This window comes from Microtus oregoni, unplaced genomic scaffold (assembly GCF_018167655.1).
Source record: "Microtus oregoni isolate MIOR12 unplaced genomic scaffold, Mior012 000002F_ref0000024, whole genome shotgun sequence".
Lineage (NCBI taxonomy): Eukaryota > Metazoa > Chordata > Mammalia > Rodentia > Cricetidae > Microtus > Microtus oregoni.
This window is the reverse complement of record NW_024543061.1, coordinates 30692909-30977423: the sequence shown is the minus strand read 5'-3', so window position 1 is coordinate 30977423 and position 284515 is coordinate 30692909. Positions and strand designations below refer to the sequence as shown.

General features: G+C 45.0%; 1 protein-coding gene and 2 pseudogenes across 2 annotated transcripts; 2 read left to right on the top strand and 1 right to left on the bottom strand.

Annotated features, from left to right (window-relative positions):
* The first annotated feature begins 46173 nt into the window (after positions 1 to 46173).
* On the top strand, positions 46174 to 46783 carry LOC121442596 (annotated as a pseudogene).
* Positions 46784 to 47407: 624 nt separating this feature from the next.
* On the top strand, positions 47408 to 276650 carry Chchd6 (coiled-coil-helix-coiled-coil-helix domain containing 6). Of its 2 annotated transcripts, XM_041634609.1 has the most exons (8): positions 47408 to 47589; positions 67347 to 67554; positions 70771 to 70840; positions 72436 to 72580; positions 181530 to 181613; positions 236247 to 236317; positions 275055 to 275190; positions 276456 to 276650. In XM_041634609.1, exons 1-8 carry the CDS (start codon positions 47503 to 47505, stop codon positions 276459 to 276461), a joined length of 807 nt encoding a protein of 268 aa, XP_041490543.1. In that variant the 5' UTR covers positions 47408 to 47502; the 3' UTR covers positions 276462 to 276650. The 2 variants fall into 2 exon arrangements, 1 of the variants encoding a protein (XP_041490543.1); XR_005972572.1 differs by lacking the exon at positions 236247 to 236317.
* Positions 164154 to 165071, bottom strand: LOC121435357 (annotated as a pseudogene).
* Positions 276651 to 284515: the final 7865 nt, after the last annotated feature.

Here is a 284515-nt window from a genome sequence, read left to right as displayed (position 1 = left end):
ATTCTCCACCAGTCTCAAGATAGGTGCTTTTCAGGAAGGATGGATGTCTATGTTTTATTTTGGGAATCATGAATAAAATCGTATCTAGGAAATACAGATTTTTTTTAAGTTTACATTGCCAAACGGAATAAAACATCACTTTCCCATTGCAGTTTATTTTTAATAAGAGGTTCCTAGGTCACTACCACCCCCGGATCCCCATGCCCACTCCCTGTGACACAGTGTGCTGGTTAGTTTTTGTCAACTTGGCACAAACTAGGATTACCTGCAAAGGCAGAAACTCAATTGAGAAAACACTCCTTCAGATTAGTCTGTGGGCAAGACTGTGAAACATTTTAATGATTAAGGTGGCAGCACCCAGCCCACGGTAGAGGGGCACCACCTTTGGGCAGGTGGTTCTGCGCTGTAAGAAAGTAGGTTGAGCAAAGACAAAGACATCAAGAGCAAACCAGTAAGCAGCATTCCTCCGTTGTTCAGCTTCTGCTCCTCCTTGAGTTTTCCAGCTTTCGCCAGTGATGGAGTGTGACTGGGGACTGGAACCCAAATCAACCCTTTCCTCCACTAAGTTGGTTTTGGTCACTGTTTTATCACAGCAACAGAAAGTAATACGTATTATTCTGGAGCCACCCCCAACAAATGAACCCCTACACCGCCCTTGTCCAGACAAATCCTGTGGGTGATATTTGGAAAGAAGGCCAGAAGGCTAACTGGCTTGCTTCAGTCAAATAAGAACACAGTGCAAAGATCTTATCAACTGAGCCCTCTCCCATACTGTAAGCATCCCTTCTGAAGTCCATCTTCCTGTAAATGTAAATAAGCAAGCACATTAACTTTAATTACTGGCCATTGTTAATCAGACAGTTAGCTAGACTACCCTTAGCATCTGTAGTCTGGAATACTCACTCCACAGAGGACTTGAGAAAACTGCACAGCAAACAGAGCTACTTGCCCCATCTGAAGGTGCAGGCTCAACCAGGCCTGTGGCAAGCACTTGTACCAGCCTTGCTGGCACCAGCCTCTGAATCCTGGAAGACCCTTTCAAAGCTCAAAAATTTTCACCTGAAGCCCCTTTTAACTGGGACAATTTCACACGATCACAAATGTGTATGCACATTAAACAGATACACAAATCAAATATTTACTGGTAATGTCACAATAAATTTTATTTTTTTGATATCCATACAATTTCTCCATTTATTAAAGATGAAAGCAAATTTGCATTCTAATGAGATGGATGGGCTTGTTTAGTTTTATATAAAACAAATCTTGGCTGAAAAATTGATACCGAAGAAGGTAGAACATAGTCAGTGTTTTTCATAATTGATCAATATTTTAATTTTATAATTGTCAATGCTAAGAATATTGCTTTGCATAAATACAAAGAATGTTTAGAGCTCTCTCAGAAATGGTTGGAAATCCTAATCCCAAGCCAACATTCGTTTAACAATTTTTTATGAAACTCAAGTATGCTGCTCAAATAGCAATTTTTGAAATCATACATTCAAACATAATACAAATCTAAATATATACTAATTTGTTCCTCACATGCTGAGGAATGCTTGAAGGAAAATATTAAAAGTCTTTGTTTTTTTAATTAAATAATTAGTTTTTATAGCAGCAGAAAAATTTATTGTAGATTTAAAAACACTGCAATTCACAACATTCCATAGTCCTATTCCGAGGCAGTGTTTCTGGCACTGTTGGTGGGCCATGTGTAGGTTTGATGTGATGCACAGGGCAGCATACATGTGTGTGTTGTGTGTTCAGAACCAAGGCTGCCCCACTGAAGTCAGGTAATATGACCCTGGCAAGCCCTGCCTAGCAGAATCACCTTGGATCATTATATTTCAGTTTTAAATTAGTTGTTGGGCTTTCAGAAAACTTTTACTAATATTTGGAGTGTGTGTGTGTGTGTATGTGTGTGTGTATGTACGTACGTGTGCACAAACGTGTGTGTAGAGTGCATGTATGTGCACCACATGCATATAAAAGCCCACAGAGGTCAGAAGTGGTGTCAGATCCCCTGGAACTAGAGTTGCAGTTAGGTGGCATGCTGGTACCCAAAGCCAGGTCCTCTGCAAAAACAGTAAGTGCTCTTACATGCTGAGCCCCCTTCTTTCCAGTCCCCTTCAGAAACCTTTTACTTTGTCAATTTTTTCAAAACCCCACACTTTTTATTCAGCCCCATTTGGGGTCACGACCCACAGCTTAAGAACCTGGTATCTGTTTGGTTTGAATTTGTTGCGGGCCTTGTGTGTTCTGTATGTCTCTGAGTTCATGTATGTATCAGTGTTGTTGTACCTGGAAGATGCTGTTTCCTTGGAGTCATCCATCTGTGGCTTTTACAAGCTTTCTGCCTTCTCTTCTGCATAGAGCCCTGAAAGGAAGGGTTTGATGCTGACATCCCATTCAGAACTCACTCTCTGCACATCCTCCAGTCGTGGACCGCTTGTTCTTTACCATCTACTTCAAGAAGAAGCTTCTCTGCTGAGGATCGAGAGATGCACTGATCTATGTGTACAGTCGTAACCATGTCATCAGGAGTCACTTTATTGCTATGTTCCTTTAGCAGAATAGTAGTAGTAGGTTTTCTCCTCAGGCCCATGATCTACGTGGTCTCAGGTTCTTGGACCCTTCGGCAGTATCAGATATGGGTTCCATCTCACGGAGTGGGCCAAGGGACTGTGGTTAAGTGGCAAGGCTATGGCTGGTACACACACAAACCAATGGCTGTGATTGATCCAAATGCCCCTTCTTGCATGATATAAGCAGGCTGCTCAGGCTCACTTGGTGAGCTGCCTGGGGGATGCTTTCCTGTGCTGCCTCCCCTGGTATTGCAGAACCAGGCTCCCCCAGAGTGGCCTTTCTTTGCCCATTTGGTAGTTTGGACTGAGAGGTGACATGTAGAAAAAAGCAGCAGGTGGCACAGCAGAAGGGGCTATGACAGCAAGGGTTGAGTGGTCTGCAGACTGATCTAGGATGGGGCTAGGGAAGCTAGAGGGCAGCTGGGAGGAGCCTAGGGAGGTGAGAGGGCAGCTGGGAAGGGGGCTAAGGAAGCAGCTGGGAGGGGCTAGGGAAGCCAGAGGGTGGTTGCATTCATTACTTTCCTTTTCACTGGGACAAAAAGCCTAACAGCAATTTAGGGAAGAAGACTTTATTTTAGCGCACAGGCTCAAAGCAGGAGAGGTAGGTGGCTTTTACCACGCGGCTTGCTCACATCTAGGTCAACCAGGACACAGAGAGACTCCAGATGGAACTCAGGTCAGCTTATAGCCACAAGCTCTAGCCCCCCACAACCATGTGTCAGCCAGCTATGCAACATGTCTCTAGACTATGCCAAGAGCTGGGGACCAGATGTTCAAATACACAAGCCTCTGGGGACATTTCACATCCAAACCACGACAGTGAGGGAAGTAGAGAGGCAACAAAAGAAGGCAGATTGCTGAGACTGAAGGATAGAAGGCAGCCAGACCATAACCTTCAGCCCTAATCACCCACAGGGCTCCTAACTGAGCTAGAACAGTGGCCAGTGTTAAAGATCAGAGAGGCTCAACTGCCCTCCAGACCATCACCAAAGCTGTAACAGAGGCCTCTGCCAAAGGCTGAGGAATCCTGGCACCAGCATCCCAGGCCATACAAGCTCTGGGTGCTTGTAATGCTAAGGGTCCCTGTTTGGTGGCCTGCAGGAGGAATGGAACACCAAGGGCTCCACCTATTGCCGCTCCCACTGCCTAACCATGTTCTGCAACACTGCATAGAGAGAGCTTCTCCTTACCTATTTATGCTGTCTGTCTGGAGAGAATGTTAGACACCCAGGTAGTTGATGGTAATGCTCCAATTACTGTCTTGGGTTGTTTTGTTTGGTTTGGTTGTTGTTCTTGGTTTTGAGATGAGCTCTTACCCAGCCGTCATGGTAAATATTCGCTGTCAGCTTAACTACATCTGAGATCAACTACCACCCAAGCTGCTGGGCACTCTGTGAGGGATTTTCGTCAGAGTATTTGAAGAAGAAGATCCACTCTAAATCTGGGCCACACCTTCCAGTGGCAGCCCAGATGAAAGAACACAGAAGAAGGACTGCTTGCTTTTTACCTGCTTGCCCTCACGCTGGCAGGTGAGCCCATCTGTCCTGCTGCTGAGGCATTCCTTTGCCGCTTTTAGAACTCACTTCTTTGAAATTCACAGGTAGACTAAAGATAACCACCTCTCTAGGAATCTTCTAGGACGCCACACCAGATTGGGACCACTGAGACATCCAGCATCATGGGCTGAACAAGTAACGGATTATTGGCCTTTGTGTCAGGAGACCGCCACTGTTTACAGCTACTCAGACCAAAGCCAGATAGCCACTTCAATGCATCCCCATCCAATATATCACTAATCTGTCTGACTATCTTCATTCTGGAAGTTCTGTTCCTTCAGAGAATCGTGACTAATACAGCAGCCTAGGCTGGACTTGAAATTACTAGGTAGCCAAAAATGAGCTTGACTGCCAGATCCTCCTGTCTCCACCTCCCAAGCGCTGGACTACATCCGTGCTCCACCATGTTGGCTCAGTGGTTACTCTTCACTGTCTGCCCCAGCCCCTTTACCATATGAGCTCCATGAGGGAGGGGCTTCATCACCTTTGAGCTCCCAGCTCTAGCCCTAGAGTCTAGCACAGTGCCTGGCTCATAGGGGAGGGGGAGCTGTGAAGTTTATTGAATGGTTTACCGGGGTCGTAAATCAGCAGTGTATAGTTCTGAAGCCGAGTGATTTCACTTCTGCTCCTGCTGGAGTCCAACTTCCGCGGGGACGGGGCTCAGGACCCAAAGAGAAGGTGTGGAGTTGGTGAAGGGAAGGAGGAGACTGCCATGATCTGAGGATGAATTGGGATGGCTTCATTCTTCAAAGCCTGCACAAAATTTCCCAAAGGAAAAGGTATAAAGGAACTCCCAGCTAGTGAGAATCATTAAAAATGAAGATAAAGGGTGCTGGAGAATTGTGATCCGCGAAGTCGAAATACTGGAATTTTGTCAAGCAGCAAAGGGTCCATGCCATCCACCCTGTGGTCCATGCTACTCTCCCATCCTCATATGACAGGTAGGATCTCAAATCCTTTTCCGTCTTTATTTTGCTTATCTAGAACAAATCAGGCATGTGGCACACAGAGCAGATGTTTAGGAGCTGCTCCACACCCTCACCCCTGTCCGGGGCCTGTGTGACCCATGTCATGCCTTTGCTTCATAGACAATGCTGACCAGCTAGGGTCATATTAGGGCACAGGCTTAGTGGAGAGCACCTGCTTTCTGGAGCCCTTCAGAGAGAGGTTCAAGCCGAGGGGCATGGCTGGAGAGGCAGCTTCACAGAGAGGGTGTGTGGGAGCTGTGCTGCCACACTGAAGGATGGCCCTGAATTCCAAGATGCCATCACACAAGTCAAGCAGAGGCAGAGTAGCTGGGCACACTGGGAGATCCAAAAGTGGGCGGCACTGAGGAAGTAGACGGGGCCAGAAGGCCAAGGCCTGTGACCTGTTGTACATTCTCCAGGAAGCAAACCGGAATCTAAAGCAAAGCAGTAAGGCATCAGAAAGACAGTGGCCCTGTGGGCTAGATGGGGTTAGGGTTTAGGGAAAGCGAGGAAGGAAGGTGCCAGAACGAAAGGGATGGCCCCACTCTTCTTGTTACTTCTGCCTTGTCTCTACTCTCTGTTGTAGTTTGTATATAAAGCATCTCCTCAGATTGCTCATGGATTAAAGGCTTGTCCCCCAGGGGCTGGTGATGATGGGTGGGAGGTGACTGGAATACAAGCATACCAACCTTTTCAGTGACTCAATTCATTCATGAGTTCGTAGATGAATGAGGTCTTAAGAAGTGGGACCTGGATGGAGGGGTTGGGTCACTGAGGATGTGCCTTTTAAAGGTGTATCTGGTCCCCAGACTCCTTTACCCTCCCTTCCTCTCTCCTCGCCTCTTCCCACCCCCCACCCCCCCACCATTTTCTTCCTGGCTGCCGGAAGGCGAGCAGCTTTGCTCCATCTTGCATTTCCCTCCTGTGGTTCTGCTTCACCACAGGTCCTCAGTACAAGGGCCAAGCAACCAGACTCAAGCCTCAGAAACTGAGCCAAAATAAACATTTCCTCCTTTAAGCAGATAGCTTCAAGTATTTCGTCACAGTTACAGTCACCAGAACCAATACTACCTGCTGAGCTGTTTCTGCCAGAGTTCTCTGCTTGTCACAGTTTCCCCTTCACCGATGAAATCCACGTGACTTTCTTTCAAAACCATGAATTTCTTCTTTGACCTTCTAGTTTCTTTGTTCCTCATAATCATTTTGTATTTTTCCCTATTTCTCAAGTTGCATTTAATTCATTCATAGCTTGTTCCCATTTATAACACGAATATCTACCCGCTTGACAATAGCATGTGTGTTCACTAGACTTTTTTCTCAGCAGTCTCATACAGTGCATGAAATTGTCAAGGACAAATGCCACTGTGAGACAACGGTCATCCCAGCTCTGGAAAAACAAAAAACATTGTCCACGTGACAAGCTTTGTTCCAGGTATCCTTACGATCCTTTAAGCTGTAGGAGATGCAGGGCTATAACTGTGATGGCGAATGTTCTCAGCCTGATGGGACCTACAGTCAACTTGGAGACTACCCTCTGGGCTTCTCTATGAGGGATCTTCTAGGTTAGGCTGAGGTGGGCAGACCCAACTCAACTGTGGGCATTGCCATTTGAGGGCTGGGGTCCTGGACTAAACAGAAAAGAGAAAGTGAGCTGAGCACCAGCGCTTATGCCTTCTGCTTCCTGAGTGTGGACGCAATGTGCCCTGCCGCTTCCCACTCCTGCTGTGGTGCCTCCCAGCCATGGCAATTACACCCTCAAACTGGAGTCTAACGAAGCCTTTTCTTAAGTTGCTTTTGTTAGGCACATGATCACAGCTATGCAAAAAGCAAATAATGCAACATTTTCCCCAAATGTAAGTGTTAAGGGTCCCGATACCCTTTTCATAGATATGCTTCCAACGACTTAACTTCTTCCCACCACGCCCTACCTCCTAAAGGCTCCTCCACCTCTCATTAGTGTATAGGCTGAGTAACAAGCTTCCAAGCACTGGCCTTTGAGGCACACTTAAGCTCCAAACTGTAACACCATTCTTTTCCCTTCCTACTTACGTGTCCTTTCCTTCTGTATATGCCTCTTAGGATGGATATGGCCTAATTAATCCCCTCTTATCCCTTGTAAATTCTTAATTAGTTGAAAAGAAATATATTAAAATCAGACCATAGAGCCAAGAATACTCTATGCACATGCAGATGGGGGTTGCCTGAGGCCAGCAGAGAGGGGAGTCACAGGATAGGGGGGAACTGGAGATTCACACAATAGCTTTGGGTTGCATGGTTTGTTTGTTTGTTTTTTTTAATGTGTAATAAAGGTACTTGAGAATTGGTTTTCCTGAGGTGCAAAACTCAGTGAATATACAGAAATCTACTTAATTGTACACTGTAAGGCCATAAGCAATGAGATACATGAATTATATCTTCAATCTTTAGAAAATAATAAAGAACAAAACAAGAATAGGGTGCAAAAAATAAGTGATTAATAAAACTCAAGAAAGACTCATATTTGAAGTAATGCTATAAAAATTCATTTGTATGCATTTGTAAATACTGTAATATTTGGGAAAGTAGTAAGTGTATGCTTTTATTGTATATATACATAGGTCTTTTTCTAAGGAAATCCATTGGCTCTGGAGAGATGGTTTCAAGTGCACCTCTCTTGCAGAGGACCCAGGTTTGGTTCCAGCACCCACATGGTGGCTTACAACTATCTGTAACTCTAGTCACAGAGGATCCCATGTCCTCTTCTGGCCTCTGACGGCACCAGGCATACATGTGGAGCACATACCCCAAGGAACAAGAATGACTCTGCCATTTCAGCCTATCAGGGAGTGTGGAACCCTCCTAAAACCTTCCAAAGCATGTGAGAGCCAGAGACCTGCACCCCACATCACATATGTAGCTCTCTTCTGGGAGCTAGATGAAATCAGAGCATTGCCCTCAAATTCCTGAGACAACCATCCTAAACATAAACACCCAGAACAAGCCAATGTGAGGAGCAACATATCCTCAGATACAGGACTCCACTTGACCATGCACAAGTCCCAGGAAGTCTGTTGAAGCTGTTCATCAGCAAAATGGCAAGCTTCTCCTGGAGGAGGGAAGAAACTGAGGGACACCGAGGGTATGACCTGGGACCGTGAACGGAGGTCCTTAGATGACAGCCAAGTAGAAGTCACAGAAACAGAACCCCAACTTCTGACCATTTTCCCAGCATCCCCGGAGCTGAATACATCCTGGGTTAACTCTCCAGGTCCACAGAGACTCCTCGGCAGCAGAGAACTTTCTAATGCCTGGCTCTGGAAGACAGCAAGCAGACAACCAGAGACACCGTTCTCCAGATGGATGAACTTGAACAAGTTCAGTCTTCGGTAACCATGGAGGAGGGGGTTATCCTGGTTAGCCACCAAGCAGTAACATTTAGTATCCACCATGTAGCTTCTCTTCTGAGTGTCAGGTGATTATGTTTAGCTGGGCTCTGTTAAGTCTCAGGTATCAACGGTGTGCAGTGTCTGGCAGTCACGTGGGATGGCTGAGTAGGTTCTCGGATATCTGAAGGCTCAGCTAGGACAACTGGGCTGACTCTCTTGGTGCCAGGTGTCCTCTTACCCTACTAGTCCAGTCCAGAGACCCAAGAAAAAGACAGCATGCAGTCTTTCGAGGCCTACACTGTTTCACTTCTGCTCCATTCTGTTGACCACACTAAGTCCCAAGGCTGACTCGGATCCACGTGGAATGTTCTAGCAGTTGCTGCACGGTCACAGTGCTAAGGGCATAGATACAGGAAGGGCAGCAAAAACATAGTTCATTTTTGCCCTCATTTTGCCATGGGCAAAGATGATTCTTTCTTCATTTCCTTCTTTTTAAGGTAGTACAAAGTCTCCCTCCCTCATCCTACACGAGAGCTCTGTTCTTCCCTCCCCGCAGGACTTAAGAACACACAAACCATTTGATGCTGTTATGTCACTGTGTTCCACGTGCACAGAGTCCTTTGGATGGTTCCAGCTAGGCTCCCCTGAGCTAACAGATGCCTGCAGAGTAAATCGGGTTCATCACCCACCGGAGCAGAGCACTGCAGGAGGAGACGCCCTCTGGCTGTGATGAATGGAAGTCATAGTGGGTTCAGACTGAGGCTCTCCAGGGGAGGAGGAGTCCCCCTGCCCTTCCTTCCCTGATGGAGACGATCCTTCCAGAAACCAGCCGTCGGGGTGCGGAGGGTAATGGAAGCGCCTACTCAAGCGGAAACTTAGAATGATGCCAGCTGCTCCCCTGTCTATGAAAAGAGACCCGAAGTCACCTTGGAACAGATTCGCCTTATTATCGCTGGAGTCCCCTTAAGTTGTATAAATGAGGGCGTCCTCAGCCCTGCTGTTTTGAGAAAGGGTGTAGGGAGAAGCTGTTGTCTTTGGTGTGGAAAGGCCTGTCTGTCCTGCATCCTTACCAAACAAAGTCAACTAGAGGCCATGGCAAATCTGTACAGGCACGAAGAGCCTTCAGGGGAGAAAGCGGCTTTGAATTCCAAGCCTGCAATTTCCATGGAATCCTAAGGGCTGTGTGGTTCACCTGAGGCTTGGGAGGAAAGGGTGGACAGACTAGGAGAGATAGAATCTGGGTGGCATGTGGTATGCACACTCTATGACAATCCCTGGTGCTTGGGCCTTGCATGCAGACAAGAATTCATAGACAGGGTTATCAATCACTGCAGAGAACTTTTAAGGGCTGGGGCATAGCTCAGTGGCAAAGTGCTTGCTTAGCATCGGCAAGACCCAGAGTTCAATCCCCAATGCCACATCAAATGTTGCTATTGTTGATAATTACAGCATTGGACAGGAAAGACTGCAAGCCTGACATTCAGAATTTGGATCAACCCGAGCCAGTAAGGGCAAGGGGACAGCCCTCTGCCTGTGTGGCTTTGCTTAGCTCCTGGCACTTAGAAATCAGCACGCAGTTCATCAGGCCTCACTTGGAAGCCCTGTGGGCTTCCTGTCTCCATTTCTGGCAGACAGATCATTCTCTGCCACACCTTGTGGTCTTTCTACTTCCTCATTGCAGGTCAAGGGATTTGGCATCAATGGAAGGTTTTAGCGTGAATTAAGTACATTGTGAAGCATTCTCAAGACGCTCATTTCCCTTTCCAGTGACTATCCAGGCAGGAATGAGCTTTTAGGACTAGGATTTGTAAGTCTGGCAGCCCTTTGGCTGGACAGAGGAGCCACCAGGTTGATCTCAATACTGCAATACCAAGACACAGTTCTCTAGGTGACCACTGGGTGGTGCCAAAACTTCTTATGATGCAGACAAAATAGAAAGGCAGCCCTGTTAAAAGGATACAGAGAGGTCGGTGCTGGCTGACTTCAATGCACCTGGCAACCACACAGGCGTGGTCAGTGCAGGCAGCCAGAGCTGCTCCCTGGGGAGATGTGTTCCAGTTCAGTTGACTCCACCTCTCTGGGTCTTGTCTTCCTCTTGAATGCAGCAGGAAGGGTGACATGGGTTCGTGTAAGCATGTCCTGTGACCTGCAGAGGTTCATTTCATGGGGACGAAATGAACAAGGAGGCTCCTAAAAGCTGTCCTGGGTGGGCTGCTGAGACCCACCATGGTAGCGCAGGGTAAGTAGCTGGAAGGGTATTCCTGCAGAGGACACCTTGACTTAGGTTGCTCAGCGCTTAGCATCTGTGTATTGAAACTTCTGCTTTTCACTGAGCTACTGTGTTCAGGCAAGGACACTGAGGCTTGAAGAACTTGTGGCATAGTATTGAATGGTCAACGTGGAGGCAGAAGTGTGAGAGAGACTCTGGGAATGTGTACCATGGGGGAAGGCAGGATGGGGGCAGGAGACCATGGTGCTGGCAGTCAGCTGGTCATGTCCTACTCTCCCCTGATAGGAATCTGAGCAGGTGAGGTGCTCCCTAGGGCTGGTGCCCCAGTCTTTGATCACCAGAGACCCAAGGCCCAGGTTGGCAGAGCTAGAGGTTTGTAACTCAAGCCAGGAGAACCAGAGCCCAGATGTTCCAGGCAGCAGTAGAGACTTGGGGGCTCCAGGTGCTTAGACTGGCAGCTCACTTATCCCCCAGTATTGGTCAGCTGTTAGGATTCTTAGCTCCCAAGAGTAATGAGTGACAGTAGCAAGTGCCACTGCTAGGGGATTTCGGTGGTGGGACCCTCTGCTCCCATAGCAGCTAATGTTACTACACTTCTTGGGCCAAGATATTGGCACTCTCAACCGTTAGGACGTGGCAGCTCCGTGAACTTTCTAATAAACAGGGTCTGCAGTTTCTTGCCTTCAGCCTTTCTCGGCCTTCCTTCCCTGGCCTTTACTCTTGGGTGTGCCTCAGTCTCCCTCTCACTCTGGTGGCTCCTCACATCTCAGCTGTCCTGGCCTGCTAATGATAAACACCACAGGTAAGCAAGAGAAGACCTTTGGGGGGGGTTTTAAGAGGAGACTTTTGGGGACCAGGAACCTGTCTCCAAGCCGACTCCAAAAGTGACCTTGTCGGCCTGCTCATATTGCACAGAAGAGGGGGCAGCAAGTGTCTGCAGCAGTCACGGCATATCACACACCTTCTGCTGGACCACCAGGGCAGTGCTCCTGGTCATCCTTTTAGAGATCACCAAAACTCATGGTGACAGAAAGGTCCCCTGGAAGATGGGAGCAGTGTTGGCTGGGATAGTACCTTCCGAGCTGGGGTCTGCTGTAGTCAATAGCTGGGGAGACTTGAAAACAGAGAGGCTGTGGTGGGGGCAGGCTGGAGGACACCAAAGAGGGTCTGCAGACCCAGAATTCCTCACTGCAGGCAGCCAAGAACAAGGAAAATGTCTAACAGCTGCCCCCATCCCAGCATCTTAGCTCACTTATGGTAAAAAATAAACATTAAAAGTGGTACTTAGATTAAAACCCTAACTGTTGATATTAACAGCACTTTACCAGTATTTACAATGTTCTTCTAGCCAAATGCTCGTGGTAGAATGGGGTCATTTTATTTTTCTCACCTGCAGGGAGCTGGGGACAATGCGGGACCCTTTCCAGCCTGCAGCCACTGCCCTAGTACGGATGAAATACAGTCATGGAAAGACTGATCCCGGCAGCCTGGGGAGGCTGTTTGCATGGCTTCTGGCCTCAGCTCCCTCTTCTATCAGCAGGCTGCTCCCATTGATGGGTGTGTCCATCCATGCTGCGCAGAGGAGCTACCTACAGAGGGCCCACAAGGAAAAGGGCAAATGTCACGTGGCTAAGCTATGGAACTGGCCTAGGTGTCCATCAACAGAGGAGTGGACAAAGAAAATGTGGTGTGTACACACAATGGAGCTTTCCTCGGCCCTATAAATAGTTTGCAAGAAAGTGGACGCAGCTGGACACTATCATTTTAAGCAGATTAACTTGGTCTCAGAAAGACAAATACCGCATTTTCCCCACCCTGGTGGGTCCTACATTGTACAGACACATGAAACCACGTATGAAAGTAGACATGAAACTATCTAGGTGAATGAAGAGGACTGGTGGGAGAGGAACGGGGGAGGGGAGAGTACGGAGGTGTAGGGGTATGATCAAAGTACTTGGACACTTATATGAAAACAGTCTCATGTAACACTGAAAACTAAAATAATATATAGAAAATAGGATTTATTTTATTTATTTTTATTTTTTTGAGACAGGGTTTATCTGTGCAACAGAGCCCTGTCTGTCCTGAAACGCGTTCTGTAGACCAGGCTGGCCTCGAACTCAAAGAGATCTACCTGCTTCTGCCTCCCACATGCTGAGATTAAAGGCTGCACCATCACTGCCCAGCAAAAACAGGATTTTAAATCGGAGCTGGAGAGGTGGCTCGGAGTTTAAGGGCACTTGCTTTTCTTGCAGAGGACTCAGGTTCAGCTCCCAGCATCCATATTAGGTAGCTCATTCCCACCTATGACTCCAGTTCCAATAGATCCAGTGCCTCTGAGGGCACTGCACACGTGTGGTACACATGCATACACAGAGGCAAAATCATCCACACATGTAAAATAAATACAAATATATCTAAGAAAAACAATAAATTTATTTTAAAATGAACACCCTTCACTAAGGCTAAGTAAGAGAAAGGACAGGCCCTTTTGCTTTGAGGAATAAATGCTTAAGTTTTGGGTCTGAAATAGATTCTAGAGCTCACTAGTGGCTAAGGCTGGGGCTGAAAAATTAATTGTATGAAAATGATTACATATACAGTGAACAGACACGTGCATGGCTAACCAGTTATACCAATGTTACACAATGCAAAAAAGAAAAGAAAGAGTGAGAGCAACGGTGTCTTTGAGGTGACATCCCTCTCGCTGCTGCCAGAGCAGCTTTCAGGCTGTGACAGATCAAAGCACAGATGTCTCGTTTCAGGGGATGGCTGTCGCAGGAATGCAGCCCGGAAAGGACAGAGCTGGCTGCAGCCCTGAGCAAGATTACCCATGGTTCCTTCTCAAAGTGCTTCCCCCTTTCCTTCTCCTCCCAGGCACTGAATAATGGCTCTATCAACCTGGCCCAGCACGTTGGCCTCTCAGATCTGGTTCCTACTTGCAGGAATCATCTTGTCTACAAGAATTTATTCCAGGGCCCCCACGGCCTAGGTCCTGTCTACTGGTAAAGATGCAGAGTGATAGTTCCTGGCCCTGAAACTGCCTCCTGCAGGAGCCAGTTATTTGGAGACAGCCAAAAATTGAGAGCAACTTAGGAGATCACTAATTGCCCATTATTAAAGCCGGGGTGGCTTTATTTATGCGTTTTCCTTGCAGAGTTATTTGTGCTTCTTGTCCTAAACCTGTGATGTATGGATCAGGTGAGGAGAATTTGCTGAGAGACTGGGAGATACTCCTGTCTGCCTTTGTCCTTTCTCTTCTTTTTAAACAGCTATACGAATTAGTGTCTAAATAAAATCAACCAACAGGAAAGTGAGCACACTGCTGCTTTATAACTCTGACAGATGATAGTAACGGACCGCAAACCTGTAGCACAGAAAACCTATAAAACAGGCCTCAAAGCACAGTGCTTTTGTCAAGTTAGAATGAAGGATGCCCTGGGCTCCGGGGGAATGCAACAGCCGGGGAATGTGGGAGAGTTTCTCAGGTCTCGCAAGCAAGATGTTTATAGCCCGCAAGATTGTCAGTCTGGTTCCAAAGATGTCAAGGCTGGGCATGGAAGAAGAGCTGGAGGTTGTCTCACAGGCAAACTCTGTGGAGCTTTGATGGCCCTGAACTTGCCAGGTCATAAGAACACAAATGACTCAAGGCTTTCTTCTTCCTTTCCCCCCTCCCTCCTTTCCTTCTGACAGCCTCACTCATTGCCATGGCTTTTCTTGCCCAAAGCAAAACAAGTAAGGCTCAGAAGCCTAAAAACTGGGATTCTGTCTCTGGGCTGATGAGCTGACACACAGGCCCCATGGTCAGCAAGGTTAGCGCCTCATGAAGTCTAGGGCTAACTCACTGCCTACCGCAGAGCTCAGGGTGGTCCTTCCCAGTCTTCACCAGCCTTGATTTCCTCTTTCAGCCACTTCTGTACTGGACAACTGATCTCATTTCCTGACTCAACCATTGGCACAACATTGAGATTTCAACACATTGTGATTCTCTCCTCTTCTTCTGCCCTGTACCAGGGAGGAAAAACAGGCCAACCTGTCAAGAAGTACCTAGAACAGGGAAGTCGAGGAGGGTTAGAAGAAAGAAGCATAGTGAGTTACTGCCTCCCCCCCCCCCCAGACTCAATTCTACCCACACCTCTGTTCAGTCCATGTAGCTGTAGGTGCTGCTAACCACACCGATCTGTTTGCAAATCTACGAGCCGGTTTGAGAATGTGAACATCAGTCTTTCTGGTGGCGCTATGGAACAGCTGCCAGAGTCAGTCAACAGGGACATGTCGCTCAGCAATATAAAGAACAGGAATCTTGAATTCAAATAACGAATTTCTAAAGAATGCTAGTCAAGGATACTGACTTTGTAAAAATACAAATGCAAAAATTTTGATTCCTTAACTAGGAAAATGGCTTAGCTGGCAGATTGAGAAGTGGGATAAATATAGCCAGAGATCAAATTGGTCACCTGAAGATGTGCTAAGGCATTATGCCAGAACAGAACACTAAAAAAAAGAGGCGCTGGAGCGATTGCTCAGTGGTTACCTGCATTGGGTGCTCTTGGTTCCCAGCACCCACATGGTGGCTCACAGTCATTTGTAACTCCAGTTCCAGGGGATCTGGTATCTTCTTCTGGCCTTTGCAAACACCGGGCTGGTGCATGCACACATACACACGTGCAGGCAAAACACTCACACACATAAGATAAATCTTTAAAATGAAAGTATTTTATTAAGAAATAAGAGCACGGGCTGGGGGCTGGGGCTAGGCTTGGTGGCAGGGTGCTTCTCCAGCATGTGTGAGGTTGTGGGCTCTATCCCAATGCCACAGAAATTTTAACTTAGTAACACAAAAATAGGAGGCACACACCTGTAACCCCGGGACTCAGGAGGCCGAGTAAGGATGATAGATAGCATCAGCTCAGGCGTGTGAGACTAACTTGGGTAACATATTGAGGTCCCATGTCTAAGAAGGATAGAAGGAATACAGAAGAAAAGGAAATTGAAAATATCCAACATTGGATTGTTCTAGAGAGAGAAGGAAGAAATTATTTCCCAAGAAATTGTAGAAGCAATTCTCTCCAACAGAAGGAGGTGTGAGTTCTGGGACTGACACACTCCTCCTGTGAGGGATAGGATGATAGGGCAGTCTCCTCTGGGTTCAGGGTGAAAATCACTGGAACCTATAATTATAGACCTGGCCCATTATAAAACATTATCACTCAGAATAAAGATCTTCCAGGCATGAAAGAAGCCTAACATTTCAGGACTCACAGGTACTTCCCTAAAATAGATGCTAGGAGGTTTCTGAAGCAAGAAGAAAAATGAAGATGCATAGAAGATGGTGCAAGAAACACTGGTGACCAGATACAACCGCAGAAGTTGCCAGGGTAAGCGTGGAGAGGCTAGGGGTTAGCTCGGAGGTAAAGCGTTTAGCACATAGAAAGCTCTGAGTTCAAACCCCACTATTGGAAAAAAAACCTGTAAGTGTTAAATTTCTTAAGATTTATTTTTAAGTATGTGGATGAATGTGTGTCTGTGCATGTAAGAGCAGCAGCCTTGGAGGCCAGAAAAGGGTGGCAGATTCTCTGAAGATAGAGTTAGGGGATACCAGACGTAGTTGCTGGAAATTGAACTCAGGTCCTCTGGAAGAGCAGCAAGTACTCTTAAATGCTGAGCCACCTCTTCAGCCCAAGCGTTAATTATTTTAGAGCATACAGTTTTAAGCAATAGTATGGACACCATGTGGAAAGCCGACTGTGTCACAAATGCTAGGTGTATGTGCATTCCCAGCCTAGCAAGTCTGTCCCTGGGTGTGGCTCCAAAAAGAATGCACAGATGCCTGAACCCAAAAGGTAAAGTCCACAACATCATTTACGACACCCACAGCCTGGCACGCACACATGTTCACCAACAGTCGACCAGGAAACTCGCCAGAGAGTCAGCAGAGAAGACCATACAGGGTGGAGCAAGTAGGACCACCTCACATCTGTGGCTAGCAGTTGTCAGACATATTCGCAAACTGGGAAACAGGACAAATGGCCGGATGGTGATGGAAAACAGAAATTGCAGACTGTAAGGAGATGCAGTGAAACTTTTGGATGATTGAGTAGACTTTGTATCTTGACCTAGAGAGTGTTTGTACGGATGTATTCACCTTGGGAAAATTCACTAAGCCAAATGCTGAAGATTTGTTCAAATGATTCTCTCTCTCCCTCCCCCCGCCCTCTGTGCATGTACGTGTGTGTGTGTGTGTGTGTGTGTGTGTGTGTGTGTGTGATAATTTAGGTAAGATAACTGGAACAAAGAAATCTAGAGATGTTAAACGCGAAGTAGAGGAAGTGAAAGTGTGCCGTCTGACTACTGGGCCAACATAGCCACAGAATCGCTTTAAATGTAACCTTATATATTTTGAAAACGAAAAACCCCAGAAAATTTGACATATGAAACTGTAAGAAGAGGAGAGAGAGACAACGAAAAAGCACAGTAAATGTTGGGGATGTGTTTAGGAGTAGTAGAGACTTGCTGGCCTGCAAAGATCGTTAGGTTTGATCCCTAACACCACACAAAATACTTAAATGAATTAAAAAGCATAGTAAATAGAAAATAGAAGTTGCGAGAACAATTTCAATAATATCAGCCACTCCAATGTATATGAGTGAACCAAATTTTTTAGCCAAAAGAAAAAGATGCTGTCTGAATAAAAACACACCTAGGTGTGGGGCACATCTGCCAAAATTGAGGAGGAAAATGACATGGAAGTTATGAAAACGGCAATAAAAACAAAGGGCACATGTAACTACAAAATAAAACAGAAGAGTGCATCAGGGGCTATCCAGGGGATAAGGATGTTGGCCTGAAACATCATTTAAGAATCTACATTTCCTGAGAAACCGAAACACTGCTTTCCAGAGTGGTTGCACAAGTTTGCATTCCCACCAGCAATGGGTGAGTGTACCCCTTTCTCCACAACCTCTCCAGCAAAGGCTATCATTGGTGTTTTTTATTTTAGCCATTCTGACAGGTGTAAGATGGTATCTTAAAGTTGTCTTGATTTGCATTTCCCTGATGGCTAAGGAAGTTGAGCATGACCTTAAGTGTCTTTTGGCCATTTGAAGTTCTTCTGTTGAGAATTCTCTGTTCAGCTCAGTGCCCATTTTATAATTGGGTTGATTAGCCTTTTGCGGTCTAGTTTCTTGAGTTCTTTATATATTTTGGAGATCAGACCTTTGTCTGTTGCGGGGTTGGTGAAGATCTTCTCCCAGTCAGTGGGTTGCCTTTTTGTCTTAGTGACAGTGTCCTTTGCTTTACAGAAGCTTCTCAGCCTCAGGAGGTCCCATTTATTCAATGATGCCCTTAATGTCTGTGCTGCAGGGGTTATACATAGGAAGCAATCTCCTGTGCCCATCTGTTGTAGGGTACTTCCCACTTTCTCTTCTATCAGGTTCAGTGTGTTCGGATTGATATTGAGGTCTTTAATCCATTTGGACTTGAGTTTTGTGCATGGTGATAGATATGGATCTATTTTCATTCTTCTACAGATTGACATCCAGTTTTGCCAGCACAATTTGTTGAAGATGCTCTCTTTTTTCCATTGTATACTTTTAGCTCCTTTATCGAAAATCAGGTGTTCATAGGTTTGTGGGTTAAAGTCAGGGTCTTCTATTCGATTCCATTGGTCGACTTCTCTGTTTTTATGCCAATACCAAGCTGTTTTCAATACTGTAGCTCTGTAATAGAGTTTGAAGTCAGGGATGGTAATGCTTCCAGACAATCCTTTATTGTATAAGATTGTTTTGGCTATCCTGGGTTTTTTGTTTTTCCATATGAAGTTGACTATTGTCTTCTCCAGATCTGTGAAGAATTTTGATGGGATTTTGATGGGGATTGCATTGAATTCGGGATCAACCTACCCCTGGATCCAGCAATACCACTCTTGGGAATATACCCAAGAGAGGCCCTATCATACAACAAAAGTATATGCTCAACTATGTTCATGGCAGCATTGTTTGTAATAGCCAGAACCTGGAAACAACCTAGATGCCCTTCAACGGAAGAATGGATGAAAAAAGTATGGAATATATACATATTAGAGTATTACTCAGCAGTAAAAAACAAGGACTTCTTGAATTTTGCATACAAATGGATGGAAATAGAAAACACTATCCTGAGTGAGGTAAGCCAGACCCAAAAAGAGGAACATGGGATGTACTCACTCATATTTGGTTTCTAGCCATAAATAAAGGACATTGAGCTTATAATTCATGTTCCTAGAGAAGCTAAATAAGAAGGTGAATCCAAAGACAAACACATAGGCATCCTCATGAATATTAACCTTAATCAGGCGATGAAAGGAGACAGAGACAGAGACCCACATGGGAGCACCGGACAGAAATCTCAAGGTCCAAATCAGGAGCAGAAAGAGAGGGAGCACGAGCAAGGGACTCAGGACCACGAGGGGTGCACCCACACACTGAGAGAATGGGGATGTTCTATCGGGAACTCACCAAGGCCAGCTGGCCTAGGTCTGAAAAAGCATGGGATAAATCGGGACTAGCTGAACATAGCGGACAAAGAGGAATACTGAGAATTCAAGAACAATCGCAGTGGGTTTTCGATCCTACTGCACGTACTGGTTTTGTGGGAGCCTAGGCAGTTTGGATGTTCACCTTATGAGACCTGGATAGAGGTGGGCAGTCCTTGGGCTTCCCACAGGTCAGGGAACCCTGATTGCTCTTTGAGCAGATGAGGGAGGGGGACTTGATCGGGGGAGGGGGAGGGAAATGGGAAACGGTTGCGGGGAGGAGGCAGAAATCCTTAATAAATAAATAAATTTTAAAAAAAAGAACTAGAAAATAATTTACATGAATCAGTGATGTGCTCGGTTCTGGCAAATGAAAAAAGAAAAAAAGAATCTACATTTCACTGGCTGGGCGGTGGCGGTGAACACCTTTAATCCCAGCACTTGGGAGGCAGAGGCAAACGGATCTCCTTGAGTTTGAGGCCAGCCTGGTCTACAGAGCAAGTTCCAGGCTCCAAAGCTACAAAGAGAAACCATGTCTCGAAAAACAAACAAACAAAAAGAATATTTCCTCAGTCTGGATTTATTTCCTACCCCCTGCATGCTCTGACTGTGTACACAGAGACCTACATATTATTTTTTATTTTTCTTATTTTTTATTTTGTGGGAAGGTGTGCTGGTTAGTTTTAACTATGAAACTAGCACAGTCTAGAGTCACCTGTGAATTATCTTCATGAGGAATTAATATAGATCAGGTTGGTCTGTGAACATGCTTGTCAGGGACTGTCTTGGTTGGTAATTGATGTAGGAAGACCCAGCTCCCTGTGGGTGGAACCATTCCCTAGGCAAGGGCTTCAGAACAGTAAAAGCGAGGAGAGAGCTACCTGAGAGCAAGCAACCACATTGTTCCTGACTGTGGGTGTGATGTAAATAGCCACTTGAGGTTTTGCTTTGACATTCCCAAAGCAATGGACTGTAACTTGGAGTTGTAATCCAGGTAAATTATTTTCTCTCTATGTTGCTTTCTGTCGAGGGTATTTATCAAAGCAATACAAATAAAGTTAGAATATGTGGGTTTGAGGCAGGGCCTCTGCCTCCTGAGTGTTTTGTTTATACTGTGAGCGACCACGCTGGCTTGATCATCTTTGATAGAGCAGCCTCTTCTTCCTAGGGTCACTGAAATCTTAGGGCCTTTGTAACCTGTCTTTTTCTTCAGTTTTATGTATTTGTCACTTTCTTTAAGTCAAGTTGTTTCTAAGAACATGAGCGTTCTCCTTCCTGCGTTGATCTTGACTTTTTTCTTTTTCCAATTAAGGGAAAACAGAAAACAATGCAATTTTTAAATTTCTTTAATTGAATGCATATCTTGTTCTTAATTTTAACTTGTCAAACAGATCATTTTATAGTATTGTCTTTTTAAGGTAAATTTTGATTGGTTTATTTTTTAAGAATTGGCAAACTTAGTTCTGCAGCATACTGAAAGGCATCTTAGAAATGCAAGTGTGTGCTGAATTTTAGAAAAATCTCCCAACTTAAATCACTCTCGCTAGAGTCCAAGAACTACATAATTTCCTCGGAGTATAAAAATACCTTTGAAAATATTCATATATATATATATATATATATATATATATGCTTTCGTATTTTCTGAAAAATCTTCAAACAACACATTTAGTAAGATGGCTGGAATCTAGAACATGACAACCTCAGATGCTGGGGAGGATGTGGAGTGACAGGATTGTCACTCAGTGTTAGTGGGAAGGTGAAACAGGAAGACAGTTTGGCAGCATGTTTCCAGACTAAGCAGATAGTTACTATACACGATAGCAATGCATTCCTTGCTTTTACCAAGATGAGATGAGAACTTGTGTTTACCTAAAAATATGCACACAAATGCTCAGAGATACTTCGTAAATGCCAAGACCGGAGGCGACAAGAAGTCGTCCAGTGAGTAAGGGGTTAAATAGACTGCAGCATATCCAAGCAACGGAATAACTTGTGGCTCCAAACACAAATGAGCTATGAACCAATGGAAAGAGATGAAAGAACCTTAAACGCCTGAGTTGACAGAAGAAGCCAACTTAAAAATGTTGCTTACAGGGTAATTCTGGCTGCGTGACACACTGTGAAAGAAAAACACATAAAGGACCTGGTCTGGCTTCCAGGAGAAGGAAGAGTGGAACAGGTGAGACACAGCAGAGCTGCTGGACAGTGACACCGCCCTGTGATACTGAAATGGTGTACACACGTCCTTGTACAGTTGTCCAAAGCCGTAGAACATTCACCACCAAGAAAGCGCTCGTTGTGTCCAGTATGAGTTGTTCAGTGGCATCAAACACTCCTCTGTTAGCGATGGGGGCCATGTGGGTGCTGGGGTCTGTGCGGGAATCGGGTAGATTGAACAACCCTGTACCTTTCAATTTTGCTGCAAATCTAAAACTACTCTACAAATATGGTCTTCTTAAAGTCAGGGGTGGGGAGTCCCCAAATAAAGCTTTCAGAAGATCACACCACATCTTAGTATAACAAAGGGCTTCAGAACGCTAGGGTAATCAGCATACCGGATGATGAAACAGAAGAAGCCAGTGTTACCATCATGGCTCTGGCCAGTCTTTCTACTGAAATCTAGGCAGCAGTACACCTTGTATCTTAGTTAGGGTTTTTCTTAATCTGACAAGCTATTTGGAGGAAAGGGCTTATTTGGCTTATAGTTTGCAGTCCATTATTGGTGGAAGCCAAGGCAGGAACTGAAGGTCAGACCATGAGGAATGCTGCTTACTGGCTTGCTCAGTCTGCTTTCTTATACAACCCAGGACCACCTCCCCAGGGACAGGACACTCCCCAGGGACAATACCACACATAGCCCTTTCCACATCAAGCAATAATCAAAAGAATGCCCTACGGACTTGCCTATAGAAAACCTGATGAAGGCTTAATTACATACTAGCAGAACCCAGTTAGAAGAGAAAATGAACAGTGAGCAAAACACTCATTCTTAAAAGCAACAAATGGAGCTGGAGAGATAGCTCAGAGCTTAAGAGCACTGCCTGCCCTTTCAGAGGTCTTAAGTTCAATTCCCAGCAACCACAGGGTGGCTCACAACCACGTACAATGAGATCCTGATGTCCTCTTCTGGCATGCAGGCATACCCGCATTCAGAACACTGCATATGTAGTAAATAAATCTTTTTCTTAAAGCAACAAATAGTGCTGGAGAGATGACTCAGTGGACCCATGTTCCATTCCTACCACCTATATGATGACTCACAACTGCCTGTAACTCCAGCTTGGGGAATCAGATGCCCTCTTCTGTCCCAAGGAGGTGCTACACACATACACATAAATGAAATCCAAAAATAATTTTTTTAAGGCAACACATTCCTAAATACCTAATAGAAAACACAGCTGAAACACCTAAGACTGGGTAGGCGCAGTGTTGAATGTTGCATCCCAGCAAGAGATAGGCAGGAGCAGGCTATGCAAGAAGATTTTTTTAAAAAACCTAAAACTAAGAGGTCTGGAGAAATGGCTCAGCGGTTAAGAGCACTGACTGCTCTTCCAGAGGACCCGGGTTCAATTTCCAGCACCCACATGGCAGCTCACAACTGTCTGAAAATCCAGTTCCAGGGGATCTGACACCTTCACACCAATACACATAAAATAAAGATAAATAAATCATAAAAATAAAAAAAACTAAAACTAAGCTAGGCATAGTGACGCAGTCTGTCATCCCACTACTTGGACAGTGGAGGCAGGAGGATCAGGCATTCAGAGTCATCCTTGGTTACATAGTGAGTTCAAAGCCAGCCTGGGCTACATGAGACCTTGTCTCAAAAGCAAAACAAAACAACAATAACAAAACAGAACAAAAAGAGCAAAGCACCAAAACACACATAGAGAGAGGGAGAGAGGTAGAGGGATCGATGGGGTGGGGAGCAAAATCAAGCTCTAGACAAGGAAAGCAATCAAGATATATGGAACAGGCTTCTATAAGAGTGAGATACACCATATCTCCCAGGAACGTACCTGTGGGCCCAACAGAACCCCACCTTAAGCCTCAGTTAACTTGTCAGTCATACATAGCAAGATGGTGTCTTCATCCTAGAAGACAAATTTAATGACTAAAGTAGGTAAAATCTATAAAAAGGCAACCCATAGACAGAAGAAATATAAAGAGCCAAAAATCAAGTTGCAAAAGACACTTAAGTTTAGATACGGTATTTTGGGAATTTCAACTGAAATTGAAACACATTTTATTCATTATCATATGACAGAAAATTAAATAGCAATACCTAGAGTTGGGGAAATGAGCATTTTTATTTACTGGTGAATGGGAGTGTACATCCATCAATTCTGAAGAAAACCTTAGGAGCATCTGTAGAAGCTAAAGGAATATATTTGAACAAGCAATTCCGCTCCTAAGCTCTGCCCTTCAGCAGCTTTTCTGGTTTGTATTCATGACTATGAGCCATTAGTACGGCGGGGAGAAGGGCACCAACCCCTGGTAGGCAGCAGGGTGGGTTGGCTTGGTGCTGTCTTGTCCTCACCGGTTACAGCTGTGTTGAAATGGGCAGGTTGGGTTCTTCCTGCCCCAAGGTGATTGTTTCTGCCATGGAGATTCTGTAGTTTGGATCTGGAATGCCTCCTGAAGCTTAGTTCCCAGCATGGAGCTACTGGAGGTTGGAGAAGTACTAAGAAGTGGGGAAGGCTAGAAAGATTTTAGGACACCAGAGACATCCTACTGAATGTGATGGCGGGGGTCTGGGGATATAGCCGTTGTAGAATGCTTATCTCGCATACACGAGGCCATCCTTCCATGAGTAGAGTGTGATGACACTTGTCTATAATTCCAGGACTTGGGAAGTGGTGAGGCCAGAGGTTCAAAGACATCCTCAGTCACATAGGGAGTCAGTAGCTAGCCTGGGCTAGATACCTTGTGTAATGTAAGAAAAAGGAACGAGGGAAGGGGAAGGGAAGGAAAGAAGGTGATGGGATTCACCCTCCCCATTCTCCCCAAACAATGCTTTCTGCAATGACACTGCCCAAAAGCAATGGACCCAATAAAGCATGGACCCAAACCTCCAGACCTGTGGGCTGAACGACCACACCTTCCAGGCTGACTGTCCCAGATGTGTGCTAAGTAGCAGAATGGTGACTGACACCGGAAACAACTGCCAGACCACATCCCAACATTCCACTCTTTCCTCACCTGGTTTCTACCACAAACTTGGGACACAAAGTCTCTGTGTGGGTGGCATGCTCTTTGGAGGACAGGAGGTTGAGAGGATAAAGCCAGTTCACTTTGGGTACAAATCCATTTGCGAAACACCAACTTCCAGCCCTTCCTGCAGCTTGCAGAACCTCCCCAGGCTCTTGATCCTGCACACATGTGATTTTTAAATTCAGGGGTCCATCGTGAAGTTTTGGGGGACAGACAGACATATGCAAATGAGCACAATTATGCTAACCCCAAGGTGGCCTGTAGAGGACTTGGGGATGCAGAGGGCCAATCTTCTCATTTGCATTGGAAATGTGGGGTTTGTGCTCCAGTTTGCTTAGCCAGGTTGAGAAGGGGTGAAAGACAGGGAGTCCAAATACCCCCGGACAGCCTGTTTGGGTGTGTGATCTAGGCAGTGGCCTTGAATGCAGAGAAGGGAACCTGCTCTCCCTGCCTCATTCTGGTCACCCTAAGTCCCCGAGGAAGACACCATGCAGCTCTTAGGGTACCCAGAGGCCCTAACCTGTCTTTTCAGGCTAAGGAACTGCAAGAAAAGCAAGAAAACCATTTGGCCTAGGAGGCAAGTGGAATTACCACCGAGCTCTCACAGGGACTGTGCCAATTTGTAGCTCTCCTTGCAGGGTAGCACTGTTTCCTTACAAGTCTGCAAGCACATTTAATGAATTCATAAAACTCCAACTGCACAGATTTCATGGTGGGGAGGCAGGATGCAATTCTGTAACTGTACATTTGCTTAACTGCTTGGGGTCACAGAAACCCTGTGAGGGGGTGAGGGCGGGGAGTGAGGGAGGCTCTCCCTTGCCTATTGCTGCCTGGGCTAGTGGAGCTCACTTCTGCAGGGAGGAGCCCGATGCTCACATTCCTTCTGGTTCCCTGGGCCCCCCGGAGTGCTGGAGCGCTACAGTAGGGTAGGGCTTTAACCAGTTACTCCTAAGTCCTGCATTCACCCACTCAGCAAGTCAACTGTTGAATGAATGCCGATGTGGACCAGGTGCTATCCCAGGTGTAGGTCTAGTGCCAATAGCTCAGTTGGTCCCGGTCCCAGCCCTTTGGGCCCTGTGACAGAGCCCAGGGCTACTCTGAGTTTAGATCCCAAATTTTGGGCTGACTATGGTCACCCAAGCCTGGGGCCTGTTCCAGGTGTGCTTGATATGAAAGCAGTTCTCATCAGATACTGCCTGGAAGCAGAGCAAGACCTTAGCTGACACAGACCTGTAAGCCTAGCTTTACCCACCGAAGGCTAGGTCTGCCCTTCAGATGATAGAATAAGCTGTCTGTGTGTGCGTGTGTGTGTGTGTGTGTGTGTGAGAGAGAGAGAGAGAGAGAGACAGAGAGACAGAGACAGAGAGACAGAGAGACAGAGACAGAGAGACAGAGAGACAGAGAGAGACGGAGAGACGGAGGGAGGGAGAGACGGAGGGAGGGAGAGAGAGACAGAGAGACAGAGAGACAGAGACAGAGAGACAGAGACAGAGAGACAGAGACAGAGAGAGACGGAGGGAGGGAGAGAGAGAGAGAACAGAGAGGAAATGGAGTCCAGGCTGAGCAAGCCAAGCTCACAGCAACCTCAGCTTCTCTTTGGGAACTCTGAGCTCGTTTGCTTTATTAAGCCAACTTCTTTCATTTTCTCTCTGAAATTCTCAGCCATCTGTGTTCCCTGTCCTCTCCCACACCCAGGCTTCCCTGTCTGGGAGCATTCTGACAAGGTGATTCCTGTGGCACAGCCCCAGGGGAAGCTGCCCCTCTGCAGCACCGCTAAGCAGCCGTCCTCTTGGTTAAACAAATCCAGGGCTAAAGCTGAAGTTTAAAACTCTGAAAGGCAAGAAAGGAAATTGGGGCCAAGGAGGTTGCTCCTGACTTTCTGCTTGAGCCACTAACACCGCTTGACTAATTCCTCCCATCTGGAGGCTTTGTCTTGCACTAAGAATTTCCTGGTTTTAGGGAAGGCAGGTGGGGACCCCAGCACAGGGCTTTGGAACAATGGACTGAGAAGCTTCATTGTCTGTGCTGACTCGCCCCTTGTCTGCAGTGACTAGCACACTAGCCTGCACACACACACACACACACACACACACACACACTCAGCTTGGCGCAGACGCAGCACACTCCCGCTGCATACACAGCCACCAGCTAACAATCCAGCCTTGGCAGGAACAGATGGCTGTGCAAATGGGGGCTTCTCAGGGTTTGGATAAAAGGGCTGTTAACAAAGGTGGAGTGGGCCGGCTTTGCAGGGGGATGAGTGATGCTGGTCTGAGCAGCCATATCTTAGGTCCTCTGCCAGGGTCTCATCTAGGGGTAGAGTGTGGGATCAGGACTGGCCAGTGTGTCTCCAGAAGATAACTTTGGGGGAGATTTCTTTTGTGTTGAGAGAGTACTGTGTTCTCAAGCCTGTGTAGCATGCACTTTGTGGACTGAGGCATCACCCCCCCCCCAAGAGTCTCCAAGGCACAACCCTCCTCCCCCATCCCAGCTGCTTCTTGTTCTGTGTGGGGGTGGGAACTGATGCTCAAGTCAGTCCTTCATGTGACCAAAGAAACAGAGGTTCAGAAAGGGGAGGTGCAGCAGGAGGCGGGAGAGGCCTGCCCCACCTGGGACCTGGCCCTCCAGCTCCTTTCTCCAGGGGCTTTGGATCTGGAGCCCACCCAGCCCCCAATGGGTGCATTCTTCCCTGTGCTTCCTCCTCCCTGCAGGGCCCTGCAACTCACCAGTAGTTTCCAGGCTTTAACACAGGAAATTTTTAATTAGCGAACAGTAAAATGAAAGAAGAACAAAGGCAGAAGGTGGAAGCAAATGTGCCTCAAAGCCCTGGCTGAGTGACACGTCCTCCTGAGATGGAAGATCCCGGGGACAGAAGCCACTTTCAGCAGGACACACACATCTGCTCCAGGAATGGCTTGTGTTTTGGTTTTTGCTCTTCAGTGTGAGCAATCTCCTGCTTGCTATCATTCTCAGATGGCCGAGAGAGGTCAGTGAGTTGTTCTTCTCCTGTGTCTGAGGCTACTGGTCAGTTCCTCTTCTCTTCTTCAGGACAGACAGTACCTCTTAGCCACTGCAGACAGGGAACTGTGGCCAATCCCACCAGAGGAATGGCAGGGACATTTTTGGTCCCTTCAGGCTTTCAGCCTCACTTTTTCTGCTGACTTGACCATGGAAATCATGTGTCTTCAATGGTGTAGTTAAAGCATGGTGGGGCCCTGGGAGCTAGAATTGCCCACCCAATTATGTACATTTTGAGTGAGAAATAAAAGATAATTGTGAAATGTCATATTACCAAAGAGATCTTCAGATTCAGTGCAACGTTCAACAAAATGCTGCTGATATTTTTCACAGAGCCAGAGAAAGGTCCTAGAATTCACATGAAAGCACAAAAGACCACAAATATATGAAGGATCTTACACAGAGCTGTGCTGGAGGAATCTCTGTATCTGCTTACATGCTACCACAGAGTCACAGTGAGGTATCTCTATCTGCTCACGTGTGACCACAGAGTCACAGTGAGGTATCTCTATCTGCTCACGTGCGACCACAGAGTCACAGGGAGGAATCTCTCTCTGCTCACACGTGACCACAGAGCCATGGTGGCAGGAGCAGCACAGCACACATCAGGCATGTTAATCACAGGATAGAACAGAGGACCTAGAAAAGAAGTCCTGTAGCCACAACCACCTAAGTTTTGACAAAGGTGTCAGAAATGTACATTGGAGAGAAGACAGCTTCGTAGACAAGCGGAGTCAGGAAAAATGAATACCCACATGAAGACGAGTGAAGCTAGACTGGTCTCTAAGGCTGCACAAAACCAATACCAAGCTGATCAAAGACCTCAGTGCGGTACCCAAAACTCTGAAACTGTTGGGGAGAGCGTGTCAGGATTCAGGTATGCAAGTTCTTTCTGAAAAGGACCTTACTAACTCAGGGAATAATGACAAAAATTGGCAAATTGTATTGCATGGCACTAAAAAGCTTCTGCACGGCAAAGGTAACGAGCAGCAGAGTGAAGAGAGAGCCACGGAGCGGGAGAGATTCTGTGAAATGTACATCTGACAGGAGATTGATATCCAGAAGCCATGAAGAACTCCAGAAATTAGACACCGAAAAAGTTAAGCAATAAATAAATAGGCAAATGAATTGAGCAGAGAGTTCTCAAAATGAAAACACAAAATGACCAACCTATATACATGTAGAAATGGTCACTATCCTTAGCCATCAGGGAAGTGCAAATCCCAACTGCATTGGTACGGTCTCCAGTCACAAAGGATAGCGTCAAGCAGATGAAGACAACAAACACTGATGAGGATATGAGGGGGCAGCGGAATGAGGAAAATGTGCACACTGCAGTTGGGAATTTACACTGTCGGCGTGGTGGCTCCTCAACAAACTAAAGCCATCTGCATTGAGGCGATGGCTCAGTAGTTAAAAGTATTTGCTGCTCTGCATAGGACCCAGGTTTGGTTCCCAGCACCCCTGTGGCAGTTTACAACAGTCTGGGATTCCAGCTCCAGGACATCCAACGCCTCTTCTGGTCTCAATGGCCACCTCCACACACATACATATACACATAAAATATAAAAATAATCAAATATTTTAAATGAAACAAAATAAATCTAAAGACAGACATAGCATATAACCCAGTTATCCTTGGGTATATCTGAGGGGATCTAAGTGAACATACCAGAGAGATACCTGTACATCATGCTTATTGCTGCACTTTTCACAATAGCCAAGGTAAGGAACCAATCTAGATGCCCAGCAACAGATGACTGAATAACGAAAATATGAACATATATATATATGTATATATACACACACACACACACATATAGGTATATATCTAAATATACATCCATAAGTAGTTGCCTTAGTTTGGGTTTCTATTGCTATGAAGAGACAAAATGACCTTGGCAACTCTTATAAAGGAAAGCATTTCACTGGCGCTGACTTACAGTTTCAGAGGTTCAGTCCATTATCATCATATAGCAGGACACGGTGCCCGCAGGCAGACAAGGATGGAGGCCCAAAATTAAGAGCCTATTTCCACTTTGAAGGTCAGGGAGTTTGAGGTTGTTCAAAATTGTTGACAACAACAACAATCAAAAGAACTTGGTTCTTTTGATTTTAAGATGGCTCATACAGGTAGATCCACTCCATCCTGATAGATGGTCAAGAGACACAAACATACTTCTGCTCCTTCTTTTGTATTAGGACTTTTAACCTGGGGAGTGGCTGCCTTCAGGATACTTGGTCTAGGGAGGCTTCACAACCTAAACAACAGAATGACTTGATGTCTCAAAGTGTTGAAACAATTAACTGTTTGAGTTGTCCTTTGTATCATGTTAAAGAAGTCTTTTATTGCCTTCTTCGCCCTTTTGTATTGAGTATAAAAGCGTGTGGAAAATTAAATGTGGGTGATTTCAGTATTCACTGGAACTCCCTCCCAATACTATCCTATGTTTCTGTTATTTTACTAGCATCTTTGTATTCTTCACTAATTTTTCTGCTCCCCATGCCTCTGGTAAGTGGTATTTTTATCGAGGCTGGTCCCTGACACAGACATGGTACTGGAGAAGATGTTGAAAGTTCTACATCTTGATCTGCAGGCAACAGAAGACAGTACTGGGCATGACTTGAGCATATATGTGACCTCAAAGCCCACTCCCACAGTGGCACACTTTCTCCAACAAAGCCACACCTACTCCAATAAGGTCACACCTCCTAATAATGCTATTCCCTATGGGCCAATCATTCAAATGCATGAGTCTATGTGGGGCATACCTACCCAAAACCACCACACTAGTGGACTTTTAGTCGGTCATAAAATAATTAAATGTCATTTCCAGGAAAATAGATTGAACTGAAGTTTATCATGTTAAATAAGCCAGATTCAGATTTTTTATGTAGAACACACACACACATATATATTTACATATGACATGGCAGAAGAACATTGACTACAGAGGGGAAAGGAAAAGTCTAGAGAGAGTAACAGAAAGATAATGAAGGGAGCAAAAGAAAAATAATGTGTATAAATTTCACAATTTGTGTTTTTTGATTGTTTTCTTCCAGTAGAAATAGAACTAAATTATTTTGTGACCTGCTCAACTTGTTCCAACATTTTTCTGTACAAGTCCCTTGTGGTTTTCTATCTTGTGAGACCACATTGCCTGCGAAACTGAGACGAACTGCTTTTTCCCTTCCAATCTGCATGGTCTGGGTTCCTTTGTCTTGCCTTGCTGACCTGCCTGGAGTTGTTAGTGTCGTAACAAGCAGAAGCAGAGACAGGGGCTAGGGCAGAAACTGCCAGTCCGTTTCTAGAATGGATAAGGCAGGTAACTTCTGTACCAGGCCTTCCTTTCTTCTACCTGATTCTGAGAATCCACCTAAGACAAGTTGCCTCCAGGAAACCCTCGACCCTGTCTGCCAAGATTGCTAATTCCAAAAGTCAAGCCATTCACCCTACCATGAGTGAGCTCACTGCGTGTGGGGCCTTGATTATTAAATCCTCTGTGACATCAGCTTCATTTGTTCAGAGCATCCCTAACTTGCTCAAGAGCTCAGATCTAGGGACTGCACTCAGCCACAAGGACGGCTGTCTTTAGTACCCTACTATTCTGCCCTCCAGGCACCATACTACTCTGAAGCCTTCGTGGTCAAAGCTAGGCCACCAAGTTATTTAAAGCTGCAAAAGACAAGCACATCTTGGAAAGCTGTTTCTTCTGCCTAGTTCAGAGTTTGACTTTCCTATTATGACTTCTATCTTAGGATTCTGTTGCTGTGAAGAGTATTTATTATTAAAATATTGATTGCATTAAATATTCATATATATTATAAAATGAAAGTATTATGTACTTTAACATTTTATGCCAGGTTTATTTATATACACATGTATTTAATTATTAGTAATACTCATCTATATTTTAGTACATTATCACTAAAATGTATTTTATTGTATTAAAGTTATGATGCTAAAAACCCTAAATTTTTATCTGAAATTCAACTAGATATCATGTACATTTAAAAACTTACACCTGGCTACTTTGCTCCCTCATGTATTCACATGCAGGGCACAGATAACAACCTGGAAGATTTGTGGAGTCAGAGAACAAGGAATGCCTGGGGTCTGAAGTCAGACTGCCCACATCACCTCAGATCTACCAGACACCCAGGAGACATGGGACAGCTTCGACGGACTCCGTGGAGGGAGGCATAGCGTTAGATGATAGATGATGGCAACTCTTATAAAGAAAACATTTAATTTAGTGGCTTCCAGTTTTAGAGGTTCAGTCCATTATCATCATGGCGGGGAGCAATGTGGCACACAGGCAGATGTGGCACTGGAGTAGGGGCCAAAAGTCCTACATCTTGCAGGCAACAGGAGTGGACTGTGTCCCTGGGCGGTATCCTGAGCATAGGAAACCTCAAAGCCCCACTCCCACAGTGACACACCTCCTCCAACAAGACCATACTCATTCCAACAAAGCCACCCCTAATAGTGTCACTCCCTAGGAGCTCTGGGGAGTGGGGTGGGGGAACAGTTACATTCAAACTACCACAGTGTTATTCTGAAAAATCTTAAGTTCATTCAAACAATGGAGTAGTACAATGGACCCAATATATATTTCATTTAGAATCAGCTACTGACACTTTTTCCCTCAGAACCACTTGAGTGTAGGTTGCAGACACTTTGACACAGCACTCTTAAATATTTTGGCATACGTCTCCCAAGAACAAGAAAATTAAGATTGAGGGACTGGAGTGATGGCGCAGCAGTCAAGAGCACTTGCCAATCTTGCATAGGGCATAGGTTTAGTTCCCAGCAGCCATATGATGACTCAGCTTCTGTGAGAGCCAGGGATCTGATGTTCTCTTCAGGCCTCTGCATGTGCTACATATGTAACCATGCAGGCAAGCAACCATGCACATTAAATTAAGTAAATAAAACCTTTTAAAAAAGAAAATTAATGTTGATTCAATAATAATTACTGAATAATATTAATTCATGTAGAAGGCCAGGGTGTCACTCAGTGGTAGAATGCTCTCAGTGTGTGGGAGGCCCTTGTGTTAATTCCAGTTGCAATAATTCAAAAAACTCCAGGATATTGCATTGTATATAAACTTCCCTAGGGGCTGGGAAGACAGCTTAGTAGTTGAGAGCACAGACTGCCCTTCCAGAGGACTCAGAATTCATTCCCAACACCCACTTTGGGAAGATCCAATGCCCTTTTCTGGCCTCTTGTGGCACTGTATTCACAGGCACACACACCCTCCCCCCACACAATTAAAAACAAATCTATTGGGCTGGTTTTATTTCTTTGTTTTGTTTTTGTTTGTTTGTTTGTTTTAGGCTTTCTTTCCACTCCAGTACATTCAGTCTCCTAGGACTGCAATACTCCACAGCAGCTTGCTGAGGGGTTGGGATCCGCACTGTTTCTCCCAGCATCTTCAAAACTTGGTCATTAGGTAAAGGTAGTGACCAGCAGGTCTCCTCGTTATAATACAACTTTTCCTGATAAATAGTCAGACATCTATCAAAACTAGAAGACTGGCCTGCTTGTTAACCTTCCATCTAATGGCTTTAATATCTTTTGATGATTTGGGTTCACTTCATTAAATTTTACTGATGATGGAAGAATGGCAGTTTTAATGAAAAAAATCTTAATTTTTTTTTTGCATTGACCAGCTGGTATTTTTATTTATAAAGAAGAGATTTTGGGCCACTGAGATGGCTCAGCAGGCAAAGGCACTTCGCCAAGCATAATAACCTGCTCTCAGTCCCTGGGACCCACAGGGCAGAGTGAGAAAATTGACTTCCACAGTTGTCCCCCGACTTAAATATCTGCTGTGGCATGTGCATGCCCATTCTCACGAACACGTGCAATTTTCAAAAGGGAAAGTTGGCATCCTCCTAACAATTTTATTTCTGCTTTTCCTTCTTTAGACTGGAATAATGGAGCTGATGAGATGCCTCAACTGGTTCAAATGCTTGGCTGACAATCTGAATTTGATCCCTAGAACCCAGGGTGGAAGGAGACAACCAACTCACAAAAGTTGTCCGGGCCGCCACATGTGCACAGTGGTACACGAGACCCCTCTACATCATATGTGTGCATGCACATTGCCTTAGAGTTTCCATTGCTGCAACCGAACACCAGGACCAAAAAGCAAGTTGGGAAGAAAAGGGTTTATTTGGCTTAAACTTTAGCATTGCTGTTCACCACTGACGGAAGTCAGGACAGGAACTTTAACAGAGCAGGATCCTGGAGGCAGGAGCTGATGCAGAGGCCGTGGAGGGATGCTGCTTCTATGGTTTGTTCAGCCCAACTTCTTATAGAACCCAAGACAAGCAGCCATGGGATGGCACCACCCACCATGGGCTGGGTCTCCACCATTGATCACTAACGAGAAAATGCCTTACAACTGGATCCCATCGAGGCATTTCCTCAGCTGAGCCTCCTTCCTCTGACGACTCTAGTCTGTGTCAAGTTGATACACAAAACCAGCCAGTTGCACACAAACATACATAAATAAAATTTAAAACTGGACTGATGGATTTAAAGAATATTAAATGCATTATAAGTCGTTATTTTTATTATTCATTTAAAAATATTTTTATGTGTATATGCATGTGCCTGCATTAGTTTATGGGCACCATTTTTATGTAGGAACTCATGGAGGCCAGAAGATGTTGGATCCCCCAGAACTGGAGGTAGAGGCATTATAAGCTGCTCTGCTGGTGTTGGGACCTGTACAGGGTCCTCAGTAAGAACAGTAAGTGCTCTAAATTGTTGAGTCCTCTCTCTAGCCCCCTTTACTCTCACTCTTGATGTTCATATTGGCCCAGATTTGACCAGTGGGAACCAGGCCGTCTTTCCTAGTAGGGCACATGACTAGACTGAAGGAAACTGGGGTTCCGTTATAGGGAGAGGGATAAGTATACGGCAGCCACTAGGAAGTGCCACACTTCCTCCAGAGCTTCGGTTTCCTAGGTCGTAGGTTGGATCCTAGCATTGCGGCTTTTCAAACTCAATTGATTGGTCATGGATTAATATGAACATCATGAAATCATTCTGCCACGTCTGTTTCTCTTCATTCTTATCATTTCCTTTATTTAAATGCTGTCTTGAGCTGGCATGTAGCTCATGGCAGAGTGCTTGCCTAGCAACGAGGCCCTTGGTTTGATCCCAGCACCGGAAGAAACAATCATCTTATTTTTGATTTATATACAGTATTTTTACCTGCTCGCTGCTCAGTTATCCAGGAAATGGGGATATAGAAGCTAGTGGGGTATCTGGTGGTTTCCCTGTGCAGCTGTTGCTCAGTGCACACCATCAATGGAAGACTTGTGGAACCCCAAAGGTCCTCCAGGATTTCTCACCATGGTGATGAGGGCACCGTCTCAGGCTTTCCCTGGCTCTGACCCATTTTTTCTGATTTTTTATTTTTTGGTGGGGTGGCAGGAGCTCTTGGTAATAATCACTTCATCATCGGACCTAGAATTTCCTGAACAGATAATCTACTTGGGTCTTCTATGAGACTCTGAAAATGTCTAGGGCATGTAATGGATACTTGAGGTCTCTCCCCTAAATTTTGTTTACTGACCATTGAGGTTATCCCTAATGCTATGGGTGTGGGACATTGATGAGTCACAGATTCCCCCTTCTCTAGGGAACTATCCTCAGCTGCCAATGACTGGCGGACTGACGTAACATGGTCAAAGCTGGTAACTTGCTTCAACCTGGTCCCATGGGGGCTCTGAAGTACAAGTTTCATCAGAATTGTGCCCAGGTTTGATGACCACAGCACTCCCACACAGGTTCATTGAGGTATAAATAACAAAATTAGGTATATTTAAGGTATAAAACATGGCTTGATGAATGGTGAGAGGATGATCACAATCAAGGTAGTTAATCTGTCTCCTGGTTACCACTGTGTATGTAGTTATGATCAAATTTTAATCATATGATAGCATATTTTAAAATATTTTTATGTGTATGGTTGTTTTGCCTACATGCATGTCTGTGTGTGCACCATGTGTGTGCAGTGCTTGAGGAGGCATACCTTTAATCCCAGCACTCAGAACACCAGTTTGAGCCCCAGCATGGTCTGCATAGTAAGTTCTAGGTCAGCCAGGACTACATGGTAAGATCCTGTTTCAAACAACAACAGAAAACAACCCAATTACATATATTTAATAACAAAGATAATATATACTCAAGATTTACAGGGTTATAATCTGATGTATTAACAAGCTGTATAATGCTTATTATAATTGAATTAGTCAATATGTTATTTACAACTCAAGCTGTACACTAGGTCCCCAGGTTTTTTAATCTTATAACTAAGTTATAACCTCAGATCAACAACCCCCTATTCACCTCAAACTGAATAATCTATGAGTTACTGACACTTGCTCCCTTGTTGTGACTATTCTGGATAGTTGTTGAAATAACACAGGCCGGAGAACACCAGGCTAACTCCAAGATAAACCAATTATGGTTTTCTTTATTATAAGGGCAAACTCACGAAACAGGAACAAGAAGTCTAAGCTCAGCTATATAGCACGGGAACCAAAAAGAGAGGGAGAGAACCCTGGGCCACCCAGCGTTTTTCTCTGGGTACCCAAAAGGTCATGCCTTAACATGGTCCCACCTTTAAAGATCATTGGCTGACAGAGATTCCCCATAACCTTTCCCTTTTATCTAATAAGAGAGTTTCAAACCCAATACAAAACTATATACAATAGGAACAGATATCAAGTATAAAATTACAACGAACATAAACAATATTAATCAAGGAACACATGATAAATGTTTTAATAAACATTCTATTCTAAAGAGTCTAAGTCTAGCATTGGAAATGGCTTGGCTAAATCATAAGAGGAAGGTGACTATGACTATCTAATCTTCAACCCCATCAAAGGCCTGAGAAGGGAGAAATATTACTTGAGTAGGCAAAAAGTACAATCAAACAGCTTCCGAAGTGTGTAGTATATGACAGAGACAACTGGCTACCTGAGCAATCACCCAAAATCTCATTTGCAGTGTTGAAGCAACCAACTTTGGCTAAGGCCTAGTGTAACTGAGAGACCATTTTCAGAGGCAGGAAAATTTTTAGAACCATCTTACCTGTCTTGGCAAGGTTTGACAGTCTTGTGTGTGTGTGTGTGTGTATGTGTGTATCCTGCTTATCTAATCTGGACACCCATGTGCTTTGTCAGTGGTCAAGGCATGGACAGTTCCTTGCCCAAAGGCCAATTGTGCCAAGAAGAAAGCAAACTCCAAGTGGAGTGTCTTTGGTGCTCAACATTCTCTTGGGAATAGATTGATACTGACAGGAGCAATCATGTCTCACATCAACAGAACCCTAAGTTATTTAAATGTCATGTTCTACAAATCCTTGAAGTGGTCAAAGATTACCTATCTAGGCAGAATACAATCTCTATGTATTTAAAGAACCTAATTAATCTGACTATATATAAAAAAACAAACATGAATAACTATTGATCTATAATACTTAATACCTGTATAACTTAAAAACTAAGACTTTATATCATAATATTAAATAATCTATAAACAACTGTGCAGTAAATGAGGAAATGACCTCAAAATATAAACAATGTATAAGTATCTTGATCAGAGGTAGGACTATATAATGCAATATGAAAATATATCCTAAAAAATTGTATCAATATACAAAATGTCTTAAACGAGGTAGAAACATGCATTCAAACAATCTGACTAAATAACTTTGCATAGGTGTACAAATATAAACAGAAATAACAAATATAATTTGAACTTGTAAAAAATATAATTTGAACATGTAAAAAAAAATAGAATTACTTTTTTTTTCTTGGTTTTTGAATCCTGTCCCAAGCATTCAAAGTTGCTGTGCTACATAGGACAAGGTATGTTTGTTGTAAAGAGCCTGGCCCTGAGGATCAGAGTAATGTTTCTTGACAAGTATTTGATCTTGGGAAATTTTAAGTCCTTTTGGGTTTATTTTGTTTGCTTGTTTGTTTTAAAATTTTTGCTTCTTCTTTTTTTCTTGGTTTTTGAATCCTGTCTCAAGCATTCAAAGTTGCTGTGCTACATAGGACAAGGTGTGTTTGTTGTAAAGAGCCTGGCCCTGAGGATCAGAGTAATGTTTCTCGACAAGTATTTGATCTTGGGAAATTTTAAGTCCTTTTGGGTTTATTTTGTGTGTTTGTTTTAAAATTTTTGCTTCTTCTCTCCAATAACACCTTTAAAAAAAGCTGTGGTCCATTTTTCAGGACAACTGAGATTAATTGAAGCCAATCTTGTGGGGTTGTCTTGTTGCTTGAAACCCATGTTTTGACCATTTCTCTAATGAAGGGTGAATTATGCCATAATTAACTGTTGTTTGTTTAATTTTTTTAGCTCAATCATACATATGATTTTTAATGTATATTCTTTGGCTACCTTAGGGTACTTGGTGCCAGATGGTCTTTCCGAGGAGATAACTATTAACTGGATAGATAATTAGAACTTTGGGTAAGCTATCCTAGAGTTTAGTACATAAGTGATGAGGCTAAATATTATCTTTGTACCTTTTGTCCCTGGTCATTAAATTTGATAAATTTCTCAATCCTTTTTTAAATCTTTTTACCACTGCCTTTTGTAAAGTCTAGATCTCCTGTCGGGTGTTTTGTTTTATTTCCCACATTGAGGATTCCAAGGTATGAAGTCTGTCCAGTAAAGATAATGTCTCATCCTTGGAAGGTGCTGTGGGAGCACATTCTGCTCCTTCAGCCAATAGCCTTTAAGATACCAGCTCACTAGGGCATGATCTCTTATACTGTAAATGCAGCTGTAAGCATGCACTCACTTTCTTGCTTCTGGCTCTCTTTTCCGGCTGCAGGTTCTGGCCATGGAACCACCACCAGAGATAGACACCAGAACTTTAGCCGGTAAGCCACTGCCTTGTGGCAATATATATAGAATAATAGAGATGGGTTAGTTTAGGATATGAGTTTAGCCAGAAATGCACTTAAGCTATTGGCCAAACAATATTCCAAATAATATGGTTTTTTTTAAAATTTATTTATTTATTAAGGATTTCTGCCTCGTCCCTGCAAATGCTTCCCATTTCCCTCCCCTCCCCCAATCAAGTCCCCCTCCCTCATCTGCTCGAAGAGCAATCAGGGTTCCCTGACCTGTGGGAAGCCCAAGGACTGCCCACCTCTATCCAGGTCTCATAAGGTGAGCATCCAAACTGCCTAGGCTCCCACAAAGCCAGTACGTGCAGTAGGATCAAAAACCCACTGCGATTGTTCTTGAATTCTCAGTATTCCTCATTGTCCACTATGTTCAGCTAGTCCGGATTTATCCCATGCTTTTTCAGACCTAGGCCAGCTGGCCTTGGTGAGTTCCCAATAGAACATCCCCATTGTCTTAGTGTGTGACCACGAGGGGTGCACCCACACACTAAGACAAATAATACGGTTTTATGAGTGGTTATTTTGTGGCTGGGTAGCCAGGATGAACAAGCAATTCCAACCTTCCCCCAACAGGTGCCCTCCACACTCTATATTTAAAAAGTATGAGTAACTTGTATACCATTTCTCATAGTGGTGTACCAGCTGTGTGCAAGGATTCCCTTTCCTCAAGTTTTTGTCAATAGCTGTTACCACTTGCCTTTTTGATAGCGGTCGTCCTAACCAACGGTGTTGAAAGATTGTGGTTTTGATCTACATTTCTGTGGTGACTGGTGATGCTGAGCATTTTTTCATGTATTTAGTTGCGATTTGTATGATATGAGGCAAAAGTCTGTTTTAGTTCTTTGCACATTTTAAAATTGGGTTATATTTTATTAGTTTTGAGTTAATATCTTAGATATTTATTATTATTATTTTGGATTTTTTGAGACAGGGTTTTTCTGTGTGGCTGTCTGGCTGTCCTGGAACTCACTCTGTAGACCAGACTGGCCTCAAACTCACAGAGATACACCTGCCTCTGCCTCTGCCTCCCAAGTGCTGGGATTAAAGGCATATGTCACCACTGCCTGGCATATCTTGGATATTATTAAGCTTTTATTATAATTTATATGGCTGGCAATACTTTTTTCTTTAGGTTGCATTTTCACTTTCTTAGTTGCTTCCTTTGCTATGCAAAACTATTGAATTCTTTTTTTTTTTTTTTGGTTTTTCGAGACAGGGTTTCGCTATTGAATTCTTAAATTACATTTAGCTCTGTGTGTGTGTGTGTGTGTCTGTGTGTGTGGTGTGGGAGGTCCTTCTGTCTATGAGTTGCTTTTATTGGTTAATGAATAAAGAACTGCTTTGGGCAGGGAAGAACAGAACTAGGCGGGAAAAAGCTAGGCTGTATGCAGGGGAAAAAGGACAAAGTCAGGGAGCCACCATGGAGTCATCAGAGATAGATGTGCTGAAACTTTGCTGGTAGGCCATGACCTCGTGGTGATGCACAGATTAATAGAAATGGGTTAAATTAAGATGTAAGAGTTAGCCAATAAAAAGCTATAGCCAATGGGCCAAGCAGTGATTTAATTAATGCGCGCGCACGCGCGTGCAGTTCTTGTGGGAACAGTTCTCTTGATCTACCATGCAGGTCCCAGGGATCAAATTCAGGTTGCCATTACTGGCAGCAAGGACCTTTACCTGTGGGATTATTTTAACAGCTGTGGAAAGCCTTTCTGTTTGTTAAAAAAATATTTTTATATTATATTATTTTATGTGTATAAATATTTTGCCTGTTCTCACAGAAGTCAGAAGAGGACATCAGATCCCCTGAAGCTGTACATACAGATGATTGTGAGCCACTATAAGGGTCCTGGGAATCGAACTCAGGTCCTCTGTATGAGCCATCAGTACTCTGAAACACTGAACCATCTCTCATTAATATAGTCTTATTTGTTATGTTTGCCTTTGTTGACTGTGATTTTTGGAGTCACAGCTAAAAGATTAGTGTTAATATCAACAGTAAAGAGCTTTTCTTCTCCACTTACATACCCTATGCTTAGGGGTATTTCAGGTTCAGATCTTACATTTAAGTTTTTAACTTATTTGTAGTTTATTTTTGTGCACAGCACAAGAAAGGATCCAGTTTGCATTTTTTGAATGTGAAAAACCTGTTTTCCCAACATCATTTATTAAAGACTTCCATTTTCCCACTGGACTACTATAATTAGTTTATTTCCAGGCTCTAGTCTATGTGTTGTGTTATTTTGATTACATTAGCTTTGCAATATGTTTGAAACCAGGAAGTATGATGTCTATCTTTGCTCACTATATATGAGACTATATATTATCTACAATGTCCTCTATCAATATCAGTTTTTGTTAATCCCTGTGAATGAGAGTAAAAAATCATTACCCAAATTCTTTTAGTGAAATTAAGCAAGGGTTATTTTCTGTCAGAAAGGGTTGTCTCTCTAAAGCTGCATTAGAAAGAACAGCCTAAACACAGGAGAAAGTGGGGTTTATATTAGCCTCAATGCTGTAAGGTTAGAGGCTTTTCAGGGAGGAGGACTCCATACAGAGGTGCTTGGTTTTTTGTTTGTTTTGTTTTTTTTGCTCTAGTTTTTGCCACCATTAGCTCAAGTAATCCACAAACTAAAGGTGTGCCTTGGCAGGAGGTGGGCTTGGATTATCTCCACGGTGAGTGAGCACTCACCCACCTCTACCCCCCATCTCCCCTCCCTCTGAGAGAGCATCTCTTCAGTCCCAGAGGACCAGAAGGAAGGGTCTGGTTTCTGAATTTCTGACTTTGGGTTGGGGTCTTGATCTCATGGGTCTAACTCCAACTGTTAGTTCCAAAGATGTGAGAAGAGAGACCACTAACCCAAATCATCATGGCCAAATTAAAGCAAGCAATTAATTAAAGCAAACTTTTTTATTTGTGGTCAGGGATTGTTCCCCCTAAGGCAGGGTTCTTGGACATAGGAAAGATAAAGATTTTATAGCTCAGGAGTAGGGCATTTCCAAATGGGATGTTGGGCAGGTAAATAGGCAGAGTTATAGAAGCAGAACATAACAAGTTGGTCATAACAACCTCTTGTGAAACAAAGACATGATTTCAAGGTGGCCCTAACAAGGAGGTCATAACAAAAGTTGACTTAAAACTTATAACATAGGGTTAATAATTGAAATTTTATACACAGGCTGTAAAACTCGACACAAAAACAGCACCACCAGCCAAAACAAAAACAAAGATCTAATCCGTCAATGTCTGCAATTCTGGAAAGTCTCCAAATGAACTAATCGTGCTTTTTAAACCCTGTAGTTCAGCTGCTGGCTAACTGTTCTTGATAACTGAAATGCCGATCCAAAATATGGTTTTCATGCTCAAAAGCTCCCTCTGAGAAAGGCTTAGCAGAGACTGACTTAAGAATGCATGTCTATCCTTATCTTTGCTAACTTTGTTAAGTTTTACCTATTTTAATAAACTGAATCATACAAGAATTATTCAAGAATCATACAAGAATATTCTTCAATGGTGCACTATAAAAAGACCATGAAAATAAAGTTGTTAGTATCCCTATGGACTGCATTTATTATTTAAAGTTTTATTTTGGTAAGTTTTATTTAGCCTCCTAGATATGTTTTTGTAGCGAGCTGCATGGAATCACACCTGATAGAGATGTATAATCAACTCCTGAGATGGCTAAGGCCTGACCTATGCTATGATCAGCAATGATTATCAGCCCAGGGCAACCTGCTGGGACCGGAGTAGGGGCCGGCCTCTCAACCCTGCCACGCCTCCACCCCCACTCCCCTGCCGCGACCTGCGTCCGAGCACGGCTGAAAATGGCTTTAAAAGAGCTAGTTCCAGGACAGGCTCCAAAACCACAGAGAAACCCTGTCTCGAAAAACCAAAAAAAAAAAAAAAAAAAAAAAAAAAAAAAAAGAAGAAGAATGCAACGTCCCCGCTCAGCAGGAAGTAGCCAGATGGATTGACAACGCCCAAATTCCCCATAAAATAATTTAAGCGGGGCCCTTTCAGAGCAGAAGCAGGATCAGCTGGGTTGCTAGGGAAGCCAAAGAGGTGCACGAGGGAGAAGGTGTCTTCCATGCACTCAGCTGACAGGAATAAATGAGCCACGGGGGTGTGGCAGCTGGGTATGTTAAGTCTATACCCTAGTCTGTCAGACATTTCTATCTATCCGGGGCTGTGTGTGACCAGCATTCAACATGACTCAAGCAACTAATTTGTTTAAAGAATTGTCTAGATATCTTTTAGGTAATTGGTCTGGTGAATTCGAACAACTGGAAAAGCTGCAAGTGACGATTGTGACTGCAGATTCCACACGCATGGATACCAGCCTGACAGAAGAACTATCTTCCTGGATCACTCCATGGATCATCTGAAGGAGTGGGCGGGAGTAGGAGCCCTAACAGGCTAATGGTGCTTGCCTCCCTGGTATGCCTGTGGTGCATTTGCCACATAAGGGTTTCACAGCATCGCAATGCAGTTATGATCATTCAGGCCTTCACGGCCATTGAAGCAGGACAGTCTTGCCAAGTTTGGCTAGAGATGTAAGAGCAAGTCTGATTGCATGTGGGTTGGTGTCTAGCTCCCACCTCTGTAAAAAGGCACCGGACAGGTCTAGTGTTCTCTGAGTGGATGACACCTGGACAAACACTAGTACATGTTTCATTTTTAACAGAGATCAGACCTATTATACTCTTGCCTGATGCTTTGCAAAACAAAAGGGGGAACTGTAGCGAGCTGCGTGGAATCACACCTGATGGAGATGTATAATCAACTCCTGAGATGGCTAAGGCCTGACCTATGCTATGATCACGCAATGATTATCAGCTGCCTGCATATGCGTGAACCTATGGGCAGTGCCCACCTGGCAATCCGGGATTGGCAGCCCATGCCTACTTAAGGGCTGGGAGAGGTTTGCCCAAGAAGAGAGAGAGGAAAAAAGGAGAGAGGTCAAGGAGAGAGGGAAGAGAAAAGAGAGGAAAAAGAGGAAGGAAAGAGAGAGGAGAGAGAGAGAGGAGAGAGAGAGAAAGAGAAGGAGAAAGAGATAGATTACTGTGAATAAAGTCCTGAAAACTGCCGCAAGAAGAGCTCCGGGTGTTGCGTCATTCCTTGCTGGTCGAGGGTGGACGTGACATGTTTTCGAGTTTAAACCTAAAACAAGTAACTAAAAACAAGTAAAGTTTATTTAAAGTCAGTTGTACTTAATAGATGATGCTCAAAACTTTTCTGATATCTGCTGAATATGACATTTAAAATGTCTAAAGGGAAATTTCCCTATGATAGACAGAAATTCCAGCTCTTAGCAATGACCATAGGTTCTTCAAAATAGAAGATGGGGCACAGACAACTCCCCCTGAATTATGGTGATATTATGGGGAAAAAAAGTCCCTACTGCCAGGGCTCTGCCCACATTGTGGACACTGTTGGGTTGACTGCCCTCATCACAGTACATCAGATTTCCCAGGATCCTCCTCTGCAGGAAAATCTCTCAGATCTCCTGGGTCTGACAGTCAGAGGCCCCTGCTATCCTGTGCAGCAGCTGAAGATGTAATGCCGTCCTATGTGACAGTCAGAGACCGACTTCTGCCTGTCAACACAGCCACCAAGACCATGGAAATCTAGGGTAACCCGTGACGTAGTAGTAAGTCTTTGTCATTTTAGTTGATATATAGGCCATTTGGATTATACTTCCTACTATAATTTATCCTCATATTTCTGATAGTGTTGACAGCTAACTATAGCTTTATCAGTTTAACAACAGCTGCCTTGTCGATGCATTTCATACATAAAAAAAAACAAATTTGTTTTCTAGAACTATTAGGTCACATGATGGAAAAGGCAAACTCACAGGTTTGCTTACTAATAGGATTCATATTAAAAGATAAATTTCTGGTATAACTTTTACTATTTAAAGCAACTTGCTTTGCAAAGACCGCTCTCGGTAATCAACCACCTAAGTATGGCTAATAGTAAATAAATACATAAAAAGTTTAAGTTTTATACAAATTATAGAAGTCTTAAATAATTTAAATTATAAATGTCCAAATATAAAAACGTATATAAATTATGAGGCTTTAAAATGACTTAAGGTTACTAAATACAAGGTACTCTATGCTATTGCTATACTAAAATTTCAAAAGTTCAAAGTTTTAACATTAATCAATTAAGTTCTGATAAACTGTTAAAGCACTGACTACTATTATCAGTCACAAGCTCATGATTTTAAATTTCCTCTGATTGGCTTCCGAGTATAGATTTAAAGATCATCATGCTAAGAACTTCTGTCATGTAACACCCGATTCTGTGTTACACCCTAGGTACAGTTCGTGCACCACTGTACCTTACGTGAGTCAAGCAAGGGCCTGGAGATTGAAAGAACACACAAAGAGACCTGGGTCATTTTCGTAAGGAGATCAGCCGAAAGCCGTTTATTCAAACTTGGGGAAATCCTTATATACCTAGCTGCTGCACAAGGATTTCCGCCCAGGCAGGTGGGAAATTACCATACCAACAATGGAGTCAATGCCCTACAGCTAATCACCAGGCGGGTCAGGGGGAACACAGGAACAAACAGAATGCTTTAGTTAGCTGACCAGAAACTGTCCTCAAGATGCACCCCAGGAACAAGGGTAGACCCGGGCCCTACACTGTCATATTCATATTCATATATATATATATGTGTGTGTATATATATATATATTCAGCCCTCTGGACAGAAAGAAAAAGGTGCTCACTGTTTAACTCAAAGCCATAGTTTTTGCGATGGTTCAAAGGCATGAGAATACTCCAGCTGTTTTACAGACTCCTGTTAGTTGCTTTCAGAGCAGATTTCGATTTCAGAGCAGATTACAAACCGGACTTGCTGAACATAGCGGACAATGAGGACTACTGAGAACTCAAGAACAATGGCAATGGGTTTTTGATCCTACTGCACGTACTGGCTTTGGGGGAGCCTAGGCAGTTTGGATGCTCACCTTACCAGACCTGGATGGAGGTGGGCGGTCCTTGGACTTCCCACAGGTCAGGGAACCCTGATTGCTCTTCGAGCAGATGAGGGAGGGGGACTTGATCGGGGGAGGGGGAGGGAAATGGGAAGCATTTGCAGGGACGAGGCAGAAATCCTTAATAAATAAATAAATTTAAAAAAAAAACCCATGATAATGTAAGCTTCAGTGAGTTGAGAAGGTCATAAGATTTAGATCCATCTCTCACAGGTCAAACGGACTCCGGATTTGTACTCCTTTCATTCAACAGCCTCAGCTTCCCTGCCTATTGCCTATTCTTGGGGAAGAAGCTCCAAATAGAAAAGTTTCCTTTACATACCTCAACTTTAACTGCTGTCCCTTGTCTGTATTGTCTTGGCAGAGCTCCACTTGGTTGTTTGACACAATCACTCCAAAGGTGACACACATCACTTCAGCCCCCCAGGTAGACCTACAAAATTGGAAAGCTCTGAACTTGCTGAAAACTGATGTAAACCAGTACAGACAATATGATTGCTTCCTGTCTCTTCAGAGGGGTTGGCAAACCAGATGCTTCTAATGAAGACCCCATTGCCCTAATCCCCTCCCAGTCTTTGACTAACATTCCAACCTTCCTGGCACTGATAGCTGCATCCTAATTTCTACAATAAGTAGTTACAAAAGAGAACAGATATCCCCTTATCCTCAACAAAAAGCTGGACTATTAGATCAAAAGGAAACTCCTACGTTCCCTGAGAGTGGCCTGACATGACCCATGAAGACGGTTTGCTTCTCTCTTGACCCAGAAACACCTAAAAATCATGCAAATCAGGAGGTTCAAATCTTTGTGTTCATTTTAAGAACACCTGTGACACTGCTCAGGTCATCAGGGATATGTGTATCTAAAGATCCACCAAGTATCTGAAAGACATCCCCCTAGAGAAGCAGTGTGTGCCATTCTGGCAGTAATGTTCATGGTGTCAGAAGCAATGTGTACTGTTTTGGGTGTGTGTGTGTGTGTGTGTGTGTGTGTGATGGTGGTGTGATGGTGGAGTTGATATGTGTCCAGGCCAGAGGGTGGGGCTGAGCACAGGATCAGTGGCCAAAAAGAGTGCTGAATTTTTACTGCACAGGCTTTAAAATGCAGAGAGTAATACTGAACTTAAGCCTTTGATGTAGGTTCTCTAGTCATTGAACACGTCCAGGTGAACAAAGCACCAAAAATGTGATGGCAAACTTATAGAGCTCCTGGCCGGATTAACCCATACATGTGCTCCCTCTGCCTCATCAAGATGATCCTCACTGAAAAGGAACAAATTGTCCCAAAGTCAGGAGAGGAGGTTGTTCAGAAGAAAACGATATCGCAGAAGAAATTGAGGTAACAAAAACTAATGGCGCAAGAATAGATTCAGCTTAAAAAAAAAATACAGGTTGAAAGGTTTTTATGAGCAGATAAACCTCTCTGCCAATGCAATAATCCAAATTAGACCAAATTAGAAAAAGCCCAGGTTTAATGAATGCCAGGGCTCCCGGGTAACCTTCCAGCACCGCCCCCCCCCCCCCCCCCCCCCCCCCCCCCCGCCCAGGAAGACAGGAAAGACCACATGTTTGCTCTCTGGAGCTCAGTTTAAATAGCCCGTGGGACACTTACTCACGTTTTTTTTATTTTATTTTATTTTATTTTTTAATGACCTAAGCCTAGGAAGACTAAGGCGGGCATGGGGATTGGGAATGGGTTTGCTCAGCGCTTGGTAACTGAATACCTCTTAACCTGAACATAGACAATAGACAGTTGCCTCAGCATCTTTGCTAGTTTCTTCTCAGAACAAGACCGATACTTTACTTCCGGGATAACATTTACAAGAAACTTTGACCTTGCCTCAGTATCTGTTAGACCCTCCATCCATTTTCACCAGGGTATGAGAACCACGCCCCCAGCCACTTATGGCGCTAGAATACCAGACTACTACAACTCCCACAATACAACGCGCGCCAACAGCAGCAGCCAATAGAACTCGGTGTTGCTGGCCTGTGTCCTGAGAGAAGAGCGTAGTGCGCTGAGCGGCGTCGTCCTGGTTGCTGTGGAACCGGCTCGCGTGGTTGCACGCCCTGCCCGCCTTCTGTCATGGGCAGCGCTGAGAGCGCCGAGGCCCGAAGGGTGTCCTTCGAGATGGATGAGGAGGAGCGGGTCCGGGTGCTGCAGGGCATCCGGGTGAGCAGCGCGGCGGGAGGGCGCGGGCCCGAGGAGCGTGCGGGCGGGAGCGGGAGACGCGGTTTAGGGACCAGATAGATAGGGGAGGCCGCTGGCACCCAGGGGCAGCCGGCAGCCTCAAGTCGGTTTCCACCACCTTGGCTCTCACGTTTCCGGATTTGTTCCGCACTACCCCACCTCTCCTGGCGTGTGCGTCTGGTTGCGTGTGCTGTAGCACTTCTTGAAGGTGTTCCCCATTTCCAGTTTTGATCACGTGCCTTCGTGAGGCCCCAAAATGGGGAGTTATAGCTACCATACACCTCATCCACAATTCATCTTAAACCTTAATAGTGGATCTCCACCATGTCAAAGAGGAGGGAATGACTCACTTCCTTTTACAAGCTGTCCTGGTGCACACTGACCTGTCCGTCCCTTCCCTGGCCTGTTCCTCACCTTTATACATATATTTGTTTTGCCTCAGGACCTCCATGTTCTTCCCAGAAGATGCCAGCTGTTTGATGTTTCTTCAGTTATCATTAATCTGACTGTCATCATGTTATAGCTCAGACACCGTCCAAGAATCCTTCCTTGACCACAGAGTCTCAAGCAGCTTCCCACACCACGGTCACACATTTATGATTTTCACAGCACTTGTTTTTGAAAAACAAAACAAAACTGTGTTTATTGCGTTTCCCATTAGAGCTTTAGCTGCTTCCTTGGCTGAAGTTCTTGTGTGATTCATAACGTTATTCCAAGAACTCAGGAGAATAAAAGCTCCCGTTTTAGTACAAAGTGGCAGCCCTTTACACGTATTATTTAATTTTCAACAGAACTATGAGAAGTAGAATTGTTAGTGCCCTCATCTTTTTGTGTTGTTTGGAGACAGGACCTCACTATTTAGCTCAGACTGGCCCAGAAATCCCAGATCTGCCTGCCTCTGTCTGCTGAGTGCTGGGATTAAAGTCCCATACCACCACGTCTGGTCTCTTAGCCCATTTTGTCACTTATGGAGCACTGAGGTGCTGTTGGCAGAACTTGTCTAAGGTCACATAGTTAACAAAGCAGGAGGTCCAGGACTAAAGTAGGTCAACTCCAGAGCTGTTTCTAAAACTTCTGTGCATGACACGTAGTGGGTGCTGGGCATGACACATAGTAGGTACTTGGTGAATAATTGTTAGGTGCTTATATCAGTTAACCCAATGAAATCAGATTTAAACAGAATGTTCTGTGAATTAGAGAGGAGGTTCAGAAAAAGACTTCCAAGGCTTGGACATCTGAGTTCCTTACGGGTATGACCTTACTTGAATGAGTTGTTTGTTGAGTTTCACTTGCCCCACTTGAGATAAAACCAAGACAGCTGTGGAGAAGGCATGCAGCCTGTTTTTGTGGAGGCCTCTCAGAATATGCAGCATGTTTGGTACTGCCCAGGTGGTATTGTTGACTTGGCTTGTGGCAAGAGTTAAGTGCAGGGAGATACCTTCTGTTGAAGGCCGAGGTGGGAAGTTAAGGTAGAATTTAGGAAGGTGGCCTTGGCTCAGGATAATTTTCACTTTGTCACTGGGTGTCTTGGTCCAATAGGGCTCTGCAGGCCTGAGTCCACAGGTTCCGAGAAGTGGCATTGGAGGTGACTCTGGCTTTCTATTTCTAGTTCTCATAATCATCCTGTAGCGTATAAAATCTTTAAAATTATCTTCTCTCATTTTTGAAACAATTTGTGTGTGAGTGCACATGCTCACTTGTCTGTGTGTGTACCACATTCATATAGGTGCCCAGCGTGGCCAAAAGAAGGTGTCAAACCCCCTGAAACTGGAGTTACAGGTTATTGTGAGCTGCCGACCCTGGGTGCTAGGAACTAAACTCAAGTCCTCTTGAAGAGCAGTAAGCATTTTAATCACTGAGCCATCCTTCCATACCCTAGTATAAACAATTTAAAGATGGAAAATCGAGCTTGGAGATGGTAAGGACTTCCTAAGGCACGCTTGAGTACCACCTGGGACTAATCTAGATCTATTGGGCTCCCTACAGCCAGGTGATAGATGTTTAGGCAGTCTGGAGTCTTGATTTTGCTTCTGCCTGGCTTGACAGGGATGCTCGTACACTGCTTAGTTTTACAGGTGAGTAAACTGGGGGAGCAACAGTAGTTGTTAGCTTCCTTTTCTAGTTAAACTGAGAGACTAAGTGGCTTGTCCAGGGGTAGTCAATGAGGTCTTGTCCCCATGTTGGAAAAGCCATGTTTAGTGTGCCCGGATTTAATGAGGAAGGTGGAAGAAAGGACATTAAGGTAAAGAAATATTTGGAGCAGGGCCTGTTGTTATTAGTAGCCACTTGAAGGTTAAGGAGTTTACCTGGTCTTCAGACGGATAAGAAAAAAAATCAGTAACAAATATTTAAACAATCAGATCAATAAAGCAGTTGAACACATGAGAAGTCAATAAGGGGTAGATTCCAAAAGAGACTGTCTGCCCTAGCTCTTTCAAAAAAATTTAAATGTTCTTAGAGACCACTTGTATTTAATCCCTGGGGCCTGATCCCAGTGCTCTTGTTTCCTTAAAATCAAGTGTTAGGGCCTAGCTCATTTGCACATTAATTTGCATAAATTTACATAGCGAGTTCAAGCCCTAATTCTGTGGAAGGTAAAAAAAAAATTAATTGATGCAAAATGCTGCAATTATATTCAGTTCCTGATTTCAGAGCAAGCATGCATGAAATACACGAAGATTGTTTTGGTCAGTATATTGAATCTCATGGTTTTATAAGAGAAGGCAACAATGTCTTATAAATGTTTTTACTTTCCCACCTGATATAAGCTGCCATCCTAGTAATTCAGCTGAACTTGGTTGATTGTTGAAATCCAGACTTTTTCTAGTTCCCAAACAACTTCTTTTCAGCTAGTCACCTCCTATTGCACCACACGCTTCAGGAGCCAACTTATTCAGCTAGGTGCCTATGCTCATTCCAGGCTCATTCCATCCTTCTGGCTGGATAAACTTTATCATTACTCATTACACCTATGAGGCAGGTCCTGGACCGCTGGGGAAGGGAAATACGATGAAAGATTAGTCAGATACACAGGAGACAATCTCAAAACATTCAGATGCCAGGGAGGCTGCTTGCCAGAGCACTACCTGAGCTACTCAGCAAACGCTGCCAGTGTGTTATTTACCCGACACTGGTCTGGTCTTACAGGGATGAGGAACAAAGCCAGGTTCTCTGCCATCTTGGAGCCTGGAAGGTAAACCAAAAGGCAAAAAATTTAAAAGCTGTAGTTTCTGAGAAGAAATTATAAGCCTGCAAAAAGTAGAAGGACTTAGGCTTGTTTGAACTGGGTTGGTGAGAAATGCCTCACTGAGGAGGGACGTAGATGAGGTATGACCTGAGCCCGTCCTGGGAAGAATACATATGTCTACTGTGCTGAGTGCTGTGCCAAGTGTGTTAAGGGCATTTCTTCTGCACATGCTACCTTGTGCTGTGTCATTGTCCTCATCCGTCTTAGAGGTTAGATGTCATTCGAATCTCACAAAGGAGGAGGCAGGCTCAGCAACAGAAAGTAACCCAAAGGTCATATAGTGAATTAGTGCAAGACTTGGCTCAGGCTCTGACTCTGAGGCAACATTAACATGGCTGGCCACCATGAGGGGTAAAGATGCTTGACAAGGCTTGCCATGTGGCAGGATCAGCCTGGACCCTGGATGCCAGGCAAGGCTGTGAACATGTTAGTTTGGATCTCTAGTCAGGAGCGGTCTTCAAGGATTGGGTGATGTCAATTTTTGTTTTTTCTCTTTTTTAAAAAAGCTGTATTGAGATCTTATTTTAAATATATCATTTCAAGATTTTTTAGTAAATGTACAGAATTGGGCAGCTGTCACCATATCTACTTACAGAACATTTGTGAGCTCTGAAAGCTACGTGTGTCTAGGACACTTCCTATTGCTTATCCACAGCTCTGGGTAACAATTATTCCTTATGCCTCTATAAATTTGCCTTTTTTGGATAATCCGTGTAGGTGGGTTTGCATATCTTATATGCCTGGCTTCTTTTGCTTAGTGTAATTTTTTTTTCTGTAGTGTAGGGATAGAACCCAGAGTCTAATGCATTCTAGGCAAGATCTCTACTGCTAAGCCACATCCAGTCTTGTTAAACTTTTATTCCTTTTTTTAACTTTTATGTGTATGAGTATTTTTGCCTTCATGTATGTATGTGTCACATATGTGCCGTGCCCACACAGGCCAGAAGAGGGTATTGGATCCCCTGGGACTGGAGTTACATACAGTTGTGAGCCACCATGCGGGTGCTGGGAATTGAACCCAGGTTCTCAGAATAGCCAGTTCTCTTTAACTAATGTGCCATCTCTCCAGCTCCTGCTAAACGTTTTTGACATTGCTGTTAGTGGTGGTGTATTCCTGTCACATAAAAGTCGTAGTTGGTGAAGGCTGCTGTGTTGTATGGATCTATGGCGCATGCATTTATTCAGTCACCAGTTGGCGACATTTGTATTGTTCCTAATTCCACGTTATAATGAGTAAAGCTGCTGTAGACATTTGTTTGTTGTCTGTTGTCATTTCCAACGGATAGAAACCTAAGAGTCTGTTCTCTGGGTCGTTTTTATAATGTTAAGTTTAACCTTTTAAGAAACTTGCAGGTTGTTCCTCAAGTGGCTATCCCATTTTCTGTTTTCACGAGCAATACCTGAGTGTTCCAAGTTCATATCCTTCTCACATTTGTTCTTGATGTTGCTTTGCTGGTAGTGACTAGCAGTGCTGTGAAATAGCATCCATGGAGTGGTTTCAATTTGTGTCTCTCTAGTAAGGATCCATGTGCATTTTTTATGGGCTTATTTGCTGCCCACATATTTTCTTTGGTGAAATGTTTATTCAGGCCTTTTCCCATTTTAATTGGGTTGTCTTTTTTATCATTGAGTAATGTTTTCTTTTTGCTGAATCCAAACCCTTTCTTACATTCTAATTTGAAGCTTTTTTTTTCCTTCCAGTATGTGGCTTGCTTCTGTTTTTATAACAGTGTTTGAAGTACAGTGTTTATAATTTTAAACTTCAAAAACCATCGATTGTACTTTTGGTATTGTATCTAGGAAAACTTTGTCTACTTTAAAAATCATGAAAATGTCTTCCTTTTTTTTCTTACTAAAGTTTGATAGTTTGGGGTATTTAGGTCCATCATCTGTTTTAGTTGATTTTCGTGTATGGTATATATGAAGGTAGTTTTAAAATTGAGATTGAGAGAATAATCCTAGGAAGGACATAGTAAATACTTGGGTTTTGCAGACCAGAATGTCTGCCATATCTACTGAGCCATCTTCCCAGTCCCCACATTTAACAGTGGCATTGCCTGCCTATGTGTTTGAAAAGTATCTCCAGTTAGTGTCCCTCTCCTTGTTTCCTCAGCAATACTTTTTGCTTTGAGTGCGCAGCAGTGTGAATTTTCTTCTTCAGTGTATTTGAAAGGGTTTTGTTCTTTTGGTATTATTGTGAATGAAATTATTTTCTTAATTCTGTCCTCGCGTTTTCCTTTGCTCATATGTAGTTGGTTTTTACGTATTGATCTTGCAGACTTTTGAGCTCCTTTATCCCAGCAGCTTTTTTGTTGATTCTTTAGAATATTTTATGGTTAAGATGATATCTGCAAATGATGCAAATGACTTTTTACTTCTTCCTTTCCAAGTTGGATGCCTTTTTTTTTTCATTTAAAAAATCTTAGTGTGTGTGCATGTGTGTGCTTGGGTGCATGTGAGAGTATGGAGGTCAAAGGACAACTTTTGGGAGTTGGCTATCGACTTCCAGTCCCAGGGAGGGGGTCCCGGGGATTGAACTCAGGTCAGGTTTGTATGCCAAGTGCTTTTATCCTCAGCCATGTTGCCAGCCCTCCTTTTCTTTTCTTATTCCACTAGCAAGATTCAGCAGTGTATGTTGAATGGAAGTGGTAAGAGTAATGTCCTTGCCTGTGATTAAGGAGAAAGCATTGAGCCTTCCCTTGTTAAGCATGTTAGCTGTAAATTGTGTGTAGGTTCCCTTTAAGGGTTTGGTGGTCTTAACCTTTTAGTCATTTGTCTCCTCTTCCTTCAGCTCTTGTATACTGTTTATCTCTTAGAAATTCTAAGAGGACAAAGATTAACTTTTAAAGATAGGAATGTCTGGTTTATTATGCTGTGCATTTATGATTCCAAACTTGGCTTTAATGGGTTGACACCTCTTCTATCCAAGCTGACACTGGCAGCTGAGCATGAGATTTATACCTCACCAAGACTTTATGGACTTACGTCATATTTGTGCAGCAAATTTCTTTTCCACCATGCTGTTGTCAAGAGTGTTGAGCTTGTCTCCTCAGATGTCCCACATCTGTGCTGTAATCATGTTCTATATTATCCTCTTTTCTTGTTCCATGTCTTTTGCTCTTGAAAGTTGTTATTCTGTGCTTAGGATCCTGTCCACTCTACCATGTCTGTTCTCTGGTTGTATCATTCATCTCAGTTTGACTTGGTTAAAGGCAGTGAGACAGACTAACCATCTTGGAAGACCTGGACAAAGGCCTTGACTCTGGAGGGGGGACAGATAGGATGTAGCATTTCTGTGCACCTATTTAGCACAGGTGCATTCAAGGGTGCATAAGTTCCCTCTAGTGTTCTTCAGATGGAAAGTTTTCTTTGATTTATGACAGGTGACTATAGTTTGATAGAGCTGCAAAAGGAAACGCCAACTTGGAAATCCAGGAGACAGGTAGCTAGCTTCTCTTCCCCTTTGCAATGAAGGTGCCTTGAGTTAGGATGTAGAGTCCAGCACACAGTGCCTGAGTGCACATTGTGCACCAATTCCTTGTCTGAGTGCTTCAATGTTCTGATCAATGCTCTGACAGCAGTCACACCTTGTGGCTAGCTTTGAGGCATTAGAAGACAAAGAAGAGCAAGTTCTGTTGGCAGTCAGAGCCCTTTAGGTCCTCTGTTCTTCGTCATCTGTGGAGGCAGAGGATATGTAGGCCCAGACTTTCCCCTGGTACTCTCTCCCCTGACTCCTAATTCCCAGATTCAGAGTGTGTGAGATTGCAGTCAAGGGATATGCACACAGTTTGAGTTGCTTTTGACCCCTAGATATCCAATGGTAATGTTTAACAGCATAAAGAGATGCAGGGACTTCCATCTGACCTTCTGAGTTGGGGATGCTACCCTCATGTAAGGTGAAATTTTGCAGTGTACCTCAACTGTGTCACAGAACCCAAAACAGCAATGTAGATGTAGGGGTGGCTGTTGGAAGGCTGTTGCCTTCATTTGGGAAATTAAGATATAGCTCTGGAGGCATCCTTGATCCTTGAGGATAGCAAGGGAGAGTTTTGCCCTTTCTTCGTGTTTCTGGTCTAGGATGAAAGCTGCAGTTGCTGTCTGTAGTGCCGAATTTTGGTTGTCAGGAAGAGAGAACTTCACCTGAAGAATTACCTCCGTCAGACTGGCCTGTGGACATGTCTGGGGGGCATTTTCTTGACTGCTCACCAATGAAGGAGTGTGACGCTGTGAGTGGTAGTAGCATCCCTAGGCAAGCGGGCGCTGGGCTGTACAAGAAAGGTAGTTGACCTTACCTTGAACAAGCTAGTGAGCAGCTTTCCTTTGTGGTTCCCGCCCTGTAATTTGAAATGAACCCTTTCCTCTCAAGCTTGCTTCTGTCAGAGTGGTTTATCACAGCAACAGAAAGCAATCTAGGACACTGCTTATTTGCCTGGCTCTGATTGAAGCTTCAGGGTGTTTTCTGGTTCTACCCTTTGCCCCTCCTGTACCCCAACGTCAGTCATTCTCTACCACCCCATTCATTAGCTGATAACTTCTGGAGTCAGTTCCCAGCCCAGAGCAGTCACAGACGGCCTGTCCATGTCCCCTTGTGTAGCACATGGGCTGTGTGCGCATCTAATTCACTGTCCACATGAGACCTGCCTGCACCCCTCCTCCACCTCCCGTAGGAAGGACCTGTTTCTGCCCTCCAGTCCCTCATCTGTGTTAGCAGTCTCCCTCATTTCTGTTTTCAGTCTTCAGTGACAAACTTTGCCAGCAGTCTCTGTTTCAGTATCCCTTTGTCGTTACTACTCTTCTGGAAACCGCCTGTACCAGGTTGGATCAAAGGGCCTTGTGCCTGCTGGGCAAGCTCTCTTGAGCTACCTCTCCAGCCCTGTTCTTATCTTGTGCTTTCCCCTCAGTTCAGTCCATACCTCCTCTCTGGACAAATTTTTGTTAAATGGTCATAAAACTCAGGTTCAAAGGAGACAGGCAGGAATACTTTGTCCCTGTGCCCTGGCTTGTCCCCCTCTTGAAAGCAGCTTATCTCTGTTTCTTCTGTCAGACTCTGCAGAGTCAGGGCTGATTGTGTCACAGTCAAGTTTTGCCTCTGGGTTAAAGGCCTATTGCTGTGCCAGACTCACCGGGAGCTCATGTGCTGGCACCCTTCCATGCAGATGGGCTACGGGCAACACTCCTACTGTGCTCAGCTCTTCTCTGGTCTGGCCTGTGGCTCCCTCCTCTGGACCAATGGTTTCTTCTCCTCCTTTGATTGGCTGAATCTTCTTCCTTAGGACTGTGGTAAGGGACTGCCCTCTGAAGAAGCCTTTCTCAGTAGCACCTGCAGACCTACTCACTTCCTACTACTTCCTGCTCTGAGCCAATCACGATCCCTTACTTGCCTACTGCCTTCTGCCTGGTAAGCAGGAGTCACTTAGATATGGCTCAGTGTCTGCTACAGATCAGTATGATACTAGCTGGATAGAATTTGAAGACATTGGCTGGTTTTCTTGCCCCCAACCGTGAGCCCAGAAACTTTATGTTATTAATAGGTTTGAATTAATTGCTACCAATTAAAAATTGGGAAGCTTTACATAATTTGATTCTTAGCTTTTTTGGAAGAGGAAAAAAACCCATTGACAGTCTGGTGTCTTTCCGTATGGCAGCATTTTGTGTGAGCGACAAGGCGGCTGTCCCCCTTTTGCCCTTAGCACTGTTCCCACCATAGAGCCTTACATGATTTGCTTTTCTTTGCTAGGCCTGTTTTGTTTGCTTCTGTCACCCACCTGACCCCAAGCAGGCACTTGTGTGTGCTGCACATGGTGTCATGTGCCGTGCTTGGTGTCGGAGGTCCCTGAGGGCTTTTCTTGTCCTGACATTCTGGGATTTACATCTGTGCTGAGCAGCCGGTGGGTCTAATTTCAGCCCATAAGAAGTTGAAGGACTAGGAATGCTGTCTCCAAGGCAACAGCCCCAGCAAGGAGAGGAGTCTTCAGTACTGCAGGATTAGGCAGTGTCTCGTCAAGGATTGGGGTATCTGGGCCCCAAGAGCTTGACTCAATGAGATGTCAGGTAAACTGTTTGCTCTAGAGATCAGCCGGTTGACACTGCCTTGGTACACAACTGAGCCAGTGCCCCGGCTCACAGGATCCATGGACCCAGGCAGGGAGAGGGCACAGAACAGATTTGGTCTCCTACTTGTCTAGGGTTTGCACAATGCCTGGCACCTGTGAGACCTTGGAAAACATGGTACTGTACTGCATGGACAGAACATGGTCACATAGACTTGGTGGGCCTGCAAGCCATTTCTTATCCCTAGTGACCATGGTGACACTTCTGCCCATAAGAGAGCTGACACCTTACTTCATGAACTGACAAAACTGCCTCCACATTGTTACTTCTCAGCTGTGTAGATAGTAAGATTTGTGAGGCTGAAAATCCACTAATTTTCATATTGACTGCTTGCTGAATTCCTACTTACTGCTCCTCTTCTTCCGTCTCCATAAAGCTCATCCGAGGCAATGTGGCTGCAAATTCCTGAGCCAGCCCTGGCATGGCATGGTTTTCTCCCCTCCAGGGAGCTCCACGTTCCTGCCTGCCTTTGTACAGGTGTCACTGTTGCTGCTAGGGTTCAGTTTGAGTGTTGGTCTTAGCACTTAGGTCATCTGTGATCATGGATGGCTCTCCAGCCCCCCAGTATAAAATGGCCATGCACAGAAAATGCATTTAGCTGGAACCTGGCATGTGACATGTGCTCAGGGAGTCCCTGTAAGGCACAGTGCCTTTTCATTTGGGTCTGATGCTGGGGTTTTTCTGCCTCTGTTCCAGCTTTGTTGCCTGTATTAGTCAGGATCCTGTAGAGCAGTGGTTCTCAACCTTGGGTTGTGACCCCTTTGGGGGTCGAATGACCCTTTCACAGGGTCACCTAAGACCATCTGCATATCAGATATTTACATTAAACTTAGTAGCAAAATTACAATTATGAAGTAGCAAGGGAAATAATTTTACGGTTGGGGGTCACCACACCATGAGGAACTGTATTAAGAGATCACAGCATTAGGAAGGTTGAGAACCACTGCTCTAGAGTAACAAAACTTATAGAATGAATCTTTCTCACTCTCTCTTTATAAAGGGGATTTATTTATTAGAATGACTTATAAGCTTTGGTCCAGCTAATCCAACAATGGCTGACTGTGAACAGAAAGTACAGGAATCCAGTAGCTGGGGTCAGTCCACGAGGCTGGATGTCTCAGGTGGTCTTGAGTGTATATGCTGGAATCCCAAAGAAATAGACCCTAATGCCAGTGAAAGGATGGACTTGCAAGGCAAGGGCAAGCCCGCAAAGAACAAAAGTTTTCTTCTACCACGGCCTTATGTAGGCTTCCAGCAGAAGTTGTGGCCCAGATTAGATCTGCACTAAAGATCTGAATTTAAGGTGTGTCTTCCTGCCTCAAGATATGGGTTAAAGGGTTGTCTTCTTACCCCCAAAGAGCTGGATTAGAAGTGGATCTTCCTATTTCAAATTAAGCAAAAATCCCTCACAAGTGTTATCTCATTTTGGTGTTTTTGTTCCATATGTAGTCAAGTTGACAACTAAGAATAGCCAGCACATTGTCCCTCTCTGGAATTTGAGAAGTGACCTCCGTCCTCCAGTCTGCTCCTGGGCTCTTGCACAGGGTCCCTTGCTGATTTCTTCCCCTATGTGCAGCCACCTCTGTTTCTGCAGTGGCAGAGGGTCAGACTACTTGGATGCATTCGGAACACTTTACACATTGACTGTTCTTAGCTCGGCAGTGACACCTCCTCTCCAGCAAGCCAGGCTGAGAGCCTCACTGTCATCTTTTCTCTTCTCCATTACTTTGTGACTTTTTCTTCTTGCAGAATACATCTTATTTTTAAATGCCAACTGTTCACAATTTCTCAGGAATCCTTTCAGACTCTCCCCAAGCCTATATTCAAACGTGCTCTTCCCTTTGGCTTATGCAGTGAGATGTGTCATATTTGCTGTTCTGTGAATTGCTCTTTCATTTGTCTGCGCCTTCAGACAGGTCTTAACTAATTTCTCTCCCTTAGTGTCTTCAGTATCCATTCCCTCTTGTCCACTCTCCAGCAAGTACACATCTCAGCCTCCACTCCTAATCTGCACCCCTGTGTTGTCACACTTCCTTCGTGCTTTCATTATCTCAAGTCCCTCTTTCTCCTTTGCCAGACTCTTTTCTGCAGAGAAAATCCTGGCTAAGTCTCTTTCAGAAGCTGCAGTGGTTCCAGTTGATGGCAGAGTCAACTCTAGCCTTTTGTCATTCGGAAGCCTCATCAGGCGGAGCCCAGCTCTGTACCTTAATTTTTAAATACACCCACCAGTGATCTTTGTGACTGAACCTCAGGAACCTCATTCCTTCCCTGTATGTCTTTGCTTGTGCCATTGCCAACTCTGGCAGGCCACCCTCTACCCGACCCCTGATTGCAAAGTGCATTTCTGTTTTTCCCTAAATGTAGGATGTGTTCAAGGCCTCATTTAGGGGAGCCCTGGAGCTCCAGCTCCTGGGGACTTAGCAGAACTGCGTATGTATCTCTATGACTACGTTCTGTCTATCCTTTTCACCCCTATCTGATGACAAGCTTGTTGAGAAGTTGATACTGAAGAACTTGACATTCTTCTTAGGCTTGAATGTTGCTTCTAAGGCCATGGGCTGAAACTTGTTTCCATTGTCTCTGGTAGTACTGGGAGACGGAGCCTTTAGATGGTAGGGTGTAGGTCGTGGGAAGTGTGCCTCTGCAGGGGTTGTTGGAACCTTATCCTTGGTCTTTGCTTCCCAGCTGCTCTGGAAGTGACTAGGCCTTGCCCTAGTTTCCTTTCTGTTGTGATAAAATATGGATCTAAAGCAACTTAACCTTCCAGGTCTTAGTCTATTATTGAGGGGAGTCAGGGCAAGAAGTTAAAGCAGGTACCTGAAAGTAGAGACTGTAGAGGAACGTTCCCTGTTGGCTTGCTCATAGACTCATGCTTAGCTAGCTTTTTTATATAGTTCAGGACCACATATGTAGGATGATGCTGCTCACACCTGCTTGGGTCCTGTAAATAATTAGTATTTACTCCCCAGACATGCTTATAGGCCATTCTAGCCTAGGCAATTCCTCAGCCTAGGCCTTTTTCTCAGATGGCTTGGTCATTAAAGCTAAATAGGATAGGCCTCGTTTGATAGGAAGTACTGAGTCACTAAAGGCCCAAAGCAGTAGAGGCAGGAACCATGTGCTGAATGAAGTCATGAGGCAGAATAAGCCCTTTCTCCTTTTAAGTTGATTAACTCAGCTATTTTGCCGTGATAATGGAAACCCGACTATTAATAATGTGTTGCATGTATGCAGTGTTGTGTACCTGAACCTTTACTACATGTTTAATTTGGCAAGTATTTTAGCACTTCTAATGTGCCTGGGACTTTTTCAGGCATGGAGGATACAGCTCGAGCAAAGTGGAAGCCTGGCTGCCTTGGATGGGGCTTATATTCTGGTGATGGTGTACAGGAAATCACATGTATATTGTGTCAGATTGTGAAGTTCCTGAAGAGAAACCAGGCAGAGAACGGAGAGAGTGGGGAGTGGAGGCAGAGGTTTGGTCAGACTGATGTACCGAGTTTCCTTTTTGCTTAGCCTACTCTAGACTCCATGTGTTCCTTGTTTTCTTTACTGTCTTACTGTGAGAGCCATCCCGGGCTGTTCCAGCACTGAGGGCTGCATGGCAGGCATGTCCTCTTGCTCTTGAGAACAAATATTCCATTGCTCCAGGACAGAGGAAGGCGGGATAAAGCGTGGACCCAGGGGTCCAGTGGCCTGCTCTGTGGTGGGGTAATTCTTCACCTGCTCTGCACCTTGATTACCAGGGCTGGGAGGTGAGTATGCTGGGAGGAGTAGTGAGGAGGCTGTGGTGAGTGCCAAGTGTTAGCTCCTGGTGCGTTAGTACATACGCTGTACTTCTCCCACCCTGGTCTTCAGTTGTTAGCAGACACAGCTCAACTGTCACACTTCTGTTGGGTATTTCATGTGGTAAAACAACACCAGCTCCCCACAACTTTCATCCATGGTGTGGCCACATGACTTGCCCAGATTCACAGCTATCTGTCCTCTCTTTGGGAACTGTAAACTTGTGGATGCTCTTGGCTGAAGGTAGTGTTTGTTTCTGAGGATTTGGAGGAACCTGGGTTTCTGGAAGCATTTGTGATGAAGGAAGGGGTGAGGTCTCTGTTGTGACTTAGACTGAGGCTTCAGTTCTGGCCTCTTGCAGTTCCTCTTCGGCCTTCCTGTTGTGTGCCTTCTCACACACCACCACCAGGGAACTCAGAAGAGGGCTGTGTGGCTAGAGAAAGTAGGGAAGAGGGCTTTCTTGAACTTTACCTCACACTGTCTCCTTAGGGTCCCCTGTTAGGACAGCATGAGTGTAGGTCCAGGTATCAGACCTGGAAGGTGTGTGTGGATTCTGGACACTGTGGGAAAGACATACACAAGGTCAGTAGAGCCTGGCTACCCTGTCTTCATAGTCCCTGCGCTCGACCCTTTCATATACCTGCATGTGCTTGGCCCGTGTCTGGCCTGGATTATAACTGGTATTGGTCTGGTGTGCGCCATTTACACTGAATAACTCACACTGATGTTTTCTTTGTGTAGCTGCTTTCTGCAGGTTAGTCCTCAGTGATGCTCTGAAGTCGCCATTAATTATTTCCGTATTACAAGAAGCAACTGATTTATAGGTGAGAAGACTCTTCCCAAGGTCATGCAGCTAGTCAGGGGCTTAGCTGGAATTCAGACCTGGGTGGGGCCGATGGCACAGCACTTTCTCCTGAGCTGTGTCAAAGCCAGCAGCCTGAGCGCGCTCCTGTTTTAGGAGAGGAAATGGAAGCTCAGAGATAGAAAGAGATTTTTATCCCTTGCCATGGTTCTCTGCTGGCTACACTGGACACTTTCTGGCCAGCTCTAGTGGAATAGCGACCAGAGGGCTGGTGGCACTGAGCACCAAGCCTCGTCTGGCTCTGGAGGCCTCTGTTCTGGTTCTGTTGGTGCAGGGAGCACTGCCCAGATGGTGTTTATTCTCGCATGACTACTGTGTGTGTGTATTTGTTGATTAAAAATATTACTTGCTGTATTTTGTAGCAACATTAAAAAATATTACAAATCTCTTACCGCCAACAAAAATTGTGCCAATGTTTTCCTTAACCCTTCACTCACCAAGCAACATGGTTCTGTTGATGCCACCTATGCCAGGACTGGCAAATCAGAGCCTATGACTTACTCATGGCAGCCTTCACCTTGACTTCCTCTTGCTCTGGAGTCAGACTTGACCTCTTACCCTGGACTGCTCCCCACTCCCCCCATACCAGAAAGAGCCCTACTGGTAGTGTTTGCTGATTTCTGAATTTCCATAGTGAAAATACTCCCTCCTAAGGTCAATTTCAAATGACCTTCATGAAGTCAATTGGTTTACTAAATTTCCTGAAAAATTAAGAATCAGCTTTCAGGAGATGTTTCCTGAACAGTGGTAGATGCCCACATTTTCTTCCCACCTTCTGTTCCCACAGTGAGACTCCGTGCAGGACTATCTACTCAGTATAGCCTGTCTGGCCTTGACCTCAGTAGGCGGCTGGTCCCTCCTCCTTTGAGCTGACCTTCACTTTCCCAATTGTGTTCAGTTGCTACAGCTCAGGGAAAGAACAAATTGGCTGACCTCTGAAGGCTCGTTCCCTTTTTTGGTCTCAGCACACGAATGTGTTACCTTCTTTTTTTTTTTTTCTTTCATTTAATCACTGCTTGGCCCATTCTCTTCTAGGCTAATTCTCACATATTAATTTAGCCCATTTCTAATCATCTGTGTGTAGCACCCCAAGGTGCGCTTACTGGGGAGATTCTAGCCTATGTCCATCCTGGGTCAGAGCTTCATGCTGGGAGCGGTGCATGGCGTCTCTCTCAGGCATCTGCTCCTGAGAGGAGAGCTGTGGTGTCTCTGACCTCACTTCCTCTTCCTCCCAGCGTTCTGTTCTGTTTACTCCTCCCACCTATCCTCTAACCAATAAAATGGGCCAGGGCAGTTCCTTTATTAGCCAATGACCTTCCTCCATCATTTCCCCTTTTTCGGTTTAAACAAAAAAAAAAAGGCTTTAACTTTAACATAGCAAAATTACATATAACAAAACAGTTATCAAGTAAAAGTTACAATAATCTTTATCATAACTAAGAAAAACTATAACTATAACTAACTATTCTTAACTCCATCAAAGACTCCAGAAAGATATAATATTACCTAAGTAAACAAGAACTAAGAAACTTCAAACTCTAGAAATGACAGAGACATCTCGCTGTCTGGACAGTCACCCAAAATTCATTCTTCATGTCTTTCAAAGATTACAGAATAGGACATTTGATGTGTTACCTTCTTAGAGGTGTCTCTTAACTTTGCCTTTTCATTCTTACCCATGTTTTTGTATTAATGTGAAACCCATACTCCTTCTTTTCTTTAAATCTTAGCTCTCATTCATTCCTACCACTCAAGGCAGCAGCCACTCGCAGTCTTTCCCCCCATGCTACAGGCCTTTCTCCCACCCCTAGCACAGGTACTCCCTGCCACACTGCTTCTGTGCCCTGTTTCTGTAAGCTTCCTTGAACTTCCTGCTTTGCTCAAAGCTTGTACAATAGTTTGGCCCCTCACCAAAGAAGGTTCTATGTATCCACGCTCAGGTTCACTTTTCTAATCGTGTCTTCTTACTAGAATTGGTGGCAGTAGCCTTGCTCTCTCCCTGTCCATCAGTCCCTCCTTCCCACTCACAGACCGTGTTAGAGTCCACCTCCATAACAGGCTTGCCAAGCAAGGCATTGTGGTCCTGTAGCATTGTAGCTTTTCTTGCCTGTGCTGTGCCTGCCTTCCAGAACCTACCACTGGGACATCCTTCCTGGGCTGTTCATGTTTGTGTTTCTTTCTCTCTCTCTGCTATGAAATATGGTCAGCATGATGTGCAGTTTATTCCTAGCCCCAAACTGCTGTTAAGTCCTTTTGTGTGTGTCTGGAGAGTTTCCTGGATGGATGGAGCACGTGGATCTATGTTGTACAGGCTACGGCTGTCTATGTCTAGCTTACTTAGCACATTTTTTAGGGTCGTCCATGTTGTGGTTTGCATCAACATTTCATTCCTTTTTATTACTCAGTAGTGCTCCATTGTATAGATATTTTTGTTTTATTTATTCATGCGTTGGTTGAACATCTGGGTGGTCCCTTTCAGCCGCTCTGGATAAGTGGTTGTGAACATTAGTGTAGATGTATGTGTGGGCATGCTTCCTTTCTCCTTAGCTTGTCCTGGGTGGTGGAACTGCTGGTTCATAGTCAATTCTATGTTTAACCAGACTCTTCCCTGCCCTGGCTATACTGTTTTATACTTCCCAATGTGTGAGCCTTCTGATCTTTGTGACACCGTGTGTAGTGTTTGGATTGCAGTTATCCTGATGGATATGAGGTGTCTACTCAGTGTGCCTTGATTTTTGTTTCTCAGTAATGACTGATGATATCAACTATCTTCTCATGTTCTTCTTGGCCCTTTGTTTCTTTTTGTTATAGAACTTTCTGTTCAGGTGTTTTGTCCATGGTATTAGCACTGGGTTACTGTGACCAAGTCCTGAGATAGTTAAGGTGTCAGGAAGTTTTTCTTTGGCTCATGTGTCAGCTCCATGACTGTTCTCATTGCTTTGGGCACTGATGGGAGTGGCACATCATGAGAACATGTGCCAGAAGAAATTGTTCACCCCCTAAAATAGGAAGGAAGGAGAGATCAGAATGGGGTCCCTCCACCCCTATGAGGACACTTGTCAGTGACTTAAGGACCTTCTATTGGACTCCACTGTCAAAAGATTCAACCACCTGCTAGTGGTGTCACCCTAAGGACCAGCCTTCAACATATAGGCCTTTGGGGGACCCTGGGCCAAACCACACCACTCCTTTCAGTTGGGTAATTTTTGTTTTTATTATAAGTTGTAGGAGCTCCTTGTATGTCCTAGATACAAGTCGGTATGATTTACAAATGTTTTTTCCATTTTGTGGGTTATCTTTTCAGTTGCTTTAGATTGTCTTTTGATAAACAGAACTTTAATTTTTATAAAGTCCAATTATCCATTTAATTAGTTGCCTTTACTTTTGGTGCCACATCCAGGAATCGATGCCAAAAAACAAGTCATTCAGTTTGCCTCTGCATATTCTTCCAAGAGTTTTTTTTTTCTCCTACTTTCAGATTACTGATCTGTTTTAAATTAGTTTTTAATGTATAGGTTAGTGTGGGGCCCAACTCTGTTACCTTGTGTGTGCTATCAGGTTGTGTATACATTATTACTGACGAGGCTATTCTTTCCCCATTGAAGAGTGCTGGCACCTGCGCCGTCGCTAGTCTGTTTTCTACTACTGTGATGAAATACCTGAAGCTGAGAACTTACAAAGAAAAGAGTTTTATTTAGCTTCCAGTTTTATTTTGTTTGGCTTTGATTTTTCCAAGACAGGGTTTCTCTGTGTAACTGCCCTGGCTGTTCTGGTACTCATTTTGTAGACCAGGCTAGCCTCCAACTCTTAGAGTTCTCCTGCCCTTGCCTCCCTGTATGCTGGGATTAAAGGTGTGTGCCACAATGCCCAGTTTAGCTTCCAGTTTTGATGGCTGAAAGCCCAACAGCACAGGGTGCTAACTCTCGTGAGGACTCTCCTGGCTGCATCACCTCATGGCAAATCACAAGAGTGGTAGCATATTAGAGAGACATCATATCTCAGGTAGCCAAAGAGTGGAGAAGGGTAATGGCTGTCCCCATGCCCATTTCTTACAGGTTCCATCACCTTCAAGCATGACCACACTGAGGACCTAACTTCCAACACAAATCCTTAGGGACCAGGCTTAGCCTCATAACCCTTTGAACTATCAGTTGGCCATAGACACACAGGTTCATTCTGGACCTTCTGTTCTCTTCTACTGATGAGTGGGATTGCCCGTATCACCAGTTACTTGATTTTTATATATCTTCAGTTATTAATATTCTCTTTAGTTGTCAAAGAAATGATCATGGCAAAAAAAGTGAAGTAAGGCATAAACACATATACACACAAACACAGATACACAGAAGCACATATGCACATATATACATACCTTGCCCCTTTCCTATCCAGGGTTTTGATGAGGAGCTATGTGGCCTGCCCCTCTGAGAAGAACCTGTGTATTCATCTGTGCAGAGATGTGAAAATTCACTGTGGATTTGTGTTTATACATGTGCATGTGTGTGTTCAATTTAGATGCATCTTCATAATCAGCGTCTTTTTACTGCTTTGAGATACAGAGTCCTGAGGCTCACTAGTGGTCAGCAGTGTGTCATGCACCTTCTCAAAATGGATGTGTGTCTTGTCTCAATCTTCTTTGGTGGCTCCTGGTATTTTGCAGAATTTAACCATTTTCTCCTGGATGTTCATGTCCTGCAGGTTCCCCTCCCCTGCTTTTGTTTTTAAGGACTGGATTTTTCTGTGTGGTTATCTCAGAACGCTCTCTGTAGACCAGACTAGCCTAGAACTCAGGGATCCTCTTGTCTCTCTATGCCTCTCAAGTGCTGGAATTAGAAGCGTGCACCACTACACCTGGACCTGCTGCAACATTTTTGTTTTGTTTCTCACAGTGAGCATCGTAGCACAACCTTGTGCACACAGGGGACTGCTTTCTTTCCATAGGTATCTGGAAATTGTGCTTTTTGTCCCAAAGCCATTTTTAATGTCTTCCTCTCAAGTGTGCTTTATGATAGCCCATGGATGTTAGGCACTTAATAAATATTTACTGAAGTGAACTCTTGAGTTTTTTTTTTTAATCTGGGATTTATCTCTAGCTCACTACTTCATCTATGTAAACTCTTTTATGGCACCCTCATGCCCATTTTATTTCCTCTGAAAGGAGTGAGCATTTCAGTTACCAAGGCTTCATTAGGGGAATCAGGTGAAATGAATCAACAAGTATTTTGATTATCTGCCCTGTGTAGTGACTAGAGCAGGTGAGGAATGAGTGTCAGTGTTTGAGCTTTCCACACACCAACATGCCAAGCCCGCAGAGGCTGTGGAGGCATGCTGCTTTCCGGGCATTCATTGTAACAGTGGTACTTCATCTGAATGCCTCAAAGGCTCCTGGGGAGGGAACATTGAGCTGCTCTGAATGGATCACTGATGATAGACAGAAGTGACCAGTGGCGTTGGTGAGGTTTAGAGGCTCAGGGATATAAGGGACATGAGTCATGTAACCCCAAAGGTAGGGTGTGTGTAGAGGGTGACAAGATGGAAGAAAAAGCTTCAGAATCCAGTGGGGACTTCCTGGGATAGGCTTGGAATTCCAGGTGGGCTTGGCACTGGGCCGCTGTGAGAGGCTTTTGAGTAGCATTGTATTATTGGAGCTGGTCTTCACTCCAGTAGCTCTAGGGAATGAATTTTCAAGGGTTCCATCATGTAATGTTCCCTGTTCCTTGCTTCTTCTCACAGCTGTCGGAAAGTGTGGTGAACCGCATGAAGGATTCCTGCCAGCCTTCAGCAGGGCAGCAGCCAGCTCCGGGTCCTGGTCCTGCACCCACTGTCCCTGCACCCATCACCCCTACGCCTACCACTCCTGTGCCCTCCATGCCTGTGCCTATTGCTCCTCCACCTTCTTCACGTGGCCCCCAGGAAGGCGCCTTTAAAGCCCCTCAGACAGGTATGTTGGGGGAGTGGGAACAGAGGCTGCAAGAGATTTGCCCGACTGCTGCTGGGCTTGCCTTTACTCCTGAGTGATGCGAGTCATTGCCTTCTGCGGCACTGGCACTTCATGCAGCACTGGCACTTCATGCAGCAGACACTGTCTGGTGTGGTGCAGGTTGCAGGTGTGGGCCAGACTGTTTGCCTTACACTGTTTCCATGGCTGTGCATGTAAAAGATGAGGCAGAAGGTCGTCGTCTGACAGCTCAGGTAGGGAGTCATCTGCTTTTCAGGATCCAGAGGCAGAAGTGTCACTCAGCTGTAGCAACTCTACCCTAGCTACCAGTCAGAGAATGGAAAGTGTATGAAAGGGGGCCAACAGGGCACCTGAGCAATGCTGGCACTAGCCGCAGCCACCCTGATCTGACCCGCCTCCCAAGACACCCTGGCCACTATGGAGCTGGTGCCCATGCTGCTCTGTTGTGCTCCTCAAAAATGGCTTGTAGTAAACACAAAGAAAGAAAAAGCCTTGAAGAGAGGGCTATAAGATATAGTGGAGAAAGGATTTTTTGTGGCCTTGAGTTACTGTTGTCCTTGCTATCCATTTTTTTTTTTTTGAGGGTTTGTGAGATTAGAGAGTGGGAGTGTCCACTTTTGTCCAGGCAGCACTGCTGGAACATAAGGCAGGGACAAGCCCCCTCTCAGGGTGCACACAGCTCTGGTTAAAGGCCATATATCCAGCCTGGGGCTTATGAGATGATATCACCAGAAGCTCCTGCCAGCTGCCGAGGGCTAGGGGTGGCGCAGAGCAGCTTCCTTATGTTAGGCAGGGTCTGTGTGAATGTGGGAGGTGGGTGGGATTTTCAGGCTGTTGACAATAGGAGCAGAGGTGGGGTACAGTGTGGCCTGTTGAAAATGTAGATGCAGTTTACTGTCTCCAGACTACAAAGTCCAAAGGAAGGGGAGACATTGGTCATGGTCACCTCCAACAGGGGCTAGAGAGCTCTGACACTCCTCCCACTGTGTTTAGGCCTTAGGGCTTCCCACAGGCCTTAGAGCCAGTCAGAGCCTGGATTTCACTCTGAGATCTTAGTGAATGGGGTTGGATAAGCCTCCCCACCCCCATCCCTGTCTTTTACCCAGAAGGCCTCTCCTGGGATTTCTTTGGCCTAGAGATGAGAGGGACTGAAAGGGGTCTATCTTGACCCACTGAGCTTTATTTAATAAGCAGATTAACTGAAGAGGAAGAGAGCGATGGGAAAATAAGATTGTCATAATGTATTGTCGTTTGAGCATTGGAGAATAGGCATTGGCTTCAATTTCAGTAAGTTTCAGCTGTTTAAAAGGAATAATGGAAGTTCAGTTGTCACTTAGTTTTTGTACAAAATATTTTTCAGAGTATGTTTAAGTTTCTGAATGTGGAAAAAGTTTTGCCAGAAATGGACCAGCTTGAAATGGACTGGTTTTAAGACATCTTTTAAACACAGTTTTTGCCTTTTTGTTAGTGGTAGAACTAAGTTAGAAAACACTGTTAAAATTAAATTGTTCCCTCATGTCATTGCTCAGGTGCAGGAGCCAAGGCCATTGAGATGAAGAGGTCCCAGCTACCATAGCAAACTAGAAAGGAAGGTGGGAAGCTCTAAGAAGCTAGTCAGTTTAGAAGAACGACTGAGGGGCGGTTGATAAAAGGGGGAGACTAGAATGTTGACAAAGTGCTGTCATCGTGGTTTGTGGAGAGTTTGGAAGGTCTTTATGGTGGTTTAGTTGAGAATGCCCACAGTGGGCCGATGTTTGCTATAAAAGCCCCTTATCAGTGATACTTGCTGAGAGATTCTAGAAGGTGCTCAGTATTGAGAGAACAGGGACCTGAGTGGGCCCGACAGGAGGAAGGTTGGTGGGTCAGTGTCACATTATCTACAGTGGGGAAGAATATTATTTTTAAGTTGGAAAAGGAAATTTTTTATTTATTTATTTTTTGAATCAAAGTCTCATGTAGCCCAGGCTGGTTTTGAATTCTATCTGTAGCTGAGGATGAAGTTACACTCCTGGTCACAGGTATTCATCATACTTGGCATATGTGATGCTGGGGATGGAACCGATGGCTTCCTGTATGCCAGGCAAGCACCCTACCAGCACAGAAAGACTTTTCTCTAAAAAAAAAAATCACAATTTGTCCCTGAACAAAGCTTTTATAAATGAGTAGGAGAAACATTACTGTGGAAATGCAGGCCCCAGCGCAGTCCTCCTCTGCAGCAGGCTCAGGTGAGAGCCTGGGATGTTACTGAGGAGCATGTGCTATGCCCTCCTCAGACCCCAGCTGTGCCACTGTCCGTTCATGAGCGGGTGTGGTCGTTTTGGACAGGCCTTCCTTCTGGAATGGAATAGAAGACCTGTGCCCTTGTTAATGTTTGGCACAGGCCTCCTACCTTAGAATCCTGAGGTAGTAGTGGGGGACTCAGGACATACGAGTCAATTTCTTACGGTTTAGGGGCCGGGAAGTCCAGAATCAAAGGGCAACATTTGGTCAGGGCTTTCGTGCTGATGGGAATTGGGCAGAGTCCCTGCACAGGGCCTCACACAGGGGACAGACAAGTGTGAGAGCTCAGGGCTGCCACCATCTTACAAACTTAACAGTGCCATCCATGATGGGGGGCTTTCTAGTCCGAATTGCTACTAAAGGCAAACTTATTACTGCTGTTAGAATGTAGTCATGACTCACCCTGAATTTTAGAGGGGCAAGCATTCAAACCATGGCAAGAACCAATATAAACAGGATACAAGAGCGACTACCCTCCTCTTACACAAACATGGCAGAGGGGTGACTGCCCTCAGCAATGTCTGGTCTGTGTTTAAGAGGTAACCTCAGAGTGCTCACAGCAATGGGGCAAGTAATGGTGAACTTAGAGAGCAGTCCTCAGGTGGTTTGCTGCCAGCCCCACATTGAGGATGCCCTGCTGCAGAACCTGTGGGCAGACCAGCTTCCTGTCATTTGGCTCTGCAGTCTGGTTTAATTGAGACTCTGCTCCTATCTGCCTCTGGAACTCTGCAGTCTGTCCATGGGAAATGCTTTTCCATAGGGACATCTGTCCACATGCCGAGTGTGGTTTCCTGAGGAAGTGCATTATGTGTGTGTGTGTGTGTGTGTGTGTGTGTGTGTGTGCATGTGTGTTCCTGCACCCTTTTTCATCAATCCTGGCAGTTGTTGATTGCCTCTTTTCTTCTGGTTCATTTGTAGACTCCAAAATACCCAGGACAGAGAGTGGTGGTGGTCATCAGCCCTCAGCAGTGAAAGAGGATCTCAAGAGGTAAGCCCAAGAGTCTGTATGTCCCCCTACCCAACCCCACCAGGCCCTGAAGCACTTGCCTCATAATTTATATTACTTGTGTTAAAACACAACTTTTAATTTGAAGGTAAAAAACACTGAAAAGGGCACAGGGGACTTAGTTGTCAAAGATGGATTCCTATAAAACCTAGAACTGAAGAGTCGGGTTCTTAGAGGAATGAAGGAAATGGAGCTTGCCCAGTTCTATGCCATAAACTTCCTGCCAGCATAAGCCACTGTCCTGAGAGCTCGCCAGTCATGAAACAGGACTATTTACTTTGCTCCTAGGATGTATAGAAAAGTGGCTAGGGCACAGAGGCCCCTTTGTATAGGCCAGCTTCCTGATTCTTTGATCCGCGTTGTCACCTGGAGAAATCACTGCATAAGAAGGAGTAAGAGGAGGATGTTGTTAGTGAGAGCATAGTCAGGAGTAAGCACGGTGTATGTGCAGTTCACAGAGACTCTGTGGCCTTCCCTGATGGGCTTCCTTGTCATCATTAAGGAAACAGCCTCTACACGGTCCTAGGGTCCAGATTCAGCCCATGGACAGTGTCAGCCATGCCTGGGGTTTGCCCTCCAGCAGGACAGCCCTAGATAAAGACCTGTGTTCTCAAAATGTACCCTCTGGAATCCCAAAGGCATTTCCAGGAATATACAACCTCCTTCAGCCCCTCAGTCATTTTAACCATTTTAAAGTAATATATGCTGATAAAAGATTTAGAAAAATACATAAAATGAAGACAAATCCCCATAGACTCATTATCTCAGTACAACTGCTGTGGCTGTTCTGGGATGTCTCTTGTGCTCCATGCCTTTACCCTAGCTTAGGGTATATTAGCAACATAGGCATTTTCCTGTCTTGCTGCTTTACTTACTATTATAATTACTTTCCATCAGTAACACCTGCTTTCAAGCATGTTTATTGCCAATCAGATTGTTTATTCATTATTCTCAGGTTTTAGATTGAACTTATTTCAGATAAATCCAAGTTAGCAGTGGGGCTATGGTATAGCTCTTCATGATGCTGTGGTATTTCCTCTATGGTGGCCTTGAAGCTGTTCACACTGTTTTACTTTCAAGAACAACACAAAGGATCTTAGTCCTGCTAACTTCTTTCTACTAGGACATACTAGCAGAATGCCAGCCAAAGGGCAGCTATATTCAGGACAAAGTGAGATGTTTAAAACCCCAAACTGCTGCTGTTTAAAACCTTCAAGCTCTCAGCCAATCAAGAACAACGTGGCCCACCCTGCCTAGTTGTTTGAAAGGATGGCACTTATGGGACTTAGCTCTGCCCTGACACACTCCCTTTGGCATGTGACAGTCCGATTCTTTGCCTATGGATAGCCCTCCTATTTTTGATTTGGGTTGTCTCAGTGTCACTGTCCCCTGGCTGTGGGTGCTGTCACTGAGGCTTCCCCTCAGATGGAAGAATTGTCCTGTGCTTCTAGGCAGCCAAGGGCCAGAAAACCCCATCCCTGCTTAGTCAGGTATAGTGAGCAGGCGGGTCTTTTCCTGCCCATGTTCTTCCAGTCATGCCTTCTGCATCAGTTTCTCTGTGTCCCTCTCTGGCCTAGGTTCCAACAGGAGCAGGCTGCAGTCCAGGATGAGCTAGTCAAGGTGGCGAAAAAGGAGAAAGAGGCAGCTGAGAAGCACTTGAAGGCATCACTGCCTAAGAAGCAGGCCAGCCCTAACCGTGAGCAGCAGCAGTCAGCACGACTGGTGAGTGCGTCTTCTGAGCTCCCCGTCTTCCAGCCTGTGTAATAATGGGCAGCAAAGGCCTGGCCCTGGAGCCTGGGGCCCAGGCTAACTATATCAATTGTGGCTTGGGGAAAAAATGCTTATCAGGCACTGGTAATTTGGAGTCTTCAGACTCTTGACTCACTGTTTTCCTTTGCCACATTGTCAAAGTTCATCCCTGTGGCTTTAGGCCTCTAGAGCCATGGGGGACTGAGAGTCTCATTTGTCATAGCCATCACTGGTGTAAGGGTTGCAGTGCCATGTGTGTCAGGAGGGCATATGGGTGGGACTCTGAGGCATACAATGTGTGACACCAAGAGCATAATTTTCACAGCACAGAGCCCAGGTGCAAAGCCTAGCACTTTGCTTACAGCTTCAGCACACTGAGCCTTGTTGGAACATCATGATGCTCACACACAGGATTGCCCCAGGGGTCAGGGATAATAGCTACCCAGGGCTTAGCACAAACTAGCAAATAATGAAGGAGTGCTATGACTGCTGCTACTGTTACTAATGCATCTAATTGATCGAAGCTGTTAGTCAGGGTTCTTCCTGCTTTAATGCAAAGTTTATTTTACAAGTAAGGAGTCCAGGAGCACTCCTAAGGTGGACCAGTTCAGCAGCTCGTTGGCATCATCAGGGATTCGGCATTCCTCCTCCCTCCCCTCTGTTTTCCCCAGTGAACTAGCCACACTCAGGCTTACTGTTGCCACAGTTCCGTAATAACTGCAGTTGCCTCATGATTACAACTCTGAGCAGAAGAAGAAAAACTGTCAACCTCTGTCAGCAAGGACAGGTTTCCCAGAGCCACCTCCAGCAGCATTCCTCTTCCATTCTATCGGCCTGAATTTCACTGGGTGCCCAGAGCTAAACCATTCAAACCCAGAGTGACTAGGGAGGCTGTACTGTCTGCAACTAGGATCCTTTTGTTGCCTTGGTAGAGATGTGCACAAGCAAAACCATGCTGACGGCAAGGCTGGTGGTCTGGCTATTTTACAGCCTCTAATGACGTTTGCTTTGGAGACCGTGGATTAGAGACTAGCGGGCAACTTTGCCTCCGTTAGGTCAGTAACCTATGCACACAGAAGCATGTGAGATTGCAATTCTGGGATGAGATGGGCAGAAAGATAAGCTTACTGTCCTGATGACCACACAGCTATTCAAAGCATTCGGCGGGTGAAAGCTCTGGAAGATACAAGCCTATCTTGATGGGGAGAAGATAGGCTTAACCTGGGAACTTTGAAAGAGGCTGAGTTGTTTTCAGTCAGTGTTAAGTGGCAGAGATGAGTTATTTGGGAGTATTGTAACCTGCTGGTAGGACAGAGATGGCATTGGCTCTCACCTGGGACAGTTCTGGAGCGAAAGCATGGTAGCCCACAGGTGCTGTCACTTATTCTCACCGGAAAGGTGTTAATGACGGTGATGGTGAATTCACAGCCTCTCTTACCTCCACCTGCAAAGGAGAAGCTAGGCCTTCCTTTCTGCCTTCACCTTCTGACTCTTCCTCAGGTAAGTACTTCTGCTGGTGAGGTGGGCTTAGATGCCCCTAGGTGCAGGTGTGTGGATTTTTGTTCGTGTGGTTGGTAATGAATTTCTACCTTAGAATGAAGAGACTGTGTTCCTCCTAGCTTTCTCTCCCAGCTTCCTACATGGATGATGACTTCTGCAAACCAAGTCCCTTCAAGCTGAAAATACTTTATCTACTTTTGTGGGTGTTTCCACTTCTGGGTACACAACATCCTTTACTCCTTATGACTAGAGTTCAGATCTTCTTTCAGGAGCTTTCCTGCCTCCTGTGGTTGCAGCCTCCTTCCTGAGATTTTCCTGGAAGCTAGATCTGGGCATGTGTCCCTAGGTGAGCCAGGGATAGATATCCCCTTCCCAGGGACTTGAGTTTGAACTACGTACAGAGGGAGAGTGGGAGGCCAGGGTGGTGGATATTTATTACAGCTTAGGTGGGCAGTGAGGCCCCTTATGCTGTTAGGTTATGTCTTTTGCTCTCTCCTACCCCTCCAGGGTACACTTGTTTTCTCTCTGGTCCTCCTGTCCTCCTGCCTTCTTGGAGATCATGTCATCTGCTGATAGCTACCAGTTCACTCTTTTTTAAATTTACTGTAGTTGGTTTCTATTGGGAGGTGCTGCATCAGGTGTACCTCTCGTAGGAAGACCTGCAGCAGATGCAATGCTGAACCTTCTTGAAACGATGTTGTAGCAGATGATTTTGGAGACCTGCAGCCTCCTGTAGGAGAAGGGAACTAAGGCACCTTTTTGTATCAACAGTTAAAGTGTTGGAGAGGTGCTGTTGCCATCAGTGCAAAGGAAACTGTTCACTATGGATGGGTAAAGAACTCTAATTCTGGAACATTTAAATGAGAGGGAAAACAACTAAAACAAAAGGGAAAAAGATGAAAAATTTTTTTAAAAATCCCTTGCACTAAGTATGAAGATTTTCCTCCTCCCCCAATCCAGGCCTTTCATGCCTTCTGCATGTAAGTGCTGGAGATTGGCAGCTTTCAGGGCAGAGCTCCAGGGGCCTGGTAGTCTGGGGATGTGTGTGGACTAGAGCTGCTGCTTTTTGCACTAGGAGCAGGTGAACCTGAGACACACCTGGTGACTGCTGGAGTGAGCTAGCTGCCAAGCCTCCTTAGTGCCTCTGTTACTAAGTCCCACACCCTTGGACCTGAAGCCCTGTCTGGATGTACCGAGATGTAGAAGGAGCAGCGGGCTCTGTTCCTTCCACCCGGTTCCTGGCCGCCTGGCTAGCTTATGCCCCGAAATAACAACACACAAACTGTATTCATTTAAACACTGCCTGGCCCATTAGTTTTAGTCTCTTTCTGGCTAACACTCATATCTTGCTTTAACCCATATCTAGTAATCTGTGTAGCACCACGAGGTGGTGTGTTACCAGGAAGAATCTAGTGTATGTTCATCTTGGGCTGGAGCTTCATCGCGTCTGACCCAGAGAGGAGAGGCATGGCGATTGCCTCACTTCCTCCCAGCATTCTGTTCTGTCTACTCCACCCACCTAAGGGCTGGCCTATCAAATGGGCCAAGGCAGTTTCTTTATTAACCAATGAAATCAACACAAACAGAAGACTCCCACATCACTGAGAGGCATTAGGTATTTGATGTGCTCTTCTGCCCTCTAGTTTGCCTCTCACTTTTACAGTATTGATTTTTTATTGTCTTCTGCATGAGTGAGCAATGGAGCTCATTATTGGGAAAAGTTCATAAAACTAATGAGAAGGAAAGGTAATAATTTTTATAACTTGCTTTGCTAACAGAAGTGTTAACATTTCCCATCTAGTACAGCAGTAGTGGACAGGTCTGTGTACCATACCTGCTCCTGTCCTTGCACTTGGGTCCAGCCCCAACTCTTGTGGGTAAAAGCCATGAATGTCACTGGAGCCTATGTGATCCAGGAATTCCCTTTGGATTTGTGGAGAGAGGCTGGAATTCAAGTCAAAAACTGTGGTAGAAGCAGGAGAGAATGAAGTGGTTTAGGGACCCAAGCTGTCTATTCTGAGGCATAGTAGATTGAGAAATGAAGTCCTGGCAGAAATAGCATCACAGTTTGCCTGCTAGTTTCTGGGTGGTGATTAATAGGTATCTGAGATCTCAGTGCCCCTGACAGACAGCAGAAACATTCTCCCCCCCTCTCCCACCCTCCCTCCCTTCCTCCCTTCCTTCCTTTCTTTCTGTCCTCCCCCTTCCCCCTTCTTTTGTGAGCAGTACACACATGCACACACACATAGGCGCACACACACACACACAGAGAGAGAGAGAGAGAGAGAGAGAGAGAGAGAGAGAGAACGAGAGAACATAGTACTGGGTTAGTTTCCTAACAGATGGAGATAAATAGGCTGCCCCTGCCCTTAAGCAGATGTATTTGTTAGGAGAGTGACGGATTCCTGTGAGTGACAGTACAGACTTGAAAGGAGACCCTGGAAGATGCTGGAGGAAGAAGGTGCTATGCTGTTGGAGGTGAGAAAGGCCTCTAGGAAGAAGAGACAGGTGAACTGGATCTGAAAAGTGAGTAAAGGTTCTTGGTGAGGAAGGATGCTGGTGCTGAATGAGCCAGAGATAGAGGCTGGGGGTAGGGGTAGATTCTCTGGCCAGAGTGGAGGTTAGTGGAGGGTGCACTAGGCAGGGAGGCCAAAGAAGCCAGTGTGCGGTGACTTTCAGGAAGGTGGAGGGAGAGCTTGGGAGGGATTTTCTTTTCACAAGATACAAAAAGAGAGAGCCCAGCATCAACTCAGGGAAGGGCCCAATTGCATATCCAGCCATGGGGTCAGCTGTTCTTAGAGTTGGTGGGCCACTCTAGGTTCTCAGATGTGGCCAGTCTAAGCCTACGAGAGTAGCTGTCCTGTCTTCTCCCCAGGTGGCAAGTTCTTTTGGTCATTGTCACAGTTCCTGCATTGTTTGGATGCTTCCAGAAACTTCCACATGAGCTGTATGAATCTCTAGCTTATGATGTGAGGGAAATATTAAGACAGTCTGTAAGTTGCAGTTTTCAAAACTTAGTGAGGTGGGAAGTTTTAGCCCTTCTCCCAAATATCCCCCTATGTTTACGTAGGCTTTTCCTCAGACAAACCGTGGTGAGTAAGAACTGTGTGCTGGTCACACTGGTCTTTTCAGTGCTCAGCATGCAAACAGACAGTGTGTGGCTGGCACACAGCAAGCAGGTCTGGAAGGCTGCTGACTAGCTTCCCTTAGGGTCTCATTGAGGCCTCTTGCTATGAGTAGGAAGCAAGTGCCGGTCACAACTATTACTGGGACAGATAGCAATATAAAGTTCTAGCTCTTTCAAAACAACAACAACAACAAAAAACCCAAACCCAAATAAGGGCCTGGTGTTGTATACTTCACTGTAATTCCAGCATTCAGGAGACTGAGATAGAAGGATTTCCATGAGTTTGAGATTAGCTGCGACTACAAGTTCCAGGTCAGGCAGGACTATGTGGCAAGATCCTATCTCAAATAGGGAGGTAGCGGTAGTACAGTAAGATGGTTCCTTGAGTAAAGGTGTTTGTGCAAGCCCAGTAACCTGAGTTTATTCTCTACGACCCACATGGTAGAAGGAGGGAGCTGGTGCCTGTAAGTTATCTCTTGACCTTTGCATGTGTGCCATGGTACAAACACACAGAGAATATAAATACATGCAATTAAAAGTTTAAAAGAAAATCAGAGATGTATATCTGATTCCTAGCCAGTGACTTAGTAGACTTTCCTGGCTTCCTTTGCTGGGAAACAGGACGCTTGGGTTTTGGGAATGCAGTGCTCAGGTCATGAAGCTGGGCCTTAACATTTAACTGAGCAGTTTAGTGGCTTGTCCACAGCTAGGCCCTTTAGACATCTTTGAATTCCCACCTGTGTCTGTTTTGCTGGCCCCCAGATGGCTGATAAAAGGTGTAAACTGGGAAAACAACCTTGATGTTCCTCCCTTCTGTCCTCAAAGGGTCTTTAGATCAGATCAGAGATGGCTTTGTTTTTCTGTAAAGATCCAGAGAGGAAACACTCCAGGCTCTATAGGCCACATACAGGGTCTGCCTGTCTTTGTTGTGTTTATGACATGAAAATATACCTGGAACATTCCTGAATCAGAGTCCATACCATAAAAAGCCCTTGGACCGGATTGTAGAAAAATTCCAAGTGACAGTATTCACCTCTAGGAATTTTATTTCATTTTTCTGCTTTTAGAGACAGGGTTTCTGTAACTTACTATATAGCTCAGCTGGCCCTGAAGTTGGGGCAGTTCTCCTGTTTCAGCCTCCAGACTGCTAGGCTTTTGGGCATGGGTACCACATCCAGCTTGGACTTTGTCCTAAAAGTGTCTCTGAGTAGCCAGTGCCTTAGGAGCTGTGTGTTGGGTGGCTTCAGCTATTTTAGTGGATGGGCCCGACTCCGTCTTTCAATCTTTTAAAAATTATTTGTGTGTGTGTCGCATGAGAAAGAGAAACAGAGAGGGAGGGAGGGAGAGAGAGAGAGAGAGAGAGAATAAGAATGAACTTGCATGTGTGCAGAAACCTTCAGAAGTTGTAAGAGGGCCTCAGAGCCCTTGAGTCTAGAGTTACAGGCATTTGTGAGCCCTCTGATATGGGTGCTGGTATCCAAATTCTGAATCTTATGATAGAGCAGCCAGTGCTCTTAACCCACTGAGCCATCTCTCTCACCGTCTGTATTTCTGTGGAGTAACTTGGGAGCTGGGTAGTCTTAGTGGGAAGATTTGTGTTGGCTGCACTGAGCTGTAGTCTTCTCACCTGCAGTGAGATGACAGTGATCTCTGTGGAGAAATCCTGAAACCTCCTTTATTCCTGGTTTGTTTCTCCTTGGCCATTTTATATAGTGAAAAAGTGCCCCTCCCTTACACACTGCCACCCTTTACTGTGGATCATCTGAGCACACCTGGTAGCCACCCGGAACACTGTAGTTCATACGCCTTGGTCATCTCTAGAATTGACTCTGTCACTTGACCAAATTCTAACACTTTGGTTTAAAGACATTACTTAATTTTCAGTTCTAGAACTGGATAACACTTCATCCTATGAGGTAGACCTGTGTTCTGATGGCTGGACAGGGGTACTGAGCAGTCTGACCAGAAAGGCTTTCTGAAGACAGTTGAAACAAGCTCAAGAAGTTTCTTTCTAAGATGAGGACAAGGAGATAGGACAATAGGACCTAGCTGTTAGTTCACTTGAGAGTGCTGTGTAAGATTTGGACATCAGGAACTTCATGGTCAGACTAGTTCATACTGGCCTGTGTACAAGCTTGGTTGTTTCCTTTCTAATCCTTTTTCTGGGAAGGTGGGATAAACAGTTTACTTTCAGTTTGGATGTGGGTAACTTTAGCATAAGTGACCACTAAATGCTGATTTAGTCCATGCTGTATTTAGTCTAAAACAATGGCTTCCTCTGGTTTTCACTTCACCATGCTGGAGTTTAGTCTAAAACAATGACTTCCTCTGGTTTCCACTTCACCATGCTGGGGTTTAGTCCAAAACAGTGGCTTCCTTTGGTTTCTGCTTTACAGTTCTATTGGCTGTTTTTCTTCTTGATAACAAACCACCTTTTCTTATAGATTTCTATGCTTGGTGATTTTTTTCTTTGAAATTGGTTCTGGACATCATCTGCAGAAGAACAGCAAAGGGTGATTCTCTGTCCTCTGCCCAGGGTAGCTTGGGAAGACAGCTGTCTCTAGAGGAGGGGGCAGACATTCTGAGTTCAGCCTTGTAGGAGATAGTGATCAGGGATTTGTTGGAGCCAGAAAATGATGGATGTTGGTCATCCCAGGGGAATCCCTGGACTCTGAGCAGAAACTGCAACCCAGGCCATATGTGAGGCTAGGACCAGAACAAAGAGGACTCTTTGCAAGGCATTCTGGGGCATGTGAGGTATTGCTGGTCCTATCGCTGATAGGTTACCGGGCTGTACCTTGAGGCAGGCCCAATAGACCTGCAGATAGAGGTTTTAGCATCTCCCCTGGGAAGCCTACTTCTCATCCTAATCAAGTGTGTAATAACAGCATCCATGCCACACATTCTAACTTTCTTCTTAGCAGCTGTCAGCCAACTATTGGCCTCTTGGTAGAGATCCAGGAGGTGTAGTGTGCCAACAGGGGGGTGAGACTGGGGTGGGGGTGGGGTGCTAGGATAGAAGTTGGTGTGGATAAGGTGACCTGAGTTGTTCCAGTTACACAAGGTAAAGATGAATGGTGGTCTCCCTAGGGAGAAGTAGGGGGCCTGGGGACCTGTTTAAAGAAAGCTATTGCTCTGTGGCCTGCTCAGATTCACACTCAATGGAAGCCTTACTTCTGGGTAGCATAATATGTGTACATTGTATTCTAATGAAAAAGTAAGGATTTGGGGTGGACTTCCAGTCTGGCCCCCATTACAGGGTTATAGGTGCTTCCACTGTGGCCTTGTAGAGTTGTCTAGGGGCACCCTATTGCCCTCCACTGTGTGTCCACAGAAGCAGCAAGGCCTCATTAGTGCGAACTTTGTTAGGCAAGTGGCTGATTGTGGTTCCATTCCCGATGTCATTACTTTTAATTAGCAGATCGGTGTGTCTATGAAAATTTATGTTACACTAGAGACAAATGAGCAGGCTGACAACTGAGCTGGAACCTGGAGAAAACGGAAGGAAGCATTTTCTCTTCAGCTTCTTGAAGACCAACCAGGCTGCCAACCACAGTCAGGCCCCTGGCCTCTGTATATCTAGTGCGTCCCCAAGAAAGCGAGCTGCTAGCTGCCAGCTGTGGCAGTGTCAGAGTGGCAAGATATGCCCTCCCTGACTTCCACAGTATTCTGGCCCAAGTTGATCCTCTGGGCTTTGTGTTTTGAGCAGAGATTTTGGTGTCATCCATATGCCTAAGCTTATGGGACATTTGGTTTCAGCACTGGGCCACCCTCCTTGCCTGTGTGTGATAGACAGAGGTATACCCAGGTGCCCACTACCCTCTTCCTGTGGTGGAAGTTACTCACCCTTACGTTTTGCTGCTCCTGTTGTCTTGATGGTGTGTGCCTTTTTGCTTGGTAAGTAGGACCAATGCCTACCTCTGTGATATCCTTGAGAGGCTGGCAGAGCTGGGTATGATATCCATATGATTTGCTCACTATGCCACCTTTGCCTTCTTGTAAGTTAAGCAAATTGTTTGCCCCTTGGGTAGATGCCATTGCTGGCTACTGGCAAGACAAAGATTTGAAAAAGGTTATTATGCTGACCCATCAATTGGACAGGAGCCTTAAAGCCTTAGATTCTCTTCTGTAGTCACTCAGTGGCTGAGCCTCATCCCCTCATCTTGTGTTTTGATAGACCAAATGTGCCCCAAGTTCTGGTAGGTTTTGTTATCATAGAAGCCCCGTTGGTGGTGGCTTAAGAGCGGGGCATATTTGTCTCATGTTTAAGATATCCAGGAGCAGATAATCCAGGCAGATAGTGTAGTATGTCAGGAGGGTTACAGTCTCTTTCTGATCCCCAGTGTCCCTCTCCTCATGGATGTACAGTGGCTTCTGACCTCCAGCTGTCACATCATTTTCAAATTCAGAAAGGAGGGTTCAAAGCCCATTTCCTAGTGAAGCTTTACTAGTTTATACTGAAAAGATCCTGCCAGTCTCTGGCAGAACTCAGGCTGAAAGGGGGGCTGGGATAGTGATTCATTTAGCTGGGCACTGACTTTTTGACACCACGTCTTTGGGGTTATGTCATTCAAGAAGTGGACTGATGATATCTTCTACAGTGTGACTTAGAACTGGCTGACCTCTGGTCTCTGGCTTCAAGACTCTTCAGGTGCTGTCACTGTGACCTGTGATGTGACCTATGCATGTTGTTAAGCCTCTATGAAATTCAACTTCCTCTCTGGTCATGTAGCATGCTTCTTCCCCTGAAGTCAACAGGCTGTCTCAGCACAGAAGGGCAGACACAAAGCATTCTCTGTGTTCTGGCAGGTGAAATGGTCAGTGAATTCTTAGCGTGGTGCCCAGCTCCCTCACAATGTAGGAGAGAAGGCCAGCAGGCGACTAGAAGGAGACAAGAGGATTCAGGTGGGTCGTGTTTCAATATAGCAGAGAAGGAGCAGGCACAGAGTGGTCCTGAAAGCAGAATGATGATGTTTTGGGACACTGGAGTATTTTTGCCTCCTCACTTCATCCTCTTTCCTATGGCCCTGTGTTCTCCTAGAACCATCCACTGCTGTCTTGGTACTCCCGAGTTAACCTGAATTTGGCACAACTTCCAGTACTTGACACTCTTAGTTGACCCCATCTGGACACGAGGGTTCAAAGATTGTTTTCAGCTATGGACCCATGTGAGGCTGAGAAAGGAAGGGTGTAGGTGCTGTGTTTCTGACCACTTCGGTATCCTCTCTGGCAGTTGTGTGCCCTGTACTCTTCAGCCCACCACCCAGTGCCACACCACAGTAAGACTTCCCTGTCATTCTGTGGCCGTGCCCTTGGCTAGAGCCTGGGGGGAGAGTAGACAGTGTGTAGTACATCCCAAGTGACCAAGATTAATGCCGCCAGGTTGAAATGCCCGGGGATGTTAGTGGTACAGTGCAGACTTCTATGGCTTTAGACTGTTCTCCCACCTGGGAGGGACCATCCATGGCTGGACTGCCTCCCTCCTTACTCCTGCCCCTGGGTCTCCTTGTCTGTACTTCCTTCTCTTCCCTTCCGATCTGTGGATTGCTGCCATCTGTACCTTTGTCTTGTGGTATCTGTAATGGGTTGCCTGATGTGGCTTTGAGCTGCTCCCTTCCATACTGCCACCCTGTGGTGATGCACACACAGGCAGTGGGGCCTCCATTCACAGGCATCCAGTGTCGGTCGGGCAGTGTTGAACATGGGCCCATTCTCTAGCTGACTGGTTGGACACGATGTCAGCACCTTATCTCCGCTCTGACACACACTGGACATTAATAGAAATACAACTCGGCAGTGCGTGGATGGAATTTCAAGCAGCCACACCAGGCCAGTGCTCTCCATGTCCATTGTGTGCTTAACCTCTGCCGAAGAGGTTTTTGATGAGAAATAAGTGAGACTGTTAACTCGGCAACTGGGATGTGTCAGGCTTCCTTCCTTTCTTTCTTAGCCCCTTTTCATTCTTCACAGTGCCTCCCTAATCCTCCCTCAGGAGAGCTGGCTTTGCTGCCTCACGAGTTTTATTTAATCCACTGCTGCAGGCTCACACTTCATGGCCCAAGGGCCTTGGCTGTTTTCTAGCACCGCTTCCTTGGGGTGGGTTGGTACAGCAGGAAAGCCTGTCTGAAATGTTCAACTTGAGGTTCCTGCCCAGGTCCCCACTTTCCCAAATACTCACAGTTATTTTGGGCCTATAGGCTACTCCCCTTTCTAGCCAGCTCAGCCTCTAAAATCCTTTGCATTCTCCTTTTGGCTGTTCCTCCTCAAGTGTGTGGATGATGCCCCAGTCCTTCTGACCAGAGTGCAGCCCCAAGCGAAGGGCTCCTGGTTCTGGATGTCCCTCATGGGGCCAGTTGCTAGCTGCTGATGGCTCTGGGATAGATCCCCTTATGCACGGCTCCCATTCTAACTGTAACGGAAGACAACAGGATGACAGGCCCTCAGCAGCAGTGAGACCTGTGGGTCCTGACAGCCAGGCCAACAGGGAGGCCCAGCAACAGCACTCCTGATGGCCTTTCTAGATTCATCACTCAGTCTTCTTGAATTCCAGGGGTGTCTTTTTTCTGGGCTGCATCTTAAGTCAGAAGCCATGTCTACCTTCTGCATTCTGCTCCACTGACCTCCTTCCTGACTTTCCCCAACGCCTGTGTGGCTCCTGGTCTTGGGCATTTCTCTCTCTGACAGGTTTGTGTTGAGAGCTGCTTCTGCATGTTGTTGTATTGGGCCATTCCTCTAGCCTAACACGTAGGACTTCAGCACCAATTAGGTACTTCTCCACACCTGGGCCTTGTTCCCAAGGATTGTGAGAGACCTTGACAGACTGGGAAGATCACCTTTCCTTGCACCTCATTCCAAAGACTTCCTGCCACACCAGCCCCAACCCCAGCTCCTTCCTAGCTTCTGAGTGTGGAAGAAGCCTCTGCTTCTTGTGACCTGGACCTAGCTCCTTGCCCCTCCCTAGAGCCCCATGTTTCATACTTAGTGCCCTTCCTAAAATCAGTACCCCCTTCCTAAGTGCTCTTTAGTTCCTACTTCCTCCCCTTTCCCTTTATCATGGAGTATCCTGGAGGTACAGTGGTAAAGTTATGATCTCACTTCTCAAACTCTTTACAGTTTTGCTTTTACTTTCAGAAATGCCTTATGACGCCTCCATGGTCTCTCCAACAAATCTGTCTGTTGAACTTCACTGTCCTCTGTGTGGATTTGACCTTTGAACTCACCTCTGTTATTCTCTCTGGTGTAACTGTCTATCATGGCTTTGTTGTCTTACTGTATATGACGTGGAACCTACCCTCCTGGAGCCTAGACTCCCCTTGGAAAAGTAGACATCAAACAAGTAAACACTCTTGAGCTACAAACTGAACTAAGTGTGAAACTATTAAAGAGGAAAATGCCTAGAGAATAACAGTAAGGGCCTAATTAAAGTTGAGGGAAGCAAGAGGCTTGTCTGAGAAGCTGTCATTTGGGCTAAACCCTGAGGGGTGAGTAGGTGTTAGAAGAAGGAGGAGCGGGAAGAGGTATGAGGATGAGGAACAGCAGTAGTATAGTCAAGGTCAGGGAGGAACCTGCTCAAGAGTCTGGGGACACAGGCTAGGAAAGCTGGGACTTAAATGGGCAAGCAAGGGAGCTCTCAAGTCACAAGGTCTCTCAAGTAAGGGGAAAGCCAGGGTCTGAGATACGAGGGAGCTTCTGGTAGGTCTTATCAAGGTAGAGGAGGCAAGATCAGGAGGAGGCTCACCAAGAATCCCAGGGGGAGTTGTGATGACCTATACAGGGCAGTGATGATCTTGGAGAATTGAGTAGATAGGCAGGTTGTTGACTGGGGCCCACAGGCACAGTGACACAAACAGAAAGACACAGCTCCTTTTTCTGTCACTTGCTATAATAGGCTAGTGGGGGCTGCCAGTCTCAGCATCTGTGGCTTCTGGGTCCTTGATGATCTCTGATGGAGAGGGGCCCTGATGAGCCAGTTTTAAGCAAGAACACAAGCAAGCACTCCATTTCTGGACATGTCCTTTTGACTGGATGGTCGTCATGTGGCCTCTCAGCTATAGTTATCTAGGAATTGTGTCTAACCGGCTTCAAGCTGAAGCTCTTACAGTGGAGAAGGGAGGCATGGCTGCTGGGGGACAGATGGAAATTTGCCCTCTCTTCTGTTGCCTTCCGTCTGCCCACCCTAAGTGACTCCCGCATCCATCTTGTCCTGAACTCTGCGTGACTTCTGTTCTCTGGGTGCCATTGGTGCCAGCACTGTGACAAATTCTTGAGAGAGACAATTGAAAGGGAGTCAAGGTTTGTTTGGGCTCATGGTTTCAGAAGTATCTGCTCATTGCTGGCTTCATCATTGACTGTATTTCTGGCAGTGATGAAGCAGGTGGAAGGACATGGCAAAGCTGTTTATCTCATCATGGTCAGGAAGCAAAGAGAGGCAGAGAGGCCCAAGATGCTACACAGTATCCAAGGACATAGCACATGTGACCTTCTTCCAATTAGGCCCCCACCTCAAACTTTCTGTCTTTTCCCAAGAATTCCATGAAATTGTACGTCCATAAGTGGATTAATCCACAGATTAGGAAGAGTCCTCATGATCTGGTCACCTCTCAATGATTAAACCGACTAACTGGAGACCAAGCCTTCATCACAGGAGTCTTTTGGAGGGAGCATTTCATATCCAAAGTTTAACATCTCCTCTTGAGCTGAAGCTATCTACCTGGGAGCCCATATTCTCCATTAAACCTGTGCTTGGATCGTGTGCTGAGTGTTTGCTGCTTTGCTGCTTGGTTCTGCACATTTAGCAGTAATTAGGTCCTAGAGAAGGCACAATGCTTTTGGCTCTACCCATCCATTCTTTAAGGTGCTTCTGAGGAGTGGGTATGAGGGTGAGTCCCCTGAACTGAGTTGCTTTTTGACTCTTTCTTTCTAGTGGTTAGTTGGCCTTCTAGGCAGTGTCAAGCTTCCATTGCAATCTCAGACACATGTCTCTGTTATTCTGAAGATTTTCTGTCAAGATGCTGACCATAGCTCAGCAAACAGCTTCCCCCGAAGCCATCTGTCCAACGTCAGTCCTGGCCAGACCTCTCATAGGGCCAGTGCTTTCCAGCATATGAGGCAGAATAGAGACAAGTCACACAGAGCTGGTGCCTCCCCCTTGGGAATGTAATCAGGATGAGGACTGAGGTGGGGCTAGGCAGCTGGTTTATGGTGTTGCAGCTTTTGGGGTCTGGTCTTGGTTGATTGAGGCCAGTGTACCTCCTAGTCTGAGACTCAACCTGTATACCACCTGTCCTGTGAGCCCCAGGTAAATCCCTCTGCTTTCTCCCTGTCTTCCAGGTAAATGAGCACACACACCCTGCCCCTCCCCCACCAGCTTCAGTGTAGATTCCACATTCTGTGAGCCTGAACTTCCCCATTCAGCCAGAGCCAGACATTAGCTGCTCCATCTGCCATCTGACAGTAGATAGTCAGTTCTAACAGGTGGATAGGCAGTTCTCCCAGGCTAATGAGGTGTCGGTGGAGTCCTTCCCGGGACTGGGGACACTGCTGTAGGACTGGTCTACAGCTCTTTTTAGGACGATACAGCTGTCCAAAGGCAGTTGGTGCTCTCTGTTGACCCCAGTGAAGACCTCTTGACCCCAGAGTGTTGGAAGGAGGGTAGGGATAGTGTATTTTCATGTTTCTTTCTCTATTTTCTGGAGTCACTGTCAGGGGGAGGGAATGTGTGTTTTTATATGCTGTCCAGTCTTGGCAGGGCTTCGGGGCTGGCTCGTTCTTGGACTTCTCTGAACAGTTTTTTTTCCCTGATAAGAACTTCCTCCTTGGCATCCCTTGGTCTGTAGACTTCTGTGGAGTGGAAGCACTCTGCTCCTTTGCTATGCTCTGGGCCAGAACAGATCTGAGTTTTTAGGGTTTTGGGGAGAATTTTGTTTCTCTAGCAACTGAAAATGTGAGTAGTGGCATATGGTGGGGTGCGATTCAGGAGCCAGGCGGCCTGGATCCGATCCTGCTTCCCTCTGTGTTCTTGAGGAACTGGTGGTATCTCTCCTATTTCTTCTGAATAAGGTGAATAAGGTGGAACATCGGGAGGGCTCTTTGACAGAATGCGTGGACTGAGTTCAGCAACAGGCGCTGTGGCATGCAGCAGTTCTCTGTGTTCACCTTCCAGTGTGCCACACTGTACAGTGAATCATCCTGATGATTCACATCGGAATGTCTGTGCAGCCCTCTGCCCTTTACCAGACACACTCCTCCTAAGCCCCCCTCCTGCCTTCAGGGATACCTCTTGTCCACAGTAAGCCACTTCCTATGGCCATGTAATGTATTTTCTAAGATCATGTCAGGTTTGAGGCCAGATCCCAGAATCTATGTGTTTGGAAGGGGTATCCTAGAAGGGTATTTTAGAATTGGCGTGACAATTCCATGCACTTCCTTTCCTGTTGTGCATGGGGGCAGGTGTGGGCGGGGAACCTGGTTGCCTGCTCTCAGGAAGAGTCGACAAGGACAGACTCATAACTGACTTCTTCCTGATTTTTACTCTGTCTCTGGGGTAACTGTTTCTTCAACAGCCAGAGAATCCTACTGAACCTTGGTACTGAGGTGTCCCTGCTGCTAGGAGGTATATGCACTCCCAACTCCTCTGAGGTCTGGCCTATCTGTCATGCTTATTGAGCAGAGCCCGCTAGGTGGCAGTCCTGGGCCACTTGTTGGTGGGAAGGAGTGGACTGCTGCAAAAGACCCAGTGGGAGGGAGAGCAAGGGTCCCTTCCCCATGTGCTCTTTAGGGGGCCAGTAACTGAGGGTTCTAGAGACACTGAACCTAGTCCGGAAGCTGGAGAGCTCTTTCCTGGTAGACTTTCCACCTCTCCCAACCTTCTCTCGCTGTTTTCTTCTGCTGTTTTCTGCTCTCCCTTTGTTGTGGTTGCTCTGGGTCTCCTGTAGTTCAGGGGTCCAAGTGCTGCCCCTGGGGATGACTTGGGTTCTTCCCATCAACTGTGGTGCACTGGCTGGGGGATGGGCTCCTTCTTGCTGTGTTTTGCTTCTTACTTAGAAGTTGCTGGTGGCAGCTTGGCTTGAATCCAGAACAATAGAGGCACAGTTGGGCTTAGATGGGGTGTGAGAAATGCGGTGTTTAAGGATGGGCTGGGCTAATCCTGTGTCAATCAGCGGTTACTCTTTTCCCAGGCTGTGTAGTCTGAGGCTACTCCTTGCCTAATACTCCAAATTAGGGTGGGATTAAGGGTGGTTCTGTGGACTTTTGTCTTCAGACAGATGGCAGGAGACAGAGGGTTCCTTACACCATCTTCTCTTGGAGCTGGTGGCATCCTTCAAGTGCCTTTCTTGGCTTCCTTGTGCAAAACAAGCAGATTCTGACTTTCTTGTAGGCGGATGGACTGCCAGTTTTGGCAGCCAGGGAGATTTTATTTTTCAAGGCCCAGAGAAGAAGCGAAGGGAACTCAACTAACCTAGCAGTGACTTGAACTGTGGTGAGTACCAGTTGTGTTTAAGGATCCTAATGCTGGCTTCCAGTGCAGCCACTGCTGCTCATTTCTCTGAAGACAGGATTCAGTGGCAGGAGCCCTACTGTCTTTGTGTCCTCCTGAAGACTGACCAGGAGGCCAGCATGGCACCATGGTGCATATCATCCCATGACATTCCTGTGAGCATGCTGTGGCTGGCCTGCATGCCTACCATAGCTCTGGCTTGTCCCAAATTGGTTTCTGCCAACTTCACAGCAGGGTGGCGCCTCATGTAAATATGAAGGCCTCTGTGGGGATGGTTTCCTCAGAGCTGGTCCCAGCCTTATTCTCCTCAGGTTCTTGGCAGCCTGAGTATCTTCCAGATACTGATCAGTTGTCCTCACCTCTCTTGGCCTTCCTGACTCCACCTCCTTTGCTTCCTAGGCAGCTGTGCAGAGCCTTCACAACTAACTGTCTTTTATATAGCAGTGGGTAAAGAAAGGGCTCTGAGTTTGTTCTTACTCTCCTGCAGGCTCCTGTACTCTTGTGGCTGCAAAGGCACAACATACATACATGCCTAGCTCACTGGAAGCTGGTGTCACCCATAATGTGCCCTAGTGACTGTCATTCCTCAGGGACTAGGGAGGAAGAGCCTTGTGCTTTTTAGCTTTCTGGGGGTAGGGGTGGAGAAAAAGCCTTAAAGGTGATGTGGATATGCAAGTTCCAGGTGGAAGAAGGGGTCCACATTCCTTTGTCCTAGCAGTTAGTCTTCTGGTTCTTTGTGTTACAATCTGAGTCACCTCAGAAGGAGTGGAAGGCAATCGAAATCTCCCCTTGGAGAGGATGCCATCAGCTAGCCGTAGTCAGCTGTGCTTTTCTTCAGCTCTCAGGTCTATACACTCTGTGCCTGCTAGGATACCCAGTGGCTCCTTATTGTTAAGGTGCTAGCATTTGGTTGAGATGCAGCCAACTGGAGAAGAGAGGTAAGCTTGTCCAGGAACATTCTTAATGCTTCCTTCCACCGCAGACTGCTTCAAACAGTTCCACCGCTGGAGTGAAAAGCCTGTGTGCTGCTCCTAATAATTGGTTTGCAGAGAGATTGATTTCTGACTGTGTGATGCTGCTAGTAACCCCGGTATCTTTCTTAGGGATCATGTACCTCCAAATGCATTCTGTTTGTAGCCACTTCAGAGATGGAACCCCAGAGATGAAATGTTAGGCACCTTCAGCTGGGCCTGGTAGCAGTCCCTGCATTAAGCAGTTGGCCAGTAGTAGGGAAGATGGCACCAGGAGGGAGCAAGGCCACTGCCAGTCTTCCTGGGTCCCTGGTATCTTCTCAGCAGTGGTAGCTATCTGTCATATTCAGAGACCATGGAGAAGGGAGATTGCAGAGAGTATCTGAGAAAACATTTCTAAGTGTATGCAGAAAATGCCTTGGAAGAGAGTGGCTGACCGCAGTTCTCCTGACTCCCCTAAGTTCTATGACAGGAAATATAGGTAGTGCTAACTGGGAATGGGGAGGAGAACAACGTCCATGGATGGAGGGTGGGGTTCCTCACAGTGGCCTCCTTGGTTGGCAGCAGATCTGTGTCTCTGGGCAAGGAGGTGGACAGCCACAGAGCATCAGAGTGAGCATTCATCCTGCCAGTCTCAGCAGAGGGCAGTAGGGCCCATGGGAGGTGAGGTAACCTGTGTCTGCAGGCTCCTGGACCTTGGCTTGGTACTCAGTCACTGCTGGCACTCCAGTGCATAACCAGCATCTGGAAGTATCTTCCCCTTGCTCCTGAAACCCTGTGGGTGTACACCCTCCAGAGATTCTGCATGGTATCTACATTTGAGTCACTGTAGCTCTTTTTTTTGGCAGCTTGATTATTTAGACTTGACAGGTAGGCACAACTGTCTCATTAGATGTGGATGTATTTGTTGGTTTGGAAAAAAATGGAACATTTCCATTAGTCTATAAAAATACTTTATTCTTTAGGAATAAAATACTTTTATTCTTAAGCTTTTATTCTTAAATTCGGTATATCAAAACCTGTTGTCATTAAATTTAGGAAGTAGAAATGAAGTCATCACCGGTGCTGCCTTTTCATCAATGCCCACATGTTTGTGGTTGTGTTTGTATGTTTGTTTGTACACACCAATGCCACTTGATTTTTTTGTTGTTGTTTTGTTTTGTGTGTGTGTGTGTGTGTGTGTGTGTGTGTGTGTGTGTAGACACATGCCTGGGCATAGATCCTGGTCTTATTTGATCCTTAGAGTCCCTGTCATGTAGGGACAGGGCTAGTGTCACCCCCATTTTGTAGTTGATTCTGAGGATGCCCTGACCCCCACAGAGGATTCGTGTAGAACTGTATAGTGAAGCTGTGCTGCAGCTGATGCCTATCTATAGATGTTAGCATTGGAGAACCAAGTAGATGTGGCAGCTAGATCACAGGATGGAACTTCTGGCTTTGGGTTTCACCTCACCTGACTCCTCCCTGGCTCATGCATTAGTATTTGGGGGTGGGGGACAGGGAGTAGGGATTGCAGAGGGCAGGGTAGTTCTGTTAAACATGCCCACTGCTGAGAATCAAGTTTCTGTAAAAGGAAAAATCAGAGCACTGTTAAAGCACTATGTTGTAAATGGAGATTGCACGTTCATTTTCCAGCCGTCTAGAACCCAAATGATCACACAGAAACTATATTAATTACAACACTGCTTGGCCAATAGCTTAGGCATATTTCTAGTTAGCTCTTATATCTTAAATTAACTCATTTCTGTTATTTTATATTTTACCATGAGGCTCATGGTTTATTGCCTCTTAATTCTTGGGCAGCTGCATGGTGTCTTTCTCCTTTAGCAGCTACATGGTGTCTCTTTGACTCTACTTACTCTCTCTATCTCTGTTCGGATTTCCCATCTGACTTTACTGTGCTAAGCCATTGGCCAAAACAGCTTTGCTCATTGACCAATAAAAGCATCATAGCATATAGAAGAACATCCTGCATGCCTTAGTGTCTAATAGAGCTTCAGAGAGCCATGCTGCTGTATATCTACCTTACTCTCCTCTTCACCCCTGGCCAGAGGTGGAGGGGGGGCATCCTTTGACTCAGAGGCAATGGGGTTGATGGGTCTTGTGATTCCCCGTATTCTCTTCGAGTCTTATCAGAATGTTCTATACTCTTTCACATCCATACCTTAGGTGCTAGTCATGGACCACTTTAGGCATATGCCCGGTCCCCAGGGTGCCTTTGTAACATTGAAGTAACGGAATATAAAGACCAAGGGAGGTGTTGCTCTCTCACCTACTTGCTGCTCATTCAGCCATTACCTGCTGCTCATGGGATAGGCAGGTTAGGAAAGCAAAAACTCAACAGTTCACTTGGTAGTGTAGAATTAGGGTGGGGTCACAGGGCTACCCCACACAGTCTAGAAGACTTAGAGTTATAAACTTTAAATTCCCTCCAGGGACAGGTGTAGAGTCAGTGACAAAGCAACAGGTCCAGCAAGAAGTGAAGCCTGTACTAGTTGAGCCCAGGGTTGCTGAGCTGCAGGCATAGGTTCTTATGTGAACTTTAATGTCAGAATCCCATTCATCTTTTACAATGGGGAAGGAGGACCATGGAAGAAGAAGAAGTAGTGTGATGTAAGCAAAGCAAAAGCAAGGTCCAGTGTGGCCCAGTGCTGTGGGGTGTAAGCTGATGAGGTGAACTCACTGTCAGGCAAGTGGGGGTGCAAGTTTGTGATAAGGGGTTGCACAAGCATTTGGACTAACTGAGCTCTGGGGCAGCTCTGTGAGGCACTGCTGATAACCTTCCGTTTGTCACCTGTGAAGCAGGCCACCACCAGCTGTTCCATGACTGGGGAGTGGTAAAGTCTTGATTAAGAGGGCTCAGCTAAACAGAAGATGCTCCTGGCAGACTGACAGTCTTTCCATGGCCATCAGTGCCCATCAGCAGGTGCCACCCCAGTGTCCCCCAAAGCCTCTAGCTGTGTGATATTTTTAGCTCTTGTGTAACTCCATTAACCACATCCACCTCCTCGTGCTGCTTGTCTTATGTTTAATTATGTAAATGACATTACAAATCACAGTGGTGTTGAACTACAACTCATTTCTCACGGCAAATCAAAGCATGATATGCTGCCCCGTTGGCTGTCCACTCCATCCATAGGGAGATGTAGCAGAGGGTTGTGCAAAAAACAGATCAGGGGAAAAATGAAAGTTGTCTGTACGGAGTTCCCATGGGATGAACACAGGCTCAGAGTGAGCTTTTTTTTTTTTTTTTAACCTCAAGAGTGGTTGTGTGCCTGAATTATGCCAGTTCACTGCCAATGCATTTTTAGCCCTTAGCTTTAATTCTCCAACCACTGCTCTCGTGTGTGTGTGTGTGTGTGTGTGCATGTAATGGTAGACTTTGGATTATAGAGAAGGGTCAGTGGGGCCTGGAAGACTGTCCCTTGGAGTCACCTGGAGAAAGGGCTTGGGATTCCTTCCACTACCCCCTTGATAGTTGTGTTTCCCAGGAGTTTTTTGCTGCTGCCTGCTGTGACCCACAGATTAGCATCTGGCTTATTGTCTTGGATGGATGGATGGTCGTGAGGACAGGCTTCATTCTCCTGGTCTCTGGCGGCTTCTTATGAGCCTATGTATCTGTCTACTCTTGCTGCTTCTCTTCCTGGGATGCAGTGGGCATCTGATTGCCCCCCTCTTGCCAGCATCCTTGCTTTCTCCCAGCCACCTTGGCAGCAGCCCTCAGCTCTCCTTGTTCTCTCCTTTGTTCAGTTTTTCTAATTGTGGCCCGCCTCATTTCCTCAGTGCCTCTCCTGCCCTCCACATGCAGCTCTTTTCTCCCAGTCTCTCTTCGTCAGTGTTATGACTGTTGAGTCATGACAGGGTGGCTTGAGACAGTCACTTCATCCTAAACACATTAGCATGAGTCTTGTTTCCTAACACAGTGGGCATGCTATATATCTAATGCACAGGCCATGGACAGTCCTTCTGCCTGCCCTACTTTGTCTGTTGAAGTGCTTTAAGAATTCCAGGATTCAGTCCGAAGACACTCAAGCTGTGAAGTTGTTATAACTCTTGGGTTTTTGAGCCTAATGGGAAGGTTGTCCAGGTCTTGTTCAGTTATTTATGACAAAGACATTGTTGAATAGTGTGAGACCCTAGTTTTGTAGACTGTCTTTCATTGCATTTATTTGACCTTTTCCTGTGCCTAGATTTGGGTCAAGGTGCCAATTGGGTGCTTGGGAGTTCTCAGCACTTGCATCAGGAGACACATGACATTAGCTGACTGCTGGTGACATAAAATTTGGTGACTTGATTAAGGTAGTGAAGGTGCCTTTTCCCTTTTTGAATAAAAAAGTAGTGTGAGACTATATGCTGTCTCTCCAAACAGTCCTTCATTGGTGACTTTCTACCCATCGATGTGTTCGTGTTTGGGATGGGTCTCATTAAATTGCTCAGAGGGTCCCAGAGCTCCTGGACTTACACGATTCTCCCTGTGTCAGCTTCTCAAGTAGCTGAGATTACAGGCACACACAATAGTACCAATTTTTTGAAATAATTATTTTCTTGGGTTAAAACGTGTCACTAAAATTTGTTATGTGGGTCATTTTCAGTCCATGATTCAGAGGCACTAATTACACTAATATGTGTAATGTTATTATTTCAAACTGTAGCCATTAAGGACGCTTGTCTCCTTATCCCCTATCACTGGTTACTGCCATTTTACACTTAATCTCTCTAATTTTGACTGCTGTAGGGGTGTGATGCAGTTTGTTCTTTTGTAACTGACTCATTTCAATAAACATATTTCCAAAGATCATCATGGTATATAGCATATGTCAGCATTTCCTTCCTTTTCAAAGCTGAATAATATTCCAATTTGTGCGCGCGCGCGCGCACACACACACACACACATTCCATAGCTATCTTTCTTCATAGTAAAATTTCTTCACCACATAATTTTATTTGTAATATTTTGAAGACCTGTCATACTGCTGTCTATAGCAGCTGCATTGTAACATTAAATTTTTTTTAGCCTTTTAAAAATTTGGTGTGGATCTTTTGCACATATTTATGTCTGTATACCACATGTATGTAGTGCCTGTAAAGACCATAAGAGGGGGGTCTGATTTGCTGGGACTGGAGTTACAGATGGTCCTGTGCAGCCATGTGGGTGTTAGGAGTTGAACAGAGGTCATCTGAAAGAGCAGCCTGTGCTCTTAACCTTTGAGCCATCTCTTCAGCCCCACTTTAGCAATTTAAAATATCAATAGTAGTTTCTGAGGGACTTAGTTTCCCCACATCATGACTGGAATTATTTGTCTTTTGTAAATTATAGCCATTGCTACCCTGGTAGGTACAAAGTAGCCTCAATGAGATTTTGTCTTGTATTTCTTTAATGATGTCAGCCCCATTTTAATGTGCTTGGTAGTCATTTGTGTGTTTTCATGGAAAGATGTCTGTCTAGATTCTTTCCCATTTGATTATCTTTCTATTATTGAGTCATGGGATGTGTGTGTGTGTGTGTGTGTGTGTGTGTGGTTGATTTTGAGATATAGTCTTATATATTATATAGCCCAGGCTAGCCTTAAATTCCTGATCCTTCTGCCTCCAATTGCCAAGTGCTGGGATTGCAGATGTGAGCTACCATATCCAACTTAAGTTGTAGAAATTCTTTCTTTCAGGTACCAATCTCTTAGTAGGTATATGGTTTGCAAATATTTTTCTCTCATATTTTGGTAATATCCTTAGACATAAAACTTTTTAATTTGTATGAAATCCAACTTACCATCCCACCACCCACTAGTGCTTTTGGTAGTATGTTAAAGAATTGTTTTTAAACCCAATGTTGCAAAGATTTACTTCTATGTTTTTCTCCAAGCTTTATAATTTTAGCTCTTACATCAAGATTGTTTATCTATTTTGAGTTATTTTGTATATGGTGTGAAGTCAGGGTCCACTTTATCCTTCTACATGGGTAATACCATTTTATCAGCATCACTGTTGAATGGAATGTCATCTCCCACAAAAGGTGTTGGTATCTTTGTCAAAATAAATTAGTAATACATGTTCAAATTTATTACTAGACTTTCTATTCAGTTCCATTATGTATGTCTGTTCTTAAGCCAGTTACACATTGTTTTGGTGACTGTAGGCTAGTAGTTGGCTTTGAAACTGGGGTTGTTTTAGTCTGGGTTCTCTAGAGGATCAAGTGAATATGTATTAAAGGTTTTATTAGGTTGGATTATACAATAGGGTCTGGGTAGTCTAGCAGTGGCCACCTGTACCTATAAAAGCAGAGTATTGATAGCTTCTTATCCCACACCACTGTGCTCCCTGGTAATCTCTATTTATAATTGTAAGACTTAGGGATTCCTGGACTGCCGCTCTTCTTCAGTCCATGTTAGAGCTGAAGAAGTAAGACCTGATATTAGGAAAGGATGGTAGTGGTAGCAGCAGCAGCAGAAATGGCAGTGGCACAGCAGCACAGATGAAATTATGAAAAGGGTAGATGAACTTGTCAGCAAAACGTGAAGGCAAGTAGGCAAAGAACAAAAGCTTTTCCCTTGAACTTCCCTATATCTGGACTATCTCTAGAAGGTGCTACCCATATTTATTTAGACTGGATCTTCCCACTTCAATTAACCTAGTCTAGAAAATACCTTGTATATCTGAAAACTTATCTTTTTTTGGTTCAAATTCCTTTATTTTATTTTGATATTTATTGAGCTCTACATTTTTCTCTGCTCCCCTCCCTACCTCTCCCCTTTCCCCTTCAAACCTCCTCCAAGGTCCCCATGCTCCCAATTTACTCAGGAGATCTTGACTTTTTCTACTTTCTACTTCCCATGTAGATTAGATCTATGTAAGTCTCTCTTAGTGTCCTCATTGTTGTCTAAGTTCTCTGGTTTGTAGGCTGGTTTTCTTTGCTTTATGTTTAAAAACCACCCATGAGTGAGTACATGTGATAATTGTCTTTCTGTGTCTGGGTTACCTAACTTAAAATAATGTTTTCTAGCTCCATCCACTTTCCTGCAAAATTCAAGGTGTCATTATTTTTTTCTGCCATGTAGTACTCCATTGTGTAAATGTACCATATTTTCCTTATCCATTCTTTGGTTGAGGAGAATTTAGGTTGTTTCCAGGTTCTGGATATGACAAACAATGCTGCTATGAACATAGTCGAGTACATGTCCTTGTGGCACGATTGAGCATCCTTTGGATATATACGCAAAAGTGGTATACTGGGTCTTGAGGAAGGTCATTTCCTAATTTTCTGAGAAATCGCCACACTGACATCCAAAGGGGTTGTACCAGCTTGTATTCCCACCAGCAAGGTAGAAGTGTTCCCTTTTCCCCACAACCTCTCCAGCATAAGTTGTCATCAGTGTTTTTGATCTTGGCCATTCTTACAGGTGTAAGAAGGAATCTCAGAGTTGTTTTGATTTGCATTTCTCTGATGACTAAGGATGTTGTCTTTCAGCCATTTTAGATTCCTCCATTGAGAGTTCTCTGTTTAAGTCTATACTCCATTTTTTTTTTAAATTAGATTATGTGTTCTTTCGATGACCAATTTCTTGAGTTCTTTGTATATTTTGGAGATCAGATCTCTGTCTGATGTGGGGTTAGTAAAGATCTTTTCCCATTCTGTAGGCTGTCGTTTTGTCTTGTTGACTGTGTCCTTTGCTTTACAGAAGCTTTTCAGTTTCAGGAGGTCCCATTTATTAATTGTTTCTCTCAGTGTCTGTGCTGCTGGGGTTATATTTAGGAAGTGGTTCCCTGTGCCAATGCGTTCAAGTGTACTTCCCACCTTCTCTTCTATGAGGTTCAGTATGGCTGACTTTATGTTGAGGTCTTTGATCCATTTGGACTTTAGTTTTGTGCATTGTGATAGATATGGGTCTATTTTCATTCTTCTACATGTTGCTATCCAGTTATGCCAGCACCACTTGTTAAATATACTTTCTTTTTTCCATTTGATATTTTTTGCTTCCTTGTCAAAGATTAGGTGTTCGAAGATGTGTGGATTGATATCTGGGTCTTTGATTCCATTGGTCCTCCTGTCTGTTCTTATGCCAATACCTGGCTGTTTTCAGTACTGTCGCTCTGTAGTAGAGTTTGAAGTCAGGGATTGTGATGCCTGCCTCCAGACGTCCCTTTGTTTTACAGGATTGTTTTGGCTAGCCTGGGTTTTTTGCTTTTCCATATGAAGTTGAGTACCATTCTTTTGATGGGCATACCATTGAATCTGTAGATTGATTTTGGTAAGATTGCCATTTTTACTATGTTAATTCTGCCTACCCAGGAGCATGGGAGATCTTTCCACTTTCTGGTGTCTTCTTCAATTTCTTTCTTCAAAGATTTAAAGTTCTTATCATACAAGTCTTCCACTTCTTTGGTTAAAGTTACTCCGGGATATTTTATGCTATTTGTGGCTATCGTGAAGGGTGTTGATTCTCTGATTTCTTCCCCAGCCCTTTTATCAGGAGGGTCTGAAAGCTTGTCTTATGGTTGATTCTAGATCTAGCTAAGTTGTGACAACAAAGATTACCCATCATAGATCCCCTACCAATCTTCCTTCTTTGATTCCCTTAACAAGTCTATATGAATTTGATCAGCTTTTGCATTTCTACAAAATAAGACTTGGAATTTGGTGGTATTTTCATTGGATCTTTAGATTGCTCTGGGTATTGTGTTCATTTTTCAGGGCCACTGAGACAATGTCATGATTAGTATGATTTTAGTTAACTCTGAACCATCTTTCACAGTTCTAGAGCTTGGAAGTCCTAAATCAAGGTATTGCTGAAGCCCCATCTCTCTGAAGGTTCTAGGAAAAGGTCTGGCCTTTGCATTTCTCCTGTGTGTAGCATTGGCTGGAAGTTGTGACTGTGCCCTGGCTTATAACTGAGTAATCCAGTTTCTGTCTCCATCTTTGAATGGTTATTCATTCATCCTATTCCCTTTCTTTTTCCCCTCTCCTTTCCCCATCTTCCTCTCTTTCTTCCTCCTTGTTCATTCTTTTCTTCTGACAGTCTCCCTGTGTAGCCCAAACTGGCCTTCAATCATCTTGGATCTTCCTGCCTTACTCTCCTAAGTACTGGTGTTACAGACATACACTCTTGTGCCCAACTCTTTAAGTTTTGTTTTTTTTCCCCTGCAGATAGTAGATTTACTTTTTCTGTTACCAATTTGAAAACCTGTTATTTCTTTTCTTATCTAATTGATCTATCAGAATTTCCAGTTTAAAACCATCCTTGTCTCATTCCTAATTCTAGGGGAAAGCTTTTCCTCTTCCATGATTGGCTTTTCTTCATATGATCTTTATGATCTGTGGTGATTTGAGTTAGAATGGCCCCATTAGTCTCATATATTTGAGTGCTTGGTCATTAGGGAGTGGCATTCCTTGAGAAGGATTAGGAGGTGTGGTCTTGTTGGTGACCTAGAGGATGTGTATCCTCTAGCTGGACAGCTTTGAGGTTTCAAAAGCCCAAGCCAGGACAGTGACTCTCATTTCCTGCTACCTACTGATCTGGTTGTAGAACTCTCAGCTGCTTTGGCCTAAACCTCTGAAACTATAAACAAGTCCCAGTTAAATGCTTTCCTTTATAATAGAGAGCTCTCTTCCTGTTCGCAAATCTTGCATCACCTCTTCTTGCCTAGCTTCTGCCTCCTGAGTGCTGGGATTAAAGGCATGTGCCACCACTGACCAGCTTAGCTTTTTATTAAACCAATGAGAGCAACAAATCTTCACAGTGTACAAAAAGATTGTTCCTCAGCAGTACTGTATTTCATCAAATACATTTTCTACATCAAGAGGATCATGTGGGTGTTTCCCTTTTTCTGTTAATGTGACTGATGTGTTATTTAACTGGTTTCTTCGTGTTGAGCAGCCGCACATTTTTCTGTTGCATCCCACTTGGGTTGTGGTCTTTCTGAGATGATGTTAGTCTTGCTTTGTTGGTAGTTTGCCGAGGACATTGCATCTGTGCTCATAAGAGAGACTGTTCAGTGATTGTATTTTATGTTTTCTTTAGCTGGCTTTGCTTTTAGGGTAATGCTGGTCTCATGGAATGAGTTAGATTTTTTTTTTTCAAGAGTCTGAGAAGTGTTGGTATTGATTCCTTAAGGGTTGATTAGAATTTCCCACTAAAGCCATCTGTTTATGGACTTCTCGTTGTGGGAGGCTTTAGTTACTGTTCATATGTTAACAGGTGTTTAAGCTTTTGTGAATTTTTTTGTGTAGTAATTTGAGTATTTCTTAGGGTCTCCGTAGCTTTCCCAGATCCCCAGCATGCGCTGTGATGTCTGCAGCGTGCTCTGTGATGTCTGCAGCGTGCGCTGTGATGTCTGCAGCGTGCGCTGTGATGTCTGCAGCGTGCGCTGTGATGTCTGCAGCGTGCGCTGTGATGTCTGCAGCGTGCGCTGTGATGTCTGCAGCGTGCTCTGTGATGTCTGCAGCGTGCGCTGTGATGTCTGCAGCGTGCGCTGTGATGTCTGCAGCGTGCGCTGTGATGTCTGCAGCGTGCGCTGTGATGTCTGCAGCGTGCGCTGTGATGTCTGCAGCGTGCGCTGTGATGTCTGCAGCGTGCGCTGTGATGTCTGCAGCGTGCTCTGTGGTCGCTTGGCAGTGTCACTAGCTGTGTGCCCACTCTGTCGTTCTGATGTTTCTGTCTGCTTTCATTTTTGCCAGGTCAGCTGAAGATTTGTTTATTTCTTGATCTATGAGAATTAATGTTTCTGTCTTATCGCTTATTTTTTTCTTTTCCACTTTATTTCTACTCTCTTCATTATTTCCTTCTGCTAGCTTTGGATTTACTTTATGAATTTTTTCCAGTAGTAGGATCAAGTCCACTGCCTTACATGTGCCAGAGAAATGCTCTGCCACTTACACCCAGCTGTAAGTTTGCTCTTTCTTGTTCCTGTGCATGTAAATGCAGGATATTGGATCTGATATGTTCTTTTTAAGTCAAGAACTTATATGTTTCATTATGTTATTACAGCTTTTTTAGTTAGTTTTTGCTTTAATTTTTAAAAACATTTCGGTTTCAACCATGTGCCTGGTACTAAAGTAATCCACCTGCAGGAAGCAGAGCAAATAGATAATGCTTTTTATTCAGTCTTTCTGCTTCTGCCGTTTGACTGGAATGTTTGATCCATTTACATTTAAAGTAATGATTGAGAAGGATTATTTTTGCTTCCTGCTCTGTTTTCTATAATTTGGATTTATGACTTTCATTCCCTATTTTTTCTGTTACTACTTTCTTCTGGGTGGAGCTGTTTTTTATGTGATTTATCAATTATCTTTTCAGTTGTTTTTGTTTATATTCTTTAGGCAATTTCATTCATAATGGAGATTGTATTTAACATCTTTCAAAGTTATAAAAACTTGCTGATAATTCATATAAGCAGAGAGTAGGCTGCAGATAATGTGGGCTTGGGAGATGGGAGAATGGTTTATTGTTTTAATTGTTGCAGAGCTTTGTGCCACATGATGACATCAGTCTGGAAATGGATATGATTTTACAACACTTTACATTTTTTAACTTTACATTCTTAAGTTTCCTGAAATCATATACTTAATAAAGCTGCAATAGTAAATTTTAAGTAATTTATATTTCACTATAATAAAGATTCACTATGACTAGACCTCTTAGTTATGTTGCTATCACAGTAACATTTTTTCTAACAGCATAAATTTGTAACTATATATTCCTTTAGTTTTATAAATCATAAGTAATATTTTAAAAACATAGATATAAAAGCCCTGTCCAGAGACTTCTCTTTTGTTCCTGACTACCCAGACCTGAATAATCACACAGAAACTGTATTAATTATAACACTATTTGACCGATGACTCAGGCATATTCCTAACTAGTTCTTACATTTTAAATTAACCCATTTTTATTCATCTGTGTATCTCCACAAGGTTGTGGCCTCCCAATAAGGTTCTGTTGTCTGTCTCCTTCGGCAGCTACAAGGTGTCTCTCTGACTCCACCTTTTATCCTCCTCCTCCTCCTCTTTCTCTCTCTGCTTAGAATTCCCACCTAGTTCTATTCTGTCCCGCCATAGGCTGAAGCAGCTTCTTTATTAACCAATGGTAAAAAGCATATTCACAGCATACAGAAGGGAATCCCACATCTAAGCCCAAAGCATGATACTGCAGGTTTACCTGGCTGAAGACCTAGATTTCCTTATGGGGGTCTGAGATCCTGTCTGGGATCTTTTGCTCCAGGTGAGAGGACCCTTTGGTATACATTCCCTGTCACACAGGTCTAGTAGAAGCAAACCCTCTCTGGTTTTGTCTTCTAGGAGGGTCCTAGGCTATTCGTGTTTTGAATGAGGTTTACAGTTTGTTTGAATACAGAATCTTTGGTATTTAAGTTTGTTGTCTCCAAGTCTTCTTACCAAGCAGAGCTCCTAGTAGGCTGTTAGTCTTTCTGAGGATGCTTTATCTATGGCATGTCACAAACTTGCTGCTTTGTGGATTTCTTGTAGCTCCACTACTTTGCCATTGTGTATGGGCATAGAGCTCTAGTTCAGTTTCTTTGGAATTTAATGAACATCTTGGGGAGTCTTCAGTCATTGTTTCTTAAATGTGCTTTCCTGCCTTTTCTCCCTCCCCCACCTCTCTCTCTTTTTTCTTTGTAGAATTTTTGTAAGGTGCTGCTATCACAAAGACCCCCCCCCCCGTTTTCCCTTTTTTGATGTCTTTTTGTCCCATTTGCTCCTGAGATACCATCATTTCTGTAGCTGCATCTTTGTTTTCATGTAGTTCTTCCTCCTGCTTGTTGAGGTTCGACGCTGGTGCTTCCTCTTGAACATTTTAGCTACCAACTGCCTAGTCACAGCATTACCACTGACTGGGGTTTATTTTTGTTCTGTCAGCATTTTCAGTATTTATATACCATTTTTAAATTTCTGACTGATTTTGCCCGTGTTTTAGCTTTTTGAGTATATTGAAATAGTTGTTTTAAGTATGCCTGTTTAGTTTGCTCTCTGGGCTTTAGAGACACATATTGACCATTAAATTTGTTTCTTTGGCCGGATCATTCTTTCATGTTTTATGATAATGCTGACCAAGTAACCATAGGCTGGGCCTTAGCTGGAAAGACTCAAATGTTCAAGGGCTGGAATGTGTAGGTTCTTCACACTACATAGGATGACTATGTAGTCAGAGCTCAGTTAGGAAGATCTCTTATGACCTTCCGTGGGGCTTGGGAGGGGTAGAAAACAGGGAGTGTGGGTTCCTGCACAGTTGTGTAGGCCTAGCTTGGGGAGAAGCGTGATCTTGGAGAGGGACTCTGTGGAGTGAGCCTTCAGTGAAAACTAGCCAGAACTGTTTTGTCTAAGAACTGACCCGTAACTCATATGGTTTGCCATGTCCCATTAGTTGAAGCAGCCATGAGCCCACCCACATTTAGGGGAGACAGGACTTTTACTTTCTCAAGGATGTATATCTCTTCAGGAAGAAGATCTTCTCTCAGCTGTCCATATACCTACCCAGGAGAACAGCAGAGTAAGCACAGACTCCCAACTCCTGTCTGAGCACGCGGGACTATAAAACAGGCATGGAATCAAACATTTACTGATAATAGACCTTAAAGAAATTTATTTGAAATCAATTCTTTGGAACACAAATAGTTTTCCATTATTAAAAACAAGAGAAAATTTGGGAGTAAAAGAGGTGGTTTAATTGTCTCAAGAGCTTGCTGTGCATACCTGCAGACCTAAATTTGGGTCCAGCCCTCACATAAAAATTCTGGTGTGATGGGTGGCAACCTGTTCTTGTATTCCCATTGCTGGGAGATGGAGGCTTGCCAGGTAGCCAGTCCAACCAGCTGCTGACTTCAAGATTCAGTGAAGGATCCATCTTAAACACCTAGGTGGAGAGGTGTCAGGAAGATAGTGTTGACCTTGTCTCCACAGTTATGTGCACAGGTACATGTACCCCATACACTTGCGAGTGTGCACATTTGCACGTGTACACATACAAACAAATAAAAACAAGTGTAGTTGTGGGATTGTAGTGCTTTTTACATGAAGAATTGAATTTTGGCTGAATATTTGATATTGCAGGACATAGAGCATCTAAAGTGTTTTTTTAGAGCTGATCAATATTTTGGTATTATAATTGTCAATGTTGAGAACAGTGCAAACAGGAAAAATGGCAGAATTATGTATGGGGCTATTTCTGAAATTGTTGAAGACTGTACCCAATCCCAAAGTTCTTTAATAGTGTTTTAGGAAATTCAAGTTAGCAACTTAGACAGCAGTTTTTAAACCCAAACATTCGAGCACAATTCAATCCAAAGACATACTGGTTCGCTACTTACATGCTGAGGAATGCTGGTAGGAAAACATTAAAAGCTGTTGTTTTCTGTTGTTTACTGCAAGAGCAGTAAAGAGCTGAGGGGTTTCAGACTCTGTTCATTGGTGGTGTGTGGTGTGATGACGCTGTGTGATCAGAACCAGCGCTGCAGTGAAGTCATGCTGTGTGGCAGCTGAGTGCTGCCAGGCTGTCTTGGGTTCATCATACATTTGACTCTGAATTGATATTTGGTCACTGCAGACCTTTCACTGCTCCACCCCGTATGTGGTTGTGATCTACAGTTTTAGCAGCCAGGTCCTGGCGGTACTCTGAAATCAGAGGCAGTGGAGACCCCATGTACAAGTCCTTTTGTGCGGCTGCTCCTAAGCAGACAGCTGAGGGGACTTGGTGCTGAGTCATGAGGCCTCTGAACAGCTCGAGTCACAGAGTCATCTTATGCTGGATGTGTGTATGCTTGTCTGTGGTTCTAGCAGAAGGAATAGGAAGGTGGGACTCTACTGTGTCAGTGCAGTTTTTTTTTTTTTACTTAAATTGTAAAGATTTGGAACAAATACTATCAGACTTCCCAATATAAAGCAGCGACAACAGATTTTATACACACACACACACACACACACACACACACTTGGGGTGGGGAGGTAATGCATTACCTGTCAGTTATAGTCTAGTTGTCTAGTCAGGAGATAGAAACCACAGCCATCTCTGCAATAGAGTGAATTTGGTAATAAGAACTGATGAGGTAGGTTATTAGGCAGGCTACTGAAGGGAGGAGGACACTAGGTGTCAGGAGGTAGCAATTGCAAGTCGCAACTGTAGCCTGTCAGACTGGGATCAGGGAGGAGACTGCAGTTGCTGAAAAGTGGGAGGTAGAGGGAAATGCCTAGGACACTCAGTTTCAGGGGCCACTACTTAGGGCTTTTTCTCTCTGGTGGTGAGGCATGTAACAGTCAGTCCTGCAGGGCTTGGAAAGCTCAGCCTGAAACCAGCTGCTGCCCAGTAGCACAGCATAGCTGCCTGATGCTTCTCAGAGCAGGCAGGGCAGGAAGCAGGCAAGGTCTCTTCATCTCCCTCTCTCCTTGTGGATCCCCTCCAGTTCCCCTGTAAATGAGCCTCAGGAGGCAGCTGGGCAAGTTGAACTGGGGATTTCAGGGTATCACCCAGGGCCAGGTCACAGAATCTTGCAGTAAACAGTGTATACGAGTGCTGCAGCCTAAGAACTCAATACTGTCCCCTGATGGGTGCTGTCTTGTGGGCACGTGGGATGGGAGACCTGCGTGAGCTGTGTAACGGGCTGTTTAGAGATTTCTGTTCTTTGCATAGTTCAGACATTTCACTACAGAGAGTGATGTTTTGTTTTGGTACAATATGGCCTCCTAGTTGTGTTTTGCATATACACACACAGTTCACTTTGTGTGTAGTTAGCCATGGTGATCACTTTCGTGCAATTTTATGAGAACAGCACAGAGCATATTCCAAGAGTAGTTTGGATAGTAGCTGATGTGCTATGTATAATCTCCTCAGTCAATCAGGCAAATCTGCAGTTACAACCCAGGCAACCCAGAGGGTACATTTGTTAAGTATTGATAGCAATAGCTATGTGGTCTATATGATTAACACTCACCTCCTGCCAGCTGGTAGGTAGTGGCCAGCATGGCATCTAGGGTTCTGAGATGAACTTTATCTTCAGTCATTCACTATTGACTTTTGTTGGTGATGTCTTAACCACAACATGTTTCCTTTTAATTGTGGTGACAAAATGGTGTATAGTTGGTGATTAGGGTCACTTGGGTACAATGTTCTTTCTAGTTTATAAATCAGGAGACCTAGGACGGGGTAAAGTGACTATAAACAAAGCAGCAGACCTTCAGCAAGTGTCAGAGTCCTTCCTGCCCTCATCTTTGCCTGCTGTGGCTGACCACCTTTCCACCAGCTGCACATAGCTTATACCTCTGCTGCTGCATTTGCTCTCCAGGCAGCTCTCGTCTTCCTTCCTTTGAGATCCACCCATTTCCTAAGGATCCTACCTTGCTAGGCTTCTATGTTGTTTAACTAAAGTCAGATCTCCCCAAGCCACTGAGGGCCCAAATCAGCATGTGAGGGAAAACCAAGCATGGTGCCACTGGCAATGAAAGCCTCTGGGAAGGAAGTCTGGCAAGATAAGTTAGTAGATTCCCTGCTTCAGGAGCAGATTGAACCAGATAAGATAGCTTTTCCAACAGGAGATTGTTACTTATCAGATCAGTGATTTCTTCAGCAGGAGGTCAGAGCAGGTGGAATCAGCAGCTTGTATTTGGGGCCAGGTTGTAGGGAGAGTTCTGATCATCAAATGCTAGACTTGGGAGTGTAGGGAAATGCTGGCTAAGAGAAGCAGGAACTGAGGTTGGTGAGAACCTCTTCTGCACACACTGCTCTAGCACTTCACATTCACAGTCAGCCCGACTGGCAGCCCTGCAAGCCCTCTTAGCGCCAAGGTTTGTTCACTGAGATGATATTGTTAGCATTCTCTGTTTCCAAAAGTACAAGATAAAACTACCAGCATGGTAGTGTACGCTGTTAATCCAGTGTCTGGGAGACTGAAGCAGGATAATCCATGTTTAAAGTCAGTACCCCAAAGGACAGTGCTTTGTCCTTACTGGAATAGGTTCTTATTCTGGTTATGAATTTGTCTTTTCTGTATCAAATGCTTCTGCCCAAACCACCATATGTGGACTTAGTGGCATTCCACATAGTATTGCTTCTGACCAGGTAACTTACTTCAAGCAAAGAAGTGTGACAGTAGGCCCACAGTCATGAAAGCCACTGATCTTACCGTGTTCCCCACCATCCTGAAGCAGCTGGCCTGATAAAAAGGTGGACTAGCCTTTTGAAGACACAGTTACAGTGCCAATTAGGTGGCAGCTACCTGGAGGGCTGGGGCAGGGTTCTCTAGAAGGCAGTATATGTTTTGAGTCAGCAACCAGTTTATGTAATGTCTCTCTTAGCCATGGGTCCAGGAATCAAATGGTGGAAAAGGAAATAGTTCCACTCACTATTGCCTGTAGTGCCCACTAGGAAAAGTTTTTCTTCCTGTTCCTGTGACCTTCTGTTGGCTTAGAAATTCTGGTTCCAGAGTGGGAAGGGCATACAACACTCTTTCATTCCACAACAAACGTACCACATTCTGATGAATCGGAAACCCAGACTTCCCTTTGGCTGGCCACTGGGCTTCTAGTGCCCTTAAGCCAACAGGCTAAAAAAGGAATAACAGTGTTGGGGTTCGTGTGTAATTGATCTAGATTACCAAGAGGAAATTGGATTGCTTCTCTATAGTGGAGGTAAGAAAGATATCTGAAGTACAGGAGATCCTTTAGAGTGTCTTTTGATGCTGCCATGTCCTGTGATTAAAGTAATGGGAAACTACAACAGCCTAATCCAGTCAGGATGACAAAGGACACAGAACCTTCAAGAATATAGGTATGGGTCACTACTGTAGGGAGAGTCAAGACCTCATGAGGTGCTTACCCATAGTGGAGGGAATACAGAGTGGGTAGTAGGGGAAGGTACTTTTAATTATGGCCGCTGACCAGTTGCAGAAATGAGGATTATAATTGACATGTATGTTTGTGTATTTTGTTAAGGATGTTTTTGTACAGATATTTTCTGTTTTCATATGTACAGATATGTTTTCTTTCCTCAGTTTCTTTATCACATAAGGTAACATCAGATAATCAGTGGTTATCATACTTAAGTTTGAGATACTAAAAGAATGTCCCTCAAGGGACATTACCAGCTTTTCTAAATTTATAATGCTTTTGCAGTTGTACAAGGGCTGGTTAAATAATCTTAGGCATAATTATGACCTGGTTATTGTTTTCATTTGGAAATGAAGCATGACATGAAGAGATTTGTTTGTATTAAGCTGACAAAGAGTAGACTTGTGATGACCATTCTTGATTGTCAACTTGATTACATCTGGAATTAACTAGAACCCAAGTGACTGGCATACCTGTGAGGGATTTTTGCCTGATTAAATCATTTGAATTTGAAAGATCCACCTCTAAACTGGATCTTTGAGGTGGAAAGATACACCATCTTCCTCCCATCCCCCTGCTACCCCTCAGACAGGGTTTCTCTGTGTAGCTCTGGCTGTCCTGGAACTCATTCTATAGACCAGGCTGGTGTTGAATTCAGAGATCCATCCAACTCTGTCCCCCAAGTGCTGGGATTAAAGATGTGCACCTTTAATCCAGATTTTTTTTTAAAGGATTTATTTATTTAATGTACATTGAGGTTTTGCCTGCATGTGTGTCTGTATGAGGGTGTCAGATCCCCTGGAACTGGAGTTACAGACAGTTCTGAACTGCCATGTAGGTGCTGGGAAACGAACCCCAGTCCTTTAGAAGAACAATCAGTGCTCTTAATCTCTTGAGCCATCTCTCTAGCCTTAATCTAGATCTTTTGAGGTGGGAAGATCCACCTTTAATCTGGGTCACACATTCTACTGGCACATAAAGGACCCGGAAGAAAGAAGCTTGCTCTCTTTTTGCCTGCTTACTCTTGCTCAACCTAGCAAGTCCTTCTTTTCTCTGACATTAGAGCCTACCGGTGGAATGTCCAAGAAGAATCCAATAATTGTTCAGTTCACAAGGCTGATGTCTCAGCTGGATCATTTTTTTGAGGAGCAGGTTTTGAGACAGGGTTTCTCTGTGTAGCTTTGGAGCCTGTCCTGGAACTCGTTCTGTAGACCAGGCTGGCCTTGAACTCACAGAAGATCCACCTGCCTCTGCCTCCCAAGTGCTGGAATTAAAGGCGTGTGCCACCACCAACTGGCTTAGCTGGTCTTTATTATACACCAGTAGCCGGATAAATAGACTCAAATACCAGTGAGGAATGAACCTCGAGAGTGAAGGTAAGCAGGCAAAGAGCAAACACTTCCTTTTCCATGTACATTTTTTTTTCAGAGTTGGCTACATTAATTTATTGGAAACAGATCAAGACTTCCATGTACATTTTATGGGTTGCCACTATAAGATGTGGCCCAGATTTAAGGTGGATTTTCCTACCTCAAAAGATCTGGATTTGAGGTGTATCTTCCCACCTCAAATGATACAATCAAGAAAGTCCCTTAGTTAATTCTAAATGTAACAAGTTGACAACCAAGAATAGCCACACCACCCATCAAGTTACCCTGGCACATTTGTCAAAAAAATTATAGTGTGTCTCAGTGAGTCTATGTAGTGTGTTTTGTAAGAAACATGAGCATGTTTCAGATAATAAATGCTTTAGGGTACAAAAAGATGTCTTGTCCATCTTTCCTTTAGCGTCCAGCTTAGTACAGAATGCACGTCCGACTTCTGAGTGATTAGAAGCAAGTAAGAGAAAGCACCCATGAGCACATTCCAGCATCCCTATGTCCCAGGCCCTGCTGGCCAGTGTGTGTCACTGGCTACACTAGGCAGGCTGTGTAGTGACTGAGATCTTTCTTCTGAATTTTACCTTTTGATTACTTAGAAAAGCAAGCACAATGTCTATGTGCTGCAGCATATTTTACTCTGTAATGAGAGTACATGACAGGTTTAGAAACTTGGGCCTCCCCACCTAGAATCTGAGTGGTTTATTTTCATCGTTTCTACGTGTTTTTACATGCAACTTTTATTAATGGCAAGTAACAATGTTTTCATTCTTGCTAGTTATTTAAAGTCTAAAACCAGTTTAGGTTAAAAAAATGAAAGTAGGTTAACAACAACAACAACAATAATCTAACAAATAAAATGGGACATAAACTGGCAATATCATCAGGTAGCATGTCAATAGGTTTGAATAATGCTACAACAGAGTCTCCCCTAATTTGCTAATTCCATTTCTATCTTTATTCTTGAGTAGCTAATGCACTGACATGGACAAGTCAAGAACTTAGGTTTACAGTAAAAAGGAGCACTAAGCAAGTCCTCCAGTTGTCTGATTCCCTGTTTTGGGATAAGATTGGCGTTCGTTTCTTTTGTGTTCATCTAGTGATCCTTTGGTTATATTGGAGAAAATATCCCCTTTAATCTTTTCCCATTTGTTTTATTCAGATTAGCTCTTATTCTGGTCCTTACTCTCCCTTGCCTTGGAGGCTTATCTTTTTGCCCTGGCTAGCTGGTTTGAGTTTGTGGAGGTCAGGATGGCTTCTTCCACACCCTGCTGTCCTTGCTTTGGGCTTGTTCCTACCTTCTAGATCCTTAGGAATGATGAGCCTAGAGGCTTTCATAATGCTGCTGTGGATTGGTGCTGCCATGGCTGTGATGGGCACAAGGTACAAGGTCAGCGGCTTAACAGCCCACACCCACTGTATCTTCTGGTGCAGTACCAGGGACAGACAGCATGTCTGCTAATCAGAGTTAAATGATGTGTCTTCTCCACAGTGCTGTGATCATTCCCTTCTGTAGCTCCTTATAGTGTCTTCCGCAGGAAGGAGCAAGGAGGAGGGGGTACCAGCAGCTTATGCATAGGCCTCATTGGCTGTACCTGAGACATGTAAGCATCTCTGAGCTAGATTGATTTGAGCTGGATTTCACAGCCTTCCTCACAGTGGCCAGTGGACTTCCTTTTCTGAGATGGAGCCTTCTACCTCCTGCAGACCCTCTTATGGGACTTTCATGGTGGAGGGACATGATTGCTCTGGACAGAGGCTGCCAGAGGCCAAGAGAATGGTGCACCCCACAGATTATCCAGCTGAACCATTGAAAAGGCCAGAGAAGACCAAAGCCTCAGCTTTCATTGCCTTGCATAGCTCAGTAGTGGAAGCAGAAATGGTGTGATCCACCATGCTAAGGCAGCTTTAGCACTGGAGTAAGGTAGAGTCTCCTGACTGGAGGCTTCCCAGTAGAACTTTCAGGGTTTCCTAGAGGGAGAAAGACCTAGGGAAATGCCTTCCGGAGTGCCTCCTTGGAGAGAAACAGTGTTCTAGTATGTTGTCAGAGGTCAAAAGGCCTCTGTTCTGACCTGGGACTGGGTCAGAGGGAGTAGCTGGGCACTGGCCAAGGGGTCAGAAGTGGAGATGATGCAGCTGGAGTCTGTAAAAAGATATAGAGCACCTTGCTAGCCACCCCTGTTTCCCAAGTGGCAGCCAGCATCCTGCATTTATGCTGCCATCTCCTGGTTCTTCTGTCCCCATATACTCCATCCATTTTTCTGCCTTTTTATTATGTTGCCACAACCTGCCTCAACTCCTGTCCCACTGAATGCCGCCCCACCCCCAGCCCGTGGAACTGAGATCAGAGGCCTATAGTGTTAGGAGTCCGATTGCCCTAAAGCAGTGAAAGGAGGAACACTGCCCAAAAGGTGGAGACAGGGCAGAGAGGAGTGCAGCAGGGTAAGTGAGAAACAGATGTGGGCTCTGGAGTGGCTGAAGTGAGAGAAGATGAAGGGGGGCCAAGAGGCTGTACTTTATTGGTTACTGTGGCTTACTTAGTCAGTGCTTTTGTGGCTTTACTGGTGCTCATGGAGTATGCAGCTCCTGCAAGGCAGTGCACAACAAGGAAATGATTAATTGCCCCTTTTAAATTGTAATTATGTCACTCACCAGAACCTGTGAACACTAATTCTTGATCTGCAGAGGGAGTAATTGGATAATGAAGGGCTGCCTGTTTGCTGGGCGCTGTTCTTGTCCTTGCATTCCCACCATGCCAGGCCCTTCTGTCTCTAGTCTTTGGACGTGCCTCACATCCCTGGAGGTTTCAGTGTCTATTCTGGCCTTGTCACTGTGGCTGCCTGGCACTGCCATCCATTGACCGCAAGTGGGGCCCAGTTGATGATGTATGTTCCAGAGGAAAGGAAGCCGGTCACTTGTGAGCCCATCTGATGCTACTAAGTTTTCTTCAAGCAACAAAGCCTGCCTTGGTCAACTCTAGCCAGAGAGCCAGAAGCCTTTCTTGGAAGCATGATGAGATACTCACGTGGGTCAAGGGGACAGCTGAAGAAGCAGGCTTTGGAGGGGACAGGCACCAGTCAGCAAGTAGACCACAGCACCACTAGTGTGAGAGCCAGCTTCCATGTTTGTAGTCTACCTTCTCACACTTGGCCTGTTCAGGCTCCTGATCCAGATACTGAGACAACTTGTGGCGGGGATAGGGGGGTGGCAAGTGGGCACTTCAGCTGTCTCTGCAGCAGTTAGGAGGGGAACTGTTCTCTTGCTGTGCTTCATCCCTCACCGCTAGTGGGCTCTTAACCAGAGGGGGAAGGATGCTAGCAGGCAGATATTGCACAGGCCTGCAGGCTTCACCCCCAGCCTTGGGGTAGTCACGTCTCCTATTCTATCACATGGAGAAGTTTTCCCTTCTCCATAGGAAGCGAGTCCACAGGATGGAAAGACCAGCATCTTATGGGGCTGAACGTTATTCCTCTCTCTGGGCTCACATTACTGTCTCCTTTGTGAACTGATATTCTATTTGCTGACCTTAGGGTGTAAGAATGCACAAGTCACATTCTTCAGGTTGGGTACCACAGGTGTCCGGTTGAAACCTCTTCACTCTCCACTGGCTCTGGAATCACTGGCATCTCCCTTCCCCTCAGTGTTATTGATTAACCTATTAGTAACAGTGAAGTTCATTGTTCAGGAGTCTCTAATTTGAGTTTTGGTGTTCACAGTCAGGCTAATGAACATTGGCACCACGGTTATTACTTTGGTGTGGAGTGGTAAGAACACACCGGCTTTCCTCTCGGCACTTTCCAACATCTAGCACATTGTTATTGATCTTAGTCACATGATGTGACTATTTGGCTTATGTAAAAGTTCGTACAAACCTCAGCCAATATCTCGCCTGTCCTTGACCCTCAGCCCCAATACTACTTTACTCTCTTTCTCCAAGAGTGTCCCAGATTCTGCAGGTGAGTAACAGCAAGTGAGATTCATCTTTCTTTGACTTGCTTATTTCACTAAAATGCTTCATATAATCACTTCAGTAGGTATACCATTCTTTTATAATACAAACTCTGGAAGTCATGCTATTTGAGGACACACAGGCCTATGTGACAAGCCTACAACTGGCATAGTGATGAAGAATAAAACTTTTTCTAGGAAAAACCATACAGTTGCCCCCGAACCTCACTGTTTTTATATATACAGTACTAGATAGAAATGCTAGTCATGGCACTTAGGCAAGAAAAATGGAGAAAAGCATCTATGTATGAAAGGAAGGGGTTCAGTAGTCTCTGCAGCTAAAATGATGACATTCACGGAAGGTCCTGGTGGCCTCAGATATTGTTGGAACAAACAAATTTAGTAAAGTAACAGGACCAGATGTGAACATACACAATCACTGTGCTTCTGTATGATACAGTGAGCTATCTAAAAAGCCAGGTAAAATCATTTGCAAAGTTCTTTAGATTTTGAGAGCTTTTTCTAGGATTGAAACTGTTTGGCCTATAGCTTCTTAGACTGTTTTTACTTTGTTCTTTTTTTTTTTGTTGTTGTTGTTCTTATTTAAATCAGCAATTATCATAGCAGTTGTGGGCACAGTGAAGGTCGAATCTTCTGTCAAACATGTAGGTTTGCCCGTTTAGATGAGGTGTGGGACACAAGGTGAGATTCATGACCTTGTGGATAAAGAATAAACTGTGATGGGGCTATATTATACTGCTGTCCAGTGATGGTATAGCCTTAACCCCCCCCCCCCCCCACACACATACACACTGCAACCATATACTGCCCTGTTGGTCAATACCCGTGCTAGTCATATGAAGCAGAGTGCTGTCACTCTGCACACTAAGACCCATGATGTAGTGAGCACCTGTGTCTCTGTCCAACTCTCTACTGTATTGAGTCTTTCTGAGTTTTCCAGTGTTTTCCTTGTGCCCACTGAAGAGAAGATGATGTGGTAAGACAGTGCGCTTGCCGTTGGACACCTACAATACAGTATCTTGTGTTTGCTGTGTCTTTCAGTGGTGTCTGGTGCTCAGGCAGAGTTGCTGACTCATACTTCCTAGGTTTGTGCTGGTGTGCCGTGATGCCCACAGAGTGATGTGATTGCTTAGCAGCACACTTCTCAGAGCACTTCCCCACCTTAGCAGTGCATTGTTCTCTTCATCTCCCTTGGAAGGCACAGAGCCTCAGCACAAGTCTTAAAAGGGGCCTGCAAGTAGCTTCAGAGATAGCCTGTGGGATGCATGCCCTATAGAAATGTAGTGTGGACTCCCTTCACATGCACATAGGGATGCATGCATGCACGCATGCACGGCTCGAGCTTTTTGTCTCCTTCTCCTTGCCTGAGTGACCCAGGCTCCTTCCATTAACAACTTTAGACAATTGAGTTCCTTTTCTGCTCTCCTGTCGAGCTTTCTCCTTGCTTCCATTGCACTCCCAATGCTTCCCTCAGCTCCCAGCCTGTCTCCTGTCTTGGTCCCCAGGGCAGCCCCCACTGGCAGATTTCATTCTCTTCCTCCTGCATTAAGTAACCTTTCCCTCCCTCCCAAAGCCATTTCTTTCTTTATTTCCAAAATGATTTCCTTTCTGTGTGGAGAACTTCCTTAACAACTGTGTGATCTTCTGGGAACAACCTCTTCTTTCCTTTACTTGAACTTCATTTCTAGACGACATTTCCACTGGAGTCAGGCTTCTGGTTAACAATTCTTTTATTTCAGTACTTAGAAAGTGTGCTGTCACTCCTGCTGGCCTCCAGGGAGCCTGCTGCAAAACCACTGTCCTTTGTACCCTTGTTTCAGGGATAACAGGATTTCTGTCTAGCCATTTTCAAGAGTTTTTATTTCTCCTTAATATTCACAAATTTGTTTACAGTTTCTCTGAGAGGTCCTTTGAAGCAAGGTGTGTGTGGGGTGTGTACTCCCCCTTTCTAAGTCTTAAATTTGTAGGGCTTTCACTTGCAAACCGAGGAAGTTTCCAATGTTACTTGTGTAATTTTTTAAAGAAAACCTTTCTTTCCTTTGGAACTGGAATAGTCCACATTTTTGTTACAAAATATTATTTTCAAAAATTATAATTTGTATGTATGTGTATATGTATATGACTTAATTTATACAAATTTATGTTGCCAAAGATTGCTACCAAATTTTCTGGGTTTTGCAGTATGTTCCTGTGATCCCAGCAGTGGGAGGCTGGGATGGGAGGATCACAAGTTTGAAGCCAGCCCATCTCAAAACAAACAAGTAAAAATTCAGATGGGCTGTGTGTATGTGTGCATGCGTGCAAACGTGTGAGCAAGTGTGTGAGTGAATGTATATGTACATGAGTATGTGTGACTGTGTGTGATTAGTACAATCTCCAGACACCTCTTCTTTTTTCTTACCCACTTTCCTAGATTTCTCTATTAAATAATGCTTTCAATTACAATTCTGTAGTTGGGTACTGTGAATTTTATCTGTTCTGTCTTTGAAGAATCACTCCTCTGCCTTCTGGGGTCTGGCTTGACTAATGAGATGTTACACAAACCATCCATCCTGTTACTGTGGCCATTCCCATAGCAAACCTCATACTCTAGGGTCTCCATTGAGTGGTTAGAAACAGGGGTATTGTCTGCTAATCAAAATGATGGTTTTGCTAGTAGAGCTAGTAAGTCAGACAACTGGCAGATAGTTCATGGGGGTTTGGAATGTGGGATGCTGTCAGGAGAGGAACTTGGCCTGTGCCTTTAGGATTCTAGTCTTGTTTATTATTACTATTATGGTACTTTTTGACTAACATGCTCATACCTGAGGGAGGAGAGTCACACAGTCTCAACGGTAGGGAGGTAGTTTTACTTGCAATGAGTCTCTGCCCATTTCTTGCTTACAGGAGCTGGTGGCCTGATAGAAAGATGTGGATGGACCTTAAGTGCCAGGATGTTAGACGAGTCTTACCTAATTCTGCAGTTCATTAGGTGTGGCCAGCCAACAGGGAGCTCATTCCGTTTCACTCCAGTTTCTCTCATGTGACATGAGTTCAGAAGCGACCCAGCCAGGGGATTATCCAGTGATAAATCAGGATGTCACTGCTCTAGTTCTGGCATGCAGGTGACCTTCAGCAGACCCTGTTCATCCCCCCACCTTTTTTTTTCTGAAGTGGAGAATTAGAATTACCCTTTCATTACCCTTTCTGGCTGGGTTAGGTTAGATGTTGAGTCAACACATTTGCCCACATTTGTTTTCTATTGTATGACAACAGAGGAAGGGACCGAAGTTAGTTGTTGAAGATCCTACCTGGTTCTGGGTTTCCAGAATTTTAAGACGTGAGTTTTTGTTTGGCTCTTTGTATAAGGGTTTTTGGCTTGGTGTCTTCATACAGGTAGCTACCATGAGCCCCTTGTCCCCGGTGTTGTGTTGACAGCAGGCACTCTGAGTAGAGCACTACACAGGAGTAAGGCTTTCCAGCTTCAGTCTCCACTGGTGTTCATTAGACCAGCACACACCTCAGCTTCCACCTCCCAAAGAGAGTGTCTTTAGGGAGTCTAAGATAGTCCAGCTCCTTCTGTTCTGGCTTGTCCTTACAGTAACAGGATCTATAAAAATGTGCCTGTGCATGTGTGTTTGTGTGCATACATGTTATGTTTGTGTGCCTCTACATGCCTGGTAAAGGTGGCGCACAGATGAGAGTTCACTCATGGGTGGCAGGTGTAGGCTCCCCCACGGCTAGAAGGTGCCTGTGTGTTTCCTCCCTCTTGGTTTCTAGGTGGCCTCTCACTTGCCAGGAACATATTGCTCTATCTGCTCCCTTCTCTTTTGACTACTTCCCCCTCCTTTCCCTTTCCTTCAGTGTAGAATCCTGGCTAATTATTTTACCATCTTGCGATGATTTGGAAATGTTTAGAGGGAAGTTATCTGAGAAGAGTCATACTCTCCAGCACACTGTGGAATGTCTAATTGACTGGGGTGTTCCTGAGGGCAAGACTGGATTTTGTAGCACAGGAACATGAGAACCTGCTAATAGTGTGCATGAGAGTTTCTGTGGGAGAACTCCCTGACCTTTATCCTGTCTTGGCCTCTCTGTCTAGCCAGAGAGGAGCTTGCCTTCATGTACATCATGCTGAGGTTCCACTCTGGATGTGTGCAGCCTTGGGTAGTAGGATCAAGAACCCCTTTGAATGTAACTCCAAGCTACCCTGAGGAAAGCTGGTGTTTTAGACATTTTACTACTCCTGCCATTTCCCCGTCTCTTGTCAGAGGCTTCATGGCTGAGCTCTTCCCTCTTAGCTTCTTCACTAAAAGGTAGAAGATCAGTTTCTTGGGGGCTCTGCAGGGTACATAGGAGAAGGAAGTACCAGGCAGTAGATCAAAGAAAATGTCCCTTGTTCCTTTTACCACAGATGCTAAGAAGGATGCTGGTGTAACTAGGTGGAAGCAAGAGTTAGGAGAGGATTGTTGGAAGACAACGGGAATAAATGTGCCTGTCCAGAATGGGAGGCTCGGGCAGAAAGCCAGACCCTGCCACAGATAACAGTATAATTTCAGAAGAAGTTAGTGTTATATGAATGCTCTTGGTTTGAGTAGGTTATCTTCACGTCTCTTTCTGGTTTATCATTTCTAATTGCTTGTGGATAGAAAATGGGGTGTTCCAGGGATGATCTGAGATTGAGACTACCTTAGGGCTTTAGGCTTCCTGTTTATCTGAACATCTTTCTTTATTCACAAATAATTTTTTTCCGTGATATTTATTGAGCTCTATTTTTCTCTGCTCCCCTCCCTACCTCTCCCCTTTCCCCTTCAACCCTCCCTCAAGGTCTCCATGCTCCCAATTTACTCAGGAGATCTTGTCTTTTTCTACTTTCTACTTCCCATGTAGATTAGATCTATGTAAATCTCTCTTAGTGTCCTCATTGTTGTCTAAGTTCTCTGGAATTGTGGTTTGTAGGTTGGCTTTCTTTGCTTTATGTTTAAAAACCACCTATGAGTGAGTACATGTGATAATTGTCTTTCTGTGTCTGGGTTACCTCACTTGAAATAATGTTTTCTAGCTCCATCCATTTGCCTGCAAAATTCAAGGTGTTATTTTTTTCTGCCATGTAGTACTCCATTGTGTAAATGTACCATATATGTGTGTGTATATATATATTTATCCATTCTTCGATCAAGGGACATTTAGGTTGTTTCCAGGTTTCCAGGTTCTGGCTATGACAATCACATGTTCTGTGGCACGGTTGAGCATCCTTTGGATATATACCCAAAATTGTTATTACTGGGTCATGAGGAAGGTTGTTTCCTAATTTTCTGAGAAATTGCCACACTGAAATCCAAAGGGGCTGTACCAGTTTGCATTCACACCAAAAATGCAGAAGTGTTCCCTTTTCCCCACAACCTCTTCAGCATAAGTTGTCATCAGTGTTTTTGATCTTGGCCATTCTTACAGGTGTTAGATGGAATCTCAGAGTTGTTTTCATTTGCATTTCAACTAAGGGTGTTGAGCATTTCCTTAAGTGTCTTTCAGCCATTTTAGATTCCTCCATTGAGAGTTCTCTGTTTAAGTCTGTACTCCATTTTTTTTTAAATTAGATTATGTGTTCTTTCGATAACCAATTTCTTGAGTTCTTTGTATATTTTGGAGATCAGACCTCTGTCTGATGTGGGGTTAGTAAAGATCTTTTCCCATTCTGTAGGCTGTCATTTTGTCTTGTTGACCGTGTCCTTTGCTTTACAGAAGCTTTTCAGTTTCAGGAGGTCCCATTTATTAATTGTTTCTCTCAGTGTCTGTGCTGCTGGGGTTATATTTAGTAAGTGGTTCCCTGTGCCAATGCTTTCAAGTGTACTTCCCACTTTCTCTTCTATGAGGTTCAGTGTGGCTGGCTTTATGTTGAGGTCTTTGATCCATTTGGACTTTAGTTTTGTGCATTGTGATAGATATGGGTCTATTTTCATTCTTCTACATGTTGCTATCCAGTTATGCCAGCACCACTTGTTAAATATACTTTCTTTTTTCCATTTGTTATTTTTTTTTTTTTTTTTGGTTTTTCGAGACAGGGTTTCTCTGTGGTTTTGGAGCCTGTCCTGGAACTAGCTCTTGTAGACCAGGCTGGTCTCGAACTCACAGAGATCCGCCTGCCTCTGCCTCCCAAGTGCTGGGATTAAAGGCGTGAGCCACCACCGCCCGGCTCCATTTGTTATTTTTTGCTTCTTTATTAAATATCAGGTGTTCAAAATCAGACAAATAAAATTTTTTTTAAATTTTTTTTTTATTGAGAAAAGGAAAAATAAAGTATCCGCCTCCTCCCAACCTCCCATTTCCCTCCCCCTCCTCCCACCCTTCTCCCCCTCCTCCCAAACTCCTCTCCCCCTCCCTCTCCAGTCCAATGAGCAGTCAGGGTTCCCAGCCGTCCATGTCTAGGAAGGTGAACATCCAAACTGGCTAGGCTCCCACAAAGCCAGTACATGAAGTAGGATCAAAACCCCGTGCCATTGTCCCTGGCTTCTCATCAGCCCTCATTGTTCGCCATGTTCAGAGAGTCCGGTTTTATCCCATGCTTTTTCAGTCACAGTCCAGCTGGCCTTGGTGATCTCCCATTAGATCAGCCCCATTGTCTCAGTGGTTGGTTGCACCCCTCGTGGTCCTGACTTCCTTTCTCATCTTCTCCCTCCTTCTGCTCCTCATTGGGACCTTGGGAGCTCAGTCCAGTGCTCCAGTGTGGGTCTCTGTCTCTATCTCCATCCATCACCAGATGAAGGTTCTATGGTGATATGCAAGATATTCATCAGTATTGCTATAGGATAGGGTCATTTCAGGTTCTCTATCCTCAGCTGCCCAAGGGACTATCTGGGGACATCACCCTGGGCTCCTGGGAGCCACTCTACGGTCAAGTCTCTTGCCAACCCTAAGGTGGATCCCTTAACTAAGAATTGTGTTTCCGTGCTCCTCTCCCTATCCAACCTTCCTTTATCCCAATCCTCCTGTTTCCCCAAGTTCCCCCCCTCCTTCCTTTCTCACTTTTCTCTCCCCATCTCCCCTTACCCGCATCCCACCCCACCCCCAAGATCCCAATTTTTTGCCCGGCAATTTTGTCTACTTCCCATAGCCAAGAGTATAACTATATGTTTTTCCTTGGGTTCACCTTCTTATTTAGCTTCTTTAGGTTCACCAATTGTAGTCTCCGTGACCCTTATTTATGGCTAGATACCAATTATGAGTGAGTACATCCCATGTTCATCTTTTTTGGTCTGGGATACCTCAATCAGGATAGTGTTTTCTATTTCCATCCACTTGCATGCAAAATTCGAGAAGTCATTGTTTTTTTTACCGCAGTGTAGTACTCTAATGTGTATATATTCCATACTTTCTTCATCCATTCAGCATCTTCAACAAATGGTGCTGGCACAACTGGATGTCAACCTGTAGAAGAATGAAAATAGACCCATATCTATCACCATGCACAAAACTCAAGTCCAAATGGATTAAAGACCTCAATATCAGCCCGAACACACTGAACCTGATAGAAGAGAAAGTGGGAAGTACCCTACAACATATGGGCACAGGCGATCGCTTCCTAGGTATAACCCCAGCAGCACAGACATTAAGGGCAACATGGACCTACTAAAACTGAGAAGCTTCTGTAAAGCAAAGGACACTGTCACTAAGACAAAAAGGCAACCTACTGACTGGGAGAAGATCTTCACCAACCCCGCAACAGACAAAGGTCTGATCTCCAAAATATATAGAGAACTCAAGAAACTAGACTTTAAAATGCTAATTAACCCAATTAAAAAATGGGGAACTGAACTGAACAGAGAATTCTCAGCAGAAGAAGTTCAAATGGCCAAAAGACACTTAAGGTCATGCTCAACCTCCTTAGCAATCAGGGAAATGCAAATCAAAACAACTTTGAGATATCATCTTACACCTGTCAGAATGGCTAAAGTCAAAAACACCAATGATAGCCTTTGCTGGAGAGGCTGTGGAGGAAGGGGTACCCTCATCCATTGCTGGTGGGAATGCAATCTTGTGCAACCACTGTGGGAATCAGTGTTTCGGTTTCTCAGGAAATTCGGGATCAACCTACCCCTGGACCCAGCAATACCACTCTTGGGAATATACCCAAGAGATACCCGATCATATGACAAAAGCATTTGTTCATCTATGTTCATAGCAGTATTATTTGTAATAGCCATAACCTGGAAACAACCTAGATGCCCTTCAATGGAAGAATGGATGAAGAAAGTATGGAATATATACACATTAGAGTACTACGCTGCGGTAAATAAAATTTTTAAATACAAATGTGGTATGTGCTTTCAAACCATAATACACATTCATTAAATACTGTTTTAAGTTTTATTTTTAAGCCAGATAGTGGTGGTGTTCACTTTACACCTTTAATCACAGCATTTGGGCATAGAGGCAGGCAGATCTCTGAGTTCCAGGCCAGCCTGGTCTACAGAGTGAGTTCCAGGACAACCAGGGCTACACAGAGAAATCCTGTATTAGATCAGATGGGGTGGGTGGGTTATTTTTAAGTGTGTGTGTGTGTGTGTGTGTGTGTGTGTGTGTGTGTGTAGGTGCAAATAAGTACAGACAGGATCCCACAGAGGACAAAGATGTCAGATCCCCTGAATCTGGAGTTAAATACTGTTGTAAGCTGCTGGTGGTGGATACTAGGAATAGAACTTGTATCCTCTACAAGAGCAATACATGGTCTTAACTGCCGAGTTTTCTCTTTATATCCCATTAAAAACCTTTTAAAATGCTCAGAAGTGCTTAAAATAAAAAGTGATGCTCTGTGTGTGTCCCTCTCTCCCCTAGTGTCACCCCAGAATGACTTGGAAAGATGTATTGCTGGGAATTATTCTGGACTTGTTTTTACCATGTGAGCTCCACCATGAGGGCTCCCTGTTCCTGTGTCTGTGTGATGCCAGATGTGGTGCAGCTACGAGGGAAAGGAACAGGGAGGGAAGTAGCAGGGCACTTCCATGCTTGTGCCTGCTGTCTGTCAGGAGGCTGTTGGGGAAAGATAGACATTTTTTTTCAGCTGTGAATTTTCCTTCTCACTGTTAATGTGCATTTAATAATGTTTCTCTCTGTTTAAAAAAATGCTTTATTGTTTAAATCACAAAGGGGCAGAATGCGAAAAAGTCAGGTAGCCTGATGGCAGGGGAGGAGATGAGCTCAGAGTTGTCACTCTGAGAATCCCCTGCTCCCAGGAGACCTGAGGGCCACTGATAAGTAAGGTTCCTCCTTCCTCCGCACAGAGAAGTTAAATGGAGCTGCTTCTTGGAGTGACTTTTTTTTTGTCTGTCTATTTAGAGAGTGAGGGAGAGAGTGAGCCTAGTAAATCCTTGATGTTTTTCAGATAATTAAAAGTGGTTTCAATGTAGAGAGAGAGCTTGAGCTTGCCAAGGCCACCTGGGCACGTGGATCTAGAAGCTAGTTGTGCCTCCTAGTGCATGTTGTTCCCATGTCACAGGCCAGTGTTTCTCCAAGTTCCCTGACAGCATTGTTGTCTGCTCTAGTGGCCCGAAGTCCATGGCTGGGCTGCTGCTGAAGGCAAAGGCTAGGTCTGAGCCACCTGCCTGTCCTCTGGAGTCTTTTGTTTTTAAAACTTTATTATTTTTATGTTCCTGAATGGTTATAACGTGTATCACTTGCATGTAGTGCTAACAAAGGCCAGAAGAGGACCCCTGGAACCAGGGTTACAGAAGGTTGTGAGCTGCCATGTGGGTTCTGTGAACAAAACCTGGGTCCTCTGCTAGAGCATTGAGTGTTTTTACTTACTGTGCCATCTTTCTTTCTACCTACTATATACTCTTAACCAACAGAGGTGGGATCTCTGAGGTTCATAAACAACTGCTTGGCCACTACACACAAACATTTGCTGATTTTACACAGGACCCAGGAATGACCAACACTGTTCCTCACTCTGGATCTCTGTGCTTGACTCATCTAGACCAGAAAGATTCCAAGTTTTGAACAATCCAGGTTCTTTTTTTCCATGGATGGGTGCTCCCAAACCCTCAGATATAAATTCCTTATGTCAAAAGAAAGTTATTTATGTCCCCAGGGCTGATTGGGTAGCTATCCTGTCCTGATTTCATCGTTTACATTGTCATTTTTCTTTCTGAGCCTCTGAAGACATTGTCTGTAGCATAGGGCCAGGAACTTGGTGGCTGAAGGAGTTCAGTGGATAGGTAGAGGCATTAGGAATTATACACATGCAAAAAAACCAGAGGGAAGGTCATGTAACTGGAACTTCTGGGCCATGGCCTGTAGGGTGTTTGTATTTGTGTCACACGGCTCATTCATTTCTTAGTGGTCTATTCATGTTCACAGTGTTGGTTTGATGAATAGTGGCAGCAAAAGCAGACAAACACCAGGACTGCAGTTCTGAGGGAGAAAGAAGACTATAGAGTCTTGGCCTCTGTTTTACAATGTTTCGGGTTTAGGCGATGCACTTTATACTATTTGTAAATGGTCTTTCTCTTTGCAAATTTGTGTGTGTGTGTGTGTGTGTGTGTGTGTGTGTGTGTAGTGTAGTGTACATGTATACCATGATGTGCATATGGCAGTCAGAGAATAACTTATGGGAATTGGTTCTTTGTTTCTATCATGTAGGTCATGGACTGAATTCAGATCCTCAGGCTTGGCAGCAAGCACCTTTACACACTGAGCCAGCTTGCAAACATTATTTTACACTTTTCAAAATATTGTGGATCCTTTTTTATATAGGCAAATAAAGATTGAAACCAGAATTTTGAAAGGCTGTATAGTTTTTGTAATAGGGATGTGCTTAGTTTATTTAACAGGTTTCTTATTGTTATTCATTTATTTCTTGATATTAGGGCTAAAATTGACTCTGCCATGTATGTGTGTATGCACATACGCGTGTGTGTATGTGTGTCCAGTTTCTTATTTTCTTTAGGCTAAATTCCTAAGCATGGAATTTCTTATTTATTCACTCTCTAAGTAAAATCTCTAGAAAAAATAATTTTAATCAATGTATTCATTTCCTAGAGCTGTTTTAATAAATACTACAAACCAAATGATTTAAAACAAGTGAAATCTATTGTGTAGTAGTTGTAAAAGACTACAAGTCTGGAATCTGGAGAGATGGCTCAGTGGTTAAGAGCACGGAGTGCTCTTCCAGAGGACCCAGGTTTGATTACCAGTGCTCACATGGAAACTTACAACTGTTTGTAATTCCAGTTCCAGGGGATTTGACGTACTGTTTAACCTTCATGAGCACCAGGAATGAACATGGTACACAGAAAATATATGTAAGCATCACACACACACACACACACACACACACACACACACACACAAAATCACACAGACACATTAAAAAAAAGGTTATGAGGAAGGGTTCTTTCAGGCCACCCTCTGTTCTTTTGGAAGCCTTAAGTATTCTTTGGTGTAAGGCCTGCATTACTCTCCTTACTCTTTTTTTTTAATTTATTTATTTATATATTAAAGATTTCTGCCTCCTCCCCACCACCACCTCCCATTTCCCTCCCCCATCAAGTCCCCCTCCCTCATCAGCTCAAAGAGCAATCAGGGTTCCCTGATGCGTGGGAAGTCCTTAGGCACCACTGTGTTCGCAGCCGGGCTAGGACCTGGAGATGAAAAGAACACACAGAGATCTGGGTCATTAAACAGGAGATAAGTTGCTGTTTATTCAAGCTTAGGAAATCCCTTATAAACCTAACTGCTGCACAATGGAATTCCCCCCAGGCAGGTGGGAAATTTTCCCTGCCCAAGATGGAGTAAACAATGGCCCTATAGCTAACCACCTGGGGGGCAGAGGGAGCACAGGAACAAACAGGATATTTAGCGGGAAAATGCAACAAGATATCTGGCCAGAAACTGTCCTCAAGATGAACCCCTGGGGGGGAGGGGTAGACCAGTGGGCCCTACACTTTGACCCTTCCTGTGTCTTTATATACATTCTTCAAGTACTGGGTGTGGCTCCACATTCTCTCTATTTTATCAGGACCCCAGCCATATATTGGGTTGGGGTTCACCCCCTGTGACCCCATTTATCTTGATAACCCCATGCAGGCAGCTTAGCTTCAAATAAGGTCACATTCTAGGAGTAATGGGGGTAGAGCCCCAATAGTTGGAAATAATATGTCCGACTTGCATTTTAATCTGACAACATGGAAAGTGGCTTGGGGGAGAAAGGAAAATAGAGGTCAAGGAAACTGGGAGACTGGCTTTCATTGATGGAAGATAAGGGCCTGGCCTGGAGGAATGATAGTGGACTTGAGTGGGGACAGATGATTAAGAAATACATAACAAACAGAATCATAGAGTTTAGTAATCCTAGTATGTGAGGATGAGAGCTACCAGGCTATCTGTTGATGGCGTAATGAACAGCTCTGTTCCTTGGTTCTGTCCCCAAGTCCAATTAAAACAAGTAAAGGAACAGGGCAGCAGCAGAAGTGTAGAACTGGGAGGTTAGATGGCAGGACTGGTTGCCTAGGCTGACAGGAGGCCTGCAGTGTAGAATCCGGACAGTACTGCGCTTCATGTCTACCTCAGAGCTTCAGAATTGAAGAAAACCCTAACCTTAGCCCTAACCCTGTGGGGTTCAAAGAGAGTAAAGAATGGAAGGATTAAAGAGATGACTTAGTCAGTAAAGAATATGGAAACCTAAGCTCTGAGCCCCAGTATCTACATGAAAAGCCAGGTTCAGCAGTGCAAGTATAATTCCAACTCTGGAGAAGTAGAGACAGATGGAATTGTGGTAGTTTGAATGTAATTGGCCTCCTTATCTCATAGGAAGTAGCACTGTTAGGAGGTGTGGCTTTGTTGGAGTGGGTATGGCCTTGTTGGAGGAAGTGTGTCACTGTCGGGGCAGGCTTTGAGGTTTCCTATGCCCAGGATACTGCCCAGTGTCTCAGGCAACTTCCTGTTGTCTGCAATATGTAGGTCTCTCAGCTACTACTCCAATACCATGTCTACCTGCACAGAGCCATATCCCACCATGATGATAATGGACTGAACCTCTGAAACTGTATGCAACCCACCCCAGTTAAGTGCTTTCTTTATGAGAGTTGCTGTGGTCATGGTGTCTCTTCATAGCAATAAAAATCCCTAACTAAGACATGGGTTCTGGAGCTCAAGACCCTATTTCAAAAAATAATGTGGAGAAGAGGTTGAGGAAGACATACAGTACACACACAACAAAAGAATAGGAGCTAGGTTAAAATTGTTTAAGAAATGCCAAAACCTGTCTTCCTTAAAGTTTCTTCCACCAGCAGACAAATCTTTTATGGTTCAGGTTGTCATGGATGTGGTAAAAATAGAAGGGTCTGGATGCCCAACAAGCATCTTGGGAAGAGTGGCCCTATGAGTAGGAGGGGACCTTCCATCCTGCCCTGTGAGTCTTTCTTTCTTCACTTGCTCTGAAAGTACAGGATTAACTCTCTGAGGCTAGAAGCTGAAGGATCTGAGAGAAGGCCTGTAAACATTGACAGTGTGAAGTTCCTTAGGAAATGTTCTGACAGGTCCTCTGGCAAGTGAAAAGCAAGTCCCAGAGAGACAGAACTTGGAACTGCTTACTGCTCTACTCTGAACTTGGAGAAATCAACTCTACAGAGGGATCATTTGGTAGCAAAAGTACAGGCCAATGTTAAGATCAATGTGTTTAACCTTTGTACAGAGTTTGTAAATTGAAAGCGGGAAGAAACAATGTATGGAAGCAGCAGAAGAAAATAAGATGAAAAGCCCTTTCTCTGATAAAGAAAATATTGTATTTCTGAAAAGCAGAAAGCTATTAAAAATAGCACAGAAAAAGAACTCTTAGAATTAAAAACATGATCACAGAAATAGGAAATTTCATTGAAGGGTTAGAAAGCAGAACTAAGGAAATTGTCCAGAAATGAGAACAAGTGATAGAAAATACAAAAGAAGCATCAGGAAATGAGATCATCTCTTAGGCAGTTTAGCATTGGAGTGATGTGAAGAGAGCAGTGTTGGCGAAGTAACTGCAGGACCTTTCCCAGACCTTGCAGACTGAGTAGCCCATTAGCTGTTGAAAACAGATCTATACAAGGTTCACGTCATGAAATTCTAGAATATGGAAGGATCTCAGCTGTGCCTAAAAGCATCCACAGAAAGGAGCATGGTAGTGTCTGTTGCTGCCGTCAACTCATAACAGAACCTGGAATCAATGGAATCTGCTACCGCCACTTACCTGTGCCATGGTGATGCAAAGACAGCCAAAACAGTTCTTGGGACAGTGCTGAAAGTACAAATCGGGATAGGACTGTGGCTCACTGTGTTCATGTCCCAGGGTTACTGTAACTTTCCTGCATCTTTGGACTCTGGGTCACCCCCAGGGTCTTCAACCAAGTTGTTTAAGTTATCTGCAAGCGTTTCTGGGGTGCATCTTCTCTCATTGCATGGTGGATGGAATGTTTCTGTTCCTGTGGGCTACTGAATGGAAGGCCTTGTCTTCTTGCCTCTTGGCCTTCTCCTTGAGACAGCTTGTAACATGGCAGCTTGCTCAGTTAGTGAGGGCAGAATGGGCAGACATCAGTCCATCTTCCAAGTGTCATCCTAATCCTAACACTTTAACCTTGCCTGCTTTCAGAAGTGAGATGTAAGACCAGCTTGTAGTCAAAAGGAAGCTGCCATTAAAGGCACAGGGGCTTTAACTTAACCAATCAATGCTCTAGTCTGAACTCTGTAATGGAGATGATGGAGATGGATGGAGAAGATGGAGATCATTGGAGCGTCTTAACAGTCTGTGTAACGAGAGGGAGTGGGAGGGGGAGAATAGGGAGAGAAAGAAAAGAAAAAGATAGGTTGTATCAAAGAGTCACACTGACTTTGGTGTACTGGAAGCCATAGGATAGAGGAGCTGTGTCTTGAAAGTTCCAAAAGGAGAATGAAATTTGATTCTGTATAAAACATTTATTCTAGAATAGAAATCTGAGAACATTCCATGGCTCAGCTGTGAATAATACTGGCTCAGTCATAGCACACTGTATTCTACAAGTGTGATGAGGGCTGCAGACATGTGAAAGGCGTCTGTGTGAAAGAAGTCAGCAACTGGCAGGATTAGAAACATGAAGGCAAATGCTTGAGAAGCAGCTAACAGGTCTGAGTCAGCCTAGGAGAGTGGAGAGAAGCTCATCAAGAACTCAGCTTGTGTAGTTCAGTTTAATAAAAAAAAAACACTTGTGAAAGAGATAGGATCAAAATGTAAAATGCTTTCTGAACTTGGATTCTGGAACAACAGTAACAGTGATGGTAGTGGAAAAACTTAGGCTTAGTGGACATTCGTGGTAAAGTGAGCTCAGACTGTCAGGGGAACCCTGGTGTAATGTAAGATGCTACCTCAGAGTGGCAAGTGTGCATGCACTCTGCAGTGTCTAAAAGTTTTTATGTGAGTCAGTAAGTATTTCTGAATAGAAAGCTTATTTAAAGAGAGAGGTACACACAGGATGAAGGTGTCTCTGTATTAATGCCCCGAGCTCCTGGACACAGGAGGAACAGACTGGTTGTGGGAGAGGTTGGCTCAACTGTGGACACCTCAAACTTAAGTGTCCAGGCACATCAGATGTCCTTATAGGCAGGACTTCAAGTTAGAGAGAGTGTCAGGCACCAGCTCATGGTTAATTGGCCAGGAGCAGATGGGCTGTGTCTGTGGGAGATGAGAAGAGGAATTAAGACAGCACTAATGAGTACCAAAAACACTGGTGGGGGACGCTGTTCTTGCTGCTTGGTTTTCATTGCTAATTATGTGGGAATACCTTTTTTTCCTGTGCTTTGCTATGTTTGCTTGCTTGTTTGTTTACAACTAAAGGTTTGTGTCAGGCTGCATCTAGCAAATTTATCAGCAGCACTTTTTCAGTAGCGTGTGTTTGCTACCTGTCTTTGTGTCATGTTGTGTTTCCTACAGTATTTCAAGCTTTCTCATGAGTATTGTACTTATGGTGATCTGTGATGTCATGATTCTAATTATTTTGAACTATATCTGCATAAGATTGTGACTCTAATTGGTAGATATTGTATCACATTGCCTTCTGCTTTTCAAGCTTTCTATTTCTTAAGATACAACAGTGTTAGACCAGTTATGCAGTAGCCTTTATGTGTTCAGTCAAACACTAGAGATGATTAAGCTTAGAAAAGAAGGTTGTTGGAAGCTATGATGGGCCAAAGACAAGACCTGGCACCAAACAGGCAAATTGTGAATGGTGAGAAGTGACCAGTGTTAGACAGGGACACAGGATGAGGAGAGAGAGTGGAGCAGCCTTGCTGCTGAGAAAGTGTTAGTGGATGGATGGAAGTTCAAACCAGCCACATTGTTTCCTTCAGCCAAAGCCTAATCTAGAACAGCTCTAATTCTCTTTAGTCCTGGGGAGGCCAAGAAGCTGGCAGGGGCTGACTCGTGGGGTGCAATGAAGGAAGTGTCTCCATAACAGGAAAGTGCAGGGGAGCAACGGCGGCTGATGTTGCAGCAAGTGACTCAGAATGTCTGGCTAAGATCACTGGTGAAGATGGCTACACACCACTGTGGGCTTCCAGCACAGATGACATGGCCCTGTGTTGGAAGTCAGTATTGTCCACTACTTCCATGGCTGTCTTTAAAGTTTCAAAGAACAAGCAGACTCTTGTGATGCAGCTGGTGGATGACTAAGCCATCCAGTCCTCATTTGCCATTCAAAAAATCCTGTCTTATTCTGCTTATGTGCCATAAATGAAACAGTGAAGTGTATGTGATAGTACATCTGTTTACAGCATAGTTCGCTGGGTGTGTCAAGCTTGCTATTAAGACCTGCTGCAACCTGACAATTCCTGTGGTCACCCCAGAGCTCTGATGGAGAAGAGCAGTGATGTCAGTGTTGGCACACCTCCATACATGGTATCCATTCCCCAAACAGTAAAGCAGGCAGTGATTTTGACTGAAAAGCCTTATATTTAAGATCTACTAGTATTTCTGCTGATGGTCTGGGAGGTTCAGCTGAAAGGATTCACCACTCTTGGGACCAACCTAGGCCTTCTGCATGTGTGTGACAATTGTGTAGCTTTTGAGTAGGGCTTATAACAGTGAGATCAGGACCTCTCCCTGGTGCTTAGCTGGCTAATGGTAACCTGTTCCCCTGCTGGATTACCAGGAGAAACTCAGTCCTGCCTCAACTTGATGTGCCTTGCTTTGTGCACACCCATGGGAAGCCTGTCCCTTTCTGCATAAAGACAGAGGAGGAGTGGATGGGGAGAGGCCGTAGATGAGAAAGGGGAGGAGAGGAGAAGAGAGAGGGGAAACTGGTTGGTGTGTAAAATAAATGAAAAAAGTTATTTAAATAAAAATTAATTTTAAAAAGAATGTCTATGCGTCACGGAAGCAGTGACATTAATAGGGCTTTGGAATTAATTCCATGCTTTATGGATACTTGCAGGGAGTTGAGACGGAAGTGGAAGCAATGAGTACACATATGGTAGCAATAACAGGAAAGCCAGAGCTGGGAGTAGAGGCTGAAGGTACTCTGACTGGTATAACCTCACAAGAAATGCGATTGAGGATGCTTCTTAGGATGAGCAAAGGAATGTTCTCGAGATAGTATCTGCTCCTTGCAGAAATGCTGTGATCCTTATTGAGACGACATGGAGGGTTTAGGATATTACAGAAGTACAGTTGATAAGGGAGCAGCAAGGCTTGGGAGCCCAGCTCTCACTGCAAGCAGAAGTGCTGTGCCAGTAAAATGCTGTCAGACAGCAGTGTACCCCAAAGAAAAGAACCACCCAGTCCATAGCAGCAATTACCCTGATTTGCAAGCAACCATTAACATAGAGGGGAGACTCACCACCAGTAAAAAGATTAGGCCTCTCAGAAAGCTCAGGTGATCATTAGCAGTTTTTAGCAACGAAAGACACAGTGCTTTTCAGACTGTGCTGTTGAGTTCTTAAAAGACTACAGGAGTGTGTGCACCGACTCCCTCCCTATCTGGATATGCCCACAGTTCTTTCTGTTGTTGCAGTGATGTTTTGAGACTAGTCATTGAAATTCTAAATAACATAATTCTGATCAAGCACTAACCCCCAAACTTCTAGAAATCGTATAGGCTTAACATTTTGCCTTGTATGTAATGGAATGTGTTGTGTTCTGTGACAATCCAGATTGTGTATGCTCTGACCAGAGAGGTGACTCCAGCTTTGATGGACTGTTGCCATATGAGAATATATAAGAATAAAGGATTTTCTGTTGACACAGTTCCCTGCTTTCCAAGTCAGAAATTGAGAATGTTTTAAGGATTGGTAGTTAATTCTTTCTTAACATTATTATCACAGCAGATTATGTATGTTGAGAAGGTGCACACTGCCTGTTATCTCCATCCAGTCCATTCCTGTGAGTGTGGCCACTTTCCATTCTTTTTCCTGCTTCAAACTTTTCTCTGTACCTTAATTGACACCACTCCCACAGCCTGGCAGCCAAGTGTTTGATGAATTTGTTGGCATATTTGAACCAAAGACATTTTCCTACTCTTCACTGTTTGTGAAGTCCCCTTGCCTCCCCAGTCACAGACTTCCTCATGGTTGATTGATACATCTGGCTAGACCTTTAGTTCTTTGCTTAGGAACTTTAGCTCATACTAGTCCTTGTCTTTGATTGCCATTAATAGGGGACAGGGTCAAGTTCCTGCCAAGAGAGACAGCGTGGTCCTGAGACCTGTGGGACTGCTATACTGGTCTGGAAGTCCAGCCCAGCCTGGTAGGCTAGTCCTCTGCGCAGCCACACTGCAGCTTAGCAAGTCCCTTCTGGTGAGTGCAGAGAGGTTTTGCTTTATTTCCATCTCTGCCCTGCTGGTAACGGTAGGGGAAAGGGTGTTGCTTATAGTATTAGAAGAGAAAAATGCAAGTTGTGTGATGAAGCTGGTTGGGTGATAATTTTCTAGACTTTTTAAACAATTAAATTGTGTGTTCACGCACACATGCACATACATATGTACAAATACACACTTACCACAGCATATGTGGAATCAGAAGGCAACATTGTCAGGGAGGCAGGTTCACCTTATAGAGGCAAGGCCTCTCTTGACCTGGTCAGTTGTCCTCATCAACTTAGACTGTGAAACCAATATGGACAAGTTCAACAGAACTGCCATATATGGGCTGCCCATGCATGCTTCAGCATTGCCAGGACATAAATTTCATTCATTCATTTATTCATTCATGTACTCCAGGACAGGTGACCTAAGATCTTCTAGCAGATTTTTGTTTCTACTTCCCATCTCTCCTTAGGAATACTGGCATTACAGATGTGTACCACCAAATCTAGCGTTTTTTCTTTGTTTGGTTCTAGAGATGAGCTCAGGCTGTCAGGCTTGTGTAGTGAATTCCCCAATTCATAAGTTTATTTTTTAGTATGTACATACATTGCAATGATTCTTTTCAAAGTTGCTCAAGCATATTATCAGTCCTCTGTGAAGTCTTATAAATACTAGGATTTCTGTAATCTTTTCAGCCATTTTCTTGAGAGCTTCAATATGCAGGTTTGGAGGCACAAATTTGATTTGCCTCTTATATTAGTCAGGACTCTCTAGATTAACAGAATTTGTAGAATGAATCTCTATATGTAGAAAGGGAAATTATTAGAATGATTTACAGGCTGTGGTCCAGCTAATCCAACATAGTTGGCTATGAACAGAAAGTTCAAGAACCTGAAGTTGCTCAGTCCACAAGGCTGGAGGTCTCAGCTTGTCTTCTGTACACATTGGAATCCCAAAGAAGTAATGCCAATGAGGGAATGGACTCACTAGCAAGGCAAGGGCAAAAAGGCAAAGAGCAAAAATCTTCCTTCTCCTATGTCTTTACGTAGTCTTCCAGCAGAAGGTGTGGCCCAGATTAAAGGTGGGCCTTCCTACCTCAAGATCTGGATCAGAAGGGAATCTTCCTACTTCAGATTAGGCAAAAATCCCTTGTTGGTATGCCCTCCATTTTTGGATTTTAATTAATTCCAGATGTGTTAAAATTGACAACCAAGGATAGCCATCATACCTACCTCTTCTACATATGGCCTGGTTCAAGTGTTTGGTTCACAGGTGACCTTGAATCCAGAGAGATGCTTCTCACAAGAGCCATGATCAGCTTTGTGCCTAGAGAGTGCACTGTGTTCCTGCCTCCTCCTGGAGAGTGCACTGTGTTTCTGCCTCCTCATAGGGAGTGCTCTGTGTTCCTGCCTCCTCCTGGAGAGATCACTGTGTTCCTGCCTCCTCCTGGGGAGTGCTCTGTGTTCCTGCCTCCTCCTGGAGAGATCACTGTGTTCCTGCCTCCTCCTGGGGAGTGCTCTGTGTTCCTGCCTCCTCCTGGGAAGCACACTGTGTTCCTGCCTCCTCCTGGGGAGTGCTCTGTGTTCCTGCCTCCTCATAGAGAGTGCACAGTGTTCCTGCCTCCTCCTGGGGAGTGCTCTGTGTTCCTGCCTCCTCATAGAGAGTGCACTGTGTTCCTGCCTCCTCCTGGGGAGTGCTCTGTGTTCCTGCCTCCTCATAGAGAGTGCACTGTGTTCCTGCCTCCTCCTGGGAAGTGCTCTGTGTTCCTGCCTCCTCCTGGGGAGTGCTCTGTGTTCCTGCCTCCTCATAGAGAGTGCACTGTGTTCCTGCCTCCTCCTGGAGAGTGCTCTGTGTTCCTACCTCCTCAAAGAGAGTGCACTGGCATTTGTGCCTTTGTCCCAAATATCAGGTCTGGTTTAACTTTTCTGATGCTCCCTTCTGTGAGGAATGATACTTTCTTTCCACTACCAATTGACACCTTGGTATTTTTACTTGAATCTTTGAATGTGCCTCTGCCTTTTGTCTTCTGCTGGGAGGAATACCTGGCTATCTTGTAAGCTACCATAATTCTGTGTTTATGTTTTATAAAGCTAATCAAGTTAGCAAAAATGCAAGTTTTTAAGTCTTAATTGTTTTTAGGGATCTAGCATGGTTGTGTTTTGAAAGAATATAGGCTCAGAAAAAAATAGTTTAGATGTTTTCATGAAACTTCCCTTAGCAAATCTTGAAATGTTAAACATTTTAAATATTTTGAGTCCAGAATTCTACTTTGCCTTTCATTGGCTGCATGGCCTCGGGCATGTCCTGCTCTTCTGTGGGTCTTGGGCATGTCCTGCTCTTCTGTGGGTCTTGGGCATGTCCTGCTCTTCTGTGGGTCTTGGCTTTTCATATATTAAAGGGGACACTCTTTCTACCTTGTTGACCATACTGGATTGTTTTTAAGATTCAATAGGATTTTGACTGGCGTGGTTCAAAGTGAATGTCAATATGTGACTTGGCTGTCACTATTTGTACATATTCCTAGGTTACTTCCTAGTTGAAGAAGACATGAATTGGGGCTGGAAGGTGGCTCAACAGTTAAGAGCATGTATTGCTCTTCCAAAGGACACAAATTAGGTTTACAGCACTCATATCAGAGGATTCACAATCACCTGTAACTCCAGTTCCAGGGGATTCATGCCTTTTGGCCTCTTCAGGCTTCTGTATATGTTTGGTGTATACACACACACACACACACACACACACACACACACACACACACTAACACACAAAAAAATAAAATAAAAAATGTACATAAGTGGGCACATAGGATATAAATGGTTGCTTTCCTTCAGTGAATGTCCCTGGAGCTGTGGTCTAAGTTAGAGACTGAGTATCTGCTAGGTGTGACTACTATGTGCTGTGCTCTCTGACCTTAGTTCCATCACAAACACTCTCAGAGAAAATGGCCAGCCTTGTTTCTGGACAGAAGCAGGTTCTTCTTACAAGTAAAGCTTGTCTATCATATATGCCTCATGAGACCCACCCTGAGCATCTGAGCATCCTCTAGCTGGATGGCCTGCTCTGTCCTTCAACTCCAGCATGTGCCAGCCACAAAAGACATAGAGATGGTTTAGGTTGGCTGCAGAAGGTTGTTGCCAGGGTAAATTGTATTAGTGACTTAAAGGCCACTCACTGTGACTTGAGGAACTTTCAGGAAGCTGTGAATTCTAGATCCTAGTTAGTTCCCACCCAGTTGGAAGAGTCATATATAGAGGGGTCCAAAACTAATCCAGACTTTGTGGGGCAGACTTCCCAAAGGGACTGTTTGGAACCCCTGTTAGTTGTAAATAATTTTACTGGTGATGCTCACACCAAGCAAGCCTATTTGTAGCTTTATTTGATTTTGCATTTATGTATTGAAATGCCTTTTCCAAGGGCTCTGAAATGTAAGATGAGGTATAGGTAGGGAAGGTGTCTCTTGTAAAGCAGAGGGAGACATGGGTTTGCTTAATAAGGTTAGAGGTAGCCCCTTATTGCTCCTGTGGCCTCATTGGTCTTGGCTCCCTTTTACCTGCCTGTTTCTCATAAAAAAAAAAAAAAAAAAAAACATGTGATGGATTCCTTTCATTCTTAAAATTTATTTATTTATTTATTGGCCAAATCTCCTAACTCTATAATCTGGCAGTCAAGGTATGTGGCTGTGCACCTGTGCTGGTCTCATTCCAGCTTTTCTCTAGAAGATAGCAGGAACCTCTCACCATGTGTAGAGCAATCAACTGTTCAGAAATGACCTCTGTCTAGAGGGTATGTCCCCCTTTCCCCTGTCCAAAGATAGATATCTGTTGACAACAAACGCTTCCCTGCCTTGTGCATTTTTCATATGCTCTCCTTCCTTGTTTCCACCCTGTCCCTACTCTGTTATCAAGGCTGGTAGGATGTTCCTGTGCTCATACCCCTGGGCAAGGACACACTAGAGGAGGTCCATGAGCAGGAACACTGTTTTAACACTGTTATAGTGGCAACTACTGAGTTAGGTGCTTGAGAAAGATTTATCAGGGGAATTACAGGGCATTGACATGGAGGCTCTGTGCTTTCTCATCGGCTGTGTTAACAGCCAGTGGCTAGAGTGATCTTGGTGTCATTGTTATGATCTGATGTGGTGTATGAACTTCCTCAGCAATGGCCTCAATTGGCCAGCACCTACTGTTACCTAGAAAAAGCTGGTGGCCTTTTAAAGGAGCTGGTTCTCGAGATCTAGGACTCCATAAATGCTGAGCAGGGCTAGGGTTACTGCCTGTTCTTGAACTTTATCTTGGGAATAGCTTCACCTACAATGGACAGAACACAATGGATTCTTAAACTTTAGACGTGCAGAGGATTTGCAGCTGGGGACTCCCAAGATTAAGGAGGCTTCTGGAACCTAGACCCCCCACCTCTTACTCTTAGTAGGTTGCCGTGTGAGATCTGGGCCCCAACAACCTTGCAAAATGGTGTTGCCTGTCTGTGCTGATGCCTGAAAGCCAGAAGGCAGCAGAGCCCTACGGAAGGGATGAGTGTGGTTGGGTTGTTTTCTCTTTACAATCAAGTATGTTGGGGTTTTGCCAGAAAGATTTTCCTCTTACCTTTTTTTTTTTTTTTTTTTTTCTAAATGAAAAGCTTTCCTGGCAGATGTCGTAAAGCCACTTTTAGGGCATTGATAGTTACCTAAAAAAGCCCCTGGCTTCCTCTTCCCACCAGCTGACTGTGCATTTTGCTGCCCCACATCTGTGCTGTCTTCCACAGAAGGCTGAGCCTGCAAGTGCCTGCTCTGGTGAAGGCCTAGCCTGTGCCTGCAGGCCTCCCCCAGCATGGAGTTGTCCCTCCTGTTTAGTGCCTTATGACCTCAATTTCACCCTCCCTCTGCTGGACCTGAACCTGCTGTATCCCTACATCTCTCATGGTATTCAGACCACATCTGGCCTCTCCTTTACTGCCTCAGCTTGCCTCCTCCTTCTCTTATTGGCCCTGTGCTATGCTTCCTCTTTTACTGTCTGCCCTGAGCATTCTCATAAACCTTCTTCCCCACTTCCTATTAGAAGTGCAGTGTGTCTAGATCATGTTACATGCCACTTGTGAGCTGTAGAATATGTCAAGACAAGGCAGAAAGGCCAGGGTTTGTGTCTATGGACAGTCCAGCTCTCCACAGAGCTCTTTCTTGTAAGGACTGGGTGACTGCCCTGCCGGCCTTGGTAGGAAGAATGAATAAGGTGACCTATAGAGCAAAGAGTAGCAGCATGACATGCCTTTGGGCATCTGGCTGCTTTAGATGATTCTTTCCTGAACTTCCTGCCTGAAAGAACTTCTCTTTGTGCTCATGCCTTGGCAGCTGCCAGGTGGAAAAAGCATTTCTACCTGTATTGCAGTTATTTGCAGAAGGACTCTTCTCCCTTCTTAAACAGGTTCTTTGACTGTGTTTGGCTCATCCTCCACAAAGCCGCTCAAGTCCTTCCTGGATGCCTTGCTCTCTAAGTGTGTGAACAACATGTACTACTAAACTCAGAGGTCCAGAGTCAGGCTCTCAGAGGTGGCTGCTCCCCATGGAGACAGGCAGCCTTCCTCTCTGCCTTTCATTATGTTTATTACCTGAACTGATTTTGACTCTGTATTAAAATGTATTTGTAAAGAGAAAATAAGTAAAGGCTTATAAAGAGATGGTTTGTCAATGTGTGGCCCAATGTTCTCTAATGCAGATCACCATGGCAACATGGTAGCCTTCACATTTCACTAGTTAAGAAGATGAACTCTTCTGCCCACAGAATCCAACCGGATTGGCCACCATTACCCAGTGCTCTTTGCAGCAAGTCTTACTGAAAGCCAGGAGACCTCATTACCAGGGACCTTTCCTCAGCAGGGATTATCCCCTGGCATCCTCAGCCCTTCCTGTTTCCCTGTGGCCCCCTCCTGCATCAGGCCTTGTGGCAATGGTCCATATAGCTTTTATCTGTATACCTGCTACCTCTGCTCCAGGCCTGTGAGAGCATGGGGAGATAGGAGTTAGGTATTTCTGAGGTGTTTGTGTAGCAGATCCATTATCCATTGACACTTCCTGTGTGGTGCCAGCAACCCTAGCCCTGCTCAGCAGCTCACCTGTTGACCAGCATCTCTGCAGTGGCAGGTGTCAGCTTCTCTTACTTCCTCACTGTGTGACTTAGGCTGGATTGAACTCTGTCTTTGTGCTTCTAACTCTTGAGTGCTAGAATTTCAGGTGTGTGCATCTTTTTCTGTTGTTAGCCTATCCTCTGAGGTTCTGCTCACGCTGTCATGATGGGAAGGTAGACCTGTTTATAGCCTTTTTTCTTATTTGGTTGGTTGGTTTGTTTTGTTTTTAGGGGAGGGCAGTAACAAGATGTTAAGGCCAGGTGCAGGCATAATAAGTCTAAATCTGACAAAGAGGCTCCCAGAAGAACAGAGTGGCTAACTCAATCCCAGAATGCTGTGTGGCACCTGGGGTTCTGCATGCTGCATACTCTAGCATGGGCAGAAGTTGGCAAACCTAGAGGGTTCTAGACCACCCCTTGATATGGTGTTTGCAGCAGGAAGACAGGCTTCACTGCTCCTCTCCCTGCTGTCAGGCCACAGTATAGCCAGGCAGTGACCACAGTGGAGATGGGGAAGCCAGCTGGCAGCAGTCCACCAGAAACCTGCTTTCCTTGGCTCTCAGCAGCTCTTTGTTGACTGAGGTCTTAAGTGGCCACACCTGACAGAGGTCTCTGGGCAGATGGAAGCCCGTATGCCCATTAGAGTGCTAACTTTCCCTGGTGGGCCCCCAGGGGAGATTGGGCATGCAAATCTTGGAATCATTTGGACACAAAGTATCCCAAAGGACAATATACCTAAGCTGAGATTCTGGCTATGCCTGGTTACCAGTGTATGAGACCTTGCTAGACCTTGTTCTAAAGAATTTTCTGCTGATAAGGATATTTGAGGAGAGTCTAGCAGAAGGTGCCTGGGAGTCTAGCTTGGACAGCTGCCTGGGCTTTTCTGTCATAGGGAATGGTAGCCCTTATGGAAAGAACCAGCTCTGGAAACAGGCCTGGGTTCAAATCTGCACTTTGCTGCCCGCTGTCTGTGTGTTGATGTGGGTACAACTTAAGGGGTGCAGCCAGCCCCAAGGAATGCTTCTGAAGGCCACAACTATGCTCCACCTGTTTTCCAGCAAACTCTCTCAGAGGGAGTTATTTCTGGTGAGAACTGTTATCTTTTCGCTTTGGTCTCCTAGCCGTAGTGGTTGGTTTTGTTTGTTTGTTTTAAATTTTTTTAAAGTATGACAATAAACACGTAAATTTGAAGCCATCAGCCCATACAGTTTTACATGGGCACACTCACTCTCTGGCCCAAGATGTAGACCATCTTTACCATCATAGAAGGATCCCTTCCTAATAACCCTCCTCTACAAGGTGGCCACCAAGAGACCCTGTCAGTGTCGACTGGTTTGTGATCTTGACTTAACTCTGTGGAGGTATGGTCCCTGGTGCCTCTGGCTCTGCGCTGTGCTTGTGGATTTACCTGTGTTGCATTTAGCAACTTTCTGTTCCTTTCCAGTGCTATACAACATTTTGCTGTCTGACTGTGCCATGGCTTACTTATTAAGTACATGTGAATATTGATGCTGTTTCCAGGACTGGGCTATTATAATGTTGCTATGACATTTTAAACTTTTTAGAAAGATTTATTCTTTTATGTGTATGAATCTTTGCCTGAATATATGTATGTGCACCACATTGTAGTGCCTGAACTACGGGACAGTATGTGAGCCAGGAACTAGGCTGGAGATTTAAAAACACACGCACACAGACGGGGACACCGGTCATCCTTGAAACAAGAATGCCAACTTTCTTGTGCTCCAGGGAAGCTTATATAGGTATCCTTAACTAGTAGCCCCAGCTCTTGGGATTGCCCGCTGTAAAACTCACCAGAATTCACTCCCCTGCCATCAGGGGTCTCGTGCTCAGAGCAGCTGCAGGCACAGGAAAAAAAGTTGTTTCACTCTGGCAGGCAAAGAGTCTGAGGCAGGCAAAGAAAATCAAGGCATCAGGAGTCTGCAGCCCCCAACACCACATGTTTGTTGCTTCCAGTACTCAAAAGAGGGGTGGAGATTTGTATAGTTGTGAGCCACTGTGTGGTGCTGGGAACCAAACTTATATACGTTACAAAAGCAACAAGTGCTTTTAAGCTCTGAGCTATCTCTCCAATCCTGTCAATATTTTATAGATAAGCATAGGTGTAAGCATTTATTTTTGCTGAGTACTTACCCAGAAGCACAAGTGTTAGATCTGAGTTTGTGTGTGTGACTTTAATAGATACTACTAAGTAGATTTCTTTTTTTTTTTCCTTTTTAAATTGATTTTTATTGAGCTTTACATTTTTCTCTGCTCCCCTCCCTACCTCTCCCCTTCCGCCTTCAAACCTCCTCCAAGGTCCCCATGCTCCCAATTTACTCAGGAGATCTTATCTTTTTCTACTTTCTACTTCCCATGTAGATTAGATCTATGTAAGTCTCTCTTAGTGTCCTCATTGTTGTCTAAGTTCTCTGGTTTGTAGGCTGGTTTTCTTTGCTTTATGTTTAAAAACCACCCATGAGTGAGTACATGTGATGTCTTTCTGTGTCTGGGTTACCTCACTTAAAATAATGTTTTCTAGCTCCATCCATTTTCCTGCAAAATTCAAGGTGTCATTATTTTTTTCTGCCATGTAGTACTCCATTGTGTAAATGTACCACATTTTCCTTATCCATTCTTCGGTTGAGGAGAATTTAGGTTGTTTCCAGGTTCTGGATATGACAAACAATGCTGCTATGAACATAGTCGAGTACATGTCCTTGTGGCACGGTTGAGCATCCTTTGGATATATACGCAAAAGTGGTATACTGGGTCTTGAGGAAGGTTGTTTCCTAATTTTCTGAGAAATCGCCACACTGACATCCAAAGGGGTTGTACCAGCTTGTATTCCCACCAGCAAGGCAGAAGTGTTCCCTTTTCCCCACAACCTCTCCAGCATAAGTTGTCATCAGTGTTTTTGATCTTGGCCATTCTTACAGGTGTAAGAAGGAATCTCAGAGTTGTTTTGATTTGCATTTCTCTGATGACTAAGGATGTTGTCTTTCAGCCATTTTAGATTCCTCCATTGAGAGTTCTCTGTTTAGGTCTGTACTCCATTCTTTTTATTGGATTATTTGTTACTCAATAGTTCCTTTAGGGGAGCATAATGTAAACACTAGATAATCTAACAAAATACCAAAACAAACGGAACGAAAGGAAGAGCACATGAATTTAAAACATCAAACCATAGCAAAGAAAACAAAAAAAAAAAAACCCAGACCAAACAAAATCTACCAAATAAACCAAACAAAAAAATTAAGCTTAGCAGCTTGCTTAATTAAAGATTAGCTTAGTCTTGCTGCAGATTTTGTAGCACAGGCTTACAGCCTGTGGCTGGCCTTGGAATCATGGTACAGGCAGGTACTAATTATGCAAGGCCTTTTAAAAGCTAATATAGCCATGCCTTCGTTTTTTAATTTTTTTATTTTTCCATTTAAAAATTTACACTCCCTCCCCTCCTCACAATCCCCTCTGGCTCCCCAACTCACCCTTCTCCCTCCCCCTCCCTGCTTGAGAGAGGGCAGGGAACCCTGCCCTGTGGAAGTCCAAGGCCCTCCCCTTACATCCAGGCCTAGGAAGCTGTGCATCCATATAGACTAGGGTCCCAAAAAGCCAGAACATGCCATAAAAACAAGTCCCAATGCCTTTACCAATGCCTTGCTTCTCAGTCAGCCCCCATTGTCAGCCACAATCAGAGAGTCCGGTTTGATGACATGCTCGTTCAGTCCTGGTCCAGCTGGAGTTCTTTACATATTTTAGATACACATTCCTTGTGATGCATGATTGCAGATGTTCACTTCCGTTCTGTAGAGTCTCCTTTCATTTGTTTTTTAAAGGTTTTTTTGAGGCAGTCTCACTGTGTAACCCAGGCTGTTTTGTGATTCTATCTCAGACTCCAAAGTACTCAAATTATGAGCACAAGCTACCATACTGGCTTGTTTATAGTGGGTTTTTTTTTTTTTTTTGAGGCAAGGAAAGTTTCACAGTTTGATCAAGTTTGTTTGTTTTATTTGTGGGGCACTTGTGCTTTTGGTGCTGTATCTTAAGGACCCATTGCCAAATTAAAAATCATAAAAGTTGATTCCTCATTTGCTTCTAAAAATTGTATAGTTTTAGCCTTTTAATATTTAGAGTTTTTAAAAACTGTTTTGATATAGATTTCATATATGATGTGAGTAGGGATCCACATTTTTTCTCTTGGATAAGTTCATGTGCATCACTCTGACATGGGCTCAGCCCCCTTCTTGCACGTTAGTTGACTTAAATAGTAAATGTAGGTATGCTACACTAGCACTATGCTGTCTTTATTTGTTGTGTTTTGAAGCCAAGAAATGCAAGACCTCCAGATTTGTTCTTTTCCCTAACTTATTTGATATTCTTGGAGACATTCAGTGTGAATTTAGGTAGGCTTATTCTACACCTGAGAAGATAGGTTACTGAGCTCTTGATAGCAATTAGTTTGAACTAATAGATTGTTTTTACACAGTTCTTTTTGGTCTCAGTCAGTCATACTATGAAATAATGTAAGGTGTTTGATGCAATGGCAATTCACTTATGATACCATTCTTTGGCTCATGGTACTACAGGAAGGCCTTGTGGATCATTCTACATGATGGGGCTGCTTCTGGACTGCGTCCTGTTAAAGTGGTATTAAAGTGTTCTATGCCTCTGCCCTTAACTCAATAATACTCTTTATTTTATCTTTATGATACATCTTGTACCTTGGGTGTGAATCCTTCATTTTGCTATACATTAAGATTGTCTTTTCTTTTGCAGATCCTGTTTTTTTCTGTATCAGTTTTAGTATCAGTTCATCAAATTAACCATTCACAGATGAGTTTGGACAAAATTACTGTCTTGATATTTTTGGGTTTTTTAGTCCATTTTGATGTGTAATGCTTGTATATATAGAAAAGACTCTGATGTGGGATGTCATTCTGTATATGTGTTGCTTTTTTGACTAATGAATAAAGCTGTGTTGACCTATAGCAGGGTAGAATATAGCTAGGCTGGAAGAGATATATAGAGAGAGTAGGCGGAGTCAGAGAGATGCCATGTAGCTGCCAAAGGAGAAAGACACCAGAACAGAACCTTACTCGATAAGCCACTGCCTTGTGGTGATACACAGATTAATAGAAATGGGTTAATTTAAGATATAAGAGTTAGTTAATGAGGAGGCTGAGCTAATAGACCAAACAGTATTGTAATTGATATAGTTTCTGTGTGATTGTTTGGGTCTGGGCAGCTGGGAAACAAATGCACAGTATCTGCTTAGAAGACCCTCTAAGACAACTGTTCTTAACCTGTGGTTCAAGCGACCCTTTCACAGAGATCACATATCAGATGTCCTCCATATCACATATTTATACTAGATTCATACTAGTAGCAAAATTACAGTATAATACCAGTATTTAAAATTATGAAGTAGCAATGAAATAATTTTATGGTTGCCCGGGTCACCACAACATGAGGAACTGTATTAAAGGGTCACAGCATTACAAAAGTTGGGAACCACTGCACTGAGGTGTATGATTGTATGTACAATACATAATGCACACTCACAGATACATAGTAGAGTTAATATTATATATTTAGTGTGTAGTCTCTATATTTGTGTACGTTTGTGTTAGCCTTCTCAGCAATGCTTCGTGTATTTCTCTGTAGTATCTTAGACCTTTTTTTGTCTAGGTATTGTATTTTTACTAATAAATGCTAATTCTTTAAAGACAGAAATCTCCTGTATCCCTGGCTGGCCTCAAACTTGATATGTAGCTGAGGATGACTTTGAACTTCTGATTTTCCTGACTTCTTCTCCTTAGTCCTGGGATTACAGTTTATGTAGTACTGGGAATCAAATCCGGGGCCCCCTGCAGACTAGGTAAGTGCACTATCAACTGAGCTGTATCCCCAGGCCAAAATACTGTTGTATTTTAACTTCATTTCCTCATTTTAAGTTTTGTTTATTAGTGGCAAATAGAAAACAATTAATTTCTATATGTTGACTTTATCCTGCAACCTTGATAAATTGCCTCATTACCTCCTGTCATCTCTGAGTCATGGCAAACTTGCTCTTTCCTTCTGTTCTGTAGGTAGAAGTTTTAAAGATTTTTCTCCTTTTCTTGAGCTGTTGCATTGGCTGCGCCTCTAGTATAGTCAAAATTATCACAGTGGGCAGCCATAGAGGGGGTGTCAGCATCAGACTGCTGTGTGCTGTGCTATAGGTTCCTACAGATCTTGAGGTTCCTTAGGATATTTTTCTGATTTCTTAGTTGCAATTCCGTTTCTTTCTCACCTGCTTCTCTTTATTGTTGTTTACTCTTTTCTTTTGGGCTAAGATGCTCTCTTTTTTTTCCTGCTTCTTGAGGTAGAGGCTCAGGCTGTTATATGAAGTGCTTTTCTCTGGCCATCTTCTGAAGCTGTGCATGCTACTCTAGACACAGTTTTGATGTTTTATGTTTATTGTTATAAAGCTCAAGCTACTTTCTAAGTCTGCTGTAATTGTTGGTTAAACCTTAGATTTCAGCACTTGGGAAATTCCCAGGTGCTAAGCTACCTTCCTGCTGTCGATATCTAGTTTGCTAGTGGTCATGGGTGTTTGTAATATTTTCTTTCATGTCATGTATTAGGACATGTCTTATGACCCATAGTCCTTTCTGGAAAGTTTTCCCTTGTGCCTGGATGCAGTGTGTCTTGTTTTGGGTTTTGGTCATTGGCTGGCTGCTCCCTGTCTATCTGTTAGCAAGATGGCTGACTCGGCTCTGTTGTCTGTCTTCAGTTTTCCCATCTGCCCTCACTGATATTAAAACTCTTCCTCCTGCCAGTTCTTGATGTCCAGTCTCCACTCATACAAACTTTTACTTTTAATGTAAGAAATATGTAAATAATCATTAGTCACATATTCTCCCATCTTGGTGAAAGATGTCTTTTGAGTCTTCTTGGTGTAGCAGTAGCCCAGTTTAGCTTTCCTTTAGTGTTTGCTGAATCACTTGTCCTTGCGTCCATGTGAAGAATACCTCTTGCTTTTGTCTGCCCGCCTTTGTGCTGCTGCTTTCAGAGCCATGTGGCACATTCACCTGTCCCACGGGTGCTTTCCTCCTGGCATCTCCTCACTGTCTGGATCATTCTCTCCCTTCCAAAGCTCTCTGTGGGATTTTATGTAGTGGTGTGTTAGCCTATGATCTGTCTCCTTGCAGTTTTTAACTCGTAAGTAGTGTGCTAATTGGAATAATTGGAAATCAACCTTCTGCTGTGACCACACTTTACCTGCAAAAGCCAAAGCTCTAGCTTACTGGGATCCCACACTCAATGCCTTGGACTGAATTTGAACTTCTCACACTCTGTGTGACAAAGGAATGATGACTAACTGTGTGAGCAGTTAGCTATTTATCTGCCATTCTCATTAGCTAAACTGTGAGCTTGAGATCAGGAATTGTGTTTTCTGCTATAGGGTCTGTCACCGGGAACACGCTTAAGAAATGTCAAGGGAGTGAACAGCAAATGAAGGTAAATGCCTAGCCAGGAAGGCAACCAGTCTTCCCTTCTATAAACTGTTAGCTTGTTCAGCCCATTGTCTTATCCCTCCCTGCTTTCCTCTCCCCACTCCTCTCTCTTCTTTTCTCATTCTCAAGTCGTTAAAAGCGAGAACACCTCTTAATCTAGACCTAATAAATAGGCAAGTTAATTGGGCAAATGAGCAGGTTACTGTGAGCTCTCTGAACACAACCAAGCCATGAACTGAGGATCCCTTCTAATGTGTTGGGTAGATTATGGTGCTTTATCCTTTGGGTAACAACAACAACAAAAATTCTCCTGCCTTAGCCTCTTGAATACTGGGATTACGAGCAAGAGCCAGCTGTAGTGGCACACATCTGTAATCCGTAGATGGCACTGCAGCCAGAGGGACTAGGCAGCATAGACCCAAGGCCCAATTACACTTTCAAATTGCCAAGAAGTAACAGGGAGAAAAGCAGCCATGAGAAGCCTCTTGGAACCAAAGAGCTTCTGAAATGGAGATGCAGCAATTCTTTCAGGAGAGACATGTTCCTTACCAAAGATCAAGACTTTTCTCCTGGAACCACAGTCAGAGAGCTCTAAGTTGGCACCTCATAGTGTGGAATCCATATGCTTGTTTACTGTTGGACTCAGTAACTACACCCTGTGTTCACCACACTGGGAAACCGATTCACACTTTATATGCAATCTTTCAGTTCGCTCTAAGTCCACTTAGTAAAGGGGAAGCTCTACTGAAGTCGAGGAAGGTAAAACATTAACAATCTTTACTCTCTGTCCTTCTCATCATAAAAGAATGTTTGGCTTAGTGTCTCAAAGGGAAGATGCCATGGAGCTGAGATAATCAATGCTGGAAACTCTAAGGGCCATACTCTGTGGTGTTGATGCTGTGCCTGTGTGTGATGCATTTCCCATAAAATAGTATTAAAAAGTAGGACCAATGTTTTGCAAAATGCATACAATATTTTGCCAATAAGTTGTTGATTAAAGATGGATGGAAAAGGGCCAGGGATTATTAAGGTCTCACAGGGTGTTAAGGCGTTCCTATTTGTTTATCAAGAATAGAGAGAAAAAGTGAATCTCAAGAGGTGACTTTACCTAACACCACACCTTTCTTTAATAATGTTCAGAATGGGCATTCAAAAACAGTCCCTTCTGACTCTAAGAATCCAGTGGCATGTTCATGTGTCTGTGCCCTGCTGTGTTGAAGGAGCTGCGGGCCGCTTTCCTGCCACCTGGCTCCCTGCCGCCTGGCTAGCTTATGCCCCGAAATAACAACACACAAACTGTATTCATTTAAACACTGCTTGGCCCATTAGCTCTAGCCCTTACTGGCTAATTCTCATATCACGATCAACCCATCTCTAATAATCTGTGTAGCACCAGTCTTACCAGGAAAGATTCAGCATGTCTGACCTGGCGGCTTGCTTCATTGCGTCTGCCCCAGAGAGGAGAGCTATCGAGTCTGAGCTCACTTCCTCTTTCTCCCAGCATTCTGTTCTGTTTACTCCGCCTACCAAATTTTCTGTCCTATCAGGGCCAAGGCAGTTTCTTTATTTAACCAATGACCTTCCTCCATCACTGCTGCAGGTTTCTGAGTAAGCATTCTGTCACTTCCATTCTCCAGACACTGCCTCTTCTGGTTCTGTCCATCTGCTAATGTCTGAGTGTTAGGGATGGCTCCTTTGGGCCTGAGGTCAGAGCATCCCTACAGCACCAGCTTAGCTGTTCTTAAGTGTTTGTAGAATAGACAGATAAAGCTTCAGAGTCTTCATACAAGCATGTAGTAATTGGAGCGGCGGGGCTGTGTCCCCAGCACCCCAGCCGCCTGGCTAGCTTATGCCCCGAAATAATTACACACAAACTGTATTCATTTAAACACTGCTTGGCCCATTTCTATCTAGCCTCTTCTAGGCTAACTCTCGCACCTGGACTAGCCCATTTCTAATAATCTGCTGTAGCCCACGAGGTGGCTTACCAGAGAGATTCTAGCCTACATCCATCCTGGGTCGGAGCTTCATCGCGTGTGCCTCAGAGAGGGGAGCATGGCGTCTCTCTGAGGCGTCTGCCCCCAAGAGGAGAGCTGTCGAGTCTGAGCTCACTTCCTCTTCCTTTCCTCTTCCTCCCAGCATTCTGTTCTGTTTACTACACCCACCTATGTTTTAACCTATGAGGGCCAAGCAGTTTCTTTATTGCTTAACCAATGAAATCAACAGATTGATATATGACACTCCCACATCACAAGCATGTGATTATAGTCTTAGGATTGAGTGGTGACATTCTCAGAGCCTGCCACCAAGAGAAAGTGGGATTCCTTGAGAAGCCTTTCAATTCTTGGAATAGACACTACCCATGGTGTTTCCCTGTCTCCTGTTCTTTATGCTTTGTGGAATCCACAGGAACAGGACTCAAGTAATACAGTCCCAAGAAGGGAGGAGGACCAGCCATGACCAGAGCAGCTAAATTAGGGCCACTGTACCACTTCTTAGAGGAACAATGCGCTATCAAGGCATAGTTTTGTCCAATTGAGGTATACTGATATGGGGGAGGTTCTCCTTTTATTGTCCTCTTAGACATTACTTTAGGCTGGATCATGTCCTACTGGGTGTGCCCCACATAGTTAAGAAGTTTAAAGGAGGGCTGGAGAGATGATTCAGCAGTTAAAAGCACTTGTTCTTGCAGTGGACCTGAATTCAATTCCCAGTACTCACATTAGTGCCTCACAACTGCCTGTAATTCCAGCTTCAGGGGATCTTATTCCTTTGACTCCTGGGCCATTCGTACTCATGGTACACTGGCCACTCAACCACTTGCCCCCACACAGACATGCACACATGCACATAATTAAAATAAAATTTTTAAAAAGAAGTTTCCAGGAAAGACACGATGTACGGGGGCATGGTACATCTAGGAGCAGAGCTAGGATTTCCCCAGGCACAATAGCAAGTCACCAGTCTCCTGCATGTGAGCTTGCTACCCCACAGGCATTTGTATGCTTATATCCTACACGGGTGTGTTATGTACTCATGCATACAAACACACATGTGCGCACACACCTCACCATTCAAAGCAAAGTCAGAACCCTATTCCAGAGAGCTGCTGTTATAAGAACCCTGGTAGGAAACCAGTGTCCTACCAGGTGGGTATACACTTTGTACTCTGGCAGGCTTTGTCCCCTTCAGCACACATTGTTTTCTTCCTTGGCCTAGAGGGAGGAAGATAGCTCTTTCTAGAAACTGTAACCCACTTAAAGGTAGAAGTGCTTTTGCAGTAAAAGGTCTCTGTGTAGTCATTCTAAACAGTGCTTTGTGCAACAGCAACTTTGTAAGAACAGTTTGCATCATGCTCTCTCCCTCCCTTCCTATCTCCTCACCCCTGTGTGTGTACACATGCACACCTATAGGTGGGGGGTGTTCTTTGATGATCGTGAGTAGAAAGAGCATGGGCTTCACACCCACACCAACCTAGGTCCTCATCCAGCCTAACCACCTGACAGCTATAAGGTCTGGACCCAGGGTTCTTGTTCAGCACCTGCTGGATGCACAGTAGCTCTCAAAATGATGAGTATTGTTTGTTTAAGAATTAAGATCTGACCTCCCAATACAATTTGTAAAGATTAAAGTACAGCATTAGGTGACTTGAACTATAATAACCAATATCATTGCTTTGTGACTATTCTGCCTGAGAATGGACTAATTAGTGCAACTTGAAGGTCTAAATCTGCTCAGCACATCTGTGTGGTGTGTTACCTGCCGGGCCCCATGCCAGACGTGGGTAGATCAGGCAGAAGTGACTGAGGGTTCTTTTAACGCGCCTGGATTTCAGGGAGATCAATAGCTATAGATGAATTAGTATAATAATAATTAGAATAATTATAAAAGATACTCAACTGCTATAGGAGTGCAGATGGGAGATATAATTCTGTTCAGATTGAGAGAAAATTAAAAAAATAATGTCAAGCATCTTAATTGCAGTCATAGAAACCAGCGTGGGCCATCTTGAACACAAAAGGAATGGATTGGAAGGGTGCAGGGCCTCACCAGTGGGTAAGGGCTATGAGGCCACACTTGGAAATTAGGCATCTCATGCTTCCAGTTAGGTTCTCTTGCTATTATGGATACTGGCTCTGTCAAGTTCTTCTCCGTCAGTCTCTCCCTTTTGTTTTCAGGATGCAGTTTTGTGGGATAGTAAATGTCTGAGCTTTCTGGTATTTCCCCCTGATCTGTCTGTGACAGAGGACATGCACAGATCTGGTCTCCTTCACAAATAGAACATTTTCTTCTCTCAAAACGCCAGCATACAGTTTACTAGAGTGTGGAAGGAAGCTTGATTGGGTCCTGGACAATGGAAAAACAGCAGAAAATAACAGAGCATTTGAATAGACCCTAAAAAGTCTCTAAGCAGCAGGCAGGCAGGAAGATGGAGGGAAAAGGTATTTTAGGCAAAGAACAGAAGGAGCTGAAAAATGAACCATGAAAACCCTGGTATCTATGGACAGCAAGAACTTTGGTGTGCAAAGGACAGTACTTTATAGCTGACTAAGGCTTGGTCAAAATGATACTCAATTTCTGGTGCCTCTTCTTATAGAAAAGAGCCCAGGAATGGAATCTAGATGGATCCAATGTGATCCACTTTCTAATTAGCTTCTGGGTCCCTAGTGGGATAGCTTTCCTAGTGGCCAAGAAAATGATGCCAGTGCTCTATAAGCCCATGTTCCCTCTGTGTAGGGGAAACTCCATGTTCACCAGCACTGTCTCAGCCCAGGTTGTGGACAGTGCTATCCACATAACCCCTGATTTCCTTTGGAGTTGGAAGACAGCTGCCCTCCTACTTGTCATCTTTATGGACTAAGGGTGGCTAGGGCCAGGTGACCTCTCTCTGCTCAGCTGAAGGTTGCTTCTCTGACTCTCTTAATCTCAGAGCACTCAAAAGACCCTTTCTAACTTCGTAACTTATAAGACCCTATGTCTGAAGTTACACTAAGTATGGGGCAGGACTTGCTTTAGAGGGTTCTGTGCCTAGAGAAGTGGTTCTCAACCTATGGGTTAAGACCCCTTTTGAGTCAAATAACTCTTGCACAGGGGTTGAATATCAGATATCCTGTATATCATATATTTACGTTCAATTCATAACAGTAGCAAAATTGCAGGTATAAAGTAGCCATGGATTTTATGGTTGGGGGATCACCACAACATGGGAAACTGTATTGAAGGGTTGCTGCATTAGAACAATTGAGATTCACTGGCCTAGAGCAACCAAGGCTGGCTGTGAACTTCCTTCTGATCAGGAGCTGGGCCCAGCCCTTGTTCTCTGCAGGGAGCTGTGGTTGTCATACTGTGGCATTAAGCAACTTTTCTGAGCCAATACTCCTTAGAGCTGCAAAGTGAAACAGCAGGCCTCTGAGTTGAGTACTGCATCCATTTCCTCCCTCCCCAGCCACCTTTCCAGCCTGCAGATCCAGGTCCACCCATGAGCTCTGCTCTGCCTGACTCTGGCTTGTTTCTAGTGGTACATTGTTACAATGCACTCAGAGACAGCCCCTGCCTCCCTCACAGGCAGGGATTTTATTCTCCATCATTACTTTTTAAAAGGTGTTCAGCTAGAAAATTGCATATTATTTCCTCTGCAAAGGTTTCTCCTTGCCGCCTTTGTGCAGCTACAGCTGTCATAACCGCAGTTGATAGTTTGTGTGCCTGTACATGCAAGTGCCCGGCATGGAGAGAAATAATCAGGCCCTCCTCTTGGGTAGCTGCCTTCCAGTTTGCCTTTTATGAACTGGATTTAAAAAATAAATAAGTCAGATCATATCACCCTGCTGCTCTCGCCTCATAGAAGTCAGCATGAACTTTTCAGTACAGCCTGCCATCCCTGCACCTTTGAGCATCAGCCTGGTTTTCATGCGTTTGCTCCTCTCCCCTTCCCATGTGCCATTGTGTTTGTTATATTCTTGCTTCTGTCCCTTGGACATGCCAAAATTTGTTTCCACTCAGAGGCCTCTGCATTTTCTGCTAGGGATATCCCTATCTACATATGTTCTTATCCATTGTTCATCTTCTATCACTCCTTGTCTTTCTCAATTCAGCTCTGAGAGCAGTTTGGGACCACAGGCACTCAGTAAGCGGTCCTACCTCTGAGAGCACCTGGACACAACAGGCAGTTAGTGCATTTTTGTTCCAGACTGACAGAGCAACAAAAGCGTAAAGTAACAGCAGGACTGCAGCAGGACTTAGCCAAGATGCTGGCAGGAGAGAGAGTATTGAAGGTTAGTGCACATGTTGGCATGGAGGTACAAATAGGTCCCTGCAGACCAGGTATCTGCTGCTTTATCTCTGCTGGTCCTTCTTTGCTCTAAGAACTACACTCTGAGGACATGGGTATGGGAAGGTAATATGCCAAAGGTGAAGGTAGAAAAGCACAGTGGTAATAGCAGGAGCCAGCTGAGTGTAGTGCCAGCAGTCCCACGTCCAGGAGAGATGCTAGCATTTGGGGCTTTCACAATGTGAAGGGTTCTGTGTGGCTGTGGTTCTTTGCAAACCTGGGCTTTCTCCTAACCTGGCAAATGGTTTGTTCCAAAGGAGTACTGTGCTTGTTTCCAATCACATAGTTTTCTTTCCTGAGACTTGATGAGACCATAGAGTGATAAGCGCCTTCTTACATAGTCATGCTTGAACAGTTATACCAAGTGTTCCTTTTTCAGAAGATGGAACCAATTACATAACATTTTAGCCATACAGTCTGGCTGATTTGGGGGCTCTGGGTGAGTTAACTGTCCTTTTAGTTGCCTTTAAAATGAAATTAACAATAGTTAACCACTGACTGACCTCTGTGAATGGAAGGGGTGTGCGAGTGTTTGTAAGCTGTTAATCAGCGACCACTACTATTTTGTTCCCACTTTGGAGGCTTCTCTAACCACTGTTCCTTTCATTGCCACAATGATACTTACTGTCCCAACCAGTACTAAAGTGTCATTAAGAGGAAGAAGATGCCAATAGGGATACACACTGCATAGACTGTGTCAGACGCATAGCTGTCTCTGGAGCTTTCTGTTGTTTTCTTCCTATGGTTTTGTTTTTTTGCTAAGATGGAAAGACAAGGAGGAAGGGAAGACTAGCTCCTGTAAAGTAATTTCCCTTCAGATCCAGAACAGGCAAACCCAGGCATGCTCAGGACCTCAGCACTAGAGCATAAACGTACCAGTCTCCCACGGCAGCATTACAAGGAATCGAGGAGACTTGGAGCAAAGCAGCACCCCATTCAGTGCTCATGGCAAATTGCGGTTAGAACCCAAGTCACTGAGCCGTCTGCCACACCTACTCATGTCTTCCCGCGCCTCAGCTTCTCAGCAGTGCCGTACTCCTCTGTCCTCTCCCCACACACTGGCTGTGTGGACTGAGAAGAAGGACTTACTGTGGGGAAGACAACTGACAGGTAAGCAGGCAGACAGACCCACGTTCCTTCTTTGTAGCTTATCTCTGAGCAGACACAGGAGCAGCACAGTGAGGTCAGTTCCAGCAGTAATTTTGTAGTTATGTATGTTCTTGAGCCAGCTTTGTGACTATGGTGATGATGTGAGGGCCACTTAGGAGAGGAGGGCTGCCTATGGCATTTATTATTACAGCATGGGTAGGTGTGGCTTCCCACATCGCACTAGAAACCCAGGGCCTTGTTGTGTTCTATATCCCATGACGACAGTAGAGGCGACTGCTGCTGCTTTGGTTGTGGCTGTTGATCCCTCCTTCTCCTTTTCTTCCTCTTCTTCTTCTCTTTCTCTTCTTTGTTCTTTCTTCTTGCCAGTTTCTTGTTCTTTTATCCATGGCTGACTTAGAACTTACCCTGGATTTCAACTGAAACCTGTGATGATCTTTTTGACACTGCTTCCATTATGAAGATGTGCTACCATGCCTTACAGTTCGGGGTCTTGTTCCTGTTTTCCTGAGTACTGGTCTCCAACTGCTGGCTTTTCTGTATTCCAATGTGATCTATTTCCTTGGTGATCCTCTATTGTCAATGATGTTTTTGAGACAGAGTTGTACAACTGAGGCCAGCCTTGAACTACTGCTTCAGGAACCCAAGTGCTGGTATTACAGGTGTGCACCACCATGTCTGGCTATTTTAACATATTCATTGAAATGTAATTTATATGCCATAAAGCACTCTATTCCATGGATATTAGTGTGTTTACTGGGGTGTACTAACCATTACACATTGAAGCCTAGAGCATTTTATCATCCCTAGAAAAAAAATTCTTTTGACCCTAGAAATGACATCACAATTCCAGTTGCTGGCAAGTAGTTACCCACATCCTGCCTTGTGTTTGCCTGGCGGGAACCCCCATCTGAGCATGGTCACTGTAGCATGTGACCGTTTATATCTGCCCCTGCTTCCTCTCTCATTCTCTATTGCCTTTGAGAATTTTGTGCCATGCACTTTACATATTTTCTATTACTCTTTGATCTATCCCTGGTCCTACCCACCCACCCAACTTTGTATTATTTTTCTTTTCACCCATCAAGTCCAGTTTATGCTGCACATTTAAGGCCTTCCACTGAAGGGTAGTTGATTTACCAATGTCTACACACGTAAAGAACCGACTCTTCATCTTCAAACAGCTATTAGTTGCCAGTAGCTTCTCTATGGGAATGGGACTTCATTCCCACCGTCCCCTCCACCCTCCATTCTGTGACTTGGTCTGGCTTGTTCTTGCACAGGTCTTGTACATATTGTCACAACTGCTGTGAGTTCATGTGTGCAGCTGTTTGCTGTGCACTCTTTCCTTACAGTCATCTACCGCCTCTGGCTTTTACAGTCTTTGTGCTCCCTTCTGTGCCATGATCCCTGCGAACTGGAAGGAAGGAATGTGATATAGATGTTCCATTTGGTGATGAGCCTTCAGCAGTCTCTCAATCTCTGAACCTTGACAAGTATGGGTTCATATTCATTGCCATCTGCTGCAGAAAGGAGCTTCTCTGGTGGGTGCTGAGAGGTGCACTGGTCTAAATCATTCGGAGTCGGTTTAGTACTCTTTCCAATTGACAGAATAATAGTAGTAGACTTTCCTAGAGGACCTATGACCTGTAAGCCATAGATTCTTGGCCTGATAGTGGTGCCTGGGTATGGGTTTCATCTTATAGAGTGGAACTCAAATGCAGTCAGAAAGTGTTTGATGATTCCCGTGATGTTTGTGCCACTATTGCACCAGTGGGTGTGCCTTGCCTGGCCAGTCATTATTGTAGCTCATAGGGTTCACAGGTAGATGGGATTGGTGATTACTTTTCTTCCTGGTAGCATGTAGCATGAAGAGCGCCTTCCAGCATTGTGAAAGGTAGTCAGTGGGTATGAAGTTCCCAGGTCAGTACCCACTTTATTTCTCCATGTTCTATGACTCGAGTGTGTGGTGTCTTCAGCAGAAGATCTTACTGCTGAGTTCTGGAGGCTAACCAATAGCATTGGTATAGTTTGGGGTTCCTGGGACCTCACTGGTCAACAACTCCAAAAGAGGTAATCCATTCCTGGCATGAGACTTTTATTTGTTAACCCATGGCTTGTTTCTTACTGTGTTGTTTTCAAGGTTCATTTGTGTTGCTGTATGTATCATGACTTTCCTTTCTCTGGCCAAATTTTATCTAATTGTATAGAAGTACTGCATTTGAAATCCATTCATTAATTGATAGCATTGGGTGACTGAGTGTAGACACAGGGAAGGGGACTGCCCCTGAGAGCATATTTGTTGTATGCAAACTGTATATTGATGTTTAAAATGCAGGAATGTGTTTCAAAACCTGTGGTAGTTCTACAGATGGGCACGTGGAGAGAGGCAGCCAGAAAGTGAAGGTAAGCACGGTACAGGCTCTGACACCACTTCCCATCTGCCTTCATGCTGGTGCCTTAGTGGAGATAATCTCAGATCAGCTCAAAATTCTATTTGTCTTTGAGATTTGGCTTTTTACATTGAAAGCCAGTTACTCATTGCAGTGGTGGATAGGCATGCCTTTTTTCCTGATTGAATATTTAATAATAACACTTTTATTATCATGAAGACAATTCTTGGCTGACATTTAACTTGAAAGCATTACATTGAATCAGATACTGTGTTGGTGCTTTATATGCATACTCTTAATTAACCTCATTGCAGTCTCATGAGACAGAGGTGCTGTCAGTCTCCTTGGTGCAGAAATTAAGAAACTAAGGCTTAGAAAAACTGACCATGGGCACTCAAGCAGAAGACAGATTCAGATCAAGTTTTTCTGACAGCAAAGCCTGATTTTTGGAATCCTTTGATACATTAGTGAATACCCTGACAGTTGTAAAGAAGGGATTTTAGGGACCGTAATCTAGATGTCTCATTATTTGCTTTATGCTTGTATCCATACCAATCTACCCAGCATCTCCCTCCTGGAGATTGTGAGCAACATACACTTTCAGGCCTATCTCAAAACCTGCTGTCTCAGGAGCTGCCCTTTATCAAAAGTCCCGGTTAACTCAAGTACACGTTAAGTGTTTGAGACATATTGTTGAAATACGTGTTAGGCATGGCATCCAACTTGAGGGTCAGTGATTCTCTTTTGTCCAAACACATCTCAAGATAGGCTGATTGCTTGAAGTCAGTTGCCTAGGAGTCGGGAACCTGTCTTCATACCCCTACATCTGTGCCACCTGCACCAAATTACTTAATCTGAGTCTTATTTTCTTCATATATTCAATAAGAAATTTGTTTACATCTTAATTTTATTCAGTAAATGTATTTAAAGCTGTTGATTTCTCTCTTAGATTCATTTTCTTGGCTGTGCACTTTTCTTTGGGTGGGTGAGGGATATTTTGAGACGGATGTTTCTCTATGTAACAGCCCTACCTGTCCTGGAGCTCACTTTGTAGAACAGGCTGACCTTAAACTCATAGAAATCCACCTGCATCTGCCTCCTGAGTGCTGAGATTAAAGGCACTACGCCTGGATTGTCTGCTGAGTTTTAAATATAACATTTTTATTCCTTTTACAAAATTTCATAATTTTTGTTTGATATAATAATTATGCATATTTATGGAGAACGATGGTAATTTGATTCATGTATATAATGTCTAGTAATTGAAATTTCTTTTTTTAAAAATATTTATTTATTTATTATGTATACAATATTCTGCCTGTGTGTATGCCTGCAGGCCAGAAGAGGGCACCAGACCTCATTACAGATGGTTGTGAGCCACCATGTGGTTGCTGGGAATTGAACTCAGGACCTTTGGAAGAGCAGGCAATGCTCTTAACCACTGAGCCATCTCTCCAGCCCCAGTAATTGAAATTTCTATTATATGCTTTTAGCTCCCAAGATATTTAGTAAGGTCCATTACTAAAACTGCCTTGTAGCCATCCTTTTACTGCATGGGTCAGTTATTTTGTATTTTACCTAAAGGGAGGATGAGTTTTTACAGCTGTCAGATCAACTAAGAAAATGAAGGTGTTCAGCTAGGGGGCTAGAGGTGGGGCTTCCAGAAATGTGCCTATTAATCAAACATTCTAAACCTTTCCTTGTTTATCTTCTTTTACCATAGAAGAAAGTATTTCTCTGAGCCAGTGTCACATGTTTTTCTTGTGTCTTCAAAATGATCACATTTTGGTAAACTGTGCTGGATTTTTTTTTTCAAAGATAGCTTTCATTCTTTTTATTTCACTGTGTATATGAAGAAACAAAGATAGCTTTCCTCTTGAAAGCTTTCCCCATGTTTGAGATGAGCTTTTGCTGTTTGGAGAGGTAGAAAAAGGGAGGGATGAAGAGATTGACCGGTTAACTGAATCTCTATTGTGGATTTCTAGATGGCCTTAATCATTAGATCAGAGCACAGATATTCAAAAGGCAAACATACATATATATACATTTACACAAAATTGTATGCACACGTGTAAATAGCAGTGCACATACAACCCTACTCTTCCAACAATCTAAAGGCTAGCTTACTACTCTGTTCTTCATTCCCACAGTAGGAGCTGAGAAAGGCTTCTTGCCTCCTGACTGCCTCTCCTGCAGATTGACCCAGACAAAGCCTCCATCCTCAATTAACCAGCTCTGCTTTGTCTCCTTGTCTGTCACCTACCCCCTATCTAGATACATTTCGCTAAAGGTACTAGACCTTCCCGGTAAATGTCAGAAAAACCTGCTTCTCACACACAAGAATGTAAAAAATTTATACCTCCATTACAAACCATTTTGTATGCAGAAAATAAATTCTGGGGTTGGGAGAGAAGTACAAGGCTAGTAGTTATGATTTTATTCTATAGACAACACACATTTTCCACCCTCAAAAATGTGATTAACCAAATGACAACATTTGGGAGAAATAATGTGTTCTGGATTTCCTTTTTCTTTCTTTTCTTTTCTTTTTTTAAAAAGTCTTTCTTATACCTAAATCTTCACTTTAGCCTTCTTCCCTCCCTTATTAGCTATCTTTTCCTATTTTTTGTTTATGAAAAATAGATTTTTCCTTATACTATATTTTGATTATAATTTTTCCCCAGATTTTTATTACCTCCCCTCCCAACTAAATGCACACCCTGTCTCTATCTTGTTAGAAAACAAATAGGCATCTGAAAAGTAATAAAATTAATAAGATAAAACACAAACAAACCAACCAGTATAGTATAAAAAAAAACAAGAAAAAGAACCAAAGAAAAAGCACAAGAAACACATACAGACACAGAGACACACATGTTCACACACAGAGAAACCCCAGAAAAACACAAAGCTGGAAATCGTAATGTATATGCAAAGGACCTGTAAATAAATAAATAAGTAAATAAATAAATGGCCTTACAAAGCATTATGAGGCAAAGAACTTCCAAATATGACATTGAGTTCATTTTGTGTTGGCCGATTACTGCTGGGCATGGAGCCTGCCTTTAAGAGTGGTTTGTAGGCCCAGTGAGTTTCCCTTGAAGGAAATGAATTTTTCATTTGTGAGGTTATCAGTCAGAGTTGACTTCTGAATTGATGCAGGCCCTGTACATGCGCCTACAGTCTTTGTGAGTTCATATAGTGTAGGTCCTGCTGAGCTTAGAAGGCCTTGTTTCCTTGGTGTTCTCCACCTCTGCTCTTAACAGTCTTCTTACCTCCTCTCCTGCAGTGTTTCCTGATCCCTGGAGGAGAGGGATTTGATGAAGAATCCCATTTAGGACTGAGTGTTCCAAGGTCTCTCACTCTCTGTTCACAGTCCAGCTGTAGGTTTCTGTGTTTGTTCCTGTCTACTGCAGGAGAAAGCTTCTATGTTGATGACTGAGCAAGTTACTGATCTATGAGTGTAGCAGAATGTTGTTAGGAGTTATTTAATTGCTAATCCCTTAGCAGAATTGTATTTGGTTTTTCCCTAGGTCCCTGATCTTTCTAGTCTCAGGTTCTTTATCACCCATGTAAAGTCAGGGATAGGTTCCATATCATTGGAATAGGCATTAAATCCAATCAGATATTGGTTGGTTACTCTCAAGCTTTGTGCCACCATTACTAGCACATATTGCAGATAGGTCACCATTGTAGATCTAAGGGTTTGTACCAGGATTGGTGGTCACCCTTTTCCTTTGGTAGAGTACAGGGTATCTTTCAGTACCATGAGCACTAGTCAGAAGGGGTGAAAGCTTTAGGTAGGCATCAACTCAACTTCTCTGTGTCCAATAAGTTATATAGTTGCCTTCATAAATGGAGCTTTATCCTTAATTTGTGGAGAGCAACCAATAGCTTTGGCAATAACCTGGGTTGTTTGGGGTTTTCCATGAGACCCATTTGGCCAACAACTCAATTATATGTAAACTATTCTCAGAAATGAAGGCTTCATTTGGTGACAAGAGATGTCCAATTGGGGGATCTTTCTCCACCGTTACTTAGCAATTCCATTTAGATCTCCTTTATTTATGTTTATATTTCAGAAAGCATCTACTGTATTATGTTTCCATACAACCACTCAACAGGTACTGAGTTTTAGCTGCCCTTCCTGTCATTCCCTCCCTCTCCCACACTTCCCTCCACTCCCCAATTTATTCTCCTGTTTCAGTCCTACTCCACCCCATCTGTGGTGGTTTGAAAGAAAATAATCCCCAAAGTGACACAATTAGGCTGTGTGGCCTTGTTGGAGTGGGTGTGGCCTTGTTAGAGGAAGTTTGTCGCTGTGGAGGCATGCTTTGAGATCTCAGGCCACACCAATGTCTCAGTCCATTTTCTGTTGACTTCTAATCAAGCTGTTTCCTACACTATGTCTGTTTCCATGCTGCCATGTCCCACTATGATGATAATGGACTAACTGTCTGAAAATGTAGCCTATCCCAATTAAATGGTTTTCTTTATGAGAGTTGCTGTGGTCATGGTGTCTCTTCACAGAAATAGAAACCCTGATTAAGATACCATCAATCCATATCTGTCCATTCTATTTCCCCTTTGTTCTAATCCCTTACTCTTGGTTATCTGGATTGTAGCCTGCTTACCAAAGACTTAACAACTAACATTGAACACGTACCCTATTTGTCACAGCTGGGCTCATGGTCTCTGTGCTAGAGCAAAGTCCCCAGTTTTTTATATACACTGAAGTAACTTTGCACTTCTGCTCCAGGACCCAGGTCATGGGGTGTTATCTTGTGTTTCCTTTTTAATCTGAGTAGTGCTGACTTGCCAACTCATTGTTGTTTGGGATTTTCCCACACTTTCTTAGATGTTTGGCCTCTAAGTGTCCTTTCTTGTCATGTTCCTGTCTGGTTTCATATCACAATTCCAGTTGCTTCTCAATGGCTAGGAGGATTCCCTCTCTGATGAAGGAACTTGCCTAATCATGGCACCCTTCTCTTAAGAACCTGGGACAGCCGGTCAGTAGGAAATCTTTCAGATGAACTTGACTTTTTTTTTAGAAATCCAGGAAAACGGCTTGTTTTAGATGATCAGGTGCACAGTGTTTATATTTCTGTCCTTATTTTAATCACATTGTGTAATTTGTGAGTGTGTAATTGAGCTTCCTGGTTTCATGCTTTTTAACACATCTAGAGATGTCCATCCTCTGTTCTCAGGCACTCAGATGCTTTCCTGATGCCTCTGCCTCTCAGGAGCTCTGCTCCATGTGTATACTGCACCAAACATGTGTATACTGCACCGAGTATGTGTATACTGCACCGAGCACCTGATGCTGGCAACTGTCCTGCAGTGGGAGGCAGACTGTCAGTCCAGTGTGATCATTCTTACACCTTCCTGACCTTCTTGAGAAATCTACTTGTTTCCAGGGTAGAGTATTCAAGCCTCCAACTGTGGTTGCACAATTAGTGTTGTACATTTGCCTGGCAGCTTTGCTTTTTGTATTTAGCTGATAAGTATGTGTACATTTAGGGTTGTTACTTCTCTGAGAATACTGGTCTACTTTATTGGAAACTGCCTTCCTTATGTCTGGTAACATTTTCAATCCCAGGCTTTCTTGTCTAATCTTAACACAGCCACACTGACTTTCCTCTACTAGAGAGGTGCTCAGTGTACCTTCCTTTAACTTTTTTTTTTTAGAACATTTTTATTTATATCCAGAGCATGTCATTAGGACTATGCTTTTTTCTTTAGGGAGCAGAATAATGTGGCCCCTTAAGATCTTTAGAACCTGTGACTGTATCCCTTATGCAAAAGGGACTCTTCAGATGTGATCAAGCTAAGGACATGATGAGATGCAGAGGTTGTCCTATTGTACAGATGGCCTCAGTGTAACCCAAGGATTCTGTGAAGGAAAGAGGGAAGAAAATCAGAAAAGTTGTAAGGATGGATGAGGTCATGTTCAAGGTACAGTCAAGAGCCAAGAAAAGAGAACAGACCCTAGACCCTACAATCCAGAGAAATCAGAGACAGTAAGGAAAAGATTCTTCCCAGAAGGCTACAGCCATGAGAACAACATAGATTTAGCTGAATAGTGCCCACTGAAACATCTGCTTCTGCACCAGTAGGATACACATCGTTTGTGGCCTTTAGACCACAATGTTAATGTCCTTAATGGGGTCCTATTTATCAACTGGTGTTCTTATTGCTTACACGTACAGGGCCCCTTTCAGGAAAATATTTTCTTGTGCTTAATATCCAGCGTATTTCCTAGTTTCCCATCTATTGGAGTGTTAAGGTCCTTGATCCATTTGGAGCTGACTTTGTACAGGGGGAGAGATAGGATCCAGTTTCATTCTTCAGCGTGCAGTTCTCCAGTTTGAACAGCACCGTTTGTTGACCATGCTGTTTTTTCTCTGATGTGTATTGCCTTTGTCAAAAATCAGATGGCGGGAAGAGTGCAGGCTTTTAAGAATGTTCTTAGTTATATTCTGTTGACTAGCTTGTCTCTTTTTAAGCCATAACATGCTATTTTTATTACTTTATAGTAATAAATAGCAACTTTATAGTACTTCAAATCTGGAATGGTGATATCTCTTGCACTTTTCAAAATATTCTGGATTGTTTGAACTATCTGGGCATTTTTGTGTTTCCATATGAAATGTAAGAACTTTTTCAGTTGCTGTAAAGAATTGGATTGAATTCTGATGGGGAGTGTATTGACTCTGTAGATTGCTTTTAATAGGACAACCGTTTTCACAATAGTAATTCTACCAATCCATGAGCATGGGAAGTTTTTCCATCCTCTGATATTTTCTTCAGTTTTGTTTCAGGGTCTTGTTTTTATTGTACAAGTCTTTCATTGTATTGATTAAATTCATTTCAGGGGTCTTTTGATGCTATTGTGAAAGGTACTGATGCCTTGATTTCTTTCTTAGAATGTCATTGAAAGGCTAATTTTTTAGTGCTAATTTCGTATTATGTTACGTTCTGGGTGTTTTTATCAGCTATATGAGTTTTCTGGTGTCATATATATATATATATATATAATTATATATAAATAAGGATGTTTGGCTCCTTTCTAATTTGTATCTCTGTAGATCTCTTTCATTCACCTATTGCTTTAGCTAAGATTTCAGGTATTCTATTGAAAGGGGAGGGGTGGTGAGTGGACACCCTGTCTTATTCCTGAATTTAATGGAAATGTTTTGAAATTTTCTCAGCTCATCAAGATGTGGTCTGTGGGCTTGCTGTTTATTGCATTTAATAGGTTGAAGTATGTCCTCTATATTCCTAGATTTCTCCAGATATTTTATCATGAATAATACTGGATTTTGTGAAAGACCTTTTTTATAGACGGAAACTGCTCTTTTGTTCCCAGCTGTTCAGGCCAAATAATCACACAGAAACTGTATTAATTACAGCACTGCTTGGCCTATAGCTAAGGCATATTTCTGGCTAACTCTTATATTTTAAATTAACCCATTTCTGTTATTTTGTATTGCCACAAGGCTGTGGCCAACCAGGTAAGGATCTGGCATGTTCTTCTCCTTTGACAGCTACATGGCATCTCTCTGATGCTGCCTACTTTTTCTCTATGTTTCTGTTTGGATTTCCTGCCTGGCTTTACTCTACTAAGCCACTGGCAAGAACAGTTTTATTCATTAGCTAATAAAAGCAACACATAAGCAGAAGGACTTCCCACATCATCTACCCTTTTCTGTCTAATTAAAAAAGGAAGGTTTTAACTTTAACATAGTAAAATTGCATATTCAAGGCAGTTATCAAGCAAGAATTATAGCTACAATATTTAGTCCATTTATATTTAATAAGTTAAGGAAAATACTCTATCATCTATCCTATCTTTGTGAGTCTAAAGTTTTATATCTAATTTATCTTCTATCATAACTAAGGAAAACTGTAACTATTTAGACTTTAACTCCATCAAAGACCCCAGAAGGATATAATATTAACTAAGTAAACAGGAAATGTATTGTAAGCAACTTTCAAAACTCTAGAATTGGCAGAGGCATCTTGCTGCCTGGACAGTCACTCAAAGTTCTTTTTAACATTGGGGCATCCATCTTCAGCCTACAAGCTGATAGTATCTGACAGACTTTTCCATGAAGCAAGAATTTTTTTCTGCGTCCTGCAGAATGTCTGCAGACTCTTTCATGAAGCAGCAACCCTGAAGGTCTGTCTCACCTTCTTTAGGCATTTTTAGCATTCATTTTTCTGTGGTTCCAGTATGTCCAGTTCATACAGAATACCATAAAGCCACCCAAGCAAGAGCAGTTTCTTGCCCAAATGGCTAACAAACTCCATAAGGAGCCTTTCTGATACCCATTTTCCTCTTGATGTAGATTGGTGCTACCAGGAGATGTGTCTCATTGTCAAGAAAAGTCTTAATTTCTTAAAACATTTTAAATGCCATGTTCTGTAGGTCTTTGAAAGGTTTGAAGAGTACCTATCCATCTGAAATATATCTCTGTACATCTAGAAATCCTAACTAATATGACTACAGTTTGACTATTATAGATGACTATCTATTAATCCATAATTTTAAATTATGTATTATATATATTTTTGAATTTTCCATCTGACTTTATTTCCAAATACACTTTCTTTAAAAAAAAAAACAAAAAACACAATACACTTTCTGTGGGAATGACAAATATCAGTATTGGAAATCCAATTATACAAAAAATACTACATCTAGTCTGGGGTAGATATATTTATTTTTGGTAACATACATTAAGTGGCACTAATTACACAGTAACTATAAGGTAACTAACATGACACCACAGAACTGTAATTCTGCCTCAGCTTCGTGGACTTGGGCCTTTCTGGCTGAGCAAATTTTCAAAAAACTGGATGCCTTCCCCAGAGCTCTGCCATGGGGTCTGCGGAGGAAAGCTCTGAGAGCAGTCGGTGACTCAACCAGAGTTCTTGCAGCTGACAGAGGAGAGGCAGGACATGTTAGTTATAAAGTAGTTACAGCCTAATTCACAAAAGTTACCAACTTTTTCTTTTTCTAGAAAGAAGCAAGAAGTTAAGAAATTCTTTGATGTAGCGCCTGGTGTCAGGTAGAGTGCAGAGAGAGCTGTTAGAGCAGTGTCAGAAAGACCCTGGCTGGTCAGACAGGTTGGACATCATTAATAATCATGGTTGGCTTCTAAATACTGGTAGCAAGATGACTTCTGATTTGTAATCTTAGGTAAATTATAGATAAATGAAAAGGCCAGTAATCATACACTAAGATTAATAAACAGCACTTCAAAATTAACCACGTGAGGGCTGTGCTTGCACAAGGCTTCACAAAATGAGGCACCCGGATTTTTTCTTTTCACGTCTGGCTTGCAGAGCAGTTCTCATGGCCATTTCAAAAACCTCTCTCACTCCATCTTTGGTCTTTGCTGAACACTCCATGTACCCAAAAGCGCCAATTCTGTTTGCCATATCTCTGCCTTCTTCAGGTTTTACCGGCTCCTGCTTCATTTTGGCTAACTCCCATCTTGTGTGCTCATCATTCCGAAGATCCTTCTTGTTCCCAACCAGAATGATGGGCACATTGGGACAGAAATGCTTGACTTCTGGAGTCCATTTTTCTGGGATGTTTTCTAAATTATCAGGGCTGTCAATGGGGAAGCACATCAGTATAACATCCGTGTCTGGGTAGGAGAGAGGCCTCAGGTGATCATAATCTTCCTGTCCAGCTGTGTCCCACAAAGCCAACTCTACCTGCTTTCCATCCACTTCAATATCTGCCACATAGTTTACACACATAAACCTCTGAGCACATAAACCTCTGGGAATTGGTCCTTGCTGAAGACTATGAGCAAGCACGTCTTACCACAAGCTCCATCACCAACAATCACCAGTTTCTTTCTGATGGCAGCCATCACTTACAAAGGTACTGAAAACACACAGCTTCTGTGACAGTGGTTGTACAAAGTACCTGGAACTTCTCAGACACAAGGCTCAAGGCGAGGACTCCGAGTCTGGCCTCTTTGCGCTGAGGACACCTGTCCGCGAGTCCATAAGCTCAGAAACTAACTAAGGAGAGAACCGACGGAGTACCGTGGGTGGCGGGCGGGGAGCGCCTATGTATTATATTTTTAATGAGCTATATAAACATAATACCTTAAACAAGAGTATACACACACACACAGTGTAATAAAATTGGCCTTAAATTTGTATCAGTATACCAAGATCCATACCAATGTATTCATCTCTATATATCGTATCTCCCTTTAAATGAAAACAAACATTTATAAACAATCATTTTGGCAATTTGGGTGTAGTTTTCTCAAGACTTCTTTCTGCTGTTTATTGGGAAAAGTATTTTTAGGGTTCACGGAGATCTTTCAGGGATGTTTTCTTCCATCAAACCACATCAGCCTGGAAGGAATCCACAGGTTGTTATATTTTGTGAAAACAAAAGCAGAACCTCTTTTCCAAAGAAACACATCCTTAGACCCAAATTTTGAAGTCAAGATACCTATATATTGATTTAACTTAGCAGCCTGGGGGGAGGGATGTCTCTCTACAGTCAAAAAATTTAAAGAAAGCACAATAATATACTCAATTTAGACTCTCTGTGTATATTCCATCTTTACGTGGCTTATTTTTCTTTACTGCTTTAATCTATGACTGTATTTTTTCTGTCTCTTTAAAGACTTTACTTTTTTCATCTAATGAGATAATCATATTATTTCTATCCTCATGCTTTTTTATGTGGTGAGTTACATTTTTTAAATTTATGAATGTTGACCATCCACTGTATTTCTAGATGAAAGCTGATTTGATCATGCTGAATTATCTTTATGTGTTTGTTTGCATGTATTTTATTGTGAACTTTTGTCTTTATTTTCTTTATTAATATTTTATGTTGTTCAACCTTTACTTAATTTTTATATTAGAGTATCACTGGTTTCATAGAAGTAATTTTGCAATGTGATTTTCTTTTCTGTTTTACAGAATAACTTGAGCAGTATTGGTATATGTTCTCCTATCTCAGTAGAATTCTGCACTAAATCCACCTGGTTCTGGGCTTTCTTTGAGGGTTGGGACTGGATTTTTAATATTGCTTCTATCTCATTAGATGTTATTGAGCTATATAAATTATTTATTTCATCTTGATTTGGCTTTGGTAGGCCATGTATACCTAGAAATTCATCCATTTCTTTTAGATTTTTCAGTTTGATAGAATGTAATTTCCCCTTTTATTAAAGAATTTTTTGATGCATTACTATATTAATCATGTTTTTACCTCCTGCATTTCTTCCAGATCCTCCCTACCCATCCAACTTTGTTTTTCTCTCTCTTTAAACAAGCAAAAAAAAAAATTAAGAAACCTCATACAAGAGAAATAGAAACAATCAAAAGACCAATAGGACAAAAAAAAAATCAAAACATAGTGCCTGGCTGATAAATGGCTGATAATATAAACAGTGAGACACCATTGGGAAAAAAAATGATTTTCCTTTTGCCAGTGGGTATCAGTTGCAGATAACTTCTTAGGGATTGAATCCCATATCCACTTCTCCCTCTCAATGCTAAGACTCCATCTGGTTTGAACATATGCAGGTCATGTGTGTGATGCTGTAAGCTTTTAGGTTCATATGTCCTATGTTTAGGTTCATATGTCGATATGTTGGTTCTATTGTATCTGGAAGACATTTTTCCCTTGGAGTCATCCATATCTTCTGGCTCTTAAAACCTTTTTGCTTCCTCTTCAACATAAATATCTGATCCTTGAGAAGACATCCCATTTAGGTCTCACTCTCCACACATTGTTCAATTGTGGATCTTGTGTTAATTCCCATCTCCTGCAAGAGTAAGTTTCTCTAATATGTGTTGAGCAAATTACTATCTAAGGAAATAGCAATGTGTAACCAGGAGCCCTTTTTTACTATATCCTTTTTGCAAAATAATAGTATTATATTTCCCCCTAGGCCTATAACCTATTTAGTTTCATATTCTTGGCCATGTTAATAATGCCAGGTAGGGTTTCATTTCATGTAGTAAGCCTTAAATTCAGTCAAGAAGTGTTTGTTTACTCCTCTAACATTTGCACCACTATTGTACCAGTGTATTTTACAAGCAGGTCACTATTGTAGGTCTCAGAGTTTGTACTGGCTGATATTGGTGATTATCTTTCTCCTCCAGTAGCATGCAGAGTGCCTTCTAGTACTGTAAACACTAGTCAGTAAGGGTAAAGCTTCTGGTTAGGCACCAGCTCAACTTCTCCATCTTCAGTGACATAAGTAAGCGTTGTATTCAGCAATAGGACTTACAGTCATGTTGTGTAGATTAATCAGGAGTCTTGGCAAACCCTGTGATGTTTGGGGGTTTTCCATGAGACCCTTTTGGCCAACAATTCAACAAGATAACACCTTCCTGGTGCTGTAAATTTTACTTGGTGACATAAGACATTTTATTGAGCATTATCTTCTTTTATTATTTGATAATTCCATTTAGATTCATTTCATATATGTATATATTTTAGGAAGTTTCTACAGTAGGTTTCCACATGGTTTCTCAAGTGACCTGTAATGTTAGTTACCCCTCCCGTATTTCCTCCGTTCCCCTTCTCTCCTATCCCCTTCCCTATTTAGTCCTCCTATTGTAATTTCCCCTTTGTATCTCCATAGCAACATGTTTTATTTTTCCTTCCTTGGGAGATCTTTTCCTCTACCCTAGTCCCTTTCTAAGTATCTAACCTCTGTGGTTAGTCAGATTGTAGCACACTTTCACAGCTAATGTACACATATGAGAGAAAATATACTGTTGTTTGTCTTTTGGAGTCTGGGTTACTTAACTCAGAATGATTATTTTTCTGCCATTTATTTACCTTAGAATTTCATTTTTCTTAACAGCTAAATAATATTCCATTGTGGAAATGTACCATATTTCCATTATCCATTCATCAGTTGATAGACATCTGGGTTGTTTCTACTTCCTGTCTATTGTGAATAGAGCAGCAATGAGCATGAATGAGCAAGAATCTCTGTAGTAGAATGTAGAGTTCTTTGGATATATGCCCAAGTGGTATAGCTGGATTTTGAGGTAGATTGATTCCTAAGTTCCTGGGTAACCACAGCACTGATTTTATGATTTCCATAGTGCTGTACCAGTTTGTTCTCCCATAAGCAGTGAATATGTGTTTTCCTTTTCCCTTATCCTCTCCATCAGCATGTGTGATTATTGATCTTGGCTAGTCAGAGTAGAGAAAGATGAAATCTCAGTAGCTTTAATTTGCATTTCTCTGATGACTAAAACTATTGAACATTTATGTAAATGTTTCTCAGCCTTTGCTGTTCCATCTTTTGAAAATTCTGCTTAGTTTTATACCCCAGTTTATAACTGAGTTATTTGTTGTTATTTTTAATATTTAGTTTTTTAGTTCTTTATATATTCTAGATACTAACTGTATCAGATATATGATTGGTTAAAAAAAAATCTTTTCTATTCTGTAGGCTGCCACTTTACCTGAATGGTGGTGTCCTTCGCCAACAGAAACTTTCCTGTTCCATAATAAATGAAATTTCACTTATTAATTTTTGGTGTTTGGCGCAGACGTTTAAAATTGCAATACCCTCTTGGTGGATTTTTTGTTTACTACATATATAGTTTCCTACCCTATCTTTTCTGTTAAGTTTTGGTTTGAATTTTGCTTTCTCAGGTATGAAAATAGCTACTACACTTGCTTGCTTCTTGGGTCCATTTGGTTGGAATACTTTTCCATCCTTTTACTCTGGAGTGACGTCCATCCTTGATAATGAGGTGTGTTTCTTGGATGCAGCAGAAAGATGAGTCCTGTTTCTGTCTTAGTTTTTGTATTTTTACTGGGGAGATGAGACCATTAATATTGAGTTATTAGTGAGCAGTGTTTAACCGATTCCTATTGTTTTGTTGCTGTGGTTTAGATATTTTCCCCCTTTGTTCTGATTTACTATTCTGGGGTTATTTATTTCTTGTGACCTCTTGGATATGGTTAACCTCTTCAGACTTAAGTTTTCCCTCTAGTATCTTGTGTAGAGCTGGATTAGTAGATAAAAATTGCTCAGATTTGGTTTTTATTATTGGAGTGTTTTTCTTTCCCTGTCAATTGTGATTGATAACTTCACTGGGCATTGTAGTCTCTGCTAGTATCTGTGGTACCAGAGTTAGGAGTACATCCACTTAGGCCCTTCTGGCTTTTAGAGTGTCCATTGAGAAGTCAAGAGTCATTCTAATGGTATTGCCTTTATATGTGACCTGATTTTTTTCCTTATAGCTTTCAATATTCTTTCCTTATTCTGTATATTTAGTGTTTTCATTATTATGTGTTGTGTTTAGTTTTTTTTTCTAGTTCTATGTGGTGTTCCATATACTTCATGTATCTTGATAGGCACCTTTTTTTATTGTTCTTATTGAGCTATGTATTTTCCTCAACTCTCCTCCCTTCCTCCTCCCTCTACTTTTACCCTCTCCCATGATCCCCATGCTTCCAATTTATACAGGAGATCTTGTCTTTTTCTACTTCCCATGTAGATTAGATCCATGTATGTCTCTCTTAGGGTCCTCTTTTTTTGTCTAGGTTCTCTGGGATTGTGAATTGTAGGCTGGCTTTTATTTTTCTTTATATCTAAAAGCCACTTGTGAGTGAGTACATATTATATTTGTCTGTCTGGGTCTGGATTACCTTGCTCAATATGATGTTTTCTAGATCCATCTATTTGCCTGCAGATTTCAAGATGTTATTATTTTTTTCTGCTGTGTAGTACCCCATTTTGTAAATGTACCACATCTTCTGTATTCATTCTCCATTTGAAGGACATTAGGTTGTTTCCAGGTTCTAAACAGTGCTGCTATGAACATAGTTGAGCAAAAGTGGTATTTCTGGGTCTTGAGGAAGGTTGTTTCCTAATTTTCTGAGAAATAAAATAGGCACCTTTCTTAAGATTGGTAGATTTTAAGCCGAGCTCTGGTGGTACACATCTTTAATCCCAGTACTCCAGAGACAGAGGTAGATGAATCTCTATGAGGCCAGCCTGATCTACAAGAGCTAGTTCCAGGACAGGCTCCAAAGCTACAGAGAAACCCTGTCTCAGAAAACAACAACAACAATAGTAAGTTTTCCTTCTATGATTTTATTAAAAATACTTTTTGTGCCTTTTACCTTAAGTTTTTCCTATACCTATTATTCATAGATTTAGTCTTTTCATAGTGCTTCAGGTTTCCTAGATGTTTTGTGCCTGGATATTTTTCTATTTAATGCTTTCTTTGACCTGTCTATTTCTTCTACTCTGTCTTCAGGGCCTGACATTATTTCTTCCAAGTCTTGTAATCTCTTGGTTAGGCTTTCCTCTAAGGTTTTTGTTTGACATTGTACATGTTTCATTTACAGTTTTATTTTAGTTTGGGTTTTTTCTTTGATAATCCTATTTCTACTGTCATGTTTTGAAATGTTTTTATTATTCCATTCAGTTGTTTGTGTTTTCACTGTCTTCATTAAGGCATTTATTCATCTTTAAAGGCCTTGAACATATTCATAATTACTCTTTTGAAGTCCTTGTCTTGTCCTTCAGCTAAATTGTATTTCTCAGAGCCTATTGCAATAAGTTTGCTGACTTATGGTTGAGGCATATTATCTTGGCTGTTCATGATTGTGTTTGGGGCCGAGGATCTAGGCATCTGGAGTTGTGGTATTTGAGGTGTTTCTTGGTGTCAATATCTGGTCTGGTCTGGTGACCATTCCATTCTTTACTTGCTGTTTCCCACTCTGGGTCCTAGGCAAACATAGTGGCTATGGGGTCCCTGATAGAGAGTGCTTCTATGGGTTGGCACAAAGAAATAGAGATAAGCTAGGAGAAAAGGCTGATGGGGCAATGGAAAAGAACTGTGGGAACTAGGGCTCTGCCCAGGAGGTAGAGTGTTCAGGGAATGGAAATAGGGTGGGAAGAGGAGTTCCTTCAGGCAGGTTGCATTAGGACTAAAAGAGCTAGGGATACCCTGTGTCTCCACCCAATGCAGAATATAGAATTTTTAAATATGTCGTTAAGATCCTATTAAATTCCTCAATAGAGTTTTAAAATACATCCTTATGATCTTCTGTAGTTCCTCAATGTCTATTGTAATGTCTCCATTTTTCTAATTTTCTTATTTTGGATTCTCTCTCTTTTGGCTAATTTAGGTTTGTCAATATTGTTAATCTTTCAAACTCTTCATTAATTCTTTGTATTATTTATTTTCTATTTTATTAATTTCAGCCCTGAGCTTAATAACTTAATATTCTTTTCTCTCTCTCTCTTTCTCTCTCTCCTTCTCTCTCTCTCTCTCTCTCTCTCTCTCTCTCAAGTTCTTAGTTTTCTGAGGCCTCCACATGCATCATTAAATTATCAATCTGAGATTTCTCAAAACCTTTTTATGTAGCACTTGGCACTGTAAATCTCCCCATTGGGGCAGTTTCCATTGTATTCCAAGGCTTTAGGATGTTGCATTTTCATTTTCATTCAAGTCTAGGAATTGCAGATTTTCTTCTTTCAGCAGTGTGTTTAGTTTCTGTGAATTTTTGTCCTCCTTACCATTTCTATTGCAGTTGGTATCTTTCTGTATTCCATTATGATCAGATAGAATGCAGAATGTTTCAAATTTTCCTATAAATCGTTTAGATTTGCTTTGCTTCATATTGTGGTTAATTTTGGAGAAAGTTCCATGGACTGCTGTGAAGAATGTGTATTCTTGAGTTAAATGGAAGTTTTGTAGATATATTCTGTCCATTTGGTTTATGATATCATTTAACTCCAACTTTCTCTGTTTGTTTTTTTTCCCAGATTACCTGCCTATTATTGAGTGTGTTATTGACATCACCACTCTCAATCTGATAGGATCAATATGTGGTTTCAAATCTAATTATGTTTGTTGTATGAAATTGGTTGTTTCTGTGTTTGATGCTTATATGTTTAAGGTTTAAATACTCTGTCCTTTAATGACTATGAAGTGATCCTCCCTATCTCTTCTGAGTAGGTTTGATCTGAAGTCTATTTTCTCAGATGTTAGGATAGCCCTGCCTGCTTGTTTCTCTGTTCTGTTTGTTTGGAATACCTTCTTTTATCCGTTTATCATAAAGTGCTGTATATTGGTGGTAAGGTGTGTTTCTTAGAGGCAGCAAAAATATATACCCTATTTTCTGGCCTAATCCATTAGTCTGTGTCTCTTTATTGGGAAATTGAGATTATTAAAATTAAAAGTTATTGAGCAGTGTATATTAGTTACTATCATTTGTTGTTTTGTGGTGTTTTCTTTGTCCTCTTTTTATTAAACATTCTGGATTTATTCATTCCCTGTTCATCCTTGTGCATATTTTACCTGTTCTCCAGAATTACAAATTGTTTCTAGTAGTCTCTGTAGAACTAGCTTAGTGTCAGTACTTTTCTTAAGTCTTTCTTTAGCTTGGAATTTTTTTCCCTTATTTTTTAGTTACAACTAATAGTTCTGCTGAGTATAGTAGTCTAGGTGGCAGGCATATGTTGTCTTTCATGACTTTAATAGGACATAGGTCTGAGCCCTTCTTGCTTCTTAAGTTCCTATAGAACTTACTCTGAAGAACCTGTTTTTAGATGTGATTTGATCTTGTCCCTTGCAGCTTTTTTTGTACTGTACATGTAGTGTTTTGATTATTATGTGTCATGGGAGTTTCTTTTGATAGGCATCTCTTTCCTTAGATTAGGGAAGTTTTCTTCTATAATGTCTTAAACGTTTTTCTGTGCCTTTAACTTGCATGTCTTCTCTTTTGCCTGTATTTATTCATAGGTTTGTTCATTTTTTATTGTCTCAGAAATCCTTCATACTCTGTCATAGTTTTTTATTTCACCTTTATTTATTTATTTTTTGAGTGAACTTGTCTTCAAGGTCCAATATTCTGTATTCCATTTGATCCAGTCTATTGCTGAGGCTTTCCTCTGATTTTTTTAACTTATTCAATTTTTCATTTCTCTTTGGATTGTTTTTTTAATTTTACTTTGGCTATTTTTCAGAGATTCTCTTTATTAAAATATATTTTAATATCGAATTATTTTCATTGTTTCATTAAACTATTTGTTTTCATGGTCTTCATTCTCATATTTATTTGTATCATCTTTGAGTTCATAGATCATATTTATTATTGGTATTTTGAAATCATTATTTTTGTATACCATCTAAATCACTTTTCTCAGGAATATTATTATGGTAGTACTAATTTTTGCAAAGTGTCTATTGTCTTGGTTATTGATCTTGTTCATGTTTTGTGATGGGGGCTCAGTATCCTGAGTTAGGTTGTTGACATTTCCTGATACAGTCATTGTTTCCCCTTGGTTGAGAGGGTGTTTGGATCTCTGTTTGCTGTTGTTCTAATTTGTCAGGTTGTTGACCAGATGAGTGAGACTTAGGGTTCAGTCTTCAGGGAACTTGATGCTCAAATGGAGTATAAAATATAGCATGGGAGAAAACCTATTTGTAAGATTTTGTGATGAATATTTTACTCAGCAATATATAACTTTACCAGCAGACAGATCACCAGAAACATTCTTTTAATAAATGACTGCATGCAACTATTATTATGGTTCTATAAAAATATATTTGACCAATATTCTAAAAAAAAAAAAGAAGCAGTCTTCACTCAACCAGTGCTATGTGGAGCTTCAGGTCACAGGAGCAGGCATTCTGTAGACTTAGAAGGTCCTCACATCCAGTCTCCAGAAGTCTGTGGAAGGTCACTGGGCTGGGTAGAGTTCTGGTGGAGTCTGAGGTCCCTATCTGAAAAGGAGAGATTACAGGAAGGATGAGCAGGTTCTCAGGTGGCAGGAGAGGGAGGAATAAGTGGTGGAAGTCTGGGGTCCCTTCTTAGAAAGGAGGGGCAGCAGGAGGAGCCAACCTCTCTATGTTTGATTTTAATAGAGACGTGTTTCTAGGGTCATGATACTATCCTAGGCTGTCTCTGTTTGGTGTGTCAGTAACCCCTGATTTTATGTCACCTCATCTGCTTGTCAGTGCAAGTGGTGGACTAAGGCTCTCTCTACCAATCCATTCTCAAGAAGCAATGACAACAATTGTAGTAGGAGCTGAGGGTTGCATTCCTGCCGCCCTGCTCCCAGCCGCCTGGCTAGCTTATGCCCCGAAATAACAACACACAAACTATATTCTTTTAAACACTGCTTGGCCCATTAGCTCTAGCCCTTACTGGCTAATTCTCATATCGCGATCAACCCATCTCTAATAATCTGTGTAGCACCAGTCTTACCAGGAAAGATTCAGCATGTCTGACCTGGCGGCTTGCTTCATTGCATCTGCCCCAGAGAGGAGAGCTATTGAGTCTGAGCTCACTTCCTCTTCCTCCCAGCATTCTGTTCTGTTTACTCCACCCACCTATGTTCTAACCTATCAGGGCCAAGCAGTTTCTTTATTAGCCAATGACCTTCCTCCATCAAACAGTGACAGAAAATAGAGTTTACTTTTTCACATTTTTTAAAACAGTCTTTCTATATCGTTCTAGTAGCCTGGAACATACTATGTAGAACAGGCTAGCTTTGAACTCAGATATCTATTGCCTGCCTCTGCCTCCTGAGTGCAAGTGATGGAGTTAAAGGTGCCACCACACCTGGCACTTTCTCACAATTTTGAACATTAACCCAATGCAGGAACATTTGTAGTAAGAGGAGCGGGTTGTGTCCCACCACTGGCTAGCTTAGCTCCGGAAATAACCATGCAGAAATTGTTTTAATTAAACTACTGCCTGGCCCATTATATCTAGCCTCTTCTTGGCTAACTCTCACATATTAGTTTAACCCATCTGCATTAATGTATATTGCCACTTGACTGTGGCTTACCGGCATAAGTCTAACCAGCATCTGTCTCAGACAGGAGAACCATGGCGTCTGCCTGACTCTGCTTTCTTCCTCCAGAAGAATTCTGTTCTGTCTTCCCCACCTACCTGAGTTCCACCCTACCAACTAGGCCAAGGCAGTTTCTTTAATAACCAATGAAAGCAACTCAAATACATAAGGGCCTCCTACACCAAACATTTGTATAAGAAAATAAGAAACTTTCAGTCAGAACAGCAAAGACTTGGCCACTTTCACTGACCCTATTTCATCCTTCCCTCTTCAAAGCTCCTTGGCAATCTCAAAACCAATAGCTCACAGGTAGCATGCAAGCCTGGAGGGGCACTGGAGAGGCAGAAAAAGGCTGGAGCTCTTGTAGGTGCTGTTCCTGCCTACTGTTTTTCTGAAACATCCCATTTAAAAGGTTCATCTTCATCTGACCCAACTGTTTCTCATTGCAAACCTTCTTTTCCCAGGAATTTTGTCTAAAACAACCATAGATATTTGTTGGAAACATGGCTGCCTGCAAAGGTAGTTATTTAAGCAAACAACCTGGTGTCAAGAAATCTAGAAAGAAAAGCAAGAATTTAAAATTCTGCTTCGGGTTCCTGGAAAATTAGACCAAGTGTTTAGTGTGTAAGATCCCAGGGACCCACACCTAGACACTTGGTAATCATGCCAGCAGAAGTTGAAGTCAAATCTCAAAGGAAACAAGAAAGAAGCCACATGTGAGGAGTACTCAGTAAGATTGGCAGTAGATTTGTACTAATACTAATCGGAGCCATTTCCATCACTGTAAAGATTCTTTGTCTCTTCATACACATCTGCCTTTCTCTGCTAGATCCCTCTCATGTCAGCATAGTGTCTTGATTCCGATGTCTGAGCTGTTAGTGATCTGATTCTATTATTTTATCTCTTGGTGGTGGTAGTGCACTTGCTCTCACTTGCCCTCACTCTCTGTCTCATACATATTTTAGGTTTTTATTGAATATTTATTTATTTCTGTCCAGTAAAGGGTTTGTTGTTGTTCTGTATGGCTGTTTGTATAGATGTCTAGGTCTCTTGAAAGTATCAGCTACTTGGTTTGTATTTTATCCAAGTGATCATCTTTTTCCCAAAAGAATGAGATTGATCAATTTAAATTTTATATTTATCTATTGCTAAATATCAGTTTACAAAATTAAGTGGCTTCAGTCAGTGAGTGGTGTTTGCACTGCTGGGTGAGACATCTAGCTCAGTGGCTGCTCCAATTTCCAGGCTTCTCAGTGCTGCTTCAGGTACTTTCTGTGACTGCTATTGCAGCTGAAGGCCTCACTGGAGAGGATGCTTGCATGTTCCCTTCTGGCTGCTGGAAGCAGGCCTCAGCCTCTCTCACTGGCTGCTGATGGTGCTCCCTTCTTCCCTGCCCTCAGTTCATTATCATGTGAGTGTCTCTCTAGGGAAGCTTATAACATGGAAGCTCATGGTGTGAGGAAGCAAGAGGGATGGGAGCAGGGAAGCCAAGCAGACCCCTGGCTTGTGAACACAAATCTCAGAAGTGGCATCACACCATGTTTGTCATAGTCTGGTGATTAGCACTGCCTCCAGGTCCAACCCACACTTAGAGAAGGGGACCACACAAGACCTGAGTGTGGAAATGAAGGAGAGTTTGGGCCTCTTGGAGACTGTCTACCACATATTTCCTATAATGGCTCTTTTTTTCCCTGTGATTTCTCCTTACTGTTGTCTGCCCACCTTCTTCCAACACTTGTCTCTTTCCTTACCTCTATCTTGCTCCATGTCTTCACTCTCACCATGCCCATGGTTGCCCTCTTGTCTGCATCTACTCTTAGTGCTCTCTTCCCTTTGCCTCTGCCCTTCTTTCCAGGCAATCCCTTTGTGGTAGCCATTATACCTGTGCTTGCCAGTCCCCAGCCTCCTCTTCAGGCCTGTTTATCATCCCCGCCTGCTGCCTCTGGCTGGTAACTCTGTACCATTCACACACTGTTCATTTCCCTTTACTGCCCTATGCTTAAGGTTTATTTTACCACATTGCGGTTTTTATTTGAAGACTTGAGTATTAATATGTTTTGGGGTTTGATTATTTTATGCTCATAATTTCCTTTTTATAAATGAAAAATCATTCATTTCTTTGAGGCAACTTAAACATGTATAATAAAATATTTTATCAGTAGGAGATTTTAATACTCTGCATATTTGATGAGGAGTCAATCTTATTTTTTAAGTGATACTTATGTTCTGTTTAGAAGAATAAAAGTCCTTGTCTTTTAGAATAGCATGTTGAAGTCTACACAGATGAAGTTACTTGCTGGAACACTCAGAATAGGTGTTAGTGCATGCCTGTGTGTTTGAGCATGTGTGTATGCACACTCCTGTCTTAGTTCTTGGTTGCTGAAGCTTAATGATGCTATCTGAGTTTTTACTACATTGCTTTGTCTTATGTTTGAAATGTCACCATAAAATCTTTTCATCCTTGTGATATTGTCCCATGACATTAGTGTGATCTGGGGTGAATCTGTCTTAGTTACTGGTTTTGCCAATATGCTTCCTCACCTAAATGAGTCTAGATTCACAGTATGAGATTTGTCTGGCTGCTTTCTTTCCCTGATTACCTTCGGTGTGACCTTAGTATACTGATGTCGTTTTTCTAACTGACTGTACCCACCGGGTTAGGCTAAGATCTTCCTTCTGTCTGCACAGTTGTGTTGATACACTGCAGAGGCCTCAGAAAGTGGGTGCTGTAATATGGGAATGTCATATGTCAATCTGTTGATTTCATTGGTTAAGCAATAAAGAAATTGCTTGGCCCTGATAGGTTAAAACATAGGTGGGAGGAGTAAAGAGAACAGAATGCTGGGAGGAAGAGGAAGTGAGCTCAGAGATGCCATGCTCCCCTCTCCTGGGCAGACATGATAGCTCTGCTCTCTGAGGCAGAGGGCGATGCAGCCAGCCACCAGGTCAGACATGCTGAATCTTTCCTGGTAAGCGCACCTCGTGGTGCTACATAGATTATTAGAAATGGGTTAAGAGGCTGAAACTAATGGACCAGGCAGTGTTTAAAAGAATACAGTTTGGGTGTTGTTATTTCAGGGCATAAGCTAGCAGGCGGCTGGGGTGCTGGGGACGCAGCCCCGCTGCTCCAATTACAACAGTGCTGAGCTTGTTGTCCTGGGTTGGGCCTGGGGCCTCTCACCCGTTTAGGTTGGACAAACAGAAAACCATGTGCTAGAGGGGTCTGTGGAAATTTGTAATGCCTCCTTTTTGCTTCAGGGTTCACCCTCAGCTCCAGGTGTCCAGCTTGTTTCCTGCCCCCCCTCTGTAGGGTGGGGTTTATTTTTATCCTTCAGGATTGGGAGGTCCTGGCTGCCCTGGCCTGCTTCAGCCCCAGCCCAGCAGGCCTGTGGCTCACACTCCACCTACTGCTTTGTGTGTCCCTTCTGTGTTAGTGCTTTAATCTTAGTTTTGAACCTGTGTCTTCTCACAGTTTTGACTGTGTCTTTTCAGGCATGTGTTTTCTCTGCTGCTGTGTGTGTGGAGCAGCAGCGGTGCATCAAAGTGTGAACTAGCAGTATAGTCTTGATGGAAGAGGCCCTCTGCTAATCCACTAAAGATCCCTCCGCTCATGCTCAAAGCCTTCCTTCAACTTTGCACGTCGTAATGGTGATATTTGTCCTGTATGTTTGAAGCAACATACTTGGTTTGTTTTAGAATTTGTTTTCCCAGAGGACTTGGTTGGGATTTCTTTAGACAAAATAGCAGCCTGCTAGCTCGCATGTTACAGGGTCGTAGTCTCCCCCGCACATCAGACTCTGAAACTGACTATCTACATACATATTTGCTTTTCCCACAAGGACTGGGTTCCATGAACACATCTGGTACAGCCAGAGCCCGTTTTCTATTATAAAAGAATGCTCTTTTATAATAGACACTTGGGAGCAGCTAAGGAATTACTGAGCCAGTTACTGGGACCATGATGGCCACTCCAGTATCACCTGGAGAGGTGCCTATTTCTAGGAAGCCTGCTGACTGCAAGCCTTGTAGTAGAGCTGCTGTTGTGTGATGCACTCTTCATTCACCAAGAGGAAATCTTTGGGTGCCTGCTGTGGGCTCTCTTCCCTGCATTGCCTCCTGTACATTATTGCTCATGGAGATTTCATCACCAGCCTCACAGGTGACTAGAGTAGGCAAGCACTGTGCGGCAGGAACTTATAAAGAAGTGCCCAAGCCACAGAGCTGCCAGTCAAGTGGGCTGTCCTTATTCTTCCTCCCTGATTTCCCATTACATCCTCACCTGATCCTTCTTTTGTCTTTTCCTGTAGACTTAGGCTAGTCTCAGTCTCTAGACTGGGCAGTAAGTCTGATGGTGAGGCATCTCTGCTCAGAGCTTTGCTTCTGCAACTGTTTGCTGATGTGTGTCCTAGTGGCTGCTGGCTGAGTATTCCAGGAACCTCTGCCCAGAGACAGAATCACAGTATATCATTCGGAGGGTGGGTACATGCCTGGATGAGCTTCCTTGTCCTTTCTGCCCCAGCCGCCCCTAGGGCAGAGCAACTGAAGAGTCTCATGATAGTTTTGCCTTGGATGTCATATTTCTGCTTGGCTGGAACTACAGGTCAGAAAATGACAGGTCTGAACCCTGCAAGATATTCCCATACTGTCTGCTTAATTGTATCAGATGCGCTTCTCCTCTGGTTGAACTAGAGATCATTCACAGTTGATGCTGGGCTGCTGAGAGGCCCCACACAGATTAGCTATGTCTGTGTTCCTGGGACACAGACTCCTCATCTCATCATCGTGCTTTGAAAGATCCTATGAGAAATCCCTGGCATTCAGTCCACTGTCCATGTTTAGCTTTGCTGGTGTGTTGGCATTCCAGAGGCATTCCAGGAGCCTTCTTAAAAGATCCTATGAGGAATCCCTGCATGTAGTCCCTTGTCTCTGTTTAGCTTTGCTGGAGCATTGGCATTCCAGAACCTTCTTGGAATTTTTAGATTCTTCAGCCTCTGGAGAGCCAAGTTGTTTCTTTGCTCCAGTTGACAGGTAAAGGGAAAAATGCACGAGGAAGGTAGCTTACCCAAGACTAGCGAGGCCACTGGCCAGAGCCAGTATCGGAATTCTATTCTCAGACATATAGCCTGGCATTGCCCTTTCCTTGAGCCCTTCAGCACAAGTATGCTCATACTGGTATGCAGTTAGCTCCCACTGCTGCTTAGTTTGCTGCTGTTCTGAAAGATTCTAGGCCAGCAAGAATATCATTGCTAAGGAGAAGGGGCTTTCAGAATCTTTGCCTCTTTTCTTCCTTTATATTTTTGAAGAATTTAAACTCATCTGCAGAGACCATAGGGTATCTTAAAATAAAACGCTCAGTACTTGGAAATCATGTGATTCAGGTTCATAGTAGACCTCAGTCACTGATAAGCTTGTGCTCTTGGGGGTGGTGAAAGTAAGTGCCACCAGGAGTCTGGTGTAGTGTTGGGGCACACAGCCCTCATAGGGGTATATAGCCATTAGGAGAGATATCCCTCTTCCAGGTACCTACCCCAGACTGTCCCAAGCTCTCTGACCTCTGATGACTGCTTCTGTGTAGGAAAGACAGAGGCAGTGGGGCTTAATACTCATACTGACAGCACCTAAAGGGCTGAAGATATGGGTATTCCAGTAAGGGGCACATGTTCCCTGCTGCTCCAGTGCTGTGAGCCTTTGTAGATGCCTCGTTCTGACCCTGCTCATTTCTGTTGGGGTCCCTCAGCCTTCAGACAGTCTTATAGGTATGGAAGCAGAGGACACTTCTGTTTCAGTTTTAGCCATTGCACAAGAGAGGTGTTCTGTACAAACAAGGAATTTGTTCAAAGTCATATAGCTCCTTAAGGAGAGTACAGGGCTGCACCCCAAGACTGCTAGCTCCTGACTGTCCACTGTCTAGCCGAGCCACCATCCTTACCATAACCGAAGGAGGGAGGCTCTGTTAAAACTGTCTTCAAATGACTCACACACACTTCTTAACCACCTAGGGGAATAAATCCCCTCCTCTTTAGAATTCTGGCTCTCTTGCTATAAACAGGGACCCCTGCCACGACAGCTTAACATATAGAGCAGTGTTGTGGTGTACCACCAAATATCAAGACTCCAAAACCAGTGCCACAATCTGCTCTTTCCAGACTGAAATTGGAGGCAGCTTAGTGCTTTAGCCAGACCCAAGCTCTGCATGGCTATTGAATAATTACTTGGCCCCTCTGTTGAATCTCCTATTATGGGGATCCACTGTGACTCTTGACCTTCATTAACTTATTGCACTTAACCTTCCTCTTAGGCATTGGGAGGAACCTAGAAATGCCCAAGAAGCATGTAGAACAGGGTTTGGCAGATAGTAAGCATTCAGTAAATGTTAGTGATTATCATCTGCAAAATGGTTGTGCTAATTATCCACCTTGAAGGGCTGTGTGGAAATTGAGCATAACACATGTGCATGACCTGCCACAGCATAGGCTCTCTGTACATTACTCCTGCTTTTCTCACCAAGCATTGTTGTGAGCAGAAACGTCAGTCGCCTTCTCCCTGCTGCCAGCTAACACAGGCTTTGTTCTCTTCCAACTAGGCCAGGGAACTGGAGAACAGAGAGGCCGAGCTCAGCCGCCGTGACACCTTCTACAAGGAGCAGCAGGGACGCATCCAGGAGAAGGTAAGGCTCAGGCCTGGTTTCTTTCACGTAGGTCCCAAAGGTACGTGACCAGAGCCCCACCACCACCGTGGTGGGGGAAGAACAGCAGGCTTTCTGCTGGCTTACCCTAACACGAGTCACCCTGTGGACATGCCCATCCTCCTGCCTCCGCAGGAGCACCACAATCCCAGCCTTTCAACAAGTTGCAATCACAGACATAATTGCTTTTTAATTGGCCATTTTCTGTGAATGTAGCTGGCTCTGCCACATCCAGTTTTAGAAAAATAATTCACTTTCACCACAGGGCGGTGCTAAGACCCAGTACACCTTTTTCACTTGAGTTAAGCCACACTGGGTAAAAATAATAATAACATGAAGCCTTGCTGTACAAATGCATTAAAGTTGTATCATTGATTTTTCTCCTGGGACTTGGGAAGATCAAAGTACTCTGCTGCAGCATGCTTGCAGCTGCTGTGGATGAGCACAGGAATGCAGGAGAGTCACAGGCATTTCTGCCTATTTAAATGTTAGTGACAGGTGATTGAAAATTTATTTGGTAACGTGCTTACTTTGGGGGGGACTTTAATTTGTTGATTATGGCAGAATTTTCCAAAGTAATGGCTTATAACATGGGAGGAGATGGTTGGGAAGTTTAAAAAAGAAGTATTTTCCCTCATGCCTGAGAAAAGTATTCTCCCTCATACCAAGCAATCTGAGCCACCAGCTCTTGCAGGCAAGTCTTCTCCTGTCATTTGTCAGGGTTTGGAGCTTTGGAAGTGACAGTTTGCTTGAGGGGGCCTGCTTTCCATTGGGGGTTTTCTCCTGCAGCATGCCACAGCAAAGCCTGGCAGAATTATGAGTTCTGGATTTTCAGGTAATGGGGACAAGAGGGCGGTGGCTCCCTGCTTCACGGCCACCTGCTTGCCCGCTTCTGCCAGGCATGTAGAGGAAAGCCAGCACAGAGAATAGAGCCCTGACAGTGACACCCTGCAGTCCTAAGCATGTGCCTGGCTAGTGCCAAGAGGCCTTTAAGAAGCCAATATTCTCAAAGCAGTCCATGCACAGGTTTAGCTGTGGCTTGCCATGTTAAGAATTGTGATTTGAGATTACAAAAAGGAATTTAAAAAAAACAACCCACCAGCCATGGCTCTAATTATCACAGTCGCCCATATGTTCTCAGGCATGGAGATACTCTTTCTGTTGTATGTGCAATACTCTGTCTCCTGCTGTGCTCTCTTCATCTCTGTTTTGGGCTTGGCTACTCAGAGCATGTGCACCTGCTTCTGTGGGGTGGAAGGAAATGTCTGTAGCAGTTTTCCTCCTCGAAAGTCTGTTTTCCTCTCATCGCTCTCCTCTTCCACCTGCACTCCAGTTTTCGTCGTAAGACCAGTCTTCTGCTTTGCCAAGGGAGAGGCCGTTCTCCCACCTAGCTCTTCCACATCCTCTCCTCCTCTGTGCTGCCAGTAAAGGAGAATCCAGCTCCTTAGGCACAGAGATGGGCCCTCTTGAAAGGGGAGGATTTTACATGCTTGTGAATAGTTTTCACTTTCATGAGGTGTCAAAGTGTGCCCTCCTTTCTGATCATGCTTTCCTGGTGATAATAGAGAGGAAAACATCCCACATCCCAGCAGATGGAGATCAGGCTGGAGGAAGCAGGGTTGTGGGGAGCCCACATAAGACACAAGAGGCCAAAGAGTGAGGCTTAGCTATACTAGTTCTGAAAAAGGTTTGCAATCTTTCCCGTGGCTAATGTTATTCTGGTAATGGCTGGGAAGAGGAAAATACAATCTCCTTATCAATTGCTGCTTCTCCTCAGCTCGACTTCTGTTTGCTGAGCACTCTTAGACCTGACATTTACAGCTCCCAGACCTTCCAGCCATCATGCTCCTCCCCTCCCCGCTTCCCCTCCTCTCTCTTCTCCTAACATCCCCTTCCTTGTTTCTTTCTCTCCTTCCTTCTTTCTTTTCCCTTTCTGTTTCCTTTAAGTGTAGATACTGACTGCAGAGCCTGATGTAGGAGGGAATGAAGCAGACATGACAGTGGAACCTGTCTAGGGAAGGTGGATAGTATGAAGAGTGGGCTCCTGTCCAGGAAGAGATGGGCTCATTCTAGACTTCTAAGCAATACAGGGTGCAGGGCAAGGCAGATTTAGGGTTAATGGTGGAGGCCTTAGGCTAGAATTTTGCCGCCTGCCACCTGTCACCTGTGGGGTCAGTCCTAGGGTTCCGTGTGGGCCTCCCCTGGCCACAGTGACAAACAAGGAAAGCCTGCATCATTCAGGCTCACAATTCAGGAGGAGACATTGTGGTGCTTTTGTACCACCACGTTTATTCTGCCACGATAGTCTCTTAGTGTGGAAGTGGAGGCTGCTGTACTTTCTAAACTTTTGAATAATTATTCTCTGTGCCCATGTGCAAAGGTATAAGTGTAGAGTGTTGAATTTCGCCAGGGTGAACAGTGAACTGCTGGAAAGTTCTCATGCACCTGAGGGAGAACTGTAGGCATACTAGTCACAGGGGACAGTAGTGCAACTGAGCTGGCTGAGCCTGAGTGTCAGAGTCTGATTGGCTGGTTTGTCTCTGCTGCATTGCAGTTGCTATTTCTTTCTGTGTCTCCATTTCCTAATGTTTAAGATGGAGACATCTGTGCTGTCTGTGAAGAGGGAATGGAGGGTAATATAGGCTGTATCTGTAGAAGTGTTGCCCTGGGCCAAGTACACAGGAAATGCTGGGTTTTACCCTGTATCTAGTGACTTGGTATTCTGTATGGTGTCATAACGAGTTCTGCAGTTTGGCAGTAGTACATAAGCACGGGTACATGCATGCTGTGAACTTGAACCTATGCATGCTGGGGTGAGGTCCATTACTGACAGTGATCTGGCCCCATCTCCTATTCTCTGGGATTGAAGAAGCCTCCTTCCTAGATTTCACAAGACTTTTTCTGAATGCCTACCGGGAGCCCACAGGCCAGGTAGGCATTGTGCAGGAGGCTGGGGCTAGTTGCTATTCACACTATCAGTTCTCATGCACCATGAACATTTTTATTGCGTGAGGATACATGCACCAGTGATGTAGGTGAGCCTTCTGTCTATGTGTTACTTTCATTGGTTAATAAAGAGACTGCCTTGGCCTTTTGATAGGGCAGAAAATTAGGTGTGTGGTGTAGACAAAACAATGTTGGGAGGAAGAAGGCAGTGAGGCAGACGCCATGGAGCCAGCCGCCAGGTCAGACATGCTGAATCTTTCCCAGTAAGCCACCACATCATGGTGCTATACAGATTATTAGAAATGGGTTAATCAAGATGTGAGAATTAGCTGATAAGAGGCTAAAACTAATGGGCCAGGCAGTGTTTAAAAGAATACAGTTTCCGTGTTATTATTTCCGGGGCTAAGCTAGCCATGCGGGAGCCAGGCAGGATGAAAGGCAGGCCTGCCCGCAGCTCATCACTACACACCAGGAAGGGATACCCTCAGCCATATTCAGAGTCATGCTGTGGAACCTTTTGCAATCTTATTTGCCCTCCCACTGAACATGCACTCAGCTGTCGTTCTGTGACTTCTAGAAGATGAACAAACTGGGCCAGGATCCCCACATTGTGCCTGAAATTGGCTCTCTCAGGACTGGAGTGACTTGTGTCTCTTCATCCAAAGAATTTTATTTTCTTGTGTCAGGAACTCCTGTGAAATGCCTGAAACACCCTGAAAGCCCATATAGAACTGACTGCTTTTGCTGGCAAAAGCCCCATTTGCTGTGGCTAACCATGGCACCCATGGAACTGAGTAAGAAAAGGGACAAGTATGCTTTGAGGTCCCACAGACATCATCTAGATCTGGCTTGGTAATGGAACAGCCTTGAGCTGAGTGTGGTGTTTACATCCATCGGTCTCAGTTTTCTTCTGCTTGAAGTGGGGTGGGGTGGTAATCTGCCCATTATTTCATCATGAGTGATTATTTGTGTGAAGCAAACAACAGAGTGCATACTGACATAAGAAATAAGTTCTCTTTAATGTTACTTCCACCCTTCCCCTCCTTTTAATTTTAAATACATAACCACTCATTAATTCTACATCAGTTCTGTTGGCCAACTTCCAGGAACAGAGATGGTTTAGACAGGTGTGGTTCTGTTTCATGGAGGCCTCAGGTATAGAGGGGAGGTGGTGAGGATTGAGGCAAGGAGTCCTCGGGGATTTAGAGAAATGATGCTCACATTCTGGATTTCTAGGCCACAAAGACCTCTCAGTTCTGTAAGCCCTTGTCTTCCCTTTCCCAGACTCAGCAGCTGCACAGAGGAGAAAGCTTGCAGGCTTGCTTATTTATTTATTTATTTATTTATTTATTTATTTAAGATTTCTGTCTCTTCTTCGCCACCGCCTCCTATATCCCTCCCCCTCCCCCAATCAACTCCCCCTCTCTCACCAGCCTGAAGAGCAGACCGGGTTCCCTGCCCTGTGGGAAGTCCAAGGACCTCCCACCTCCTTCCAGGTCTAGTAAGGTGAACATCCAAACAGCCTAGGCTCCCACAAAGCCAGTATGTGCAGTAGGATCAAAACCCATTGCCATTGTTCTTGACTTCTCAGCAGTCCTCATTGTCCGCTATGTTCAGCAAGTCCAGTTTTATCGGTGAAAGGAGACAGAGACAGAGTTCCACATTGGAGCACCGGACTACAACCCCAAGGTCCAAATCAGGAACAGAAGGAGAGAGTGCACGAGCAAGGAACTCAGGACCGCGAGGGGTGCACCCCCACACTGAGACAATGGGGATGTTCTTTCGGAAATTCACCAAGGCCAGCTGGCCTGGGTCTGAAAATGCAGGCTAACTTCTAAGACTCAGTTTGGGAGGAAAACTCAGAAACGTTTGTGTTCTTTCTGGTGTTTGACTCTTCTTTTCTTCCCCATTTACACATGCCTGCTCCTATGAATAGTCAGCCCTTTCTCCCCGCTTTCCCTAAAGCCTGCCTGATCCATGCACAGGTATCCTTGTCTCTGGGGCATTGATCAGTGTAATCACTTGCTAGTGAGCATGTGCACACCAGGGAGCCATAACCTTCACCCACAGGGTGAAACTGTTGTGCCCTCAGCAGAAGGGCCAACATGGGTGATGTCAGCTGAAGTCCACACTGCTGTGGCAGTGCATTGGCACAGCCACTTTGGAAGAACTGAGGTCCAGTTCTATTAGAACCAGATATGGACATGTAGTGACCCAGCGGATTCTCCAGAAGAAGCCATATGGCATTCCTATGGAGTGCTCAGGAGAGCCTCAGAGCAGAATCATGCAGTTCATTCATCTATCCAGCGAGGAGTGAGTACAAGCAGCCTACAGCTGTAGGAAGCAGTCGTGAAGATTTGTAAACCCTACGAAGGAAACAGAAGAGGCCAGGTGTGGAGGGGAAGTGTATGATCTATCTGCATAAAATTCAGAAGCAGCAAAGCAAATCTGTGGGTCACAAAGCTGAACAGTGGTCAACTGAGGAGAAGCCCTGACTGGAAAAGGATGCATGGGTTGGATAAGAGTCACTCTTTGACCTGGGAAGGATTCACCTGTCAGTATGTTAGTTGTTAGAAACAAGGGGATGCTATTGAAGAGGGCAGGCCAGCAGGGAGTGCCTGGTGCCTCCTGTCCCCTCTCCTGGAGCCTGGGGCCCTCTCAGAGATTCTAGCACATAACACAGCACATACCAGGCTGCCTAGTACTTCCTAGTGTCTGTGACATTTCCCCTTCTTCCTAATAAAAGTTCTTGAACACAGTCCCGACAGTGTCATTCACAAAGGGTGATACATCAATGGAGGCCAAGAATGCAGTTTCTTTCATATAATAGGTGCTCAGTAAGTATTTTCCAGAATAAAGAGAGGAAAGTGTGTGCACATAAACAGGAAACAAATGCATTCGGATTTCTGGAGAGGAAGAAGGGAAGCTTTGCCAAGAAGGCTGCTTACTGGAAGCAGTGTTTGAAGGATAACCAAAATGCCCATGGCAGCCTGAAGGGTAGGACAAGGAACAGCAGGGACCTCTGGGTGGAGGCCACAGCCTCAGCTGAGGTGCCCCACACAGAGGCCATGGAGGTGAGGCTGAACAGAGAATGGCATGTGATTTTAAGGGACCTGGCTGAAAAGTGTGGCCTTAAGTCATTTTAAGGTCTGCAAGGACTGAAAGCTGGAGAGAGAGTTGAGCTTGAAAGCCTGGGAGAATAATGGTGCCATTCAGGGAAAGAAAGTCATATGAGCCATTGCTCTTAGGGAAAGTGGTGAGTTTAATTCTGGACATATGTGTATGAGACAGGATGACCGGAAGATGATTGAGAGGTGTCAAACAGGAAGTATAGATCCTGCAAGACAAGTCTGTGCCATGTGCCAGGCCCCTTTTATAAGTTATCACTGATCCTGGCATCAGCCCTGCAAACTAGATTATATTACATGTGTTCTACAAATGAAAGAACTCAGAAGCAGGCTGAGCAAGCTGCCAGAAGCCATGCAGCTGATAGATAGATGGAGTCTGCTCCTTCCACCACACCATGCTGCCTCTCTATATCAGCTTGGAAGAGAATGTGGGAAGCAGGCCGGATTCTGCATAGCAGAGAGCTCAGGCCCAAGAAAGCCTGTGTTACAAGTGTAAAGGATATATAGCCACACCCAAGGAGCCTTTCATCATCTCAAGGGAGGCTAGCACCGGTCTTTGTGGGGTTGAGGTAGGCATGTGTAGAGGAAGCAGGCTAGCTGGCCATTTTTTCAAGAAGTTTCATCCAGGAGAACATGTTGGTAGTTGAGAAAGGAGTAGAAATCCCATCGATCTGGGAGGAGGAAACTTCCTGTCTTCTTTTGGAAAGGGATCCTGCAGAAGCCAGTCCAGAGTCAGAGCAGGGCATTCTAACAAGTAACTGCCTTTTCCAGAGTCTGCCACAGGTTCTAGGAGTAAAGATTGGGGCCAAATGGTGAGTAAACTTGTTCTTGTTGCAAGAACAGCTGTACAGGCATGTCCATTCAACACCTTCCTTGAGCATGGAGGCCTAACTTGTGTCAACCCCAGAGATGTCATTGAGATGCAGAGCAGGACACTTGTATGGAGATGAAACCAAATGACAAGGATCCCCAGAGAGAAGCCTTGAGAGAGATGCAACCAGAATTGGGATGCAGAGCAGAAGACAGCACAGTGACCTGAAGCCAGAACAGTGGCATATAGGGACATTAGTCACAGGGAATGGAGCCTGGCCTCCAGAGCAAACGGGAGCATGCATCACCTACTGAGCCTCCTGCTAATAGTCTAAAGGAGACCTCTGAAAATGTTTGAATCCAGAAGTCTTTTACCTTGGTACCAGGCTAGGTGAAAGAGCATTTATCTGCCAGCTGCTCTACCAGTGCCTCATTTAGTCATGGCATCTCACTTGTATGTTCTCATGAGCTTTGAGTGGGAATAAATTAGCACAATTTGACAGACAGAAGATACAGTGGACCTGGAACCCATGCCCTGGGCCCTTCCCCACCATATGTGAGACTATAGCCTTGCACTTGAGTGGCTTGAGAGTGTTGCAGTGTAGTATCGAGTGCTGGATTGTCAGCACCACTGCCAGCTGTGTGGAGTTAGCAAATCACTTAAGACCTTGAACATTGATTGGGAGTCTGCATCTTTACAAGGATAGCACTATTAGCTTTGGTTACAGGGTACATAATGAAGACTTCACCCAGCACCCATTACTTTGTATCCTTGTGTTAGCTGAAGGCACCATTAGTGATCCCAGCCAGGGATGATAGAACAGTATAACTGCTACTGTCCTCACATCTCTATCTACTGGCCCTGTAGTTTTTCCACTGTAGTGTAAGCAGAGTATCCCAGTCTCTGGATTAGATGCTTTCTTACCATCTGCACTAATCATGTTAATTATTTTTCTCCTTGCTGTGAACAAATAACTTTTAGACTCAGGGGGGATTTATTTTAGCTTATAGCTCAGAGTCCAGCCAATTTCTGGTGTTGAAGGAGGCCATAGTGGCAGGAGGGTGTGGCACAACTTACTTACATCTTGGCCAGTCACGAGGCAGAGATGAAGTGGAAGCAGGGCTGGGCTATAAGATCCATTCTTAGTGACCTGTGCCTGTCAGCTAAGCCCTTTGTCTCAAAGGTTTCACAACCTCCCAAAGTGGTGCCATCATGTGGGGACCAAATATGCAAGCAAGTCTGTGGCAATAGTTCACATTCAAACTGTAACTTGCCTCATCAAGGATCAAGTTAGTAGGCCTTCCCAAACTTCATTTTCTTATCTGTGTAAGGTTTCTTCATTGGGTCATTGTGAGGAGAGGCAGCATAACCAATACTAAGTGCTCCTCTAGCATTAACTCTCCGCAGGCACTCAAGATTGGCATCTCTACCTCCATCACCTCTGCCTCCACACTTTCCTTCTTCTCCACAATAGTTACTATTTCCACCGCCACCATCACGATCTCCAACAACTCTACCTCCATCTGTACCACCTTTACTACCTCCACCTCTATCACCTCCATCATTTCTCCTACCTTTATCTACACCTCGACCTCTACACTATCACCTCCATCACTTATACCACTTCCTGAACCATCTTGCTATCTTTACTATTTATGCCATCTCTTTTACCACTTCCATCATCTCTACCAACTGGTCCATCTTCACCTCCTTCAACTGGTCCACTCTCTCTACTTCTGCCACCATCATCTCCATCTTCACCACCTCCACCCCTCTACCTCCTCTACCTCTCCACGCACCATGTCAACCTCTATCTTCTCTCTGCCATTGGGTTCTATACCAACTGGTATATTTGCCTCCTCTACCCTCTGTGTTTCCCCTCTGCTTGTATCAGCTCCACTCGCACCTCTTAACCACACACTCGCTCTACCTGTCACCTCCACCTCTTTGATCTCCTTCTTTGTCATCACTTACATTACTGCTTCCAGCTTCCCTGTGCCCTTTCTTTCTCTACACTGCTTCTACTTTGTCCGCTAAAGTGGGTTCTTTTCCATACAGTCTTATCTCCTGCTTTACCAGAACCTCCTCTACCTGACACCTCCCCAAGATTAAAAACACAGAAACTACAACCTCTTATAAACTTGGAGGGCCTATTGCTCCCCAACCTTGCAGCTACCTCCTTGGGACAGATGTCTAAGCCTAGGACCACTGAGTGTGCTGTATAGGTCTTCTGTGCTAGGTATAATACCTGGGTTGTATTGCTTAGGTTTTGTTGTGTGGCTTTGGGAGTGGTAGGAGGATTATTTGTCACATGAAAATGAAGACACTGAGAGAAACTAAGTGACAGCTGGATGTTTCATAGCTATCAAAGCACAACCAAAGATGGAACCATGTCTTTGAGAATCTGTTTCAGGAAACTGTAGCAGCTCTAACCTCCTAGGTAACTTAGACAATTGCATGAGTTGATACACACAAATTAAACCCATTTCCAAAGCTGCTTTTCCTGGTGCCTGGCTGCTAATATTTATTGAGTGTACTCTACATGCAAAAATATTGACTGTCTCCTTTAACCTTCAAAGTGACCCTGAAAGCTGGGTGACAACAATGATTGGATTGCTGGCCTGGTTTGAGTGCTTGGTGAGAAAGCCCCAGGTATGTTCTGAGTGAGTCATTGCATTCTTTTTGTTCCAACTGCAAACAACTACACAAAGCTGGACTTCTCACCAGCCTACTGGGCAACAGATTCAGAACTGGCATGGATATCCACAACAGCGGTACCATGCGTTGGGTGGGGTCAGAGCCGAAAATCAGTTTTCGGCCCTGAGACCTTGTCACCTGAATTCAGGGTCAGTACTTAGCAGCTGATGGCACCATGCCAGCTGCTGCAGGGCTGTGAGTCAACACTGTTCATGGGGGAGAGCTCCTGAAGGGAGACACAGGAGTACAGCTAGTATCTCTCCCGTGGCATGTTTACTTCTGGCTGTGCCCTATCTGTTTATTTAAGCACCTTAAAGCCAATTCCCAGCAGCCGTACCCTTTCTCCCTGTGTACTTCACACAAGTCTCAAATATGTAATTCTTACATAACTACAATGTCCTCATCTTACCTCAGAGCAGTGACATTAATTCTTATGCTTTTTTTTCCAATAATATCTTCTTCCAGGATATTTGGTTTTCTATTTGTTTAAGGCATAAGTCTGTATCCAACAGTCACATTGAAGTTGCTTCTTGGTTCTGAAGTTCATGGCATATGTAGTTCAGACTTTTTCATGAGAGTAGCTTGTTCTATTTTTCCTTTTCCAATGCACAAAACCTGGGCCAGAGAACTTAAATGCTGCTAGAGCCTGATAGGAAAAGGGAGTTGCCTCCCAGGTCAAGGGTTAGCCCTGTGGTTAAACTGCTGCTTGCTGCTACTGATTTATGTCATTTGCCCTTTAGTGTTGTTAGACTTCTTTTCAGCCCAGACTCAGTCAGAATCTGCTCTCTGCAAGTGGTTTCTGTGCATTCCTGCAGTAGCCATAGTGTGCCTTGCTTCCTTCTCACATGCATTGTGTGTTGGTCCCCCCAGCACTTTAAGTCTCCTAAATGATGCTTACAGGTTGGAGAGCCAAGAGTGACTTTCCATAACACATGCAAGTTGTCACCCATTCCAGCTGGGGAAGACTTTGTTAAAAAGATAGTTTTAGGTAGATAGCTACTCCAGGACCTTTTCCACCCTTTCTAGTGCTCCCCTCCCAGGCCTAGATCAGCCCGTTTACTGCTGGTGTCATAGTGAGAAGTCAAGAAAAGACACTGGCGTCAGGATTCAGTGTACTGTGCGCCCCTAATGCTGGGAACTAAGTGTCCTGCTCATACCACTGAGCTAGCATTTCCTGGCCCCTTGATCCCCCCTCATCATGGCAGCCTATTAGTCTCTCATGAACTGAAGCCATGTTCTTCCCTCCCACTATGTATTTTTTTTCTGGATATCATCCATGATTCAACATCCAGTTGTCTAGCCAGACTTTCTGGTGTTCTTCATTGACTCTCCACTGCAACCAGGACAAGGCCAAGATCCTTCAGCCTGGGCTGCAGGACTCTGGTTTGGGTCCTGCTTGTGTCTCTAGGCGCTTCTCCAGCCTGCTGAGCATTGCCTGATCTGGAAGCCCCTGTGCTGCCTGCATGTGCCCACTATTCCAACAGAACTGTTCCCTATCATGGCTTCACCTAATTCACTTTTTGACCTCTCCAGATTCTCCCCCACCCCAGAGTGCAGTGACTGAATGACCCTTTAGTCTGTAGAGAACAGTATACACAGCTAGACCAAGGTGGACCCATGAGATGGAGAATGTTCCCTGAATGCCACTCAGTGCTTTTTGCTACTGTCTCAGTCTCCAAACTCTGTCTGGGTACTTGTGTTTGGGAATTACTGGGTTGTCTGCTTGGAGCTTATCCAGCCATGGGATAACATTGCCTTTTTCTTAAATTGCCTGTTATTTATTTCTGAAATATATGTTCATAGTAAGAAGAAAAACAAAAAAAATACAAATAAGGACAAAGAATAAAAGGAAATTGATTGAATCACCCTGCCCTTAAAGAAGTGACAGTTGTTCCCCTCAGTTCTCACCCATACCAGAGACTGCTAAACAGTAATATTGTAATGTTTCAGTAATGACAAAAATGGGATCATAAGCACACACATCTTCTAATGTCCTTGAATTTTCAGTCTGCCATCAACCTTCATTTATATCCAGTCTATCTTGATCTAACTAGCAACATCCTACCCCTTGTCACCTGTCATTACACTCTGTTGCTCCAGGTTTTTCCATCATTAGAACTATCTGAACTGGTTTTCTAGGAAAATGCATATTTCAACCTAAAATTACTGGATCATGAGTTCTGTATTTCTCCAGGGGAATTCAGGCTCTGTGTTGCCACACACTGGAGAGGCTGACACAGCTCACCTTCTCATGCTGGTCTCTTCTGACTTTACACCTGGAAGTATTTTCCTCGTCACCTTTTAAATAAATTACAAATATAATGTATATTTGCAGAAAGTCAAAACACCAGAAAGCATGGGAAGCTTGGCTTTTTATCTGCAGATCAACCCTGGGAGACCTTCCTTCAGATACTGATGTGGGATTCCCTTCTGTATGCTGTAGATACCATTGGTTAATAAAGAAACTGTCTTGGGCCTGCACAGGGAATAGAGGTAGGCAGGAAAAATAAAACTGAATACTGGGAGAAAGGAGGCAGAGGTAGAGAGAAGCCATATAGCCCCTGCCAGAGACAGACGCTAGATAGAATTTTACCTGGTGAGCCACAGCCATATGGCGATACACAGATTAATAGAGATGGGTTAGTTTAGGATGTGAGTTAGCTAGAAATACGCTTAAGTTATTGGCCAAACAGTATTGCAAATAATAATGATTTCTGTGTGATTATTTCGGGCTGAGCAGCCAGGATCCAACAAGTGGCCTTCCTCCAACAAGATACTTTCTCTCTTGAGTGCCTTACTGCAGCAGTACAGACGTGGATTTTCACAAATGGGGTTACAGTTTATTTTGCAACTTATTTTGTAGCTTGAATATAACAGTATGTCTTGAAAACCTTTACACACCAGCTCTCTCTGTACATCAATCTCACTTGTTCCTTTTGACAAGTGCATGATGGGAGTCTCTTGTGTTTATTTGGCATCTTCCTGTTGATGGCATGGAAGGTTATCATCTCTCTCAAAGTATTGGTTTTAATGGTTAACCCCAGATTTCTCTTCAGGAATAATACCAATGAAAAGGCTTTTGAAGTTGCAACCCCATACCTGTGCCACTGCAGCATCGTATCCCCTGTAAACATGACTACACTTTACAGTGATCAGCATAAAGAAACTCTTTTGATAAACAGTGCTTTGATTCCTTATGTTTCTTCTCTTGAGTATATCCTCTTTATAGCAACTGGCCATTTTCCTATAGGCCATTTGTCTTTTTTAAATGATTTATAGGCCTTTTTTATATGATATGTTTATTAGAGAGTGGTTAAACTATTTATGTTAGAAAAACTCATTTTTCTTGGTCTGTTTACTTTATAGATATTTATTTAATGGGATTTATTTATTTATGATTTGCAGAGTTGGTTGTTGTCCTGAGTGGGCTCAAATGATCCTTTAATCTTAGCCTCCTGAGTGGCTAAAACGACAGGCTGTTTTGTCATCTATTTTATGATAAATGTTCCTCTTTCCCCATTTTTACTTTTTGTCATTTATGATTATTTTGAAATCATATTCATTAGTAGTTACACGGTTCAACTCATTGATTTAGAACTCTATTCCTTATCATAAACGCTCTTGTATATGGGAGCTCTTACAGATGCTGCAAGCGTCCTGCTGTCTCCCACAGGTGACTGACCACTGATGGAATCCATATCCACACCCAGATCTGACTTCTTCCCTGGCTCTTGCCAACTGACCTTAGGTCAGTGAGTCACCTCTGCTGAGCTTAGAGTCTTTGTTCTTAGGGACTCAAGCAGATGAGGTCATGTGGACCGGGCTTGCCAGGATCTAGCTAGATAGGCAACAGTCTAATTTACTTTCCTTCTGTGATCACAATTGCTGTTGTTACATGAAACTCAACTGTACTTTCCAGTGCGCAATGTCAGCTTCTAGTTCTGCTTCCACCCTGAAGAGTGGCAAAGTTATTACGGAGCCACAGGGTCCTCCCCTACCATTTGGCCATGTGTGCTGTGTCAGGAATTGGAAAGAACTACTCTTCAACCTCCATTTTGTCTGGAACTCATAATCCTCCTGCCTCTCCTTAGAATACATGAAAACAAAAGGCAGGGAAATGGTTCTGGACTGGGAAGGATCTGACGTCCTATGTCTGCTCTCCTATCTGTCATTTGTGATGCTTTATCCCTTTTTTCTTTGCTAAATTGGACGTTGCTTGTCTTGGGCATCTTCCTATTTACTGTGAATCCTCAGGAGTGCTCAGCCCCAAAATCTGTCCTGTGAGTGAATCCATGCTGAGACTGGATGCATCTGGATGGGGAGATTTGAATTCATTTAGCGTGACTGGATATTCTCTTGCAATCTCTCCTGCCTTGAGTTTCAATTCCCTCACATCAGAGCTTGATTCAGTCTCAGTCAAGGAGATTGTTCTCTTTGATAGCGGAGGGAGTTTAGGAGTCCTTTCTTTCCATCTTGCTAACTGGCCACCTTTCACCCCAATATGAGCCCAACCCTTCCTACTCTTATCACTCCTAATCCAATTCTAAAAGCTTTTTCCTCCCCCTTTTCACTTTTTTAAGGCTCAGCTTTCCAAGCTTTAGCTCCTCTGACCCTGTCCTCACAGCCTGGGCCATTCCATCATGTCTCTAGTCAGTGCTCTGCTCTGTTAGAAGTAGGTGTTTCTGGAAAAGTGACTGCTGGGTCCTAGAAGCATCTGGTGGAAACCCACAAACTCTCTTCCTACAAACTGGTGTGTTCCTCTGGACCCTGTACCTATCTCTTACACTGTGAACTGCAATCAGTGGGTGCCATGATCTTCACGATCTCACAAACACCTCAGTCCTTTTAAGAGTGTTCATTTTATTTCTCAAGAGGTTTGGTTTTTGTTTTTGCACTCTTGTTCTCATAGAGTGTGATCCTCCCTCAGGGATGTTTGTGACTTCAGGGGATGTTTGGTAACATCTTCAGACAGTTGAGGAGATGGCACTTTGGACAGCTAGTGAAGGTACAAGGGTGGTGCTTTCCACCCTACAGTCCAGGACAGGGCCATAGCAATGGTACCAGAATTGCCCAGTGACCCCAGTGCAGAGCTGCTTCTAACGTCTCATCAGCTTGAGATGTTTGACAAAGTCTGTAGGCTTCACCACACTTGATGACACATGCCCATAACTGGGAGCATTGAGGCAGGAGACTCGCTCAGTCATCAGCCTTGTCAAGAACGTCTCTGAATGAGAGAGTACAGGAGCCAGGAGAGACCACAGGACTCTTTGTCCTCCTGTGTTGTTGGAATGTGCCGCAGTGATGGCCGGCCCCATACCTGCAATCCTTGTTAGTCCCTTACTGCCCCCCCTCCCCCGAAGCCTCTCTGCCCTTCTTTGTTTGCTACCTCACAGTCGCTCATTATTCAGAGTGTGCTTCACAGATATCAGCAGGTGTGCGCAGTAAGAGCTGAGGAAGGGACACTTTCTGATGACAGAAAGATTCCAGGATGTTTAGTGTCCTCCTCTGCCCTGTGGCCACTTGCTCAGGACACCATGAGGTGCCAGTTCAGCCAGCCGGGACTTGGTTTGGGTTGGCTAGCTGGGTGAACCTAATCCACAGAGCCAGGGCTGCTGCAGTGCAGTGATAAGACCTGCTGGTCCACGCTGCTTCTGGGGCCTCCACAGGCCTGCCTGAGCATCACCTCAAGAGGATAGGGAGGAGGGCTTCTCTTCTGTGGCCTCCTCTTAGGCCAGCATTCGGGAATCTTCTCTAGTTCCCTATGTGGATTGTCTCAGTCCTGGACACTTTGCCAGTGGCTTTATCTCTAGTTACCACAGGTCTTGTGAGTGTATACAGGCATTCTCGTTATATGGTGGAAACTTGGGACTTTGGTACATAGAACTGCTTGGATGGGTGGTGGAAATAGAGTTTAGTTGTAGCACTTGCTGATCTGAAGCCTTTGTTTTGCCTCCATGTTGAACTATGGTTTCTATTTTTCAGTGGCAGGAATATGAGCCATCAGAAATGGGAAATGACCCTGAGGCCAGCTGAATCAGATGCCTTGGTCTAATTAGTCTGCATCTCTGGCCCAATCATGTCCTCCTTGGACTGTTTCTATGTCATCTGAGAAGAGTTAGTCCTGGGTGCACCTGGCTCCTTGGGATGACCCTCTCAAGGCGCCTATGGAATTCACTCTGCCTGCATTATCATTTATCATAGAAATTGATTTGTAAAGTGATTGCCCATGGTTTTATCACATTCTCAAATTGCTTCAACTGTTCATAGTGAAACAACCCTAAATAAGCCCTAAGGACCTGAATTGAGCCATTGAGAAGAAAAAAATGTCATAAAAACTTGTGTACGTAGGCCAGGCAAAAAGACCGGGATATAAGGAACAAACTAGTGTCATCACAGACACAAGGTGTCCAGGTCCACCTAAGATTCATGCAGTGTTACTGTGTGAGGCCTCACATCCTGAGGATTCTCTATCACCTCCAGGTACATGAAACCCAGAGTCTAGTGGGGCCTTTCCTCTCCCTACCCATGCCAATCTATCTGAACTTTCTCCTAAATGGAAGAGCTTCTCTCCATCCCTGCTATCAGTATCTGTTCACTGAACCTTTATGGCCTCTTGGCCTTTAGTTTTAGCCACAGTGAATACACAAAGTAGCCTTACCTATTCTATGCTCATAGGATGCTTTTATCACATGGTTGCTGCTTCTCAGTCCCCAGCCTTGTCACTTCCACCAGCAGAACTGACCTGCTTCTGGGTTCACTTGGTGCTCCTACAGACCTCTCTGTTCCTTGAACCTTGTTGGAAGTGTCTTTTTTTTCTACCTGTGCCAGTCAGACTCTGCACCCTATGACTCACACCTCCCCTGGACCTTCCTAGAGAAGTCCTGTGCTAGGCTCCACATGTTAGTCTTTTCCCTGCCCCAAACTCTGCAGATGCAGAGGGAGGGAGGGAGGGAGGGAGGGAGAGAGAGAGAGAGAGAGAGAGAGAGAGAGAGAGAGAATGCATGCCCTGTGCGGACCCAGGTCTTGTGTACCTGCACGTCCATCAAGTCACTGGCCACCGAAGACTGCCAGAGACCATTGAAAGCACAGGAAAGCTACAGCTACAGGTGTATCCTTCAGCTGGCCAGGTATACACTGTCCAGCTGCATCATGGCTCCTAAGCATCATAGGAGATCCTTTCCATAGACATTTGGAAGCCAGTGAGGATTGGGGTGGGGGGAGGCCCATATGAGGTATGTTCAGGTTTTATAGTATTTTCGTTAAGGAGTCCTGGGCATCAAGTAAGGACTGTTGATGTCGTACTTCATACTGGTCTAGGCAAAACAAATTAGTGCAAAGACAGGCAATGTTTTTCAAATCTGAAAGCCCAGATTGTAGCCTCAAGCTCAGGGAGGTTCAAGTTACTTACCCAAGTCATAGGTATGTGAAAGCCCTTCTTAGGAGTGCACACTGTGTTTTGTTTCTGTCTGAGATGATTGAGAATACTCTAAGTTCCTGTACTGTCGCATACTCTCCCTAAGGAACACTGCCTGAAAACCTGTAGGCGCCTGAGCTTCCTGTAGCTCCCAGGAGGAATGTAGGTCACTTCATTGTCGCTTGTTAAAATGGTCAGCCTTGGCAAGTATCTTTCCTGCTCTAATGGCATCTAATGAGAACATCAGCTTCTGGCAAAGTAAGAGGCTAGAATGTAGAATCTGCTAATTTGCTGGTGCTTCTTGGATATTAGCCAGTGACTTTGCCTGTCTAGAATAAAGGCTGATATTTACTGCATTCCTGTGTGTGGCAGACGCTGTGCAAGTGTTTCATAAGTATTAGCTCCTACAGTCTGCAGACCAGTAAATGCTCAAGAAATGCCTGTTCTGTGAACCCAGTGAGCAAAGAAGGGTCTCTCATCCTGGTGCTGAGGCTGTACTGTGATGGGAAGGAATGGGAAAGAGGCCTGGATTTTTCAGAGGGTCCAGGAAAGAGGCGGTGTAAAGGGTGTTGCCTCCAGTGAGAAGAAGCTGAGTCGATTCCAAATCTCCAGAGATGTTTGCCTGTTCCTGTGAACTGGGTATGAGGTAACAGAGCAGGCTGCCAGCACTGTGACAGTGTTGGGTGTCGTTTCTATTTTGTGACATTTTAAAAAGTGGTATAATTGTTAACATTTCATGTTTTATCGACCATGTTTTGTGGAAACTATCTCACTTTGCTCCCGAGCATATGATTTTAAACCATAAGCAGCTCATCAGCACCTGGTGTGGGTATCCTCCAGCCACTCTTATTAGTGGACTGGCGTGAGTCACTGGAAACCTCACAGCCAACGCTAATGGAGACAGCATTAGGATGCACGGTTCCCTCATTTCTGTGCAAGGGACTCATATATGTAAATGATTGATGAAGAATAAGAATTATGAGGAAAGTCTGGGGAAAAACGACCCTGCGTTAGTAACATCAGAAGGGGATGGCAGCAGCCAGGGCATGAGACAGATTGAGGAATGTGAGCAGAATGGAGGGAAGGGGTTTATGCAGAAGCACGGGCCTGTGAGGGTACTGACAGGAGAAGCTTCCAGGTTGTGAGGACTGGGAGTCTCTGGGGTGGGAATCATCAACTGCTAACAGATGCTCAGGCCGCTGCTAAAACAAGGCGGCAAGGGTGCAAGGGTATGAACCCACTTATTTTTCAAAGAGAAATGCACGAAGAATAGTTATAAACTGATGCTTTACTGACAAGGCTGCAGAGGAGTAAGAGGAAGACATGGGAGCTGCACTTGTCAGCGTGGAGTTTTTATATGTAGTTTGAATGTTGAACCTTGTTGCTTTCTTTACTCAAAAATTATAGCAGTAAATAACGCCCCCCATGCTCTAGCAGCCAACCCTGATTAAACTCTAGGACACATACATGCACATTCACATCCCCGCCCCCACGATATCAAAGTAAGAATACTTGTTAGAAAGAAGGGTCTCAGCAGAAAGGACAGTAAGATAAATTAATAGGGGGTGAAATACAATTAATTATATGTGTATGTATGTATGTGTGAAACTGTCAAAGAACAAAAAAAAATGAATTGAAATTGCATCAGTAGCTGGTTGTGGTGGCACATACATGAAACCCTAGGACTTGAGGCTCAGCCAGGAGGATATATAAGTTCTGGGCCAGCCTAGGCTACAAAGTGGGACAAACAGGCAAGAATATAGATCAACAAAGACAGGGGAAATAAATATGAACAGAAATAAATCTCTCTCTGCGTGTTTCAAGGACACACCATAACCCCACTAAAGGAACAATATCAGTAGGCTTTTGATCAAGGCAAAATGACTAGACTAATTTCTCCCCACTCTTAGCTTCCAAGAACAACTGGAAACCCTGGAAGTGTTTTGGGGCAGCCAAAGCAGAGCTCTGAAAGGCAGGTGGAAGAGTACAGGCTAATTAGAGGCCCCAAGACTCAGCACAGGTGTCTGAGGCCCATCATCTCCCAGTCCTGGTATAGTGCTACATGTAGTCAGGCACCTGTGCGCCTTTGGATTGAAAGGGGCAATGTCAACAAAACTAGGTGGGCTCAGAAGCACCAGCAAGGGGTGAGGGTGACATTAAGTAGCTCTCCATCCTACAGGTCAGACACCTTCTGTCCCCAGCTGGTGGTCTAGGAGCTAAGAACACTCTGGCCAGAACGCAGTCTTTGTCCTTTGGACCAACTCCATTCTCCACATCAACAGGGGCATGCTACCACAACAGAGTATCCAAGAAGTGCTCTCTTTGCCCACCTGTGTCTGCATACCTGGAAATACTGGGCTGTGGCACTGGCAGGAGTCCTCTTGAATACCCACAAACACAGAAGTATTCTGCCCTTCACCTTTGGGTCTGCAGGAAACCTACTGTCCTTAGATGGCCCAGAGACTGCAGTGATGCCTCTGATTCCAGGAACTGAACATGAGTCACATAAACCCAAAGAAATCTCCACCTGATGACGAATAAGGATATAAAATAAATTAGGGGGCTGGAGGCATGGCTCGGAAATTAAGAGCACTGGCTACACTTCCAGAGGACCTGAGTTCAATTCCCACATGGTGGGTCACAACCATCTATAATGAGATCTGGTGCCCTCTTCTGACATGTAGACATACCTGCCAGCAGCACATTGTATGCATAATAAATGAATAAATCTTAAAAAAATAAAATAGTTATTTTTCACAGCACCATGACAAACCTGATCTTTAGTTTGGCTCACAGTTTGAGATAGTACACCCCACCATAGCAGTAAAGGCATGGTGACTGGGTAGGTCCATTCCCGGGAGTGAGAGCTTGCAGCCATCACCTTTTAACAAAAACAAAAAAACAAAAAAAAAAACAAAACAAACAAAAAAAAAACCATGGTGGTAGTTTCTTTAAAGACCCACTCCTAGGGACTTACCTCTGCTTTTATCACTTCCCTTAAAACCCATAGCACAACAGGAAGTTGCCATCTTTAACACTAAAATATAAAGACAGGAGTGTGGTGAAGGAAGGTGTTAGTATGAGGCTGGGAGCAATTCTGCTAAGAAGCAAGCCTCTGCCAGGCTCTGTCCAGGACACCTACCACACTGCAGGCCATGCAGGGTCCAGAACTGCCACCAGGCTGCAGTCCTCCTAGAAGGCAGGTATGGAAGGGGCCTGGAAACAGTAATGGCTGAGTCTGCGCACAAGAATAAGGGGACCCAGTCTCTGTACTAGAGCCAGAATTGAAGGCCTTGGTGGGAGGGGTGTCCTGCCTTCTTCCTGGCATCTCTTCAGGCAGGTGATAACCCCTCTAAGGGACTGAGATGTGATGATCATATGCAAAAGACTGAATGCAGAGGGAGGAGCCAAAGAGCCTTCAAGTACTCAGTTATGGCTTCAATCTATAATCTTCTGTACAGCCAAATTGTTAATTGAATGTGGGAACAAACAGTTCAAATTTGCTTTATCCTTGCACCTTTATTCGGAGGATGCAGAGGCTGTATTGAGGACAGACAGGAACTAAGGAATAGTTCTTTAGCAGGAGCTGTGCTAAAGAGATGCTCAGATTTCCAAGCTGCTGACACATAGCTGCCCTGGGCTCTGGAGTGGGAACACTGCTGGCCAAGGCCAGAAGTCCAGGTGGCTGTAGAACAGCAGAGAGCTACTGGAAGAACTGAAGAAGTAGACCTAGGTCCGAAGAAAATAGATCCTTAAATGAGGGAATTATTCATTGTGAGGAAAGAGATGCAATTATGGCACAGAGTGGCTCAGCAGTGGACAAAATGTTGTCACAATAGCGAATATCGTCTTCACAGAAGTGTACTGCCACATTTCTGTGGGAAGAGGCATGAAGAGCGAGTTCTCACTGCCATCATAGGAAATTTATCTCTGATATTGCAAGTTGACAAATCATGAAATCGCTGTAAAAACAGCAATTTAGAGACCCAGAGTGAGTGCTGAGGAGAGAAACGGGTTCTCTGAGAGGTGGTGGCGATGATAGCATGGGGGCAGAATACTGCTGGGTTTTGTTCTTAGCGTGCATGCTTTCTTTGATTAGCGGAGAAACTCACCAAACCTTTTAATAAATGAATACTCAAAAGAGTGACATGTTGTGCATATGTTGGGAGATGTATCTGGGGTCAGAAGGTGGTGGTGAGGCGCCCCAAGTACTGGCTACAGAACGCTAGGCCCCCTTCTCTCCCCTCTGGTATCCTCTCCATCCTGAATTGTTCTCAGTTTCTCATAGTTCCAGTGAAGAAAGCAGTCCCCTTGGATGGCAAGTCTTAAAGTGAATGGGCAGCCCCAGTGTGGCACTGCTTCAGGAGAATCCATTGACAACTGATGTCCTCAGAAGATAGGGGACAGATTAATGTAGGCCACACCAGTACAGGTGATAAATCAGCCTTTGAACTGGTCAGTTGGTCATTATGGATTGTCCTAGTTAAGGGTACTTATTGTGATAAAGTATCATAATCAAAAGCAAGTTGAGGGGGAAAGGATTTATTTAGATGTGTTTCCATGTCACTGTTCACCACTGAAGGAAGTCAGGACAGGAACTCAAACAGGGCAGGAACCTGGAGGCCCAGGAGCTGATGCAGAAGAGGCCATGGAGGGGCACTGCTTACTGGCTTGCTCATAATGGCTTGCTCAGCCTGCTTTCTCATAGAACCCAGGACCCCACCAGCCCAGGAGTGGCAGCACCCACAGTGGGTTGGCCCAATCAATCACTAAGAAAATGTGCTATAGCCTGGTCTTATGAAAGCAGTTTCTCAACTGAGGTTCCCTCCTTTTAGATGACTCCAGCTTGTATCAAGTTGACATAAAACAAGCTGGCACATGGATGTGGAGATAGGTCACCCCGAAGTGACATTTGGATTTTTTTTCATGTTGCTGTATTTCACCGGACTCCTGATGTTTTTATTCAAGAGTATATTTCTTACTTCTATGTAAATAGGAACAGATGTTTTGACTTGGTATCACATCCTGGACATCTTTCATTGGCAGCGTGTACAGGAATCTGCACAGCTTTCCTTCTTGAGGTGCACCATAATTTATTTACATACTCCCTCCTTGGCAGTTACTAGTTTTCTGCTGTTACAAACAATACAGCTGTAGGATTGCTTTAATCTACATCTCTGTACCCTATCTGCTTCTCAAGACAGAGTGTGCTCATTAGCCATGCCAGTGCACATGGCAGCTTTGCCTACAGAAAGGCAGCATCGATGTATCACGACAGCCGCAAGAACTGCACCTGCTATAGCAGGCCTTTCATCTCAGCCAATTTGATCAGCCAAACATATCTTAGGTCTTCTTGGGATTTTTGTCAATTAATAGTGGGGCTGAGAGTATATCCCTGCGTTTATTGATCTTTTGTCTATAAGGTAGGTTCTGAAGGCTGTGCTGTCAGCTTTGGGGACACTCTGGCAAGTACCTCAAGAAGACCCCCCCCCCATTCTTAGGGACAGGGTATGAATGATGACCTCTCCTATGGGGATGGCCTGGGGTATAACTGACTAAGCCGTGCCTGTGGGGAACATATGGCTAGACCAGACAGATCTCCAAGAGGCCTCAAATGTGTCCCAAGGTGAAGCTTCAATTCTGAACAGTGTGGAAGGCCACCTATGGAGCTTGTTCTTACCTTTCATGTCCCCAGCTGCCCCTTTATCTGTAGTAGGCTGCCAGCCCACCTCACAGGAAGGCAGGGAACTGAAAGGAGTGTGACAACTCCATTCTCCCGCAGGACAGGAGGTAGTGTGGAGCAGTGGAAAGTGCAAGCTCTTAGGCACCAGCCTGGATTTCCCTCCTGGCCCTGCATCTTTGTAGCTAGTGGGCAGATAGGGAGATATATATATGAACATCTCCCCTCTCGAAGCCCAGAATCAAGCATGCAGGCATGACAACTCAGAGCTGTTATCAGGACACAAGAAGAGTATGCCAACTAGCAGAAGCTAAGTGCTATGTGATACCAGCTATGGTACTAATTGACAGTCCTTCCCTCCCTACCTGGAGACCTGGCCTCCCTCTTTAATTTATTTTCTCATGAATGAATTTCTTTCCACCAATCAGTGTTGATTATAATAATCATGACATTTATAATTCATTCAACACCTACTGAGGCCGGGCACTGTATTACACACATATTATAAGTGATCTTTTATACTCCTCACAGCCATTTTTGCCATTGCTTCCATTTTATACAAGAGCAGCTTGAGATTTCTAGAGGTACAGCACTGTTCAGGTTGTGGGAGGCAGGATTCCTGAGTCAAAGCCCATGCTTCAAAGGCTGCTCATGAGGACAGTCAGTCTGCTGACTCTCCTCACCTGCAGTCATGAGTGTCAGCCATGCTGTCTTCTCCAGTCTTAGGCTCATAGTTCCTGCCACATTAGCTGTATTTACAGAGGGTCAAAAATCCAAGAGGGCTGTGGGCTGTGGCTTCTCACCCTGTCCTGTTTTTTTATGAGTTAGTAATGTTTTTTAGCTGTCTTTGCAAATGCTGGGCTGTATTTGTGGATATGAAAATGGAACCTTTTAGAAAATACCTTTTCAAAGCCCCCAAACATTAGGATTATGTTAAAAAACCTCTCGGTTTTTCTCAGTTCAGTGACATTTCCTGTTTGCCTTTGCACAGCGGGGAGAGCAAATATGCACTTGGGGCTACAGATTTAGTTCCTGTTCTCAATTGCATAGTTCAGGGCTTGGATCATCTGCTCTTTCGTTTTTTAGGAGCAAAATACTTGAGTCTGTTACTTTGCTTTGTAACAAGTTTTTGTTTTTTTAACTGTGATGGACACTAATGCTGGATAGGGAGAACACAGAGGGCTTGAGTGTTGCCTCCTCCAAGGCCAGTGCTCTGCCCAGATTCCAGCTGCAGGAAACACTTTAGAATAGTGCAGTTATCTTCCCCAGTCCTGTAGTAGGGAGCATCCAACAATCTCCTTTGCTGGAAGAGTCTTACAGCCTTGAATACACATTAAACTAGAACCTCTGTGTGCTTAATATTTGTAATTTTGGCAATAAAAGAGAATTATTTTAACTGAGGTAATAAACTGCACAGCATACACAGTGAACTATATTATCCCACAAAATCCCACCATCTACCAACATTTTGAAACTGTTCTAAAATTAGAAATTGGAATTTGTAGGCGATGACAACCCAGGAAGAAGGGCCATCCTGTGAAGGAGAGAAATAAGTGAGTTTGCTGTTCTCGTGAGAATTGACAGCAGCAAGGAAAGGGAAGGGTCCAGGAGAGGGGGTCGTGGGGATGGGGTGATAAGAAAGTACTCTAGTGGGGGTTATAGTCTTTTTTTTTCTTTTTAACTTTCTTAGACTTAAAAAAAAAAGTTCAATCCTATTTAGTAGCTGGAAAACTAAATACAAAGGACCACATTACACTGCCCCATCTTCCATTCTAAATTTTGAAATTATATTTTTAGACCAGCAGTGGTCTTTGAGGGCATCTTTTATACGTAGTACAGTGGGTTTCTTGTGGGCTCCCTTGGAACTCTGAGCCTAACCCTCACTCCTGACTTCCTGTTCCTTCAGTGTGTGGAATAGACATAGTCCTCTTGGGACTGTGAAGCTAGACAAGACTTGACCTGGTGTCTGGGTCCATTAGGCAGAGAGCCGTTCCTGAGACCCATTCCCAGACCCAGCATGGCACCCTCACCCCCAGTAGTTACCTGCAGAGAGGAGAGGCATTGACACAGACAGGTGGTGCCCAGGACTGTGGACACTTGGACTTGTAGCCCCAGTACTGTGTACCTTGCTCTTTAGAGAAGCTGAATCATTGGTGATTCGGATAAAAATTCTGAGAGTTCCTGGCCTCCTCCTGACTCCTCAATAGCTGCCATATTCTTTTTTCTTCCCTTTGTCATCCATGAGAACTTGCACCCTAGTTTTAGTAAGTTTCCTGGTTGCCTCATGCTGAGCTGTACCCACCTGAAGATAGAGTACCTCAGTAGAGAGCTGTTCAGAGACATGTATCTCAAAGTCAGTGGAGTATAATTTTAAAATGTTTTGAATAAAACCTCTTGTTAAGAATGCATTTACAGCCGGGCGGTGGTGGCGCACGCCTTTAATCCCAGCACTCGGGAGGCAGAGGCAGGCGGATTTTTGTGAGTTCGAGACCAGCCTGGTCTACAAAAGCTAGTTCCAGGACAGGCTCCAAACCCACAGAGAAACCCTGTCTCGAAAAAGCAAAAAAAAAAAAAAAAGAATGCATTTACAGCGGAAAATCTCTCTCCTTTAGACAGAAGCAAAAACTGCTGGACTGTGTGTGGACCATGAAAGTGGGGAGAGCTGGCATGTGCTTTGTCACCTTGCCGTGGACTTTCTGCTATTCCTAAGTGAGAAGCAGAGGAAAGAGCCAGGCCCTAGGAGGGTGATAGCAACAGGAGTCATAGAAAGAGAAAAAGAGGGCTGAAGAGATGGCTCAGAGGTTAAGAACACTGACTGCTTTTTGAGAGGTCCTGAGTTCAATTTCCAGCAACCACATGGTGGCTCACAGCCATCTGTAATGAGATCTGATACCCTCTTCCGGTGTGCAGGAAAACATGCTGTATATAACCAATGAATAAATCTTTAAAAAAAGAGAAAGAAAGAGAAAAAGAGAGGAAGGAGAAGAGCTCTGACTGCCAGAATGGGTGCCCCAAGATTTAAACCTCAGGAGCTCAGTTCTGAGCCAGAGCGAAGGTGAAGGCATGAGGAGCAGGGGAGTGGGGGTGTGGGGGGAGCATAGGCAGTTCTGTGAATAGGCCTAACAGAGCTGGAGAGGCTAAGTGCCGTTCAGTCGTGGTTGTCAGAGCACCCGAACTTAAATAGCTTCAACAAACCAAGGCCCATTCTGGTTCAAGAGCATTCTCTTTTGCTTGTTATGTTTTGAGAAAGGGTCTTACCATGATGAAGGTGGTCTGGAACTTGCAATCTTCCTGCCTCAGCCTCTTAATTGCTCAGCCTTCAGTCCTGCACCTCCATGCCTGACGTGAAGCTCTTCCATGAACAGGTGGCCTTAGCAGTATAGCTGTGTGCCAGCATGGAAGTGTGTCAACCTTCTCTAGGACAGGTGGCTCACTCAGCCTTTGGTTTCAGACAAGTGGACTCACAGGTGGTCTGAAGGATGTCTAGTGAGTTCTTTCTATCCATGTGCTCAAATGTCAGGAAGGGGCTGGGTGGTGGTGGCAGAACATATGTTGAGTTTGTACTAGGCCTCAAATTCAGTCCCCAGCACCAAAGTAAGGGAAAAAAGAAACTGGGAATTAACCCTGTATCCAATGCAGTTTGGTAGACACAGTGTTAGGTTTCAGCCCTACGTGTAGTATGTGAAGATGGTGGGGGTTTCTGAAAGGGAATGAGTGCCGTGGTCTCATCCTCCAGCACAGGCTGGTAGTTGAGTACTTACCGCTCAGTTGCAGGTGACCATAGAGCCAGATCACACCTGGGGTCTGGGCTGGAGGGCCAGCCCCCGAACTCAGCACCCACCCTAGGGGTACGGGAAAGGGGGTATAGCCTATTTCTCTCCTATCTCTGCCCCTTTCTAGGGCAGAGAGTTTCTTATCTCACGTAGGGGCTCTGGTGACCTTAACAGTCTCTTGACAACATCCACCCTGCTCAGCACTGACTGGAAGGGACAGGATTATCTTCAGGTCCCTGGGTTCATCAGCCTTGGAGATAACCCAGAGCCTGCAGGGAAGATGAGCAGGTACAGGCAAGCACTGGAGCAGGGCAGGAGTGGCTCAGAAGAAACGGGTCCAAGTCTTTACTCTTCAGCTCAGGCTGGAAGATGGGTATGAGTGGGACAAATAACCACTTAGAAGTGACACTCGGGATAGCTAAGGATTGTGTCTTAAAGGTGGTATGAGGTGAGGTGGAGGGCTTTGTTGGAAACTGTAAGGGCACATGGAGTTGGGAGGTCTTCTTTAGGGAGCTCTTGGGACCTGTACACATGTGGGCATGGAATGGCTCAGCACAGTGCAATATGAGACTCCAAGGGGAAAGACAAACAGAGGATGTAAATGGGCAGGAAGGGAAATGCTGGATTAGCTACCAGCAGACTCAACCATAGGGCTATGTTGACCTTTCAGAGTGAGCAGCATTCCAGCTCTCTACCTTGGAACTAAATATCTGACACTGCCAGCTGGTAAGGAGACAGGCTTACTGCGGTTCATGGTCTCAGAGGTCTCTTTCCACACAACTCAGTCCTATTGCTTTGAACTTTGTGGTAAGAATATGGGGTGGAGGAGCCCACTCATCTTATGGAATGCTGGGGAGCAAGAGAAAGAAGAGGGGCAGGAAGGGATGGTGATAATGAGGTTTAACCCTCCTAGAATGGCACAGACAGAAAAATAACAGTGGGGGAGGAAGGCACATTGTGTGAGCCTATCACTTATACTTCATAGACTATAGAAAGGTTATAGTCTTACAGATTATATGGGCTCAGACCACATCCACTAGGTATAAGTAATTTTAGCATAGGACTCAAGAGTCAATTAAGACCGGGATATTGGGCTCAGTGACAGCCATGCTTACCTATCTCCTACAGTGCATATTCATTAAGAATCCATGTTGCCTGGCAGTGGTGGCGCATGCCTTTAATCCCAACACTCAGGAGGCAGAGACGGGCAGATCTCTGTGAGTTCAAGACCAGCCTGGTCTACTGAGCTAGTTCCAGGACAGACTCCAAAGCTACACAGAGAAACCCTGTCTCAAAAGAAGAGAGAGAGAGAGAGAGAGAGAGAGAGAGAGAGAGAGAGAGAGAGAAAGAAAGTCAAGAGTCCTTTATATGGCCCAGCAGGTAAGAGCACTTTACCACCAACATGATGATGACCTAAGTTTGATATTCAGAATCCACAAATAATTGACTTCCATACGTTGCCATCTGACCCCACACACATACACACAATAAATGTAATATATGTTTTAAGAATTCTTGTGAAGGGCCTACCATGACGCTTTGTATTTTTGCCTTTTTCTCTGTGCTTCTGTGAACATTGCTAGTAGCCCCATCCTTGGTGTACTAGGAATGAAGAACCAGTAACCTGCCTCACAAGCTGCTCCAAGAATGCCCAAAGAGTTGTTCCCAAGCCATTTGGTTTGAAACCACTTACACTCAAGAATTACTGAGGGTATAAAGCACGTGTGCTTCTATGGGTGATAACTGTTCACTCTGGCTGCATCACATGGAGTGAGTCAAACCGGATACCAGAGGGCAAAGCCACGTGTTCTCACTCATCTGTGGGAGCTGAGATTGCTGCTCTCCCATAAGAGTGGAATAGTGATGACAGGAGACGGGGGAATGTGGACAGATTGTCACTAATGCTGCTGAACAGGCAGGAGGAACTCTGCTTGGGTTCTGTAGCACAATAGGATAATCGTAGTCTACAGCAACCTATGGTGTATTTCAGGATAGCCCGAGTCCGAAGGTTTTTAAGGTATAGAATGATGAGCATTTAAGTAGACAAAAAAGGTAATTCCATGGTTCAGTCATTATATATCACACACTGGATTACTGTACTGTGCCATAATTATGTACAAATATTGTGTGAATTTTTAAAATATCTTAGAACAAAATATTTTAAAATGCTATATTTAAACATTTTAAAATAACTGCAAAAACTTTACTATGCTAATATATGTAACACTTCAAATGAAAATAACTTTTTCTAAAGAAATATTTGAGTAATACGAAGGGCCTTATTTCAGTGCTTCTGGGTCCCATTGTGTCTGGCTTAGTGGAGGCAGTTGGCCTCTCCTGGCTGCCTCTGTTCTGTCTGCTGTGACACACTGTTCGATTGAAGCCATAGGAAGATAATCTTAGCTTACTCAGGTCAAAAGTGACAAAAGGAAGTTCTAGTTGACCACATCCTCCTTTGGAACTGCTGGTCATGAGTGCTGCTGGGAGAGCCCTTGGCCTTTGGGAGGGGCGGGATCCTTTCTTTTTGACTCCTAGTGGGATCTGTGTTGTTGAGGCCAACAGCACCCACCCTACCCCCCCTCACCCCCGCTTTGTATGAGCTTGGCAGTTGATGAGGCCTTCACAGCTGACTGTCTCCCTATCTCAGCTCTCTTAGTATTTGTTTCCTGGATCCTAGCCCTCCTTTTCCTGGATCCTGCAGGGAAAGCCTGCAGCAGAGTAAGGAGGCCTCAGAACCCCAGGAAGATGGAGGTACCACTTGGACCCAAATTTCTGCTCTTCTGACTACTCCCTGAGCTGTCCGTAGAACCCAGAGCATAACTCAGCTTCTTCCAGTGAAGCCCCCTGCCAAGTGAGGCTCCCACTGTGGGCTTCCAAAGCACTAGGTAATCTACCATGCCAGAAGCCACAGCCCCTCCCTCCCGCACCTCACTGTCTTTCTCCCCTCTCTTGGTTGTCTTTACATTACAGCTCATAGCCTGGAACTGACCTGTTCTAGGGCAGAGTTTAGTGAGCCCCCTGGTTTCAGTGTCTACTCTGAGTTTCAGCTTTGCGTTTCTCCCTGAGCTTTGTGCTGTGAGATGGTATAGTAAGATGGACAACCATTCACCTCAGAACTGACTGTCCTAGATGAGGATCCCGGCAGTACCACTTGGTTAAAACCCAATTTAGCAAGCACTTTCTTCCAGGGTGTTTTTTTTTCCAGCTGTGAGGGGTGACACTCTTCTGTGCGGCCACACACTGTCTTTGCTATAGTCCTCTTCTTTCTTCCAGGGATTCCTGGCTTCTTGAGCCTGACTGCTGCTATTCCTGTCAGCCTCTAGGTATTATGGAGCTATCCCAGTGTTGGTAGGGCTTCTGAGATCTGAACTGGTCCTTACACCAGGAAAGTCCAGGGAGTGTCCAGGGGCCGGGCTAGATCAGGACTTAGAATTTAGCCTCTGACTGTTGCCTCTGACTCCCACAGCTCCATCAGAGGGGCTGCCAGGAAAGAGTCACACAGAATAAGCTGTAAGCTGCCCACTCTATCCACTCTGACTTTCTCCCCTGATAGAATCCTAGCTGCATTTGTGGTGGCCTGGAATATTACTCAGAACCACTTGCTAGCCTTTCTGCCATCCAGGGGCCCACACAACCTCATTTAAACCAGAGGCACAGGGGCAGGGTACTGCTGATTGCAGGCCACTGCCTTCCTCTGGCTAACAGAGTTGAAAAGGTGTCCAAAAATAGTGACCTTGCTGAAGCCAGTAACATGGATATGCAGCTGGAGGCCATGCCACCTGCAAGATCAGCATGCCACCACAGGGCCTACATATGGCTTCTTGTAGAACGAGCAAACAGTTTCTGTGGTTAGAACCACTGCTACTGAGAGCTCTGTTATCTGTGGCTGAATCTAACCCTAACAGAAAGATAGCTGACCACTCATCTAGCCACAGAGCTTGCACACAGACAGAAACTGTGCCCGTGTTTACCACTGAGCTATTCCTTCTTGAGTCTGTAGGGCCTGTGCCATGGCTCTGTTCCAGTTAATACTGCTGAAACAGGAGATGCTCTCACCGTTGTGCACACTCCACAGCATTTTCTGTTGCCCTCCTCACAGAGGGCTAGATACAATTAACAAGCAGGACCAGCCCTGCATCTGTGGGACTGAGGAAGGGATATGATCCTCAGGTAATACTGAGACTCTTGCCCATAGGCTGCAGATTGAGGAATAGGGCTTGAGGGGGAGTTCTATGTAACCTGATAGTATGCTTCCGGGAGCAGGTACCCCACAGAAGAAAAGCCTACATACCACTGCGTCCCCTCTCCAGGGCAGCATACTCCTATGCCCTTATCTTCCTCCTCTAGTATCCATTTTAGAGGGCACAGCTCCTCTAAACAGAGGCTGGAAAAGCTAGAGGTTTTTGAGAAAGACTGTAAGGGACTACACTGCAGTAGCCACAGATGTGCTCTGAATGTCAGTGGGAAAGTTACTGAACAATCACCCCTAGGGACAGAGGACACTGATCCTCTGTGAGTAAACATAAGAGAAAACCCTCTCGGGCCTGTATCCCAGGCCATGTGCTTATTCTTGATGCAGGGCAAGCCTTGTCTATCCTCTGTGTCTATGTCTTCACGTGTAACCCTGGTCCCAGCAGACCCGGGCATTCTCCTGGACTTTCTTTCCCTGAAGAGAGCAGGTAAGCCAACCCCTTGTCTCTATGAGTGATCCTTCATGGTGATCATCTCTACAGACATATTCCACTTCCCCACTGCTCAGGAGGTAGAGATAACTGGACTCTACCCTGGGGAGGCTCTCACAGCCTAGTGAAAGCATCAGGTCGGATGGCCAGGGTAGCTGGTTCTTTTAGGTCAGATGAAGCTTCTTGAAGGAGACAATGTGATGGCAGCTCCTAAGGAAGCTCTGGGGATTGGCCTTGAAGAAGACATGGAGAAGAGGCTAGGCTATCAAGTGAAACAACTGGTAACCTGCAGATGTGATGCAGGGAAAAAGGGGTTTAGGTAGAGCAACCAAGAGCACTGAGGGGCCTGGACTTGGCTAGAAGCAGCAGGCCATTGTTTTCCTTAGTGTCTTGCAGAGGATAAGTCCCTCCCTTGCTATGTTCCTGCCCCAAGAGTAACCTGTTAGAGTTACTAGCAGGGGTAACCTGCTATTAGTTGGAAACCTGCTGCCCAGGAAATCAGGACTTATTGGTGCCAGTGGACCCTGCCCACAGCTCTGTTAGACTGTGTGGTCAGGCTTTCTCCTGCTCAGCCCGTCTTGGCAGGTGCCCACTAGAGCAGCCTATCATGCCTGTTCCTCCGTGTGGTAGAAACACTACATTCCAGCATCGTCCCTGTAACTCAGTGGTGGCCCTTTCTGCTGGATACTTCCACGTATCACCACTATGCACCTACTTTGCTTCTTTCTGTCTTTTTCCACCTCCTTTGTGTGATTCTCTGAAGCTGAGGACTCTGTGAGTGTCAAGAACATCATTTATATGAAGGAGCCTGTTGCCACAGCAACCCAGCGGTCGTCCTGCTACCTGGTCTGCAGTCTCCAACTAGGTCCACAGAAAGTGTTCATGGAGGGAGGGGTACAGCCAGCTGGGCCCTGCTTCTTTGTTCATACCTTGCCACTCATGTGGATGCAGAATCTGGCAAAGCGGCCACACTTGCCCTGAGTGGGCAGTTCACAAGGCCACTTGATTGGCAAGCTGTTTGTACAGGTGCCCATGCTTGCTACAGCTGCCACTGTTTTCCCCATGACCTGCCTAGCCTGTATAGAGAGGCCAATAAGGGATACTGACCCCACAGGCATGCTAGCTTTGGGGGCTTCCTGGTTCATATAACAGCTGCTCTGCAACTGGGGTGAGTTTTCTTGGGAACTGGGGAAACAAGGAGAACCAGGATTCAACAGCTCTGGGAGTATGGGCATGGGCTCAGCCACCTTCCAGGTGAGCTCATGTCACACAGCAGTTCTCCTTCACTATGCTGAATGGCTCAGGTGTACCACATCCCTGAAGGGGTTCTAAGCAACTGAAACATCCCACCTGAAATGAAGACACGTGAGAAGACAAATGAGACCTGCTGAGAGGACCCTGTGAATGTTCCCAAAGCTTCTTGAGGCCCCCAGGGCAGCAGAGTTGGGGAATGAGCATAGGAGCTAAGGTTGAGTCCTGTTCCATGCTCATACAAAGTAACAGACCCTGGAGCATCAGGTGTATCTGGCTTCCATATGAGAGTCTGTTTGCATGGTAGTTTGCCACCTAACCTGCTGAGTCAGCATCGTGAGATGAGGGACTACCATTGTGCTAGCAACTAGAGGACCATTTCTTTTTGCTACTGTGATTCTCCCACTGTGCTGCTGAACCATGATCCTCACTTTTGTTCCTGTCCCCCAGCCCACCCTTACGACAGTGATCTTGCCCATAGGGCACTGGCTGATTTGGCAGTTCCAGGGAGCAAGGGTAGTGACAAAAGGTCTGCCCAGAGCTCCAGTCCTGTGTGAGATTTTTTAGTAGAACTGTACTGAGCCTGGGATTTAGCTGTAGAGGGATGGAAGTTGAATTTCTCAGCAGCTATATACCCTGGGTGCTGGAGGTTAGCAACAGTCAGGAGAGTGGTCCTGCCCCAGGACATACAGACCTTGGAGAATAGTAGCCACACATTACAGAAGGTGCTTCTGAGGTTATGGGGGTCCTAAGGGCTTCAGGGAGACAGCATCAGAAGGGGCAGGAAAGGAACATCAGCTATGCTTGTCTATTAACTTCACAGGGTAATGGAGAGTATTTGGCTGTTCTTCTGAAGGTCTGGACACACTAGATGAGATGCTTTTACATGTGTCTTTTGAAAAGATGTGTCACTTTTGAAAAGATGGCTGCATCTTCCAGAAAGAACCAGAAAAGTGATCCTAGAAGCTAGAGACCAGTTAGGAAGCAGCTGCCGAGTCATTCTGATGTGAACACAGCATGGCCTGGAGCCAGGGCTGAGGGTGTTGGACCAAGAAGTAGTTGAACTATGATTGAGGTTAACATAGCATACCAAAGGCTTCCAGGGTTCATTTACATGAAGAGCTAGCTCAGGGATGGCTTGATACTCTTGTCTTGGACTGCTGGATGAATGGGGAACAGGGAGACTAGTCTTATTCTGGAGCATCCAGCCCAGAGCCCCTTAGACATTTGGGTCCTTTTGTGATGACACTTTCAGGCATTTGGAAGCTTCACACTTGAGGCTGTGCTAGAGCACCTGGGAGAAGCATGCTGCAGAGCCCACGCTAAACATCACAGGGGCAGGAGTCCAACCATTGTCACCCCAAAAGCCTCCTAGCCTGTATAGTTGTCTGCTTCCTCATGTGGACCCCAGGCTTCTGTTCAAAACCACATATGAGGGGTGTTCCTATGCCGTGGATGCTCCTGCCCCAGAGGACTGCCATGTTGACCCGTGGGCTATATCACCTGGAAGTCTCTCATGGAATAGATGTAGTGTCAAAGAGACTGAACCAAAACCCAGAACCAGAAGCCACAACAACTTTACAGCCAAACTGGCCTTCGTGAGTGGACACCATTCATCCCTGCCTGCAATGCTGTCTAGAATATCCCCTACAGCAACCCCAGAAAAAGCTCCTGACCCCAAAACTTTCTCTCCCAGGGCTCTCAGCTCCATAGTAAGGCTCATTGCTTTGGGTTACAGCTCTGATCCATTGAACTCTTAGCACAGTATGTCCCTGGTCCATATCTGATCTGTAGATGACAATATCACTTTTCTTCCTTTTGTCACAAAGCATTTCACTAGAGAAAATTAAGGCAGGAAGGATTGATTTTGGCCCATAGTTTGAAGGTATAGTCTCTCTTGGAAGAGATGGCATGGTGACACAGGAGTGAGACCACTGGTCCCATGCCATTCACTGTCAAGCAGAGATGAATGCTGGTGTTCAGCTCACTTTCTCCTTTTTGTGTAGTCCTGGATCCCAGTCCTTGGGATGGTATCATTCACATTTAGGATAGATCTATACACCACAATTAACCTAAAATACAAAATTCTGCACAGACTTGCTCAGACAGAGATTTGTCACTAAGGTGATTGAGTCCTGCCAAGTTGACAGTATAACCCATCATAGTGGCATTCATACCCTTGCATCTGTGCATTCACCCTGATGCCCCAGCCTCTGACCTCCTGGTTTTATTTCCATGGGACATGAGTTTAGAAACCTCCTGGTCCTGTTACCACCTGCCTCAGGACCCATCATGCTGACTCCTCGGAGATCTGTGCCAAATTCAAGCCCTCTGCTGTAAGGCCACATGTCCGTTCCTTGACCCACATTTTAGTCTTCCTGTGTCTTGGGTGAAAGCAGTGCTGATTAGGACTGACTTTCCCTTTCTCAAATAGCTCTTATTGCTTGAAAGTCACTTCAGCTGATTCGTGTTTAATTGAGTGATCTCTGAGCTCTGACAGAGTGGTATGTAATGATCTGATCCCTGGGATGGGAGTGTCATCCCCTGCTCTGTTACCGAGGTGTCTGTTGGCCCTGAGTAACTCATTCATATTCTCCACCTTGTCTCACCCATCCTGTGGGCTGGTGATGCAGCTTCCTATGCCCTGGCCTACCTTGAATGAGGTCAACACAGATGTTAAAGCATGCCTAACAGCTCTCAAGTCTTGCTCAGGAATTGCCATGAAGGCCATTAATACAGTGAGCCCAGTTCTTTATTATTATTACCAAGAAATAAAGTCATGCTCTACAATGAACAGGGCTGCAGGAAAAGCATGTGTCTGTTACAGGAAGCCCCAAAGCTGACAGAGATCTCTAGGGACAGTCACTGAAGTCCCCTAAGGGAGGTAGATGAAAACATGGCTTGAGGGCCCAGACCCCTTCAGTAGAGTGAAGATGCTGTGGCCATATCAATGTCCAGCATGGCTCTGTTTCTGGGCTAGGTAGAGAATCCACCCAAATAAGTACCTTAAACCTGTGGGAGAAGCAAGCTGTTCTTGGGGTAATACGTATAAGGGTCCTGGTAGATACAGAGGGTTTAGGGAACGAGCAGAGTATAGCCGCTGATCCTGCCTGGGACTCTGCTTTGCTGTTAGATACCTTGCTCCATTACTGAGTGTTGGAGCTGAATCTGAAATGTCTCCATGGGCTCTGTGTTCAGTGCTTGTTCCAGCTAGAGGCACTGTTTTGAGGAAGCTGTGTCCTGGCTAGAGTAAGTAGTTCCCCAGGAATTAGACCTTTCAAAAGGTCACATCAGACCCCAGTTCCCTGATTCCTGGGAATCTGCTACCGACTCTGCCTTCCTCCTTGGTGACAGAAACCATAAGCAGAACTAGCTATTCCTTTAAGTGGTTTCTGTCAGGTGTAGTGTCACAATGACAGAAATAACTAACATAGGAGAGAGCAATAAATAGAGCCTCCCAGGACCAGCTAGGAAGAGTTGAGAGAATTTGGGAAACTGTACCTGACGGGCACTTTGTAATATTTCCTGTGTCACCTTTGCAGTTTGTTCCTCTGACCATGTCACAGTGATTCCTCAGGCACTGGTCCCTAAGATGTCCAAGAACACACTACAGGGTCCTACTCTGTTGTGTACCTTGGTTTGAGGATACACGCTTCCCTTTCTTGAAACACAAACTGGAAGAGATGCTTTAAGCCATAACCCTAACTCTGGTTTTATCCACACACACTGCTGCCCCCTCTGCTTCTCCTCAAGCACCAAAGAGGGAGCCTAGAAGGGTTCTGAGGACTTGCAGTCCACAGGAACAATACCTCTGAAGCTGGGCAGCTTAGCTTGTCTTCTCTCTTGGGCAACCTAAGCCTTTGTAGAACAAAGGGCTACAAGATGTATGTAACAGGGCCACACAAGCAGGGGCACTGGGTTGTGCTTCCAGCATGAGAGATGACAAGCAGAGATGGGAGTCCTGCCAGAACACATGTGATGATAGGTGTGTTCTGTGCATTTCTTTATTTCATTTAAAAGTCATGTCTACATGTGGTCCAGCACTCAAGCCACTATAGATTTGAATGCTGCCTTCATGCCAGCCCCCATCCACTCACCAGAGTCACCTTTCTTAGTGCTTTCTTGCATATCTTTCAAATTTTAATGCATATTCAAGCATATATTTTACCCACATGGAATCCTACTATATTGTTCTGCAACTTGCTTTTTTTCCACTTTAATAATATGTCTTACAGTTCCTTCTGTTGAGGTGGAGAAGCTGTTCTCATTCTTGTTAACTGTAACCCAGCTAAAATAATAAATTCTTCCAACTGGAAAGAACCTCCAAATCAATGTGATCTAATTGCCTCATTTTGCTACAACCTGGAGGACTGAGGTGACTTGCCGGAGGGCACAGAGTAATAGGAAGAGGAATAGAATCCTCTGAGAGTCCTCTAGAAGTAAGAACTTCACCAGGGCCAGCAATGGGGAATGACAAGTAGGAATGACCGTATCCAGCTGCCCATTTGCAGCAGAGAAGGCAGAGTTGCCCTCTGCACCTGCTGAAGGTGTGCTCATAGGATTGTCCGAGTGTGCTGTGGGCTGCATAAACATGGGTCTCCCATTCCTGTCCTGGTCAGCAGAACTCACCATTATCTAGGCATTTTCCTGAAACTTACTGGGTCTTTGCTGTGCTCTTCCAGAGTTTTTGAAGGGCATAGCAGTAGGAAGATGTGACTCCTCCCTCCAAACATGGTCCTTTTCTTTTTCCTGGCTTTATCCCCACACACTACTGTCCCCTCTGGCATTCACCCACATGTCACAGGTTGAAGGGAGTGAGGCTGAGCTATAACTTTTCCAAGGGCTTGTTAGTGCTCAGGTCTGCACTGTTGCCAGCCTGAGTTAGGTCTCTTGGCCCGAAATGGCCGTGGTCATATCCAGGCCATTTGTATGCAGCAAAGCTCTCTGGTACCCAATTTGTAGGTGCAGATCCTTAGCCCAGCTTGTCCCCGCAGGTCCTTGTCTACCAGTATGTGTTTCTTACCCCTGGGATATGGGATGTGAAACCACAAACCCGGAAGGGCATGTCTTCCTGGTACATCCAATTGACACAAAGCTTTGAGAGGAGAAATGCTATTTTTATATTAAAGCAAACACTGATATTATGGAACAGCACAGAAAATTCAAGTTACATTTCAAGATAAAAGAGGCAATTTCAAAGCAATTTTGTCCTTCTTTGCCTCAGACATGTCAAGCTTTTCCCCCCTGGACCCTGGAGGGTGTGTGCTAGCTCCACTCTGCTCATGGGGACTTGACTGAAAGTGCGTTAGTCAGATTGAAGTCCTTTGCCCCAGAAGTGGAAGTTTATCTTAGAAGTGAAGAGGCAGACCCTGATTCTTCTCAGTACTGGGCTGTGTACTGGCCATTGCCTGGTGTCTGTGCATTCATTTGTTTTCTCTGGCCCCTTCAGCATTTCTCTTGAAAGACTGGTTTACCTTTGCCCTGACCGCCATGGCAATCTCTTATGTCACCTCCATGTGTCAACTGGCCTGCTTCTCTATTTATTCCTCTGGAGATCTGGTTGGTTCATCCCATTTTTTTATACATGCTCTTAGAATACTGGCCAGGCTGAGAAGTCCCCGCTCCCCCACCCAGGTACTTGTCCACCAGTATGTGTTGGCTGTTCCTGTGAGTCCAGAGTCCCTTTAAAAGATACTGTTGCTTAAGCTGTTGTCTGTGTTGGTGAGCAGATTGGGATTGTTCTGGAAGGGTGTATGCACTGCTGATGCTTCCAGCCCAGTGTGTTCCCAGAGAAGTGAGCTTCTCTGCCCTCAGCAAATCCTTCCTATTCTATGGACACCCTCTTTCAGGCCTTCCTGCCTTGCCATACTTCCCACAGTACACTGTAGTTATAAGGAGCACCTGCCCATTGCTGCACAAGTAGCCATAATAGCTTTCCTCCCAGAAGCTTGCCCAAATAGGCTTTTTCCTAGGCCAAGCTAGAGCATGGTATCACTGGCAACCAGAGGAAGGGGTGAGGAAGCAGAGCCTCAGTATGAGGAGGCCCTGTTTGGTAGAGGAGACCTGCTGACAGGGCCACCTGACAGAGGCCCCACGGGTGGATCAACTGTTCCAACAGGCTGGCATCTCTGTCATGGAGGATGGCTGTGTTTCAGTGCCATTTGCCCTCCTGCATGTCTTTGTGCCATGGTATGTATGAGGTTCTCATCACAAGAGTGTTGTATTATCTGTAGATAGCAGCTCTCAAGTATTTTCCTTCTCTTGGGCTAACACAGTGACGACACTGTGGTTAATGTACTGGAGGCAGGGTGTTCCTCTAGCAGACGTTAGGAACAGAGCATACCTGCCTCACATCTGACTTATCCTGTCCCTGTTCCCTCTGCCTCTTCACTGAAGGACTTGCTCACTGTTGTGGGATGAATAGTGGCATGGTCATGGTGTGGGGAGTCACACAGACCTGCTCACAGGATCTGTGACCTTGTGCAATTTCTCCATCTGTCTGAGTCTCTTCTCATCTATATAGAGATGGTGCCTTGGTCTCTGGCTGAGAGATCTTAATGAGGTTTTGTGTCTTAGGTGATAGAACCTTGGGCCATTCTGACCTTTTCCCAGTGATCCTCTGCCTGAGGTGCCCTCCACACCTCCCTTTCTTCCAGCTGCCTGGGATTGTAGATGCAGTTGGAACGTGAGCATGGAACTTTCTTTGTATGGACTGTCCTATGTGCCAAGTGCCGTTGGGACCCTAAAGGTAGGAGGTAACCCAGTCTTTGTCTGTAGGAGGAGACATAGAGTCTACTGTATGTTTCTCTGAGAACCACAGGGTGGGAGCACATGGAGCGCTCCCTCCAGACGATTGTCAGGAAGAAGCTTTGTGGATGTGGCTGTGACAGACCTGGCAGCTTCAGGCCAGGATCCTCGGGTCCACAACTTCCACACTAATTCACCGCCTCTCCAGCCCAGTTCACTTCCTGATGGGCTTCCTTTCTTCTTCAGACACAGAGTAGGCAGACTTGCTACTGGGCTTCCAGTTCCTCCTCAGCCAAGATGACAGGTAAAAACTAGGGAAGTTTGTTAGGGTCTTGCTTGTCCCTTATGAGATTTCCTTTTCTCCCTGACTGGAAAGTTACTAGTTAACACAATACACAATACACTTGAATATGCCAGGCACTGTGCTGGGCAGCATGCCCTCGCCCCACGATAAACAGCCATACTTCCTGCACACAGATACCCAGGTTGCAAGTGAGGGAACAAAGCCACTGAGCCTGGCCTTCCCAACTTGACGTAGTCACATGGGCAGCAAGAGATGGACCAGGCCTGCCAAGCCCAGGCTTCCTGGCTCCACATGGCAATAGAGATAACAAGTAAAGGAGCAGGTTCTCTAAGCCTGGATTGTTTGACTTTTTTTTCCTCCTCTTCTTCCTTTATCACTTAAGTCTCAGCACTTTGGAAGCAGTCCGTTCTCATCTGCAGTGCAGCAGTAAGCTCCTCCCTTCCCTGCCAGCTTATCCTGTCTGTCCTCCTCCAGTCCACAGGCCCCTAATGACACCCTCTTTCTGTCCCAGGTCACTGCAGTCCTTGAACCAGAACCAGTTCCTGGTACTAAGGAGGTACTGCTGCATCATCAGCTAAGTGGTAAATGACTGCCATAGCAGCACCAAGTGTCCGTATTTGCTAGGACTCCCAAAATCAATGACCCCAAGTTCATACAGAGCTGATTGCAGCATGTGTGACTTCTGAGGCTAGAAGCTGCAAGTCAAGATGTGACAGGTCGTGAAAGTGCTAGGGAAGGGTCTGGTCTCTCCATTCCAGTAGTCTCTTGGCTTGTGGAACAGGTGTGTATCTAGTTTTCACAATATCCCTGTGCATGTGTCTCTTACATCCAAATCTCCACTTCTCATAATGATGCTAGTCATGCTAGATTGGATTACCCATCTCCAGTATGACCTCATTTAGCTAATTGCATCTGTAGTGACCTTTATTTTCTAGTAAGATTATATTCTAACTTAATATATAACCAGAGCAGTGTGGAGGACACACAGTTCACTTCATAAGTTGTGCTCTGTGTTGGAATTCCAGCAGGCATCTTAAGTTTTGTTTATCTGGACTGGACCATCACCATACTAGGACCAGGGCATTGATACCCTGTATGTCTGACCTTGGATACTTCACACCAGCCATAGCCCCTGTAGAACCATGTGGATTCCCCAAAGGAAATCAAGAGTATTCAGAGAGGAAGAAAAAGCATGGAGAATGGATTGATTCAGGTGTACCCACCCTGAAAGCTCATAGTCTCTAAGAGGCATTATATTGGATGTTATGTGGGTATGACCAAAATGCCTGGCATAAAAAAAAGAAATCAGGGTGTAATAATTTCCTTTAGCTAACTGGAGGATTCAGTACATGGTCACTTGCCGCATGTGCTTGAGCAGAACATTCTATTGGCAACAGCTTGTGGTGGAGGCTGCTTTTCTCTCCTTGACAAACAGGGAGCAGAGAGAAAAAAGAGACAGTAAAGGAAATGGATATGCTCCCAGTACCCTACTTCTCTAGCTGGGTCTGATGTCCTGAAGGTTCTAGAACCTCCTAACATAGCTGGAGACCCCATACTCAGCCCATGAGCCTGCAGGGATATGTCATATCCTAACATGTCCTGCATGCAAGAGGAGGCAGCAGGTTCCAGACTCTAGTTCAGACTAATATTCTTCTCTGGGACTTAGGCTTTTACTAAACAGTGCAAGCAGAATTTGGGGATCACTTGAAAGCAGCTCTCATGAGGAGGAAGGGTTGCATTCTTAGTGGAGGCTCAGGGGCATCAGTTATTATTATATGTTCCAGGTCTTCTGTGTGACCTAATGTGAAAGTGGATAAGTAGCCACTGTCACAGTGACAACTGTATTGCCTGTTGTAGCATGTCCTACACCTTTATCATCTCCTGATTCTTGTATTACTTTTAGGAAGGAAACAACTTGCTAGGTTGTTTTTACCACTCTCATTGGGTAGTTGAGGAAACTAAGATGGAGTATAATTATGCATCTTGCTGAAGGCATAACAATAGTAAGTGGAAGAACTAGGCTATAAGCTCAGGTCATGATTCTCAACCTTAATTTCACATTAACATCCCTAAGGAGAGCTTTTTTTTTTAATTTATTTATTTCTTAAAGATTTCTGTCCCTTCCCCGCCACCGCCTCCCATTTCCCTCCCCCTCCCCCAAATAAGCCCGCCCCTCAGCCCGAAAAGCAATCAGGGTTCCCTGTCCTGTGGGAAGTCCAAGGAACCCCCACCTCCATCCAGGTCTAGTAAGTTGAGCATCCAAACTGCCTAGGCTCCCACAAAGCCAATGCGTGCAGTAGGATCAAAAGACAGAGTTTCTCTTTGGCTTTGGAGCCGGTCCTGGAACTAGCTCTTACAGACCAGGCTGACCTCGGACTCACAGAGATCCGCCTGCCTCTGCCTCGCCAGTGTTGGGATTAAAGGCGTGTGCGCCACCATCGCCCGGCCCCTAAGGAGAGCTTTTTTTTTATTTAAATTTTTTATTGAGAAAAAAAAGTTTCCGCCTCCTCCCAGCCTCCCATTTCCCTCCCCCTCCTCCCGCCCTTCTTCCCCTCCTCCTGCCCTTCTCCCCCTCCCTCCACTCCTCTTCCCCTCCCTCTCCAGTCCAAAGAGCAGTCAGGGTTCCCTGCCCTGTGGAAAGTCCAAGGTCCTCCCCCCTCCGTCCAGGTCTAGGAAGGTGAACATCCAAACTGGCTAGGCTCCCACAAAGCCAGAACATGAAGTAGGATCAAAACCCTGTGCCATTGTCCTTGGCTTCTCATCAGCCCTCATTGTTCGCCATGTTCAGAGAGTTCGGTTTTATCCCATGCTTTTTCAGTCACAGTCCAGCTGGCCTTGGTGAGCTCCCAATAGATCAGCCCCACTGTCTCAGTGGGTGGGTGCACCCCTCGTGGACCTGACTTCCTTGCTCATGTTCTCCCTCCTTCTGCTCCTCACTGGGACCTTGGGAGCTCAGTCCAGTGCTCCAGTGTGGGTCTCTGTCTCTATCTCCATCCATCACCAGATGAAGGTTCTATGGTGATATGCAAGATATTCATCAGTATGGCTATAGGATAGGGTCATTTCGTGTTCCCTATCCTCAGCTGCCCAAGGAACTAACTGGGGACATCGCCTTGGGCACCTGGGAGCCACTCTAGGTTCAAGTCTCTTGCCAACCCTAAGGTGGCTCCCTTAACTAAGATATTGCTTCCCTGCTCCAATTTGGGATCAACCTACCCCTGGACCCAGCAATACCACTCTTGGGAATATACCCAAGAGATGCCCGATCATATGACAAAAGCATTTGTTCAACTATGTTCATAGCAGCATTATTTGTAATAGCCAGAGCCTGGAAACAACCTAGATGTCCTTCAATGGAAGAATGGATGAAGAAAGTATGGAATATATACACATTAGAGTACTACGCTGCAGTAAAAAACAATGACTTCTCGAATTTTGCATGCAAACGGATGGAAATAGAAAACACTATCCTGAGTGAGGTAACCCAGACCCAAAAAGATGAACATGGGATGTACTAACTCATAATTGGTTTCTAGCCATAAATAAAGGTCACTGAGTCTATAATTTGTGATCCTAAAGAAGCTAAATGAGAAGGTGAACCCAAAGAAAAACATTAGTTATCCTCCTGGCTATGGGAAGTAGACAAAATTGCCGGGCAAAAAATTGGGATCTTGGGGGTGGAGTGGGATGCGGGTAAGGGGATATGGGGAGAGAAAAGTGAGAAGGGGAGGATGGGGGGAACTTGGGGAAATAAGGAGAGCTTTTTTTTTAAAAAAAAAAAAATCCCTGTGCCCACAGGTCCCAGCCTGCACCAGTAACCAGCCCCTGGGGGTAGACTCTGGTGTAGCTTATGAAAATGACTCAAGTGATTCCAGAGTATGGCTAGGATTGGGACCATAGACCTACCTCAGCTGATCAGAGGACCACAGCACAACTGCCTTTAGAGCCCTGTGGGAATCGGGAACATGAACTCGTAGATATGAGTAAACAGTGGCACATAAGAACCAAGTTAAGCTAAAGAACAAGACCCAACCAAGTAGACTCAGATTTTTTTTTTTTTTAAAGCAACATGAACTTTAACGACAAAGCCCTAGGAGGCCTGCTTCTTCTTTCCTTGTATGTCAGGCCTCAGATATACATGAATCTACAGTCTTGTGAAGAGTGGGTATATGCGAGGCCCAGGGGATCCTGTCTTTGATGGAATTCTTGGTCCATGTAGATCCTAGTGGTTCAGTAACAACCTTCCACGCAGCCGAACCTCCACTGCCCAAGGTCATCCAGCTCGAAACTAAGTGGAAAGGCTGCTTCAGTGAGGAAAGGGGCAGACATGCTCACAACTGCCTGCCTGGGGCACAGCCTTCTCACAGAAGTCTTCTAAGAGAGATAAGACCTTTTCTCAGGAGTCTCCCAGAAGGGGCCTGTCACAAAGGGCTGAGAATTGCTGAATGTGCAATCTCAGCGAGCCTTGCTTCTGTAATTCCTCTGCAAATGGAACCTTTAGGATCAGCACAAAAAGCTGAAATGTCTTCAGCCTCTGTGGCCTGAATGCACAGCCCTCATGCCCACCTCAGCTTGAACTGGCAGGCTGGATCCCCAGGGCCTACAGCTGTTCCAGCCTCCAAACTTCACAGCTATGGGTTTGTCCTTGAGAATCTGTGTTCTTTCTTTCTGCAGAGAGTCATTGTAGACCCCAGCATTGAGTCCCTGTGTAATTTTTATTAAGGGTCACATCAGACATCAATAGTAAAGCTAGAATTAAGACTTATATACTCTTGCCGGGCGGTTGTGGTGCAGGCCTTTAATCCCAGCATTCGGGAGGCAGCGGCAGATGGATCTTGGTGAGTTCGAGGCCAGCCTGGTGTACAAAAACTAGTTCCAGGACAGGCTCCAAAGCTACAGTGAAATCCTGACTCGGGGGGGGGGGGGGGGGGGCGACGGGCGACTCACACTCTTGATTTGACTTTTACTTTGTGTCAGGCTACACATTTTGTTTTCATACTCTTTGGATAGCCACTATTCATTTATATTTGCAAATATTAAAAAAAAAAAGGAAAAAGAAAGCTAACTAGCAGCCCCAAAGCTTGGCTGGGGTGTGCCACCACTCTCTGCTGCTTAGCCTCCTCCCCACACCCTGCCAATGAAGTGATTGAAGTGTAGATTACCTTGTCAATCCTGCTTACTCCAAGTATACCCTTAACCCTCTGCTCCCATGCCGCCCCGTTTGCTTTGGCTTTTGTACAACCGCTTTAAGGACTGCTCCATTCTCACAGGGTCCAAGCTCTGTGCTAGCCATTCTCCCTAATACCTGTCTTCTGACCTCAAGAAGTTCGGGAATCCAAACCCAGGCCATAAACTCAGGTCTGGGCAAGTGAATCTGACCTCTCAGCACTACAGCAGTCTCAGAGATTAGTTCTCACCTCACTTCAAACAGGACTTTGACTTTTTTCATTCCTGACTATCTATCAGGAACTTCTGGGAAGTTTTCCTGTAGCAAACTCACATCTACCTTTCAGACCCTTCCCATGGACTCAGATACAAAGCCTTCTGAGAGTCTTAGGCTGTCTCTTGCTGGAGTGTCCTCCTACTGTCTGTTGCAGGCTGCTCTGCTCTGGGAGAAGGAGCCAGACACACAAGTGGTCGCTCATCTTGCCTTCAGTTTTGATAAATTCTGTGGTGATATATGTCCTACTCAAGGAGCTACAGGGTATACCCTCTGTCATTTCCAGACCAAAATGCCAAAGGGTCACTCATATCCAGACCCAAGTCTTGCCCTCATATAAAAAGAAGTTTCTGGATGAAGCCTATCACACCTGAATGTTTGGTAGCTCATGTTTTGTTTTCAGTGCAAGTCATTAAAGAAAGTGTTCAATTATTGCCAATTAATATAACCTTGCAGGGTTTTTTTTTACTATGTGTGATTTATATACATGCTGTGTACACATATATAAAAGCATACATGCTCAAGGATAAAATAATAAATTCCTCTTCCACCCCAGCTACACACCCAACAGAACACACACAACCCCATAAATGGCTGAAAGGCTAGGATTACAGTCAAGATTACAGAGTCAACAGAGTATGGCAGGGAGGTGTGTGTGTGTGTGTGTGTATGTGGTTTTCTTCTCTCTCTGCCTCTTCACAAATGCAAATACTTGTGAGCCAGTCTCACCTAAACCACATCACCAGGGCAATAATTAGCAGTTCATACCTGGTGGGGGGTAGGAGGTTTAGATAGCAGGTATGTTCAGAAATAGAAGCATAGATTAATGTCCTAGGAATGAGGGTACCTGAAAAGGTAAGGGTGAGATACCCTGAAAGAGGAAAGGGAGGTATGATAGAACTGACTTGCCAGTTGAGGGACCGAGATCTAATCATATAGGCCAAAGGTGATGAGCACAGAGCAGTCCAGAATGAACTGAAAATGCCTTTCAGCCATTTTTAAAGTATACACTTGTCCGGCAGGGGGTGGTGGCATATGCCTTTAATCCCGGCTCCTCAGAGGCCAAGGTAGACAGATCTCTGAGTTTGAGGCTAGCCTGATATACATAGTGAGTTCCAGGACAGCCAAAGCTACAAAAAGAGACCTTGTCTCAGTAAATAAATAAACAAATAAATAAAAATATTCATTGGTTAGGCCCTGGGCTTGCCCAAGCATTGACAACAAAGATACAAAGCTACCCTGGAGTCCAAGGAGTTCCTAGGGGAGATAGATAATTAGCAGATGATTGCAATACACGGCAAAAAAAAAAATGCTACTGAAAAGCATATCTTAATACAGAGCATGGTGAAGGCCATGAGAAGTCTGTCTAGAGAGAAAGAATAGTGCTCATTTGATGGAAGGGGTGCTGATGGGCCTCAGGCAGTAGTAGGAGTGTCCCAGGTGGACAGGGAGAATTAGTAGAGGAAGGAATGTCTAGAACATCCTGGAGCCTTCAAGAATAAGGCATTGCAAGTGACGAATAAGTGAAGAACAGAAACTGAGGATAGTGCCGAGGTCATTAGCAGAAAGGGCTATGTCTCCAGAGGGGATCTTTGGAAGTTCCCAGTTCAGAGTGTCTGTAAAGATTACTCTTACCACTGCCTGGATGGTAAGCTGGAGGCAGAAGATGCAGCCACAGGGGTGGGAGGGGGGCTGAGGTGGGGGAACATGGAAGTCATATGCATATAGTGCAGTCTGTAGTAGTTCACTGAGCAGAGCACAGTGGGGAGCTAGGAATGGAGATAGGATGATCAGGAGGCAAAGTCATCATCAGCATTCAGTTGCAGTTTGACATGGGGACCCCAGGGGCAAGAAGCAGTGATAAAATCGCCAGGAGTCGGGTGAAGGGTGGCATTCTCTAGTGCAGGACTGTAATGAAAACACCAGGGGTAGGAATGTAGGGGAGGGGAGGCTCTCTAGAAGGAAACTGTTGAAGGGACAAAGGGGGGGGGGAATAGTGTGTAGTCAGTAGGACACGGTCCTTACAAGGACACAAGGCTTTCCATGTTCAGGGAGGGGTTTAGCAAAAAGACCCTGGCAAAAATGCCAGCCTTGTCCTGAGCTGGTTACCTCCACAGACCAAAGCTAAGGTTTGTGTCTCTTTCTTCATCACTCCCGGCAGAAATAGTTTATCCTCCACTAAGTGACCTGGCCTTCTCACCAAGGTCACTGCAGTAGCCTCAAGATAGCCAGACTGTCTCCACTGCCCTCCATTTAGGCTGCTTCAAGCTGCCAGTGGTCCTTCCAAAAGGGATCTCTGGTGCCATTTCCCATAGCACACCCTCCAGTGGCTTCCTGCTATCTCCAGAGTAGGCTCTGCATGTATGGTCTGCCCTGGGTGACCTTCAGTGTCCAGTCTTGTCATCTCTAGAAATCTGTCTGTGTTCATTGTGCTATCAAGAACTCACCAAGTGCAGTCACCCCCTCAGCATCTGCCCAAACCCTGTTAGCTGTCTGCCCGAGGTGAGTAGGCAGAGGGAGAGGCCTTTCCTGACAGCTATTGAAAACCACAGCCTCTTGAGCTCTATGTGATCTTTTAAGTGGCACTGCCACTGAGTGAAATTATCTGTTTACTTCTTCCATATCCAGACTGTTAGCTCTGTGGAGCAAGGACTTCATCTCCTCACTGCCTGCCATGTTCACTGCTTGTAGAGCAAGCCTTGGCAAATAGCAAGCACTCAATAAATGCTTACTAAATGTACAAAAGAAGTAAGTGGTGGAACTACGGTGTGTTGAGCATGCTAGGCAGGTTTGGATCCATTCATGGCTGTGTCCTCAGTACATTCCTAAGGATCATTGGAAATCACTGCCCACTAAGGGTGAGAGATATAGGTGCAGTCAGCACTGGAAGAAAGTGTTATAGCAGGAGTGGGTACCCAGTGGCATCCTGAGTCAGACAGAATCATCTTCTAGCAATGGGAATTTAGAGCTGGGGGACTGAGTGGCTCATAGGCACGGAAACCAGAGCCTCAAGAATTGTGAACTGTGTTGAAGGTAAGATGGAGTCCAGCCTGGAGAGGGCTGGGTTGCCATAGACAGGTTCTGAAGGCAAGAAATAGGAAGTTTGAGGGGTGAAAGGTAGACATTGTGGCCTTTGATGTGGGGGCACAGTTGGTCTTGGGATGGCCTGAACCTGGGGCTAGATACAGGCTTTAGGGCAGAGTGAGGCGAGCCAGGCAGGGAGTTCCTCTCCACTGGGTGGTACAGGGTAGGTATTGCTGGCTAGCATCAGCTGTGCAGCCACTTAACAGAATTGACTTTCAGTGCCTCTGGGCACTACAGTGGTTCCATGTCTAGCACTCTCACACTTCATAGCTTATGCGAAAGATTTAGATCATTTTTAAAAGTCTGGTTTGCTTGTGTCAGGCGGTGGTGGCGCACGCCTTTAATCCCAGCACTCGGGGAGGCAGAGGCAGGCGGATCTCTGTGAGTCCGAGGTCAGCCTGGTCTGTAAGAGCTAGTTCCAGGGCAGATAGGACTGTAACACAGAGAAACCCTGTCTCGAAACCCCCTCCCCCCAAAAAAAGTCTGGTTTACTCTTTCCAGGTTAGAGAATCCTGAATTCATTAATCATCTTTACTTTTCTGAGCATTCATTCCGTCTTTAAAAGCTTCTGACAATTAGACTGGTAGGTTCCAGATTCCCCCCGACAGCCAGTGCTGGCTACTCTGGCAGCATGTTGGCCTAGGCCCATTCTCTGTTAATCTCTGGCCTCCAGCGCTGAACCCCTTCCAGCCTATACTGATGTTGCTAGGACTCCTCACCCCACCCCACCTCTATCCTCTAGGAAGTTTTCTTGGCTGTAATTGCTTCAGATCTGTGTGTATCAGCACTTCCATTATTTATTACTTTCTTCCTTAGTCCCAGCTGGGCCCAGCAGGGACGCATGGGACTGTTAAAGAAACCTGTGGCTGTCCACGCTGCTCTTTAGCTTGATGTCTTTTCACCCTGGTGCTCCTTTTGCCTTTCTGGGCTTCCTCAGTTTGTTCATCTGCTAAGGTCTTACCTCAGGGTTAACTATTATGAGCTTTCCAGGAATCGGCCTCCTGGGCAGTCCCTACTCTAGTGCCTGGTCAGGCAGGGCCACTGAGCCTTCTCTTCTGATAAGGCATGCCCTTCACCCCCATTGGATAGGGCCAGCACCTGTGCGACTGTTGCCTCTTGCATCCTCCCACCACACGAGCTAAAATACTCCCACCACTTTGGAAGGACTCCAGGTTCCTGTGCATCAATCTGCCCTCACCCCTGCCCCACCAGCAAAGCCATTACTATCCTGTGCTCTGGTCATACATGTGCTACCACAGCTTGGTCTATCGTCGCCTGCTAGATCCCTGAGTGCAGGCCCCGTGCAGAGCTGGAAGCTTAGGAGACTGTCTTGCCAGAGCTTCAGCCAGTGGCTGCCTCCTAACTACCCTGTGCCTATGTGGTTCTGGCCTTGGTTTGCATTTATTCAGCAATTCCTGTGCCAGGCCCTCTCATCGTTTTTGGGATGGATCATGAGCAAAAGGGACTAAAAGCCCTTGGTGATGGAGGTCACACCCCCTGAAGAGCCTCCTGTCATTCCTCAGCCAGCACTCAGAACTCTTCCAGGCTCTGCTGGCCTTGTTGGTCCATACACATGAAATCAAGGGATGTTAAGTCCTTAAAACATTTATTGAGTGTCCACTGTATGCCAGGCATTGTGTAAATATTTTACAATGCATTACCACCCTCATTCTCATCAAGCCTGTGCTGACTGCTCTATAACCATTCTCACTGTGCAGAGATGACATGAAAGTCCTGCCCATGACACACACTAGGAGGCATCCTGACCTGAGCACCGGTAGCCTCACTCTGTGATTCACTCATGGCCCTGCTTGATCAGCTTGGGAGAGCCTCAGTCCTCTCTAGTACCATGTCCTCTCTCAAGCTGGGCGTCTGTAACACCTAACCTTGCTTCCCCTAGTAGGTCATTTATGAATGCCTTTGACCTAGTTGTCTGTGTTGGGGTTCTGGCCCAGGAGTTGCTCTTTTCCAGGCATGTAGGATGATCTTTTGTCTTTATACCCACCATCCTATACATGAGCATATGGGTCTCACCCTGACCTGCACTTGGTTGACTTGCCACAGATCTCTGTGTCCCTGCATCCTCCCATTCTGCTTCTTTTCCTGGATCTGCCTGGGGACAGCAAGTTGATCTCTCCTGTCTATGACATGTTTTACTGCCATCCTCCCCTTCCCGCCTTCCCACCTTGCTTCTCTCACCCTCACACTCTCTTTTGATCTTGCAAATCCAGGCCCTTGGAGAAATCAGACAGTATGAAATATGAAAACTGCTTGGGAAGTAATTGAAGAAACACCGCGACTTTTGAAACCCACAGAGATAATACTCACACCTTCTTATTCACGTTATTTAATTTTTAATAGCAGATTTAATTAATGGAGATCAGGTCTTCTGCCTTCAGATGTGCTCAAGAAGCAGCTGCAGGCACTGGAGAAGGGGCAGCTATCTAGAGCAGAGAAAAATGCAGTCCAGAAGTGGGAACCTGAGAAATTTATGGGGAAAAAACGTCTCCAAAACTAACAGTTTGTAATGGTGGGGACTGATGATATGGGAACAGTGTAGACCCATCAGAGTGCATCCAGAAGCCCGTGAGCCTCTGTGGTAACTATAGCTCCCATTCTCCGGCCTCAGTGGTCCAGGACCCTCCAGTGCTGATGGCCTCAGGGGAGACAGGACTCCATCCACAGCAACCTCTGTCCTTTTAAAAATAGGACTCCTCTGCTATTCCCTCACCTAGAAAGCCAGGGCTTGCCCAGGCATAGTGACTCAGGCCTGTAATTTCAGCACTCAGGAAGCTGAGATAGGAAGCTCACCAGGCTAGCCTGGGCTACAGAGCAAAACCTTTGTTTCAAAAACATGAAAGAAACAAACAAACCCAGGCTTTTATTTACCCCTCTTTTTCGAGACAGGGTTTCTCTGTAACTTTGGAGCCTGTCCTGGAACTAGCTCTTGTAGACCAGACTGGCCTCGAACTCACAGAGATCCTCCTGCCCTGCCCCACCCCCACTCCCCGCGCGAGTGCTGGGATTAAAGGTGTGCGCCACCACTGCCCAGCCTCACCTTTCATTTTATTCCAGATTCTGAGCCTGAAATAGAGGCTACTTTACCCAGTGTGCCTCTTGGTCCCTCCCTGCTCTCACTCTCTCAGTCCCCGCTTCCCTCAAATACCCACACTGCCCTTTTGAAACTCTCATCCACATTGTTGTCTCTCTCCATGAGACCTCCCCCTTGTTTGCCTTGTATCGTATCTGCTCACCCCTTACTTTGTTAGAAATAAATATATTTTTAATTCAGGAACCTGACTTCTAGAATGTTCCCTGTAGGTATGTTCATTCCCACACAGAACTGCTAGTAGGCACTTGTTCTCCTCAGCACTGTGTACAACAGTAGGAGAGTTTATCAGCCTAGAGGATATGGTGGGAGCTGCTTGACTCCCAGAACCCTCACCCATACTGTGCTCCCACACAAAGTCCTCTTTCACAGGGTGTACTCCCTCTCGATGTGCTCACCCACTGTATGCCTCACAGAAGGCTCTCTAATTAAAGTACTTGCCCACAAACTGCCAACAAGGTGCTCACAAGTGTGCCATGACCTCACCCAAGGGGGCGTAAAGAGGAAGGTGGGATGTGGCTGGGGTACAGGCCTTAACAAGCTCACCACTCATTGTGGCCCTTGTCCTGCTTTCACTTTTAAAAAATACTGTTGTGACAAAATTGTGCCTTAAAGTTGGGATACTAGTCTCCCGTGAACTAAGCCATGGACTCCATTGTCAGAACCATCAGAGGCAATGAGAGGGAGCAAGCGACATACCTTGGTTTGCTTCCGCTCAGGTACCAACTTCCGAGAAGACAGTCTAATCAAGTTTGCAGGCTGCTTTGGTAGGTACCCAGAAAGCACCAAACTATTGGCCTAATGCTCATTTGTAATTGTGACATTGTATTGTCTGAGCATCCCACATGGCCAGAGCACAGGCTCTACTTGCCTTGGACCCTACTCCCAATATTTAATGGTTCTCAGGAAGAGCAAGTTGGCCAGTTCTTAAGAAGCCTGCAATGATAACAAGTAGTCTGCTGGGTTCTCGTTCTCAAAGAAGAAAGCTGGAGAACAAATGTAGGACATGGTGAACCCCATTGTGTCCTGGAGACCTTCCTGTGCTTCTGGACCAGCAGTTGTGACAAAGCCCATTGCCATGGGTCTACACAGACAGGATAGGACCAGCTGGGGATTTTCACTGAGTCATCAGGAGGAAATTAGAGGAAGTAAAGTGGGGTGGCTGTAACCACTTCTTTGCCTGTGGCCACTTCCTGTGACAAATCCTATGGACCACATAATTGGCTCCATGTGCCTGGGGACAGATGTGTCCTTCCTACCATACAGAACAGTAACTCCTCTTCTGTTACTCAGCCCTTGAGTCCCCACTTTGAGAGGCACTCAGCAGGTGACTGGACCTGGAAGCCTGTGACCTGACCCTGTGAACACATATAGGAGAAAAGAAACTCAGAGATGGTTGAGCCAGGCAGATTTCTTATGGGGAAGAAAGACCAGATTCCATGGAAGGAACTTAGTGGATGAGATTCTCTGTGGCTTCAGAACCTACACAGTGCTATGTGAGTTGAAGGAGATCTGTGTGTCTGGTTTTCTGTTACCCTGCAGCTAAGAAAACAAAGCTTGGAAGAAGTGGTTTAGCCACAGACTATGGTCAGTAAGCACTGAAGTCATACTGTGGGCCCATGGATCAGGCCACATCCTCAGGAGGCTCCAGCAGAGTCCCAGGGATTCCAAGGAGGTCACAGAAGAACACCTACTGGAGGAACAGGTGTATACTGATCAGCTTGCCTCTGTCCTTGTCCTCAGCCAGGACAGTCATGTCAGGGAATGTCACACCATCCTGAAGCAGAGCCAACTCTTGATATGAGTGCAAGGACTCCAGAGAAGCAGAAAGCCTTCCTGGGCACTGCATTAGTATAGATCTTCCAATACCAGGCTGTGAGGAAGACCTATGTTTCTTTCATGTCTGTTGTGTGCTGGAGTTATTGGCATGCCTTGGGAAAGGACCTCCCTGGTATGAAGAGAGGAGACTAGAAGGAATAGGCTATGTGACTCTTCCACCCATAGACCCTGGTTCTCTCTGCCAGTGACTTTGTATTCCTAAGCTCCCCTACAAGAGTTTCCTTCCCACGCCATGCTGATCCCCAGTCAACCTTCCCTGAAAATGTAGAGAGTGGGCAGGTAAATCTCAGAGAGCAGGTAAAAGTAGAGCCTGGTTCCAGCCCAGACCTGCATTCATCCTGTGGTCCCCTAGAGGAAGTCCTCTGGCTTAAATCCCTTCCCTCTAGACTTGGACTCCACACCACAGGATGGGCTCTCCTGGCAACCCTGATTCAGACCTCTTTCCCTGTTCATCCAGGGCCTGGCTGGCTGCTTTTCTTCAGCAGGTAGGTAGGTGGAGTCAGGCTGAATCAGGCTGAGCCTGACAGATGTGCAAGGAAACACAGCCCCGAGACTTCACAGTCCCTTCTCTGTCACACCCACTTGTTGCAAGGACTGACTGATGGGCCTGTTTGCTCATCTGTGAAAGAGGGGTAGCCCCTTCTCAGGAGTGAATAGTCAGCTATGCAAAGGGCCTGACCTTGGCACCCCACACAAAGGCAACTGCTACTGGCTTCATACCCCACTCAGGACACCTAACCACTTACCCTACACCTCTTTACAGGGACTACTTGACCCACCCTGTCTCGGCCTCCAGGTTTGGCCTTCCCCCACCCCCTATATATCTATCCAGCTGTGCATGGGCCTGAGCACTCCCACCTGGAGTGCTGTGTTCTGAGGTTAAACAGGGCATCAGTATCAGTCTCTGAGAGCAAGTGAAGATGCTGGAGTTTTAGAAAATAAGGAAAGTGCTAGTTTGGACCTGTGTGGCCAGAAATGAGTAACAAGTTAAGCAACTTACCCACCGTCACAATGTGCCACCAGGGTCAAACCCAGCTGACTTGTTCTTGGTCCTAGGCTTTCCCTGCCAGCCTGACTCCGTAAGTGTGTGTGCAATGAATAACTTCAGAAAGGGCAAGGTATATGCCTTCAGACCCTCCCACAGTGCATCATGGGAAGCAGCAGAGCATGTCATAGTCTAAGAACCAAGACACTGGATACCACTTACATTGTCCCTTGCTATTTTGGCTCGTCATTTGACCTCTTTAGACAGTGTGGTCCAGTTGTCCAATAGGGATTGTAGTAGATCAAGTTCAGCACCATTTTTGTTGTTGTTGTTGCTTGTTTGTTTTATTTTGTTTTGTTTTTTTTGTTTTTTTACTAGTAATAAATGATTTATGCTTTGCAGACCATGCGCTCTACCACAGCCATTCTACTGATCCTGTAGTGTGCAAGCAGCCAAAGACATGGTGTGTATGGCCATGGGCCAGTGAAACTTTATTTACAAAAAAGGTAGCCAGCAGATTTGGCATGTGGCCTGAAGCTTGCGTAGTTTGCCTTTAGCAAGTCACTTTTTTGGGTTTCTGTCACAGTGATCAGCATGCTAGGACCTAGGCTGTGCTGACACCAGTCAAGATATTGGTATCTTCCAGTTCTGCCATGATTTTGTCCTACAAGCTTCCAGAAGGAGATGGCAATCTTTGGTAACCAGTTCTGTGTTTCTCTTTGTAGAATGCCGAGATATATAAACTGTCTTCCCAGCAATTCCATGAGGCTGCTTCAAAAGCAGAGAACACAATAAAGTAAGAATCTGCTTATTGTTCTTTGTAAACTTGTGCGTTTGTGAAAATCCCCTTGTGTGGCTTGAAACCTGCTACCACCTGCCTGATGGCAAATTTCTCTAATAACAAGACAACCATCTGTTCCTCAGCCCCCTCAGCTGGGCTGAAGCTAGCCATTGGCCATCAGTAATTGCCCAGCTTAGCACAGGGCTCTTCCCAGCTCCCTGGCACATTGCAGTGTGCTGCAGCCACTGTCTTTCTCTGGAGCAGCAGCTGCTTTGTTATCTAGCTAGGCAAGCAGCAGTGAACAGGCTCCAAGGGAACTGGGGAGGGGGATGAGCAGTCATCCTGACCATCTACTTTGTGAGGGGTGGGGTGGGGCTCTCAGCATGTCCCCTGTGGGAGATTCCTGCTCCTGCTGGAACACCCACTGCTCTTCTAACCTAGGCAACTCCATGCTGTGTTTCCAAATAAGCTAGTGCTCTCTGGCCCATCTGCCATGCTCCTGAGCTGTCCATGAACACCCTGAACCAGGACATTAGAAACAGGGAGGTGTGGGCCTGTTCATGAATCATTTGAGTGCAGATCTCTGGGGAGGGAAAGCCGTACTAAAGTATGAAGATGGTCTCTAGGCCAGGGGACTAGAATTCTCCAGTGAACTCCTACACTACTCCCTTGGCAGTCTTTCTCCTAGAAAATTGGGTGAGTCACCAGGAAAGCCCATCATGGTACAAAATGGTTGCCGATCTGGCAACATGAGAAGACGGTATCATGGGGGGTGGGGTAGCTATGAGGTGACAAAGCACTGGTGAAAATGCTGTAAATAACTGTAGGCAGAGTTTTCATTGGGACTGTGGGTCAGCACCGCCCCACCAGCCAGCTCCCCAAATAGTCACACAGAGACTTACTATTAATTAGAAATGCTTGGCCTGTAACTAACCAGGTCTTACAAATTAAATTAACCCATATTTTATTTATATTCTACCACATGGCTTGGTACCTTATCTCAGTTCAGCATGTTCATCTCCTTCTTCCTCTGTACCTCCTCATGACTCCTGAAACTCTCATGACTCTGCCCTTCCTTCTCCCAGCGTCCTCTCTCCCCAAAAATCCTTCCTACCTAAAGACCATCAGCTCTTTATTAGCTAATGAGAGTAATATATATTCATGGTGTACAAAAAGATTATTCCACAGCATTTCCCCTTTTGTCTAACTATAAAGAAAGGTTTTAACTTTAACATAGTAAAACTGTATGTAACAAAAACAGTTATGAAGTAAGAATTACAGTTACAATATCTAGCCAATTTGTATTTGGCAAAATTAGGAAAAATATTATCTTATTTATCTTATCTTTGTGAGTCTAAAGTTTTATACCTAATTTACCTTTTATCATAACTAAGGAAAACTTTAAGTCTAATTATTTAGTCTTTAACTCCATCAAAAACCCCAGAAGGGTCTAATATTACCTAATGACAGGGACATCTGACTAACTGGACAGTCACCCAAAGTTCTTCTGTAGTGTTGGGGCATCCAGCTTTGGTCTACAGGCCTAGTATATTTGACAGACATTTTGAGAAGCAAGGAATTTTGAAGGACTTTCCTACCTTGTTTTGGCGAAGTGTGACAGTCAACTTTTTTGTGTCCTGCTGGTCCAGTTTGGACAGTATACTGTCAGCAATTGAAAACATACCTAATATGACTACAAATTGGATTATTGTAGTTGACTAACTACCAACCTGACTTCTTAAGTATACAGTACAGTTTTAAGAGCTGCATCAGCACAGTGCCCCAAACCAGAGTAGAAGCATACATATAGTATAACAAAATTAACTTTAACTTTGTATCACTAAACCAAAATCTATATCAATGTAAAATATTTTTAGATTAATAGCTGCTGTTTTTTGGATGAAAGGAGATTCAGTAATCTACCCTTTTATCTCATCATTTCTATATCATATACCCTATTTTTCCTTTGTACTGGCTTTGTGGGAGCCTAAGCAGTTTGGATGCTCGCCTAACTAGACCTGGAAGGAGGTGGGTGGTCCTTGGACTTCCCACAGGGCAGGGAACCCTGATTGCTCTTCGGGATGATAAGGGAGGGAGACTTGATTGGGGGAGGGGGAGGGAAATGGGAGGCGGTGGTGGGGAGGAGGCAGAAATCTTTAATAAATAAATTAATTAATTAATTAATTAAAAAAAGAAAAAAGAGGTCTTTGAATTTAACTCTTTTGTTTACCTTCTTTTTTTTTTGTTTTACTATGATAAATAACAACTTGTAACCAACCCTTTAAATAATGACAAACATCCATAACCAATCTTTTGGGAATTGGGCATTGTTTTTCTAGAATGCTTCCTGTTGTGTGGGACATTAGCATCTTTGGAGACCCTGAGAAAATTTAGGATAATGGTTAAGTCTTGGCTAGAGTAGTTTGTGAGACTGGGCCATCCCAGCCAGCAGCCTTGAAGCTGTTCTGGATGCAGAACTCTTAAGAAACTACAACAGAGGCATTTTGAGATGCTGGATCACCTTGGTCCCCTTGTTCTGAAAATACATAAACTTTTGAAGGTAACATACATATCTGTATTAATATAAGTATAGATGTATGTTGTATACAAGTTAGCCAAAGATGATTATTTTATGTTTTGGTATAAAACCTGTTTTGTAGTTTTTCTAGGTTTATTTCTTTATGTTTATAGCCAGAAATTTTAGGGGATCTTCCTCTATCACACCTGGTCCATATCAACCTAAAATGAATCTACAGCCACTCATTTCCTGTAAAAATAAAAGCATAACCTCCTACTCAAAGCAACACACCTTTTGACTCCCATTTTGAAATCAAGATATTCTTAAAATATGTAGGTTGGTTTAATCTGGCAGCTTTCATAATCCAGTATCTCTTAGCAACTATCACTCATTCATCAGCAGTTAAAATTTTTTTTTTATTGAGAAAAAAAAAAAGTTTCCGCCTCCTCCCAGCCTCCCATTTCGCTTCCCCTCCTCCCAACCTTCTCCCCCTTCCCCCACTCCTCTCCCCCTCCCTCTCCAGTCCAATGAGCAGTCAGGGTTCCCTGCCCTGTGGAAAGCACAAGGTCCTCCCCTCTCAGTCCAGGTCTAGGAAGGTGAACATCCAAACTGGCTAGGCTCCCACAAAGCCAGAACATGAAGTAGAATCAAAACCCTGTGCCATTGTTCTTGGCTTCTCATCAGCCCTCATTGTTCGCCATGTTCAGAGAGTCCGGTTTTATCCCATGCTTTTTCAGTCACAGTCCAGCTGGCCTTGGTGAGCTCCCAATAGATCAGCCCCACTGTCTCAGTGGGTGGGTGCACCCCTCGTGGACCTGACTTCCTTGCTCATGTTCTCCCTCCTTCTGCTCCTCACTGGGACCTTGGGAGCTCAGTCCAGTGCTCCAGTGTGGGTCTCTGTCTCTATCTCCATCCATCACCAGATGAAGGTTCTATGGTGATATGCAAGATATTCATCAGTATGGCTATAGGATAGGGTCATTTCCGGTTCCCTATCCTCAGCTGCCCAAGGAACTAACTGGGGACATCGCCTTGGGCTCCTGGGAGCCACTCTACGGTCAAGTCTCTTGCCAACCCTAAGGTGGCTCCCTTAACTAAGAATTGTGCTTCCGTGCTCCCCTATCCAACCTTCCTTTATCCCAATCATCCTTTTTCCCCAAGTTACCCCTATCCTCCCCTTTTCCCTTTTCTCTTCCCATCTCCCCTTACCCCCATCCCACCCCACCCCCAAGATCCCAATTTTCTCCCCGGCAATTTTGTCTACTTCCCATAACCAAGAGGATAACTATATGTTTTTCCTTGGGTTCACCTTCTTATTTAGCTTCTTTAGGTTCACCAATTGAGACACTTAAGGTCATGCTCAACCTCCTTAGCGATCAGGGAAATGCAAATCAAAACAACTTTGAGATATCATCTTACACCTGTCAGAATGGCTAAAATCAAAAACTCCAATGATAGCCTTTGCTGGAGAGGCTGTGGAGGAAGGGGTACCCTTATCCATTGCTGGTGGGAATGCAATCTTGTGCAACCACTGTGGAAATCAGTGTTTCGGTTTCTCAGGAAATTCGGGCTCAACCTACCCCTGGACCCAGCAATACCACTCTTGGGAATATACCCAAGAGATGCCCTATCATATGACAAGAGCATTTGTTCAACTATGTTCATAGCAGTATTATTTGTAATAGCCAGAACCTGGAAACAACCTAGATGCCCTTCGATGGAAGAATGGATGAAGAAAGTGTGGAATATATACACATTAGAGTACTACGCTGCGGTAAAAAGCAATGACTTCTCGAATTTTGCATGCAAACAGATGGAAATAGAAAACACTATCCTGAGTGAGGTAACCCAGACCCAAAAAGATGAACATGGGATGTACTCACTCATAATTGATTTCTAGCCATAAATAAGGGTCACGGAGTCTACAATTGGTGAACCTAAAGAAGCAGTTAAAAATTTTAAAGAACACACAGTAACATACAGGATCCAGACTCTATGTATTTCCAGTCTTTACATGGTTTATTATTGTTTTTCCTTTTTGAGGACTTTATTATTTTTAAACTATTTTTTATTCTACATCTGTATATATCGTTTCTCCTTTTTCTCCCAAGTCTATGTATATTTTTAAACACACTGTAACTGTTTAGAAGTTTCTTTCATCTGGATCTGTCTTTATGGTGTATCTGTAATCTTTTTTGTCTGTATGAGCAAAACTTAAATGACTGGCTCCTCTCCTTCAGTTGCCTGAGTCTAGCCTCATGGCAGAGGTACCAGGGAGCCATGTTTGCTGCCCCAACTCTGGATTTTAGATCCATGCTACCACCGAGTAGTGTGCTGCCTACTCTTCATGAACCCCATTTAATTATTCGGTAGCAGGGCCTCTTAAAAGTGCCACACCTCTGATTGCCGCTAGCACCTGAGGGAAGGCAGTTATCAAGAAGCCAGATTTGTTTCTGGTTTTTACTTGTTTGGAATCTTCTTTTAAGCTTTCTCATATTTTTATGTGGATATACATTGTCCCATCTTGGGCACCATTTGTAGGTGGAGTTTTTTGTGGGGCCCCTGTCAGCTCTGTCCTATCAACTGGCCCTCCAAATAACCACACAGAAACTCATTATTAATTATAAATGCTCAGCCAATAACTCAGGCTTGTTATTAGCTAGCTCTTACAATTTAAATTAACCCATTTTTTTTATATAGTCTACCATGTGGCTCGGCACCTTATTTCAGTGCAGCACATTCATCTGCTTCCTTTGAATCTCCTCAAGACTTCTGAGAATCTCATGACTCCACACTTCCTCCTTCCAGCATTCTCTCTCCCTGAAAATCCAGTCTAACTATAGGCTGTCAGCTCTTAATAAAGCCAGTGAGAGTAATACATATTCATAGTGTACATGTGAAGAGCCAGGAGAATAGGATGGCACTGATGTACAGTCAGAACCGACTGGAGGGTTTGGTGGAATGGCATAAGGAACAGTGTTGGGCTTCTGTTCCCATGCGTGAAACACTTGCAGCTAGGGAAGTACTGGCAGGCAGCACCAAGAAAGAAACAGTTTGGGGACAGAAAATAACAGCCTCGAAATTTTAAGTTCTAGAGTGACAATGGGAATATGGAAACTCGGAAAGACAGGGCTTTCCCATCAGATAGAAGGAGACAAGGAAAGGTATGGGTACACAGTCATTGGTGTGTTTCTCCTTCCCCATCACCCTTGCAGGCCTGAGCATTGCATGTTCCCTGAATGACAGAGGACATTTAGATGTCCTGTAGGTGTGTGTCATCTGCCTATAGGTGTCCCTCCCTTAATGGAGGGACAGCAAAACCCATTTCAGCTCTTCTTGAACACTAGCTTCATGCAATATTGTGAATGTCTCACATCAGACCAGGGAGGGGGAAGAGGAGCCAGGTGACAGCCACTGCAGCAGTACAAATCCTGACTATATGAGGGCCTCTCCACCTGCAGGAAGGACCTGGTGCCCTGTCACATGCCTTTGTGAGCCTGACTTCATTGTCACAGGCCACTCCTACAAGGTAGAAATGGAGCAGTATGGATTTTACCAGGTGAAAGTCGGTGGTCTTGTGTATATTTGTAGCATGCCTGGATGACCACTGCAGCTTGCTGAGCCTATATTGAATAGTATATGGCTTTGCCCCCTTTCAGTTTGGTTCTCTAGTGTGCTATTGCTGCTGTCAGTGTACACTTGGAGAAGAAGCTGGAAAAGGTTGCAAGAACCCTTACTTTACCTGAGACCTCAGTTTGTATCTTACCTGTGCCACCTACCCAAAGTCATGAGTCTTATAGACATGAACCAGCCATTGGGTAGATGGTAGAACCCTAAAAAGATACAACCTCGAAAAGGGGAGTTAGACCATTAAGACATAGTCTTAAAGGGGATATTGGCCCTCATCCTTTGCTCCTTGCTTCCCAGCTACTGTGAGGTGAGCAGATCTCCTCTACCACAAATTCTCAGCATGGTCTATTGCGTTGTCACAGGTCCAAAGCATCAATATCAAGTGACCATGTACTAAAGCTTCTAAATCTATAAGCCAAGTAGACTTTTTCCTGTTAAGCTGATCTGACCAACACAGTATATATTGTTGGGGTTAAAGCTTAACTCGAACTGCTTCAGAGCTCTGTCCTTCCTTTATGTCTGTGTCTCTGATGTCTTTTTTCTTAAAATCTATTTATTATTATTATTACTATCATTATTGGTTTTTTGAGACAGGATTTTGCTGTAGTTTTAGAGCCTGTCCTGGAACTAACTCTTGTAGACCAGATCCATCTGCCTCTACCTCCCAAGTGCTGGGATTAAAGGCATGCGCCACCACCGCCTGACCTATTTTATTATTTTTAAGTGTGTGTGTGTGTGTGTGTGTGTGTGAGAGAGAGAGAGAGAGAGAGAGAGAGAGAGAGAGAGAGAGAGAGAGAACTGTTAGTTACCCAGCATCAGTGCCAGGAACCCAACTCAGGTCCTTTTCAAGAACATTACATGCTCTTAACCATGGAGCATCTCTTTAGCCCCTCTGCTGTCCTCAGATCCCTGTGAGGCCTCCATTTCCCCACCTCCACATAGGGCACACTGTAATGCTCTATATGATGCTGCAGCAAGGCTGTGCAGAGGGACTGTGGGATGTTGTCAGCTGCTTGTGGTGGTAGCAGCGTGACTTTTGCCTAGAGGCTAAGTCAGCATTCTTCAGAAACCATGCTGGGTCTCTGAAAGATGATTGGGTCAATGCATGTTGAGTCTTGTCAGTGGGACCAGTGTCCATATGAATGATACACCAGGGCATCGCCTTGTCCCTCCTACCCTGAGAAGACACAGGGAGAAAGCGCTGTTCATGAAGCAGGGCTGTGGAGCTCCTACATTGAACTGCATGCTCTCCAGCCTTCAGGACCGTGTTTAAGAAGTAGATGTTGTTTGTGAGCGTCTGTGAATCTCAGCTCCAGTCAGTACTAAGAGATGTTAATAATGGCAGCCACTGAGTCACTTCACAGCACTTGTTCGGTGGAGAAGGATTTGATAGAGTTTCCAGAATACTGTCTTTTCCCTCATGTAGTAAACAGTGCAAAGTTAGAAAGTATTTTCCTTAAATATCAAAGGAAAAAATGTTTGTGAGATTTTTCGGATTAGCAAATGATTGCAAATTGCATTGTAAATGTCACAGGGATGAATGCCAGCTGCTGGTGGCAGAAACGGTGGGAGTTTCCTTCCAAGACAGTGGAGCATTGCTAACAGTTCTGAGTAAACCGAATGATTACTGAGATGGTAAACTCTGTCATTGTTTTTATTCGTTCACTTGCCACACGTGGCGTAGGTCTTGTTCCTGATGGCATGCTAGAATTGAGGTTTTAGCTAGGAACGGGGCAGCTTCTGCCTCTGCCAGGAAGAGCCTACTGACATTTGAGATACAGAAGACAGTATCTTCCACTGGATTTCAGAGAAAGCAACTTCCCAGACAAATGTTCACTGTGGTCCACTAGTACTATGAAAGATGGGGAGATGGGGAACCTGACCTAGGCTGTACTTTGCAGAGGAAATGACATTTGAACTCACTCCTCCCAGCTGAGAAGCTGCCAGAGAAAGGAAACGGGAAGCTAGTTTCAGCAAGTGCAAAAGCCCCAAGACAAGAAGTCATGTGGTTCACTTAAGGAACTGAAAGACGGTCAGTGTGGCCAGAGTAATGAGCAGGAAGAGAGACACAGATGAAGTTCCTAGAAGTAAGCAGGGACCATGTTGACATTACATATTTTAGTTTTGTTGTAAGAATGCAAAGTGTGGGCTGGAGAGATGGCTCAGAGGTTAAGAGCATTGGCTGTTCTTCTAGAGGTCCTGAGTTCAATTCCCAGCAACCACACCATGGCTCATAACAATCTATAATGAGATATGGTGCCCTCTTCTGGCCAGCATGGGTAAATGCAGACAGAATACCATATGCAAAATAAAATAATAAATAAATCTTCAGAAATCCTTAATAAATAAATAAATTTAAAAAAAAGAAAGAAAAGAATGCAAAGTGCTTCCATGTGCAATTTACTGCATGGGTGGTAGCCCCAGAAGATTGCAGTGGGGCTGAACACTTCCACAGCATTTCACATCTGTCTGGTGATCTGTGCACATAGACCTCCAGCAGCCAGTGCTGTAAAACAACAGCACATGCAGTTGTGCACTGCATACCATGCTTGGTGATCACATGTGGCCATGCTGCTGGTTTAGTACTCAATATACCAGACTACTCTTGGTCATTATTTTAGCATGTGCTCATTCCACATTAATAGTCTGCTGTGTGACATGGACAGTGGCTTCCAACATCTTATGGGTACAATGTTTCAGTTGCATCAGGGGACCACACCGAGTGACTGACACATGCCATCTAGGTTTGTATCGTGTTATTTAGCTGATTTAAGGGATCAGTAATAAGCCTCTCTTCTGTTCACATGATGTTGCTAACAACACATTCCTTCAGAACAGTTCACTGTGGATAAACTGTGGATAACGTCCACACCCAGCTTTACTTCCTTTCTTTTATCTCCGGTCATGCCTATAAACTCTTTTGAGCCTATAGCTTTGCTACAGCATTTAAGTTCTGGGCTGATATATTTTCATTACAATTTATTTTTTCTACTTTTAATTCTGATTTCTTCTGTTGAAGAAATGTATTGATGATTTTCTAAACATTGGAGGATTTTCTGCTTTTGGTGTGATTGTTCTCTAATTTAGTTTGCTAATTAGTGACTTGAGAGCAGGAAACTGAAAATGTTTGGAAGCTTGATTTATGATCCAGTATATGATCTGTTTTGGTAGCCCTCCATGGTTACTCTTCACTGTCAGCTCAACTGGATTTGGAGTCACCTAGGAGACGCCTCTGTGTGTGTGTCTTTGAGTGTGTTTGCAAAGAGATCTGCCTGACGAGGGAGACTTGCCCCAAATGTGGGCAGCACCATCATCATGGCAAGGCTCCTGAACTGGAAAAAATTAATTGAGAACTAGCATTCACATCTCTACTTCTTGTTTCTACGACCTTTTGTTCTTCTGGGAAAGAATTCTTGATTCCATAGCAGGGAGTGTTTCTGCTAGACAGTACAACAATCCCATTGAATTGGAAGCTTAGATTTCCCTGGCCACTTTGGGCTCGTGATTGTCCTTTACAATTTTACTGTTAGCAAGGATGAGTGTTCCAGACCACCAAAGGAGAAATTGAACTGTTTCTCCTCAGTGGAGGTAAGGAAAATGTGCCTGGAGGCAGGAGTCCTTTAAGGTACCTCTTAGTGTTTCCATGCCTTATGATTAAGGTCAGTAGGAAACCATAACAACCCAATCCAGGAAGGATGATAAATGACCCAGACACTTGAGGAATGAGATATGAGTCACTCCTCTAGGTAAAGAACCAAGACCTACCTGCTGAGGGTGAAGGGAAAGTGAGGTGGGTAAGAAAAGAATGTGCTCTAAGTGTCAGTTCTAGCGAGTCAGAAAAAGGAGAGGACTAGCTGGTGCGGTCTGTGTGCAGTTAAAAGGGAATTCTGCAATGGACATGTCCCACACTCATTCACTGGGTAAAGTTCTAGGTCGCATGCTGTCACTGCTGTCGCTGCTGACTAGACTTATGCATTGTTTCTTTGCGGTCACGTCCTTCTGACTCAAGAACTGAGGGTGCAGGCCTGATGGTCACACGTGTACCCCCAGTGATTGGAAGCTGAGGTAGGTGGAGCATGAGTTTGAGGACAGCCTGGGCTACAAAGTGAGACACCCCCCTACACACAGAGAAAAACAAAACTTCCTTTAGTGTTTTTCTTAGTGTAATTTCCTAATAAAAACATCTCTACTCCATTGTCACTGAGATGGGATCAGCAGTCATTTTCATCTCTGAGGAGATTTTTATGTTGATGTCTTCTTCTGTTGATATTGATGCTACCATCATTACACCGAGATTCTTTTAAGATGTCTCTGTCTTTGACTTTTAGCACTTTTAACAAGGCATATTTAGGCATGGATTTTCTTCCTTTTTCTTTTTTGGTGGTTCATGTCTTGGATTTTAGCACCGATGTCAGTCTTAGGCATTTTCTGGCATTCTCTAGGCAAATATCCTTCTCTGCTGCCTTACCTTCTCCTCTCTAGGCTTCCAGATGTGGATTACCGCTGCATGTGTCTCTTAGTTTTGTTTTTGTTTTTCTGCTTTCACTATCTATTAAGATCTCATTGCTGTAGCCTGGTGTTCCAATTGAACTTGGATTCACTGGTCCTTTCTTCATGGGGGCAAGTTTGCCTCTGACTGAGCTCTGAATCAATTATCACATTTTCCCCAGTTATTGATGCCCCTCTTAAAGACTGTCCAGTCTGATGAGCATCTGCCCTTTGGTGTGTCTTTTCTTGGTTATGTTAGCTATGTTTATTTCGAAGCCATCTGAGGTCTGCTTCTGCTACCCTTCTCCATCTTAGACAGTTTCTTTGTGTTCCTGGTGCTTCTCAATTGCATGTCAAGACCATAGACTCTTTGGTTGTGGTTCCTTTTCAGAGATGTCCTTGGTGGCTGCTTGAATGAAGCAGGTCTTCTTATTCTCAGGGACTGAGCTGACTCAACTAAGCTTGAATAGTCTTCCTGACGGTCAGGTGAGTCACCCTATTCCCAGGGTGTGGCTCTCCAGAATGTTTCCTTCTTAAAACTCTGAACCGTGGTTTTAGTTTTCTCAGTCGTGGGAGCCTTCTAGAAACACCCTTGGCCCTTCTGCGGCCTTTCCATGAGCTTCTTAGCCTCTTATTTTAAGTATCTCAGGAATTTATAAGTGTTTTAAAGAAAAAAAAAAACTGCGTGTTTCTAGCGTCCCACCTAGGCCTTGAGCTAGTTGTACGGCTGTCTCACAAGGAGTGCTCTCTCTCTGAGTCCCCATGAGATCACCCTCTTGACCTCCTGACCTTCGCTGAAGCCCTGAGCTGATAGAAATGCTATGAGAAAGTGGCCCAAGAATGCGCATCCATCTCTGCGTGGCTCCCTTCTCAGGTCCTGGCCTGTTCATCCTGGTTTCCTTGGTACTTAGACACCTGCAAGGATTGGCTTTAATGGCAAGGGAATGTGGGTCTCCCTCTATTGCTTCACTGCTGCTGAGGCAGAGCTGACAGCCTCTGAGGAATGGCTGTACTCAGCAGGCAGAGAAAGGCCTTGCAAGTTCAAAAAACAGGAAGTCTTAAAGCAAATTTGGCAGTACTACTCCAGCAGCACAGGGGGATGGTCCTAGAAACCTCCTATTATCTCCAGAGGCCTGAGTCAGGTCCTGATGACTCTGGCCTCTGGGTCAGTTGAAGACTCTTCTTGGTGAGGCTGACAGTTACCATTTGGGGACTTTTGCTTTGGAAGAATTGAGTTGTTGGTGTAGATATGAACACCCAAAGTGTGTGTATGCCCTTCCACCTCATTCATGCACCGTGGGTGAATTGCTCTGGCTTTCTGAAGGAAGAGATTAAGACCCCAGGGAACATCCTGCATTTATTGTGTCACATCTATTTTTTATGACAACCTTTAGTCCTCTCCCCGTGGGATTCATTCACAGCCTGCCTTAGCTTCTCATTGTCAGGAAGCTTACACTGTCCTCCTGGAGCACAAAGAGCCAGCCTTAGAGAGTCTAGAACAACCAAGCCAAGAGGAAGAGAGTTGTAAACTGTCTCCGGAAACTGAATCATTGTGCTCCTAGGATTTTGCCCAGGATCTCTGACTAAAGTCCCTTGGAACTTGCTGTTTGAGCTGCCATCCTCCCTAGAAGACAGGAATTGCAATACAGACTGTAATGGGTGACCTTCCTCCACCTACAAACTGCCTACAAACTGAGTCCCTCAGCTTGCATCTATTTAGTGAGCTGATGACAGAATGATTAGAACACCAAATAAAGTGGTATTCTTTCAACATTCTTAATCCAGGTAGCATTCAGCTCCATCTGAACTCATGCGATGCCAGTGACTCAATCCCTTGTTTAGTTACCTTAGCTATAACTTCATCTACAAACCAAGGATCCTCAGAGGTGGACCAGTGCATCCAGTGAGTGAACACCATGACACAGGTGCTTTGTGATACCCTGTCTGCCATCTTTTTCTCAGGCTTTTCTTCAGGCTGGTATCCATGTAGAAAGACAAGAGAGACATAATTGGTCTCTCAGATATAGTGTCCTGGTATAGAAACTGAGACAAGCCTTGTGTCTTCCTGTGCAAATTCTTACAGAGACCACTGTGGTCACCACAGGGTGGCCGGGGAGGCAGTTTTCCATGCTTCTCCACTTGGCTTCCCTAACTCTACCTCAAGGCAGGGACAAATTGCTTACTAATACATAGACTGGCTGGCTGCCTTAGTGCCATCAGATGGGGGGAAGGGAGGGGGGAAGAGTATACACATGTGCATGCACTTGAGCTTTTCTAAGCTGCAGGACATTACTCCCATGCCACTGCAAAGTGATGGCTCTTGGGGGAAGGAAGAGCCTTGAAAAGGAATTATGTCTAAAGCATGGTGTGTATAGGTAAAAGGTTGGATGCTCACCTGCTCCAGTCAGCAGTGGGGTAGACATCTCAAGTAGACCCCAGTATACACTCACCAAACCTGAATGTGGTCCCCAGGCTACTTTCAGCATTGCCCTGCTGTGCCTAATAACAGCAGTTAGATAAGCATTTGAACTGAAACCCTTTTGCCACCCCTGGGTCAGATGAATTCTAATGACAGAATTGCGAATCTGAGACTGTGTTTGGCTCCTGCTTTCAGAACACTGTTGGATTATATGTCTTTGTACAACCTGCTTTCTGTATAGCATGTCCTCTCTTTTCTGTCTAGACCATGCTTGTTTAAGCCCCTTTTCTGTTTGCTCTCCTGTCATCCAGAGCTCATCTAGTATCACACTGCTCTATGTCCCCACAGCCCAGCCCAAAACATGGCATGGTAGAAGTGTACCAAGTAGTAGATGAGGGAACCAATGTTCCAGGGTGGCAGGCAGGGTTGGGAGTGAAAACATACTTCTCTGTGGGAGCCTCTGCCACAGACAGCAGGGTCACACCCTGCTTTGAGGTCAGTCAGGTGCTTATGCCGATCACAACTTAAGGTACAGCCTGTGTCAGATAGCGGAACTACTGAGGCATAGTTCTGCAGGGTGTTTAGACAGCATAGGATGCTTGTTAAGCCTCTAGCAAAGTGTGTGACCCACATGCACTGTTGGTGCTAGCTCACATATTAGCAAGCACACCCTGCCCTTCATACACAGGGTGTGGTCACAACTGAATCTGGAGCCACAAGGGCCAGGGGAGAGAGGCTGGCACCCAGCAGCTGTCCTTGAAGAGCCTGTCCCAGCGGTACTTTGGGCATACCCAGCTGTGGATGGAGCACTGCAGTTGTTGGTAGGCGTAAAACAGCAGAGCAGCTCCCTGCAGCTGTAGAAGCTCCTCAACTATTGACTCTGGATAGCAGATGCCATAGTGAGGTGGGTAGGCACAGAAGACAGACCCTGGCTACTGTTTCTATGTACCCAACTGCCACATGGCACCTGATGCTCTCCTCATGGGGGTGTGGCCCATGATATAGAGAGGCAGGGAAAAGCCTAGTAGAAACCAGCGCTGACCATGGCCACTTCAGAGGAGCTCAGGGTTTTTGACAGTGCCAAATGAGACTACCATTGTTTGAAGTGATCATTTTTAAACAATGTGTATTTGTAAGTAGCTTGTATAATTAAAACTTAGAAGATTACTAAAGGGAATTGCGGTGTGGGGGAGTAAAGATTAGGGCTGCTCTCCTCTTGCCAGAAGACTAGCCTCTGCAAAGGGCTAGACCTGCTCTCCTCAGACCTAGGCCCTATCTCTGTTTTCTCTTTTTGTTTCGTTTTTTATTGATTTTTATTGAACATCACATTTTTCTCTGCTCCCCTCCCTGCTTCTCCCTCCCCTTCAACCATCTCCCAAGGTCCTCATGCTCCCAATTTGCTCAGGAAATCTTGTCTTTTTCTACTTCCCATGTAGATTAGCTCTATGTAAGTCTCTCTTAGTGTCCTCATTGTTGTCTAAGTTCTCTGGGATTGTGATTTGTGGGCTGGTTTTCTTTGCTTTATGTTTAAAAACCACTTATTAGTGAGTGCATGTGATAATTGTCTTTCTGTGTCTGGGTTACCTCACTCAAAATGATGTTTTCTAGCTCCATCCATTTTCCTGCAAAATTCAAGATGTCATTATTTTTTTCTGCCATGTAGTACTCCATTGTGTAAATGTACCACATTTTCCTTATCCATTCTTCCGTCAAGAGACATTTAGGTTGTTTCCAGGTTCTGGCTATGACAAACAAAGCTGCTATGAACATAGTCGAGTACATGTCCTTGTGGCACAATTGAGTATCCTTTGGATATATACCCCAAAGTGGTATTACTGGGTCATGAGGAAGGTTGTTTCCTAATTTTCTGAGAAATTGCCACACTAACATCCAAAGGGGCTGTACCAGCTTGCATTCCCACCAGCAATGCAGAAGTGTTCCCTTTTCCCCACAGCCTCTCCAGCATAAGTTGTCATCGGTGTTTTTGATCTTGGCCATTCTTACAGGTGTTAGATGGAATCTCAGAGTTGTTTTGATTTGCATTTCTCTGATGGCTAAGGATGTTGAGCATTTCCTTAAGTGTCTTTCAGCCATTTTAGATTCCTCTGTTGAGAGTTCTCTGTTTAGGTCTGTGCTCCATTTTTTTTTATTGAATTATTTGTTGTTTTGATGACCAATTTCTTGAATTCTTTGTATATTTTGGAGATCAGACCTCTGTCTGATACGGGGTTAGTGAAGATCTTTTCCCATTCTGTAGGCTGTCATTTTGTCTTGTTGACCGTGTCCTTTGCTTCACAGACCTATCTCTGTTTTTATCAGGGAAAGAAAAAAACACCCACTGTGGACCTGTGAGACACAGACAAGCTCATTGGGGTGCAGCTGTTATGGAGTGCAGGGAGTCTTCCCAGGGGTTGAGGACCTCAGTGACCAAAGCCACCACCTAAGAATGCAGGGCTGGGGACAGTTAAGACAAAGAGAGCAAATGAAATGTAGGAATTGCCAGCAGTTTTGTGTTCCTGCTGTGTCATGTCAGCCTACGTGATTAGGACTTAGGTCATGCAGGCCCTGGCTGAAGACACTGAGAGACCCCACAGGGAAGGACTGGGTGCCTCACAGGAAAGTCAGGTCTAGCGTGTGGCTTTAGAAAAAGCTGACAGCAGGCCCTCTGCCACTCCTTGGAGTAACAAATCTTATCTGAGAAATAGCAAAGCCAGAGACCTGAAACCGCAGCTATGAAAACTCAAGTGAGATCTAGGAAAGAACTTCATGACTTGCAGCGAGCCTTCATAATGTCAAACCTCCGTCTTCTACCAGAAGTTTTTAAGGAGAAGTAGTAGTGTGGGGTGTACTCAGGGTGTGGCTCGTGTTATCCAGTGCCTCTCCTTCTCTGGTGAACCATCAACATACATCTCCCAGGAAGAGCTGCCACGTAGTTTACTGTGGCACTATATGGGACTAATACATAGCTTGGGTTCTGGTCCCTAGGCCCACCCTTGGCAGAGGAAGCGAGGGGGGGGGCGCTGCTGTATTTGTCTGGAAACTTCCTCCCCTTCTTATTTTCATCATCCTTTCTCCCTAAACCCAAGGGTGAGTGATGTCACCTCTGACCTGGTGCAGGCCTCCTTCCTCAGATAAGGATGAGATGTGGTCCTTGCTGCCTCTGATGCCAGGCAGCCCTGCCTCTGCACACCCTCTTCCCACACAGCACTCACTGCTCTTGTCTCAACCAGGTCTCCGCAAAGCATCTTGGCAATCCCCCTGCCTCCACACTATCTAGTCCAATCTGCACCGTGCCCATAGAACCTGAGGTAGGATACTTCCACTGCCCCTATGAATGGCTTTTCATCCATACCTAGTCATCACAGTTTGCAGACTTCAGGCTTCTTGCTGGGAGGAGCTTTGTTACTTCATCTTTGTAACCAAAAAACATTTCAAGCACTCAAGGTACTCTTGGGGACACAGTGGCCGTTTGGAGCTATGGGAGCTATGAAATGTAAGTGAGGCTCCCTGGAACAGAGACTTTGACATGCCTGTCTCTACCTGAACTGTTGGATAGTGCCGTGAACCAAACTTGTGGATCATCTGAGTTCAGTAAGCTTCACCAGGCAGCCTAGAGAGATGAAGCAGGCAACTCTGTGCTCAGGCACTGAGGTGAACAGGAACCTATGGGAAGATTCTGGTGAGGTGTCAGGAAGGCAGGCCTGGGCTAACTGAGGTTTTTACTGTGCAAAGCTGGGAATTGAGGCTAGTTCTGGACACAAGACCAGCAGTGCACAAAGCCATTTGGAACTTGTTCTGCAGGCTGCAGCAAGTCATAAAAAAAAAAAAGCTTTAAGTGGGGGAATTGATAGGATTGGGTTTGTGCTTTAGAAAGATAACTGGCAGCCTTGGGGAGGACGAAGTGATAGTGTTGAGAGCAGAGACAGGGCTCAGTGCTGCCAGCTGGAATGACTCACCCATTCCTCAGCCACAGATTGCAGTGTTCCAGGGACAGAGAATGACAGGACCCTAGGCTCCTACTCCTAGGCAGCAAAACTGTCAGCAGTGAATGAGACGAAAACACAGTGTATGAAGGAACATGCAGAATGATATGGGAAGGGTGGGCAGGCCTGCACTTCTTGGAGAGCTGGAACTGAATGATACAAAGTGCTATAAAGGAAGCAAAACAAGACAGTGTGGGAGACAGTGACAACAGCTGCACAGCTGAGTTGGAATGGGCTCCATGCAGCACAGATGCAGGTGAAAGGTGGGACTCCTGACCAGGGCCTGTTTGTGTGCTGTGTTGCAGGCTACCAGCACCTGAGCAGGGAAGGGAGAGGAGCAAGTCTGAGGCCTGTAAGATGACATGTCTTTACTATGTGTGTTCTAAGGGCCTGGAGCCCATACTTGTCGAGCCAACACCACCTGGTAGCACTGGCCATGGGCTTCTGGGAAGTGCTACCTCAATTCCAGGCTTTCTTCATGTTCAGAGATCCATGACTTAAAACTGAGCTTAGAGACAACAGTTTGGTAATCCCCTCCCCTTACAAAGACAGAAATGGCATTTCATCCCCAGCTCTATTAATGCGCTCACCGTGGGAATAAAGCCAGTGTCCCTGAAGGCAGGGGCTGGGCACATCTCTTTTGTGCCACTTTTGTTTTCTTTTGAGTGTTGCATTTAGATTAGCTTCTGGGGATTAAATGTTATTACAGTCCAATCTTTTTTCTCCTTTTTTAATCAGTAGAGAGGTGACTGCTTAGCATTGTTGCTGTTAGATTGTTTCCCTGGGTTGTGTCACCTCCCCATTTCTAGTCTTTGGGGAAAGCTTGGCAGAGGCTGCAACTGCCCCTGGCATGGGAGGAGCCAGGCCATCCAATGCAGCCCTGTGGTGTGCCCATGCTGTTTCTCTAGGGACAAAGTGTCAGTGAAGAATCCCTCAGTGCTGGGTGCTGTCAGTGAATGTTGCTTACCCAGCACCAGCTCCGAAGGCTCTTGTCTGCGCTAGATTCCCAAAGGCCTGACAGCAGGACCTGCTGGACTGGAGGCTGGTGAGCCCCGTCTCTGGCCCTGACATCTAGTCCTCAGGGAACCAGAGTAGATGTCACAGAAGGATGGAGATTTAGAGATAAGTGTCCCAGATGTAGTCTCCAAACCATAGGGAGAAATCTTATCTCCAGGCCATGTGGTGTTCTACCTTCCAAGAGTTAACATTGACTCCCTAAGTACAGACTGGCTATTCTAAGCAAAAGGGTAGGTCGTTCTGGGTGCCCACTCATAGCTCTTTCTACTCCCCTGTAACAAGTTGAGTCATCAGTGGCCATCCTTACACATCCCATCTCCCTGCCTGGAGCTCTATGGTACAGAGATGGTGAAGTGACAGGAGCATTCACATCCCCTGCCTTTGTTTTCCCTCAGCCCTCAGAGGAGGCACACACCTTTCTGGAGTCAGTGTGTTGTGGGCACCATCTCCCTCATCCAGAGATTTCTCTGTTGTCAACAGCAGCATGCCCACAAGATCCTCCTGAGGGAGCTGATGACTGCTGACTCCTCAGACTCCTGGCCATTGACAAAAGCTTCCCGCACTTCCTGCATGTTCATCTCCATATACAGTTATGAAGTGCTCAGTTTGGACTAGGATCAGAACCCAGTGTCCACTCCGTGAGTGGCATTCTAGGTGGACTAAATTCGGCCTGAGGATTTTTTTGTAATTGTGCATCTGTTGGTCCTTGTACTCCACCTTCTAATAACCTGTTGGTCACTGTTTCTTCATATTTCTAAGTCACTGATGACCTTGGTGAGTTATCCAAACCTGAAAAACTCCATCAAGACTTCTACTGAAGTCTTGATCAGACAGCTTTTAGCTAAGTCCCTGGCCATCACCTTGTGCTATCACTTCTTCACTATAGGCTGGATGGTGAAAGAATTCTTCCAGGGATCTGGATGGATGCTTGGGCTGTCAGGGCATTGGTCCCCACTCTCCTAGCCAGGATTCCTGGAGAAGGAAAGGCGAAATTGGGGTATGTGTGTTTATCAGACTCATGCATTCCTGCTGCTGTGTCTCCCTTTTCAGCTTCTCTCAAACCAGTCCCTTGCTGAAGCCAACCCAGCATCTACCAGGGCAGCTTGCTCCTCTAGAGTGTGTTGTGCCTGTTCTCTGCTGACTGTAGCAATAGTGGCATGGTCCCCAGACTGCACACACTGTCCTCTTGAGCACAGTTCAGTGGATGGAGGGGGTGGTAGACATGGGAAGAATCATGGTCCTCTGATCATTCTCCTGCCCACGAAGACCTTCTGTGTTTTCTTCGAGTGTTTGTTCCGTTTGTTGGGAGGAAGCCAGCTATATGCAGAAGCACATAGGCTTTGCAGCAGAGAACTCAGTCAAATAATTGTAGTGTCTCCCATGGTGGCCCCTCTCAGCCTCAGTTGTATTGTCTCTAACTATTGACCCTCAGTAACTCTCAGGGCTGAGTTCATCCTACCCCTTCCCTTCTCAGATTTGTGATATGGTTCTTCATCTCTTTTGGAAGGCAGATAGGAGAGCATGTCTATCTCAATTTCATTGTCACTCAAGCCCATCTGATTATATGCTCTCAGTGTTCCTTTCCCCCACAGTACAGAGAATGAGGACTGCATTGGCTCAGTGTTCCTCCTCCTACTGCCTAGCAGCCTCCTCCCTGCAGCCTCCTTGGCCCAGTCAAGGTCATCAGGAAGCCTGGCAGGGCAGAGTATGTTCCTTTTCCCTCGGGTGGCAGCGTTGGTACAGCACTGGCAGTGGGTTTCGTAAAGCTTTGTCCTGTCTAACACCTGGAGCCCTGCCGAGTACCCTTGCAGGACTCGCCCTCTTCCCTTCCATAAAGAGACAGGATTACCTACCTAATGATCAGTGTCTTGTGTGTATGGGGGGGGGGGGTGGAATTTCTTTTTTATTCATAAAAAGTACATTTTTTTTCTCAAAAGGGGCTCTAAAAGGGCAGTCAATATAAACAGTGAATAGCCTTAACAAATTATGGAAAACAAGAACAAATAACATAAAAGTAAAAAAAAAACAAGTCCCAAATAACCCAAAGCAAAAACAAAAACAAAAATTAAGATAAACAGCATTCTCTTGAACAGCACAGACCTAAAACCTGTGGCTGGCTTTGGAGTCATGGTAGGAAGGCAGTCACCAATTGTAGCAGCATTTTCTTTTTTCTTTTTTAGCAGATTTTTTTTATTACTTTATAAATAATACCATTCAAAATTTTCACTTCCTCCCCTCCTCCCACTTCCCTCCTGCTCTTTCCCTTGTGCTGCCCCCTCCAGTCTTTTTTTTTTTTTTTTTTTTGGTTTTTCGAGACAGGGTTTCTCTGCAGCTTTGGAGCCTGTCCTGGAACTAGCCCTTGTAGACCAGGCTGGTCTCGAACTCACAGAGATCCGCCTGCCTCTGCCTCCCGAGTGCTGGGATTAAAGGCGTGTGCCACCACCACCCGGTTACCCCTCCAGTCTTAAGAGAGGGCAGGGTACCCTGCCCTGTGGGAAGTCCAAGGCCCTCCCCGCTCCATCCAGGCTTAGGAAGGTATGCATCCAAATAGAATAGGATCCCAAAAAGCCAGTACATGCAGTAGCATCAAATCCCAGTGCCATTATCATTGGCTTCTCAGTCTGCCCCAATTGTCAGCCACATTCAGAGGGTCCAGTTTGATCCCATGCTTGTTCAGTCCAAGTCCAGCTGGCTTTGGTGAGCTCCCATTAGCTCAGGCACACTGTCTCAGTGGGTGGACCAACCCCTCGCGGTCCTGACTTCCTTGCTCGTCTTCTCCCTCCTTCCTTCCACTCTTCAACTGGACCTTGGGAGCTCAGTCCAGTGCTCTTATGTGGGTCTCTGTCTCTATCTCCATCCTTTGCCAGATGAAGGTTCTATGGTGATATTCAAGATAGTCATCAGTCTGACTACGGGACAAGGCCAGTTCAGGCACCCTCTCCTCCACTGCCCAGGGTCCTAGCTGGGGACATTCCCCTGGACACCTGGGAACCCCTCTAGTGCCAAGCCTCTTGCCAACTCCCAAATGGCTCCCTTAATTAAGATATCTTCTTCCCTGCTCCCATATTCGTCCTTCCTCCATCTCAACCATCTCACTCCCCCAAGCTCTCCCCAACCCTCCCCTTTTCCCCTTTCTCTCCTCCTCTTCCCTTCCTCCCACTCCACCCCAACTCCATGCTCCCAACTTTTGCCTGGTGACCATGTCTGCTTCTAATTTCCAGGAGGATCTGTGTATGTTTTTCTTTGGGTTCACCTTATTACTTAGCTACTCTAGGATTGCAAACTATAGGCTCAATGTCCTTTGGTTATGGCTAGAATCCACTAATGAGTGAGTACATACCATATTCATATTTTTGGGTCTGGGTTATCTCTCTCAGGATAGTGTTTTCAATTTCCATCCATTTGCATGCAAAATTCAAGATGTCATTGTTTTTTTACCACTGAGTAGTACTCTAATGTGTACATGTGCCACACTTTCTTTATCCATTCTTCCATTGAGGGCCATCTAGGTTGTTTCCAGGTTCTGGCTATTACAAATAATGCTCCTTTGAACATAGTTGAACAAATGCTTTTGTAGTAGGATTGGCATCTCTTGGGTATATTCCCAAGAGTGGTATTGCTGGATCCTGAGATAGGTTGACTCCCAATTTTCTGAGAAACTGCCACACTGACAAGAGGATCTAGTTCAGATCACCAATGAAAGAAAGAATGAGACTGACCCTTGTTTCATGAAGCACTAAATATATCTACATCAGGGAGCTGCCCCTTCCCCGTTGTCATGATGAGGAAATTGAGGTTTTGCTTGGCTCTCCTGTTCTGGATTGTCCAGTGGAGGAATGGGGTGGAGGCAGGATTCAGGACCTATCTTGACCATAGCCCAGGTGTGTAGCTTTCATCTCATAGCTGCTAAAGGTCAGCTTGTATGGGGACCCAGAGATTCTGATAATGTGTAACTTGAGAGTAGGGCTGTTTTAGGGCCTTTGCTGCATCCTGCTGCCCCTAGAGTCTCCCTCAGTAGTCTTCATAACCCTCTACTGCTTCATAGCCTGCCTATGCCAGCTCACCATGATCTAGGTTCATATTAGGCTATGGACAGTACTCTCTGAGAAATGGACGGGTGTGAGTGGAGGGATAGGGAGAAGAAATGGGAGAAGGGGATGGAGAGGGAACTTGGATTGGTATGCAAAATAATAAAAGATAGTTTGTTTTCCTTTTTAAAAAAGAAAAATAAAATAAATGTTTACAAAAACGAAATGATTGCCCTTGCTATTAGCTCTGCAAACAGACCCTAATTAGTGAATTGGCTAATGATGGGTGCCTCTGGGGTCATTAGTTCTGACAGACAGTGTTGGCAGTGTTCCGGGCACGGTGTCACTGTCACAAAGCATGTTGTCAGGCTCCACTGGAAGTTGAAGCTGGGAACACATGTCCTGTTGTCCCCTCCTTTTACATTGTTTCCTTGGCTCAGTAAATTACCTATGGATTGGCAACATGGATTTTTAGAATAAAGACCACAAAAGTGGTTCTATAGATTCTCGGTAAAATAGTTTTCAAGAAACCATTCGTCTGGGAGTCACTTTGGAAACAGTGTTTTGCCCTGCAGCCTTAGCCTTCCCCAGTGAGCACAGTCATCTCTCCCCCACAGACAGTTCGGGATGCTTGACCAAGTATCTTCAACATGGTTTCCTCCTGAGTCTGGAGTTGTTAAGGAACAGGAAGACAGCATGGCAGGATTCAGAGACAGGACAGGTCTGAGGTAGTCTGGGGTTCACATCCTTGGAGAGTCTCTTGCCCTCCACGGAAGTGGACATCAGGCCCAACACAGTCTTACAGCTGATGGTTTGGGTATCCTTGAATGCTAGACACTGCAGGGATTTGAATATGAAGCTTCACAATCACTCTGGAGGTCTCAGGCTGGTGTTCCAGAGGTGAAGACAGCCCTGCAGGGTGAAACACAGTGAAGTTCTCCAGAGGCGAGAGTGTAGGGTGAGGAACCACCATAACAAGAAAGGTGCTTTGCATTCGGATTTTGTTACCCTACAGATTCTTGCTACATCTGCTCAAAACCTTTTTTTTTTTTTTTTTGGTTTTTCGAGACAGGGTTTCTCTGTGGTTTTGGAGCCTGTCCTGGAACTAGCTCTTGTAGACCAGGCTGGTCTCGAACTCACAGAGATCCGCCTGCCTCTGCCTCCCGAGTGCTGGGATTAAAGGCGTGCGCCACCACCGCCCGGCCTGCTCAAAACCTTATGCTGCTTGGCCTAAATGCCTTTTGGGCAAAGGCCCAAAAGTCTGTTCAAAACCATAAAGGGTAAAAAGGGTATTCAAAGCTTGAAGCAAGTCATAAATGTAAAATCTATGACACTTTCCATATGATAAAAATGAACAAACTGCATTTAAATGTTCAGACGTAGCAGAAGAATTATTAAAAATTATGCAGAAGTGATTACCCAGCAGAGCAGATCTTAACATGGCTCTCAATGAATTACCAGCATAACTGTGAGCTTTGAAAGGCAGAAGCAGCGTTGGTTGAGGTGCGGAGACCAGGCTTCTGCTTCCACTTAGGGCTGATGTGGCAGGAAGTGCCAAGTTCATGACCTGGAAAAGCCATAAAGGGAAAGACCTTGACTGCTCCCATGGAGTACACACACACACACACACACACACACACACACACACACACACTTGATCCCTGCAGTGTGGATCATAAAGTTCTTCCCAACTCAACAGTTCATGCCTTTCGACACACACCTGGTGTTGTTTGGCTCTCACACTCTGGACCAGACTGCCCTCTCTGGAAATAGAGCGTCCCCACACCCTGCAGCTGCTCCAGACTACATTCACACTCCTTTACTATCCTGGGCCAAGGCACATGTTTCCTCTGAACCTGTTTTCTCACCTGTGTAAGGGACAGTAATGCTGTTCTTATGGTTGGGTGGGAAGATAGTGAGAAGCAGCTGTTAGAGCTTGGATGGAGAATGTCCTCCACAGGCTCATGTCTTGAAGGCCTTTTTTCTATCTGATGCTACTGGGAGAAGGCAGAACCTTTAGGAGGTTGAGCAGAGAGGAAGGAAGTCAGGTTTCTAAGGGTATGCCTTAATATGAACATCCCAGCCTCCTCCTGTCTCTGCTTCCCAGCCACCATGAAACAAGCCCTTTCTATCACCAACTCCTGCTATGGTATCTTGGGCAGCCATGGACTGAAACAAACCAAAATAAACATTTTATCTTTTCAAGTTGTTTGTCTCAGGAATTTTGTCACAGTGATAGAATGTGACTGACATAGTCATGTTTGCAGAGTACTCAGTTCAGAAGTGTCATTCCTGAACTGTGCAGATACTGCCAGGCTTACCATGTGCATGAGATGCTCTCCAAGTGCCAAGTTCATACGGATTTCAACCACTCAACAAAATTCTATATCTTATAATTTTTTCCTGTACTTACATTTTAGAATAACACTTTGTTAGATCTTATTAAGTGAAATGCATTATTGAAATTAATTTCACCTGTTTCACTTTTGCCAAGTAACTATTAAGAAAACTTTAAATGTACATGTATCTTGTCTTCCATTTGCACTGGGGAGCACTGCAGCCTTCCTTCTACCTGCATGCTTCCTCCTTTATCATGCCTACCACCATGCTTGCAGCCCCACCCAGGAGATGCTTGTGTCCCCAGTGGAGAGAATTGCATTAGCTCCTGCAGGTGACAACTTGGAGAACAGCACTCACTGTTCTTCTAAACAGCCTTTCTTTGTTGTTTCTGCTTTGAGCATAGGGAAACCTACACTAAAGCTTAGTATTGTTGCTAAGGTCAGAAACCATAAGTAGGCAAGTGGGAACCCACACCCAAGTTACTCCCTGAGGATACTGTGACTTCTACCTCACTGTATGGCCACTGGTTTTCTTGGTTGGAGTATAGCAGGAACTAAACTGACTTTAAACACAGTCTCCACACTGAATCCAAGAAGATGAGCTGAAGACCTGAGAAGAGTAGCCTGGGCAGTAAACTGTGGGCAGAGGTTCAAACAGAAGATGGTGAGCAATCGTTAGAAGCTAAGCCTGGTCTTAGAGGAAGCTGAAGGAAGATGCCGCTGCAGAGTTCTGATGATGGGCATTACCAGGCTTTGGGATCTAGAAGGATTGGGTGATTTCCTCTGTTCTTTGACCTCAGGCCCTTCTGGACAGATGTAGCCTGTGTTGGTTATTTACCTGCCTATAGGTGCTCCTGTTCCACCTCCCTCTCATGTTTACAGGTTCACCCTTCCTTCCACACCTGCCCCAGGAGCTCAAAGTCACTGCACAGATCATTGTGTGAGGAGCTCTCGGTCCCAGTTGGTCACAGAGTACCCTGCTGTTGCTGTGTGCTTTGCATTCTAAGGCTGGTGAGAGCAGGCTCATGAGCTATCCCTACCCAAGCCTTCCACTCTCTCATGCTATAAGGCTCATGATCTTCCTGAATTCTCACCAGGTCATTATGCTACCCTGACTTGAGGGAGGCCAGAGCAGAATCCATTTCCATTGGGGAAACTAGCCTATGGGCCTGTTAGCCACATCATCCTATCCACCTAGTGCAGGCAACAGCCTAAGCACTAACGCACCACACACAAGAGCCCATTATCTCTGTCCTACAATGTGCCCAAGGGATAAGAGAGGGGCCTGAGGACAAGTCAGTGGTCAGGGAGTTCGCATGGATACAAACACATAAGCAGCAAGCAGGATCTGGAACACTGTGTGGAGTCTGTGTGTATTCATTACTGCCAATGGTAGAATGCAGTGCTCCGATTTAGACTCTTCCAAGTTGTGTGCAAGTGTGTGTGTGTGTGTGTGTAACATCAACCTCATTTAAAGACAACACCAAGGATTTGAAATTAATACCTGTCATAACAGGAAGAATAACAGCTCAGTCATCAAAGTGTTCCTATGCACTTCCTCCTGGAGCCACATTAGTGGGACCCTGTCCTAGTCTGCTTTGTATTGCTGTGAGAAGACACTGATTAATACCAACTCATAGAGGAAGGGGTTTGTTTCAGCTCAAAGTTGCAGACCACCATCTAAGGAAGCAGGAGGGAACTCAAGTCAGAAACTGAAGCAAAGACCACAGAGGCACACTACTTACTAGCTCCCAGGCTCACATTTAACTACCTTTTTTTTTTTTTACAGTCCAGTCCCACCTGTCTGGGGATGGCACTGCCCATAGTGGACTGGACCTTCCTACATCAATTATCAATCATGAAAATGCCGTCATGGATATACCCACAGACCATTCCTTTGATACAGTTCTTCAGTTGATGGTTTCTCTTCCCAGGTGTGTCAGGTTGACAAGGATACACCAGTAGTAGCTACCAAGGCAGGGTCATCCTCAGACTCCTCAGGCTCCTAGACCCCGCCTCAGCACTGAGCAGGGCCTGATCCCTACTGTGAAGTCTCTTCGAAGCTGTAAAGGAGCTGTGAAACCTCCTTTAGGTGTGTTCTTCCAAACACTGACTCCTGCACACTTCTCCCTTCAGCCTTCCTGTAGACAAAGGGGTAGGAGGACAGTCATATTTATCAGACACTTTCTATGCTCTGGGAAAATGACATTGAATACATTATCTCCCATTTATTGCCTTATTTTATAGACAGTAAGATGAGGAGTCGCCAGAGTGAAGGCACTTGCCAAGGTCACAGAGCTGATGAGTAGCAGCTGCAGGTTTCTGTCCAAGCCAGCCAGTCTCCATCAGCTGTCGTACAGGAGGCATGGCAAGGGAACATGGCTGGCACCAGACTGACAGTGGAATTTCAAATGCCAGGGGCTTGGGTTTGGTTTTGTCTTGGGAAGCCATCAAAAGTGTCTGAGCTTTGAAGTGACAGGATCAGATGTGTGTTTTCAGGAGATAATTCTAGAAGCCGTGTGTTGTCTACTAAAGCCACATTCTCCCATCCTGTCCCTGTGCAGCTGATGACTTCTAACCCAGGTAGAAATTACATTTGTCCATGCACATTCCAGCCTATTGTTCAGCTTGCCTCCTTCAGTCTCTTTAACTGCCTTACTGCGCAGCCACACTTGTGTGCATGCATACACACCCCTCGTATGGCTGGGGGGCATAGTTTGCAGAAAGACTGATTGGAGCTGGCTTCCTGCCATGCAGTCACTGACTATGACAGCTGTGACTCATGCCTCCCACATTACCTGGGCAGTGATGGAACAAGGTGGAGATGCTGAGAAACAAGACCACCCCTTCACAAATACTCTAGAATTCACACCTTTTCCCAGCAACATGATTAGTGACCTCAGTTTCAAATTTCAGAGGCTCTGGCAACCTTTGTTCCTTCTCATTCAACTAGTGTTTATTGAGCTCATGCCGTGGGCCATGGCTCTTGTGCCTGGTGTTACATGGAGGTCTGTGTTCTTCTGTAGTTGCTAAAGATGAAGTATGTTTCTGTGAAACAGTGCTGGTGACCACAAACCTTTAAAATCCACTCAGGTCCCATGATTAACACTTGCCATCTGAAGTAGTCTTTGTTATCCACCCTCAGTCTGGTCTGCTGTTTATTGTAGCATCTTCATATTGCAAATAACACAAAATACATACTAGAAAGTACATCTATCTCTGTATGTGTGTAGCTATAGATAGGCTGCATTTTTATATTTTCAAGATAAAAACCAGTATTGTCTTTGGTTGAATAGTTATAAAAATGGTATATGAATAATGGATTCATATATGTGATATTGTCATATAATAAAATATAGGAAAGTATTTGAAACAAAACCCTAAATCTCCCTGTTAATATATTGGGACCTTAACTCAGTTCAGAGTCTAGCCACAAACCATGCAAATGGGCTATGGGTTCTGTGTAGTACACATCTGTCTGTAGAGTAACCTCATCCACATGTGGATGCCTTTCTAGTCAATAGATGTCTACATATGTCTTCATATTAATTACCTGCCACTTTTCCATATGCTTATTTCAGAAATTCTTGCCTATCCTATCAAGCTTATCCCATATCCCAACTTTAGGTAGTTCCCAGCCCCTTCCTAAGATAGGCATCACTCCAATAAGTGGACTTGTCTGACTCCCTGTCCTTAAGTTCACCTAGAAAAAGTTTCCAGGTCAAAATATATACCAAGAGAACCATGTACACATGTATTAGTATACTTCTCTTTTATCAACTGGCCCTCTAGTAAGTAAAAGTGCCGATTTCCACTTCACACAATGATGGAAGAGGGTGTCCATTTTCCCAAGGCTTCTCAAGTGTGGTATTGTAATAGAAACACCTTTGCCAGTTTCACAAGGGAAGAATCCTAGCTTCTACAGCAGCTCATTTCTTCTGTTACTAACTGAAATCCAAGCCTTTTCTTACATTGCTGGGCATTTAGTCTTTCTGTGGCTCGTTTACTGGCAGCCTGTGCTGACATTTCCCTGTGTTCATTCTTACAGGCTGTACCTTAGTGTCCCCACTAACCCACTGGTCCCTTTTGTCGTGACTGTTGTAGTTACTGCTTTGTTTCATCGTTGCCCTTTGGAGTTGATTTGCAGATAGGAACCAAATATATTTTTGTTCATGTTTTTATTGTGATTTGTGTTACATTGCAAAGGCTTTCCTTCCCCCAGGACTGTAATCCCAGGGAATAGTACTTGTGTGATTTTTCATTTCATGTCCTTAAACTGTTACTCTAAATAGCCCGCTGGGGTCCATTTGGGAGCCAGACGTGAGCACAGATCGGCTTGTATTTTCTCTGAGTAGGAGTCCTTTGTCCTGTTGGTTCTGATCTAAGTCTCACTGACCACATGCTAAGTCCTACTCTCACACATGAAACTGCCTCTAGACTCCTTCCCAGAACCAGCCCTGCATGTTTTAAACACACTTAAAGTGTATTGTAAAAATATTAAATCTCTGGTAGAATAAGCCCTTGTACCTTGGTTATCTTTTTACAGATTGTTTTTAAAGATGAATTTAAAATCATTTTGTCAAATTTCTCCAACCTCACTTCACTCCTAGCTAGAAAAAGAAATAGAAAATCTGGCAAGGTCTTTTTTTGGGGAGTGTGCATCCTCTTGAATACACTCCACCCTATCAAATTGCCATCCTTATTGTTTGGCTGCTTATTTTTTAAAGCACTCCCAACCCATAGCACTGAGGACCACACAGAAGACTCCTGTGTCCCTTAACCAGGGTTCCTGAGTGCTTTACTTGTCGCAAGGTTGCTTCCGCATTGTTTCCCTGCAGAAGAAAGCCACATCTGGGTCTGTCCTGATAGCCCAGCACTCTTTAGCACAGCAGACAGTGGGAGATACCTGCTGCTGGAGGGTTGCCCATGTATGCAGGTACACACACACACACACACACACACACACACACACACACACACACGGGAGGATACAGCAGGAACTCTAGCCCTAGGAGGTTCCTCAGATCTTGGGGAGAAGCGAAGATGAATCACCGAGGGCACAGGCAGCTGGGCTCAGAAAGGGTGGGAGCTAAGCAGCCAGAACTCCAGAGAAGGTAGGAGAGCAAGGCTTAGGACAGACGCTATCTGACTGACTGTTAAAGAAAGTGGGCAGAGCCCAGCCAGCCCATACAAAAGTGGAGCCCATGTAAGTCTCGGCCACTAGAACCTGTGCAAAGCAGAGCCCCTCTGACTCTTAATTATTGATGTCTTGTCCATTTAACATATGGAACATCGGCTTTCTGCTAGGTATTCTGTGCAGAACTGCAGAAATAAAGGTAATATGTTATGGTTTCTGCCTTTCCGGCATCCCTGTTTAATAGAGAGACTGAAGCATACATGTGTGCTGCTCAGATGAGTGGTAGGCAGTGCCTGAGAGCCTCGTCATCAGCAGCCCAGCGAGGGCCACAGAGCAGAAGAGAGACTCAAAAATGCTTGTCTCAGTGAGAAGGTTCCAGAGAGGTCGGAGGCCAATGCAGGCTCTCGTGGGTGGGCAATAGTGAGATGGTAGGAACCAGCCACTCGCCGGGAGCTCTGTGAAAGCATGTGTGGGACAGAGAAAATGTTCTAGGGAGGGAAGCATGGGAGCTATGGTACAGACCCAGGAGAGCTTGAGACGTGTTAAGAGAATGACCCATAGTGCTTTCTTTTCCACCAGTTTGTTTAGCAGCTGTCACATGCAGTGCTGACAGGTGTTAGGAGTAAATGAGCAATGCCAAGAGTTTCAGAGAAGAGAGAATTAAGTGCAGCCAATGATAACTCTGCACACAGTGGGTCGCCATGGCCTGCTCCTGCTGACATAGGTCTAAGGCTAGATGTAAGCTCACAGTAGGCCCCCATTGTATCTATAGAACTCTTTCTAACAGAGCCTAACCACAGAAGTTCTCCGTAGACGAGGCAGACTTGAGCATGGAGGGGATTAGGTTTGCCTGTCTGCTGGATGACCAGAGGCCTTGGGTGACTGGAAGCAGAGTAATCAGCCAGAGCCCCTGGGAACTGGAGCTCAGAAGGCAGCAGCAGTTCCTAAACTAAGATTCTCAGCTCTAACAGGCAGCAGGAACCAGTGAGGAGTTCTAAGCTGGGGGCTGCCTTGCACTCCAGTGATCTCCCACCCTGTTCCTGGTGGTGGGTGGAAGGCAGAACCAGGAAACCAGGAAGTCTTGGGAAATCTGGGACCTGAATTCGGGTGGCCAGGATAGAGAGGTAAGAAGAGGTGTCTGTGAGATTCAGGATCCCTCAGCTCTAACACAGTACCACTCTACCGTTTGGGCTTCTGGGACACTTCCTTCCGATGGTCACCGGGCCTGGGACAACTTAGGATCAAGTCCTGTGAAAGCAGGTGCCTTCCTTCCACTACGTAGACTTGCACTACATCAGACCCTGTGCAGGTTCAACTGCTTTGGCTGCTGGGGTGAGGGTGGGGTCTCTACTTCTTAGAGCTGAGGCGGGCTTGTCTGTTCACCAGGGTGCTCTGCTGGTCACATGGAGCCAGTGCCCCACATACACCATTTATAAGTAGGTGTGGGGGGGGCATATCATATAAAGCAAGAACAGGTGCCCTGCGTCAAGAATGATGCCAGTGCTATGATAAATTGGGGAGACAGGGGAACAAAATAGACAGCCTGGTCACACCTCATTTGGTGTTGTTACAGACCATCTCATGGGTTCTGGGTATGAAGTTTAATGTGATACTTAGAGGTTCGCAGGACCATTAGGAGAGAAGCAAGACAGGAAGTCAAGGGTAATTTCATTATAGGTCAGGGGTGCTAACCCCAAAGACCTCATCCTCAAACACTGAAGCTGATAGCTCTCAGGGAAGCTGCCAGACACCTCAAAATTATCTGAGAAGCTCAGCCAGTCTGCATGTTTATAAGCCAAATGTTTGGCTCCTAAGAGACCCTCAGAGTTGCTGGGTGTCAGGCGTCAGGGTATCAGACTATGACCCTTAAAAGTAGGATTCTCCTTGCTACTCACGTCAGCTTCAGGATGCTAGGCCAGAGCACTGAGAAGAATGGGCCTTCTCTATGCACTGGTCTAGGCCTCACAGTATTTTTCTTACTGTTAAGATACTGGGACCTGCTGGCCAGTGGCTTGACTCAGGTTGAAGCGGGCCTGCCTGCTGTGTGTCTGCCCTGTCAGGTCCCATTCTGTCATACAGAGGGTCTTTCTACTTAAATCAGCTCAGCTGTCTTAGACCTAGAGGTACCTCACTAGTCAGTCAGCACCAATGGCTTCCCTCTTTCCATGGTTCTTTCCAAGGACCATAGAGCAGCAGCATCTGCATGTTGGCCAGCCCACAGAGCAAGACCTCCACCCCAAAACACCAAGGTTCCCTTATGCCAGGGCTTCTAGTGCCCCCTACCCGCAACATCATTCCTAGCACTTGACTTCCTTCCTTAGAATAGCCTGCTTACAGCACCAGTCAAAGCCAATCAGTGTGACAGCTACTGTGAGCTGCTCCACAGCAGTGTTGGCCACTACTAGTGTTCTGTATCAGAACCCTTAAAACCCAGTACCATGTGCAACCCTAGGTTCTTGCAGCACAAGCTGGCCAAACCCACTGGTCCTTGTAGAGGACACAGCCTGGGTGATCTGCCAACAGGCTGACTGGCATACCTCCATGTGCCCTGAGAGGTGCTGTCTTGGGGTCTTCGTACAAGAGAAGGCTAATCCCAAACTGCATTATTGAAAAGCCTGGATGTCTCCCTAAGTATGCCTCTGGGCCTCAGGCCCGTGGGTGGGTGAACAGCATCCACTCTGGAAGTTTCCACAGTGCCTGTCCTGGGGGCAGGATGCAGGACTGAGGTGTTGTCTTTACCTGTCACACTAGGCATCAGTGAGCAAACACTTGAAGTTTTTAGGCCTGTACAGTGGACTTTCTCACTAAAGCACCTCAGCTTTGTGGCCGGAGGCTGAGTGGGACACAGACTCTAGCGAGAACCTTGTTCTGGGCATAGCTGGTTAGGCCTTAGGTTCTAGGGCTCATCACTTGGACTAATGCAGACCCCCAAAAACAGGCTCACGTGGTTGGCCACAGTCCTTCAAAGCAGCAATATGGCCTTGCTTTCGAGAGATCCCTCTCTAGGGAGTGTCAGCATGGCTGGGTTGTAGCAGACCAGATGAGATGTGATGAGGCAGCCAGGATAGGGTGGAATTTTCCAGATGGAAGGGCTGAGAGGGGAGCAGTGTTAGGAAGAGTCCTTTCTCGAGGGGGCAGAAGAGGGTATAAAGTGTCTTGGAACTGGAGGTACAGGTGGTTATTAGCAGCTGTGTGGGTGCTGGGAACCAAACTTGGGTCCTCTGGAAGAGCAACAGGCTCTCTTTACCACTGATCCATCTCTCCAGCCCCCAACTGAGGACCCTTCCTAATTATGCCCGAAAGCCTCAGACCACATCCATAGACGGCTGTGGGGCATCTGTCCCAGTGTAGTCACCCTCAGACATCAAAGACCACAGTAACCTGCTGTTTCTCTCCCACAAGTACACACACAGTCCTTCCCTTTGAGTGACAGGAAGCAGACCCCCTGTGTTTTCTTTTTACTCCCCTTCCTTCCCCTGCTTTTCATCCCACTTAGCCCTGGGCCTCTTACCAGGCTATAGTTCTCTTGAGGGATGGGCAGCTGGAGACCAGACTGACAGTGATCCCAAGTGGCATGTTGATCAATGATAGATCCCTGGGTCCCACTTACCTGGGTTGAGTGGCACGTGGTCGATAGCAGCCAGTTAACCCAGTCCCTTGCAACCTGCCTGTCTCAAAAGCGTCTGCACCCTGGCTGCAGGATGGAATAGAAGCTGCCTCTGAGCAGTCGGACACGACCTGACGGAGATGAATGTCTAGTGTATGTGGAATCTGGTTGTTTTTGCTATAATAAAAAGCCTGCTCCAAGGTCCCCCACCAATGTTTCCTTGAAATTAAATATCAGGAGGGCAGATAAGAGCCAGATTCCATACCAGGCCAATATTATCAGATTGATGTCGGCAGTGATAATAGGGGAAGGATAAGTTGATGAGATTCCATTTATTAAATAAAGTGAGAGACACAAAGGACTGGGGCTGCATGTGAGCAGGTGTACAGTGTGTACCTCGTGAGAGGCAGCTGGGGGAAGGAGTAGCACCCTGGATTTGCTCTGGGAACTCCTTGCCTGCCAAGGCTGCAGTGTGAGTAACAGCAGGGGAAGATGCTGCTCCCATAGTGACCCTGGATGGGAACAGGGAAGATCCTGCCCTCTCTGGCCTCCTATTGACTCACACCTTGTCATGTTCCTTGATTTACCAATTCCTTTGCTTTCCCATGTGTGGGGTCCTCCCTACAGCACCTCTTTCCATGTGGAGTCAGCAAGTTTCCTGACCCATTGAGAAGCTCTACATACCTGTAGTCTGAGCCTGTGCTTTGTTTTCGTTTCTTTCTTATACCCTGGATTATCTCTTCTTTTGGATTGTGTGACATTTTCTAGAAGTTGAGTGGAGTGAAGACATTCAGCTATGGAAATGGACACACTAGTCTATTCTCACCATGCCTCTGTCTTACTGCTGCATGCCCTTGAGAAAACCACTCAGGATTTTTGAGCCTCATCCCTGGGTGCAGAATGAGGTAGTAATGCCTAGCTCACATAGCTGTTGTTTATATTTTCAGGGACATGTTATAGTTTTAGTGACATATATTGTCAGTGACACAGAAGTCTCTAGCATGTTCTCGTTAGTCAGAATAGGAAAGAGCTTGCCTGCATCTCCCATGTGAGTTGCCTTCTCTTCCTAGGCTGTTTACCTGGATAGATACATCCTCTTTGCCTTCTTTTCCTAGACTGTTCCTTACCCCAGATGTCTCTCAGGACATGGTCTACTTATGGAACAAAGTGTCCTCTTTTCTTGACCACGATCATGACCGTGTCAGTTTACCTAAGTGCAGAAGATGTCTGTCCTAGTTGGGGTTACTGTTGCTGTGGTGAAACACCATGACTAAGAGCCACTTGGGGAGGAGAAAGTTTATTTTGCTTATACTTCCACACCACTGTTCATCATTGAGGGAAGTCAGGGCAGGAACTCAAACAGAAAAGAAACCTGGAGGCAGGAGCTAATGCAGACACCATAGAGTGCTACTTACAGCTTGCTCCTCATGGCTTGGTCAGCCTGCTTTCTTATAGAACCCAAGACCACCAGCCCAGAGATGGCAACACCTACAGTGAGCTGGACTCTCCTACATCCATCATTAATTAAGAAAATGTATGACAGATTTGCCCACAAATTTAGTGAGGGCATTTTCTCAATTACAATCTTCTGTTCCAAAAGGACTCTACCTTATGTCAATTTGATATAAAACTAGTGAGGACAGTGCCTCACAGGGTTGGGGCCAGAGATGTTGCTGAGCCTGGTGTTCATCCTGGTACGTGCAGAGTAAGTGCCTGACTGCTCAGAGCTGGTGGCATTCTCCACCCCACCGTGTCCACACTGCCTCCTGTGGGGCCTTCAAAGGCTCATGCATTCTCTCAGCTTTAGAGACTGAGAGTCCAGGTATAAGCTGTGAGCAGTTCCAGGCCCTCTCATCCAGTATGGGAGCTGCAGATACTCCTGGTAGCCCCCTGCACTCCTAGGCTGAAGTGTAGGGCAGTCTCCACCTCTGTCCTCACACAACCGTCTCGTGTGTCTGTCACTGTCTTTTTTTCTTCTTCACACTAGGTAATCTAGTGTGAACTAGATTACCCCTGGGTTTGACTCATTCTACTTCTCTGTTACCTCACTTTACTAAGTGCATCCATAGCCACGCTGTGTCCAAATAAGGTCATGATCCAGGGCCCAGGAAGGAGACTCCAGGCCCTGACTTCTAGGTGTGCAGACGGCCTCAGAGGTTACTCCTTCCCAGGCCTCTCCCTATGGGCACCAGTTTCTATCATGGCAGATATTTAGGATCCAGATTGATGTAAGCTAAGCAGAAATGTAGATGTGCACTGCAGAAACAGAAAACCTGCCTGACTTCTCATGTGCTAAGGCCATGTCCACTTCTGGGTGAGGGCTGTGGCTGCTGGGGACCTGATTTTTGTGCCATTCTTGCTATAGAACTTTGTACTCACTGAGTATGTGCTGAGACTGTTTCCCCAGGTCAGATGAGCAGGGCTTCCACAACTACCTAAGCTGACACCCATTCACAAGATTGTTCTTACCCATTGGAGCTTTCTGTACCCACTCAGGGTAAAACGGGTCACTTTGAATGGGGTGAAGCCACCCAACACCTGCTTCTGAATGGTTTGACCTGGCTAGCCCTAGCCTACTTCAGAGAAAGGTTTACTTCAGGAGTTTTGCCTCCTTCCCTCAGTGCCTTTTGTGCACAATGGGTAAAGCTTCCGCTGACATTTGCTCGCCCTTGTGAGTTCCTACTGTGCTGAAGTCCCTGTGGAGAGGCATTGTGGCCTGAGCAGTGGCAATGCTGTGCAAGAGGTAGATTTCACACAGCCCAGTTTCTCCCTGCCTAGGAACACACTGTGTGCTCTCTGAAGTTTGCCTAAGGGTCACAGGCCCTCCTGTTGGCACTTGAAGTCAAGAGAACAGCCATCAGTGAGGTGGGCTGCTCTAGCGGCCATGAGGAAAAGGGCTAGTGATGAAGCCACTCTTCTGCCCAGTTGAAGCTCAGTCTAATCTATCGGTGGCTCTGTCATAAGTATATGGAGGGGAGGTTGAGTCAGAGTTCTGCCTCCTTGTGTGCCTCAAGCTGGTCCCAGGAGCCTGCCGGGGTTTTACTTTCTTGATAAAGACAGTAAGTCTTATAGCACTTAGAGCTGAGATAGCCTCTGGTGTCTGCCAGTACCTGTTGACCAGGTTCAAAGGTCGCACAGGGAAGGGAAGTGTGCTTTAAGATTGAATTGTACTTGGGGTCTTAGCAGGCTATGTTTAAGGAACATAAGACCTGGCAGGGGGAACAGCAATCCAGGCCACCAAATATAGCTGGCAGTCGAAGGCACCAGTATGCCTGATTAACTCTGCAGGGAGGACAGCTGCACTTTCCTAGGAACCAGGAGAGGAGACAGTGGGATGGAGTGCAAGCTGGAATCTCAGGTGCTTCGGGGGACTCAGAGCAGTGCTCATAGAGAGCATTTGTCTGAGACAGGATGCCACTGAGAAATCTGTCCTCCAAGGCCATACAACTCCAAAAGGCCCAGAATGGATGTCTTTGTACCGAAAGCACAAAGCAGTCGTTCCACAAGCACTTGGAAAGTTACAAAGGAGGTGACTGTACGGCACCCACAGGGCCTCTGCACAGCAGGTAAAAGCTGGCCGTGGCGGGGGGGAGGTCTCCAGAGGCTCAAGAGAAAGGGAACACATGCAAAAAGCACCTCTCCTTCGTGTGTCTGAGGATTTATGTCAGTGCAGAGGCAATGACCCCAGGTAACCTCATTGGAGCTTGTTGGGAGGAGGCTCCCTGGGCAGCACTGATCACAACTTATGAGAATAGGAGGCTTCTGCCCTGTAAGTAGGTTTTCTTCCGTGTGCCCAGCAGCTTGCCACAGCAGCCCAACCAGCCTGCCCACTTTTGTTGCAAACCTCCTAACTTGTTCAGACCTCGGCTGAACCTTCTGTCTCAGCTAAACATGGGCTCTCAGTCCTGCACTGGCACATGTCTCACAGAGAGGCCATGACCAAGCTCTGCCCAGCAGAGGTAGATGAACCTGGTTGGGTAAGGTTTCTATTCAGGATCAGGCCTGATTAAATAAGGCACTGTGCCTATAGAGAGGACAGTGTATGGTGACTCTGGTTTGGGGCTGGCTCAGGAAGAAGAAAGGATCCCAGGCAGCATTATGGAGTAAATGGCAGTGCTAGAAGTGCCCATCTAGACCCCTGGCCTGGGCATGAGGCACACAAACTTACTTCCTAAGCCCCTGATGACTCTGTTGCTGGCTCTTCTTAACTGATGACTTTGACTTGCTTGAGTTATCTTGATGACAGCACTACCCCCTCTGGTGTCTACTGCATGGCCGATACTAAATTCAGAGGTGCAGGGCAGAACAGCAGGCCAACCTGGAGCATAGCTTGCAGAATAGCCATCCTTTTTATTGCCAAGGAATGTAAGGAATGGCTCACTGCAGCTTTATAACTGTCAGGTGTCACTGCAAGTCCACCACAGCCGTTACAAACCCGGGTAAGCTTGGATTCAAACCCACTGGAAAGCTGATGGGTGGATGGCGCCACCGCAATGTCAATAAATATTCCCTCCACACACACTGGCTATGTGATGTAACTTTCCCTTACCACAGCTTTCTCATGTGGGAGAAGGAGGGAGGGAATGAATAGCATTGCCACGTAGAGCCAGGAGAGGTGGTGGGGGCTTGTTTTCACCCGTGTGCTGCTGGCGGTCGGGGCGTGAGAGAGTAAGTGTGCTCAGGACCCCAGTAAAGGTGTTAAAGGGGGTTTATGGGAGGGGTGGGAGGATGAGTGTGCGGATGTGTAAGGGGTGTGAGAATGAGTGCATGGGACTGGGTGACTATGTAGGAGCATAGGAGAACGAGTGTGTAAATGAGGGGCAGCCATACACGTGGGAGTATTGTGAGGTGCATGAGAGTATGTGTAGCTGTGTGTATGAGAGTTGTGGGGGCACTGGGTATGTGACAGTGAGGGAGGCAGAGGGGAAGAGAAGTAAGTGGAATGAGTAAGGCATCTGGAAGTGGTCTGCAGCTCAGAGGTGACTGCGGGGAGGCAGGGAGGCACCTGTACCAGAATAATCTGTTGTTTACTTTTTAGTCACCTGTTTTTCATCATAGTTATAGAAAGGCAGATATTCATTTGTTGTAGGTTCTAAAACTATTTTGATAAAGGAAGAAAGAAAAGATAGTAAAGTACCTCAAAACATTGCTACAGTTATCTCTAAGAAGTGTACTTTTGTTTATCTTTTGGGCATCTCTGTAGGTTTCCTGCTTCACTTGCGCTTGCGGTATAAAATTAGAAAGGGTGTTGTGAGAAAAATGGCAATTCTGTCATACAGCTATGGTGTCAGGTCACCAATACACAGAAGACACCGCTGGACAGAGCCCGACCCAGCCAGCTGGGAGGCTGTCCAGTGTTGTGTCCTCTAGCTAAGGCCCCTGCCCACCTGACCCCTCACACATCCTGGTGGCATTGGTGACTTAGGGCAGCGGCAAGCCATCATATAGCCCTAGACCCCAGTCTGTTCAACACTGGCCACTGGCCATAGGACCAGACCCTGCACTTCCTCATTTGTAGAGTGAGCTGCTTATCCTAATGCCTCCCGTACCTTCTAATGCCAACCATCTGCTCTTGTCATCCCCCAGGCCCCGCAGGGTGGAGCCTGTGTGTTCTGGCCTACAGGCCCAGATCCTCCGCTGCTACCGTGACCATCTGCATGAGGTACTTCTGTGTTCGGACCTGGTCAAGGCATACCAGCACTGTGTGAGCACTGCCCGCAAGGTGAGGTCACCCCCTTAGTGTGCGAGCATGGGACAATCTGTGCCTGGGCCCCATCATTTAGATGTCCCATCTGCCACCTGGCTCAGAGCCATGCCTTACTACTCTTAGGACCTCAGACATGTCCCTGGGAGCTCTGCCTCTACCTGACTGAGCTTAGAAGTCTGTCTATTTTTCTGGAGCTGGGAGCAAACTTCTCGCATGTCAGCATGGGGGCTGAGAGAAGGGCTACCCTGCTATACCTCCAGCTTTCCTCAGCAGCGTCTCTAAGCCCTGCTCCATCCACCCTGTGTCAGTGGCCACTTTCAGTCCCTGTCCCCCATTAATATATCCCACCCGTGTATCTTCTCATTGCACTGAATAAAACATGGAAATGTGATGATGGTGATAGACAAATTGCAGGAAACTCCCATGTACCTCCGTCACTACACGTGCCTAAAGGAGGATTGGGACCCTCTAGGCTCAGCCTCTCCTTCCTGGCCCTACACTTAATGTGCCTGGAAAGCAAATCCTCTGTGAGCTCCTGGATACATCAGAGACCAGGTCGGCCCCCGAGCCCCCTCTAAACCATGACACAGTGTAGAGGCCTCGGCACCAGACTTGCAGGGCTCCCTGTCACTAAGGTGCACTAACTGGAAAAACTCAGTGTGCTCTGTCAGCTCACTGAACATGGTCCCTGGCTAAGGTGAGATAGGAGTGAAGGACTCTCAGAAAAGATTAGCTTCCAAAAGCACTTAGATGACAGAGGCATTTCTGGGACAGCTCAGGATACCTGAGGGCCGCCCCCCAGGTACAAAGCTGTCTACCTGCCCGTAGGTATGCAGAGCTCCCCATAGCATGGACCTGATTACACAGACACTTTCCCAGTAGCTCTCTTAGAAAACCCCTAGTTGTTAAACTGCAGAACAGGGAGGTCCTTGCTTATGCAGAGCAGAAGTGGGCGAGGCTGCCCTATACCAGGGTGGGGCCAGGCATGCCACTGTGAGACAGGAACTGGGCCTCTGGAGATAAAAAGGTGGTGCTGACTATTACTGCTGCAGAATGTGTTAAGTAAAGGTCCTTTGTCCTCCTGCGCAATGAGGAGAAAGACCCAGTCCAGGGCCCAGGCCGTCTAACTGACTAGTAGCCAGTCATGCTCCTGGGGAACCACTGTCCCATGCAGTCTGAAGCAGCCTGGAAAGCATGGGCTGAGGCCTCTTGCACCCCTTACTTGGGCCATCTTTGGGGCAGGAGAGGGCTCAGCTGAACTCTGGCTATTCTCTTTGAAGGGCTAAGGAGCAGCATCTTTCCTGGAGCCTTGAAGAAGGGACCCATCATGAGACCACAGACCCCAGGCCATGGTCTCTGTACCCTGAAGTTCCCAGCTGGGCAGCCATATGCCTCTGAGCATGGGGCCACCATGCTTGAGAAACAGTATGTGCTACTGACCGAAAATAAATAAAGCAGATGTCTTTGTTTGCAGTCATTCACTCACTGGCACCCAGTCACTTCTGTTGACTCTGTGTCCAGCCTTCTGTTGGTCACCAATGACACAGAGCCTCATAGGACAGACTGCTTCTCTGGGGGAATACTAGGCCTGGAAGGGGGACAATATGAAAACTCATAACTCCGTGACTGCACAAAAGCTACCACAGAACAGGTATGAGAAGAAATAAAGGATTTTTTTCCCTTGGGATGGTGCTAGCTTCCAGAAGATCTTCTGTTTGCTCTCAGGAAGGCTGGTGGGTAATTGCAGGACAGAACAGAGCTGGGAAGGGTAGTCTCCAGGTGGTTAGAGGCAAGGTGGTCTTTAGCTCTGAGGGAGCAGTGGGCATGAGAGGAAAGGAAGTTGGGGGAGGGGCAGCAGGGCTGGGGAAGCCAGGCCTTGAGCAGGGGGCATTGCTGATGAAGTGCCTAGAGCCGGGTCATTCTGCTCCACAGAAGAAGGCAGAGAGCACTGGGGTATGCTCAGCCCAGGATGGTGAGGCTCAGAGCAGATCTGAATATGAAATGGTAAGAAAGGGCAGTCACTTTCCAGTCTCTGACATGGTGTGGGTGGCACCACTGTGGTACAAATGTGAGGACTGAGATGGCGGGTCTAAACACTGGCCTTCCAGCTGCTAGCCTTCCCCTTGAGTGCACATCAAGCAGCAGGACCACACTGTGGTCTGCATCACATCAGGGCAGGGGTTAGGGCGACCTTGTGTTTCCTGTTCAGGTTTGCTCAGGGGGACCCTGAGCCATCTGGAGCTAAGTGCCCAGACTCGGGCTTTGCAGCACAGACATCTCTGCTCTTCCCTGTACATAGGGAAGCTAAAGGGTGCCCTGGCCTGAGTCCTGCAGGGAAGGAAGGACCTGCTGGTATGAGAGGGGTCACAGGTCACATGACTTATTGACCTTAAGTGACACCAGAGCTACCCTCCATCTAGGAACAATGAGCCTTTCTGAGCCTCCCCCAGAGACCTGGCCACTAGACATTGGCTGTCTTGGAAATCCCACAGCAGTAACTTGCAGACATCCCTCCTACTCTGCAAGCTCAGTTGGGCTCCAGGGCTGGGCAGCAGACACTGCCAGGTGTGTGCGCACCTGGGAACTAGACTGTACAAGCCTGTGCCAGCTCAGTCTGCTGGGAAACAGACCACCCCCAGATCTGGCATAAATGGCACCATCATATGTGGCTTCTAGCACTGCTGAGCAAAGCTTCTATCCTGGTCCTTTCAGCTTCTCTGTGCCTTTCTTGCTCGCAGGTCTGTAGACATTGGTAGGTCAGCAGACCGCCAATGACCCCTAGGAGCTCCTTCTTCCTCCCCTGCCCAGCACCTACCAGGCCACACAGCTTCCTCCAAGTATCCCACTGCAGGCCAGCACTGGTCTCCGGCTCAAGCCAACTGAGCTCCAGGAGCCCCTGCAAACACACACACTCATCCTGGCCTACAGCCTCTAGTCCAGGTGCCCTGGTAGCACTGCTGGCTACCTTGGCCTCAGAGCTCTCTAGAACCACATTCTTCTCCGGGAAGCCCTGACCAGCCTCCACTGGGGCCTGTCTAAGGAGGCCCTGGAGATAGAAGACAGGAGCAGCTTGACAAGACACCTCACTGACCATAGTCAGGCTTTCCCAGACTATGAAGCTTCAAGGGTCTTGGGACCAAACAACAGAGCTCAATAGCTGATTTGGGACAGCCTAGGGGACTCCACTCTCCAGCAAAGGTCAGGGCAGTGTAGGAGCACAAGGCCCCAGAGCTATGTAGTGTTCTGCAGGATGCCTGACCCTCCTGTGCCCTATACCCAGAGTCTCAGCCTAGCTGCCTGGCCACTCTGCCTTTCCTCTCCCTCAGTGCCAGCTACAGAATCACAGCAGATAGGAAGGTCTTAATTGGCTCTCACTTGTCATTCTAAAGCTGGGAGATGCCTCATTCTATGAAATGATGAGTGTCCAGGAGCCAAACAAAGGAAGCTGACTTGGTGGAAAGTGCTGGGGAAGGCAGAAATGCAATGCAGGAGATTAGCCATTTCAGTTATCCCCTATAGAGGAAGCACAGAGGGGCACAGTGCAGGGAACTCTCCCTTGTGATTGGCCACCGTGGGGGCTCCAGTTCTTGGAAAACTGGTCCATTCAGAGTTCAGCTTGAGGACTTGGCACCTAGGAGGAGCAGCTTCATGCTAGAAAAGTCTTGTCTGCTAGGGCCCCTATAGAGGCTAATCTGAAAGATGGCCATCTGAGAATTGTAACAGTGCTCTCAGCTCCAGCATAGCATCTCCCCACCCGCCCCCCCACACACACCTTCACCCCTTTCTGCTCTTCACTAGCTGATGCTTAGTCCTGAGAGCAGGTTGTACTGCTCCAACTACAAGTGAGCCTGACTCCTCCCGCCACCTCCCAGGAACTCAGGGCACTCCTCCCAAGCCTCTGCCTTCCCTTCCCACTGTACCCCCAAGAATCCCTCATTGCAGCAGAACTTCAGGGAAATATTTCCACTAAGCCTCTGCCTCCACCTCCCAGTGGCACCCAACAAAGCTAGCTCATCCAGACAGGTCCTTGAGTTTCTGCAGCTCCTGGGGCTGGGGTGGGTGGGCCAGGACTGAGGGGTGGACAACTGCCCATCACTGGAGTCTCCAGCATCTGCTGTACCTTAATCTCCGGGATGCTCTTGTCTCCAACTCAGGGCAGCGAAGTGAGCATGTGGTTACCAGTGAGGCCTCAGCCCTGGGGACTTCAGCTCAGAAAGTCCCTGAGCTTCAGTTTCTTCATCTATAGAACAGCTAAAGCAATGTCCAGGGTTTCTAGCAATGTCTCTGGCCTGCTCTGTTTTCTTTGACAAACAGCTGAAGTTTGCTAAGGAACCCCCCACTCCCCCACCCCAGCCAGCAGCACCTCTCCCTTCCTCCCACAGAGGAAGAGGGTACTGAATAGTAGAGCCCAGGGAAGCACACAGCACACGGCGTGTGGTCAGAGAGAACCTAGAGGAGCCAGGTCTGACGTGAACACAGCTAGCTGTTGCCTTTTTACAGGTGCGTTGGTAGCAGGTTTTCTGTCCTTCTCAGCAGAGTCCCCAGGAAAGAGCACAACTGTAGAAAATCCTGTCACAGTACCATCACACCCCTTTCTCCTGAGCCAGCCTGAGCTGTCAGGCTGGAGGGGGCACCAGCTAATACTGTATGAAAAGATGAGACCACACTGTCTTCCACGGGCACCCAAGGAGCACTTTGACTCAGTTGTCGTCAAGTCTGAGGTGCTAGTCCTGGGAGGGAAGGTTTCTGGGCCTATTTGGGCCAGGCCAGCTGAGAGGTGAGCTGTCACCTCACCCGGGCATCCTACTCAGCCTTAGAGGCTGGCAGCTGACCATAGCCCTGTGTTCCCACCCCATACACTGCACAGAGGCCAGTGCTGGCAGGCTCTTTACCCTCATCACTAGAGCAGGTAGAAGCCAGGCCTGTACCCCAACCTTTGTACCCCAAAAGAATGAGGGTATGTTAACTGACACCATCAGATTCCAGGTCTCTGCTTGTTCCCCATGGGTGTGATTGGGTGAGGAGAGAGTGACTGACTGCTCATGGCACTTTCCTCTTGGGCCACCAAGGTTGTGTGCACATGGTGCAGATGGTATGTGCAAAGGTTCCCAAGTATGAAAGTGTGGTTGCCCACGTGTCCATTTCTGCCTGGGCATAAAGGAGTATGCAAATGCTAGAGTTCTGTGTTCACGTGGGCAGGGGTATGTGCTTGTGTGTGTGTGTCTGTCTTTGGTGTATGCTTCCCTGTATGTGCTTCTGTATGCCTAGGTCTGTGCATCCGCACACAGGTGGCCAGCCTCCCTCAGCACACCTGCTGATTAATAATAAGGCTGTCCCCAGCCTGGACCTCATCCCATTTCCATGACTTCTGCAATACCAAAGGCAAGCTTCTCTTTAGAAAGTGTGTGTGTTTGTGTGTGTGTGTGTGTGAGGGGGGGGGGATGTGCAGGGGGAGGAGAGAAAGAGAGGTTGGTACATGGTACATTTCTGTGTACAACTTGGTACCTCTATTACCTTGCCTGGAAGAGGGGTGTGTCAGTGTGCATCTCAAGAATGTCCTGGAGCAGTGCTGGTAATTCCTACTGCTGAGGAGCAATTCAGTGTGTCATTCTCTCAGTTCAAGCAGGAAAGCAGAGAAAGCCATGGTTATTGAGGCCAGAGGGAACAGAAGGTAGGGAGCTGATCACAGAGGAGACAGAAGAGCAGAAACCTCAGCTGGGTGTTGTGATAAACTCTAGATGAGCCGCAGCAGGAAGCGCCTGGCCCACTATGGCTAGAGAGACACAAGGAGAAAGGATTGCTGACGCCATGGGGGCGGGATTGGGGGTACTGCTCAGGAAGCTAGAGGCACAGCTTTAGAGGGGGGGCTGCCTGTGGGGGGGAGAAGGAGCAGTCCCCTGCTTGGTGTGCTTTATCCCATCATTGTGCCTCCCAGAGCTGGACACAGCAGGGAGCCAGAGGCTCAGGCAGCTGGGGAAGCTGTGGCTGCCCCTGCTGAGAAGAAAGGGTCTTAGTAACGGTGGTGCCGCCGTGTGGGTGCACAGCAGCTGCTCACTGATCTGTGGTGGCATGTGTGCCTGTGATGTGTTCGTGATGGCCATGAACAGTGGGTGTCAGAGCAGGTATGGACTTGGACCTGTGTGTTTTATACTCTTGTCTTGGCAGGTAGTGGACATCTGGCAGAGAATGATACCAACAGCCAAATCTAGCACTTAGCAGACTTTAAACAGGAACCAGATCAGTGCGTGTTTGCTTACAGCCTTACACAGCAATATGGGGTAATTACTGCTCTAATCATCCTCACAGATGAGGACAGTATGGCACAGAGAATATTAGCAACTTGCCAAGATCACACAGGAAGATCCAGAGACAGGACTCAGAGCAGCCTGGCCCTCAACCCCTGCCCTCAGACTAACACTGCACCTTCTATTGGCGATGGGCCCCGGCTGTGCCAGGGACAGAGCTACCCTAGAGGTAGCTGATCTTAGAATGCCCTTGCCTGTTCCTGGCTACCCAGAGAGTGTCCCTAGCACAAGTCCAGTGTTGGCTATAGAGGCTATATGACTACAGCATTTCTCCCTACATGGCATTACTGGCCTGGAGAGTTCCATGACAGTGAATCAGGTGTGAGCCCAATGTCAGCAGCGAGGTGGCCTTGAGACCATTCTTGGAAATTGGGACAGACTAGTTCTGCCCCATATAATCCTTCCACTGTCACCCTCAGTAAGCATACCCAGAATTAGTGCATGGGACTGCAAGAGGACAGTACCCGTACAAAGCAGTATGGTCACTATGACTTCCTAGGAGAGTGTGTTGGGTGAAATGCATAAATCTTTGTCTTTTAAAATACAGGAACCCGGGGTTGGGAAGATGGCTCAGTGGTTAAAAGGACTTGGATTTGATTCCCAGCACCCACATGGTAACTCACAACCTTCTGTAACTCCAGGCTCGAAATCGCACACATTCTAGCCTTCACTGGTACCAGGCACAAAGAGACATACATGGATGCAACACACACATTTGACTAAATAAAATGCACAATCCCACAAAGCATAGTGGTACATAGTTGTAATCCTGGCTACTCGGGAGGCTAAGACAAGAAGATTGCAAGTTTGAGACCAATCTGGACAACTTAATTAACAAGACAAGACTGTCTCAGAAATGAAACATTCAAAAGGGCTGGGGATGTTGCTCAGTGGTAGAACACTTCCCTAGCAGCCAGGCTCTGAGTCCTAAACTGAAAACGGAGTTTCCAAGATCACAAAAAGCAAGCAAACAAAAGCATTCTGTGTTCTGTTTACAGGACCCATCACCCTAGTTCTGAGGGCACAGAGTGATTGAAAAGAAAGGGATAGAGAAGGATATGCCTGCAGCTGCCTCCAGGAGAGCAGAGAAGGCTGTAACACGAGAAAGAGGATATTTCCAGACTGAATCTTACAAAGGGACAATGTAAACGGACATGAGGGGACAGTTTACAGTAACCCTTACATACCTTGCACAAAAGCTGCAAAATATACGAGGCCAGGTTTGCAGAATGGACTGAAGAAGCCCACACTGGCATTCACAGATTCAAAGTTTGCATACCTGATGCCCTGTGGTTCTCAGAACTGGTGCTAGAAATAAGGTGTGTGTGTGTGTGTGTGTGGACATGCGTGCATGCATGTATGTATGTGTGTGTGTTTGTGTATTTGTGTTTTCAACATGGGTACATAACAGAGCATTGATCCAGGTATGTGGTGTAAAGACCTGATAGACCAGCCCAAGTCAGCTCTTCCACTGGCCATGAGCAGCTCTTGCACCACCTACCCTCCCTTTGTATCTAGGAATACAACCTGCCAGTGGAAGGGACAGTGTCCCCTACGGTGCTCTTCCAAGACTTGCCACTGTGTGCTGCTGGTAGCCCTGCACTGAGTCCTCCCTCCAGGAAGGATGGGCTGAGGACCTGATCCTGCATCTGATTAGGAGTGGGGAGGACTCAGGCTGGCTTTTGTGCCCAGCCTGGGGTGACTTGAAAAGTTGTCCATGAAGGGCTGAGCAAGGCCAGTGGAGACTGGGTGGCAGCCTTGCTTCTCCCTCTGCCTCTCCTGTCTGCTCTGGCTGGCACAAGGTTTCTCTGGCAAGCAACCAGCAGGCTCCTCCTTGCTTCCACATCTCTGCACAGGGGACAAGTGGCTCAATGTAGTCACTGTTTCCTGGGTACTATCAAGGCAGGATCACACCCAGTCCATTTCTCATGTGGTCAGAGGCCAGCAAAAGAGATGGGTGTCTGGGTGTCTAGGGTTAGGTTATGGCCAAGTCCATCATGGGAGAGCCTGTGAGCTCAGAGCCTGGGTGCTCCAACTCCAGGATCAAAAAACTGGGAATAGAAAGGAAATAAAATGTTGAAGTCAGGGCTAACCCCGAACTGATTCAGTGAAGTAAGTAACTGGCAAAGGACTGGACAGTCTGCATGCCTGTGGGTGGGGAACATGAGACCGTGATCAACCCAAAAGCAAAGCCACATCCAGCAAGAGTGTGAGGCACTTCCTGTGTGGTACAGAAATGAATGTGGACCTCTTGGAATTTAAAAAAAAAAATCTTACCAGGACACAGATATGTGCACATTTAGAGAGAAAGACGCAGTTCACAGAGCATGCTATCGATTCTTCCTTGGAAGATAGGATGATAGCCGTGTGCGTAATTAACACTGTTTTCTAATCTTCTAAACTAGCCTCATCTACTTTATTTATTTATTTTGAGATAGGGTCTCACGTATCTCAGACTGTCCCCAAACTTGACTGTGTAGCCAGGGGTGACCTTGAATTCTTGATCGCCCTGCTCCCCAAGTACTGAGATCAGAGGCCTGCACTACCACACCCAGTTTATTTAATACTTTGGTATCATGCCCAGAACTGCATGCTAGGAAGGCCTCTACCAACTGAGCTCTCCTTCAACCGAAGCTGGGCAGTGGGGACTGGGGGTGGGGTTGGCCCTTGACAGCCTGAGGTCACAAGGCAGCCTCTTCCCTCTGCATATCTGGGCCCTTGCTCCTGTTACCAAGATCAGCGTTGTTCTAAGCCTAGACAGTTTGAGCCTCCTTGAACAGCAAGGTCCTTCTTTCTACCTTCTAAGCAGAGACCAGCAGAGAGGCAGGGTCTGGGGTATTAGATCCCCGCGGGAGGACTGGGCAGGTCTTTCTGCACTCACCAGACAGCTATAGAAACCATCTTGGTGTCCTTCACAGTCACAGTTAGGCACTTGCTTAAGACATCACAGAGTAAAACCAGGGGAGGCTATCCTTGAGTGTGGAGATCAGTGGGAACACAGGGAACATAGGGGAAACTCTAGTGGGGTCATGGAG

Bases quoted from the DNA above. Each gene is read 5' to 3' on its own strand.
- Chchd6 (XM_041634609.1), top strand. From the start codon at position 47,503: ATGGGCAGCGCTGAGAGCGCCGAGGCCCGAAGGGTGTCCTTCGAGATG. The intron at 47,590-67,346 runs GTGAGCAGCGCG...TTCTTCTCACAG, and splicing joins GGGTGCTGCAGGGCATCCGG to CTGTCGGAAAGTGTGGTGAA. The intron at 70,841-72,435 runs GTAAGCCCAAGA...TCTCTGGCCTAG, and splicing joins GTGAAAGAGGATCTCAAGAG to GTTCCAACAGGAGCAGGCTG.